We start from the raw sequence: 287,500 nt of genomic DNA, 5'->3' as shown, positions 1-287,500 counted from the left end.
GCCCATGGGGAGAGAGTGCAAGAAGGTTTCTTAAGGATCTTGGTTCCAAACTCATTGACACCACAAGAGACCCTAGAGCGGCAAGTTTTCTCTTTCAGCGCCTCAGTGTCGCGATCCAGAGGGGGAATGCTCGCTGCATTCTCAGTTCCTGCCCGGCGTCGGAGGAGTTCGAGGAAATCTACAGCCTCTAGGAAACAAACTTCCATTTATTTTCTCTTAATGTTCACTTTTTTTATAACCAATCAGATATGTAAATGTGTAAACTTGTATAGTAAAGTGTACAACATAAAAAAGGGGTGGTAGGAGAAGTGAACACTCATACGTATTCAGAGTTGAATAGCAAGTTTTTATCTGAATGCTCTGTATTCCCTTCTCCGAGGCTATGGGTCCCTTCAATTGCACCAGAGGTGGTACCCCTATAAATATAATGTTTGGATCACACTATAACCACGAGAGACATCTCCCGTCACGCAGGGTGCAGTTGCACCTCCACAGATCTCCAGTATCAGCTCTTGATACTCGTAATGGCTCAAAATGGCCACCACTTACGGGCTATTCATGCCCGTGCCACCTTTCGGGTGGCTTAATCTTCATCAATCATCAATCACACTATAATGGGAGTTACAGCACCGCTCCTGTGTCAGGTAAGTCCACTACGGGCTCACCATAGCCCGTGCAATTTGGAACTTTTTTCCCCGAGTAGCTGAATCTACAACAACAACAACACTCTATAAAAAATTACGGGCTAGTCATGCCCGTGCCACCTCTTGGGTGGCTTAATCTTCATCAATCAACCAATCACTATAAAATCATGAGAGCCCTAGACGTTACTACAGCTCGGCTCACCTCGCAGCGCGTGTCTCTGGGAGACTGAACCACCTTGGCCAGTGAAGAGATTGTCTAACGTAAATTGTTAGACAAACCTATATTCTCCAATATTTCACACATTGCTATATGTTATATACAGTCTTAGCGAGGTATTCCTGTATGTGACTAAGCCGTCAACTGGAGGGGGGTGTTGAGTGTGTGATTAAAATATTAGATCACGGTATAACTTAGTCAACATACGTGGAAAAAGCTCAGCTCAAAGATCACTGGTGTTATTTTCCAGAACCCAGCGAGTAAGTGTAAGCCCCCACCCACCACCACCACCCACACGGTGAGTGTGGGGGGGTCATCGTGAGGGGTAGGATGGGGGAGTGGCACTACTCTACCCTTCCTTTCCTGAAGTGAGAGAGAGGAGTGGCACTACTCTTACCTCCCCTGCCTGAAGTGAGAGAGAGGAGTGGCACTATTACCTCCCCTGCCTGAAGTGAGAGAGAGGAGTGGCACTATTACCTCCCCTGCCTGAAGTGAGAGAGAGGAGTGGCACTATTACCTCCCCTGCCTGAAGTGAGAGAGAGGAGTGGCACTATTACCTCCCCTGCCTGAAGTGAGAGAGAGGAGTGGCACTATTACCTCCCCTGCCTGAAGTGAGAGAGAGGAGTGGCACTATTACCTCCCCTGCCTGAAGTGAGAGAGAGGAGTGGCACTATTACCTCCCCTGCCTGAAGTGAGAGAGAGGAGTGGCACTATTACCTCCCCTGCCTGAAGTGAGAGAGAGGAGTGGCACTATTACCTCCCCTGCCTGAAGTGAGAGAGAGGAGTGGCACTATTACCTCCCCTGCCTGAAGTGAGAGAGAGGAGTGGCACTATTACCTCCCCTGCCTGAAGTGACATATGCGGCACATGTCTTATCTGCCAGATGTAAAATAACAACGTACTGTAGTGAACGAGATGGAAGAAAATGCAGAACAGAACCAGTGAAGAGCAGAGGTGCCATAGGCACAATCAGAGAACACTGTATGAACATCAGAGGTCCGCGGTTGTTCAACGTCCTCCCAGCGAGCATCAGAAATATTGGCGGAACAACCGTGGACATCTTCAAGAGAAAATTACATAGTTTTCTTCAAGAAGTGCCGGACCAACCGGGCTGTGGTGGATATGTGGGCCTGTGGGCCGCTCCAAGCAACAGCCTGGTGAACCAAACTCTCACATGACAAGCCTGGCCTCGGGCCGGGCTTGGGGAGTAGAACAACTCCCAGAACCCCATCAACCAGGTGTGAAGGTCAGCTGAGGCAGAGTTTTCTCCCTCACCGTCCCACCACCGTCATCCAACATTCCTTGGTCTTCCATCTACCATCCCTTCACTCCACAGCTCATATCCCTTACATATCACTTCGGAAATCTTGCCATTAGCAGGACCACTGTGATCTTATAATAACCCGGCCGGACCTCAACGACGACCTGAAGGAAACACAAGGTTGATGGTCTGTGTAAAGAAACAATTAAGTCATCCCTGTTACAGGAGGTGTTGTGTATTCTCACGGCGTGGTAGTCTGGGGGTGCCCTCCTACCATTGGGAGGTGCTCAAGATGTGTCCCCGGCCTCTGGGAGAGGGAGCTAGGGGGGCAGGATGTCCCCACCTCTGAGAGAGAGCTTTAGATGTGCCCTCAACTTTTGGAAGGGGCTCAGAATATTTCTCCATCCTCTGGGAGGAGCTCAATGTGTACTATTCTAGCAGGTGCTCAGGTTGTGTCCTCAAACTCTAAGAAAGTAGAAAGATACGTCCCCAACCTTTGACAGGGGCTCACGATGTATCCAGAGCCTCTGGGTGGTGGTCGGTATGTGTCCCAACCTGCGGTAGATGATCAAGATGTGTCCCCAACCTCTAGCAGATGCTCAGGGTTCCCCCTTAACCTCTGGAGGGGCAGGGTGTGCTCCGGATGCATCCTCGAATTCTGGGAGAGGATCGAGGTGCAACTCCATCTTCGAAGGGTTCAGGATGTCTCCTCAATGGACAACCAAAGTTTACAACAGGTTCAATAAGAAAAACCATAGATTTACAGGAGCGATGAGAAACGGAACACAAATAAGCTTGAGAGAGGACAAACATAACATAAGGAATGAGTCACTGTATAAAATAACAGGAAGCTGTGAAAGGTGGAGCTTAGGGTCTATAGTTCAACCGTGTAAACGTGTCTCCAGGTGAACAACTGAGTACACACATACTTATAAGAATGATAATTTAAGCCCTACGCAAGAATAATTTAAGCCCTACGCAAGAATGATAATTTAAGCCCTACGCAAGAATGATAATTTAAGCCCTACGCAAGAATGATAATTTAAGCCCTACGCAAGAACACATTCAGAACATTATAACTATATGTGGTCTGTGGTTCAAGAGACTCGGGAGAATAACTAGAAGACCCTAACTCCTAACTCAGGTTCTAAGAAACTAACACCGAAGATAGTTTAGTTTTGAAGATATATTTAGTGATCTCAATCAAATCACAGTAGAATAAGACACAGAGGGGACATGATCACAGCGTATAGGATACTGATAGGAATTGATCGATTGGATATATTATCTTTAGCAGATGAACTAAAAACGAAAGGACATGGGTGGAAATTGGTAGCCTAAATGTCAGAAAAACGTAAAGAAAGATTGATATTCAGTGGAGGTGGCAGACCATTAGTACATGTTAGGAGAAGAAGTACTGGAAGCCACCTCTATTCTTAATTTCAAGAGCAAGTACCACACAACGTTGGAGCCTTGAAGAGTGAAAAAGCACCAGGTACTAAGCTAAAAATCAGGGGCCAGACTCACGAAGCAGTGACGCAAGTACTTACGAATCTGTACATCTTTTCTCAATCTTTGGCGGCTTTGTTTACAATTATTAAACAGGTAATGGGCTCCGAAGCACCAGGAGGCTGTCAATAACAATAACAACAGTTGATTGGGAAGTTTTCATGTTTGTTGACTGTTTAATAAATGTAACCAAAGCCGTCAAAGATTGAGGAAAGATGTACACGTTCGTAAGTACTTGCGTAACTGCTTCGTGAATCTGGCCCCGGGGCTCTAGAGCATGATATCGGAAACACGTACGTACACACACACACACACACACACACACACACACACACACACACACACACACACACACACACACACACACACACACACACACACACACACACTCACACACAGTGGAAACAGGAGGCCAGGCACAGGATACAGAATAGGAGATGAAGTACTTAATGAAACGGGCAGAGAGAAAGATCTAGGAGTTGATATCACACCAAACCTGTCTCCTGAAGCCCACATAAAGAGAATAACGTCAGCGGCATATGCGAGGCTGGCTAACATCAGAACGGCGTTCAGGAACCTGTGTAAGGAATCATTCAGAATCTTGTACACCACATATGTAAGACCAATCCTGGAGTATGCGGCCCCAGCATGGAGCCCGTACCTTGTCAAGCATAAGACGAAGCTGGAAAAAGTCCAAAGGTATGCTACTAGACTAGTCCCAGAACTAAGAAGCATGAGTTATGAGGAAAGGCTGCGGGAAATGCACCTTACGACACTGGAAGACAGAAGAGTAAGGGGGGACATGATCACAACCTACAAAATCCTGTGATGTGATGGAGGCTGACTCCATACACAGTTTCAAATGTAGATATGACAGAACCCAGTAGGCTCAGGAATCTGTACATCAGTTGATTGACGGTTGAGAGGCGGGACCAAAGAGCCAGAGCTCAACCCCCGCAAACACAACTAGGTGAGTACACACACACACACACACACACAGGAGGGGGTGACAGGGAGACTTCTGACATGGATGAAAATCTTTCTAACAGACAGACAGATGCGGGCAGTAATCAGAGACAATGTATCTGACTGGAGGAGTGTTACTAGTGGAGTACCACAGGGCTCAGTTCTTGCACCAGTAATGTTCATCGTCTTCATAAACCATCTACCAGAAGGAATACAGAATTATATGAACATGTTTGCGGGTGATGCTAAGATACTGGGGAAGACAGGAGACGCAGACGATTGTAATGCTCTTCAAATTGACCTAGATAAAATAAGTGCTTGGAGCGTCAAGTGGCAAATGGAATTCAATGGGGGTAAATGTCGTGTTATGGAATGTGGATTCGGAGAAAATAGACCACACACAGCTTCCAAATTATGTGGAAATGAAATGCACAACTCTAATAAATAAGGAAACGTAGAGGTGGTCGAGGATAGTAAGCTGTCGCCAGAGGAACACATAAAGAACATTGTGAGAGGAGCGTATGCGTCGCATTCCAACTTCAGACTTGCAATTAATTACATGAATTGTGAAAATTACGAGTTAGGAGGAGAGACTACATGCGTTAAGCATGCCTAAACTAGAAGATACAAGGAAAGAGGTGATATGATCACTACATACAAAATTCTATTGTACGTGCCATGTATTGTACGTATTCTATTGTACGTGTTATAATTCCACCCGCAAGCAAGTGGAATTCCTCCTTGTCGACCAAATTGACAAGGAGGAATTCTGAAACCAGCAACATCACGAACAAGAGAACACGGTTTCAAGTTAAGAAAACAGAGGTGCCGAAAAAAACATTAGAAAGTTTTCTTTTGCAAACATTACCCAAGATGAAAGACTATCAGATATAGAGGTGACAGCAGAGGATGTAATGAAACAGTTGACAACACTGGATGCAAATAAAGCTGTTGGACCAGACAAAGTATCACTGTGGATACTTAAAGAGGCAGCGCAGGCTCTCAGCGTGCCTCTGGCAATGATCTTTAATGAGTCACTTATGTCGGGAGAATTGCTCAGTTGCTGGAAGGAGGCAAATGTCGTACCGATTTTCAAAAAAGGTGATAGGGAGGAGGCACTTAACTACAGACCCGTATCACTGACAAGCATCCCCTGCAAAATACTTGAAAGAATAATTAGGCTAAGACTTGTTGAGCACCTGGAGAGCATTGGGTTTGTAAACAAGCACCAACATGGGTTCTGGACAAGGAAATCATGCCTAACAAACCTTTTAGAATTCTATGATAAAGTAACAAGGATAAGGCAGGACAGAGAAGGCTGGGCAGACTGCATATTTCTTGACTGCCAAAAGGCCTTTGATACGGTACCGCACATGAGACTGCTATACAAACTTGAGAGGCAGGCAGGAGTAAGCGGAAAGGCCCTAGTATGGGTGAAGAACTACCTAACAGGAAGGAGCCAGAGGGTAATGGTAAGGGGCGAGAAGTCGGACTGGCGAATAGTAACAAGTGGAGTACCTCAAGGATCGGTGCTGGGACCAATCCTCTTTCTAATTTACGTAAATGATATGTTTACAGGAGTGGAATCATACATGTCAATGTTTGCGGATGACGCAAAATTAATGAGAAGAGTTGTGACAGACGAGGATCGGATTGTAGGATCCTCCAAGAGGACTTAAACAGGCTGCAGAGATGGTCAGGGAAATGGCTACTGGAGTTTAACACCAGTAAATGTAAAGTTATGGAAATGGGATCAGGTGACAGGAGACCAAAGGGACAGTACACAATGAAGGGGAACAGCCTACCTGTAACGATTCGAGAAAGAGACCTGGGAGTGGATGTGACACCTAATCTAACTCCTGAGGCACATATAAATAGGATAACGACAGCAGCGTACTCTACACTGGCGAAAATTAGAACTTCATTCAGAAACCTAAATGAGGAAGCTTTTAGGGCGCTTTACACTGCCTACGTGAGACCCGTCTTAGAGTATGCCGCGCCATCATGGAGCCCCCACCTGAAGAAACACATAAAGAAACTGGAGAAGGTTCAGAGGTATGCGACGAGGCTTGTCCCAGAGTTACGAGGGATGGGATATGAAGAACAAGTGGAGAAGGTGGAACAAGTGAGAAGGTGGTGGAGGCCAAAACCGTCAGTAGTTTCAAAGTGTTATACGACAAAGAGTACTGGGAAGACGGGACACCACGAGACGGGACACCACCACCACCACAGACACACAGTAGGGGGCCTGACATTTGAGTGAACAGCGCTTGGGATTCGAAGTCGTAGGGTCCGACATTCGATCCTCGGCGGAGTCGGAAACAAATGAACAGAATTTCTTTTACCCCTGATGCGCCTGTTCACCTAGCAGTAAATAGCTATCTGGGAGTTAAATAGCTGCTACGGCCTGCTTCATGTGTGTGTCTGGGGAAAAAAATATTAGTTGATTGATTGACAGTTGAGAGGTGGGCCCAAAGAGCCAGAGCTCAACCCCCACAAGCACAACTAGGTGAGTACACACACCACCTGTACTTGTACACCACTTCAGCACACAAGACAACCACGTACCTTGAACCACTGATAAACACCACAGTACTACCAAGCACATCTGTAGCCTCGCCATCTTGAGAAGCCTCGCGTTCTTAAATTTTCTAATAAGCCTTTATCTTCGTATCTTTGACTTCTGCTTGTCCTTCACACTGGTACGATAACCTGGAGCGTTGAGGAGAGCGTGCAGCCAGGAGCGTGGACACCGCACCACTGATAAGCCTTTCGCACTAGCCCGGATGGGGACGATAATCCTCGTTTCCTAACACTCCTAAATATGGGTAGTGGCTAGAGGTGGGGCTAGGCATCAAGGTCGGGGTGGGGTAGAGGCGGGATTGTGATAGAGGTTTGGGTTGGGATAGAGGGATAGGTGGATAGACTTCCCAAACACCTATAAGTGAATATTAAGTTAGAATATAAAGGACTAGCACAACCCTTTACCAAACCTGTACACCTTTCCTCAATCATGGCGGCTTTGTTTACGTTTATTAAACAGTTGATGAGCTTCTAAAGCGAGGTTATTATTGTTATAAACATGGGCGTAGTCCAGACCTCACTAACACGATCACTGAGAAAGATATAAAGGTTTCGTAAATGGTTCCCTAAAACACGTTTCTGGTAGGCACAGTCTGGCGCGTCGAGCGCTCTGTCAGGCGCCACAGCGCTCCGGTCTATGAGCATCTGTCTGATTATATAACATTATATAACATTGTTCATGTGTTATTGACCCTGGTGCTGGTGTCCTCTTGTGTTGACCCTGGTGCTAGTGACCTCTTGTGTTGACCTTGGTGCTAGTGACCTCTTGTGTTGACCTTGGTGCTAGTGTCCTCTTGTGTTGACCCTGGTGCTAGTGACCTCTTGAGTTGACCTTGGTGCTAGTGTCCTCTTGTGTTGACCTTGGTGCTAGTGTCCTCTTGTGTTGACCCTGGTGCTAGTGACCTCTTGAGTTGACCTTGGTGCTAGTGACCTCTTGTGTTGACCTTGGTGCTAGTGTCCTCTTGTGTTGACCCTGGTGCTAGTGTCCTCTTGTGTTGACCCTGGTGATAGTGTCCTCTTGTGTTGACCCTGGTGATAGTGTCCTCTTGTGTTGACCCTGGTGATAGTGTCCTCTTGTGTTGACCCCTGGTGCTGGTGACCTCTTGTGTTGACCCTGGTGATGGTGTCCTCTTGTGTTGACCCTGGTGCTAGTGTCCTCTTGTGTTGACCCTGGTGCTGGTGTCCTCTTGTGTTGACCCTGGTGCTGGTGACCTCTTGTGTTGACCCTGGTGCTAGTGTCCTCTTGTGTTGACCCTGGTGCTGGTGTCCTCTTGTGTTGACCCTGGTGCTTGTGTCCTCTTGTGTTGACCCCTGGTGATGGTGTCCTCTTGTGTTGACCCTGGTGCTAGTGTCCTCTTGTGTTGACCCTGGTGCTGGTGTCCTCTTGTGTTGACCCTGGTGCTTGTGTCCTCTTGTGTTGACCCCTGGTGCTGGTGTCCTCTTGTGTTGACCCCTGGTGCTGGTGACCTCTTGTGTTGACCCTGGTGCTAGTGTCCTCTTGTGTTGACCCTGGTGCTGGTGTCCTCTTGTGTTGACCCTGGTGCTTGTGTCCTCTTGTGTTGACCCCTGGTGCTGGTGACCTCTTGTGTTGACCCTGGTGATGGTGTCCTCTTGTGTTGACCCTGGTGCTAGTGTCCTCTTGTGTTGACCCTGGTGCTGGTGTCCTCTTGTGTTGACCCTGGTGCTGGTGACCTCTTGTGTTGACCCCTGGTGCTGGTGACTTCTTGTGTTGACCCTGGTGCTGGTGACCTCTTGTGTTGACCCTGGTGCTAGTGTCCTCTTGTGTTGACCCTGGTGCTAGTGACCTCTTGTGTTGACCCCTGGTGCTGGTGACCTCTTGTGTTGACCCTGGTGCTGGTGACCTCTTGTGTTGACCCTGGTGCTAGTGACCTCTTGTGTTGACCCCTGGTGCTAGTGACCTCTTGTGTTGACCCTGGTGCTAGTGACCTCTTGTGTTGACCCTGGTGCTAGTGACCTCTTGTGTTGACCCCTGGTGCTAGTGACCTCTTGTGTTGACCCTGGTGCTAGTGACCTCTTGTGTTGACCCTGGTGCTGGTGACCTCTCTTGTGTTGACCCTGGTGCTAGTGACCTCTGGTGTTGACCCTGGTGCTAGTGACCTCTGGTGTTGACCCTGGTGCTGGTGTCCTCTTGTGTTGACCCTGGTGCTAGTGAACTCTGGTGTTGACCCTGGTGCTAGTGACCTCTTGTGTTGACCCTGGTGCTAGTGACCTCTGGTGTTGACCCTGGTGCTAGTGACCTCTTGTGTTGACCCTGGTGCTGGTGACCTCTCTTGTGTTGACCCTGGTGCTAGTGACCTCTTGTGTTGACCCCTGGTAAAACCGACGGTTCCAGACCAAAAACTGGACTTCATTATTTACTACCAAACAAAAATTACTACAAATTTAACATTCAAAACAACCACAGTAAACAAGTAAACAACACAATCCTCTCCAAAACGCAAAGGTCGTGTATCACTGAACATGCCCCAAAGAACGATGCACCTTTGATCTACCTCTATTGGTATGCCCACTACAAAGCTTTCGACAAGACTGACTTGCTATCTACAAGCTGAATTCCCCAGCAACCATACCGCTCCAAGCAACAACAGCCTGGTGGACTAAACTCTCACAAGTCAAGCCTGGCCTCCGGCCGGGCTTGGGGAGTAGAAGAACTTTCAGATCCCCATTAAGAAGGTATCAACCAGGTAAAGTGAACTTATCACGACCGTCACTAGGAGAACGAAGGGGGAAAAACGGGGCATTCCACCTTCCCCCTTCCGCACCATACACCACCAGCCCCTTCCACACCACCTCCACCGTCCCACATCACACACCACCAGCCCTCCACACCACACACCACCAGCCCCCTCCACACCACACACCACCAGCCCCTTCCACACCACACACCACCAGCCCCTTCCACACCACACACCACCAGCCCCCTCCACACCACACACCACCAGCCCCCTCCACACCACACACCACCAGCCCCTTCCACACCACACACCACCAGCCCCTCCACACCACACACCACCAGCCCCTCCACACCACACACCACCAGCCCCCCCCACACCACACACCACCAGCCCCCTCCACACCACACACCACCAGCCCCCTCCACACCACACACCACCAGCCCCCTCCACACCACACACCACCAGCCCCTCCACACCACACACCACCAGCCCCTCCACACCACACACCACCAGCCCCTCCACACCATACACCACCAGCCCCCTCCACACCACACACCACCAGCCCCCTCCACACCACACACCACCAGCCCCCTCCACACCACACACCACCAGCCCCCTCCACACCACACACCACCAGCCCCCTCCACACCACACACCACCAGCCCCCCTCCACACCACACACCACCAGCCCCCTCCACACCACACACCACCAGCCCCCTCCACACCACACACCACCAGCCCCCTCCACACCACACACCACCAGCCCCCTCCACACCACACACCACCAGCCCCCTCCACACCACACACCACCAGCCCCCTCCACACCACACACCACCAGCCCCCTCCACACCACACACCACCAGCCCCCTCCACACCACACACCACCAGCCCCCTCCACACCACACACCACCAGCCCCCTCCACACCACACACCACCAGCCCCCTCCACACCACACACCACCAGCCCCCTCCACACCACACACCACCAGCCCCCTCCACACCATACACCACCAGCCCCCTCCACACCACACACCACCAGCCCCCTCCACACCACACACCACCAGCCCCCTCCACACCACACACCACCAGCCCCCTCCACACCACACACCACCAGCCCCCTCCACACCACACACCACCAGCCCTCCACACCACACACCACCAGCCCCCTCCACACCACACACCACCAGCCCCCTCCACACCACACACCACCAGCCCCCTCCACACCACACACCACCAGCCCCCTCCACACCACACACCACCAGCCCCCTCCACACCACACACCACCAGCCCCCTGCACACCACACACCACCAACCCCCTCCACACCACACACCACCAGCCCCCTCCACACCACACACCACCAGCCCCCTCCACACCACACACCACCAGCCCTCCACACCACACACCACCAGCCCCCTCCACACCACACACCACCAGCCCCCTGCACACCACACAACACCAGCCCCCTCCACACCACACACCACCAGCCCCTTCCACACCACTCACCACCAGCCCCTTCCACACCACACACCACCAGCCCCCTCCACACCACACACCACCAGCCCCGTCCACACCACACACCACCAGCCCCTCCACACCACACACCACCAGCCCTCCACACCACACACCACCAGTCCCTTCCACACCACACACCACCAGCCCCCTCCACACCACACACCACCAGCCCTCCACACCACACACCACCAGCCCTCCACACCACACACCACCAGCCCCCTCCACACCACACACCACCAGCCCCCTCCACACCACACACCACCAGCCCTCCACACCACACACCACCAGTCCCTTCCACACCACACACCACCAGCCCCCTCCACACCACACACCACCAGCCCTCCACACCACACACCACCAACCCTCCACACCACACACCACCAGCCCCCTCCACACCACACACCACCAGCCCCCTCCACACCACACACCACCAGCCCTCCACACCACACACCACCAGCCCCCTCCACACCACACACCACCAGCCCCCTCCACACCACCAGCCCCCTCCACACCACCAGCCCCCTCCACACCACACACCACCAGCCACCCCCCCCCCCTCCACACCACAACTACGACGCATCGCTTCCACCGCCACAAACACCCAAGTCTTGGCCAACACAAACAGGCTGAGACCGCTAGCCTGAAAACCCTGTGATTGTTGACTCCCCCTCCCTGAGCGGCCGTGTTTGTCGACTTGATAAGGCAGCAAAGTTGGTGTTTGCTGAGTAAATTCTAATCTTGTTGGACATATTGAGAGCAAGTCGGCGGTGATATTTGTCTTATGGATTGAAACTTATCCGATGGTAGAGGAATGAATGAGCTCTTTATCCATGATTATGACAAGGGCCCCCAGCTGGTGGATGTTGGCGGTGATGTTATGGGGGATCCTAGAGCCTGGCAAGAGGCTTGTTATAGGGGTCCTAGAGCCTGGCAAGAGGCTTGTTATAGGGGCCCTCTAGAGCCTAGTAAGAGGCTTGTTATAGGGACCCCTAGAGTCCGGAAAGAAATACATTATAGAAGATCCTAGAGTCCATGCAAGAAAGACGTTACCAGGGGTACTAGAACCTAGCAAGAGGCTCTAGATTACAATAGCCTCACTCGACGTTGAGTCTTTATTCACCAATGTCGCCGTAGACACTACAATCAGCCTAATTGTGGATAAAGTTTACCGTTACCACTCGACCCTAAAGTTGGACATCCCAGAGGCTGCCCTTAGAAGCCTTCTGGACCTTTGATTGATTGATAAAGATTAAGCCACCCAAAAGGTGGCACGGGCATGAATAGCCCGTAAGGGAGCCTTCAGGAGACGTGGGCAAAGATATACCCCTTTCACCACCCCTGGGGGAGACATGTACACACAAATCGCAACCCGTTCTCGCACTTGCTTCAGTCAATATTGGCTTATTTAATAAGTGCATATGTGACATACTAATTGATTGTGAATATTTTAGTTTACGTTGAAACGCTTCATAGAAAACACCGACCTCACCTAACCTTCTTAGTATGTTAAGATAAGCATCTTATTGCTTCTTAATTACAACTATTACTTAACCTATACCGTTGATAGGTTAAGTAATAATTGTAAATAAGAAGCACTAAGATGCTTATCTTAACATACTAAGAAGGTTAGGTGAGGTCGGTGTTTTCTATGAAGCTTTTCAACGTAAACTAAAATATTCACAATCAATTAGTATGTCACATATGCACTTATTAATAAGCCAATACTGACTGTAAGGAAGTGCGAGAACGGGTTGCAAATCGACAGAGTAGCTGTCTATTAGTAGTGGTTGTCTATTAGGCGTCCTGTTCGCTAATTTCCATATGGGCTACCTGGAAGAGAGGATCTTTAGGACAGAACAAACCCCAGATCTATTGCAGGGATGTTGATGACATTTTCATCTGTGCCAAGAATCTTCAAGAGCTTGAAAAGATTAAGGGATCGCTTACCGAGTCCTTCAGTACTCCAGTTCCCACCTGAACTTTGTATCGACGGGGCACTCCCAGTCTTCGACGGCTAGAGTCGCTTCCATTACCACTAAAGTCTACACGAAACCAACAAAGAAAGGTATATGTGTGTGGATGGCCTGAGTGCCGCTACCGATACAAAACACGTGTGATGAAAGACATACGTAGAACTCTCGCCCACTGAACAAACTGGGTCGCGATGCGCAAAGAGTTTGAGAGAGGTCTGCAAGTCCCAGTACACTATGGATACACTAACACAGATGTGAACACCTACATTAGGAAGTACCTTGATATAAGATACAACACTAACTCCTCCACACCAGCGGACGCCCACATCTATCTATTTTATATATCCATCATGAGCACCCAATACAATTTTTGTTTATCAGGAGAAAGCGTCAAGCCATTCCGACTTTATACCACTGGGAAGGGGTCAGGATAAGGATTTGGGATAGGACGGGGGGAAGGAATAGTGCCCAACCAATACCACACCACACACTAGAAAGTGAAGGGACAACGACGTTTCGGTCCGTCCTGGACCATTCTCTAGTCAATGAGAATGGTCGACGATTTACAGTAAAGATCTAATGTAAACATAGAAAACAACGGCTTGGCCTCACTACCAAGACTGAGGCCAAGACCCCCAGCCAATAGAATATGACGTCAAAGCGGAGGAAATCCCCGCCCATTCCCAGGCACTTGAGCGCCTCTACTAGACACATAGAGCCTCGGGTTGACTCATAGAGCCTCGGCTTGACTCATAGAGCCTCGACCTCACCCATACCAGAGTGTTATCTTTACCCTTCATGTTGAGCATCTTATCTCACCTGAAGTTGTTCCAGGAAGGAACGAAATGTTGCATCATATAATACTTCATGTAATCATTCTTGTGTTTTATTTTCCTGAACCCAGATTGACCATGAATTTCGCTAAGTTAATCACCCAACTGGAGGCTGATAGATATAGGATTGTCAGACACGTCTAGCCCGCTCACTTCGTACTCCCAAACTCCCGGATTGGGCTTCAGTTGTAAGCCTCAGAAACCCTAGAGGGTTCAGTAGAACCTCAGGTTGCATTGTTTTTTGCCATGTCAGGGTGTTGTGGTCTAGGGGGTTAGCTTGCGAGTACCAAGTGAGCGGGTTCGAATCCATCTCATGGCTCCTACTGATTTCCTCAATAACAGTAATAATAATTTTATTTTAAAATGATACAAATGAATATTATAGTGTTAATAATTTTTACAAAACATGTATCTGTTGAACTTGTCCTCTTAAAAAGAACGTCGCTTTCGGCCGTTTGCCCGTATGGCCGAATATGGACGTAATTTGAAAATTAAAAAAAAATTGAAAATAAATTTGGGATTGTTTTTTCAACAACAGTAAGTTAAGGGTCCTCTGGTAGGTTAGGTGGGCAGGAAATTCTCATAAAGTTTCAGAACGTTATGAAAAACGTTAATGGAAAGTTTCCTTTTCTAAGCTTGCCGAGTAAGCCGGACGACTCGATCAGAAAACGGAACAGTACGTCACTTTTGTGAGTCGATTTCATTTCAAATTACGTCCAAATTTGGCCATAGCGCGCATACGAGCGAAAAGTGACGTTATTTTTAAGAGGACGGGTTGCTGTAATAAGGTTAGCAGTAGGCAAAACGTTTCGGGCATAACTTACAAGAATTAAGTTAGGTTTTTTAAAGGTTTGACGAGGGAGACTCCTAATACTAAACAAGAAGTTAATATATACGTTGATCAACACATTTAGCCAATGATATACAGCTTTTAAGGAGAGCATAACGTAAAAAAAACAGGAAATGTTGTAACAGAAAAAAACGGGAAACCTCATGGAGGAAATGAGCATGTATTATTGGGTAATACTTAATATTAAATGAAGGGGCCGGAAATCAACTGGAACATTGAGGTGACTTGAACCAGCAAGTCGAACCCCAGCCGCGCCTCTTACACCCCCCCGTACCATGACGTGGTTATAGGTTATATAACTTGGGATGCCACTGAATCCACAGGACGTGTGGAGGCTCCTGAAGCTAGTCCATGTTGGAAATATTCTGATCCCTGGTTCGAGGCACCTCAGTGCTCCAATTTATCTTATCATTGACAGCTATCACGTTACGTGTGATTGATATATGTATTAAATAAGATATTGCAACATTTATGAATTTGTGGAAGATTATGTAAATGACATTTATCAACAGCCATTGTATTAACAACACATAGTAACTCATTTTATAACTGTGGGTGAGATTGAGTAAAAATATATATTTTTTATGAAATTTAGAAACAGCAGTATTTAGTAACAGTATATTATGGTAATTTATTATTTGAAGTTTACAGTAACAGCATGATACATGTTGACGTGAAAGATGAGAAGTGGTGAGGAAAATTGGTTACTTAGAGTTAATAACGTATTCTCGAGTTCATTGCCCTTGCCAGACGGAAGCGTTTGTGCCACCTTTCCTTTCACCTGATGACTCTCTTTATCTTGTAGTGGACAGGTACCAGGGAGTTAATTACACTTGTGTGGTTTAGTGGATCACCGCCCACTGCAGTATATTTATTTATTTATTTTTATTTATTTAGTGGATTTTATTTATTTTAGTGGAATTTATTTATTTATATGTAGTGGAACTGATCTCCATCCGTGACTATGTAGATCACTCGTCAAGATATTCATGCCTGTTAACCACATCCATCACCTGGTATATGCAGCCTAACACACCAGTAACAGACCATAGAGGGCTTGGGTCCCTGGGAGGTTCAGTCACTGGCTTATTGTACATAACAAGTAGTAGACATCCATCAGTCCTCAGGAGACTATGGAGTTGCGCTCTGGTTGTCAGGTCTGGAGTGGACTCATCCAGGGCGCAAAGCCAGGGTAGGTTGATACGGGGGTGAAGCTGTTACCCATGCAGCAGGTCCCCCCTCTCCATGGCAGCCGAAGGTCTCCAATGGCAAGGCAAAGAGTCAATACAATTGGTTCCAGCGCCGTCGCAGGAACTGTCAGACCAAGGTTGAAGGCAACATTGAACTGCCCTAAGGGCTCCAGCTCCGGAGTTAACCTCGAAGTTGGTAAAAGAAGGTACAGGGACTCCAAACCAACTTCTCCAGGGCCGGAGAAGAACCACCCCATCAAGGGCAAGAACGACCCCAGCTTCCTGAAGCAGAGCCTGGGGGCTGCACGAGCCCCAGGAGGTGGACTTCCGAGTCCTGTATCTACGGGTTCCAGACAGAGATCGTCACAGCCCAATTTCACCCGAGGCCGGCTTCTTTCAAGACCAAGCAGAAAAAAGAGTAGTAATTAGTTATATTATTATCGTGTTTATAGAGGACACAGGAAAATATGTATGTCCTGTTTAGCACTTCAAATGAATGACGGTGTCTATGGTAGATATTAAAAAAAAAAAAAAAATCTCCATGCTAGTTATATTGGGGTTAATGCGTTTTGCTGATAATTGTCTTACCTTGGCTTCAACTCGTCTACATTCCTACCTTCTTTGATCAACATATTCTAAGTGTCTTTGTGTACATAAGTTCCGCCTTTTTTATTCAATCTATTTTATGCTTGGGGCAGAGTAGTATTTCTCTATGTAACGTAGGCAAAAAATTTTATAATATATTAGTTATCCAAGAGTACATTTTCTATGTTACGTTTTTATAAGAAAATTCATATTTAAAGGGGTATCTACAATATTTATTACTCAGAGCATGTGCTCTGACAGTGAAAGTGACATAGTATCATAAGGACAGAAAACCGGCGACTTTTCAAAAGTAGCCTTGTTGTTTCAGAGGATTTTTTCTGATTGGATTTTAATCTGCAGTTTACGGCTTAGACAGGTAGACGATTCAATGGGTTTAAAACCCTATGGGTGAAAAAAACATTGAATTCCGTCTGCGCACGTGTTTAACAGTACCCATGGCAAGGGGGGTAGAAATAGCCTAAGCTATTATATCCCTTTGAGATGTATTTTTTGTTATCTCAATAAACATACTTGAACTTGAGTACCCATGGCTCAGTGGTAAGACACTCGCCCGGCGCTTCGCGAGCGCTTTGGCTTGGGTTCGTATCCTGGCTGGTAAAGATTGACCGGGCACCAATCCTTAACTGTAGCCTCTGTTCACCCAGCAATGAATGGATACCTGGTAAACTATTTGGCGAGTCGTTTTCCGGGATAAATTAGGATTAAGGACCTGCCTGAAACGCTATGTGTGCTAGTGGCTTTACAAGAATATAAGAACTCTTGTATATATAAATAAGTAAATAAATAAAAAATATATAAATAAAATAAAAAACCATCACCTGTTTTTTATCATACATTGTGATTTTTTTAAGCTTAAAGCTGTTGCCTCCTTGTATGTGTTCTATTTTATCTTATAAAGAAGTAGTCAGGATTAATATCCTCCAACTTGTTCAGTATTTTAAAAGTCGTAAAGAAGCCCACGTGTTGTTTGGTCTGGTTATGGCCCAGGGGATACGCGCCCCTACTGTAGCCACTACAAGTATAATATCCTATGGGTGAAATAAAAATGTATTATATACATATGTCCTTCATTGTGCATTGTTAAGCTTGTAGCTGTTGCCGGCCCCTTGTATGAGTTACATTGAACCTTTTTATGTTGTCATTGGTGTTACATTGGACCTTTTCAAATGTGGTTATTGGAGTTAAAATGAACCTTTTTAAATGTAAATATTGTCTTCTAATTTGTTCTGTTTGTGAAATCTCGATGAGATCTTCCTTGTCGTGGCTGGTATCATTGGGCCCGAGTCTATGCCTTATGAAAGATCATTTGCATATATTAGAAACAGTATAGGTCCGAGTATCGATCATGTGGGACTGTTGGTTGTATTTCGCAACACTGAGATCTCGCCCATCACAAGGGCACTGGTCTGCAGTTCAATATCTCCTGTTTATCCCCCAGCTGTCTTTCAACTTTATGGTAGTTCTCCAATTTCCAGTGGCGCCATAGAAAGTGGCAAGCATAGTGCTTCTGCTCCCTCTTTCAGTATCCATGGGACGATTCATATGGTCTGCCTGCCTTCACTGTGTCTAGTTCCAAAAGATGACTCATTACCTCATTTATGTAAGCTCAAATTCCTCCACCAGAGCTGCTTGGTTAACGCCTTCTTCTTCAATTCAGGTATTTCCCATTGCTCTCTTTGTGAAGATCTAGAGTCTCTTATTGAGTTCCTCACACACCTTGCCATTCTGTCTAATCTTAACCTAAGGACCCTGTCCTCCCTCCCCCTCTTATTCTTAATCATCTCCAGCGCTACTTTATATTTGCTCAACAACTCCTCACTCCTATCTCGGCATTTATTTCTCCATCTACTGAGAGGCTGACAATGAGCCTCTCAGTACTATTGTCAGACAATTGTCTGACAATACAGGCAAGTCTATCCACTGTCACCCTCCCTTGCACCCTGACAATTTTCTATAATACTATTTCTTAAACCACAGTAGCAGAAGGGCCCTAATCCATATAATTACTCCTGTGAATCAATTACAATGAAAAAATCTCCCACTATCTTTGCTGCGACATTCATCTTTACTATTTTCTGTCCCCCGGGCAAATTCACTAAATTTGTCTCTCTCATATTTACTTACGATTTCCTACTTGGAGATCGAATTATCACCTCCACGCTGCCTGCTTCCTTCAGGAGGCCTGGTCGACGACTAGGCCGCGGGGACGCTGAGCCCCGGAAGCACCTCAAGGTAACCACCTCAAGGTCCACTAAGCCTCTAACGCAGCATAGGAATTTCAAATCTCAATAAAAGGATTGACAAATTTCTTCACTGTAAACTTCAAGTTTTTATTTTTGACGATTTTCCACTCGCCGACGTCTTCCTGGGTCACGCTGATGTTGTCCACCTCTGGCGCCACACCTTGGATAAGGAAGCTAATTTCCATTCTTAAGAGTGCTCAAGAGAGAGCTTAAGAGAGCTTCCTTAAGCTCTGTGCTTGAACAACGGAACATCTCATCACCTCACAGGGCTTTATTTATTATTATTAATACATGAGGTACATCTGCATTAGTGCAGCTACTCTAGACTATATGAAGTGGAGTACAGTGTGTCAAAAAAGCTAACTAGGTGATGCTAACAAAAAATCCCATCACACAGGATCGCAAGGCACAACACTCCATTTATAGCACTAAGCAAATATCCTAAAAACAGAAGCTTCAGCAAGTATATCCGCGCTGGAAGGCTGCGTAAGTATCCACTTAGAGAAAAACTAAAATAATCCGAGCACTATGGTGTAGAAACACATTTTGATGGGTTACTCAGGTGAGGGCGCGAACCACTAACCACAGAGAGCTGCTCTAAGTTAAAACTAAGTTCGCGTCGACAGAAGGAATTCAGTTTACGCGAAGCCCTCTATCTTTACGCGATAGAGTTTGCCCTCTAATGTGTGTGTGAAAATCGTAAACACACCGTGCTTCGCCAAAATACATTTTTCTAGCAATGCAATTAAGATAAATACAGTTCATGTATAATTTTATCGCTCACGCAGAAGCCAAACGTTATCTCTTAACGACAGTAGCGACTCCTGCGCATTAACCATGCGCAGGAGTGGATATGCGAGTGGTGTGTTGATGACCATGTCAGTAGCGTCGTGGCTCTCACCAGGGTAACACCAGACTTCCTCTACTCTCATGACCCAAGTACATTATCGCTTGAGGTAGGCAATCATTACCTGTACGGAGCCTCGCGCCGGCCCGCGGGTAACAGCAAGGCGGCCGTTGGTACCATTACATTTTGCTACAGTAAAGATGGTGCAGGTGAGTGATGCATCGTCTGCCCATGTTTGCGTTTCAAACGAATTATTTTACAACTTTTCCAGCATCGTTGAACAAAAGCTTAGGAGAGATAAGCTGGTGTGTTGCAGGCATATTCTCGCCTCTCTCTACCTTTTTAACGTTAATTGTGTGTGTGACTTCTAGGTATAATAATAATATTATTTATGCGTGTCATTAATAATTTCAGTCTATAAAATCCTCGACTTTGTGTTAGGCTATAAATTTACTGAGGGAGTCGAAAGTTGTTTCGTGAATATTGACCACTCACATCACTGATTTATTATAGCGAAAGAAATTCTTGTATCGTATAAGTTAAGTCTTCTCACATCAAAGCCATGGGATCACCTATATCATGACACACGTATCATGGGCTCACATATATCATGGCACATGTGTCATGGGCTCACACACAATGGCAGATCATGGCATGGGATCATGACGCATGAATGTCAAGGGTTCACGTATATAATGACACGTGAATGTCAAGGGTTCACGTATATAATGACACGTGAATGTCAAGGGTTCACGTATATAATGACACGTGAATGTCAAGGGTTCACGTATATAATGACACGTGAATGTCAAGGGTTCACGTATATAATGACACGTGAATGTCAAGGGTTCACGTATATAATGACACGTGAATGTCAAGGGTTCACGTATATAATGACACGTGAATGTCAAGGGTTCACGTATATAATGACACGTGAATGTCAAGGGTTCACGTATATAATGACACGTGAATGTCAAGGGTTCACGTATATAATGACACGTGAATGTCAAGGGTTCACGTATATAATGACACGTGAATGTCAAGGGTTCACGTATATAATGACACGTGAATGTCAAGGGTTCACGTATATAATGACACGTGAATGTCACAAAGCTCTCAAAATATGCTCTCCAGAGAGGAGAAGAGAGAGGTATCACATAGTATACACATGGAAGATACTGGAAGGCCAGGCCCCAAATTTGCACAGTAAAATAACAAGATATTGGAGTGATCGATATGGTAGGAAGTGCAAGATAGAGCCATTGAGGCTTGAGGTGCCATAGGCACAGTCAGAGAGCACTGTATAAATATCAGAAGTTCACGGCTGTTCAATGCCCCTCCCAGCAAGCAAGCCCCCTGTCCCACCCCTTCCTACACGGACTCTACCTTATTACGACCCTGGGTCCAATAGTGCAGTGGCAGATGGATCTATGATCGTTGGCATTTGTTTACACATGAAATAGGGACCCTTCACCCATGTATGTATTTTAGTGATTGGCAACCTGAATGTGTTGAATTAGTCTTAATTAAATAAAGACCTTTTTAGATAGGTTTGGTTAAAGAAGTAGTGTTCTTGTCTGGTATAATTCACGCAGATGTTTGATGGGATTATTTCAACAGCAGCATCAAGGGAGGCTTTATGGTGGGTGTGGTGGTGGTGGTGGTGTTGACAGCCGTGGTTGACCCGTTCACCACCACCACCTTCACCCTGCTGGGGACTGACGTGCAGCTGCCCGCCGCCAACATCTCTGTCGTCCACTATGTCACCTCCGTCGTCCAGGTAATGACAGCTGCTCTCCTAATATTGTTCTGTTTTACTTTATTATTTCCTGTCTGTTTAAACTGTCTGCGTTCATATGGAAATGTTGTCTGCGGTAAGTTGTAATTTGTAGCTTTTGATATCTTACGTTTTTATTTTGTTTACAACAAATGTAATTCGAATTCAAATAAAGTATACCTAGTGCATGTGACAACCATTCGATGCTCATGGACGTAAATGGCTTTGTGAGACTGTATCATGGCCTCCAAAACTGCTATAAATATACCATTGTACTTTCTTATATTTAAATATATATAAATAATATTCGAGCAGAGGTATCAACGGATGCTCGATAAAAATTTGGAATACCGCCGTACAGTAACTTATGGGACGTCTGCCATTTTACAAGATTTCCAGGACTTCGGCGACATCCAGACTTCCTCAGGAGTCTTCATTTCAACAATTCTTCCAGGCCGGCTAAAGCGGCAAAGTCAGCACTCGGGACTCTGCTTTAACATGTTCCAGACGTCGAGCATCGCTCATAATTCCACTTGCATATGAGTATCCAAGGCTTCGAGGAGCGTTCTGTCCAAAAGTAGAGGCTTTACTTTAATATGAGCTAGTGTTCCAGGCCTCCAACAGCGGCAGTTCTATCCAGATAGTTCTTCCACACGAGTACTCGAGGTCTCCAGCAGCACCAAGACCATTGCTGGAGTGTCGACGTGAACATCAGGTCTCCAGCAGCACCAAGACCATTGCTGGAGTGTCGACGTGAACATCAGGTCTCCAGCAGCACCAAGACCATTGCTGGAGTGTCGACGTGAACATCAGGTCTCCAGCAGCACCAAGACCATCGCTGGAGTGTCGACGTGAACATCAGGTCTCCAGCAGCACCAAGACCATCGCTGGAGTGTCGACGTGAACATCAGGTCTCCAGCAGCACTAAGACCATCGCTGGAGTGTCGACGTGAACATCAGGTCTCCAGCAGCACTAAGACCATTGTTCCTGATTTTACTTTAGCATAAGTATTTCCAAGATCGACCAGACCAGACCTAAAGTCGACTTTAACATGTTTCAGACCTGTCGAGACATCCAGACCAATGTACTGGATAGTTCGTCGTCATCACCAGAACCTAACACACAAATGCCTCCTCAACTAAATAAACTTATCGCTGACCACTCCTACTTCCGGAATTATAAACTTATTTGTCACGAAATACAATTTAAGAATGACCAACATCACTAAAGCTATCATATATTTACGACAAACACTGACTAAATTGGGATAAATCTAATTTAAGAATGAGTGATATATATATAATGGTGTAGCGGGACTTGAGGATGATAATGTAGTGGATCTACACGATAGGATAACACCACAAGTCCGCAGATAAAGCAGATACACCACCACTTACCGACATGAGTCCAATGAAGTGGGATCTGATGTGTGAGCTGGTTGTTCATTGTCATAGGAGTCTGTGATAACCCCAAAATAACATTGTCACAGTCCCGCTCCTGTGCCAGGTAAGTCCACTACGGGCTCACCATAGCCCGTGCTACTTGGAACATTTTGTTCCCAATGGCCGAATCTAAAACAACAACCCAAAATCATTAACTCGTACTTTTGAATAAAATATTATCAGTATTTATTGCTTATTCCCTTTTACTAATTACTGTTAATTTAAATTTGCACATTTTCACGTTATTTTTGAGTTACTATTACAAACACTATGAACATATTTTGTCATTTTTTTAGTATAATTATTTTATATAAGTTGCTAGTGAAAAAGCAAATAATATTTTGCTTTATAATACATTCACACATGAAAATAAGGTTTCAATAAAAATAACAATTATTGTGATAATCTGCTAATTTAATGTGAGACTTTGGCTTGGTATTTTATCACAGCATTCGTGGTGGCATCTGTGACAGGCGCACATCAAGTTCTTCTTCCACAGATTTTAGATTTAGATTTAGAGAAGATGAGTTACAAACATAATGTTGGTTTGAAAGATAGAGCTAGTACATACAATACCTAAAGCCTAGCGATTCGGGCAACATCAACAACGTTTAATAGATGGCAATCTATTCCTATATTTGGAGTTTATATTCGTTAAACACGAAAGTGGTTGGACACACACAAGTATCACCTTGAGAATTGTGACAATATGTGCATAGCTTTCTGGCCGAGCAGTAAACGCTGTCATCATTGTAGCCTAAATAGAACTAATAGCAACTATCGAGCGAATATCTATCTACTCAGGCTTTCAATATGCGTCGTTATTATATTGAGAGATCACGTTAAACTTGAATCATTTAAAGAGTTTTAGTCAAGTACAGAAAAAGGTGACAACTTGTATTTTTTTATTTGTGCAAATCCTTGCAGGACATTCTGACACGGGGTCGTAGAAAACTAATGGTCCACGGAACCCTGAATGAGAACTATTGGTCTACCGTGTATACTGTGGTCTACGGAGTATACTGTGGTCTACGGAGTATACTGTGGTCTACGGTGTATACTGTGGTCTACGGAGTATACTGTGGTCTACGGTGTATACTGTGGTCTACGGTGTATACTGTGGTCTACGGTGTATACTAGAGTCTATGGTGTTTGCTCGGTGCTCACACGATATAAATATATTAAAATCAGATTTTCCATTTATTGGACGTAACTCGAGCTAATTTAGTTGCACACAATTGGTCCTGTCATTGCATACTTACTGTACCATAGTTTTGGACATAGTAGGTGACCATGAACTTGGGTTCCGGTTAAGCCATACTTAAGCTTTTCGTACATACAACTCGTTTTATAAATGTTTTAATTGTATTTATTGCTAGGCTAGGCCCAGTTGCGTGATTGGGTATGCGATGAGTTAGGTTAGGTTAAGTTGGGTTTTGTTATGCAATGTTAGATTATTTGGTTAGTTTCAGATGGGTTTGGCTGTGTTAAGTTGGGTTAGGTTAGTTATGGGTTGAGTTGGATCAAGTTAAGTTGTATTGGTTTCATTGTGTTAAGATATATGACTAGGTTAGGTTGGGTTAGATTGACTTAGGATCGATTGAGGTAGTTTTGATTTGGTTAGGTATGGGTTATCGGAAAACCAACACCTTTTACCAACTTTTAATACAATAGGCAGATAACATTGCTCCTAATTTACTACAAACAAATGAACTCATAGAAAATGTGGCGCCACTGGAATTTTCCTCTGAAGAAAACGGGGATATCATTGCCATATGTCACTTAAAACAATACAAATCTCGCTGGGGCAAATCTAGCTCCATTAATTTTCCTTGGACACAAGTGTCATGGGGTTCAAAGCTCCCATTATCAACATGATTTACGTCTACTATAGGGGAAGTGTTCTAGCCGAAACCCGTTATAAATCTTATGCATTCCTGGCCAGTAGTGTAAGTAGACCAGACCACACACTAGAAAGTGAAGGGACGACGACGTTTCGGTCCGTCCTGGACCATTCTCAAGTCGATTGTGGTCCAGGACGGACCGAAACGTCGTCGTCCCTTCACTTTCTAGTGTGTGGTTTGGTCAACATATTTCAGCCACGTTATTGTGACTCCTCGTATAGGGTGAGCAATATTCACATCTCTTTATTTAAATTGCCAATATTTCCCCCTGATATAGCTGTCATATTTAGGATTACTGCTATTATTGTGAGTGCCATTTGACAGGTGTAATTGAAGTGGAAGAAGAATTAACACTAGTTACCTAGTAACTAGTGCATGTGATTCTCACCCAAGAAGAGAATTGACTAGGCTTGTTTCAATGTGTTCATATCTGGTTGTCTAGGCATCGTTCATACAGATGAGTTGTATTTAATTTCAGTTACTAATATATGTAGTCTAATACTATACTAAATGTCTACTAATCAATAATTTATATTGATAACTATATATATATATATATATAAATCATAAACCTTCCAGAATGTGTAGGAAAGCGATTTGTGGGAAATTTTAAATCATACAGTCCACTTTAAACATCATACAGTGTGCAATCGAAAAATATAAATTAAAGTAAAACATAAATTACTATATATATTAATATAAACTAAATATAACACCCACGAGTCATTTTCCCCACATGGGTTGAGTAAGGTTAGTCTCGGCTAGGTTTGGTTACAGTATTTGGTTAGGTTAAGTATGAGTTGAATTAGGTTAGGTTTGAATGAGCTAAATTAGGTTAGGCTAGGCTGAATTTTGGTTGGGTGCGGTTAGGTTAGGGGTTAGAATATGTTAGTTGTTAGATTGGAAAGCTGTGTTGGGTTAAGTTGGGTTAGATTAAGTACGCAAGGCACGGTAATTATAAGGAATAAGCGCCATCCGTTATGGCTATATAGCATTTGACTATGTATCCTATATATCTATATAGGAAAAGGATTTGATTACGGGTTATTCATGCCCGTGCCACCTCTTGGGTGACGTAATCTTCATTAATCAAGGATTTGGAATAGATCGGAAGGAAGTAATAATGGTGCCCAATCTCTTGGACGGTCAGGGATCGAACGGCGCCCTGCAGTAGCGAGTCCGTCGCTCTACCGTCCAGCCCCGGCAATGTGATGTTATAGTGGCCAGAATACGCCTGGGATATAGACGTATCTGGCAGCTTTCTCAAAACCCAAATGTCGAGTACACAATGTGTCAACTTTGTGAAAGAGAAAACATGCACTCTCTTGAACATTATATTGTAGAATGTCCCATATTGACTGACTTTCGCCCTCCTGGGCTAAGGTATGCTGAACTGTGTAATTACTATATGAGTACTGGAACACTTTGGACTTGTACCCAAGATTGGACTTGTACCCAAGATTGACCATGTAATGTATCAATTATACAATGTATGTATGTGATGTAACTATATAACCTGAACTTGTAAAAGCACTTTAATCACCTTCAGTGATTAAGTGCTTAATTGCACACTAGTTTCTCTATAAACTATCTCACCCTGTCGGAGTAAAAGAGACAAATGTATGTGAATGCATGTGTGAGTATATATGTATGTATGTGTGTGTGTGTGTATGTATGTGCATAAAGTATATATGGAAGCTGATCAGAATTACACTTCACCTTTGTAAATACACAATGACACTATGTAAAAAACACATCGAACACTTTATGTAGGGCATACGTAAATTTATGTATCTATGTATTTACATATGTAAGTTAGCTTAGCATTTTAAAAGCACCGAATCACACCTTCTGTGGTTGATTGTTCAATAAATCCCTGAACTATATGTTTAACACATCTCTAACCCTGTCCATGGAGGACAGAAGAAAATGTATATATGTTGGTTAGCATTGTAAATGTGTGGCCACGTCTGTGGTAGAAAATAATAATAAAAAAAGACCCGTCTTATGAAGGAAGTGGCCAAGCATATCCAAGCATCAAGGAACCAAGAGAGGAACTGTGTGCTGACATTACAGCCCTGAGGCGTCCTCTGTGCAAGAAGCGACATACATATCTGTTTTATTGGGCTACAAGTAGATCAATCTGGCATTCCTGCCTCTGTGATTCCGTGGTCACGTCACACTCAAGCTGGGGCAGGTTATCCAGATGAGGTAGGGCTAAGGTTAAGCTTAGCACTGGGGGGTAGGGCTAAGCTTAGAGCTGGGGTAGGGCTAAACTTAGAGCTGGGGGTAGGGCTAAGCTTAGAGCTGGGGGTAGGGCTAAACTTAGAGCTGGGGGTAGGGCTAAGCTTAGAGCTGGGGTAGGGCTAAACTTAGAGCTGGGGGTAGGGCTAAGCTTAGAGCTGGGGGTAGGGCTAAACTTAGAGCTGGGGGTAGGGCTAAGCTTAGAGCTGGGGGTAGGGTTAAGCTTAACCTCAGCGGGGGAGAGGGGAGGGCAAAGAGCACGGGCACAACTCCCACCAAATTGATGCACCGAGCACTTCAAAGTTTTAATGTATCGTGAATATTGATGCGTGGTTAAGAATGATCATGGCTCAGGATACACCATTGTCGTGCCGTGGACTACTTGCGTCTCTCACTATTATCAAAAGCTTTTTAAATTTCCTCGCCCTGACTGAAGTATGATCCATTAAACTATTTTTCTAGCGAATTCTAAGACTTATTGAGATGGAAAGCCACATATTCTTCTCGACTAAGCCGCCTTTATCATGTGAAGCGTTGTTGAGTTATATCTTTATTCTAATGTATGAGCAAAATTCGGATTGAGGTTTTTAAATAATTTTATTATTGTTTTAACATTTCATGTTACATAACGTTGAAGCAAATAGTTGTCCAAATGATTGACATAAATAATTATTGAACTTCACATTACTGTGATAAGCAGTAGGAAATATAGTGAAACAAACGTTGAATAACTGGAGGAAAATGAGAACCAACTTCGTGAATGAATTTAGGCTTGAAGAATAAAATAGGAGTTGCCAATTAGTTGTCCAAAAGGAGACTCGGTGGAAAGTAAAGCAGAGGAGACTTACGAAAGGGCGCGGGCCCAGCTAAGGAAGTGTAGGTTTGAAGTAAGTGAAGACCAGGAGAGAGATAATAGTAAGGTGGGATACACGGTTCAGGCGGAGCCTCGGGGTTGGTGCATGGGCGTGTCACGAAGAAACATTGTGTAACCTGCGAATCCAAACCTGACAGTTTTTTTTATTCAGCTACTCGGAACAAAAAGTTCCAAGTAGCACGGGCTATGGTACGTGAACGCGTAAAACTTAGCAGACTGGACAAGAAGACTTAAGTTCAAGTTCAAGTAAGTTTATTGAGACAAGAAAAAAAATACATCTCAAAGGGATAGAGTAGCTTAGGCTATTTCTACCCCCCTTAGACTTAAGTACCCCACCCAGGCAGGTGAGGCAGAACCCCCTTCCCCCTCTTTTCTCTCAGATGAAGTAATGACCATAGCGCAGACCCTACATTTGGCTCTTCTCCGAAAAGCCCGCGTCTGCGACAGGCATTATATTCTGGCCACTGTCACCCGTGTGGGTGATGGGGAGACAGGAGAGTGGGAAGATACTCCCACTGATTGTCCACACCGGCCGTGTGCGTCCTTCACCATGCTTGTATACACACGCATACAACGCTAATGTAAACAGACGCATGAGACGATAGTTGCTTAATCGTGCATTATAACATTATGTGCAAAATCTCACCACTCTTGGAATTCCTCTGCTCTCTTGCCGGTTGTCTTGGACGAGCCAGTGCGCAGCGGTGGCCAACAGGGCCGGCGCAGTGACTTTCTGCACCAGCGGGAGTGCGCAGGTGGGGGTGAAGTGCTCGCTGGGGGCTCCTGGCGCCCCTCCCCCCGCCACACTCACCCCTACCGTCACCCCAGGTCTTCAGAACCTCGTGTGGGCCGTGAGTAATGCCATTGAGTACCAATGTTACTGAGCAACGCCAACCTGTGCTCGTCTCGCTCTTTAAACTCTCAACTTCTCTCTTAAAAGCTGTATTAAACACCTGCGTTTCCCAACATATATTCCAATCTCCCCCCAATCCCTCACTAATCCCTCCGCTTCACCTCCTTCCACCCTAATCCCTCCCACTCACCCCCTCCCCCTTAATCCCTCTCCTACCCACCATCCTCATATATCATCCTTGTAACTTCACTAAATATATCTGTAAGTAATGTTATTTACAGAGTTTAGAAACTGCAGTTTTTACACCGGAGTTATAAGTGACTTGAGTCGTAAAGCTTTGTCAAGCGGCGTAAACGGGGTTGTTGATTTATTTATTTATTTATTTATTTATTTATATACAAGAAGGTACATTGGGTTTGAGAGAATACATAGCATAGTATTTACAATCTTGTAAAGCCACTAGTACGCGCAGCGTTTCGGACAGGTCCTTAATCTAACAGATAATTTTAAGTAAGTAAATTCTAGCAGAATTAATAAAATGATAACAGATACATTACAAGAAAAAAATGAGATGAGAGAGATTAGTAAGTATATTATTGATCATATATTATTGATCATAATTATAGTAAGTATATTATTGATCATAAGGAATTAGATTCCCTGCTAATGGTTCTCTGCGCTCCACGTGCTGCTCATTACACTTAAATGCTCGTAATATTTACGAACATTTACGAGCATTTACGAGTATTTACGAGCATTTACGAGTATTTACGAGCATTTATAAAGCATTTTTCATATAATATTTCCTCTGGGATTTTGGAGATAATATTTGCGCAAAGTTCTTGATATATATCTTTCTTGTATTCTTGAAAATAAAACTGAATTCATATCAGTTGAGGAAACATATTTTTATATAAAATATTTGTGCTAGGCTCCACCTACGGCGGCCGCGGGCAGTAACAGCACCAGTAACAGCACCACAGGTGAGTCCCCAGGGATGGTGGTAGACCCCCCCAGGATGGTTGGCACCACAGGTGAGTCCCCAGCGATGGTGGTAGACTCTCCAGGATGATTGGCACCACAGGTGAGTCCCCAGCAATGGTGGTAGACTCTCCAGGATGGTTGGCACCACAGGTGAGTCCCCAGCGATGGTGGTAGACCCCCCCCAGGATGGTTGGCACCACAGGTGAGTCCCCAGCGATGGTGGTAGACTCTCCAGGATGATTGGCACCACAGGTGAGTCCCCAGCAATGGTGGTAGACTCTCCAGGATGGTTGGCACCACAGGTGAGTCCCCAGCGATGGTGGTAGACTCTCCAGGATGATTGGCACCACAGGTGAGTCCCCAGCAATGGTGGTAGACTCTCCAGGATGGTTGGCACCACAGGTGAGTCCCCAGCAATGGTGGTAGACTCTCCAGGATGGTTGGCACCACAGGTGAGTCCCCAGCAATGGTGGTAGACTTCTCCAGGATGGTTGGCACCACAGGTGAGTCCCCAGCAATGGTGGTAGACTTCTCCAGGATGGTTGGCACCACAGGTGAGTCCCCAGCAATGGTGGTAGACTCTCCAGGATGGTTGGCACCACAGGTGAGTCCCCAGCAATGGTGGTAGACTTCTCCAGGATGGTTGGCACCACAGGTGAGTCCCCAGCGATGGTGGTAGACCCACAAGATGGTTGGCACCACAGGTGAGTCCCCAGCGATGGTGGTAGACTCCCCAGGATGGCTGGCACCACAGGGGAGTCCCCAGGGATGGTGGTAGACTCTCCAGGATGGTTGGCACCACAGGTGAGTCTCCAGCGATGGTGGTAGACTCTCCAGGATGGTTGGCACCACAGGTGAGTCCCCAGCGATGGTGGTAGACTCCCCAGGATGGCTGGCACCACAGGGGAGTCCCCAGGGATGGTGGTAGACTCTCCAGGATGGTTGGCACCACAGGGGAGTCCCCAGGGATGGTGGTAGACTCTCCAGGATGGTTGGCACCACAGGTGAGTCTCCAGCGATGGTGGTAGACTCTCCAGGATGGTTGGCACCACAGGTGAGTCTCCAGCGATGGTGGTAGACTCTCCAGGATGGTTGGCACCACAGGTGAGTCCCCAGCGATGGTGGTAGACTCCCCAGGATGGTTGGCACCACAGGGGAGTCCCCAGGGAGGGTGGCAGAATAGGTAAAAAATTTAAGAAAAAAAATACATGTTTCGAAATCATAACCTTGCGTAATGCTTACTAATTAATGCCACGTATTTTACAAAATAAGTCATGCGCTCAGTGCCAGGCCGTGTCACAGTGATTACGAAGCGAGAAATACAGCTGAACACTTGACCTAACCACTCAAGTTTGTCTCTCTTGTCCACAAGCTTCTTCAAAGAACCTTAAGGGGGCACTATTGACGACCGTCAAATATCACTCAGTTTAGTTAACATGGATCTGTGAAAATGTTGTCAAACAAACCACCTCACTTTCCTTGAAACCGAAACCAGCTGCACAGGTAAAGAATCTCCCGTTGATGTGCTACACATTAGCTTCTTCAAGACCGTAGATAAAGACTGGGGGACGGAAATCCCAGTCTTTAGTTCAGCAGATCACTGAACTGCTAATAAAACTACATCCAATCTGATATATCATGTTGAACATGTACTAATATTTTCTTTCATTCGACATGTACGTAATGAAACGCTAATATCATTCTGTATTAACGTGGCCAGCCACCTGCTACACGCTGACCACAGCGCCGTGCGCGACCAGCGACAACGGAAAGATGTACCTCCACCCGACTAACTGTTCAAGGTAAGTCACCCACTACGTCATCTACCTCTGTTGTACATTGTCTACTTGCCATATTAAGCCCCATCTTGCTGATGTACATTGTCTACTTGCCATACTAAGCCCCATCTTGCTGATGTACATTGTCTACTTGCCATACTAAGCCCCATCTTGCTGATGTACATTGTCTACTTGCCATACTAAGCCCCATCTTGCTGATGTACATTGTCTACTTGCCATACTAAGCCCCATCTTGCTGATGTACATTGTCTACTTGTCATACTAAGCCCCATCTTGCTGATGTACATTGTCTACTTGCCATACTAAGCCCCATCTTGCGGTTGTACATTGTCTACTTGCCATACTAAGCCCCATCTAGCTGATGTATATTCTCATGGAATATAGAGAGAGATCAGAGGTGTATCAGATCAGATCAGTGCTTAACTATATATTGAGCCACGTATATTAGAGTACTGCTTGATCATACATGGAGGCATGTGTATTAAAGTACAGTTTAGCATACATGGAGGTAGTTCTATTAGAGTAGATCCTGATCATACTTAGAGGCTGGTATATTAGAGCACTGCTTGACCATACACGGATGTATAGCATATTAGAGTACAAGTTGACTACATTGAGCAAGTGTATTAGAGTACAGTTTAACATACACGGAGGTAGATCAATTAGACCACTATTTGACCATACACAGGTAGGTATATTAGAGTACTAATTAACATAAATGGAGGCATGTATAGATCTCACAATTCAAAGAACAAGACTCGTGGATGTCGTAAGTTTTTTTTCTGGAAAACAGTTTTATTCAACTTCTAAAAGGTTTTGTTACACCTTAAACCTCTTCAAGGTTTAATGATATAACCTGATGAGACAAAAAAAATCTTTCTATGACTTGTTTCCAGAACTCTGATGAAGAGTTCTCTCCCCTCTTCTCCCCATTCCCCCTCTCTCTGTTTCCTCTAGGACACGACGACCATTGGAACGAGGTTATTTACCAATGAAACCTTGATAACGAAGCAAAATATGAGAGGTTATCCTTCCTGGCAGGTTTCTCCAGTGTTCTGTTGGGACGGTGTACGACATGCCATGTGGGATAGGAACCAATTTCTTCCTGAGTCTACAAGGCTGTGGTTTCCCCGGGTCGCTCCCTGAACCTTGTAGCTGCTAGACGCCCGACGGTCCGCCCTCCAGCCCCCCCCCGTCACCACTACACCCGTCAGCCTGTCTCCGCCACTGCAGTCATCTTAGATCATGTTGTCTCAGCTACTTCTACCATCTTTAGATCCGGTATCCACTACTGATCTTAGAGCCAGTGTTCACTACTTCTAATCTTAGAACCAGTGTCCACTGTACTTCTAAGCGTAGAGCCTGACAGATTACTGTCACAACCTGTCAGGACGATGACAGCGTGACACGAATTTTGGCTGAACTGTTAGCTGTTCCCTTTATTTTTTAACCTTGTCAGAAAGGTATATACAATTTTATTTATTTATTTATTTATTTATTTATTTATATACAAGAAGGTACACTGGGTTTGTGAGGATACACAGCATGGTGTTTACATTTACAGTTGAGAAGCGGGATCAAAGAGCCAGAACTCAACTCCCGTAAGCACAATTAGGTGAGTACATTTTTGTAAAGCCACTAGGACGCTGTTGTTGTTGTTAAAGATTCGCTATCTGGAACAAAAAGTTCCAAGTAGCACGGGCTATGGTGAGCCCGTAGTAGTGTCTTTTTCACTAGTACGCGCAGCGTTTCTGGGAGGCACAACTTCACACATGTAGCTTGTCGCGTAAGGAACCAACTACAAAACGCCCATCTTGAGAATGGATGTTCATCTTAAACATTTATTCAAAATGGTGACAAAGTTGTTGATTTGTACCTGATTAATAATGTTTTCTCATATGTGAGAGCAGCTAATCTTCTTGTTCCACTCTATGGTAGTTACCGGCGTCTCAAAAGGAACCGTTTACCCAGAGTTTTACCTTAATACGTGGTAACTTGTAATCTCCGTGGTGTAGTGGTAAGACACTCGCCTGGCGTTCCCGCGAGCGTTTTGTCATGGGTTCGTATCCTGGCCGGGGAGGATTTACTGGACGTAAATCCTTAACTGTAGCCTCTGTTTAACTCAACAGTAAAATGTGTACTTGGTTGTAAAAACAATTCTTCGCGGCGGGGATCGTATTCCAAGGACCTGCCCGAAATGCTACGCGTACTTGTGGCTGTACAAGAATGTAACAACTCTTGTATATATCTAAAAAAAAAAATAAAAGCTTGTATTCTAACTCCTCAGCAATAATATACGTCCTACACGACACTGTGGCATCACTGAGAAGTTTCGTTTTTCAACTTCCTGCAAATCTATCATCATGATTGATACTGACTATGTTCAAAATCAATGTGTGAAGTTTTCCACTGCGTTGGATAGTTTTTTCGGTGTAATTTGCGATTAAATGTGATACTAGCTGTGCTTTAAGAGTTTGTAATTTAATACAAAAGTTGTGATTATAAATTTAATTCAAGGATCCTGCTTTGAAATTTATTAATAAACTGGTTAGTCAACGTGTTTGTGTTTTATTTGTATATGCCTTTTTGCTTTGAAGATTTTAGGCTTTTATTTACAAGAAATTTATTACAAATTAAGCACTTTTACTTTGTATATTTCTTTTTTTCACAATTGGTAAAGCCATACTTAAAAAAATTGTCCATGTGTCTTGTTCAAGACTTAATTTTCTATTTGGCAGAGTTCTTAAGCGGCTGGCATGGCTGCACCTCTCTCATAACAGACTTTCTGTGCAGGCTTGCCTGGTGGCTAATTGTTTTTTATATTATTCAAACACTTTCACCTCCCCTTAAAATAAGAATGTAACTTTTGTTATAAAAAAGCAAAGCAGATGCTTAGTCACATCTGAACCTGACAATAAAACACCACCCGGCAAGCCTACACTACCAGGCTTGCCTGGTGGTGTAGGCTTGCCTGGTGGTGTAGGCTTGCCTGGTGGTGTAGGCTTGCCGGGTGGTGTAGGCTTGCCGGGTGGTGTAGGCTTGCCTGGTGGTGTAGGCTTGCCTGGTGGTGTAGGCTTGCCGGGTGGTGTAGGCTTGCCGGGTGGTGTAGGCTTGCCTGGTGGTGTAGGCTTGCCGGGTGGTGTAGGCTTGCCGGGTGGTGTAGGCTTGCCTGGTGGTGTAGGCTTGCCGGGTGGTGTAGGCTTGCCGGGTGGTGTAGGCTTGCCTGGTGGTGTAGGCTTGCCGGGTGGTGTAGGCTTGCCGGGTGGTGTAGGCTTGCCTGGTGTAGGCTTGCCGGGTGGTGTAGGCTTGCCGGGTGGTGTAGGCTTGCCTGGTGGTGTAGGCTTGCCTGGTGGTGTAGGCTTGCCTGGTGGTGTAGGCTTGCCGGGTGGTGTAGGCTTGCCGGGTGGTGTAGGCTTGCCGGGTGGTGTAGGCTTGCCTGGTGGTGTAGGCTTGCCTGGTGGTGTAGGCTTGCCTGGTGGTGTAGGCTTGCCGGGTGGTGTAGGCTTGCCGGGTGGTGTAGGCTTGCCGGGTGGTGTAGGCTTGCCTGGTGGTGTAGGCTTGCCTGGTGGTGTAGGCTTGCCGGGTGGTGTAGGCTTGCCTGGTGGTGTAGGATTGCCTGGTGGTGTAGGCTTGCCTGGTGGTGTAGGCTTGCCTGGTGGTGTAGGCTTGCCGGGTGGTGTAGGCTTGCCGGGTGGTGTAGGCTTGCCGGGTGGTGTAGGCTTGCCGGGTGGTGTAGGCTTGCCTGGTGGTGTAGGCTTGCCTGGTGGTGTAGGCTTGCCGGGTGGTGTAGGCTTGCCGGGTGGTGTAGGCTTGCCTGGTGGTGTAGGCTTGCCTGGTGGTGTAGGCTTGCCGGGTGGTGTAGGCTTGCCGGGTGGTGTAGGCTTGCCTGGTGGTGTAGGCTTGCCTGGTGGTGTAGGCTTGCCGGGTGGTGTAGGCTTGCCGGGTGGTGTAGGCTTGCCGGGTGGTGTAGGCTTGCCGGGTGGTGTAGGCTTGCCTGGTGGTGTAGGCTTGCCTGGTGGTGTAGGCTTGTCGGGTGGTGTAGGCTTGCCGGGTGGTGTAGGCTTGCCTGGTGGTGTAGGCTTGCCGGGTGGTGTAGGCTTGCCGGGTGGTGTAGGCTTGCCGGGTGGTGTAGGCTTGCCTGGTGGTGTAGGCTTGCCGGGTGGTGTAGGCTTGCCTGGTGGTGTAGGCTTGCCTGGTGGTGTAGGCTTGCCGGGTGGTGTAGGCTTGCCGGGTGGTGTAGGCTTGCCTGGTGGTGTAGGCTTGCCGGGTGGTGTAGGCTTGCCTGGTGGTGTAGGCTTGCCTGGTGGTGTAGGCTTGCCGGGTGGTGTAGGCTTGCCGGGTGGTGTAGGCTTGCCGGGTGGTGTTTTATTGTCAGGTTCAGATGTGACTAAGCATCATCTTTGCTTTTTTATAACAAAAGTTACATTCTTATTTTGAGGGGAGGTGAAAATGTTTGAATAATATAAAAAACAATAGTGTCACGCGTACAACGAAAACATAATCGAGAGATTTTGTTTATAACAGATTTTCCGCTCTGTTATCTGTGTTTATTATTTGTGCTTGCAGAATCTAGCTATTTGCTCTTTACCTTTCTTACCAATCTATTTTTCCACTACATCTACTACATACATAGATATATCTACACACAGGCACGCACACATCCCCATGAAGTAACCCATAGCAGCAGTCTGTAGTGAGTAGATTATCCCAATAATATACTCGCTCCATGTCTAACTCCCATACACCTATTTACTTCTAGGTGAACAGGGGCATCAGGGTGAAAGGTGGTTTTTGATTTGAATACAGTATTATAATTGTAGATAATATCAATAAATTATACTTTAGGGGCCCTGACAGCTGAGTGGTCAGCGCTCGGGATTCGCATTAGTCCGAAGGTTCCGGGATCGATCCCCAGTGTAGGCGGAAACAAATGGGCAGAGTTTCTTTCACCCCCTGATGCGCCTGTTCACCTAGCAGTAAACAGGTACCTGGATGTTAGACAGCTGTTACGGGCTGCTTCCTGTGGGTATGTGCGTGTGAAAATTGGGTTTAAGGACCTGCCCGAAACGCTATGCGTGCTAGTGGCTGTACAAGAATGCAAGAATTCTTGTATATATAAATAAATAATGTGTTAACTTTCCTGATTTACATACATAAATAAATAAAATCAAAAGTAAAGCTCACTGCCATTGTTATATTATTAAGGTCCTTAGGAGCACAGGGACACCAATGCTGCATTAACTAGATAGCTCTTCTACAAAGCCTTAAAAAAACAGGAATTATGCAAACCAATCAAGGATGGATGGTCATCAACCCAGGAAAAGAATGAATGGTAAGGAGAATGTCAGGAATTTGAATGAGATATGTATAGTTAGGCTTAGGGGTGAGGGTTGAAGGTCAACCACACTCATCCGCACTCGACGACGGCGGGTGTATAGCCCAATACATCTAAGTGGAACTCATCCACTCGACACTGGGCCGCTGTGGTCATTGATCCCTGTTAGTGAAACTCGTGGTCCTGTGACTAGGGAGTAAAAACACCATATACGTTTTCCCAAAACATATAACCACGAATCAATACACTGGAATGAATAGGACTTTACTATGTAAAATGTGCAAGATACGATGGTTTAAAACTAGTAAGACGGGGTCCGAGAGCTAGAGTCTCTAATAAAAATTTTAGTTGACCCCCGCACGAACACTTCCAGTGACAAGAGATTTCTGACTGGAATATGCTACCGCGATTTCAGATTAAGGGTGCTAATTGATCTCGTTCATCCAACATTCATCCATCTTTGCCGATGGAAGGGGACGGTGCTAGTCACATTTTTCCCTACTACGCTTAACTGTAGTGTATTTCTGTGTATTAAAATATATACTTTGAAACCCGTATCAGTTGCTAAATAAAATATTGGACTACTTTAGCTACAAATTCTCAACGTTCAGACCTAAATCCTTTGCCCGAAACGCTATGCGTACTAGTGGCTTTAGGTATTGTATGTACTACCTCTACCTTTAAATCAAACAGAATGTTTGTACTGTAACTCTGCAACTATGTATGTACTTTTCCTGAATAAATTATTATTATTATTATTATTATTAATTCAGCTTGCTACTTGCATCAATCAATACCCTGCTGGTGGCTCAGTTGCCTCCAGCAACCGTGAGACATGATGGCGTGAGCACTTTTCAATTAAGATAGAAATTATTAAAAGAAGGAAATCCACAGGAACCGACAAGGCAAGAGGCCTGGTCATAAACCGGGCCGCGGGGCCCGGTCTATGATATTGATCCCCGGAAACTACACAAGGTAGGTAGGTAGGAGCCTTGATGACGCTTCGAACGTTAATGTGATTTCTCTTTGTATAGTAGTATTTAAATGTATAGTAGTTTAAATGTATTCCCAACATACACTTTTTCCGAAGTCGTCTCAAGATTTTTTAATAAGCAAAATTAGGTATACACAGCAATGTGCTGCTACCCTATTCAATGAGATATTACACAGTGTAGATCAAAAACTAGCTATAAGTTCATCCAATATTCCCATCTCACAGGATGGTTAGTCATACATGGAATCGGGGGAGAAAATACCAGCCTCAATACAAAAACAAATCAACTCTGACTAAAAATCAGGCGAGAATATAAAATGTGAGGCTGATCTAGTAGCCTCCCACTAGCAAAATCTGGGCACAGCACAAGAATATCTTCCAATATTCCTGAGTGTATGATGTAATTAAAGAGCTCAAAGTTTCTCATACCATTTGGTCTGAAGTCACTTATAACAGGGCAATCACAGATATAGTGTTGGAGAGTATGTCTCAGCTCTTGTTCACATAGTTTACAATTGGAATGTTCACCATTGGGGGGATTCATTACCTGCAGCCACCTGCAATAGATATCGATATCCCAGCTTAATTTTGGCAATTACAAAATCACACTGTCTAGTGGATGTTTTATGCTGCCCGTACATATAATTCTCGGTTCTAAACATGTCATAGCTCTTTATACTCGTGCTTACTGGCCTTTGTGTGTCAGTAACTGCTCTTCTGTTTTTCCCTAATTTCCTGAAATATTGCGGCTTTTACAGCAAAGAGTGGAATGCCATATCCAACTCAAATTCAGGCTTATCACATGCAGTTTTAGCAGCCTTGTCTGTGTCATCATGCTGGACAACACCTATGTGAGATGGTATCCCCATACAAATGAGACTCTGAAACTCTTGCTCTTTGCATTAACAATGTTGTTTGTAATGGATGTTACAACATTCCTAGTGTCTATTTTGCACGTTGGGTTTTTAAGGGCCTGAAGAGCTGACTTTGAATCACAGAAAATTACTCCTCCACTGTTCTTCAGTGCGCTAGTGACAAGTTGCAGTGCAGCTAATGCTGCATGTGTGGAGCTAAACCAGTTATCGAGTCTCACACCTGTGGTCTGTGTACATATGTTGTCTTTGTATATTCTACAGGCTGCTGCAGTGCGACCTGTTGACATTTGAACAGATCCATCATCGTAAGCATAGTCGTTAGTGGGCCAGCCAGAGGCTTAGGGCCCGCGCAAGAATATCCCTGAAACATAAAAGTAAACATAATTAAAAAGTAAACATTTCTGCCCGAAACGCTGCGTGTACTAGTAGCTATACAAGATTGTAAGTACCATGCTATGTGCAGGCGATGAGTCACAATAACGTGGCTGAAGTATGTTGACCAGACCACACACTAGAAATTGAAGGGACGACGACGTTTCGGTCCGTCCTGGACCATTCTCAAGTCGATTGTGCACATGCTATGTATTCTCACAAACCCAATGTACCTTCTTGTATATAAATAAATAAATAGTACTCGTGAGGCCGTGTTATTTATGCTGGAATCAGTTGTTTCAAGTGTTGTTGCTTTTAGGAGTGCTGGGTTTTCCTTGCTCTTTTTGCTGATGGGCGTGTAAGATACTTGTATTTCAGGGTACAGATATAATGGAATATCATTGGCTAGTACTTTGCATACAATAGGAATACTTAGTTTAATGAGATTGGCAACACTTATACTCAACCAGCTTGCATATAGGTTGCCCGCTGGTACGTTGGCAACACTCTCCCGCCTACAGACAGCACTAGTCAGTTTTTCTCTAAGTAGTAAGGGTGACGTTGGAGCTCTCTTAACCCTTACACAGAAGGTAGTATTGAGCTGCTCAATTCTTTCACATATGGTTGGGAGTTTCAGCTCCTCCCTCATGTTTTTGATTCTTGTGCACCTGAAGGCTCCAAGAATTATCCTCATGGCTTCATTTTGAAATTTGTTTTTGAGATATATACAAGAGTTGTTACATTCTTGTACAACCACTAGTACGCGTAGCGTTTCGGGCAGGTCCCTGGAATACGACCCGCACGAAGAATCGTAGCAGCCCGTAGCATTGAGACGAAGAAGCGTTTGGATTTTCTATAAAGCTTTCAGCCTACTGCTAGAGTGATTAATAAGGTGCAGGGCATGGTAGTCGACTAGTGACCTGATGAACATCAAGTAGAACATTCTGGCATATTTGACATTAATACCGATGTGCTTGTTGTTGTTGTTTTAGATTTACCTACTCAGAACGCAATGTCCATGTAGCACGGGCTCATTATGGTGAGCTCGTAATCCAATGTGCTTTTAAATAAATAAATAAATATAAATATGTTTATTCAGGTAAGGTACATACATACAAGTGATGTTACATTAATGGATTGATATAAAGATAGAGCTAGTACATACAATGCCTAAAGCCACTATTACGCAATGCGTTTCGGGCAAGAAAAACATTAATATCTAGAACTTAATACATTTTATTTACATAATAATACATAACATTTTATTTAAAATGCTTTCCAGCAAGCATTTTAAGAAGACTTAGCCTTTCTTTAAGCTTCAACTGTAGTTCATTTACAGTCACTTAATATTCACACCAAGGTATTAGTATTGCCTGCAGTTTTCAATGCGTCATATTATAGATATGATAGAGCCCAATAGGCTCAGGAATCTGTACACCAGTTTATTTATTTATTTAATTTATATACAAGAAGGTACATTGGGTTTGTGAGAATACATAGCATAGTACAGTAATTGCACTCTTGTAAAGCCACTAGTACGCGCAGCGTTTCGGGCAGTTGATTGGCAGTTGAGAGGCGGGACCAAAGAGCCGAAGCTCAACCCTCGCAATCACAACTAGGTGAGTACAACGAATTGAACCAATGGAACGGCCTACCCGCGGAACCTGTAAATACCAAAACACAGCTGAATATTAAAATCCAGCTTGACAAAATCATCAAGACAAATGGGGGATCTTTGACAAGCCGTCTGCTTCCTGTCCTCGTCGAGGCCACTTGAACAATAGTGCCCCTTTGGTAAATTCAGGTAAATTTAGAGAAATAGAGGCAGTCGGGTAAATTAAAGTACTGCCGAGTTATCCTAATATCACGTTTTTTTATTAAAAATAAAGTAATAATATTAATATAATCATTAATATCGTGTAATGTACATTGTATATTAAAATAAATTACTCTAAACAGCGTATCAATCGGTACAAAAATATTGGGCAACTTTTATCACAAAATCGGTACATTTAGTCCTTCAGGTGGGTGCCGTCAGCCGCTGAGAGCTGGCAACTGTGGCCGGCAGCGAGACCATGTAAACAAAGCCTTTGTGGCAGCAGCCACCACCTGGGGAGCACACCATAAAATCTTGCTCCGTTTCTATACAACCTACATTCGCAGCCAACTAGACTATTGTTGCCAGGCATATGCGTCGGCGGCGCCCACTAACCTACAGAGCCTCGAGGTCATACAAAATAATGCCATGCGACTTATATGTGGCGCAATGCGTTCAACTCCAATCCTCGGACTTTACGGGGAAACAGGCCTCACAAGCCTAACCACCAGACGAGACATTATGTGTGCCAACTATCTGTCACTCTGCACCACTGCTCACCAGACACACCCATACAGATCAAAAATTAACCCAACAGTTAACCCATATAACCCCCGCTCCCCAACCATTCACTCGCAACCTTTCCTCACACGGGCTACAAATAACCTCAATATAGACCTCTCCCTACTTCAAAACTGTGAAACCCAACCTCCTGTTCCCCCCATTCCACCTTGGCTTTATACAACTCCTAATACAGCAATACAACTCGAGGACAACATTCCAAAATCTGCACCAAACTCAGCCATAGCCTCAGTCTTTGTCTCAACAATGAAAAATTGCTACCCAAATACCACAGAGATTTACACAGATGGGTCTCGCATCTTCACGAACAACGTACCCTCGGTCACTTGCGCTGTATGGATACCGGAATACCATCTCAAGCAGGGATGGCGGTTACCAAACCAACTATCTATTTTCACAGCGGAATTATATGCCTTGTATCAAGCTCTCCAAATCATCACAACATTACCAGTTGGGATATATACAATCTGTAGTGACTCCAAGAGCGCGATTCAAGCAATTTCGTACTCTTCGAAAACATGCAAGGAGATTGTCTACCCATGCCTTCAACTTCTTCACAAACATCAATTGAACGGTTATGACACCTCTATCCAATGGGTCCCAGCACATTGTGGTATTCTCCATAATGAACTGGTAGACCAACTAGCCAAAGCAATGCACGACACGCCTCACCTCACCCGTCATCCAATTCCCCATGTTGCACGTAAAGGAGCCTTCAAAGATACCATCTCCCAGGATTTTGCAACAAACTGGAAAACGTTATGCTCACCTTTGCACTATGGGTCCATTAAAAAGAAATGGGAAACTTGGAAACATGTCCGATATAAAAGCAGAGAAATTGATGTAACGATGACCAGATTAAGGCTGGGACACACCAAACTAGCAGCACACAGCTCTAAGTACAGAACAGACATCAACGAACTCTGTACTAACTGTCAGGTGCCTGAAACAGTCGAACACTATCTCCTGCACTGCTTCCGACATTATAGTGCCAGAGTAAATTTCAAACAAGTCTTTATCGCACTTAAAATACCCTTTACCATCGAGCATATATTAGGAGGCGGTGACCACTCGTCACAAGAAAAATACCAAATAGTCAGAGCACTGGCTAAATATCTCCAATCGACCAACAAATTGGGTCACATCTGACCCGCGCCACATTTATACCTGGCGCCACCAACAGCTAAACACAGAAAACAACTACCTCGTCGCAACACCAAGGATCAGCTGACGCCATAAACACAACACACCGCCCTACGGTGCGGCAAGTCTCCCTCTAACACACACCTCTGTTTTAATCACCGTTCCTCTATCTACAGCACAAAGCAACAAGCACCTTGGTAGCTCCGATCGTCTTCAACATAAAAGCGTCCAACAACATCAGTACTGGTGCAGTCATCGGGAGGACAAACCCTTCATGCAAACTGCACCTACTATCAACAAGAAGAAGAAGTGGCAGCAGCAACCAGCTTAATCTTAATATTCCACACCTCAAGCTTCTTATCCTTCTTGATGGAGCACGTCTTGAAGACAGACGTTATGCCGTTCTACAATACACATTTAGCTTCGTAGCCTCTACACGTCTACATCGACGCAGATAAGCTGTGCCAAGGTCTGCTGCTGACTCACGTTACTGTACTAATTCGTATACCCTTATCTGCTGACTACAACGATGCTTGTGAGCTGTGACTTCCGCTGACTGCTATATTCCACCATCAAGGGAATATACTCGCACAGTCTTCTCCAAATTTGGACCGGCGCTGCCCTTCATCTCCACAATATACTGGATGTCTGCGTAACTCCATCTCTGGATCCGTCTGAGGATCATTATTTCCTCCGAGATGATCCGCCAAGCTCAAATAAGCCTCCAGAGCTTCTTGTTAGGCCTGGGCATCTTGAGTTACTTCATACTAGCGTGTGGGAGCAGGTGGCCAGGCGTGGGAGAGGTAGTGGAGTGGTTGTGGCAGCGGCCCTGGGCCTACTGTGGGGGGTTCTACCTCCTCGTTAATATCTTCATAGTCCTTATCTTCCGTGGAGCTGAATGGCAGGTGAGCATAAACTGCTTTCACACAAGTAGACTGGTATTACAATGCAGTTAAATTGTCAATTATTTGTTTTAGGTGGTTTAGTTCAGCTATTATGCACCCCACACCCATCCTGTGGGTGGTAGTGGAAAGGGTTACAGAGGCACATAGTAGGATCAAGAACTGACCACCTAACTTGATTTAGATAAGCAAGTTACAGTCTTGATGTCCTAGTTACAAAGTTTAATGTATATTGTTACATCAATAATGGATTCGAGACCGACCTCAAGTACAGTTTCTAAATTAAGCAACTGACATATGTGAAGAGCTAGAGTCACAATTGATATGTTTGTCCTGCACACCGCCATCACCCCCCATCCAGTGGGCAGCGGTGGATAGGTTACAGTCACTTAGTTACTACCTAGTTAACCAACTGGGGATATTTGGCTAAAATTTCGGGTAGCTCATTTTGAATGAAAAATTCAATTTCTTGAACATTTGTTAAAGAGTTGCCTCCAAATTCACACATCATTCAATCCATCACATAGTGATGGAGGGTACAGGTCTACATCAGGAGGTAATGACAATTCTTAGAGATACTTACAGCCAAGTCTAAGCCAAGCAGTAGTAACATCTAGAAGTCTGCTAATTTTATTGGATGATCCATAGATGCGTGGCTCTTCTTGCATGATAGTATGATGATAGATGGAATTACTGGTGTTGATTTCACTTTGCCTCAGATCTACTCAGATTTTTGTTTAAGTTCTCGGTGTACTATTGTTCTCAGATTGCATATTGACAATCCAAGGTTATTAGCAACTCCTTTCAAAGCAAATTCTTTGGCTAAATCATCAGCTCTTATCATACATTTGGAGGTCAACATGTGATGGAATCACATGAAATGGACTGTTACCATCATTAATAATTTTTTTGTATTTGTGTCTAGCTTCAGTCACGAGCATGTTGCAGTTATGTCTTAAAAAGTTGAGCACAGTTATGGATAATAATCACTTACAGTTAATGTGTCAAGTTTGGAGAATTGTACTCAGTTTAGTATAAGAAGTAAGGCAAATAGTTTGATCTGAAAGGTTGTTTATACAGACTCCCTACTCAACATATTAGCCATCACCCATTGTCAGGACAACTGCATTTCTAGGTGCACCTGTGGGACTGTGGAGGAAATCATCTGTGTAGTGTTTGATAATTTTTGAGTATCTGTGCATGGCCTAGATCTAAAATTTGCTAATCAAATCATACCCTTTCTTAATGTGCTCCTTGGATAGATGTCTGAGACTAGACATGTTTAGAGACTCATGGTATGACCTCTGGATATAATGGATGTCTGGCTGTTGTTCCACTGAGAGTCACCAGAAGATTTACCTAATTTACCTCAGGGCCACTATATCTTTAGTGGCCTCGAGAAGGTCAGGAAATAGGTGGCTTGTCAAAGATCCTCCCATTTATCCTGATGATTTTAACAAGCTGGATTTTGAAATTCGGCAGTGTTTTGCCATTTACTGCTTTGGTAGGCAGTTCCTGAGTTTATAACGTTACAGTTGAAAAAGCATCTCCTGTTTTCTGTTTTACATTGCGGCTTGTTGAGCTTAAAACCATTGCTCCTTGCTTGTATTACATCTATCCTTTTAAAAGAAGTGGACTGGATCAGCACCCTCCAAATTCTTTAGTATTTTAAGTTTTGATAGATCAGCACTGGCATACCTGGTTTACAGGGTTTACCTGAATTTTCCTGAGGGCCTCTATCTCACCAGTGGTTTTGACGAGGACAGGAAGCTGGCAGCTCGTCAAAGGTTCCCTTTTTGTCCTGATGATTTTATAGAGCTAGATTTTAGAATTCAGCAGTGTTTTGGCATTTATGGCTTCATCGGATAGGCAGTTCCATGGGTTTATAACCCTATGGGTAAAAAAGAATACTGTATATAAATAAATTATATTTGAACAGTAACATGCTATTTCTGAATAGCTGGTTACTGTTTCCAAAAATGTGAGCAGGTCTGGGATTCTTGGTCAGTGTCCCTTTTCATGCTTTATTCGGCCTTGCTCTACTTACAGCTCCATCTCTGTTTGGTGTTAAATTGGCCCAAGGTGACTCTAGGGTTGGTCGAATAGCTGTGCAGGAGCCTGAATTTTGCCTGCATAATGTTCTCTTTGGGTTGAGTTTGGCTTGGGGCTATATACTGGTTCCTTCAGTTCAGCCCATTTTGCTGCTGCTGCAACCGTCAGGTTTGGGCACTACCTGCTCTTCGCCAGCTTTTTCTTTGGGCTTTTAGGGGGTTCATTCCCATGGTGCCTTCCAACTCTGGCACTGTTTTTTCCAGACCCACTCTCTTGAGTAGTGCGAGATTATGAACATGTTTCAGGTGTTTTAAAGGGGCCTCTCTTTTGAGCCCCTAAATGCTTGCCTGTTTGCCCCAGCTCTTCCCTGGTATTTGGTCAATGTTCCCGGGGCCTCAGCGCCCGAGTAGCCCTGGGTCGGCTTTCTAGGTCGATAGTCTTGTCTTCACTATGATATCTGCAGTGCTCCCTTCTTCCTTGTAGGTGCTCTTTTCTTCCTTCTCCATGGGTAGTTTGCTTCAGGGAACTACAAGGGGCTCTCCCCAGAAAATAAGCATTGAATGCAATGAAACTCTAGGTGAGCTCATAAATTGGCCAATTTCTGAGTGAGCTCTGGTGAGCTCACCCAGAACACCCTCCCTACCCCAAGGAATTGGGTTCTTACATCATTCATCAACTGATGGAGTGGCTGTGAGCCATGGCTTGCCCCCTCCTCACCCCATACGAGAGGGTGAATGAACGGGCTGCTAGTTTTGTAACATTTCCAGTAGTTTGTTTACATAGTTTGGGGGAGTTCTGTGGCCATTTTCGAGCCAGCAGGTTTGGAAAGCAGCCAGCTGTGGTTTGTTTTCACTCGCTGACTTTCTGGGTGCCTTCCCCAGTGGTGGCATAAATGAATAATAACTTTGTATGTAAATGCCACAGCTCCCTTCACCTCTGTGAGGGGACCAGGTTCTGGCTCTAGATCCCCAGTAGGCCAGAGAACGCCACGACTGATAGCACCTAGCAGATGGCATCTACAGCAGAGATAGTGGCTACAGAAAACCACCAGAGCTCACCCACAAATTGGCATTTCATTACATTAGATGCTTGTTTTTTGTCTATATTTGATATATAGAATAGGGAAAAACAGTGGTGAATTGACTGTGCCCTGAGGTACAGAACTCTTCACACTGCTTGGACTCGATTTTGGAAATACAGTACTGTACCTGCATTATGTATATCCATGGGTATAGCTTTATGAAAGAAGTATAATTTTGGTCAGGTTCAAATACCATGATCCTAAATCTTTGTTGGATAGCTGATAAAATCAGGGTTAAAGAGTGAAATGTTATATTTATATATTTAAATTACAGTACTGGTGTTATTGTAAATCACTAATAGTCTAATCACATTTTTCAGGTGGCTGTGCGAGCCTGTTTCTTGGGATCTGTGTGTGGTATTGGCATTATTGTCACAGCTTTGTGTGAGGCATCATACCATGTATTTGGATGGTATATGGTAGTATTAACATTTTTCCACTACTCTGAGTACCTGACAACTGCTATTGGTAACCCCAGAACCCTCAGTCTAGACTCATACCTCTTGAACCACAGTTGGGCATATGGCATTGCCGCAGTTGCCAGTTGGGCAGAATTTTTTCTAGAGAGGTGGTTGCTCCCAGATATGAAGAAAGTTTGGTATGTTAGTGTTATTGGAATTATAATCTGTCTTTGGGGAGAGATTATAAGGAAATCAGCCATGCTCACGGCTAAAACCAATTTCAATCACATAGTTCAAACAAAGAGACAAGAAAATCATGAACTCGTCACATGGGGTGCCTACAGGTTCTTCAGGCATCCAAGCTATGTAGGATGGTTTTGGTGGAGTGTTGGCACTCAGTTTATTCTTGTTAACCCATTTTGTGCTGTGGCTTATACACTGGCTTCTTGGATCTTCTTCAATGATAGGATTCATTTTGAAGAAATGACACTTATAAATTTCTTTGGGGAAAAGTACCTTGATTATCAGAAGAAAGTAGGAACTGGCTTACCATTTATTAAGGGATTTATTTTGAAGAAATGACATTTATAAATTTCATTGGGGAAAAAAGTACCTTGATTATCAGAAGAAAGTAGGAACTGGCTTACCATTTATTAAGGGCTTCATTTTGAAGTGACATTTATAAATTTCTTTGGAGAAAAGTACCTTGATTATCAGAAGAAAATAGGAACTGGCTTACCATTTATTAAGGGCTATCAGTATATTCACAACACTTGATCAAGTTGACAATGGACAACTTTTACCAGTGTTTCTTGCACAACTTTTAGAACTGTACACATGGTAATAGTTTTAAATTTATAGATTTTGTTCTATTGTATATACTGTATTATATGTATTATATAATTTTGGATTACTGTGCATGCATTAGCACATGTGAAAAGTGCTTTTTAGCAAGTTTGATTTTTGAGGTGAGTTTCAGTGATTTAATGTATTGTATTCACAAATTTATTGATGCTGAGATTTGATTAATTGTAATGTACTGAACTGTGTTCTTAATTAATAATGTATTACTAATAGAAAATCACTGAATATATAACACCTTTTATTTTCAGTGTGCTGTATGGTATTATTGGAGTGTGTCGGCAGTAATGTGTATCCATGATATGTTAACAAATATGTAATGCATTGTATAATTAGCAAATTGTTAGGTTTTGTATATCTGCAAAAACACTTCTGAAGAAATATTTTCTTAATGATATTTCTTTTCGTTTTACCTACAGTATTAATGTGCAATCCATTCTGATTGAAGCCAAGCTTTAGATTTCACACCAGCCATCATATGCTGCGGCTTTCTGTTCTGTAGTCATTTTTTACTTTCCTCTCTTTCTCTGGTGTTACTCATATGTTTTACTTTATCTTTAATTTTTATAATATCTTTGCCTGTTTTAAAAAAGTGGAGCCAATTTCATTTTACAGTACGTACATCATCACAATTGGCAACAACAGTCAATTATCCTACCCCGTGATTTAGGTAGTGGTGTCAAGTTTTCAAGACTAGAATATGGGGCATTAACTGGAATGCTTAAATAAGTAAGATGCTTTAGTATGCATCGCTTTGCATGGGATGCTAGAAAAGAAACTTTATTCAATAAAACTTTAGAATGTAATTCCATTCATTGAAGAATTGTAAACATATTTAAAGGTTCTTTTCCCTAATTTCCCTAATCCCTCCCTTAAGTTTGGGTATACATGTGCCAGATTTAAATTAAAATGCATTACAGATAGAATAATTAGTTGTATAGATCAAATATTTGAAGGTAGTATACGTGATGAAAAAATTATCTCGTGGAAGGAGAAGTTGAGGATATAGTAACCCGGTCAATCCAAAAAGTCAAATTAGGACTCGTCTCTTGCCGTAAATACCATTTGAAAGTTCATGTCTTGTGCAGATTTATTTATTCCATATTGGAATTGTCAGTATTGTTAATTAACCCATCACTGTGTAACAGAGCATAGTAATGACTTGAGTAGATGCACTCAATTTGTATCTATAGGTTGTCTGAAGAAGTACATAAAGTCATTATCAAAAGAAGATACCAAGCCTGTTAGACTAATTTGTCTGAAAAATTGGAAGTAAAATTTTGATTAGTACAGGGGTACCTCGGTTTAAGAATTTAATCTGTTCCTGGAGACAGCTCGTAACTCGAAAATTCGTAAACTAAAGCTAATTTCCCCATAAGAAATAATGGGAAATGAATTAATCCATTTCTGACTACCCAAAAACTTCACTTCAAACTAAATTTTATACCTAATTCATCCAAATCTACACTACAAAAGTATGTTCAAGTTATTACTTACCCTTGCTGAGGACTCCTGTTGGCGTATGGAAGATGGTGAGGAGGGGGGAGGAGGAGAGGTGTTACTGTTTGGAAGGGGAGTCCCCTTTCCATTATAACAATCAGGCAGTAAAGATTTTTCTGGAGTGCACTCTCTGGCACGTTTTGCCTGCATACCACTAGGTCGGCCTGTACGCGTATCAACAAACTCATAACCCGATGTAATGCTCGTATCCCGATGCAAATTTTCTGAACAAATCGGACTCGTAACCCGAAAAATTTGTAAACCAGGGACATTTGTAACCCGAGGTTCCACTGTACAGTGGAACCTCGAGTGACGAGTGGCTCCAGTTATGAGCATTTCAAGTAACGAGCAAGCCACTCGCAGAAAATATGTCTCGACTGACTAGCTTTCTCTCAATTAACGAGCGTTCCCGCTGGTTTTCGGACACCTCCGACGACAGTTTTATTGTTGTTTCGCAAGACGAGTCTTCCACATGACGAGCTCGGTGCCGTAACGGATTAAACTCGTTAATCGAGGTACCACTGTACTAGTTAACAAATTTGTTATTTCTGTCCTTAATGTCTATAGTAATATTTTGTTGGTGCTATTAAATAGGAAGCTTCAGAATATTATCTGAAACCAAAGAAACAGATGTTGTTACTCCAGACTTCAGATACCCTGTAGAATCTTGATGTGACCTCTATTTCTTTTTGCTGCAAATTGCTCATCTGCAGTTTTTTCTTGCAATTATAAATTGGGACATTTTTATTTATCATCCATATCACCAAAAATCAAGTTTTATTTGTTGTAATCTACACTTTTGTGTTCCATCATCATAACAAATAGGTGAAATGTGCTTTTTCTGGGAGGGGTTTTCCTCGGAGGCTTCCCTAGCTATCCACCTGCAACCTTCCAAACTTTGGGTACCACATCAGGCTAACGAATCTTGAGTACCTACCAGATCACCACAGTACTGAGCGAATTACCACCTGAAATGGTGGTAATTCGCACACCGTAACAAGCAACTACAGTACTTGGACAATGTATGCAACCCTGATGGGAACTGTGCGCACACTCATTGTCTAATTCCAACTGCTAGTTAGCACCACTCCCTCACCACCAGATGACAGTCCCAAAAGCCTGAGGGGTCCCAGCCAGCCACCACCAGCCACGTGTTTGGTGTATTTCCATTTTGGTGCCTCGTTGTTCTGCAGGCATTGGTTCTTTGCCATAAACAGGGTTTGTAAAAGATGTAGAAAGGCCTTCAAAAGTCTCATACAGGGCATTACATGCTATGTACAGTATATGAAAATAGGTTTCAGTTTCTTGTATACAGCTTATGAGATTTTGTTCTCGTACTGATATCCTTAGTGATGTTTAGTGCCTTATGAACTTTATCTGTAACTTAAAACAGCTGATGTTCAGTGGGGAATAAATAAGCCTATATAATGGTGAATAAAATGGGAATATATAATGTATATTATAATATATATAGCTATATATGATATAGCTTATATAATGGGGAATAAATGGGAATAAAAGAAAATTTTGCCTTATAAATAAATAAATAAGTGAATATCCTGCACCTTTGATGATGCTACATAGTCTCCCTGGCTTGGCACATTCTTTTTATAATTACTTTTTTTTTTAATTTCCCAGCTGCTTATGTAGACTGCAAATAAATATTGGCACAGAAATAGAAGCTGTCACAAATGAGGGAATAGAAACAGATGTAGAAGCATAAGCGGTAATAAACAATACAGAAGTACGAGATCAGAAAAGCAGGAAAGGGGAGACTTTGAAACAACACAGCCAGACAGTATTAGTACAAAAGATCAAGATAATAGTAAAACAAAAAGGAATAGACAGATCAAACAGTATAGACAAAACAGAAAAGTGGCGGAGACCAATCAAACCGGCAAAAGTGTGTAAATACTATGCAAGGGGAATGTGCAAACAGATGTTCTGTAAGAGCTCATTTATTCCCCACTGAACATCAGCTGTTTTAAGTTAAAGACTCCTGGTCGAGGTGAAAGTTTTGTGGTTCTGGGGTCTAGGGCAGTAGGTATAGTCTTCAGGGTGTTACTTGTTGGGGTTCTTTGCATTGGCCTTTTCATGGCTGGCCTCATTGTCAGTGTGGTGGAGAATCACCTCTGCACCTTCTTTCTTTCTTTCTAAGTATAATATTACCTGAACATGAGGCCTTTTGTAAGGCTGGCTTCAGCCCCCCCTCTGCTGGCTGTGTGGAGATGGGCTCTTCTGTCTGATCCATTTCTTTGCAGGGTCTTTTTCAGTTTGTTGGATGCAGGGTGGATGCATTGATAGGCCCCCCATTCTGGTGGTGGTAGTCCTGATTGCTCCCAGACTGATGGAAGTCCTGGTTGGTTCTGTTGTGGGTTTGGGTATGATTGGGCCTATTCTGAGCCACTCAGATGGCATCTCTTCCTTACTACTGTTGGAGTTGTCTTCCCTGCCATCTCACTTCTGTTTGGTGATAAGAGTGTTTGCTTGTGTGGCAGTCTGCTGTTGCATGCATGTTATTTCCACTGGCTGTGTTTTGCTGCAGCAAAGTGAGCCTTCTGGTTGGTGGCTGTTCAGCCTAGGTTTCTGTGGGTTTTCAGCTTTGTGTCTGAACCTTTTCTGAGGCCATGTCTTTCAGGGGGAATAGCTTGAGTGATGTTGCTTATTGAGACTCTCCGCAAATATTTCTATGGCGAGTGTACTGCCATCTATCTGGTGAGTAGGTGGCAGGTTTTGGTGGTAGGTGGCTCCCTCTTATCCTCTGGCTATGCTGGGGCTTCTCGTTGTCTTTTGCCATCGATTTCTCGTCTTTTACACTTTGCACATTGTCTGAAGCTTTCTTAAACCTTTGGCTGGTTCATTCTCCTCCAGAGCCTTCTTATGTGGATAGCTCGTGGCCCAGTCGATAGAGTGCTTGTCTTTCACGCTGGAGATTGCATGTTCGAGGCTCCTATTACCCTGGTAAATGAAATGTTACTGTCCACGGTAATGTGGTTGACAATTTCATAATCTCTGGGTCAAATTCTTTTGTCATCTATTTTGTCTCCTCCTTTCCTCCATCAGTTCAGGATGTTGTTTTTATTGTAAGTTTGTCTTTTTTTTCATTTTATAGCCCTCTCTTCTGATTGTTGGGTTGGTAAGTTTCATGTTCTTTTCTGGAAGCTGAGATTTTGTTTTGTTTTTATTCTGGAGGACCCATATTCAGCCTTCGCCGTATCTAGTAAAGAAGGGAACTGTGGGTTTCTGGAAGATCCTTTTGTTGGAACGTGGTTGCTCTGGCAACCTGGTATTCTCTGTCTGGTAGCAGTGAGGCAGCACTACCTTACTGCTTTGTTGATCTTATGCCCCTGGTGTCTTGTTCCAAGGACTGGTTGTCTCAGGTGTTCAGAGTAGTTCAGTTTAGCCAGCCTGCTCTCTGTCCACAGGCTTATAAAGTCTGCAGGTTTGTGACGCTGTCTGCTGCCCTTTTTTTTCACTATGGTCTGACCAGATATTTGGGCTCATGGTTTTTTACTTTCTTTTTGTGTTTTGGCAATTCAGTACCTAGTCAGTATTTCTAGACATCGCTGGGCATGAGTGACATTGGGTCAGTTGACTTGGCACTGTTTTGCTCCATGGTTACTGGCATCTCTCTTTCTGCCTTCTATGATGAGCACTTCATATGTTCTTTATCTGGGAGTAAGTTCGGGATGCCACAGAGGTAAACCCTCCCAGAAATCTAGTATTAAATACGATGAAAGTGCTGGTTTTTTATGGTTCTCTTAGTACTCCCAGATCCTGCCCTGCTCTCCTTTCAATGGTATTCAGGGGTCTGCTTAACTGTAGTGACTGGCTGGGACCCATGGGTGGCAACAAAAGGGTGATAACTAGCATTGGACCGAGACAGAAAATGTGTGTTTGCATCAGGGTTGCAAATGTTGTTCAAGCAGTTTGCTTGTTTTGGTGCTCTCGACCTTTCTGGCAATCCTTATTTTGGTTCTGTGGAAATCTTGCATTTCCAGACTTTCCTCTGCCTGTATTAAAGGGATAGGGGCCAGAATCTGGTTCTGGTCTCTGGTAGGCACTCCTGATTTGTTAAGAATGTGGTGGGGGTACCCAAGGTTGGGAAGCTTGGGGAGTCAGTGAGGGACCTACCAAAAGAGGCATTTCATTATATTCAATGTTGGATTTTTTAAGTGTTGACCAGACCACACACTACAAGGTGAAGGTTTTTAAGTGTTGACCAGACCACACACTAGAAGGTGAAGGGACGACAACGTTTCGGTCCGTCCTGGACCATTCTCAAGTCATTCTCACAATCGACTTGAGAATGGTCCAGGACGGACCGAAACGTCGTCGTCCCTTCACCTTCTAGTGTGTGGTCTGGTCAACATACTTTAGCCATGTTATTGTGACTCATCACCTGCATTTTGGATTTTTTAAGATATATTATTATGTATTATGCTGGTAGAAATTTGACAAAAATAAAGGATTTCAGATTAACAGTTTGTTACAATACCCTCTGATTATAATATTTGTGCCACACTTGAGGACAGTAGTTAAGAGATTACCTGTGATGAAAGTATCTACCGAGAAACCTTCGTTGACCGGCATATTTAGTGAGGATTCAACATGTCGATCTGTCTTCAGAGTTCATAACATTTCAAGCTGTAAAGTAAATATGGAAGAAGGGTGTATGATAAGGGAAAATAGCAAGTACAAGAATTAGGAAAAGGTATGTATAAAAGGAAATTCAGTAATGGTATGTAGTAGAGAAGAAATTAGTATTAACAGATGTTTTCTGGGGGAGCTCCGGGGAGCCTCCGGGACTCACCCAGAAAATGGCGTTTCATTACATTCAACGCTGGTTTTTTAATTACCAGCTCTTCTCAAAAATATTAATACTTTTAAAACATAACAGAATATATAAAAATAACATCAAAAGAGCCTTTTATTGTAACGGCCGTGATGTTGACCTGGGTTTGAGTCTTTGGAAGGGATGCATGATAATCACTCATTTGTAACTGTTCCTTCATCAGAAATTGGGGACATCTTTGTAAACTGATTAGCAAATCATGTTCCAAGAGAATCTATTTGGGTAAGGCCTTGGTTGAGTTGTTGTTGTTGTTGAGTTGTCCACTACCAACATGTGGTAGTAGGACCCCATACCCATCCTCTGGCGGTAGTGGACCCCATGCCTACCCTGTGGGCAGTACTGGGCCCCATACCCATCTTACATGTGGTAGTGGACCCCATACACATCCTGTGACTAGTTGTGGACCATTTATCCATCCTGATGACTGTAGTGGACCACATTCCCATCCTATGGGCAGTTGTGGGACCCATACCCATCCTACAGGTGGTAGTGGACCACTTACCCACACTGTGCGCAGTAGTGGACCCAATATCCATCCTGTGGGTGGTAGTGGACCCGATACCCATCCTGTGAGTGGTAGTTGACCCTGTACCCATCCACCAGATGGTAGTGGACCCCATACCCATCCAACAGCATTGACCCCATACCTATCCTTTTGGATGGTAGTGGGCCATATGTGGATATGAACCATACCCACAGTATGGGTATGGTCCACTACTGCCCATCCTGTGACTTTTTGTGGACCCTATATACCTGGTTGATACCTGGTTGATGGGGTTCTGGGAGTTCTTCTACTCCCCAAGCCCGGCCCGAGGCCAGGCTCGATTTGTGAGAATTTGGTTCACCGGGCTGTTGCTTACAGCGGCCCGCAGGCCCACATACCCACAACAGCCCAGTTGGTCCGGTACTCCTTGCAGGAAACAATCTAGTTTTCTCTTGAAGATGTCCACGGTTGTTCCTGCAATATTTCTTATGCTCGCTGGGAGGGTGTTAAACAACCGCAGACCTCTGATGTTTATACAGTGTTCTCTGATTGTGCCTATGGCACCTCTGCTCTTCACTGGTTCTATTCTGCATTTTCTTCCAGTTCACTCCAGTACGTTATTATTTTACTGTGTAGATTTGGGACCTGGCCCTCCAGTATCTTCCACGTGTATATTATTTGGTATCTCTCTCGTCTCCTTTCTAGTGAGTACATTTGGAGGGCTTTTCATCCTGTTTGCAGTAGTGAACCCCCATACACATCCTACAGGTGATAGTGGACCCCATACCCATCCAACAGGTGGTAGTGGACCCCATACCCATCCAACAGGTGGTAGTGGACCCCATACCCATCCAACAGGTGGTAGTGGACCCCATACCGCATCTAACAGGTGGTAGTGGACCCCATACCCATCCAACAGGTGGTAGTGGACCCCATACCGCATCTAACAGGTGGTAGTGGACCCCATACCCATCCAACAGGTGGTAGTGGACCCCATACTGCATCTAACAGGTGGTAGTGGACCCCATACCCATCCAACAGGTGGTAGTGGACCCCATACCGCATCTAACAGGTGGTAGTGGACCCCATACCCATCCAACAGGTGGTAGTGGACCCCATACCCATCCAACAAGTTTTTTTTTAATTATTATTTTCTACCACAGACGTGGCCACACATTTACAATGCTAACCAGCATATATACATTTTCTTCTGTCCTCCATGGACAGGGTTAGAGATTTGTTAAACATATAGTTCAGGGATTTATTGAACAATTAACCACAGAAGGTGATTCGATGCTTTTAAAATGCTAGGGTAAGCTACATACGTAAATACATAGATACACAGATTTACGTATGCCCTACATAAAGTGTTCGATGTGTCTTACATAGTGTCATTAATGTGCATTTACAAAGGTGAAACGTAATTCTGATCAGCTTCCACATATACTTTATACACATAGATACACACACATATACATTTATTTATTTATATACAAGAAGGTACATTGGGTTTATGTATATACATATATACACACACATACATACACATACATTTGTCTCTTTTACTCTGACAGGGTGAGGTAGCTGATAAAGGAACTACTGTAGTGTGCAATTAAGAACTTAACCACTGAAGGTGATTAAGATGCGTTTACAAGCTCAGGTTATATAGTTACATCACATACATACATTGTATAATTGATACATTACATGGTCAATCTTGGGTACAAGTCCAATATATCACCAAGTGTTCCAGTACTCATATAGTAATTACACAGTTCAGCATACCTTAGCCCACGAGGGCGAAAGTCAGTCAGTATGGGACATTCTACAATATAATGTTCAAGAGAGTGCATGTTTTCTCTTTCACAAAGTTGACACATTGTGTACTCGACATTTGGGTTTTGAGAAAGCTGCCAGATACGTCTATATCCCAGGCGTATTCTGGCCACTATAACATCACATTGCCGGGTTCTTGTTCTATTAGTCCCATATGTGAATGTCTCCTCATGATATCTATCATAATATTTAATGCTACAACTTTCAGGTCTTTGTGAATGTGTTAGGTCGGTGAGATCTTCATTAGATATTTGTTTAAGTATTCTCTTTGTCACTGCTAATGAAACACCCATATCAATTTCTACCACTGGTTTTCTACAAGCTGACTTTGCAAGCATATCAACAGTGTCATGCCTTGAGATGCCAACATGTGATGGTATCCATAGGAATTTAATTTCAAATCTGTTTTCTTTAGCAGCTAAAACATTCATTTGAATATCACTGACTATTTTCTGGGTGTCACTACTATGTGCGTTCAATGCCAGGAGCGCACTCTGCGAGTCACAGTATATAAGTCCACTGCCTTTCTTTTAAAAATTCAGTGGCAAGGTATATGCCTGCAAGTTCGGTTTGAGTTGTATATGCCCAATCATTTGACGCGCTTCATTGGTGTATGTATGAGATGCGCATCCGGTACATCGTCCACCTCCTACAGAATCGTCGGTATAGCACTGATACACATCGTTACCCATACTCTGAGTACTCTCAGTGATGTTTTTCAGTGTTAACTGTTTTAATAATGTAGAGTGTACACTATCTTGACTTCTTGGGTGCATTTACAAAATCAACTGATAGATCCCAGTTATCCCATGGAGTAATTGGTTGATTAATCGTTAATTGAGTGGGGCACATATTTAATATTTTGATGGAATTGTCTACCTTGTAGAACCAAAATGCATAATCAAATTTCGCTCTTCTTCTATAGACCTCAGGCGAGTGTAGCATATTAGAAAGTTTAGCTTGAAACTTCATGTGTTGCCGAGATCTACTCAACGCCTTCACGCCGAAAACTGTGCTAATGGACAAAATTCTTTGACTCGTGGTAGGTAATTTTAACTCTGCTCTCATATTAACTATTCTCGTGGACTTTGGTGCCCCAGGGATGAAACGCATAGCTTCATTTTGCAAGGTTTCAAGAGATTTCAGCTTTGTATACAGTGTGAGATGTAGAGCATTGTAGTCAATCACAGAGCGTAAAATGATACATAAAACATTCTAGCAAGTCTCACGTTAATTCCATGATTGACACCAACAAGGACCCGCAAGGGCTTTAATCTCTCCCACAGTCTCCTCTTGAGAGAAGAAAGGTACTCAGGGTCGTTAATGGTGACACCAAGGTATCTGTAAGACTCGCAGTTCTCAAGTGCTCGCCCATCTATATGATAATTGGCTGGTGGAATACCACACGGAATGAGGGCACGAGTTTTCTGTACAGAGATAAGGAGGCCACATTCCTCAGCTCTAGTAGCAAAAGCGTCGAGCAGAACTTGCATTCTAGGCTCGGAGGCAGCCTGTAAACATATATCATCAGCATAACAAATGAGTGTCTTCATTATTAGTTGAAAAATCTTTAATAAGTTTATGCATCAGAACGTTGAACAACAAGGGGCTGAGGACCCCCTCCTTGTGGAGTTCCCAGTTCAAAGTGTTTGTTCTCTGTGCTTTTAACACCATTAAACAAAATATATGCTGTTCGATTAGACAAATAGCCCTTTATCCATTTCAGTAATTTTCCTTGTATTCCCAGCTTGGCAAGCTGTTCCAGTATGATTTCTCTGTTTGCTGTATCAAAAGCTGCTGCTAGGTCGATGAAGGCTGCTTGAGGGGGAAGCTTCAATATGAGCGAAGTACTCAGCAAAACAGCGTTGTGTACTGAGCCCAGGCATAAATCTAAACAGTTGGGGTGACAGGTGCCCCTGTACATGAGTCGGTTAAGAACAATGCGTTCAAGCACTTTACAAACACACGATGTTAGAGATATGGGTCTATAATTATCTGAGTGTGGTTTGGGGATAGGAACAATGGCACAATTTGTCCAAGCATCAGGTAATACTCCTTCAGTTAAACTCATTCTGTACAACACTAAAAGTGGATTACCTGGTACTTGTGAGACTAATCTCAGTAGACTGTAAGTAATACCGTCCTCTCCAGGAGCAGTTGATTTGCCCATCTTTAGTGCATGATTTAATTCCCATTCAGTTACATCATTAAGGTCTGACACGTCAATAGCTGTTCAGGCAAGATTGATGGTTCGTTGTCTGTTGGGGCGTGTGTCATTAAGTTTGTGCTGTATGTTAATTGGGAGTGAGCTGTAGTTTGATGTTAGTGCCCATTGATCAAGGAGAATGTTTGCTTGTTCTAGTGGGCTGTGGTGCAGCGGTTTGGTTGGGCTGCTTCTAAAGATTTTTCGTATCTTTTCCCAAACTTCAACAAGTGTTGTTTTCTCATTTATACTCTATAGGAACTCTAACCAATGTTTATTACGTATAACGTTGCTCATGTTTCTCACCTCACTATTTGCGACAAGAAATACATGAAAGTCACCTTATGCTTGAGTTCGTTTGACACCCCCCCCCCCCCTGCAGTGTTCAAAATATCGGAAATATCGTAAATCTGAATCATGAGCGTTATTTTCGAGCCAAATTCTGGCTCATTGTACATATTTGGAAATTGAAATTACGAAGTTTTATATCGAAAATATGGCAATTACTGAAAACAGCGATGGAGGTCACATTTTGCCCAAACCCTTCTACAGTTTTCAAAATATCAGAATAATCGGAAATTTGATTGATAAGCGTTAATTTCAAGCCGAATTCTGGCTTATTGCACATATTTCTAGTTTGAAATTACGACGTTTTAGACCGAAAATATGCAATTACTGAAAAAAGCGAATGGTCACATATATTGCCCAAACCCCCCTGCAGTTTTCAAAATCTCAGAAATATCGAAAAGCTGACTCATGAACGTTATATTCTGGCTCATTGTATATATTTGGAGATTGAAATTACGACGTTTTATACCGAAAATATGCCAATCACTGAAAACGGCGATTGGTCATATTTTGCCCAAACCCCCCCTGCAGTTTTCAAAATATATGAAATGTAGGAAATTTGACTCCTGAGCGTGATTTTTGAGTCGAATTCTGACTCTCTGCGCCTATTTTCAGTTTCAAATTACGACCTTTTATACCGAAAATATACTGAAAACGGCGATGGGTCATATTTTACCCAAACCCCTTTGCAGTTTTCAAAAATCTGAAATGTCGGAAATTTGACTCCTGAGAGTAAGTTTTGAGCCGAATTCTGACTCGCTGCACCTATTTTCATTTTCTTATTACGACTTTTTATACCGAAAATAGGTCAATTACTGAAAACATGGATGGTTCATATTTTGCCCAAACCCCCCTGCAGTTTTCAAAATATCTGAAATGTCTGAAATTTGACTCCTGATCTTGATTTTCGAGTCGAATTCTGACTCTCTGCATCTATTTTCATTTTCAAATTACAACTTTTTATACCTAAAATAGGCCAATTACTGAAAACGGCGATGGGTCATATTTTGCCCAAACCCCCTTGCCGTTTTCAAAATATCTAAAATGTCGGAAATTTGACTCCTGAGCTTGATTTTTGAGCCGAATTCTCACTCTCTGCACCTATTTTCATTTTCTTATTACGACTTTTTATACCGAAAATAGGCCAATTACCGAAAACAGCGATGGGTCATATTTTGCCCAAACCCCCCCTGCAGTTTTCAAAATATCTGAAATGTCGAAAATTTGACTCCTGAGCATGATTTTTGAGCCGAATTCTGACTCTGGACCTATTTTTATTTTCGAATTACGACGTTTTATACCGAAAATATGCCAATTACTGAAAACGGTGATGGGTCATATTTTGCCCAAACCCCCCTGCAGTTTTCAAAATATCTGAAATGTCGGAAATTTGACCCCTGAGCGTGATTTTTGAGGTAAATTCTGACTCTCTGCACCTATTTTCATTTTCAAATTACGACTTTTTATACCGAAAATAGGCCAATTACTGAAAACGGGGATTGGTCATATTTAGGCCAAACCCCACTGCGATTTTCAAAATATCTGAAATGTAGGAAATTTGACTCCTAAGCGTGATTTTTGAGTCGAATTCTGACTCTCTGCACCTATTTTCAGTTTCAATTTACGACCTTTTATACCGAAAATATACTGAGAACGGCGATGGGTCATATTTTACCCAAACCCCTTTGCAGTTTCCAAAATATCTGAAATGTCGGAAATTTGACTCGTGAGCGTGATTTTTGAGCCGAATTCTGACTCTCTGCATCTGTTTTCATTTTCTTATTACGACTTTTTATACCGAAAATAGGCCAATTACTGAAAACAGCGATGGGTCATATTTTGCCCAAACCCCCTTGCAGTTTTCAACGTACCTGAAATGTCGGAAATTTGACTCATGATTTTGATTTTCGAGCCGAATTAGGACTCTCTGCACCTATTTTTCATTTTCAAATTACGACTTTTTATACCTAAAATAGGTCAATTACTGAAAACAGCGATGAGTCATATTTTGCCCAATACCCCCTGCAGTTTTCAAAATATCTGAAATGTCGGAAATTTGACTCCTCAGCTTGATTTTTGAGCCGAATTCTCACTCTCTACACCTATTTTCATTTTCAAATTACGACTTTTTATACCGAAAAAAATGTCAATTACTGAAAACGGCGATGGGTCATATTTTGCCCAAACCCCCTTGCAGATTTCAAAATATACGAAATTTTGGAAATTTAACTCCTGAAAGTGATTTTTGAGCCGAATTCTGACTCTCTGCACCTATTTTCACTTTCTTATTACGACTTTTTATACCGAAAATAGGTCAATTAATGAAATTATTGATGGGTCATATTTTGCCCAAACCCCCTTGCAGATTTCAAAATATACGAAATTTTGATAATTTAACTCCTGAGCTTGATTTTTCAGCCGAATTCTCACTCTCTGCACCTATTTTCATTTTCTTTTTACGACTTTTTATACAGAAAATAGGCTAATTACTGAAAATAGCGATGAGTCATATTTTGCCAAAACCCCCCTGCAGTTTTCAAAATATCTGAAATGTCGGAAATTTGACTCCTGAGCGTGATCTTTCAGCCGAATTCTGACTTTCTGCGCCTATTTTAATTTTCTTATTACGACTTTTTACCGAAAATAGGCCAATTACTGAAAACAGCGATAGGTCATATTTTGCCCAAACCCACCTGCCGTTTTCAAAATATCTGAAATGTCGGAAATTTGACTCCTGAGCGTGATTTTTTAGCTGAATTCTGACTCTCTGCACCTATTTCCATTTTCAAATTACGACTATTTATTCTGAAAAAACGTCAATTAATGAAAACGGCGATGGGTCATATTTTGCCCTAACCCCCTTGCAGATTTCAAAATATACGAAATTTTGGAAAATTGACTCCTAAGAGTGATTTTTGAGCCGAATTCTGACTCTCTGCACCTATTTTCATTTTCTTATTACGACTTTTTATACCGAAAATAGGTCAATTAATGAAAACGGCGATGGGTCATATTTTGCACAAACCCCCCTGCAATTTTCAAAATATCTGAAATGTCAAAAAGTTGACTCCTGATCTTGATTTTCGAGCCGAATTAGGACTCTCTGCACCTATTTTCATTTTCAAATTACGACTTTTTATACCGAAAATAGGCCAATTACTGAAAACAGCGATGGGTCATATTTTGCCCAAACCCCCTTGCAGTTTTCAAAATATCTGAAATGTCGGAAATTTGACTCCTGAGCTTGATTTTTGAGTCGAATTCTCACTATCTGCCCCTTTTTTCATTTCCAAATTACGACTTTTTATACCGAAAAAATACCAATTACTGAAAACGGTGATGGGTCATATTTTGCACAAACCCCCTTGCAGATTTCGAAATGTAGGAAATTGTCGGAAATTTGACTCCTGTGCGTGATTTTTGAGCGAATTCTCACTCTCTGCACCTATTTTCATTTTCTTATTACGACTTTTTATACCGAAAATAGGCCAATTACTGAAAACCTCGATGGGTCATAATTTGCCCAAACCCCCCTGCAGTTTTCAAAATTTCTGAAATAATGGAAATTTGACTCCTAAGCGTGATTTTTTATTTGAATTCTGACTCTCTGCACCTATTTTCATTTTCAAATTACGACTTTTATACCGAAAATATGCCAATTACTGAAAACGGCGATGGGTCATATTTTGCCAAAACCCCCATGCAGTTTTAAACGTATCTGAAATGTCGGAAATTTGACTTCTGGGCGTGACTTTTGAACCAAATTCTGACTCTCTGCACCTATTTTCATTTTCATATTACGACTTTTTATACCTAATGTATGCCAATTACTGAAAACGGCGATGGGTCATATTTTGCCCAAACCCCCCTGCAGTTTTCAAAATATCTGAAATGTCGAAAATTTGCCTCCTGAGCTTGATTTTTGAGCCGAATTCGGACTCTTTGCACCTATTCTCATTTTCAAATTACGAATTTTTATACCGAAAATAGGACAATTACTGAAAACGGCAATGGGTCATATTTTGCCCAAACCCCCTTACAGTTTTCAAAATATCTGAAATATCGGAAATTTGACTCCTGAGCGTGACTTTTGAGCCGAATTCTGACTCTCTGCACCTATTTTCTGTTTCAAATTACGGTTTTTTATGCCAAAAATAAGCCAATTACTGAAAACAGAATGGGTCATATTTAGGCCAAACCCCCTGCGGTTTTCAAAATATCTGAAATGTCGGAAATTTGACTCGTAAGCGTGATTTTTGAGCCGAAACTTGACTCTCTGCACCTATTTTCATTTTCAAATTACGACTTTTTATACCGAAAATATGCCAATTACTGAAAACGGCGATGGGTCATATTTTGCAGAAACGCCCCCTGCAGTTTTCAATATATCTGAAATGTCGGAAGTTTTACTTCTGGGCGTGACTTTTGAACCAAATTCTGACTCTCTGCACCTATTTTCATTTTCATATTACGACTTTTTATACCTAAAGTAGGCCAATTACTGAAAACGGCGATGGGTCATATTTTGCAGAAACGCCCCCTGCAGTTTTCAATATATCTGAAATGTCGGAAATTTGACGCCTGAGCTTGATTTTTGAGTCGAATTTTCACTCTCTGCCCCTATTTTCATTTTCTTATTACGACTTTTTATACCGAAAATAGGCCAATTACTGAAATTGGCGATGGGTCATATTTTGCCCAAACCCCCCTGCAGTTTTCAAAATATCTGAAATGTCGGAAATTTGACTCCTGAGCGTGTTTTTTGAGCCGAATTCTGACTCTCTGCACCTTTTTTCATTTTCAAATTACGACTTTTTATACCGAAAATAGGCCAATTACTGAAAATAGCGATGGGTCATATTTTGCCCAAACCCCTCTGCAGTTTTCAAAATATCTGAAATGTCGGAAATTTCACTCCTGAGAGTGATTTTTTTGTTGAATTCTGACTCTCGACACCTATTTTTATTTTCAAATTACGACTTTTTATACCGAAAATAGGCCAATTACTGAAAACAGCGATGGGTCATATTTTGCCCCCCCCCCCCCAATGCAGTTTTCAAAAATCTGAAATGTCGGAAATTTGGCTCAGCGTGACTTTTGGGCCGAATTCTGACTCTCTGCACCTATTTTCATTATCAAATTACGACTTTTTATACTTAATATAGGCCAATTACTGGAAACGGCGTTGGGTCATATTTTGCCCAAACCCCATGCAATTTTCAAAATATCTGAAATGTCGGAAATTTGACACCTGAGCGTAATTTTCCAGCCGAATTCTAACTCTCTGCACCTATTTTCAGTTTCAAATTACGACTTTTTATACCGAAAATATGCTAATTTCTGAAAACGGCGATTTGTCATACTTTGCCCAAACCCCCTTGCAGTATTCAAAATATCTGAAATGTCGGAAATTTAACTCCTAAGCGTGATTTTTGAGCCGAATTCTGACTCTCTGCACCTATTTGCAGTTTCAAATTACTACTTTTATACCGAAAATATGACAATTACTGAAAAAAGCGATAGGTCATATTTTGCCCAAACCCCCTTCTAGTTTTTAAAATATTTGAAATGCCGGAAATTTGACCCCAGAGCGTGATTTTTGAGCCGAATTCTGACTCTCTGCACCTATTTTCAGTTTCAAATTACGACTTTTTATATCGAAAATATGCTAATTTCTGAAAACGGCAATGGGTCATATTTTGCCCAAACCCCCTTGCAGTTTTCAAAATATCTGAAATGTCGGAAATTTGACTCCTGAGCGTGATTTTTGAGCCGAAACCTGACTCTCTGCACCTATTTTCAGTTTTAAATTGCTACTTTTCATACTGAAAATATGCTAATTTCTGAAAACGTCGATGGGTCATCTTTTGCCCAAACCCCTATGCAGTTTTCAAAATATCTGAAATGTCGGAAATTTGACCCCAGAGCGTGATTTTTGAGCCGAATTCTGACTCTCTGCACCTATTTTCAGTTTCAAATTACGACTTTTTATACCGAAAATATGCCAATTACTGAAAACGACGATGGGTCAAATTTTGCCCAAACCCCCCTGCAGTTTTTAAAATATCTGAAATGTCGGAAATTTGTCTCCTGAGCGTGATTTTTCAGCCAAATTCTGACTCTCTGCACCTATTTTCAGTTTCAAATTACGATTTTTTATACCGAAAATATGCCAATTACTGAAAACGGCAATGGGTCAAATTTTGTCCAAACCCCACTGCAGTTTTCAAAATATCTGAAATGTCGGAAATTTGACAACTGAGCGTGATTTTTGAGCAGAATTCTGACTTTCTGCACCTTTTTTTCAGTTTCAATTTACGACTTTTATACCGAAAATATGCCAATTACTAAAAACGGCAATGGGTCAAATTTTGCCCAAACCCCCATGCAGTTTTCAAAATGTCTGAAATGTCGGAAATTTGACTCCTGAGCGTGATTTTTGAGCCAAATTCTGACTCTCTGCACCTATTTTCAGTTTCAAATTGCTACTCTTTGTACCGAAAATATATTAATTACTAAAATCGGCGATAGGTCATATTTTGCCCAAACCCCCTGCAGTTTTCAAAATATTTGAAATGTCGGAAATTTGACTCCTAGGGGTGATTTTTGATCCAGTGGGTGATAGTGATCTCCGTACCCATACTGTAGGCAGTAGTGAACCCCCATACCCATCCAACAGGTGGTAATGATCCCAATAACCATCCAGCAGGTGGTAGCTGTGGACCCTATATCTATTCTTTTGGTGGGGGGTTGTGGACCCCATAAACATCGTGTGACTTGTTGTAGACATACACTTTATCTATTCAGCTTTGCTGATCTTTGCTGATATCCAGAGAACTGCTGCTTTCCGCCATTCCTCCCCCCCCCCTGGTCTTTGTTTCCCTTTCTCTTTTTCAACTCAATTTATGTTCTGATCTCAATTAGTATTAAGTTTTAGTTTAAGTCAAAATTAAATCAATTCAAATGTTTATTCAGGTAAAAGTACATACATACATACAAGGTGAGTTACAAACATAATGTTGGATTTACAGATAGAGTTAGTGCATACAATACCTACCTTGAAGTGTTTCCAGGGCTTAGCGTCCCCGCGGCCCGGTTGTCGACCAGTCCTCCTCGTTGCTGGACTGGTCAACCAGGCCCTGGGCCAGATTCATGAAAGCAGTTACGCAAGCACTTACGAACGTTTACATCTTTCCTCAATCTTTGACGGCTTTGGTTACATTTATTAAACAGTTTACAAGCATGAAAACTTCCCATTCAACTGTTGTCATTGCTATAAACAGCCTCGTGGTGCTTCGGAGCTCATTAACTGTTTATAAATTGTAAACAAAGCCGCCAAAGATTGAGAAAAAATGTACAGGTTCGTAAGTACTTTCGTGAATCTGGCCCCTTTGACGCGGCTGCGAGTGCTCGCAGCCTGACGTATGAATTACAGCCTGGTTGATCAGGTATCCATCCTTAGGAGGTGCTTATGCCGTTCTCTCTTGAACACTGTACCTAAAGCCACTAATACGCATAGCGTTTTGGGCAAGGTGTGGGGGAAAAAACACTGACTAAAACGTAATACTAATTGAGATTAAAGTATAAATCGTGTTGAAAAAAAGGAAAAAATAATTGATAATAAATCAATATGTTTGTTGACCAAACATCAATAATAATGATGTTTGGTCAACTAACATTATTATTATATGTAATAATTTTATGAGTGCTTATTATAATTTACCGAGAAGCATCAAGATTTCTCCTAAGCGCTAACCTTTAACAGGACGCACTGTAGAATGGTTTAAATCATGGGTAGAAACATTAGTTAACACAGAACGGAGACATATTATAACTTTTTGTTAACTATTTTCAGTAAAGAGAACATTCATCTGTCAACAGCTATCATCTTCGCTGACGACTTCACTACAATCTTAATTATTAAGCCTTAAAATAATCAAAAATATTAAAATAAGGAACCATAGGTGGTAGCTATGTATACCATAGGTGAACTAAATCTTAATTAATAATTTTAATAATAATAATAATAATAATAATAATAATAATAATAATAATAATAATTATTATTATTATTATTCATTATTTAACTTTATCGTCAACTAGATTTTCTTTATTTTCTCGGATTTTTTTAACAGGCTTAGGTATACACAGCAATATGCTGCTACCGTATTCTATATGAAAGATTACACAGTGTAGATTAAAAACTAGCTATAAGGTATGTGGTGATACAAGGTACATATAATTAATTGTGTCGGGGGGACAGGAAGACAGAGTGTATTCAACCACGTTAGGCTTACATCGAAGTACTCCCCCCCCCCAGGGCTGGACGGTAGAGCGACGGTCTCGCTTCATGCAGGTCAGCGTTCAATCCCCGACCGCCCAAGTGGTTGGGCACCATTCCTTCCCTCCGTCCCATCCCAAATCCTTATCCTGAACTCCTTCCCAGGGCTATATAGTCGTAACGGCTTGGCACTTTCTCCTGATAATTCTCTCCCCCCCCCCCCCCCCAGCCGATTTACTGACCCTCCCCAGATTGCAACCCCCCAACAGGCAGACAAACTGCTGAGTATCTACTCACTGCTAGGTGAACAGGACATTAGGTGAAAAGAAATATGCCTAATTATTTCTGTCCCGCCCGGGATTCTTGACTGTGCATCGAGAACAAACCCGACTGTACTACCGGGATCCTAGCAGGGCACAAGGTGCACGTGGTGGCACAGTAAATGTGGAGGTAACTCGGCACGGTTACTTTACTCTAGTAATGAGTACATACAGGGTACATATGAAAGCACAGGGTGCACATGGTGGTACAGAGTAAATGTGCTGGGAGTATTGGACCCAATATCCATCTGTGGGTGTTATGGTTCCTATTCCCATCTCCTGGGAGGGTGGGAACCCAATACCCATCCTGTGAACGGTATTGGTCACCATACTCATCCAGTTGGCAGTAGTGTACCCTACCATGTACGTTTTCTATAATATATAATGTACCATTTTCTTTAATTTGTATAGAGCATATTCTCTTGTATATATTATAATTTGGCGCCATTTAAAATACTTACAGGTAATAATTCATAGAATGATTATTATAATTTACTGAGAACTACCAAGGTTTCTCAAAACTAAACTGAGCCTTCAATAGGATGTAGCTGATCCATGATATTGGAATAGGATGGAAAATATTACACAAATTTCTCCTTCAGAAACTTGTGTAAGGAATCATTCTGAACCTTATACACTTCTTATATCAGACCAATACTCGATTATGAGACTCCAGCCTGGAGTCCACATCTAGTCAAACACAAACTGAAGTCAGAAATGGTTGAGAGGCATGCCCCCCAGGCTAGTCCACAAGCTGAGCTACGAAGGTTTTCTGGAACTGAATCTCACGACACTGGACGACAGAGTTAGGGGGAAGACATGATCACTACCCATAAAATTCCCAGAGGAATTGACAGGGTAGATGACTGTTTAACACGGGTGGGACACAAACAAGGGGACACAAGTGGAAAGCTAGTACCCAAATGAGCCACAGGGATGTTAGAAAGAGCTTTTTTCAGTGTTAGTAGTTAACAGATAGAATGCATTAGGCAGTGATGTGGTGGAGGCTGACTCCATACACAGCTTAAAATGTAGATATGATAAGAGCCCAGTAGGCTCAAGAATTCATAAACCAGTTGATTGACAGTTGAGAATACGGTTTACAGTCAACATGGCGTAGTGGTAAGAAGCTCACCTGGAGTTTCGTGAACACTTTGGCCTGGGTTCATATCCTGGCCAGTGAAGATTTACTGGGTGCAAATCCTTAACTGAAGCCTCTGTTTACCCAACAATAAAATGGGTACCTGGTTGTTAAACGATTTGGTGGGATCATATGCTGGGGAATATTACGATTAAGGACTTGCCCCGAAACACTATGCATGCTGGTGGCTGAACAAGAACGTAAGAACTGTTGTATATATAAGTAAATATTAAACAAAATAAAGGAAGGTGGGACCAAAGAAACAAAGCTCAACCCCCATAAGCACAACTAGTACACCAAAAATGGGAGTGGAAAATTAAAATTATCGATCAAATTTCATCAGACTATTCTGCTGTCCACGGTGTTGGGATAAGTACTATGGGATGTACCGTGGTATGTGAGGATGGGTTGGTGCCTGGTGATACCTAATAATTGAAAATCTACCACAGGGAAACTGTGAACATTAGCAGCATAAGAACTATGAGCATTATGTTACATAAGTACTATGGTATCCCAAGGACAGGTTACATCATAAGTTTGTAGTGGTGGACATTTTCAATACAGCCATAACTATTAAAACTAACAAATTTGATGCCTCTGAATGTGGATTCAGATTTTCTACTGCACACCAACTGAAAGATAAATAGCTTTTAATGTCTGGGATGAAAGGACTATGAATAAAACCCAAAAGGTTACCACAAACTACAGCAAGTGTATGGAATTTATTTGTACCTTCTCATGGGTAACATGCAAACCGTTTCATTTTTTCCTTTATATATGCATATAAAACCTAAAAGATGGCTCACAAATGCTAAACAAATTTTTGTTTCCAAATAACATTCCGTAAAGGGTCATGCCCTTGGTGAAAACACTAATGCATAATTACTGATGCTAATTTTATCTCATTCTATAGCTCAAGCTTTGTACCCTTATACTGTATCTTTTACATTCAAATATAGCTGCCTTTGGTGTGAAGATGGGTTGGATTTCTATAGATGCCCGACTGAAGAGCTAAAGTGCTCATCTTGTGTCATCCAGCTAGATATTGTTCTGATACTTAGTCTCATACTTGGCTTACAGCTATAAAGTGAAGTGCCGTCTTCACACTTCTCTTCACGTATAACGTGAATACATTATCAATAAAATACTGTTTTCTCATTAACCCCCAGTCACTATGAGGGTTAATAGTGTTAATACTGTGACAAGCATAAAACAGTTTATACACTTTTACCAAAATTACATCTCTGTTAAACCTAAAAGTTTGTTAGAAAGGAATTTTTAGGCTGTATGAACTAATACAAATTTGTTTACAAATAAGTGTTAGAACATCAAGAAAAAGAATAACCAGCAAAGTTCTCCACTAATAGATACTCTCATCAAATGAAGGCAAACTTAGGTTACTGTCACATTTGCTTTGTAAATTTACAAATGCTAGTTATATTATGACTTAAATGGATGATTAAATTTGAAGTTCAAAACCAAGCACTGTAATTTACAACATTTACTGCCATGATATTGTATTTGATTTTGTTCTTTATTTACTGTACTGATATAAAAAAATCAGAATGATTAGTTAAATCTCATTTTTATATGTGCAATAACTCTAATCTGAATTAGAAAATCCACCGGTGCTGTAAGGAGATGCGAACCTGTGACTTGGCTTACACAGCATTGTCAGCCATATACACCAGACATTGTTGCACTCACGGAGACAAAACTTGAAGATGTAATTTTAAATGAGGTCATATTCCCGAGGGGCTACTCAATTTGGAGACGGGACAGAAAAATTAGGAAAGGCGGTGGCGTTGCTGTGCTGGTAAAAGAACACCTAAAGGTGAAGGAAATAATGACTGCCAATCCACAAGAAGTTGACATAATAGCACTAGAGATCTGCTATGAGGATGATAAACTAATGATGATAAATGCATATAGTCCACCACCAAGCAGCACATGGTCAAAGGAGGAGCTAGATAGTAAACGTGAAGGTCTTATAACAATAATGAGAGAGATTATAGCGAGAGCGGATAACGATAGATCACGACTGTTGATAGTTGGTGACTTCAACTTGAAATCCATAGACTGGGAAGCATATGAAGCTAAAACAGAAGATTTTTGGACCTGTAAATTTGTAGACCTCATCCTGGAAACATTCTTGTATCAACATGTTAAACAAGCTACGAGGATGAGGGAAGGGGACGTTCCCTCCATGCTAGATTTGATATTTACCAGGAAGGAGGAAGAGATATTTGACATTCAGTACCTTCCTCCCTTGGGTAAAAGTGACCATGTCTTTTTGGGAATAAAGTATGCAATGCGTTATAAGCTGGAAGAAAATAAGGAGGTTGAAGTAGTTGAAAAACCAGACTTCAGGAGAGGACATTATGGTGACCTTAGAAATTTTTTTAGTGAGTATAATTGGACAGACTTGATGCTAGGCAAGGAAGTGAATGAGATGTATGGCAAGTTTTGTGAAATATATGATAAAGGCACAAAAAAATTTATACCAAAACAGAGATGCAGAACTAGGAAACAGGATTGGTTCAATAGAAATTGCGAGAGGGCTAGAGACCGAAAGACACAAAAATGGAATCAATACAGGAAGAGGCCGAACCCCCAAACATACCAGCGATACAAAGATGCGAGAAACAACTACACGGCAGTGAGGAGAGAGGCAGAAAGAAATTTTGAAAAAGGGATTGCGGACAAATGTAAAACAGAACCAGGTCTATTCTATAAATTCATAAACAACAAATTGCAGGTAAAGGATAATATTCAGAGGTTGAAAATGGGAAATAGATTCACGGAAGATGAAAAGGAAATGTGTGAAACACTAAACGAAAAGTTCGAAAGTGTGTTTGTACAAAATGAAATCTTTAGGGAACCAGATACAATAAGAATTCCAGAGAACAACATAGAACACATAGAGGTGTCTAGAGACGAAGTGGAAAAAATGCTCAAGGAGCTCGGTAAGAACAAAGCAGCTGGCCCAGATGGCGTTTCACCATGGGTTCTGAGAGAATGTGCATCTGAGCTCAGCATTCCACTTCACCTGATCTTTCAGGCATCCCTGTGTACAGGAATCGTAGCAGACGGGTGGAAACAGGCTAACATAGTTCCAATCTACAAAAGTGGCAGCAGGGAAGACCCCCTCAATTATAGACCTGTATCATTGACAAGTGTAATAGTGAAAGTATTGGAAAAACTAATCAAAACTAAATGGGTAGAACACCTAGAGAGAAATGATATAATATCAGACAGACAGTATGGTTTTCGATCTGGAAGATCCTGTGTATCGAATTTACTCAGTTTCTATGATCGAGCCACAGAGATATTACAGGAAAGAGATGGTTGGGTTGACTGCATCTATCTGGACCTAAAAAAGGCTTTCGACAGAGTTCCACATAAGAGGTTGTTCTGGAAACTGGAAAATATTGGAGGGGTGACAGGTAAGCTTCTAACATGGATGATAAATTTTCTGACTGATAGAAAAATGAGGGCAGTAATCAGAGGCAATGTATCGGAATGGAGAAATGTCACAAGTGGAGTACCACAGGGTTCAGTTCTTGCACCAGTGATGTTTATTGTGTACATAAATGATCTACCAGTTGGTATACAGAATTATATGAACATGTTTGCTGATGATGCTAAGATAATAGGAAGGATAAGAAATTTAGATGACTGTCATGCCCTTCAAAAAGACCTGGACAAAATAAGTATATGGAGCACCACTTGGCAAATGGAATTTAATGTTAATAAATGTCATGTTATGGAATGTGGAATAGGAGAACATAGACCCCACACAACCTATATATTATGTGAGAAATCTTTAAAGAATTCTGATAAAGAAAGAGATCTAGGAGTGGTTCTAGATAGAAAACTATCACCTGAGGACCACATAAAGAATATTGTGCAAGGAGCCTATGCTATGCTTTCTAACTTCAGAATTGCATTTAAATACATGGATGGCGATATACTAAAGAAATTGTTCATGACTTTTGTTAGGCCAAAGCTAGAATATGCAGCTGTTGTGTGGTGCCCATATCTTAAGAAGCACATCAACAAACTGGAAAAGGTGCAAAGACATGCTACTAAGTGGCTCCCAGAACTGAAGGGCAAGAGCTACGAGGAGAGGTTAGAAGCATTAAATATGCCAAAACTAGAAGACAGAAGAAAAAGAGGTGATATGATCACTACATACAAAATAGTAACAGGAATTGATAAAATCGACAGGGAAGACTTCCTGAGACCTGGAATTTCAAGAACAAGAGGTCATAGATTTAAACTAGCTAAACACAGATGCCGAAGAAATATAAGAAAATTCACCTTCGCAAATAGAGTGGTAGACGGTTGGAACAAGTTAAGTGAGAAGGTGGTGGAGGCCAAGACCGTCAGTAGTTTCAAAGCGTTATATGACAAAGAGTGCTGGGAAGACGGGACACCACGAGCGTAGCTCTCATCCTGTAACTACACTTAGGTAATTACACTTAGGTAATTACACTATGGCATTGTCAGCCATATACACTATCACTGACTTGTCAGTGGTAGTGTATATCCACTACCAACCAAGTCAGTGGTGGTGGTAGTATGTCTGGCAATGCCTTGGTCGAGGGTTCGTGTCACCTTACAGCCCCGGTAGATTTTCTCACTGATGTATATCACATTACATGTAGTGTGATTTTTCTGTGTGTAAATAATCTGAATGATCATATAGTTGCATTGCTTTTCTGCATACGTATGTTGTATAAATTACTACCACCTCACTAAGCGCTTATCTGGCAAGTGTCTTATACGATACAATTGTTGTGGGCCTTGAACTAGAAAATTTTTCCCCATGCCTTTTTTTAGAACATACATATATGGTAAATATTGTACTCTTTTACTGATAGAAATAACTTTTCAGCATCAACAAAAAATGACTAAGGTAAAGGTGCACATTTGCCCTACAATAAGTACTGGGAATACCAATGGACAATCAATGCAGAAGTAACTTAATAATAATATAATGAAAACTGTTCATTTAACTCCAAAGCAAAAAATTCAAAACAAGAAACAAAATCTTTTACAAAAGAAGCATTATTGCCTAAACAGCGACACCTCCAAAATCGAAATCATATTACCTGTATACCAGATCCAAATTAGGAACATGAGAAATATGAATTTTTTGTGAATACAGATTGTTTCAAGAATGATATGAACCAAAATCGGGTTCATATTATATACACGTATGGCTTTGTTGCTGTTGATGCTTCCCTTTCACAGTACATACTTAAATGCTCTGACCTTCTTAACAAAAGTAATCCGACTAGGTTTTCTCCTGTTGCTTTTTCCTACCCTACTCTTTGGGAGCCGGTCGGCGAGCAGACAGCACACTGGACTTGTGATCCTGTGGTCCCAGGTTCGATCCCAGGCGCCGGCGAGAAAAAATGGGCAGAGTTTCTTTCACCCTATGCCCCTGTTACGAAGCAGTAAAATAGGTACCTGGGTGTTAGTCAGCTGTCACGGGCTGCTTCCTGGGGGTGGAGGCCTGGTCAAGGACCGGGCCGTGGAGACGCTAAAGCCCCGAAATCATCTCAAGATAGCCTCAAGATACCCCCTTTTCTTATTCTTACCTTCCTCTTTTTTCTTAAATTCACTCAATTCTTACTCTACTCTTACAGTCAATTTTTACCTTCATCCTATTCTTACCTTTCTCTTACCTACTCCTCACCTCACTCACATTATTTTTGCTTGTTCCTTCCTCTCTTCCATATACCATACGTGACACTTTGCATAACTCAAGCAAATAGTAAATGTCATAATCAGCTCTTGTACTAAAGGTCAACACTTACTTATGAATTGTAGCACCACTAAATTTCAGTCATATCACAGATATACTACTGAATAACATTCAGGAATCTCTCATTTAGACTAATCATTCTAATATATACCGTATATATAAATTGTAGCTTTAAACAAAATTCTGCCAATAATAGGGACCACTAACTGATTTTTGTTGACTATAACCAATCAAATATTGTATGGTTATTGTATATAAAACTAGAACCAGCCACCAGAAAAGATCATAGCTTGATAAAATGGGAGAATTCTCACTCTTATTATAAAATTATTACCTGGCGTTAAGCCACTGTCTTGACTATTTTTTGCAAAGAAATTGTTTACATACACATGGATACTCACACTGGGGTACAGTATATAAATTTTCCTTATTTCCTTAGAATAAACTGTAGAGGCAGTGGAATCTTAGGCCTCAGTAACATGCTCCAGTTTTGTTGTGGTGGACTGCTGTCTGTTGCTACCAAATGAAACTTGAGCAGCAATCGACACAAACCAATGTACAAATCCTGCTCTGCAAATCTGCGACCTGTAAGGCAATAAATGACACAAAGATAAGCCGTGAAAGTTGAATATATATATATTAATTTTCTATTCCAAACAGTGTAAGGAAACTTTAACCTAACATTTGTATAAGTTAACAAACAAGTACAAACCTGCACACATCCGAGTGCCAATACTGAATGGGTTAAGGATGTAGGGATCAACATTCAAACTTCCAGATGAATCTCGCAGCCAGCGCTCGGGACGCAGTATGTTTGGGTCTTTGAAGTAATCATTACATTGTAACCACACATAAGCATTCAAGTCAATGTAAGTCTGAAAAACAGTAGAGAGAAATAATTATAGGATTACTTTGTTAATAATAAAAAATATAAACTAAAAAAAAAAAGCACTGAATGTGATGAAACACCTGTTTCTGATAGAGCCCCAGTGACTCCCTGAAGCTATCTTGCCGAGATTTCTCCCCCACTACTCAATCACAGCAGTCGCAGGAGTCCTGCTCAGCCTACCAGGGCTAGAACCTGGATCCCTTAGAAGCACAGAAAGCAGGGGACTATTATTGTCACCCCTTACAGGGAAAGCATCCAGAAAACAGTAAAGCTTTACAAATAACTTCAAGGTTATTGTAGATCAAAGCACCGAGTAGATCTGATTGTCTTGTACCCTCTATTTTGCTTAATTTATTCATTTCTACCATGCCTAAGTAGTACCTGGAACTCATTACTGTTAAACCATGTTATTTTCAACTGCCCAATCAAAGACTATTAATATTGGCTTGTAGTTTTTAGTGTCTTTTATTGAAGTAATTTTCAGGCTGATCTGTAAAAGATGATATGAAGCTGTAACTTGTATTTTTGTCTATACAGTATCTAAAATAAGAAGAAAAAGCAGTGGTGCAAGGACTGCACCCTGGGGTACAAAGTTGAAAGGTTCTTAAATCAAATGGATACTGCACATCCTGCACATGAACCACGTGGAGAACCAAATCGTGAACGTTCAGGAGCAGAGCAACAGTCTCTAGCTCCAAAGGAAGGTAGGACTGAAGCAAATCCCACTCAAAATACATCAGAGTAACCTCTATTTGATACATCAAATATAAGTTATTTGTATTTGTTATTGATGTATTTTGATATAGCATGATAGCTTCATGGAGCCACTAAGGGGACTCCTCTTAAAAAATACAACCTTCCTAATGCAAAATATACTAACAAACGATATAATATAACTCAGGTACTGGGAGCTTCTTTGATAGTCCACTGCTGAGCTTTGTGCTCATTATATATCCATGAGGACATTTGTAATATTCAAGGTACAAAAAATGACCATGGTTATGAATTTTAAACTAGAAAATAAAGTAATGTTTGGCATATCAAATTCAAACTAAACAATCTTTAAATATAATACAATTCCGACTTACCCCAGCAGGCACATGATACCCACTTAAAACCATATCCTTCTGCGGAAGACGTTGAACAGATTCACCAATTGGATAAAATCTGAAAAGGTTGTTAAATCTGTCGGAGCAATGCAATATACAAAATGGTTGTAAAAATAAAACTTTTAGAAATAGCTTAGAAATAAATAATTTATTTAAAAATAAATTTAGAAATAGAAAATAGGTGAAGCTTTACACACAACTGGAGGGTTCAAAAACTGCCGAACAACTTTACAAACGATTCAAACACAACCATGATTTACTCAAACTAGCTTGAAACTCATTAGCCCCAATTGCCACCACAAGGCAGCCCAACCTCTGCCCGAACTTGGACTCCCTTGGTCAGTTCTGGAGCTGAAAAACAACTCGTTGACAGTCCTAGAAGGGAATTACGGAGCCACTGGGAATCTACCAAAAAGAGATGCATCATTACAGTCAATGCTGGAGTTTCTGAGGAGCTCCCTTGTGGCTTCCTGAAGCCAACCACAGAGAATGACAATAGAATTTACCAGGGAAGGTGAGGAGAGGCAGCAGGCTACAGGAAGAAGAGAAACTAGGCTGGGAGACACAGCCCAAACCAACACAAGACCAACTAGGATCAGAAGCATTAAATACCAGGGGCCAGATTCACGAAGCAGTTACGCAAGCACTTACAAACCTAGTCCATCTTTTCTCAATCTTTGGCAGCTTTGTTTACAATTATTAAACAGTTAATGAGCTCTGAAGCACCAGGAGGCTGTTTATAACAATAACAACAGTTGATTGGCAAGTTTTCAAGCTTGTAAACTGTTTAATAAATGTAACCAAAGCCGTCAAAGATTGAGGAATGATGTACACGTTCGTAAGTGCTTGCGTAACTGCTTCGTGAATCTGACCCCAGGCCTCCAAAACTCTTGTTAGAACACCAAAACCCTCAAGCCCAAATATCAACCCAGGATATGTTGGAGAAGACTGTAGTTAAAGCTGTGTAAAGTATTTGCAAACATCAATGAGCCTAAGCGTGGACTCCTGGCTGGCTAGACTTAATAACACTGAAGACAACCTGAGACATTCAAACCTTGGAACAGGGGACCAAGGAAAGAGGGCCAGCCGAATAAGTTATTTCTGGGAGGAAAATGTAATCTATCCTAATAGGCCAGATGAATCTCTAAAGTATCAGACAATGACATGAGGAACTAGAAATCAGTTATATTTACCAAAAAGTAAAAATGACCAAGCACCTACAATACATTGATCCAGACCAGGAGGCAAAGACAACAACTGGGAACCTAAACTAGCCAGTCATCAAGGGTGCCCAAGACACTGATCCCCATGAGCTAAAGCTACCAAAAAGCCACAGGCAAGTCCGGAAAAGATTTTGAAAGTCAAATTCAACTTCAAAAGGAATAGCATGAGAATGGTAGGAATTCTGTATAGTTTGTGATTGCCAGGAGCTGGAGCACAGACTGGGAGTCAGCAGCAGGAAAATTTAAATACTGTACAGTTATAAAAAATACCATTACAAAAATGTATCTCTGAATTTTGAATTTAAACAAGTGAGTGAAATATAAGGAAAATATTAAAATCTGTATTCTTTGTTTGCATGAAATACTTTAGTTTCGTGTGTGATCAAACTTTAGCCAACAAACATATACTCAGTATTTTTTATGATATTTTATATAATTTTACTTACATTTATTGTTTTATAGTTTTCCCTTCTTCAGAATTTTGTACAATACATTCTTAAAATAATTCATTGTTTACCACTTCAAAAAGTATCTGGCACTGTCCAAGATTTCTCCCACAATTGCAGGTACAACAAGGGTTATATAGTAGTAATACAATTACACACAAAATGCTGATTAAGTAAACTGAAGTATCTCAAACTTACCTGAATACCTCCTTAACAAATGCCCTCAGATAAGGTAGTTTGTTGACGATTTGTACCGTTATTGGAGCATTTGGGTCAACGTGTGTTCTAATTTCTTGATAGAGCCGATCTTGAATACTTGGATTTAATGCTAAACAGTGAAGATTGCCAAGTAACGTTGGAGCCGTCTGAAATAATCCTCATAAGTATTGTACTGTATATTATTGATGCACATTACTCAAATATTTCTCTTAACTCACTCTCATTGGAGCATAAGTTACTATCGTATCCACTTTTAATTCAAGAGATAGGCAGCCAGTGTACATTACTGTATATACATGTTAGGCTTATATAAAGATCTACCTCAGTGTCAAATTATTGACCCTCCCTAGGATGCAACCCCACAACAAGGTGACTAACTCTTGGGGACCCATTTACTGCTAGGTGAACAGGTGCAATAGTTGATAGGAAATGCACCCAACCATTTCTGTCACGCCCAGGATTCAAACCCAGAATTCCTGATTGAGAGTCGAGAATGAACCCAAATGTACTATCGGAACCCTCGTAGGAACTTTAAAGAAGAATACAGTACCAATATTGATTGCTCTTGGCTATTCTAATTTCTTTGCATCTGTAACACAGATGACCGTCAAAAACACCGAAATGAAAGCAAAAGACAAGAAATATTAAAGTACTTTAATATAATACTGTAATACAGTACAACAGTACTGTATAGTATTACAATATTTATTACAATTATTTCACTCATCTTTAAACCATCCTTATTATGCAAGGTTTAGAGAATTAGATATAGACAATGAGCTGTATTAGAAGTTGTAGAACTGAGAAATACAACTGTGTTATAGTGTATCACAATGATGATCAAATTCTGTGCAAAATGTGGGTCATTCTCAATGCTTAACCCTGTTTCAAATAAAGCTCATTAGACAGGTCAATATACCATCAAAGCCCCAACAAAAAGTCTAACAAAAGCTCTGTCAATGGTTTTTGGCCCAACTGGGTGCAGTGAATGGCACAACTAAAGTTAACCAAAATGTGGTATGCAACAATAATGCTCTAAATAATACACAATACATACATTAACCATATGTTCAAAAAGTTTACAGATGCAACCCAATTAGAACAATGGTGCAAAATGGAAGGTGGCTTGTGTACCGGTTTCTCACTGTTAAGAACAAATGTTTTGAACCAGTCCTCAGGGCAGATTTCACTACCCCATATGTAGTCATCAATACAGTATGCAATAAATACTTAAAGATGTACAAAGGGAAATAATGGCCGAGCCATCCTACACCAGGTGCCATGGAATTTTAGAGGGACAACGAGAATTGTAGTTCAGAAAGAGTGAAGAGATTATTGTAGGGGAGCTGAAGGCGAGTGCAACAATCCAAGGGGAGAGATTTAATATAGGACTTACGGGTAAGAAAGGCAGGAGGGAGAGGAGAACAAGAGCTTTGTTAAGAAGTGCAAACCTAGTTCATTTACGACTAACACTAGATCAGTAATAACAGGCTTCTGGTGGTGTTTCCTGGCTGTTCACTTACAGCAGCAACACAAGCACAGTCCAAACTCTAACAAGGAATACACACCTCCATGTGCCAGAGGCACAATATAGGAAAATATAGGGCAGGAGGAGGGTGAAAGACTGGAGGACATTCTGTGCATGGAATAGCTTCAAGGGGTGGCAAAAAGTCTATCCTATCAAATCACCACGGGAGAACAGAGGGATGGGAGAAGAGACGGGTAAAAGATGGAAAAATGGTTACCGTTATGGAGATTGTCAAAAACCAGTCAGGGCTATGTAATGTTGATGGTACTGCCTCCTCATATTATAATGAGCAAATTCCATGGTGGTGGCTTCAATTAAAATTGCCACTCTCCCTTACCCAAGACTATTTGAGAAGTTCCTTGCCATAGTGAGGGACAATGTCAACAGTGTGTGATGGGTGCACCGAGTCCTGGGTGGACTATATAAGTCCTGGTAGGGGTCTCCCCTACTAAAAGTGATCTTTTAATCCTCATTTTATCATCCTTTGTACAATACTCTTAAGTATTACAATGCTGATATTATGTATTACTTCAGGTACCCCTTCACCAGTGCTGATTCTTTTCTTTGGACACACACTGCAGTGTTTACTGGAGACCTGCTCCGATTTATCCACCTCCACCGTGTTCTCTTAATAATTAACATTTCATTATTTTGTATCTTCAGTTTACCCTTATTTTGTTTGTTTTTTCATTATTATTATTATTATTTTAACTTATACTTTTTCTTTTATAAGAACTTACTGTGGAGAGCCCATCGGAGAAAAGAGATAAAGTGATGGTGATGATATCCTTCTCGGACAGTTCCTTGCGGGACATGAGGTAGGTGAGGAAGTTGAATTGGCCATCCTTTAGTTTATTATCTTTCATAAGAGCCTTGATTTCATCCATGGCATCTCTGATGAACTTAATTGATACTCTACAATGTCAATATAAAACATTATTAGAAAGAAACATGAAAAATCTTCATAAATTTGTTAACTTATAACAAGCTAATTTCTGTATGAGAGAGACCTGCGCTTCCTACACGTAGATGTCGTGCCAGCCTCATTTTTTCAAGAGACAGCTGTTGTTTCAGACGTTCCCTGTTAGTACTCCTCAATACAACCTGTCATCCAAAAATAATAGTACCAACAGCTACTGTGGAATAGATAGTAGAACAAAACAGTGACTTTTGAACCCCCCTTCCCCCTCCCCTCCCAAAAGTCTATGTTTTGTACTACTATATTTAAGTTTATAGAAGACCCAAGCAAGAAGGCAACAACCAAATTTTTCCTAGGCCTAGTATAGAACTGTACATACATATGTATTAGGATTAAGACTGCATAAGTTAGGCCTAAGCATATTAGGTTTAAGGTTACTTTTTAGCTCTAACAATACAAAGCTATCATTTTTGGAGGTACAACAGTCAATAATTTTTTTTTACATTCCAACCACATATAAAATGCAGTCAAATCACAATATAGAAAGGAAAACCAATATAAAAGATTTGGGAATAATCATGTCAGAAGACCTTACTCTGCACATGGAAATAACTCCTCACGAGACCAGGAGGCATGGCAGGAAGATCAAAATTGCCTGGTTGAAAAGCAAAGGTGCAATAGGTATGCTAGGAGACAATTCTGCCAACATTAACCCTTAAATTGTTCTTGTAGCTCACAAGTAGGCACATTATAACAACCCTATCACACAAGTGATAAGGGGCAGGTGCGCTGATTGCTCGTGGGAGATTTAATGTGCCCTATAATATTCAAAGGTACTAAAGATTCTATATAGACATCCTTCAACACTAGAGATTTCTGGCAATCATCTGCCACAGTGGAAAAAATTCTGAAAGCCTTAGCTTCCTTTCTGGGAATTAGTAAAAAAATTGGCACCATGTCAGGTGCATCACGCTCCATTAACTGACACCCACGCTAGGAGCCACTGACACCATGCAAAATTTCAAGGACTTTTATGGACTTGCTAGTTATTAATGATGAGGATGATAATACTGTAGTTAACTAGAAAATTAACAAAATTTGATGCTTTCAAAATTTCTTTGCATCACTACGGCCAAACTAAAATTATAAGAATTTTTCCCCATCAGAAAAATAACTTGATAAACACCTCCAAAGGATAACTGATCACCTTGGCTGTGACTTGTACATCAGACTGTGAGCAGTAAAGTCTAACAGTCTGGTTAACCAAACTACCAACCAAGAAGCCTGATCAGAGACCAGGCCACAGGGACACTGAACCCTGGAACCAGTCCAAGGTACACATAAGGTAGGTAGTAGATATAGATTCTATTATTTTTGGAAGCTGGATTGCACTATTGTACTTAAGAACATATTATGAACATGGGTAGCATGCTTCAAAAGTCGAGTAATGTAAGGGTATTAAGTCTTTGCCTTTCAGGTTCATTCCTTTAAATGCTCGAGACACCAGAAATTCCCACACCCAACTGCCAAGACTAATATTAGCTGTTACATTAGCTCCATAGCACACTCTTCTTTGATCAAAATATTCTGGGTATATCCAAATTCCAGAATCTTATTCTATAAGCTTTTTTTTACAGATATTAAGATAGAATGCAACTTAAGAGCAGTATAAACAAGAAATTCTGTAATGAATATTTTCCAAGCACTTTACATGCTATATCAACTTCTCAACCTCCATTTTTTTAAGCTATACACTTGTGTTCCTAAGAAGGCTTCTATGCAAAACTAAATTGCATTTTATAAATTTTCCTTAATTTCATAAACCTCCAACTTTATACTGTATATAAATCATAAAACATGTATATAATTAAAGTATTATCATACATTACATTTAGATTAACCGATATGAAAAGGGATGTAATTAAAATAATATAACTTAGAATTCCTATCTTACCCATAGAAGAAATCTTCAAGGGCGTGAAGCCTTTTGTACTTTGGAGTTTTGAAGTAGCGATACAGTCGCAGTGAAAACTTAAGCTCCGCTGACAACTGAAACATACATTAAGTAGTTTATTAATAATCTAGCAATACAATAACTACTTAAGCTACAATATACTGCAATAAGTTATCAACACAACACACTGAAATTACCATTTATTTCAAAGAGGAAACATGACAAGCTGCTTTAAGAGCCATTTACAGCCATTTCTACCAACTAGTAATTAAAAAAAGTTTAATTTAGTAAAAACAGATGCTAGGAATATCTGGTTTAAGGCCAGGTTCTGGCTCCAGTCTCCAGTAGAAAATACAACCTCCAAACTTATGTTACTCATATGCGTGGAGCTATCTCAGTGCAGCTAGCTTCAGTGAGCCACCATTCTGTCCCTCCAAACAAAAAAATTATGAAAAAAGCACAAGAGAAAAGCATAAAAAAAGCCATACCTGAAATATTTTAATATTTGCCTCCACTAGTTTTTGTGCCAAGTCTTCTTTCTCACCACCATTGAAGCAACCAAGAGATTTTTCAAAACAGCACATTCCTGCAGCTGGTTTTAAAAGGAAATAATAAATCAAACCTTTAATGAGAGTAAACTAAAAAGCCTTAAAAAGTAAAATTATAAGTCAATATTTTTACCAGTGCAAAACATTCAGCAAAACCTTTGCAAACTGTTATTATAATGGCCTTCCAAGAAACAAATGGTCATTCTCTTGGACAAATCTATATTTAAAATTACTATTTCTGAAAATAGAAGCTATAATAGTGTTTACTGTAATGAAGTAATTTTTTTCTGAGTTAGCTCGAATTAGCTCAATTATCCTCAATTAGCTCTCCCATAGTTTATGTCAACAGCACAAAGACAAAATGAACAGACCAGACTTCTGATGACTACATCGACCAACTGAGAATAGGCATCTTTTTCAATTGTATCTCACCCCACCCCAATGGAGCAAGGACTACCATGTAGTCCTTGTACTACTATGAAAATATCGAGAGAGGAATCCAAAACACTTGTCCTCCCTTCAAGCAATGTTTGGCAATATTGAATAATCATAAACTATGAACTAGCCAAACAGCCACAAACTGACTACCCCAAGTTATGAGCAGGTGGCAGCCTGAACCTTTAACCGCTGAAAGGCAAATAGGACAACAAGGATGAAGCTAGAACAAAATGGCAATGCAAACCACAGAAACTATTCCAAACACCCAAGACAACAAATTAAACAGAACAGGTTGGTTCCTTTAGCCATCCTCCAGCAACAATTGAACAGAACAAGAGCAGCGCGTGCATGCGTGCGTGTGTGTGTGTGTGTGTGTGTGTGCGCGTGTGCGTGTGTGAACATAATAAAAACAATAGCCACCCAGAAGTACATGAAATATAGTGTATTAACTCAAATTACAGATGCATGCTAATGCTATGAAGCCCCCTCAGATTTCTAAGGGTTCTCTGTACAAACAGAGAAAGCCAAGAAAGTACAGATCCAGGTGAAGAAAGGCTGCATCAGGTGAATGATGTACCCATTCACCATGAATAATAAGAAAAGTGGAATGCACCATGAAATAAGGAACTAGAGAAATAACAATCATGCATTAAAAAACACATTCACCTGAAACCAGGTGGCTATGCCTGACAGTAGGAAGCATCATACACCACATCACATCTGCACTATATGCTAAACTGACCTGACAGACACCGAGGCCAGCAAAGTGTGATGAAACCACACTTCCTTGGCTCCATTGAGCTTACTGCACTTGCACTCCAAATTTGTAATCAATATGTTAGACTCCAGTAACTATCTCAACACTCCAGGTGCAAGGATCAATATCTTTCTGCCACTATTGAGATGAACCATCCTAAAAGTCAAAAGGAAGTCTCAAGACTACTTAACTCCACCAAGAAATGTTTGAATTACCAAACAAACCTCTGAAATGCAGAAAAACCTCGCCACCCAAGTCCCGCCATTGCTACCAGGTGATGGTCCGGTTCACATGTGGCTGGAGCAGGGAGCTACTGAGGTGCTGCGTATAATTTCTTTGTACTTGACACTGTATTTCTGGGTTAAACCTCCTCAGTAACTTCCATGTACTTATTCACTAATGCCTCAGAAAAGAAATTTCTGCAGGGATCCACCTCAACAAATAAGACACAAGACATGTGATATATGATCCCAAGAGGACCTTAAGTGAAATACTGTATTGCCAACAAAAAAAGGGGTGGGAGAAAGCTGCCAACACATAATTCAACTTCTAGAAACCCAAGGTCTTGATACTGAATTAAAAGTGAGTAAGAAAGACTTCAAGGCTGCACAAGAACGAGGTGACTGTACAAGACATTAGATGGCAATCTACCAACAGCCACAGAAAAAAACCACCATTGACCTAGGAGAGACTAAGCAGAATGAAGAGTTGACAGAAGCTCTTCATTCTCCAGCCCCCCCCCCCCACCACTACCTCCATGAAGCACAACACAAATAGGACTACATTCCAAGCAGAAGTGAACAGGTCCAGCTGCGGTGACTGAGCAGCTCGTATCCGAAGCTAGATCATTAACCATCCACTCTGTTGAAAACAGACAAAACACAGAAAGACCCTCTGAAAACATTCAACAAGCCCCAGATATTAACTAAATGGAGAACTAAACCATAAAAGCTCAGAAGCCAGGCTACTCACAGAGTTCAGAGCTACACGAGAAGAGACGAACTAGAAACAGACAGCAATGATAGATTGACATGCATCCACCATTTCCTAACATTATACAACAGCTCAGAGCAAATAAAGTAGCTTTCAAGGGCTAAAATATTGCACCCCCACAAAAATTTTACATTAAAAACTGGACCAATAACATGCTAGTCCAATGACTGCGAACAGCAGAAAGCGTGCCATATCCTAAAGATAAAAGTGGGTTGTCTGACAGCAAAATGGGTTGGAACCTTGAACCTTAGTGAAGACAAAGACATGGGTCCAAACTCATAAGAGGATAGATCCATCTTTGATGCACTGTCCCAATTCCAGAGCAAGAAGCCGATGATGCAGCCAGGGCAAAATGAGACAAAGGACATCTGCAAAGAACGGCACATCTGCCAGGCCTTTTGGTATGCAGAAACGCACCCATGGGAAGTAAGAGGAATCTAGCTCAAACAGGAATGGAAGGTACAAAAAATCTTTCAAGTGGAGCAATGACCCTCAGCACCAGGGACCAAGGACCAAGAAGCATTAAAGGGCACCCAAGAACCCACCTCCGGCATCCATCTGACCCCCCAAAGTCACATCAACTGAACCGAACATTCCAGCCTCCAGTTGACATCTCAGTGAGATACGTACTGAATTAGAAAAGGCATCATCCACAGAATGTGACCCTGTCCCCCCTCAGAAAAACAAGAAATTCAAGAGTCAAACAAACCAAAACAATGCTGTGTTACTGCGGATTACTACTTCATCAACTTGTAAGAGGAAATAAAGCCCAAGCTGATGGCATGGGTAATATATTGCTATTATCTTTTATTTATTTATTTATGCATATACAAGAATGTACATAAGGAATGTGAGGATACAATTATGGTAATTACAGTCTTGTAAAGCCACTAGCACGCGCAGCGTTTCGGGCAGGTCCTTAATCTAAGAAAATTTTAAGGAGGTAAATACTTGCAAAATTTATAGACAAAAAAATGATAACAGATTACATGGAATGAAAAAAAAAAAAAAGATGAGAGAAAATTATAGGTACAGTATATTAAAGCACATAGGTTGCTATGATTGATTGCAATGACAGCTTAAAATGGTAGTTGACAACAAATTGGTAGGCACAATACAGCAGAAACAATATAAGATTGATTGCAATGACAGCTTGAATGGTAGTTGACAAAAATTGGTAGTCACAATACAGCATATGGCTAGCACATAAAAGAAGACAGCAATGAACACAATGATAAGGTTGTTTGATATTACATAAAAATTAGGAGATTGGGTACCACTAGGTACAGAGCAAATTAAAGCTCAGTGTAGGAAACTAAATAGATGAAGTTAGGTACTTTTTGGTTTTGCTTTTAAATAAGGCAAAAGTTTTACAGTTTTTCAATTCACTAGGGAGTGAGTTCCATAGACTAGGTCCCTTAATTTGCATAGAGTGTTTACACAGATTAAGTTTGACCCTGGGGATATCAAAGAGATATTTATTTCTGGTGTGGTGATAATGGGTCCTATTACATCTGTCCAGGGAGAGTTTCAGAGCATGGTTTGCATTTAAGAACAGGGTTTTGTAAATGTAGTTGACACAAGAGAATGTGTGGAGGGAGTTAATATTTAGCAAGTTTAGAGATTTAAACAAGGGAGCTGAGTGTTGTCTGAAAGCAGAGTTAGTTATTATTCTGATAGCAGATTTTTGCTGTGTGATGATGGGCTTAAGGTGGTTTGCAGTGGTAGACCCCCATGCACAGATACCATAATTAAGATAGGGGTAGATTAGTGCATAATATAGTGAGAGGAGAGCAGAGTTAGGAACATAATATCTGATTTTGGAGAGTATACCAACTGTCTTAGAGACTTTCTTAGTTATGTGTTGAATGTGGGTGCTGAAGTTGAGTCTCTTGTCTAGGAATAGGCCAAGAAACTTGCCATCATTTTTATTACTGATGTTAATGTTGTCTATCTGTAGCTGAATTGCATTTGATGATTTGTTTCCAAATAAGATGTAGTAAGTCTTTTCGATGTTTATTGTTAGTTTGTTCGTTGACATCCATAAGTGGACTTTTTTTAATTCATTATTCACAACATTATTTAGTGTATGTGGGTTGAGGTTTGAGTAGATAAGGGTAGTATCGTCAGCAAACAATATAGGTTTGAGAATATTAGAGACATTAGGCAGATCGTTTATATATATAAGAAATAGAAGAGGTCCTAAGATGCTGCCCTGTGGCACTCCAACGGTAATTGGTAGAGTGGAAGAAGTTGTATCATTGATGGTTACATATTGGTGTCTGTCACTAAGATAGGATCGGATGTAGTCAAGGGCAAGGCCTCGGATTCCATAATGCTGGAATATCACTATAGAAAGATGAATAGTGACATGATGAATCGAATTATTCAACAAACTAACATGAAGATTAACATCAATTGCATACCTTCCAAAACTATTAAATTACTTACATTCAAGAATCCATTTAGCAACAAAGTAGTGCAATTTAGAACTAAAATTTGTATCATTTATCTCAAGTGCTAGTTTATCTACAGCACTTTTGGCCACATTATCCTGTAGAGGATAATAGTAGCTAACTTCTCGAGGACGCAGCATCATTTGCTGCACAGCATGCCGCAGTTTGTACCATTCCTCACCATTCCTGCAATATATACAATGACTGGCATTATAAATATCATAAAAGGTAATGAAGAGATAATTTGCCTTTCTTTGTAGTATGACTTTTATAACTGATCTGAAATATATTTACAACTTATTATTTATCTAAAAAAAAATTTGTTAGTCCTTTAAAAGCCAAATTTTTAATTTGCTGATTATTATATTTAAACACAAAACCTCAAACAATGGGTACTTTCCTGCATGACCCTTAAAAGTAAAATTTGAAAACCTGGCATTGAATATAATGAAATAATAATAATAATAATAATAATAATAATAATTTTTATTTAGGTAAGGTACATAAAGAGATTTTACAAAGTTTGTTGGCTTTATAGATAGAGCTAGTACATACAATGCCTAAATGACCCCTTTGTGGAGAAGCCTCAGTGGCTCCCTGAAGCTATCCTGCTCAGACTGCTCTATACTAAAAGGTCATATCAGTTATGGAAATTCTGTTTGGCTTACTGGGCATCAGAGCCAGAACCTGGGCCCGCCCCCCAGAGGCACAGGGAGTGAGTAACAATTTGCCACCAGAAAAATACTCAAAAAAAGTTTAACAGAGAACCGAGGTTCGCAGAAAATGAAGCCTCGAAAAGAATCAAACAACTCTGAAAGCTATTTACACAGAACAAGGTCACATCATTTGCATTCTTCTGTTTGGCCTACCAAGGACCAGACAGAGCCAGAACCTAGCCCCCCAATGAAGCATTACAAACAACTGCTGGGTTAAATAGCTCTGAAGCCTCAAAAACTGCCAAATGAACTACCTGAAGCAATGTAAACAAACAATAGAATCTCTTGAAACTAGCTCAAACTTGCAAGAACCAATCCACTACCACCAGGGAGCCCCAGAGCCTGAGCCCTCCCCGACCTCTCCCAGATCAGTCCTGTCACTGATGTGCTTGGCTCCACTCATCCACCGTAGTGCTGTTGTCAGCCATCCTTGGACCTTGTCCTGTGGTAGCCATTTGCTTATTTATTGTTCCAATTTTAATATTTGCTTCACAAGTGTGTTTTTACTCCCACCTTGTGTGGATTTGGCTCATTTTGCTCCTGGAGTTACATACATTTATGGTTACTTCCCTGGCATTGCCCTTGCACTGACAGATATTTCTCTAGTGCGTTCGAGAATTTGCATTTTCATGGTCAGGTCACCAGAGTGGAGCGCCTTACCTCAGGGGGTTAAAGGGTATTTTGTCCCATCTGTTTAGACTTCTGGTTGGGGGCAAAGATTTGGGTTGGTTTAGGTGCATTGGGGTACATGCACTTGTTTTATATAAGCATGCCACAGTCAACCATCACATCTGGCCAGGTATTTAGTCAATGTCCCTAGTCCTCTTCAATCTTGTGTTGCCCTGGGTCATGTTTCTCAACAGTTGGTCTCTTCTTCGAATAATTTAACCTGCATTAAACGTAATGAAATGCCTCTTTCTGGTAAAGCCCCAGTAGCTCCCTCTCTCCCTTCCATGTTCATCAGTTCACTGGAGTGTTTAATCTACTCAATAACCAAGATTCGAGCCAATGGAGAACCGAGCTCTGGGCTGCCTGGTGGTGGCATTCGGTACCAACAGGGAAGGAGATTTACTACATGAGCTTTAGAGGTGGGATACCCTAAGCACAAACAGCTTGAAGTAAACAGTTTCCAAAGTCCGCATGACAAATAGGCTCGTAAAGAACTGAATAGTATTGCATTGATAAGGGAGCTGGCAGCCTTTGAGTACTGCCACTTGGCGGTTGCCAGCTGTAACTAGGGGAGTTCAAACTGACTACTGTGTGGATCTTTTGTAGAGTAGTTTGCTCTTCTCTCTTTTTTTCTGTGAATATTCAGTTGCCTACTTGTTTCGCTTACTTTCTGAAGGTTTCCTTTGGAGGGTGATCACAAAGGATCACTGTGGTTGTGGCAATGCCTGGATCGCTGTCGCAAGGAATCACAGGAAGAGGCTCCCTGTGCCTCTATGAGTGGTCCAAATTCTGGCTGTGGTCTTCTGTAGGCTATTAAGGAATCCTGTAGCTGATGTGACTCATAAGTGTGAAGCTACCTCTGTGTTGTTTGCCTCAGTGCTAGAAATGTGTTATGGTTACTAAGTATATGGTAAGGCTGTATCTAAGCTTTGTGCTTGGGGGGATCACAAGGGAGTCCACCCATAATTATAACAAATAAGAATTTTAATTGGTAGGAACTTGACAAACAGAAATTGAGAAGCAAGTATACACTATACACCTGCATACACCCTATTTCTATCACTTGTCTGCCTGACTGTAGGTTGTGAGTCTTAGGACATGAAGGACATAGTTCAGAAAGGAGAAGTTTTCTGCTACCAAATACTTCAATTTTCCTATAACAATGGTTGTCAGGATCACACTTTGAACCTTTATTCATAAACTACACTGTAATCCACTTTTAAATATTTGTTTCCACTAGCTTATACGCCATAAGCCTAGTCTACAACTGCAATATGCAGCAATTAACAAAATAATGTTTGGATACTCTTTATACACTAAGTACAGTATCCCAAATAAAGTGAGATATGAATAATGAATCACCTAGACCAACAGACCTACAGCAACACAGATTATTAACAAGTTCTGTCTTTAATAGAATGCCATTCACCTTCAAATCATTTTTACTTACAAGTTCCCAAGGCCAAGAGACATCTTTTTCTGCTGGCGATAAAACTGTGTTGTTTCTTGTAATGGTGGAATAAATGGAGTTTTTCCATCATTCTCGTAAACAGCCCGAATATCAGCTGGATCAAATACATGAACCACGACCTGAGAGCCAAAAACTTCCCTCACTATTGGCCCATACTTATGATAAAGGTCACAGACATCTCGATGATAAGTTGGAAGCTTCTTGAGTCCTAGAAAATTAAAATGATTGGAGGTAAAAACTAATAAAACTGATTTTCCACAAACAACACAACTTTGTTTTGCTACTATAGCAGCTAGAACAGAGTACGATCCTCTGAAAGAAATGCTGTTCTAAACCCATTACAGTATCAAAACCCAGAGTACAAGTATTTAGCAGTAAATTATTAGGCAAGTTTCCCTTATAAGTGTGAGTACAGTTTGCAGGTTACAGTACCAGTCACCACGTCATTCCAAATATTAATACCATGCCTAGTCCATGCCTGACGATTACCTTGGAGGTAGGAGACTTATGGGATTGGATGTTGCTAAAGGTCAATTTGTGATCTAGGGGTACCTCAGTGTGCCTCACTAGCTACCCATCTTCGACAATGAGAAACCAGCCAGTTTCACAGTAAAACATTTAAGTAGACTGATGTTCACAACATTTTATAGTAATGTAACCCTTGTACAACCCAAAGGATTGCTGAATTTGTTCTAGTAATAGCCAATTAAATATTAAAACAAATAATAACACTAACCTAATTTGTATGGAAACAATGTGCCTAGGACTGGGAGACTGACAGGGCCAGGAATTGAAGAGAAAGGCTTTGCAGATTTCAAAGACCCTGCTGGTATGCTGGGACTTATATGGCTCATATATCTCACGTATTGGTGTGGCTGAAATAGATATACAGTACTAATATTAGGTAGCGTAGTTTACATTTGGGCAATAAATGTAATTTATTTTAATTCATCATAGCTCTAAATAAACAACGGTTTTCCTTGTCACTTGCAATGCTTATCACTTGATAAAAGTCAAAGACCTGTCTATTTATTTATTTATAATATATATATATATATATCTGTATATTATATATTATATATTTATAATATATATATATATATAATATATATATATATATATATATATATATCTGGTAAGCTTAGCTTTACCTGTTTTTGGTTAATTATATATATATATATATATATATATATATATATATATATATATATATATATATATATATATATATATATATATATATGTCGTACCTAGTAGCCAGAATGCACTTCTCAGCCTACTATGCAAGGCCCGATTTGCCTAATAAGCCAAGTTTTCATTAATTAATTTATTTTCTCTATTTTTTTTCTTATGAAATGATAAAGCTACCCATTTCATTATGTACGAGGTGAATTTTTTTTTATTGGAGTTAAAATTTATGTAGATATATGACAGAACCTAACCAACCCTACCTAACCTAACCTAACCTATCTTTATAGGTTAGGTTAGGTTAGGTTAGGTTAGGTTAGGTAGCCGAAAAAGTTAGGTTAGGTTAGGTAGGTTAGGTTGTCGAAAATAAATTAGTTCATGAAAACTTGGCTTATTAGGCAAATCGGGCCTTGCATAGTAGGCTGAGAAGTGCGTTCTGGCTACTAGGTACGACATTATATATATATATATATATATATATATATATATATATATATATATATATATATATATATATATGTCGTACCTAATAGCCAGAACGCACTTCTCAGCCTACTATTCAAGGCCCGATTTGCCTAATAAGCCAAGTTTTCATGAATTAATGTTTTTTCGTCTACCTAACCTACCTAACCTAACCTAACCTAGCTTTTTTTGGCTACCTAACCTAACCTTACCTATAAATATAGGATAGGTTAGGTTAGGTAGGGTTGGTTAGGTTCGGTCATATATCTACGTTAATTTTAACTCCAATAAAAAAAAATTGACCTCATACATAGAGAAAAGGGTTGCTTTATCATTTCATAAGAAAAAAATTATAGTAAATATATTAATTCAGGAAAACTTGGCTTATTAGGCAAATCGGGCCTTGAATAGTAGGCTGAGAAGTGAGTTCTGGCTACTAGGTACGACATATATATATATATATATATATATATATTATATATATATATATATATATATATATATATATATATATATATATTATATATATATATATATATATATATAACTGAAAACTCACACCCCAGAAGTGACTCAGTTTTTCTGAGTTTTCAGTTGCATATTGTCCTGGGGACCATTCAGGCTTGTTCATATATATATATATATATATATATATATATATATATATATATATATATATATATATATATATATATATATATATATATATATATATATATATATATATATATATATATATATATATATATATATATATATATATATATATATATATATATATATATATATATATATATATATATATATATATATATATATATATATATATATATATATATATATATATATATATATATATATATATATATATATATATATATATATATATATATATATATATATATATATATATATATATATATATATATATATATATATATATATATATATATATATATATATATATATATATATATATATATATATATATATATATATATATATATATATATATATATATATATATATATATATATATATATATATATATATATATATATATATATATATATATATATATATATATATATATATATATATATATATATATATATATATATATATATATATATATATATATATATATATATATATATATATATATATATATATATATATATATATATATATATATATATATATTTATTTATTTTACAGGATAATATACATACTAATCATTATATATTGCAACACTCCAGGTGGTCAAAATACAAGTACGGTACAGTGTAATGAAATATTTCTTTCTGACCAGCATCTTGGTTGCACCTTTTGCCTTGGCACTGATATCACAAAGACCAAAGACCCATGGAAGCAGATGTGAGCCCCGCATACCCACTGGAATTTTAAATTTTTCGCAAGACCTAAAGTTATCCCTAGTTGACATACACACCAATGAATGAAACAACCCTGGTTGATATGCACAATTGAAAGGTTACTAAAATTATAACATTTTTAGTAGCACAGACTTTTAAAAATTACATAAATACTGTACTAAAATGTATTTGAAGATTATGAAGACACTTACCTTCCATTTGTAAACAATATATTTATGAACATAGGAGGAACTCCAGGGTATTCTCCACCTCTGTATCCATGTATACTGTTTTATGTTCCTCATTTTTGGGAGAAGATCTTAATTCTGGAAGTTTAAATAGTCAATAAAAATATATAAGAAACATATGTTGTATATATACAATATTTATAAGCTTGACTAGCCTTCTTTTCTCTTGCTTGCTTATCTCATGACCACGCACCATGAAGTTAGATGCCATAATATACTTAGATAACTATCCTTGTAACTTTATCACAATTTTAAGTCAATAAAATCTGCAACTAGCACACCTCAAAAGTAAAATGCTGAGCCTATAGAACAATGATATTCAGTTCTTGAGCCCATAATGTGTCCCAAACTTTATTCCAATATGACACTCATAGTACTCACCTGTAGTACATACAGGTGTACAACGAACACCTGTATGACTTCACATACAAACTTCACAAGGCATCATTCTTGTGAACTGCGAATGAACGCAACTGTACTACAAGACATGATTATAAACTATCCACCACCACCCACTGGATGGGTGTGGGGTGCAAGAATAGCAAATATATAACAGGTTTACCACAGATGTAAAAAAAAAAAAGTAAATTCATTCATTCAGCACCGCTCCTGTGCCAGGTAAGTCCACTACAGGCTCACCATAGCCCATGCTACTTGCCCCGCTCCTGTGACAGGTAAGATACGGGCTCACTATAGCCCGTGCTACTTGGAACTTGTTCCGAGTAGCTGAATCTATAACAACAACAACAGATGTAAGTAAGTAAGTAATTATCAAAAGAAGGCACCAAACCGGGAAGGCTATGTAGCACCATCAAATACGCAAAATAATCAGAGGGCGCTAAATATCACCAAGGATGCCAATACGAGAACAAAAACGCATAAGGCGAACGATATCAAAAGTATCCGAGTCACCAAGAATTCTATCGAGGGACAGGTGACCGCGAGGGGCGGTCGGAAAGCAAGACACACGCTCGTCCTGGAAGTCAGGACATTCAAGAAGGACATGCACGACCGTAAGAGGGACAATGCAACTAGGACAATAAGGAGCAGGGCGGCGCTCCATCAAGTGACCATGGGTTAAGCGAGTATGGCCAATACGCAACCTCGCTAGAGCTGTTTCCCACCGCCGGTTACGGTGGAAGGAGGACGGCCACGAGGAAACACAACATTTAAGAGTACGTAGCTTGTTACCAGTAAGAGACAACCAAGAAGCCTGCCAACGGGTAAGGACTGAGGAATGGATAACCGGGTAAAAGTCGGAATACGGAATGCCTTTACGAGAGATGGGACAAGAGCGGACAGCTTCCTTAGCGGCAGCATCCGCACGCTCATTTAAAGACACGCCAATATGGCTGGGAACCCAACAAAACTCAACCGACTTAAATTTACTGTGAACGAGAAACAGCCAATGCTGGATCTCGACAACTACCGGATGAACTGGATTAAAGCACCCGAGAGCCATGAGGGCACTACGAGAGTCAACAACAACCACAAAGGAAGACTGACAACGAGAAAGCAGGAGACGAAGAGCATAGAGAATAGCATAAAGTTCCGCTGTAAAGATGCTAGTCTCCGGAGGCAAGCGACACATATAAGTGCGATCAGGAAAAACAACAGAGTAGCCAACACCGTCCGCTGACTTAGACCCATCGGTGAAGACAGAAACGGAGCGGGAGTGAGAAGAAAAGTGCTCGAGGAAAAGGCGTTTTAGAACTGTAGGAGGGGTAAAAGCTTTAGTGATACGAGTCAAGGATGTACAAAACCGCGGAAGAGGGACCCTCCACGGGGGCAAAGAAGGAACAACACGAGGAGAAACATCAGAAATACGAACGGAAAGAGAATCCTGCAGGCGAGATAACCGGAGAGAAAGAGGGAGGTGGTGAAGAGGAACAGGAACCGCAGGAGGGGTAAAAGTTAAAGCACGACAGAGACGAGAGGAAGGATGTTGCAAGGACCGCGCAAGATAGCGAAGACAGTAGCGATCACGGCGGTCCTGGAGAGACAGGAAGCCAGTGTCAACATACAAGCTAAGGACGGGAGTCGAACGAAAGGCACCAGAACTGAGGCGCAACCCAGTATGGTGCAAAGCATCAAGACGGCGAAGAGTAGAAGGAGAAGCAGACGAGTAAGCAGGGCAACCATAATCGAGCTTAGACAGGACGAGAGAGGAATGTAAAGCAAGGAGAGTGCGCCTATCTGCCCCCCAAGAAGTATGGGACAAGACCCGAAGGAGGGTAAGGGACTTAGAGCACTCAACACGGAGGTAAGAGATATGGGGAGACCAAGACAAACGAGTGTCAAGGAATAACCCCAAAAGCTTTGCGGAATCTTTGTATTCAAGGGGATGACCATAAAGTGACAAAGAGGGACGAAGAACAACCCGTTTCCGCGTAAAAGTCATGGCACAAGTCTTAGAAGTAGAGAACTTGAAGCCATGACCTGTGGCCCAAGACGACACGGCATCAATCGCAAGTTGAAGCCGGCGTTGAAGGAGAGGCGAATCATCACCCTGACAACAAAGGGTAAGATCATCGACATAGAGAGCGGAGAAGACACCAGAAGGAAGAGAGGAAAGAAGACCATTGAGGGCAACCAGAAAAAGAGTAGTGCTCAGAACACTACCCTGGGGCACACCTTCGTATTGCTGAAAAGGGGGAGAGAGAGCGGTACCAAGGCGCACCCGAAAGGAACGACGAGAGAGGAAGCTGCGGAGAAAGAGAGGGAGATGACCACGAAGGCCAAAAGAATGAAGTTGAGATAGGATATGATAACGCCAAGTGGTGTCGTAAGCCTTTTCTAGGTCAAAAAGGACGGCAACAACGGAGGTCTTCGCAGCAAAAGCAGTACGTATATAGACCTCCAAGTTCACCAGGACATCTGTCGTGCTGCGGCACTTGCGGAAACCAAATTGAGAAGGGGAGAGGAGGTGATGGTGTTCCAGGAACCACATCAGACGAACGTTAACCATACGTTCAAAGAGTTTGCAGACACAGCTTGTGAGAGCAATAGGGCGAAAGTCCTTAGGGGAAGTACCCAGAGACCCTGGTTTGCGAACAGGGAGGACAACGGCATCGAGCCAGTCCTCAGGGACTGACGACGACTCCCAGATCCGATTATACAGACTCAGTAAATACTGAGACGTGCTCGGAGGGAGATGGCGAAGCATCTCATAATGAATACCATCGGAGCCCGCCGCCGTAGAACCGCAGAGGGCCAGGGCAGAACGAAGTTCAGAGAGAGAGAAGGGATCATTATAGGGAAGCTGAAGATGAGTGCAGAAATCTAAAGGACGAGACTCAAGGACAGGTTTACGAAGAAGGAAAGATTGGGGAAGATGAAGACCAGAGCTAACAGAAGAAAAGTGGGAACCCAGTTCGGAAGCGACCTGCAACGGGTCCGCCACAAGAGTATCATGGAGGTGAAGGACCGGTGAAACATCGGGAACGAACTTACCCGCTATCTTGCGGATACGCTTCCAGATCTGGGCCAGAGGGGTTTCGGACGTAATTGTCGAGACATAAGATGCCCAACATTCACGTTTAGCCGTACGGATGGCCCTACGGGCCACCGCACTCGCTTTCCGAAAGAAAAGAAAAGAATCGGTCGTCTGCCTACGGCGGTGCTTCTTCCAGGCTGCACGCTTACAGCGGACAGCCCGAGCACAGTCCGCATTCCACCAGGGAACGCACTTCCGTGGACCCCGAGAGGAAGAGCGAGGAATAGAGCGGAGGGCAGCGTCGAAGACAGTGTCATGAAAAAGGAGGAGAGCGCGAGAGAGGGGCAGAAGGGAGAGGTCAGAGAGAGTAGCACTGAGGGAAAACAGGGTCCAGTCCGCCTTAGCAAACTGCCACCTAGGGAAAGAGAGGGAAGGGCGAAAAGAGAAAAAGGAAACAAGGATGGGGAAATGATCACTTCCATGGAGGTCATCAAGAACCTGCCATGTGAAATCTAAGTAAAGAGAAGAAGAGCAGAGAGAAAGATCAAGACAAGAAAGGGTGCGAGTGCGAGAGTCCAAATGAGTGGGCTCACCAGAATTCAGAAGAGACAGGGAAGAAGAGAGGAGAAACGGCTCAAGGAGGCGACCCCGGGTATTCGTCAGAACGTCACCCCAAAGAGAATGACGACAATTGAAGTCACCCAGCAGGAGCACAGGCTCCGGCAAGGAGTCGAGGAGGTGTTTCAAATCAGGAAGAGAGAGCGGGACACTCGGGGGGAGATAAATGGAACAAACTGTGTACCATTTCCCCACAAAGATACGAGCAGCAGAACAATGGAGAGGCGAAGGAAAAAGTAAAGGAACAAAGGGAACATCAGCCCGAATCAAGAGAGCAGAAGAATTAGAAGCCCCAGCAATGGCTGGGGGGGGGGAGAGAAAGGAATAGCCACGAAAACGACCAGGACGAGCACCAAGCATCGGCTCCTGGAGACAGACACAAAGGGGCGAAAACCGCGAAACCAGAAGTTGGAGTTCGAGGAAATTGGCGTAATAACCTCGAACGTTCCATTGAAGAATGGACAACGACGAGAAGAGAAAGGACAAAAACAGAGAACAAGGAAGAAACAAAGGCGAAAGACCAACAGAGCACGTTAAAGAATATCAGGGTCGGGATCAGGGTCAGCAAAGTCAGGGTTAGGGGGCATGGGTAAACTGAGCAAAGACGGAGGGAAGGAAACGGGAGAACAGATCAGAGGTGGGCGGGCAGGGTCCGGAGGAGGAGGAGGAGGAGGAGGAGGAGGAGGAGGAGGAGGAGGAGACAACGGAGAGGAGCAGTCAAGGACAGCAGCAGGAAGAGGGGGAGTAGAAAGAGAGGAGCGCACCCCAGCAAGAGCAGCAACCGAAAGGGAAGCAGGGGCCAAAGAAACCTCCATAGCAGGAACAGGGGGCGCAAGCACTGAAACGGGAGTGGAAGGAGCAACAGAGCCAGAAGGAGGAGCTGAGGAAGAAAGCGAAGCCTTCTTACCCGCCGGGGAAGAGGAAGGAGAGGAGCCAGGCTTACGCTTCTGACTTAAAGAGACCGGTGTCCCAGCAACTACGTACCGGGCAACGGATTCCAGTGTCTCAACAGGAGAAGCCGAACGAGAGCACACACGACGGCCGTTAGGAGAGCGATGGACATCCGCCCGCACCGACAGGCGGCGGGGAGAGCCGATAGATGGAGGAAGAGGATGGGAAGGAGGATCGGAGGGGGACGAGGAAGGAGACACAGAAGACACGACAGACCGGGTAGAAGGAAGGGGAACCCCAGACAGAGGACCAGGAGGAGGATCCTTCGGGAGAGAACCCAAAGGGACAGAGGAGGGGGCAGTGGGCGCATCAGGGTCCAAGGCCTGGAAACGGTTGTGAGTCTGAGGAAGGCGGGAAGGACGAGGAGAGGAAGAGCGCAACACGCGAGCATAAGAGATATTAGCATAAGGCGGGAGCCGGCGAACCTGGCGCCTCGCCTCAGGAAAAGATAAACGCTCCCGGTGCTTCAAGTTGAGGACGGCTGCCTCAAGCTTGTAATGGACACACGCACGGGAGAAGGTAGGATGGGCCTCACCGCAGTTGAGGCAACGAGCCTGGGGAGAAGCGCACTCCGACTTAGAGTGACCTTCGCCACCACACAAAGGACAGAGAGAGACAGTCCCGGAGCAGCGGAGGGCACCATGCCCAAACCTCCAGCACCTGTTGCAGAGCCGAGGAGAAGGAATGTACTCCTGGACAGAGCACCTGGCACCAGCAAGAATGACAGAGGGTGGAAGGGTCCTACCATCAAAGGTAATCTTCACAACCCGGAGGGGTTGACGGCGACTACCACGAGGGGGACGAGTAAACGTGTCCACCTGGAGAATAGAATGGCCCTGGGCAGCGAGGATATGTCGAATATCGTCGTGGCAGTCGCGTAGGTCCCGAACACCGGTCGCAACATGGGGCGGGAGCAAAATAGTGCCAACACTGGCATTCAACTGGACGTTCTTCGAGACCCGAACGGGGGTCTCGCCAAGGCAGGATAAGGCAGCCAAGCGGGAAGCAGCATCCTGAGAAGGAGCAGCAACGACACGCGTACCGAGACGAGTGGGGTTAAAAGTAATGGAGGCATCCACGGAATCAACGAGATGTCGATGAAGGGAGAAATCGTCAGGAGGCGCAGAATCAAGAGGGAGGAGATCAAAATATTTGGCCCACGAAGCGGGACCAAACAAGGCTTGATAGGTAGCAGAACTGGAAGGAATCGAGCGAGGGCGGCCGTGACGAGAACGGCGGTGAGAACCCCCAGAGAGAGAGGGGTTAAAAGGCGCAGTAGTAACAACTAGAGAAGGAGCCGCGCCAGGGGACGAGGTAGTCACCACTGGGGGCTTGGGGCTCGACCCAACCACAGAGGAGGGAGGGGAGCCAGGGGAAGGAGTCAGAGAGGCCAAAGGAGGAGCAAGGTCGGGGCCCAATGCAGCGGAGGCTACAGAGCCCGGTCTTCCAATACGGACCGACTCGGGGGCTTGGTCGCCCACCCCACGAGCCTGAAAAGGTAAGCCAGAAGCAGCCGAAACAGGGGTTATCATCTTGACGAAATTACGAATTCACTCACGAATGTGCCCCCACACCCACCATGGAGCCACAATTAGAGGCAGGACACCCAACAAGAAGCTATCGCCGATCTTGTCGGGGCCTCCTAGGGGTGCGTCGTGAGTATACGCCCCACAAACGCCACCTTAAGAAACCGACAGTCCGTCGAGATCGGGTTCAGTGACGAAGTGGGGATTGACAATAAAAGGTTCCCCTCGCTCTCGACGTCGGGTACTGCAGTTCTACGGGTGCAAGAGTATGCCACCTCAAGCACCCGGGCGTCAAAGTAGAAGAAGTCCAAGGGAAGAACCAGAACGAGCAAAAGGTCGGCAGGAAACGGCAAGCAGATAGGAGAAGAGGGGGGAGAAAAACGAAACAGAAGGAAAAGGAAAAGATGCCCAGCAGAATTGGAGAGGACGGCAGCAGGAGCACAAGGCTAGAAAAGGACAGAGGACTGTCCCAAGGAGCATCACACTCCGGCAGCCGCCCACTAAGCCCCCAGACGGCGACAACGAGCTGAGCGGGGAGGGGGAACAACAGATGTAAATTGCTCAGCTCAAGCGACCTATGGTTCAGTTGTTTAACTAACTGTACTGTAAAAAGACTATTAACAATAATATTATAATAATAACATACTGTAAATACATCAAACTGTGTAACTAGCTTATGAAGATTGCTACTTGCTTCGCTTAATGAATTTTTGGGTTCAGTTTGTGAACCCATTATGTGCCTGTGAAACCTCTCCCCATACTGTAACACAGGATGGATATTAGGTGCATGAATGATGAACAAAATCAAATCATCACTGTATTACACACTCGAGTAAATCATCATGAACATACAATCTTCACGCAAACATTACAGAAAACAAAATTATAAAATAATTACCTAATGTTCTCATATACAGCATATGTGGGTACCACCAGTGTTATTGATACTTCATACAAAATACAGAGATATGGCGTTTATGTATCATTTAAAATGATAAATGTTATTGCTGACTGAAGGAAGGTGATGACTGGGGGTATTGTTGTTGTTGGCGGGTTGGGGGCAGCTACAGCACTGGCCCGCCATACGACCAGCTCTACTCACACCTTATTTTTTTTTGTGAGCTCTACTCACACCCTATTTTTTGTGAGCTCTACTCACACCCTATTTTTTGTGAGCTCTACTCACACCCTATTTTTGTGAGCTCTACTCACACCCTATTTTTTGTGAGCTCTACTCACACCCTATTTCATACAAAATAGGGTAGCAGGACATTGCTGTGTATACCTAAGCTTGTTAATAAAAAACAAAATCACACGTACCATATATAAAATTGTGGTTACCACATCTCAACCACTCTAGGAGCACTCAGCCTGCTACAGGAAATGTATATGTTTATATGTTTATTTCTCAGAATGTTTGGTAATATGTTTATTGTTTGTGATGTGTGTCTATATATGTATTAACACGTTGTACTGAACGGGGTGAGAATAGCTTGAGCTACCTCATCCCTTTGTGTGTATTTTTCCTCAATAAACTTATTTCAATTTCAATTTCAATTTCAGCCTGCTACGAGATTCAATGTACTAAATTAGTAGTTATGGCAAGTGGCTATGACAATAGGGAGGCCTGTGAGAGAAAAGTTACTCTCCAGCAGCAGTAAAAAGAAAATTGAATGCGAGTTGTGCCCTGAAGACCTATCACAGCAATAGTCAAAATATCTCAGATTTATTGAACACAGCCCCGCTCCTGCGCCAGGTAAGTCCACTACGGGCTCACCATAGCCCGTGCTACTTGGAAACTTTTTGTTCAGAGTAGCTGAATCTTAAACATCATAGATCGAAGCGCACAGCAATGAGCAAAATGAAGTTTAATTTAGTTAAATTCATTTATTATGCACCCCATACCCATTCTCTGGGCGGTAGTAGGCAAACGCATTTTCCATTTAATAATTATAATAACAATTCATTGTGTCTGGAGACAGGCAGCCAGTGTATATATATATACATGTTTGGTATATATCATTGTTGTTGTTTTAGAACAACTACATGACTCTGATCATTAGCTCTGCTGATCTATCAGGACTACAAGGTGAGAACTGCTGTAATGTATGTAGCCCGAGACCTAATTAATTAAAAATCAACGTTGATATCAAATCAGTTGTCGGGATAGATAAAACGAGTCCCCGTAGCACCAGGTGCTCCCATTTTTGGAAATGGTGAGCAGGTATACAGACAAAGGATTTCCAGTAGATGTAGTCTAATATCATCTTGATTTCCTCCACGGTGTCATCATTTGTTTTACTCCTTTTTCACTATTTGTATTTCAAGGTCACGTGTTGCCTGATTTACTTCTCCCCAATCTCGTAAGCTCACCATGATTCTTTGTATCTTATTCCCTTTATTGGCTGATCATATTTTATCTGCCCGAAACGCTATGCGTATTAGTGGCTTTAGGTATTGTATGTACTAGCTCTATCTATAAATCCAACATTATGTTTGTAACTCATCATCTATGTGTGTACTTTTACCTGAATACAAATTTGAATTTGAATCTTTATTTTGATTTATCCTCCGTTTCTTACATCCTGGTCAATCTTAGAAAACTGCGCATCTTTAAGCTAACTTTGTGGTAGGAGAGTAAGAACTGCCTCCCGACCCTAAGTCACTCACTAGTAACTAGTGTTGCTCTTGTGTCCTCTGCTGTTATTTGTCCTTTAAGGGTATTGACTTTTCCATTGGATAGCAAAACTCATTTGTTTTCTTTACTGTTGGCCTCATTATTCCATTTTCATGTTCGATTTACAAATTACGATATATTATTTGTTTGCTCATGTGATTACTTTGCCTAGGCTCATTTTCCTTTATTCTTTTAATATACAGAATAGTACGGTACTTGTATATAGTAGATGCTTAATATTGAGATTTTTAACTTAAATATTTCCTCTACACTAAAACCTTGAATGGTATTGTGGGTAGACAACTGCAGCTATGACCTTGGTCCCCTCCAGTAGCAAGGGAAGCACACAGTATTGACACTCAGGAAGGGAGAGGAACTGGACGACAAACCGGTTACCCCAAGGCAATGCAGTAGATGCCACTGCCATGGTCGTAACAATGGTATGAAGATCAGAAGGGGGAGCTCTGGAAAGAGCAGGGCTCAAACTGTAGAGCCAACAATGGAGGGGCCCACTTGGGATAGGGGAAACCACTCTTCCAGGCCAGTTTGACACTTGGGGTCTGGTTGCAGTGAGAGGAAGTAAGGCTGTGTATAGCTGAATGAAGAAACTTTTATCAAATTAGGTAAACCACTTTCCCTCATCCCATACTACCTCAATGGTAACAAGGATATTATACACATGTAACCAGAGGAGGATCTGAATAGCAACCCAGGGACTGATACAGTGATTCTCGCTGAACCTCCTGTTTAACAAGTCTCTCCTCCAAAGAGTTCAGGAGCCACAGGTTCGATGTTATGTCCAGCAGGGAAATGGGGAATGAGGGGGGGTCTATACTTGGCCAACATAAGGGCAGCTAAGCCACAGGAAGTATTTCACTTGTGCACCATCACAGCAGGCAGGAGAGGGAAGCAGAAGCCACTTTCACCCATTCCTAGGATAACAAACGAGTTTCATATCAAGACAGTACCTATGAGGGGGGCCTACCCTTCCTAAATTTCAAACCATACCTAGATCATACCTGGAGTGGATTCTGAGAATTGTTCTATTTCCTAATCCCTTTTGTGATAACTAGGTCAAACAATTTTGCTTGAAGCCTGCCTGCTAATAATGCAAGCAAGAGTATTAACCATAACACTGTGGTGTGGTTAATACCTTATAATATAGGGTTAATACACACACACCATTTAAAACCATATGGTTATCTTTATTCCCATTTACCTAGAGTCTCTTACTCAAATTTACAACACTCCTAGCGTCAACTTTTTGTACCCCCTCCCCACATTTGTTTCCTTTATCACTTCTTAAAGTTTATTTACTCATTTTCTTTTACTTTTCTTATAGCATTTACTCAACTTTACTCATTATTTCCTCATTGCAGATAAGCCTAGTACAAGTACATCAAAATTTCCCATTTTAAAAACAATCAACTTAGATGCTGCTCATTTATTCCTTTAAATTTTCTTAACATTCTGTATAGTTAACCTTTTTTTTAATAAATTTAAAACACCAATGTAAATTAAGCTACTTCAAATGTACAACATTTTTTATTATTTTAATAAACCACACATTCAGTTAACAAAAACCCTTGAAAGCTCTGAACACAAGCCTGTTCAAAAAAAAAATCTTTTACAGAAGAGGAATGTGTTTTATAACATTTATAAAGACATGGACTATGCACTAATAATCTTTAATAACCTTACAGCACATTATTTTCACACAACCAACATCCTTACCTAACTAATTCAAATTATGAAATTGTTTAAGTGAAATTTGCAATGCATTATAACAAGAGTGTAATGACCCTTCAATTACATGTTGCCCAAGTTCTCGTTAGATAATGATATTAAGAAAAAAAAGATTCTAAATATTGAAATCTGCAAAGGCTACCAGCAACCAGACTGGAATGACTTGAGACATGGCAACACTTCTACCCAGAAAGCAGGAACTCAATTTATATGTTCCCTAAAATTGACTTAATTTTCTCCAAGGCCTCCTCTTTCTTCTTGTGCAAAGGTGTATCAGCATCCATGTACTGCTGTTTGCTCATCTTCCCAACAACCAACTTTTCTACATTGGTCAGCTGTTGCAGCACACTTTCTCGAAGAACCCTAAAAAAATAGATACAGATTTTAACAAACCAAAGCAATACAAATGCTCTTTACTACTATAATTTGGTACTTAGTCATTCACACTTTTTAAGCACAGAAGAAAATAAAGTAATGCCAATAACTTTCCACACTTCAACAAACACCCTCTCCCTCCCCCCACACACCTTTACTCCTCACCAACTCATCTACTCACCGATTAGGCGAGTACACCATCCATCCACTCCCCAAATGCCCACTACCATTCACACATGCCAATCCATTTCATAAATATCTAAAACTAATAGTACAGTAATCAAATTTAGTGATGTTGAGGACTTTACAACACAAATTTTAAAAGGTTTTAATGTCTAACAATGTTAGTGCACACACCAACACACCACATTAGTTGGCAGCTGGTGGGGTCCTTATGTTCTTTTCCTGCAAGGCTTGATTAGTTGTCAAAAGTACACCTCACTCCCTGACTGACAGACTCAGACAACAAGAGTGGAGACGAGGAGAAAAACCTAGGAGTCATGAGATGCCACAACAAATGACATCAGGAAAGTAACCGGCCAGCTGCTGGCATTTATGGCCTTGATGGATATTTGTAAATTTACTTTGCCTTGTTGGAACTATTGGGGTAAAAATGACTGATGCATATAACTGAATTCACAGTTTTTGATGTGATACGATGTGAGATTACAGTTTGCCTCAAGTGTAATATACAGTACTGTGTGCATAATAAAAGGTGGTACACACAAACTAAACAAAACAAAAGACTTGAGATGTATTTTTAACAAGCTTTACACAAATGATGATTTTTCCCTAGATCAGTAATTAAGCTAAAAAATTAAATAAACATTTATTCATACACATGGCAAAAGACACTTACTTATCCAGTTTCTGCAGCTCTGACACCTTCTCAGCATACTCTGCATTATCCACACGGATTTTTACACCAATTTCGGTGATTGCTTGAGTCTCGTCGCGAATGCTGGACTGAATTTTCTTTGTTGCAGCCTGCAATATGTGGTGATAATAGTATTAATTACATACTTCAGTTAAAGTGTGCAATATATATATATATCTATATCTCGGTCTATACCCTAAAAAAGGCCATCAAACATTCCGGTTCATTTAAAAGGGCAATACTGTATGAGCTCATTAACCTAGCCAAATAATTGTGTAATCCAGGCAAAACAAATTTGTTCTACCAAACTAAAACAGAAATCCAGGTTACTGAGAGTCTGGCCAGGTTTTCATATGCTTATTATCTTTGTCGTGGTGTGCTTATCAGAATCCACAAAAGCCATAACACCTTACAATCTCTTGCGTATTTTCACAAACTCATGAAGCAAATACGTGATTCATACAACCTTTCACTAGTTATTCCCTGTACTCTCGTTAGTATCCTGCAACTGTACAATAATAATTTTATTCATTATCTTCCCCTTTTTAAAAAATGGTAAAAGGATAGCCATTAGAACAAGTCTGATCGGAGGATCACAACCCCAGAAACCTCGCGTAGAGCAAAAGGGTATTTTTTGCTAGCAAAAAACAAGAAAAATATATAATTGCTACATTCAATGTAGCAATTAGATAAAAAAAAAAAAAAAAAAGTCGAGCTGTCTCAACTTTTACTCGTATTATCCAATGCAGGTTCAATATTTAAATATAATTACCTGTGACTGAGCTACATCTTTGGAGACCTTGAGTTTCTGCAATTCTTCCTCCAGCTTCTCATAGAGACGAGCTCGCTTGTCATGATGAGTGTGCACCTGTTCACAGTATGATGATACACGCATCTTGGCTTCCATTGCATCATCCTTACTAAGGGTCAAGTCAAGTCGAACATAGAAAATAACCTGAGAGAAAAATACAATTCCTTTACTGGGAATTTGACCTTTTCAGCTGCATAGAATAGTCAAGTTATGAAGTATTACCTATGAAGATGGCTCAAAAATGCTACTGAAAATAAAATCCCCTTCTTTAGTACAGAATAACAAACTACTGGATAACTAGTAAATATTAAAAGAAAAAATTAAACATGCTATGTAAAGTTATTTCATAAGTCTATTCATTTCAATTAAGAGTATTTGATTTACAATATCAATAATGGAAATAGTGGCCTCCAAGCACAACTTTAGTGTATGTGCCACTCACACCATGGCAAGGAGAGCTTTACATTCTTGTATAACTATCACTTCAAAAGAAAAACTTAATAGTTTCTATTTGTACACCTATAGTAGGTGATGCATTTTATTGAATTATTCAAACATGGAAAAAAGTTACCATAAAAGCACTAGAACAAGCTATAATTTTTCAATCGTTAAGATTAATGTGACTATCATAAATTTGAAACAATATGAAGAAGACATTACAAAATCTTACCGTTATAAATAAGATGAAGAATGCAATAACCACAAGAAGAGGTTCTTGCAACATAAGTATAGCAGGAAACTGGTAAGTGCAGTGTCAAGTCTTGTATATGACTCTCCACCAAGTTCCTCTTGGTCAAAGTCACCACTGGCCGGCCCACTGTGTCGAGGTAAGTAAAGTGCAGCGAGTCTGGCAACCGCTCCACTGGGTACGGTGTCCTGCAGGTGCGGCAATTGGGCGCGTTAACAAAATTATACAAATATGGTTTGCATTTTAACAAATATGTAATAAGCACAATTAGAATGATTTGTCTTCACAAAAACAAAAGTTGACTGATTTTTACGTGATAAATAACACAAACTTACTCGAGAACAATATTGCGTACACCCTCTGGTAAGATGACTTTTAGCACCAACTCATCTACAGTAAAATCATCAAACACATGGTCCAGGATACGCATTTTCAGTATGTACTGGTCCCCTAAAAATAAAAAGGTTTATATTTCATTAGGGGTATTGTAGAATATACACCACTATTTTACACACATTGCCCTATTTACTACATTCTTGAAGTGTGGAGGCATCAGAATACCATTCTGACCCATTGGCATATGCCAGACAATAATTAAGTAATACAATATTGCACTTTAAACATCCCTGGTAAAAACGTTCAAAATACGAAGAAAATATTATATATTTATTGTTCTAAGAATATAACAATCACTAATATGTGCACTATATTTTTGAGTACAGTATAGCGATGGTCCACACATTTTATACAAATTCATCACATCACACACTTGAATAATATTGCTGAAAAAAAGAAGGAATTCAGTAATATTTTGTAGCAACTCCCACCAAATGGCTTGGCTGGAGCAGACCGGCCAGGGTGAGTACAGTACTCTGTCAGTGCCTGTATCATGTCAGACTTCCTCGTCCCATCGTAAGTACATAGGTCACGATATTTTGAATTGTTTCCATAATCAGGAAACTCATTTGAACAATATTAGAAGGAAAAAATGTAAACAAAATTCCATACTGGGGGGGGGGGGGTGATTTCAGCTATTAACAGGTGCAGCCCATGGTTTAAAGGAACACAACACTAGGTTAATGAGTTGGAGCCTTGTGAAAGCCATTGAGCCAATTTAAAACAAAATCCTATAGTCAGTTTCCATTTTGAGTTGACACAGTTTTCATTAACTTAAGTATAGGTCCCTACTACATCTGATAAAGATGTCCGAGACTGGGGTATGGGAAAAAACTTGTATGTAGTGAATCTACAGAGTCTGGCAGTTGTCCATGTGAAACATTGACATGAAAATTGAAGTGAAATTGGCCCATAGAGCATGGGAAATATTTGATTATATATGGCAACTCCCCTAAAATGGCTCTTAATCACAATTTTAGCAATGTCTATAGATGAACAATTAATGAGATTAGTGGAAACTGGCATAGCAATGTATTTATTTTATGAAATAAATAAATGCATACAAATTCCTTCTGACGGCACCTCTGGTTACAAGGATTTGGGGTTGGTTCCCAGAGTACCTAATCAAGGGCTCACTGTATTAATTCCCTGAAACCAAGCACTGACAAATATTGTTGGCAACAGATCCTAGCAGACTATTAAACCATTAAACCCATGCAGGTAATTATTGGTGAATGTTACTACACTGGTAATGGTTGCTTTACCAAAAATAAGTAAATGTTTACATTATGTACAAGCATTGAACTGGGTGGAAACAACAATTATGAAAATAATGACATTCAACAATTTGGGGGAGAAAGACCAAAAGATTCACAAACAATTACACTTACCAGAGCTGTAGAGGTACTCGTATGAAGGAACATTGTAACCTATCTTGTAATGTGTCTTCCAGCCTCCAAATAATGGGAATCTTGGTCTCAAATCCAATTCAACTGCATCATCTTGTACACGCATGTGAGAAGTGGAGATATTTCCAATTTCATCACGATAGTACACATCCTTTGCTGAAGCCGGCATTATTGTCTTGAACGACCTGGTAATGGATGATGCATTACAGTATTCTATTACACCTTCAAAACTAAGAAAAAGCATGAAATAAAAAATAAGTTTTTTTTTATGAAAAATAAACTTGTTTACCCAATCAACAGGGCTGCACTGCTATTAGAATTCTAAAGTACAAAAATGAAAGACTAACCATAAACCTAACCTGTCCCCAGGTCTAATTAAACAATCCTTGGCCTAGAAAATATTATGTCTGGTTGTTGCCTTCTTTCTTGACCTTTCTACAAAATTAATACAAAACTGTGTTCACAGTTTTTATTCACAACAATAAAATATAGCAGCTAAAGTCTAGTCCATAGCAGCTAAAGGTATGATAAGTTTTGTAAAAAGATCACCTTATCCTTATCAATTATTTTGCGAGTTTTACTTCATATCTAAATTTAGCATCTTATTACTATTCCTCTCGTATTTCCACATTTTCTACTCCTATATTGCACTTCCACCATGTTCCTCTATATGCTTAACCTCTTCTATACTGTACTTGCTAAAAAGTACAGCAGTGTAAACTTTTTTTTAGTCTTCATACTGAAAGTGTGAAATTTCTGGGATCAACGTTGTCATCCTTTTCTGTACACATGCAAGTGGATTTGTCCATGCTACTGTACAGCATCCAAAACTGGATTGCATAACCTAAACGAGACCTAACAAGAACAAGATAAAGCCGAACAACGTTAGATATCTTGCTAATACTGTACTTTTAGGTCACAGGGTCAGAACTCTTAGGTTCTCCAAATCCATGTTACTACAGTATATACTTTCTCTGATTGTAACTTATTACAGTAGCATCTTTATTTCCATTGCTTATTTCTCTCAATGTTTATGATTTACTCCCACTCGTTGGAGCCAGAAGGAATATGCAGTACAAATGAAGTAATTTTCATATTTATAGTAATGTTTCTCTTTCAATCATTTCAAGAGATCCAATCACTTATTTCCATTATACCAAATGTATTTATCCCTTCAGTGTGCCAGGACAAATAAGTTCTACAACGGGCAATGAAAGGAAAATATCAAAATACTGAAGCCTTGCATATTATAAGAATACCACTTTTTGAAAATACCTGTAGTAGTAAGCAGCAAATGTTAATACACGTGTACTTTAAATTCTGTACCAATTCATTTTACTTAAAAAATTACTTATACTACATATAATACACAGTACTACAATAGGATGGGACATTTCAGATGTCCATAAACTTACTTAATGCTAGAGTAGCTATTATGCTCACGCTGGTAGTCATAACGTGAGAAAGGCCCCTTCAGCTTGGCACCAATGTGCAAGACATCAATCGTCTCCTCAACAGCAATGTTACCCCAGTGTGACAGTTCAATAACACGTTCAAGCCTTGTTACACACAAAAATGGTGCATTATTTTCAGTAATGAACATTCATAGGATCCTGAAAGTAGACAAGGAAAATCCTAGAACGTTTCTCTGGATACTCCCCATATAGTAGTTATAGACCTGATGCTACAGAATAAATGTAAAAAACATTAATAAGTATCCCTAGCTTCATGTTAGGTCCTATTGCATTCAGGCATTATACCTGGATAAAGTGAAAAATGGAGACTTTGGCAAATTTAATTTTAATAATAAACTGATTAATTGGAAACTAATAAAGCAAGACCTCACAGAAGTAAACTGGAAATAACAGCTCAATAACGTAAACATAAAACAGTGCTTTGATAAAATAGGAACAGTAACATTAGAACAAGGTTGAAATCGCATACTAAAAAAAACTGCAAATTACAACGAGAACAGCATTCCCTCTACAGATGATGAAAATAAGTGCAGAACTTAATGCCCCACCCTATCCCAAGGACAAATAAAGGCTGTATATAGAAATAATCAAGCTAAAGCTTCAAGATTTGTATAACATCCAGGACAGAGCAGAAGTCTATCAGTGTGACAGAAGCCAAAGTACTTTTTCTCCTATGCAAGATCTAGAACAAGAGTTATATCAAGTTATAAACAGCAGTGATTGCAACACGTTGCAAAGGCAGTAATAAAGCACATGCAAGCAACTATAGCGATAGCACTAACATTGCACTTCATAAAAGTCTTTGAAAAAAAAAAAAAAAAAAAAAAAATTGTGCCGAAGAAGCAAGATCATAAAATACATGGACTCATTCATAGCATTTACATAATCCTGGACAACAGGGTGCTCCTGCCTCTCAACTGCAAGATCACTATGATATGGTCTTCAATGCCACACAATGTGCACAAAAGGAATTCTTAGTAAAATAGGAAGACGGATCTTTCATTTCCTAACAAAACCCCGAGTGTAAGAGTCAACAAAGTAAAATCTGGATCATCCACCGTGAAAAGCTCAGTCTCCCAGAGCAGTGCGCTTGCTCCAGTACTTTTTCCCATCCTCATATTGGGCATAGACAAACTATAGCTATGTATAAACAAATCCACGAGGGCCGTGATGAGGGTTTGAACCTACATCCGTGACTACGAACCCACATCACGGACCTTGTGGATTTGTTCATTTGATGCCTCACGCTATTGTGATTTCTGTGTGTATAGTTTTGTATCATGCTTTGCAGATGACATTATGATTTTCATGAAAGTATACAATATAGAGGACACAGCAAACCTGCAAACTGATATAAATCAGTTCTTTCAATGGGCCACAGAAGAAATCTATGTTTAAGGAAGGTTATGTTCCAGCTCCTGCACTATAGTAAAAAAAATAAATAAAAAGGGAAACCACAAAACAGTCAAAGCACAGAACAAACACCAATATAAAAGATTTGTGATTAATCATGTTGGAAGATTTTACTTCTAAAGAACAATAAAGCAGCTGTCACAACAGCAAGAAAAATGACAGGCTGGATAATGATAACCTTTCAAACAAGATATGCCAGACTAATGATACACTGGTGCTCTCAAGTGGAATACTGTTGCACACCAAAAACTTCATTTAAAGTTGAACTTGCTGACCTGGAGAACGTGTTAAGGTTCTTTACGGCTCGAAACCCCTCAATAAAACATTAAATTATTGGGCCCACTTAAAATATTTAAAATTATTCTCTAGAGACCAAGAGACATGGCAAAAAGTGCATAATAGCCACGTTAAAGTGTGAAGGTGTAATAGGCACGCTAAGAGAATTCTATAAAAATCAGAGGGGCCTAAGATTGTTCAACACTCCCTCAAAACATAAGGGGCATTTGTGAACATTTTGACACCAAATTTATAGATAACTTGATTGTTATAAACCAACAAATACCTTGGAAAACAAAATGATTGCAAGCATTTATCACATTGTTCAGCAACCCATGTGCAGCCTGGAGAGCCTAGAATGTTTGTGATCAAGAGTGTGCAGCAAAGTCAGACTGCCAAAATTATAAACCAAACTCAAAGCAAAATCAGATAAAAAAAAATAATTAAATTATGAAAAATAACATTAAAGTACAATATAAGTGAGAAATTAGTAAATAAAGAAGTGGCACTGCAGTACCTAAATATAATAATCAACCTTGATAAAATAATTAATCATTATCTTATGAGACCCCATAGTATTTTCTAAAATTAAAAGATAGTGTACATACTTCAATAAATAAAGCACCATTACCTCAGAGAATCCAGTAACTCCATCATATGGGCCATATGTAATGGAGGTGTCAGTGTGGGTTGTGGGCTTCAGACGAGAGTACGATTCAATATTGGGAGAGGGAAGAGTAACGGTGGTGGTCTGGGTTGTGGTGGTGTAAGGAGTGAGCACATAGTGATTCCCAGCATAGCGAACTAACTGCTTCTCCCCTTGTTGAATGGTGGCTGGGTATGGTTCTAACATTTGGGTCAAGATGATCTCTACCTCAACCTGAAATAAAACCATTACATTATTTGCTGAATATTAACTGAATAGTCCCTCCATCACCTTTCTTTAAGTAACACTAACTTAAGATTTTAAACTCTAGTCTTTAATCTTTTTCACCTGATCCTATCTCAATGGTTTTCACCCATTCATCTCAAGCCGTTTCCACAACCAATTGTGAATTATTCACACATCTGTACCATATATACTTATTTCAACATTAAAGCTTTACAAGACATTACAGTGCTGTAAAAATTTTGGTTAAAAAATACAAAAATTATACTTACATTGACAGTTTTGCCTGGCTGGAGTGCATCCTTTAGCTCCACCTTATAAAAGGCAAAATCACGATGCTCTTGAACACTGGTCTCCGCAACCTTGAGGACTGTGCCACCAGACTAAAAAAAAATGAGCATGATCTTTATAATTTTTATAATACCATTGCAGTAAACTTATGTTTAATACTGTACACGCCTCTGAAACAAAGAGACCTATAGCCCATTTGAGCAACAAATGGTCAATTTGGATACTGAAGGACTTTTACTATATTTGGATGAAATACAAGCTTTGATACCACAGCAGTCTAATTGATTTGATCAATGGGAGGGAAGTGATTTCCCCAAACAAATAACTTGTCAAGCAGGCAGGTGTTAGGGGAAAAGTAATGGGAAAGACAGTCAAGAGTGCAGTGTGTTATTGCCAGGGAAAAAGAGTAAAGTATTAGGGATTCTTTCAGACAGATCAAGCAGGGACCTAGAAAGAGGATTGGACAACTGAATGGCAGGATAGGTTGTTTTGATAAGGGCTTTTTCACACATACTAAGTATTCCATAAATGTAACCCCTAAATCATTATAATTAACCTGTATTTTGATTTTTGGGGGTGGTTATTTTTTCTTGACATCATTTCAACACTGACCTCCAACTTTCACATATTCCAGTACAAATACCAAACTGTTTATTAAAACATACAAGTAAATTAATGAATTAGAACTACCTTATTCATTGTCAATAACTTCAAATTCAATTATCCTGTATCTCTAAAACTAGATTCTCGACTTTCAACAGAGTATAAAAATATCCAATTTCTGACCGATTCTCACCATTCTTACATATAATGTGCAGAGCTGTGTTCTTAGAATCCTATAGAATGGATGTTTCATAAACCCTAAACATATGGAAATAATTTTTTTTTCTAAATTTTGTGCATATTTCAAATGCCATAATGACAATTTTTTTTTACAGTAAACTGAAAACCTATATTCTCACCTTTGGAAAATGAAGATCATATATTATTCTGAGCGCATAACACCAAATAAACAATTGGCAATTTAATATTTTTGCAGCTCATTTTAAAATCAAATTTTTAATATTCAATTTTATAATTATTTTAATTTTCTTGTTTTTCAAGTTAAGATGGTAATCATAGACAAAGCTAGAGCATTTGCCGAGTAGATTATGCACAAAACTTTTGAAAGCATTTCAGCAAATTTTACAAACCGAGTAATATGCCTTGTCGTATATACATGCCTTGCGCAGTTTAAAGGTTAAAAACCTCCCAAACTAAAGCCAACCAACCAATATACATTTAATTAAAAATTAGCTGTGGACAGTACCTGTGTACCATTTGCCTGTACCCTTAGTAACAATTTGTTTAACACAGTTCAGTTGATCGACAGTAAAGAGGTGGGACCAAAGAGCCATAGCTCAACCCCCGCAAGCACAATTAGGCAAGTACAATATACAAAAGTTTCACAACCAAGAAACACTTAATTCCCAGCAGTCATGCAAAGCTTCCTAGAACCAAGTATAGTGTTCATCATGAAATATTATGGTGCAAATCTATTTACTTCTCAAATTTAGTCTCCACCTATAAAATTATTAATGATTAAACTGCAGAAGATATGTTGGTCCTTACAAGGCAACTACCCATTTATACCCAACCACACCCGTTCTCAGGCTTAATCCACACTTTAACCCTAAAGAGCAGTTATTTATAGTAAAACAAAGTTGATTCCCAGGGTAATGCAGATATCACATGATAATTTTAGACATTTTTATACACAATGTAAATATAGTTATAATACTGTACATTTACATGATGTAATGGAGTTCACCGAGACCCACTAAAAAAATGAATCGGTTCTTTGATTAAGGTTCATAACTCGGTAATTATATATACCGAACAGTAAGCTCATTTTACAATTTCCACACAGGACAACAGTCCATCCAAAAGCTTTTAAAGGATGTCTAGAGTCTCAATGTGCAGTGAATACCAAACATTGCAGCGTGTCATTACCAGTGACAAACTGCTGTCGCAGTGAACGAGTCAATTCGTCTCCAACAAACTTCTCTTAAACTTAAAAACCAATCCAACTTAACAAAGCCTACCTTAAAACATATGGCTTTGACAAACAAGAAACTGAGCTTTATTGAAATGCCAGTGTTCTATGTGTCTGCCTGAAACGGTATATGCGCTAGTGGCTATACATGAAAAATCATCAATACTATGTACTCTCATTGTACCTTCTTGTACATATAAAAATACATATGACCATACCCTAGTGAAACATGGTGGACCTGAACTTTTGCCACAGGTGCTCGAGGGGGCAGGACTGGGGTCCAGCACTCGGCTCTCATAACGTACCAGTTTGTCTGTCATATAATGCAAGCTAAACCATCTACCAAGACGTTGGTTAAGACACCTGATGAGAAGCAGTGAGCGTCATCTTGTAGACCGGCGACCATAGCCTACCACAGCCACACCTGCCACTGCCATACCTGCTACTGCCTCCTGCCACACCTGTCACTGCCTCCTGCCACACTAAACCTCTTACCTGAGCGTTAAAATACGACAAATTATCCCTTTCTGGTCCAGTGAAGGCGAAGAGGAACGATCTGACAGCTCCAGACCCGGTGTTTTCCAACGTTATTTTGTTGGTAATTTTGACCAGCTGGGAGGATATGTCCAGCTTCCTGTCCACCTTCTTGTTGACCAGCTCCCTGTTGATGGTGTCGTGAGAGGCGGCAGCTGAGACGAGCAGCAGCGCCAGCAGCAGCTGCACGAGGCCCGACATCTTGAGAGAGACGTGAGGGAGGCGGGAGACACAGCGCCACTGCCAGCAACGCTCAGCCAACCACAGACTGACAACACTGACGCCATCTTGACCAGACTCGCAGCGGCTTGCGTCCCGCCCGCCATATTTAATTCCACTATAGTCGTTTTCATATATCCATACATTAAAACATTGATTTTAACCATGATATATATGTGCTTCCGCCTACAGTTTAGACCTATTATCTTGTGTATGACCCTCTGTCCTGCGTGACAGTGAATACCAGCATTATCCTCACTTTAATAAAACTTAATCGAAATCCTCGGATTAGACAAAATTGTAATTGATTTTGTCAATATAGATGTTAATAATAATAATACTATAGTTAGTCAAAGAATCTGCCTTTAAAGGAGCCGTTGAGTGTAGCCTTGGATTGTCAATGAGCAATCTGAGAGTAATAGTACACCAAGAACTTCAACAAAATCTTGTAGATCTGAGGCAAAGTGAAATCGACACCAGTAATTCCATCTATCATCATATTATCATGCCGGAGGAGCCACACATTTCTCATCATACTATCATGCAAGAGGAGCCACACATTTCTCATCATACTATCATGCAAGAGGAGCCACACATCTATCATCATACTATCATGCAAGAGGAGCCACACATCTATCATTATACTATCATGCAAGAGGAGCCACACATCTATCATCATACTATCATGCAAGAGGAGCCACACATCTATCATTATACTATCACGCAAGAGGAGCCACACATCTATCATCATACTATCATGCAAGAGGAGCCACACATCTATCATCATAGCTATCACGCAAAAGGAGCCACACATCTATCATCATACTATCATGCAAGAGGAGCCACACATCTATCATCATACTATCACGCAAGAGGAGCCACACATCTATCATCATGCTATCACGCAAAAGGAGCCACACATCTATCATCATACTATCATGCAAGAGGAGCCACACATTTCTCATCATACTATCACGCAAGAGGAGCCACACATCTATCATCATGCTATCACGCAAAAGGAGCCACACATCTATCATCATACTATCATGCAAGAGGAGCCACACATCTATCATCATACTATCATGCAAGAGGAGCCACACATCTATCATCATACTATCATGCAAGAGGAGCCACACATCTATCATTATACTATCATGCAAGAGGAGCCACACATCTATCATAATAATTAGGTAATTACACTTACTAGGTAATTACACATCTATCATTATACTATCACGCAAGAGGAGCCACACTTACTTAGTACCCAGATGAGCCACAGAGACGTTAGAAAGAATTATTTCAGTGTCAGGGTAGTTAACAAATGGAATGCATTAAGTAGTGTTGTGGTGGAGGCTGACTCAGTTTCAAATGTAGATATGATAGAGCCCAATAGGCTCAGGAATCTGTACACCAGTTGATTGACAGTTGAGAGGCGGGGCCAAAGAGCCAGAGCTCAACCCCCGCAAACACAACTAGGTGAGTACACATCTATCATCATACTATCATGCAAGAGGAGCCACACATCTATCACTATACTATCACGCAAGAGGAGCCATACATCTATCATCAATCAAGAGGAGCCACACATCTATCATCATACTATCATGCAAGAGGAGCCACACATCTATCATCATATTGTCATGCAAGAGGAGCCACACATCTATCATCATACTATCACGCAAGAGGAGCCACACATCTATCATCATACTATCACGCAAGAGGAGCCACACATCTATCATCATACTGTCATGCAAGAGGAGCCACACATCTATCATCATACTGTCATGCAAGAGGAGCCACACATCTATCATCATACTGTCATGCAAGAGGAGCCACACATCTATCATCATACTATCATGCAAGAGGAGCCACACATCTATCATCATATTGTCATGCAAGAGGAGCCACACATCTATCATCATACTGTCATGCAAGAGAAGCCACACATCTATCATCATACTGTCATGCAAGAGGAGCCACACATCTATGGTTCATCCAATAAAATCAGCAGACTTCTAGATGTTACTACTGCTCGGCTTAGACTCGGTTACAAGTATCTCTGGGAATTCTCATTATCTGCTTTTTTTTTTTTTGCAGGGATATTCCTGCGCGGGCCCTAAGCCTCTGGCTGGCCCGCTACGTGTTGCTTATTTCTGTTTTACTTAGGCGGAGTATGAGTATTTATGACTCGTATGGTCGCTTCAGTTAGATTTTGCCATATGTTTTTAACAACTTCGTCTGCTCTAATGAATCTAAGTTGAAATCTTAATGGGTTTGTAACTGTGCACTGTGTTAGATAATGTTCCAGTGGTCTGTCATTATCTGCTGATGTAGACCTGACCAAATGTAAACTGTGTCAACAAAATTATTCGCACACCCTCCGTCACTATGTGATGGAGTGCGAAAGATACGTGAATTCAGAGACAATTCTATAACCAATGTTCCAAGGATGTGTAAATATTTCACTCAAAATGATCTGCTACCAGAAATTTTAGCCAAATATCCCCAGTTTGCTAATTGTAGGTAGTAACTGAGTGACTATAACCTATCCACCGCTGCCCACTGGATAGGGGGTGGTGTAGAGGTCAAAGTTATCAATTGTGACACTAGCTCTCCACATATGTCAGTTGCTTAATTTAGAAACTGTACTTGTGGTCGATCTCGAACCCATTGAAGATGTGACGACTTATACTGAATTTTGTAACTAGCTCATCAAGACTGTAACTTGCTTAGCTAAATGAATTGTGGGGTTCAGTCCCTGAGCCCATTATGTGCCTCTGTAACCCTTTCCACTACCGCCCACAAGATGGGTATGGAGTGCATAATAAATGAACTAAACTACATTATATGTATATATATATATATATATATATATATATATATATATATATATATATATATATATATATATATATATATATATATATATATATATATATATATATATATATATATATATAAGCCTATACTTGCATAAACCACAAGTGAAGATTAATAATCTTTGGACAACACCCACCAGTGGGACTCGAACCCAGAAAGCACAACTACCTTCCAGTAGCTGGCATAACTAGTATGCTTTAACCCACTACACCATCAGACCTTACGACCATCAGTAAGGTCTGATGGTGTAGTGGGTTAAAGCATACTAGTTATGCCAGCTACTGGAAGGTAGTTGTGCTTTCTGGGTTCGAGTCCCACTGGTGGGTGTTGTCCAAAGATTATATATATATATATATATATGTCGTACCTAGTAGCCAGAACGTCGTACTCGGCCTACTATGCAAGGCCCGATTTGCCTAATAAGCCAAGTTTTCCTGAATTTATGTATTTTCTCTAATTTTTTTCTTATGAAATGGTAAAGCTACCCATTTTATTATGTATGAGGTCAATTTTTTTTATTGGAGTCAAAATTAACGTAGATATATGACCGAACCTAACCAACCCTACCTAACCTAACCTATCTTTATAGGTTAGGTTAGGTTAGGTAGCCGAAAAAGTTAGGTTAGGTTAGGTTAGGTAGGTTAGGTAGTCGAAAAACAATTAATTCATGAAAACTTGGCTTAGTAGGCAAATCGGGCCTTGCATAGTAGGCTGAGAAGTGCGTTCTGGCTACTAGGTACGACATATATATATATATATATATATATATATATATATATATATATATATATATATATATATATATATATATATATATATATATATGCAAACAAGCCTGAATGGTCCCCAGGACTATATACAACTGAAAACTCACACCCCAGAAGTGACTCGAACCCATACTCCCACAACTGGTATGTACAGGGACGCCTTAATCCGCTTGACCATCACGACCGGACAAAAGGAAGTGATAGCCGAGGCTATATGAACCACTTCCCCGCCGGCACTCGGATGGTAATCTTGGGCATAGCATTTTATCAAATCACCTCATTCTTTGGGGCACACGTGAGGAACACAAATGCAAACAAGCCTGAATGGTCCCCAGGACTATATACAACTGAAAACTCACACCCCAGAAGTGACTCGAACCCATACTCCCACAACTGGTATGTACAGGGACGCCTTAATCCGCTTGACCATCACGACCGGACAAAAGGAAGTGATAGCCGAGGCTATATGAACCACTTCCCCGCCGGCACTCGGATGGTAATCTTGGGCATAGCATTTTATCAAATCACCTCATTCTTTGGGGCACACGTGAGGAACACAAATGCAAACAAGCCTGAATGGTCCCCAGGACTATATACAACTGAAAACTCACACCCCAGAAGTGACTCGAACCCATACTCCCACAACTGGTATGTACAGGGACGCCTTAATCCGCTTGACCATCACGACCGGACAAAAGGAAGTGATAGCCGAGGCTATATGAACCACTTCCCCGCCGGCACTCGGATGGTAATCTTGGGCATAGCATTTTATCAAATCACCTCATTCTTTGGGGCACACGTGAGGAACACAAATGCAAACAAGCCTGAATGGTCCCCAGGACTATATACAACTGAAAACTCACACCCCAGAAGTGACTCGAACCCATACTCCCACAACTGGTATGTACAGGGACGCCTTAATCCGCTTGACCATCACGACCGGACAAAAGGAAGTGATAGCCGAGGCTATATGAACCACTTCCCCGCCGGCACTCGGATGGTAATCTTGGGCATAGCATTTTATCAAATCACCTCATTCTTTGGGGCACACGTGAGGAACACAAATGCAAACAAGCCTGAATGGTCCCCAGGACTATATACAACTGAAAACTCACACCCCAGAAGTGACTCGAACCCATACTCCCACAACTGGTATGTACAGGGACGCCTTAATCCGCTTGACCATCACGACCGGACAAAAGGAAGTGATAGCCGAGGCTATATGAACCACTTCCCCGCCGGCACTCGGATGGTAATCTTGGGCATAGCATTTTATCAAATCACCTCATTCTTTGGGGCACACGTGAGGAACACAAATGCAAACAAGCCTGAATGGTCCCCAGGACTATATACAACTGAAAACTCACACCCCAGAAGTGACTTGGGTTCGAGTCACTTCTGGGGTGTGAGTTTTCAGTTGTATATAGTCCTGGGGACCATTCAGGCTTGTTTGCATTTGTGTTCCTCACGTGTGCCCCAAAGAATGAGGTGATTTGATAAAATGCTATGCCCAAGATTACCATCCGAGTGCCGGCGGGGAAGTGGTTCATATAGCCTCGGCTATCACTTCCTTTTGTCCGGTCGTGATGGTCAAGCGGATTAAGGCGTCCCTGTACATACCAGTTGTGGGAGTATGGGTTCGAGTCACTTCTGGGGTGTGAGTTTTCAGTTGTATATAGTCCTGGGGACCATTCAGGCTTGTTTGCATTTGTGTTCCTCACGTGTGCCCCAAAGAATGAGGTGATTTGATAAAATGCTATGCCCAAGATTACCATCCGAGTGCCGGCGGGGAAGTGGTTCATATAGCCTCGGCTATCACTTCCTTTTGTCCGGTCGTGATGGTCAAGCGGATTAAGGCGTCCCTGTACATACCAGTTGTGGGAGTATGGGTTCGAGTCACTTCTGGGGTGTGAGTTTTCAGTTGTATATAGTCCTGGGGACCATTCAGGCTTGTTTGCATTTGTGTTCCTCACGTGTGCCCCAAAGAATGAGGTGATTTGATAAAATGCTATGCCCAAGATTACCATCCGAGTGCCGGCGGGGAAGTGGTTCATATAGCCTCGGCTATCACTTCCTTTTGTCCGGTCGTGATGGTCAAGCGGATTAAGGCGTCCCTGTACATACCAGTTGTGGGAGTATGGGTTCGAGTCACTTCTGGGGTGTGAGTTTTCAGTTGTATATAGTCCTGGGGACCATTCAGGCTTGTTTGCATTTGTGTTCCTCACGTGTGCCCCAAAGAATGAGGTGATTTGATAAAATGCTATGCCCAAGATTACCATCCGAGTGCCGGCGGGGAAGTGGTTCATATAGCCTCGGCTATCACTTCCTTTTGTCCGGTCGTGATGGTCAAGCGGATTAAGGCGTCCCTGTACATACCAGTTGTGGGAGTATGGGTTCGAGTCACTTCTGGGGTGTGAGTTTTCAGTTGTATATAGTCCTGGAGACCATTCAGGCTTGTTTGCATTTGTGTTCCTCACGTGTGCCCCAAAGAATGAGGTGATTTGATAAAATGCTATGCCCAAGATTACCATCCGAGTGCCGGCGGGGAAGTGGTTCATATAGCCTCGGCTATCACTTCCTTTTGTCCGGTCGTGATGGTCAAGCGGATTAAGGCGTCCCTGTACATACCAGTTGTGGGAGTATGGGTTCGAGTCACTTCTGGGGTGTGAGTTTTCAGTTGTATATAGTCCTGGGGACCATTCAGGCTTGTTTGCATTTGTGTTCCTCACGTGTGCCCCAAAGAATGAGGTGATTTGATAAAATGCTATGCCCAAGATTACCATCCGAGTGCCGGCGGGGAAGTGGTTCATATAGCCTCGGCTATCACTTCCTTTTGTCCGGTCGTGATGGTCAAGCGGATTAAGGCGTCCCTGTACATACCAGTTGTGGGAGTATGGGTTCGAGTCACTTCTGGGGTGTGAGTTTTCAGTTGTATATAGTCCTGGGGACCATTCAGGCTTGTTTGCATTTGTGTTCCTCACGTGTGCCCCAAAGAATGAGGTGATTTGATAAAATGCTATGCCCAAGATTACCATCCGAGTGCCGGCGGGGAAGTGGTTCATATAGCCTCGGCTATCACTTCCTTTTGTCCGGTCGTGATGGTCAAGCGGATTAAGGCGTCCCTGTACATACCAGTTGTGGGAGTATGGGTTCGAGTCACTTCTGGGGTGTGAGTTTTCAGTTGTATATAGTCCTGGGGACCATTCAGGCTTGTTTGCATTTGTGTTCCTCACGTGTGCCCCAAAGAATGAGGTGATTTGATAAAATGCTATGCCCAAGATTACCATCCGAGTGCCGGCGGGGAAGTGGTTCATATAGCCTCGGCTATCACTTCCTTTTGTCCGGTCGTGATGGTCAAGCGGATTAAGGCGTCCCTGTACATACCAGTTGTGGGAGTATGGGTTCGAGTCACTTCTGGGGTGTGAGTTTTCAGTTATATATATATATATATATATACAGTATACATATATTATAATTCCTTATATACAGGGAGGTTCACTAGGTTGTGAGAGTACATAACATAGGGTTTGAGTATTACATTCTTGCAAAATGCCACTAATATTTCGGGCAACTTATCAAAGTATTAATAATATACATTATATCAGAATTTGTGTTGAACATAATAACTACAATATAAGTTGATAGCATTGATTATAGTGGTGAAGTTGCAAGTCTTGAGGACTATAATTGGGTGAGCAGGTAGCACAAGATGCAGTGTGAGTTAACAGTACAAGGTAAGAAATATGAGGATGAAATTAAGTACAGTACTTTTAAAGCATAGAGTGTGGGTTGGACAATTTGTTTGATTCATTAGGAATTTGGGAGTGAGTTCTATAGACTGGTTCTTTTTATTTGCATTGAGTGTTTGCGCAGATTTAGTCTGACTCTTGGGATATCAAAGAGATATTTATTTCTGGTGCTCATGGGTTCAATTACATCTATCAAAGAAGCGTTCCAAATCAGGATCAGCATTTATGAACAGCCTCATATATGTGAATACTTCCTATATACTTCCTCCAGTTCCTCCATCACCAGCCTCGTCAATTAATACAGTAACTCTCAGTTTCATGTTTTGGTTTAGTGTTGAGCTTAAGGCCGAGTTAAGTTCGCGAGGGTTATTAAGGCCTTAACACAGGCTTACTGACTAAGCAAGTATACTTTAATCTCTGAGGATTAAGGTAAATTCTCTGAATATACACCGAGAACTGGGGTACGCCTTTTGGTGTACCCGAATTCTGGGCGGTGAGGTGGTCCAGCAGAGCCGGTAGGAGGGCACTTAGTCGATTAAACAGGGGTCATCGGATAGGCCAAGCAGGCCGTGGTAGTGAACCAGAATGGAATGCAACAAGGTATGCCTAATAGGGTCGAGGAGCACATAGTAATGTTTTGTGATATTGTTCTCTGAAGGTATCTATTACTGGCAGGTGGCTGCAGGTAATGAATCCCCCAATGGTGAACATTCTAATTGTAAACTATGTGAACAAGAGCTGGGACATACTCTCCAACACTATATGTGATTGCCCTGTTATCAGTGACTTCAGACCAAATAGTATGAGATACTTTGAGCTCTGTAATTACTTCATACACTCAGGAATATTGGAAGATATTCTTGTGCCGTGCCCAGATAATGCTAGTGGGGGCTAATAGATCAGCCTCATATTTTACGCTCTCACCTGATTTTTAGTCACAGTTGATTTGTTTTTGTATTGAGGCTGGTATTTTCTCCCATGATTCCATTTATAACTAACCATCCTGTGAGATGGGAATATTGGATGAACTTATATCTAGTTTTTGATCTACACTGTGTAATTTTCCATATAGATTAGGGTAGCAGCACATTGCTGTGTATACCTTAGTTTGTTAATTAAAAATATATTAATGGCGTTATAGTTTGTAACTAGTGTCTTATTTTCATTTGTTGTGCATTATTCATTCGTTCAGTATTCTTAATATAATGTCGGTTGATATAACGTAACTTAAGATTATACACGAATAATAGATTCAAAGAGTCAAATGAATTCGAAGTCACTTGGAAAAGTTTTTTAATATTAGAGAAATACTTAACAGAATATTGTTTTGTTTAAGAATTTTAAGTTACTGGAGTATTCATTACTTACAGTTTCCTACTATAATTAGAGTTCATAAACCCTACTTTTCTAAAATAAAGGGATATGAGGCTCGCGGCACATGCAAGCTCTCAAGTATAAAAGTCTTCTGAAATGCACTTCCATTGGCAGACGTGAAAGTGCTTTTCAATGATATCATGCTTGTCATGACACTGACTTATAATACCTTACAATGCAATAATGTTATCATAATCTATATGGTATCAAAAGGGCCGGCCTTAATTAAGCCAATTTGACAAATTGCTCCCAATTACTGGGCCCAGTACTGTGGTAATCTATTCTGGTCTTATAAATTCAAACTACCTTCTAACACAACCAAAAGCAAGCAACAAGGATAACTTTTTATAACAAAAGCTAGTTTTGGGAAATCTGAAAAAAAGATATTTGCAATTATGCTCTTCATTCACATTTTGAATGTTTTTTTTTCTAAACAAAAAAAAATTGTATTGCCAATTGCAAAATTGTATTGTTAATATTTGTAATAAATCACTTTACTAAAACAGTCCTTAACTGAATTTGGAGAAACGTTAGAAACGTTCCCTACTGAGCACCTGCAGCTGCTAAGGCCGGCCCTGTGGTACTCACTATCTGTTAAATACTAATTTCCAGTTTTTTTTAAATTAATAATTAGGGAAAACCTTTGTCGAGTAAATTATATACCCGATATCTATTTACAGCTTGTTAATTCTGATATATTTCAAAAGGAGTCGAATAAAAAACTACACAATGACAATCTTTTATTAATAATTTGGTTATTACATTTAGGTCTTAATGCCTTAATCAGTCTTACACGGGTTAACCCGGCGTCATACAGTAGTTACATTGGTGTTACCGGAACACGGAAATTATGTCGAAATTATCTCTGCATGTTTTCAATGGCAAAGCACATTGGAAATATATCCTTTATTCATGATTATGGCAATATGTAGTCAAGTTCAAGTTCAAGTATGTTTATTGAGATAAGCAATAAATACATCTCAAAGGGATACAGTAGCTTAGGCTATTTCTACCCCACAATATGTAGTCTAGTAACACACATGCTTAGGTAACGTGTGTACACGTGTGTGTGTGTGTGTAGTAATATATATATGTTAGTAGAGCGAGCATTAGCTCTTGGACCCCGGCTTTCAGTAGCCGGTTACCAGTTGTCCTCTTTCAGGACAGTCCGTCCTCCTAAGATTTCTCAATGGCTCCAATGTCAGGGGTCCCGTGAAAACCCTGGGTCCACCAAGACACTGCTGGCCAGTGTTGCCTACTTGGTGACTTAGACTAGAGATATTAGATAATATTCTGCCTGTTCACTGAAGACCCAGACATCCTACATGTAAACAACAAGCATAGACAGTAATTATTCAGAATACAAACGCCGCATGATAAGGATTTGTGGCAGACAGGATACAACACATTGAAGTTGATGACGCCTAGCATTTAGAAGTGATGATACGATTTGATGATGATGATGATGATGATGATGATGATGATATAAAATGTTCGTTTTTTTGTGAGCAGCATATATTAAAAATATGTAAATATGTATGAAAGATAATATCAATGACAAATGTTTAAAAGAGAATTATGAAAATTTGTATATAATTAAAATATTTTTCGAATGGCTATATATAAATTTTGCTGTTCTTGGACAAAATAAATACTATCCACATAATCCCTAAATTTGGGTAAACTCTCCTTGTTTTGAACGTTCGTGTTGTTTACCTTTAACAACTGGTCTCACTGACCTCCCCCCCCCCCCCTCTCTCTCTCTCTCTCTCTCTCTCTCTCTCTCTCTCTCTCTCTCTCTCTCTCTCTCTCTCTCTCTCTCTCTCTCTCTCTCTCTCTTGGAAACTCCAGCAGCTGGTCTCTTGTTGACCTCTCTCTTTGGGATATACCAACAGCTGGTCTCTTGTTGACCTCTCTCTTTGGGATACACCAACAGCTGGTCTCTTGTTGACCAGCGCACAGCCTTCCATAAATTTATGTTGAATTTTTCAAGATAAATGTAGAATTTTTCTTAAAACAGTCCTTGCATTCTTTCATATATGCATCTTGAACTCCTCGTATGGTCCAAAAGGCCTTCTGCAGCTTCCATTATGTTCTCTAAAATCTGTCTCTGCGTCTCTTCATTTTTTGTTTAAATACAAACTATTTCTCTGGCTTTACGTAGATGCAAATTTTGTGTTCGATTTTGATTAGTTATTTTAAGCTCATAAAATCCCATGTAACTGTTGGGTAACTCGGAGCGATCTGTTGAACTGTTTAAACGTTACTCTCATTTTTACTTTGTAAGATCTGCGACTCACTTTGGTTACCGGACACTGATGAGTGCTTGCGGCTTCCATCCTGGCGTCGACTCGAGGACCATCGATATTTGTAGCCCCTGTCTGAAGACGTCCTTAGCGACGTGGACTTGGTGGTGAATGAGCTGCTGGTGCTGTCAGGCTGGAATTTTTTCATGCTAGCAATTTTCTGACGAATTTCATACCACACTTTTTGCTTACAGTCAAAAGCAATGAAAATGAAAGTTCCTTGAAGTCCATTAAATACAATGAAAAGATACTCAAAGACAATACTGAGGGTATGAAGTGAAAGGAAAGCAGACACCCAAGTTAAACCCATCATGAGGGCCAACTTGCAGTAAAGTACCAGTCGTATCCGTTGTTTTTTGTGGGCTACGATTCTCCTGTGAATTCTCTCTTTTATACGTTCAGCGCATCTCGGTGAACCGGACTCTTCATTACTCTTTACATTTAACATTCTTTCCCCAACTTCAACGTTAGAAGACTTCAGAAACTTTTCTTTTTTCTTCCCATTCCCCTGCTGGCTGCTGCTTTTATGTATTGTCGACGAGGCAAACTCTCCGGACTTCATTTGTTTGTATATACTGTAAACTGACATTGCATACAACATAACGTTGCTCAGTATCACTAGGCTAGACGGTAGGGTAAAGAATGCCACTAGTCCCCATTTGTTGTTGAACCAGCACACGTCCGTTCCAAACTGTGGCGTTAGAAGGAACTCAGGTGAGGACAACTGGTTTACGGAGACAGCTGTCAGAGATCCAACTAGCGGCACAGACCATGCGTATATTGAATACTGAAAGAAAACTGAACGAGACTTCATCTTGTATGTTCTTGAGAGAAAGGTTCTGCAGATATCAATGCTCATGACATTCATCCAGAGGAAAGAGGCACTCAGAAAGTAATAAATCATTACACTAATGATAACGCAAGAAGTGTAGTTTTGATTCATGTGAAAGAAATTTACAAATATGAATTCGGTGATAAATAGAGAAACAGTCATAGAAAAGAGATTCATACTGGGAATGTTGCGTCTTTTTGGGAGTGCCAGAAATATGATCATGTGCAAGAACATACATACCAGCGAGATGGAGATGAGAACTGCCGATATCTTGTTCATGACTGGAGTCCAGCGACCTTCCGGACGACACACTCTAATCCACGAGCTGTTAAACTCATATTCACCCAAGTCGTATGTTTTTTCTGTGTGGTTGAGGTAGATACTCTGGTTTGGAAACATGACACTGTAGTCACGGTTAAAATCTCTCGTATAGCAGGATATGTTGAGGTAAGGACGACCATCAACTGTCTTGTTGTTCCTCAAACATTTGCCGTCAACCAAGGTGAAGAGAAAGCCGCAGGAGACATCTTCACAGCGATGGTGCAGGATATCCCATACCTGATTGTCCTCACACTCACCGTCAATGATGAAAAGGTCAATCAGAGAAGGCGGTTGCGCAAATATTCGTAGGTCAAGGTCGTCAATGATTGGGTACTTGTAAAGACACTGAATGTCACCCTCTTCTTCCTCATTACAAATGGCGCAGTCCCAGTTTTTGTACACGATATCGTTCACCTCCACGTAATAATTGTACGACGAGCATCGCTGCCAATTTTCCTTATCGGGCCAATCCACCTTGCACGAGTTGACTGTCTCCTCACACCTACGACCCACAGTTTCGGGATAATTTACATCCAACAAACAAGACATAGATGGTTGAGAGTGCAACACAGGTATCCCACTCGGTACCTCTTCGCCCTCACTGTTTGCCAGGGTCCACCTCAGCTGCCCGGGATGGTAAGTCATGTTGGCCAGTTCAGCCGCAGACGTTATGTTCAGAGAACAAGTGATGCTCACATTCATTCTCTCTATACGGAAGTCGTGGTGACATTTCGAGCAATAGACATTGCTGTAAACGACCCCAGAAGCGTTGGAGAAGACGGGAATGTCCATGAGATAGGTAGCAGGAGCAGTCCGTGCGCACTTGGCCGCCAGCTGAGGCTCCGTCTCTGCGGGGCACCGCCCCACCATGTACACCATCTGTGGACAAGGAAATACGTTACTCACGTGAGGCTTTCCGCCAGTCGAGAGCTCACATGAGATACTACTCACAACAATACAGAGTACTGACACGGAGGAAGATAATATAGTGTGCAAATGCTATAGTAGATTATCTCAGGAAGCAAGCCTCAGTAATGATAAATATTTCAATAAATATTCATAATATTGAAATTCTGTTTATTATGCAATAATATATTTCATATGTCCTTGATTTCTCTTAATTTAAATGTGACACATATAAAAAACACAATCAGGCTTGTTTATATATAAGTACGGTGAGCAATATATTTATTATTAGAAAATGATTGTTAATAAATATATATAAAGCTTAAAAAGTCTTTAAGCTGTGCTGAGGTGATGTAATCTTTGTGCACACGTGTCATTTCACTTGTTGAAAATAGCAACTACATTATTCATTCTTGTAGCTGTTAACAAAATCTGAAACTTAATAAATGACATATCAAAATAGGATATCAATAACATATCTTACTTAACTCCCTTCCTAACTCCCTCCCAATTCCATCCCCAGTATATATGTATGTACAGTATATGTGTATATGTACGTATATATGTGTGTGTGTGTGTGTGTGTGTGTGTGTGTGTGTATGTATATGTATGTGTATAAAGTATATATGGAAGCTGATCAGAATTACATTTCACCTTTGTAAATGTACATTAATGACACTATGTAAAAGACACATCGAACACTTTATGTAGGGCATACGTAAATCTGTGTATCTATGTATTTACATATGTAGGTTAGCTTAGCATTTTAAAAGCACCGAATCACCTTCTGTGGTTGATTGTTCAATAAACCCTTGAACTATATGTTTATCACATCTCTAACCCTGTCCATGGAGGACAGAAGAAAATGTATATATGCTATATATATATATATATATATATATATATATATATATATATATATATATATATATATATATATATATATATATATATATGTATATATTTGGGTTTTGTCTGCGACCGCCCACTTCACGAGCCACTAGATATAGTGGCCCTCAGGTAAATTCAGTTATGTATATATATGTGAGCAGAGCACATGTGATTTTCATGTGAGCAGAGCTTGAATGGTGCCCCAAGCACAAATATCACTATAACTCCATAGCCCCTCAAAGGATTCGAATCCAGGCCTTCTGGGGTCTTTCCACCAACAGCACCAGTACCATGACCACTGCACATGATCGCTGGTGTAGTGGTCATGATGCTATTGCCAGGGGTCCTCGAATACCAAGTCAAAATAACTGCAGAAGTGTAGTTGCAAAACCAAGAGTTGAAGCAAATACTTGAACATCTATAAATTGAAGTAAACACACAGAAACAATCTCAGGAAGTCAGTAGTAAACAATAGGATGTGATTACAAGTACTGAAAACCAGCTAAACTCCATCCATGTTCTCCAAGTTAATCAGAAGATGAACTGGAGAAGAACAAACTACAAGTCTCAGTGGTGTTGTTTACGTCTGTATTTCCTGCAGGATCTGAAGGTGAAAGCTGTATAAACATTATGATAAGTAAGCTTCAAGGAAAAGCTGGGTGCCACCCTCTAACAAACTGATATTTTAACAGCTTATAGAATAGGTAAGAAAAATCGTGAGGTGCAAACAGGAGAATTTATATTGAATTAAATAGTTACTGGAAAAAGGAGTTTCTGAGATCTGCTGTCTTAGAGAGAATGTGTCGTTGTCATTGAATGTCTCACCAGAACAAGGCAGGATCTTTTCTATGAGCTGCAACAAGCTCATCTTAATAACAAAACTCATCAAGCAGTGTTTTGTCGGAGAAGACATAACAATAGATGAGGGATATGGGATGTGTGGGATGAGGTTAAGACAAGTGTTATCCAGTTGATGTTGGCTGGGGTAGTAGGTGAGGCGTGAGTTGGATATTCTGATAATAATAATAATAATAATTCTGCAGACTAGGAGTCACAATAACGTGGCTGAAATATGTTGACCAGACTACACGCTAGAAAGTGAAGCGACGACGACGTTTCGGTCCGTCCTGGACCATACACAATCGACTTGAGAATGGTCCAGGACGGACCGAAACGTCGTCGTCGCTTCACTTATCTAGTGTGTGGTTTGGTCAATAATAATTCTGTCGTGGTCTTGGGGATGCTACCATCCTTAAGACCAAAACAGAGTGTATGGGGTAATAACATTAGTCATAAAATCCAGGGACACTGCGTTTGTGCTCCCTCTTTATAAAAATAAAGAGCAGAAAAAACATTTCAAGTCTGGATTCGTTAGAATAGGGAAGTGGTTGCGTCTCCAGGGCCTGGTTACCCACCTTGGGAGTGGCCCACATGCGGTGAGCGGAGGGCGTGAGGCTGCTGCAGGTGAAGAAGGATGGGGAGAGGGTGGTGGGCGTGGTCTGGTGTAGGGGCGTCTGGACCCCCTGGCAGCAATCGCCATAGACGTGACAGTGGGCGTCGCAGCTGCACGGATACCTGGGTGACGAGGAAGCAGCTAACACGCTATTCTTCACTTTCAAAATTACAAGCTGCCCGGAAAGCAGAAATCCCAATACAGTATAGTAATAGCAAGCCCGAAAAGAAAATGTATAAATTAAAGTAGGATTGAACTCGAATCTATATAATTCGCATTAAATCCTACTTTACCAAACCGGATGGAACGCTCACAGCAACAAAGGACGCAGAGAGCATGTAATTGATGCTCGAATTGAGTTTTAAACCTGTTCCTGGAGCACCAGGATGGTGTCTGCTGGTACTCCACACCTCCATCCTCCTCTTCATATATGAGGATGATATATGAGGAGTCCGCAGTCCGCATTATTATAGATAATAACAAGACAAAAAGACGAAGTCGCGTGTACTGTCCCAAAGACTCGGGTATCCAGTCTGGGATGTGTCCACACACTTCATAAGGATCATGTCTGGACATGTTCACACATTCAGAAGTGTGCTTTGGAATGTGACCAGTCTGATATATAGGTCTGGTCCGAAGTGTGTGTGCATATGTGTCCAGTCTACAATGTATAAAAACTGGAATATACAGTCTGGGATCTGTCCAAATCTTCAAAAGTGTCAATGAATCTTCTATAGAATGAAACACATTTAGTATTATCTAACCTTTAGTGTAGCTTACCTTGCCCCGAGTGCCGGCTGTTGTCCGGAGCAAGAGGGCGCTGACGTGCAGTTTGCTGGCCGCATTTCTGCTGGTTGTGCTGCCGAGTCTTGTGGCTGCTGAGTCTTCTCTGCTCTCCTCACTACCCGTTGCTGCCTTTCTAATGAGGAATCCGTTTCGCGGCCTCGCGATCTTTGCTTATTGGTTCCCAGATAGTTTTGTTTACTTAGCATGTGGCTTCGTCTCCTTTGTGTATCATCCATATGGTTGCTTTGTCCGCCCTGTGTTTCCTTCGTGTGTTTGCTGTGTCCACCCTGTGTACCCTCCATACGACTATCGCGTGTGGTGTTATCACCCGGTGGTCGCAGGGGGTATCGTCCAGACACGTGGGGGAGGTCACCCGGTGGCTCGGAGACCTGAGAAACCTTACGGCGAGCTTGAATAGACCTTATAATACCTTCATAGTTGTGGTGTGGCGCCGCTTCGTTGGAGGCTCTCACCAAGAGGCTGTCATCACCGCCATGGTCACCAGGAGAGGCTATCTGGGTGCCTTGGTGGCCAGAAAGCAATAGAGGCTTACTCAAACCCAACGTCGTTCTTGGCCCTGGTGTTAAGTCGCTCTCATTTTCTTTTTCAGCAAATTCACTTTTTAATCCGAGGAGTTCTTCTGTTCCACCTACAACGCCAGATACGAGATCATGGCTAGAATTCTCACTGGCCTCACTATTAATATCATCTTTATTAAGGTCACCATTACCAGCTATACCCAAATCACCATTAAAACCATCATCGTCGTCTCGTGCACAGTTACCCTCACTACACAGTGCGGGCGGTACTGTTGGCTTCCCATGTCGACCAAGACCCAGCGCAGCATCACGAGAGTAACACAGCGTGCAGCCCTCACTGTTATCTGCGTTATCAGCGTGTTGGTTACTGTTGAGCTGCGTGAGGGGAGCGCTGGCCGGGGTGGGGACCACTACCAGCAATATTGCGTAGGGCAGCAACCCCAACACTCGCCTCCACCTGCCTCTCCTCTCACGTGATGCGCCACTCATCCTCTCCTGTAGAAGTTAACTTACTGTTAGTAGGTTTTTGGAGAGAGAGAGAGAGAGAGAGAGAGAGAGAGAGAGAGAGAGAGAGAGAGAGACACAGACAGGCAGACAGACAGACAGACAGACAGACAGACAGACAGACAGACAGACAGACAGACAGACAGACAGACAGACAGACAGACAGAGAGGAAGAAGGGAGGATAATTACAATTGAATTTGTTAGACACAGAGTATGGGTACACTATATGACCTTCATAGCTCTCGTAGCAACATTTATCAAAATAAAATATCCCTTCTATACGGTGTCTTTTTACATAAAAATTGTTTAATTATTTAGGTTATCAAAACTTTGGTAGTTTCATGATAATTTATCACTATATATATTTCATATATAGCTTATAACAATTGGTCTAATATACATGTGATATCCGCAATTGTAAATGATTCCTTTTTCAGACGTGAATATTGTTTCCTGGTGTTATCCGGTTGTGTAAGCCTCATGTATAATTGAAATTGAAATTGAAATAAGTTTATTGAGGTAAAATACACACAAAGGTATGAGGTAGCTGAAGCTATTCTCACCCCGTTCAGTACATCGTGTTAATATATACATAGAAACATATCACAAACAATAAACATATTACCGAACATTCTGAGAGATAAACATAAACATTTCCTATACCTTATGTATAAGGACTGGTGTTTTCGCCGGCCTCGGCCTGGAGCCTAGTACGGTACCTGCCACCTGGAATCGTGTGTCCGATTTCCTGCTCCTACTACGGTACTTTGTGTCCGACGTCCTGTCCCTACTACGGTACTTTGTGTCCGATTTCCTGCCCCTACTACGGTACTTTGTGTCCGATTTCCTGCCCCTACTACGGTACTTTGTGTCCGATTTCCTGCCCCTACTATGGTACTTTGTGTCCGATTTCCTGCCCCTACTACGGTACTTTGTGTCCGATTTCCTGCCCCTACTACGGTACTTTGTGTCCGATTTTCTGTCCCTACTACGGTACCTTGTGTCCGATTTCCTGTCCCTACTACGGTACCTTGTGTCCGATTTCCTGCCCCTACTACGGTACCTTGTGTCCGATTTCCTGCCCCTACTACGGTACCTTGTGTCCGATTTCCTGCCCCTACTACGGTACCTTGTGTCCGGTTTCATTCCTCAAGCACTTTAGTATTGTTGCTGCCAGAAGCGGCTAGTTCACACTGATTCTGTGAGCAGTAGCGCAAAAAAGGATCACAGGGCGCCAACGGGCATATTTACATTAACAATTACACCCAATATATGAACAATATAATTATAATGACAGCAAACGTTTTGAAAGGCAACGTTTACATTTACAGCCAAACATTGACCCTGAACATTTACTTATTATTATTATTTTAGATTATATTTTCAATTTCTTATATTATAATGTTTGTGTATTTTTACTACATTTATTTTGTCACTGCAGGTTCGATCTGTTAGCTCTTTCACGCTGTCTTTGTAACCGTTGGTTCTCTAATATACTGTACTCACCTATTTGTGCTTGCGGGGGTTGAGCTCTGGCTCTTTGGTCTCGCCTCTCAACTGTCAATCAACTGGTGTCCTGAGCCTACTGGGCTCTATCATATCTACACTTGAAACTGTGTATGGAGTCAGCCTTCACCACATCACTGCCTAATGCATTCCATTTGTCAACCACTCTGACACTAAAACAGTTCTTTCTAATATCTCTGTGGCTCATTTGGGCACTCAGTTTCCACCTGTGTCCCCTAGTGCGTGTGCCCCTTGTGTTAAATAGCATGTCATTATTACCCTATCAATTCCTTTGAGAATCTTGTATGCGGTGATCATATTCCCCTAACTCTTCTGTCTTCCAGCGACGTGAGGTTTAACTCACGTAGTCTCTCCTCGTAACTCATACCTCTCAGATCGGGTACTAGTCTGGTGGCAAACCTTTGAACCTTCTCCAGTTTAGTCTTATGCTTGATTAGATATGGACTTCATGCTAGAGCTGCATACTCCAAGATTGGTCTGACATATGTGGTATACAAAGTTCTGAATGATTCCTTACACAAGTTTATAAATGCCGTTCTTATGTTGGCCAACCTGGCGTATGCCACTGATGTATTCACCAAGTTGTATTCACCTAGTTGTGCTTGCGGGGGGTTGAGCTCTGCTCTTTCGGCCCGCCTCTCAACTGTCAATCAACTGTTACTACTAGTTTTTTTCCCACATCACACACACACACCCCAGGAAGCAGCCCGTTACAGCTGACTAACTCCCAGATACCTATTTACTGCTAGGTAACAGATGCATTAGGGTGAAAGAAACTCTGCCCATTGTTTCTCGCCGGCGCCCGGAATCGAACCCGGGGCCACAGGATCACGCGCCCAGCGTGCTGTCCGCTCATCCACCGGCCCCCTCGCTCAGCCACCGGTGTAGCTGTGTGTGTGGATGTGGATGTGTGTGTGTGTGTGTGTGTGTGTGTGTGTGTGTGTGTGTGTGTGTGTGTGTGTGTGTGTGTGTGTGTGTGTGTGTGTGTGTGTGTGTGTGTGCGTGCGCGCGCGGGCGTGTGTGTGTGGGCGAGGTCAACACAACAATGATCGGGTATATGGTGTGGGGCCGGAGTAGGGGCGCGCTAATGGCTCCACAATGGCTGTGTACAGGACAAACACACGGATATTGAGCTCTTTGCTTCCATATATTCCTGAAAATACCACTAGCTCATACTGTAAAAATTTTATTATGACAATAATTTACAATTATATTTTTTTATACCAAGTGAACATGATTAACTTCTCTTATTTCATCAAGAGATCATTTTTTCTCCACTTAATATGCCATTAAATAAAATTTTTAATCAAATGTTCATCAACTTTTAATTACATTTAAAATATTTTGTCGGCACTTTTATTTTTCAAAAAATAACCTTAGATCTTTTTAACAAGGATAAACTGTAGTTGCGAAATTGTATTTAATAAAATATTGACTATCATTCAGTTACCTAAAATGTACAATCATGCCAGGTTGTTCCTGAAATTGAAATTGAAATAAGTTTATTGAGGTAAAATACACACAAAGGGATGAGGTAGCTCAAGCTATTCTCACCCCTGTTCAGTACATCGTGTTAATACATACATAGACACACATCACAAGCAATAAACGTATTACCGAACATTCTGAGAGATAAACATATACATTTCCTCCTTTACACAAGTAGTATGGTATCAGACGTACACACAAATACTTCTGATACCATACTACTTGTTCCTGGCGGTCATCATGATCTACACTGTGTAATATCTCATACAGACTAGGGCAGGAGCACATTGCTGTGTATACCTGAAAAAAATGTCAGTTTTTTGTTTTGTTTTTGTTTTTCATGGATATTCCTGCGCGGGCTCTAAGCCTATGGCTGGCCACACTAAATGTGACTTGTTTCTGTTTTACTTGGGCGGAGTATGAGAATTTATGACACCTATGTTCGTTTCAGTAAGATTAGTCCCATGTGTTTAACAACTTCTTCTGCTCTGTTGAATCTAAGTTGAAATCTTAATGGGTTTGTAACTGTGCACTGTGTTAGATAATATTCCAATGGTCTGTTGTGGCTGTAACTGTGCACTGTGTTAGATAATATTCCAATGGTCTGTTGTGGCTGTAACTGTGCACTGTGTTAGATAATGTTCCAGTGGTCTTTCGGGCATTTCTCCACAGTTCTGATATTTCCTCTCTTCTTCTGGAACCTGCAAGCCTATTTCCCATGCTGTGAATGGAGATTCACACGGAGTTCGACATAAATGGAACTCCAATGTGAATGGCGCTCAACATCACTTTTTACCCCATTCCATTTCTTCATTCTCACAATTACAAAATTCTTTCTATCCGAGAACTTTGTTTTCACCTGGCTCTTCCTTGTCAGTAGTGTCGTGTCTCGTGTCAAGAGTAGACGTGCTGCTCCCTGCTAGTTGGCTTAGTTGAGCATTTGGTCGAAAATTAAACCTAGAGTGTGGAATGGCGTGGCGCCGCGAGATGTATAATGAATGCTCCGGAAGGAAAGAAGCAATAGAAGTTAAAGAAGAAACAGTAATACATATTTGACTGCCAAGAACCCTATAGTGACGACCTCACACTATTTTCTGGTGTTAGCGGATGAGTGAACAAAGGGATATAGCACATAACCGCAAACACAAATGCTTCTTTGAGAAACCCAGCAAGAACCAAGACGGTGTTAAGACAACCGCACTTGTTTGTGACTCTCAGGTTAGGTATATGGCCTGATCTCTCTGCTACAGAGATAGGAAACATAGTGTGTTGATGTGTCTAACCTATAGGATCAAGAACAGTCTTATAGGTAATGGGATCCCACCTTTTATCTGCCTCCACACACGGGGAAATGACACTGGAAAATAAAGTAATGAGAGAGCGCTTGATAATTATATAGTATTTGACAGCATTTGCTGGTGACGCTAAAATAGGGCGGAAATACATTCAGAAGTGTAAGAATCGCTATAGGTTGACTTGAGGGTTTAATGCCGTTTAACGATGATAAATATCTTGTTCTAATCCCTTGAAATAATAATGTTACCAAGTATCATATCAGCTGGAAAATTTTGACATTGCCAAATATGATCTAGGCCGCCTGACTGTCTCGTGTTACACTTTGACTGTTACACTTTGATTGTTATTTTGCTTGGCAAGCACTAAAGGTGTTGCCACATCAGAGAGAAGCACCCATTTTGACCAGATGTACTCACAGGCAGACGAGATACTCGAGTGTCTTTACTGAGTGCTGTGTGGCAGTGTGTGTTTATCTCTTAGTGTTTGTGAATGTCTGAACAAAAGGTTTGTGAATTTCATGGGACAGAAGGTTTGTGAATGTCTGGACAGAAGGTTTGTGAATGTCGGGACAGAAGGTTTGTGAATGTCGGGACAGAAGGTTTGTGAATGTCTGGACAGAAGGTTTGTGAATGTCGGGACAGAAGGTTTGTGAATGTCGGGACAGAAGGTTTGTGAATGTCGGGACAGAAGGTTTGTGAATGTCGGGACAGAAGGTTTGTGAATGTCGGGACAGAAGGTTTGTGAATGTCGGGACAGAAGGTTTGTGTATATATTTACTTCATTTCAAAATCCTGTTGGAAGAAAGCCACAGAAACAATTTCTGAGGATTTCTTTGAATTTCTGAGGCTTTTCCTTCGAAAAGCCACCGGTTTCCTGTCCCTGGTCCTGATTCTACATCAAGACTTTCACATTATCACTATTTCCAATCGTTGATATATTGGGTAAAATATATCATTACCGAGTATACTCCTCGTACATGAACACAAAATTAGGTCAAACAGAATCATAATGTATGAAACAAACATACCAAAGTTGAGATGGGGGGACCCAGGAGCTTAAATTCAACCTGTGCAAGCAGAGGTGGGTGGATACACACACACACACACACAGCACTAAATAAAGTCCAGGACGGTAGCACGTTCTTCACCATCTTTAAACATGAGATGTAAATGTTTACAATTTGTTATCAACTTCACATTTTTTATTGTTGCTGCCAGAGGCGGGTGTTGAGAGCCGCCATGTTTGAAGCTCTGTGGCAACCCGTCCTCTTAAAAATAACGTCACTTTTCGCTCGCATGCGCGCTATGGCCAAATTTGGACGTAATTTGAAATGAAATCGACTCACAAAAATGACGTACTGTTCCGTTTTCTGTTTGAGTCGTCCGGCTTACTCGGCAAGCTTAGAAGATGATTCTTTCCATTAACGTTTTTCATACCGTTTGGAAACTTTATAAGAATTTCCTGCCCACCTAACCTATAAGAGGACCCTTAACTTACTGTTGTTGAAAAAAAATCCCAAATTTATTTCTATTTTTTTTTCATTTTCAAATTACGTCCATATTCGGCCATACGGGCAAACGGCCGAAAGCGACGTTCTTTTTAAGAGGACAAGTTGGGGTGTTGACGGCCGCCATGACCGAAGCTCTCGCCTTAATGATTCTCCCAACACTTCGCCCCGAAACTAATGACCCAACTATGTTAGCCACACATCCAAAAACTGGCCCTTATTACGAGCGGCCTTAAATTACAGGATTGGTTTACCGTCGCTAACGTCTTTGTTTACCTGTCAGTTAAGTGTGGTAGACGGGATGGGAGGGGGGGGGGGGGAGGGTGTCTCGGGTTGTGGGCGAGTGGTTAAGGGTCACCGTTCACTGTCAGCTATGGTACTGTGTCACCCCTCACTGTCAGCTGTGGTACTGTGTCACCCCTCACTGTGGTACTGTGTCACCCCTCACTGTGGTACTGTGTCACCCCTCACTGTGGTACTGTGTCACCCCTCACTGTGGTACTGTGTCACCCCTCACTGTGGTACTGTGTCACCCCTCACTGTGGTACTGTGTCACCCCTCACTGCGGTACTGTGTCACCCCTCACTGTGGTACTGTGTCACCCCTCACTGTGGTACTGTGTCACCCCTCACTGTGGTACTGTGTCACCCCTCACTGCGGTACTGTCACCCCTCACTGTGGTACTGTGTTTAATAGTTTTATTTGGCTCGGCTGTTCATGTTCTCAGCTCCCATCATGCAGTTGTATGTCGTCCTGTTGTATAATGTATGACTATTAGTGTTGTTAGTATTGTAACTCTCACTGTAACTCATAGGGAGCCGGTCGGCCGAGCGGACAGCACACTGGGTTTGTGATCCTGTGGTCCTGGATTCGATCCCAGGCGCCGGCGAGAAACAATGGGCAGAGTTTCTTTCACCCCTATGCCCCTGTTACCTAACAGTAAAATAGGTACCTGGGTGTTGGTCAGCTGTCACGGGCTGCTTCCTGGGAGTGGAAGTCTGGTCGAGGACCGGGCCGCGGGGACACTAAAAGCCCCGAAATCATCTCAAGATAACCTCAAGATCGTCAAGGAAAACAATTATCGAGACGTGGGCTAGCGGTGAGCCGCTTCAATTCACAATCAAACGTCCCAGGTTTGAATCCCGGCCGGAGCGGAAACAAATTGGCAGCGTTTCCTTAACCTCATGCGTCTGTTCACCTAACAGTAATTGGCACCTGGGAGTTATAGACATTGATTGGGGGCGGCATAGTGGGATAGGCCAAATAATTGTCCTGTGTGTTTAATGCACACACACACACACACACACACACACACACACACACACACACACACACACACACACACACACCCTTTGACAAAAATCCGAGGAGGATTGACTGGGAACCAATCCACAACTGTTCACTCCTGCTCACCCAGCAGTAATTGGGGACTAGGGAGAATACTTGTAGAGTAAGGCTTACCATGAGCTGTGGGAAGGGAAAACCCTCAGCCTGGTAACAGGAGTCGAACGGTGTTTACACCTATACCCACCTGTTTACACCTATACCCACCTGTTTACCAAGCTTCACGGTGTATACATGCATTGAGAGTTAACTCGTGGGCTGTGTTGGGGGGACTAAGGTATTCTTCCTGGTTGGTCTGCTTGCTACTATCCTAAAGTAGCCTAGTGGGTCCATGCTTAAGTAACTTATATTGAGATCCACCCGCCCCGCCCCCAGACCCTGCCTTGCGGGAGGGGGTCCTCGATATAAGGCTAACGTGTATGAATACACTCTGGCTTCCTGTCCCCCCCGATACAATGAATAATTGTTGTTATTATTGCGGCACCGCGGGGCTGGCGGACAATGCCGACAAGCCTCGCCCGCACAGTTCCTGGAGTGAGAGATCCGTCAGTGTGTAGGGACACTTCCAGCTTACAGGTGTTGAAGGACTCTCAGTTGAGCAGCAGTATGAGGGTCGTGTGTGTGTGTGTGTGTGTGTGTGTGTGTGTGTGTGTGTGTGTGTGTGTGTGTGTGTGTGTGTGTGTGTGGTTCTTGGCGGGTTGTGTAGGCATCGCCATAACAGCAGCTGTTGCAGACGAGGAGTCACAATAACGTGACTGAAAAATGTTGACCAAACTACACACTAGAAATTGAAGCGACGACGACGTTTCGGTCCGGTCTGGACCACTATCAAGTCAATTGTGTCGATTTAGACCATTATCACAATCGACTTGATAAAGGTCCAGGACGGACCGAAACGTCGTCGTCTCTTCAATTTCTAGTGTTTGTTTTGGTCAACAGCTGTTGTCTGCGGTGGCAGGTGGAAGTGCTGGAATTGTTGTCAACATGCGCAATCTAAGCATTTTAATATGAGAAGCTGTTTTGGGAATACGGACAGAAATGGTGGGGCACGTTTTCTGTCACCTAATACCTCTGTTCACCTAGCAGTATATAGGTATCTAGGAGTTAGCTTGTTGTAGGGCTGCGGTTGCATCCTGGGAAGATACAGTAGTCCCCCCCCTTAGGTAGGGGGGGGGGGGCTCGATATAAGCCTAATATGTATGTACATTGGCTGCCTGTCTCCCGACTGTGTAAATTATATACACAGGCTACCTGTCCCCGTCAAAATTAATGATTATTATGATATTAATCTCCACATTTTTTTTAATTATACCTGAAACGCACTGCGTAATTGTGGCTTTATGTATTGTACTTATGTATCTTCTACTGTTCATGTACCATATGCACGTACACTCGTATATTATTATTATTATTATTATTATTATTATTATTATTATTATTATTATTATTATTATATGGCCAAAGCTGGTACATGCTAGTGAGAGATCTTATGAAAGCTAAATACATCATTTTAGCTACTGTAACATTTGCGCCATATTGAGGACTGCTCTACTGCATTTTAGATGTCTTATGTCTGCTTATATACTGTTGATGCAATTGTTTAATCATCGTGCGAATATTGTGTTACGGTAATCGCCTGCTTAAGCAGTAGAGCCCGCCTGTTCCCTCTACCGTCAATTCACCGACGTATCTGCATGCTTCAACAATAAGGTCAACAACAATACGTGCTCAAAACGTATTGGGTGTCTAGACACACGCCCTCCTCCCTCCACCTTATAGTACCCGATACACCTGTGGCCAGATTCACGAAGCAGTTACGCAAGTGCTCACGAACTTGTACATCTTTCTTCAATCTTTGAAGGCTTTGGTTACATTTATTAAACAGTTTACAAGCATGAAAACTTGCCAATCAACTGTTGTTATTATTATAAACAGCCTCCTGGTGCTTTGCAGCTCATTAACTGTTTATTAATTTTAAACAAAGCCGCCAAAGATTGAGCAAAGATGGACAGGTTCGTAAGTGCTTGCGTAACTGCTTCGTGAATCTGGCCCCTGGACACTGCTGTCTGGGTAGGGACCCAAACGCCACTCGCAGGTCGATCAGACGCTATCTACTTGTTTGTATAAAGTCATTGCACCCCTTTTTCATTAATGTAAAAACTCACCTCTATTTATATTTCTCTTCATAATTTTGTGTAAAGCCAAGGTTTAAGGGCTTTGTTTTTCATCAAGTATTACTTATCATTTTTTGTGTTATTAAAGTATTTTAAAGTAATTTTTGTTATATTAAATGTTTGAAGGTTTTTATTCTTTGTTTTTTTCCTCGCAGCTCTCACACCGTAAATGTATCAAGCAGTTTTGTTTTAATTTGTTTTCTCTTTTTTTTTGTATTAATGTGGGATTGGCACAACACGAGCCAGAATAGCCACGGCTCTATTACAGATTCTCGTCACACTTGCATGGTAACATCATAGTGAGACCTGTTATGAACTCGTTAACTTTGTGCAGCGTGTTTGGATGTAAAGTTTGCCTATTGATTTTTACCTACGATTTCCAAGCTTTGGTCGAGAGTGTGATGATGGAATCCATTAACAAAGTTTTACTAATAATATTTACCTTCAGTCACTCTCTCTTGTTGCAGCAAGCGAGGCTTGAGAATGTTTCAACATAGAGGTAGGTGTCCTATGTGTCTGAAGATATAACCTGGATATACTCTGAATATACTTCAGCACCATCGACATTCACCAGTATATATGGTGTAACACTCGATGAGTCTAGTTCCAACACAAGTCGCTATACTCTCGCTACAGAGCAGACAGTTTATTCTGGCCGGACGGAAGCTACCCGTTCTCACCCGGCATTCGAGCTTTCCCATCCCGTTTTCTTTCGAGCTCTACGCTCTCGTCCTCCTTCGAACTCTCTACCTCCGTTCTCGCACAAGCTCCCCGTCTACGCCTCCGGCCTACCTGACTGGCATCTCCGTCTCAACCCACCATGACGCGTCAAACCATTTCTAACATCCGTCTGCTATAACTAAGACTGTACTAAATAAACATCAACAACCACCATACTCTTTGAATGTGGACGCCCCAAAACCGCACACGTTACAAGAGCTTACCTAGTGAAGGAGTGTGCGCTGACCTGCAGGTGTAAGCTAGGAGGCTCCACGACCCGGCTAGCCAGCTCAACCACTCCTCACCCGTAGTTGTTGGACCTTGCCGTGGCTGGTGGGCCTTGCCTTGGCTGGTGGCCCTTGCCGTGGTTGGTGGACCTTGCCGTGGTTGGTGGACCTTGCCGTGGCTGGTGGCCCTTGCCGTGGTTGGTGGACCTTGCCGTGGTTGGTGGACCTTGCCGTGGTTGGTGGACCTTGCCGTGGCTGGTGGACCTTGCCGTGTCATCCCGTCAACACACCACCACCTCCTCAAGTGTTTCTGTAGTGGGTAAAGTGTGGCATCGCCTCCTTTCAGCTGTGGGTACAGTTACTTTACCTAAGAACGGCCCCGTTTGTTGTCATTGTTTCTTATTCTCTCTGATCCCTTTGAACTCTCGTGGGGGTTTTCCAAGGTCTTCATTTCTTAAACAACTTATATCCATTCTACGAACAGTGGTGGAATAGGTTTGAGAGGCGCACAATGAGCTCAGGAATCTGATCCCTCTCACTGAAAAGTCATCTCTTAAAATATTGCTCTTTAAGAAGTATTAACTCTTAATTTATAGTGTGTCACATTTGTGTTCTTGCGTATTATCCTCCACGCTATATAGAAGTTATGTGGTGAATGCGAAGAACTGCTTAAGAAGTATTCTTGTGATTATGAATGTGTAGATCAAGCAATGTTTCCAGCACACTGGACTCTGAGGCTGCCACCCGCGCGCCGCTGCTCCCTTGGCAGCTCTGAGGGCGGCGGCGTGTGGCGGCCAGTGGTGGTGCTGACGAGCACCTTGGTGCAGAGGGGCGGCGACAGCTGATGTTGGCGGATTTGGAATTTTTTGAGTGGCGGGTTCGGAATTTAAAGTCCTGCCCATACTTCCTGGAGAGCTATTAGACGCACGCTCCTTTATTTCCACGGCGTTCTCTTAGAGTGGATTATGGCTGTCTCACTTACTCGTCCGCCTCTCCTTCGACTCTCAGTCGCTGCACCTTACTGAGTTACGCCTCAGCTCCGGTACCTGTGGTCCGTGCCCTACCCTGAGCCTGTGTGGGGGAACCCCGCGTCCAGCTGTCTCTTCAACTCGGTTGTTACACGTCCATATTTTCCATGGCATGTCCCTGGATCCAGGTGTCAAAATTTGCATACAGGAATTTTTTTTTAGAAATTCTCCAAAAGTCTTCTAACACGAATTTTCTCAATCTTTCGTACATTTCTTTTCACTGCTGGTGGTAATTCAAAAAGGAATTTTGGAGAATTGATTTTTGAATTACCACCAGCAGTGAAAAGAAATGTACGAAAGATTGAGAAAATTCGTGTTAGAATTATTAATCTTACTTTTTCGGTCATATTTAATAATATATATATATATATATATATATATATATATATATATATATATATATATATATATATATATATATATATATATATATATATATATATATATATATATATATATATAAATGCAGAAAGTTATATACAATTTAATTAAATAATATGTTAACTAAATAATGGTATTTTAATTTGGTAGGGAATACGTTTTATAGGGAAATGAAGGCTTACCTTGCTTCTTACACGCCACTGCTCACATACACATAGTACTGTCTATCAGGCACTGCGAAGCTTAGACCTGTTGGCTTCAGTTGGGACATTATATCAGCGGGCTCTTAGCTGTCAAGCTGGGTGTGGACACCGTAATGGACCCGTCCTGTAGACACGGAAATGGACCCGTCCTGTCTATACCGAAGTTTACCCGTCCTGTGCACACCGTAATGGACCAGTCCTGTGTACACCGCGTAGTATATCAACCAGTCCTGTGTACACCGCGTAGTATATCAACCAGTCCTGTGTACACCGCGTAGTATATCAACCAGTCCTGTGTACACCGCGTAGTATATCAACCAGTCCTGTGTACACCGCGTAGTATATCAACCAGTCCTGTGTACACCGCGTAGTATATCAACCAGTCCTGTGTACACCGCGTAGTATATCAACCAGTCCTGTGTACACCGCGTAGTATATCAACCAGTCCTGTGTACACCGCGTAGTATATCAACCAGTCCTGTGTTTAAAATGATCGACCAGTCATGGGCGACACTTTACAATGGACTGAGACGCGTATGCCGTTGTCTGGTCTTATCTCTGGTATCTATCACAACGGGTGATTAATAGAGCCAAGATATATTGGCCTTTACAACACTTACCAGGAAATGACGACCACGCACACACACCCTCCGTGACTAACTGGATTTTTGACCGCCAAACAAGCAAGTTTTGCTCACGTGAAATCCCAATTTTCTAAGTAGGATTACATTACTATCAAATGAGCTTCCAAGTTAATTTTTAAATTAGTTTTTCAGATTGAGTTACACTTAGGTATTTGAATAACTTTATCAAAGTTAACGCATATTTTCAATACTAATATTTTTTCAGTGGGATTAAGTTTAGGGGAAACCTCGATATACGGTTATCATGTATTATATGTATAAACTGACTACCTGTCCTCCGTCACTGAATTATCAAAGGAAGGCGCTAAGCCGGTCGGTGGGACCAGAACGACGCGACATAAAAGGGTGGAACTAGGACGAGAAGATATACAAGGGGTGGGACTAGAACGACGCGACATAAAAGGGTGGAACTAGGACGAGAAGATATACAAGGGGTGGGACTAGAATGACGCGACATAGGACGAGAAGATATACAAGGGGTGGGACTAGAACGACGCGACATAAAAGGGTGGAACTAGGACGAGAAGATATACAAGGGGTGGGACTAGAATGAGGGGACACAGATAACTTACCTTGAGGTTACCTTGAGGTGCTTCCGGGGCTTAGCGTCCCCGCGGCCCGGTCGTCGACCAGGCCTCCTGGTTGCCGGACTGATCAACAGATGGAAGCCTAGCACTCACATTGTCCCCCATAAATACAATGGAAGGAGCTTCTCGAGTGCATGTAATGAACAGAGTGCATTGAGAATGAGACGTCGATTCAACGTCGAGTACAGCTGAAAAATCTAATGCTATTCACTCTATGGTCAGTCAAACCCACATTTCAGTCTTCATTAGCAATATGCCGCGTGACTCCTCACTGTTTAGTTTTCAAGCTTTGAGTGGTACCCTTTATGTCGAGGCTCTGCATGGGGATGTCTTCGTCTTTAGAATCAGGAGCGCCAATTAACACCATTAATGTACCATAACCTATTCGTTCTGACTCCCACACACAGCAGTAGGCCAAGCCTTGGGACCTTAACCCACACTAAGCAGGGGCCATATTCACGAACCAGCTACGCAAGCACTTACAAAGCCGTACATCTTTTCTCAATCTTTGGCAGCTTTGTTTACAATTATTAAACAGTTAATTAACTCCGAAGCACCAGGAGGCTGTTTAGAATAATAACAACAGTTGATTGACAAGTTTTCATGCTTGTAAACTGTTTAATAAATGTAATCAAAGCCGTCAAAGATTGAGGAAAGATGTACAGGTTCGTAAGTTCTTGCGTAACTGCTTCGTGAATCTAGCCCCAGGTCTCTTAAATCCACCTCCTCTCTCCCATGTGCCTATCCAATCTATTATTGAAACCTGTTAAGCTGTCTCAATTAATTTAATAATAATTCATTGTGTCGGGGGACAGGCAGCCAGTGTATATATACATGTCAGGCCTTTATCGAGGTCCCCCTAGGTCCAATTACTGACCCTCCCCAAGATGCAATCCCACAACAAGTTGACCAACTCCTGGGTACCTATTTACCGCTAGGTGAACAGTGGTATTAGGTGACAGGAAATTGCGCAACCTGTCCTCAAACCAAGTCCATTCCATGCAGTGGTTCGACCCCTAAAGACGCATTCACAGAGTAGACATAGAGTCTGTGTTCAAGAAACTGACGGAAACTTGAACTCCATGAACTGTTTCAACACGATGCATGACAACGAATTGGAAGAAAGGGTTCATTGTATCACACAGCCCACACACACACGCACACACACACACACACACACACACACACACACACACACACACACGCACACGCACACGCACACGCACACGCACACGCACACGCACGCGCACGCACACGCACACGCACACGCACACGCACACGCACACGCACACACACACTCACTACAATATCGCGGTCCTCGTTTAGAACGAATACATTAATAATGGCCACGATAAGATCGCCTCTAATGACGTATTGGGCTCTAAGGTTCATATCATCAACACAATTTACAGGTGAGGAAGTTGTATGAGAGGGGGGTGAGGGAGGGACCCACTGACACCCTGCTTCATGACACACACCCTGCTTCATGACACACACCCTGCTTCATGACACACACCCTGCTTCATGACACACACCCTGCTTCATGACACACACCCTTCTTCACGACACACACCCTGCTTCACGACACACACCCTGCTTCACGACACACACCCTGCTTCACGACACACACCCTGCTTCATGACACACACACCCTGTTTCATGACACACACCCTGCTTCATGACACACCCTTCTTCACGACACACACCCTGCTTCACGACACACACCCTGCTTCACGACACACACCCTGCTTCACGACACACACCCTGATTCATGACACACACCCTGCTTCACGACACACACCCTGCTTCATGACACACACCCTGCTTCACGACACACCCTACTTGATGACACATACCTTTCACATCACCCGCGTGTGCGCGTCGAAGTATTTTTGACCATATCCTATATAAATATTCACTGAGGACCCCCAAAGTTTATAGACGGTGTCAGAGTCGCTTCATCTCTGGACCATATTATAGAATATTGAGATTGTTTACTTATTCACATCTTTGCTTGCTTGTGACATAAATAAAAACATATTTCAAATACTTAAGTTTGTGGATATCCCCGTGAGATATGAAGTTTACTGTAATTATACACAAACTTTATACGGAGTCACAACTATATAAGAGAGACTGTGTGTGTGTTTATCCAAGGTTGGACTAGCCTCACCCAACTTTGCAGGGGGAATGGTCTAGGGTGCGGGGAAGACATAGGCTGATCGGAGTCAGCTCAAGTTAAATGCTTTAAGAAATATTTGTATTTAAAGACCCCAAAGGCGGTTTTCATGGAGTGGAGTGTGAAATATGTAATGTAATTCCCACAGGGGGTTTTATGATCAAAATAATACATTTTGTGAGAGAGCCATTGAGCTCAAAGTGGGAGGAAGTTGGTAAGTGGAGGGTGAAGGGGAAGGACGAGGGGAGGGACCAAGGGGAAGGGGAAATGGTGATACAAGGGGGGAAGAGGGAGAAAGGGTGGAGGAGAGGAGAAGGGAATGGGCGAGAAAGAGGGAGGGGCGGGAAAAGGGGAGGGAAAAAGGGAGAGAAGATTGGGGATGTGGGGAGAGAGGAAAGAAGGGGGGGGGGGGTGGAGGGAGAGACAGACTACCCCGGGCATCTCCGGGTAACCCTTCTACTACTGAAGGGTTACCCCTGAAGGTAACACAATGGTATGCATTACCATTGAAAAGCGTAACAGTAAACAGTTTGAACCCCGTAGCCTAGTCTGCTCTCATTAACTGTCTGGGGTCTCTCCTGCATGTCAGCCTCACTAGAGCTACGGAATAATTAATGTCAAATATTAATTTATCAGAGGATCGTCTTCTAATAGTTAATTTGCGATAATTAAGGAGTCATTGTTTGGTGCGTCATGTGACGTCAGACAAACAAGTGCCTGCCAGCTGGACGGTGTTATTGTTCCTTTACTCTAGTTCTCTTTACTCCTCTCTCTCTAACTCACTATTCGAGAATTGGTGATAGAAAGGCATAAACGTAAGAGAAAATAACAAAGTAAACCAGTTTTTGGGATTCTGCTTTTTTCTATGTATTATAACAGAGGCACATTCACATTGATACAGTAACCCTGAGATATACGAAAGGTTTGTGGCATGGGGCGGTAATTGCGATCCCTATGTCGCAGGGTGGTAGGTCAGTCAGGGGCAAGTACTCAAACACAACTAGCAAACAGTGGATGGACTGATTTCACAATGTCAGCGACAGGAGTAGCTAATGGCTACTCCAGGGGATATCTCTATGTCTCGCAGCTATCAGAACTATAACAAACTCTGTCTTCAGACAACACACAGCCCCTCTGTTAAGGTCCCTCAACATGCTAAGCATACTCACTCCACACATTCTCATGTGCTATTTACATGTACAAAACCTTGTTCCTAAATGCTAATCTTGATTTGAAACTTTTACTTGATAATTGTACTAGAACACATAACCACCACACCAGAAATAAATATATCTTTGATATCCCCAGAGTCAAAACTAAATCTGTGCAAACACTCCATGTAAATAAAAGGACCTAGTCTTTGGAACTCGCTCCCTGATGAATTAAAAAATTGTCCAACCTATGCCTTATTTAAAAGTAAAACTAAAATATACCTTAGGTGATATTGGTACGCCTGACAGCTGAGTGGATAGCGCTTCGGATTCGTAGTCCTAAGGTTCTGGGTTCGATCCCCGGTGGAGGTGGAAACAAATGGGCAAAATGTTTCTTTCGCCCTGATGGCCCTGTTACCTAGCAGTAAATAGGTACCTGGGAGACAGACAGCTGCTACGGGCTGCTTCCTGGGGATGTGTAACAAAAAGCAGGCCTGGTTGAGGACCGGGCCGCGGGGACGCTAAGCCCCGAAACCATCTCAAGATAACCTCAAGATAGATCCGTAATTTCAAACCTCATAGTTTCCTACCTTGTGCTTCAAGCTCACACTTGTGTGAGTTTTTTTTTTATAAAACCTTGTAATTTTTATATAAAACCTTGCTACAATGTACCTTTTCATCTTACCTGATATATTAGATTAAGGACCTGCCCGAAACGCTATGCGTGTCTTTGCAAGAATTTACAAATACCAAACTTATGTAATCTCACCAACCCATTGTACCTTCTTGTGAATAAATTATTATTATTATTATTATTATTAGCTATCAGGTGCACACTCATCTATACTAGAATTAGACATAAAATGAACTTGATTGCCGGCAAGCGAGTTTTGCCTGAGCGCCATCTATCCCCACCAAAAGTGACTCCATGGCGGGGTTCCAAAGTTACCAATTGTTACTTTCATAAACCAGAGTCCCCTCCCCGCCCTTTTATAATAGTTTCCGTTCTTATTGCTCACATTTGTGTTCCGTGGCCAAGCAACAGTAAGCCTCGCGACCCTCACAGTGGCACGGGGGTTCCTGGCGCTCTAAACACTGGAAGTTTACACACTCTGCAGCGGAAATTTGTGGTGTGCAACGTGTCACCTTCGGTGAGATACCACGGCGTACATCCTGACGATGACGTGGACATTAGCGATGTAAAGTGATGATCAAGTGTAGATCATCAGTTGACAACATTGCCACAACCTAGGTACTGTAATGATCGCTTTGAGAGCGTTGGATTACCAAGTGTCTTCCCAAGTCTCTTGTTCATAGCTTATATGCAGGCGAGGAGTTACAATAACGTGACTGAAGTCTGTTGACCAGACCACACACTAGAAGGTGAAGGGACGACGACGTTTCGGTCCGTCCTGGACCATTCTCAAGTCGATTGAGAATGGTCCAGGACGGACCGAAACGTCGTCGTCCCTTCACCTTCTAGTGTGTGATCTGGTCATCATAGCTTATGTTCGTTAGCTCATGTTTGTAAACTAAAGATGGTGACTTGTCTGCAGTTTTTTTTGAGACAGTGATAAACAAGCAGGCGGGGACACGAGTCGAAGAAATATAAGGAAATACCCGTCCTCGTACGGGTGGCCAGCAAATGGAATACACAGAGGACAGAGGTTGTGGAAGCCACCTGCAACATAACTTCAGGAACAGATTCAACAAATATCTTAAGCGTCAGAATAGCTAAACTGTAACGAAACATACAACAAAGTAAGCGGGACACGCAAAGCTAGACCTCGGTGTCTCGGAGTCACTGAAGGGTCGACAGAAAACTGTTAAGAAGGCAGTAGAGGTTGGGCCACTCGTCCCAGCTAGTCCAAAGGGCGTCCAAAGGTCCTCGTCGGGTGTTATCAGAGCGGTATTGATTTGTTTTGAATAAAAAAATATATAACACTTTGGACTAGGGGGGGTCACTTTGAACACAGGACTAGGGGTCTCATGCAGCCCGTCCTCATAAACAAAGGTCAAAGTCCATTCCATGCACCCACCAAACCCCAGCTGTTTATGAATGAAAAACGGTTTCCACACGACTCACAACTGATGACGTCCAAACACTTCCGGAACAAGTGCTTCACTGACGTTGTGGTTCGAACCAGAACGCTGTAAATGTTCGCCCACGTACTCCATTACAAATAATTGCCAACAACCTTAACATCTAACGTAACAAATGCCTAAATATGCACAGTAACCTAATACATAACAATATTTAATTTAAATTTGAGAATTCCAATTTTGAATTAACAGTATGTTAAAATTGATGAATGCCTCTTAGGGGTTGACCGCAATATGGAATGGTGTTGGTCTGAGGACAGTTGCTCATTGAACCCCGTTAAACTGCTTCATCCGAACCCCATGAGCGAGGCTGAACCCCCCCCCCTCCCTCCCTTGGGTATGAGTAGATTTGATTTGTATAGATTAGAGGGAGTAAAACTCCTCCGTTCCCATCTCCCACACTTTAGTTTGTCCGTCCTCACCTCTCTTCCCGCTCTCCTGTCCACCTTTCCTCCCCCCCCCCCTCCTCCTCTTGCACGTTCCACTCTCCTCTCGCTCAATCTCGCCACCTTTCTTCCCCCCCCCCCACTCTTACAATTCTACCTCCTCTCTCCCCTAAGATCCAATTTTCTTCTCCCCTCTTCAACCATCTCCTCACAATTGACATGTCTGAGTTTGAATCCCGGGCAGGTCAGAAATGGTTGGGCACGTTTCCCTTCATCAAATGTCTCTGTTCACCAGCAGTTTAAATACCTTCTGGGCGTTACACTATTGTGGGGCTGTGTCCTGGGTGGTCAGTAGTTCGACTGTTGGCGGACCTCGGTAATAGCCTAATTTGTATACATAGGCTGCCTGTCCCCAACAAAATAATTATTTTAAATTATTCCTCCTCTTCCCCCGGCTCTCCGATTTCTTTTATTAATGAGGTACATCTGCATTTGTGCAGCTATCCTAGACTATGTGAATGGGAGTACAGTGTGTCAAAAAGCTAATTACGTGATGCTAACAAATCCCCATCTCACAGGATGGTTAGTCATACAGAGGTATGTGATAAGTAGTCTGCATTGGCAGTCTCAAGAGTACATTATGAGGATATCGTGAACACAAAAGTGAATAAGGTAGCAGTGATACTAAGTCACCATCTCGCAGGATGTTAGTTAGTTTAGGTCATTAATTATGCACCCCATACTCATTTTGTGGGCGGTAGTGGAAAGGGTTACAGAGGCACATAATGGGCTCAGGGATTGAACCCCACAATTCATTTCGCAGGATGGTTAGTCATACAGGGCCATATGTTCAGTAGCCTGCACTAGCAAATTTTGAGGGCACTATGAGGATATCTTCAAGAACAAGAGAGTGAATAAAGTAATCTCAAAGCTCCAGGTCATGCCAACTGGTCTGAAAGGCCTAATAACTGGGCATTCGGTGATGTAGTGTGGGAGATCATGCCGCAGTTCCTGCTCACAGAGTTTGCACCTGGGGTGCTCAGGATTGGGAGATCCGTCACCTGTAGCCACAGGTAATGGTAACCCAACCTGATCCTGGCAACCACTGTGTCGCACAGTCTGGACAGTCTGGTGGACGTTTTGTGCTGCCCATAGATATAGGTTTCAGATCTGAACAAATCATAGCTTTTTATACTAAAGCTTTCAGGTCGTTGGAAGTCGGTAATTTCTTTCCTATCAGACCTGAGTATGTGGAAAAATAGTTTTGACAGCAGAGATGGAGATACCTAGATATAATTCAACTTCATCTTTGCAGCCAAATTAGCGTGTAACAATGTCTCTCATTATGATGGGTCGAAAAATATTATGAACTTGTAAATAAGTCTACGGACGATGCAGCCAGCATTTCAGATTATGAACCTAGCACCGAAAGATGGGGAAGGGGGATGGTTACATGCCGATATTAGTGTGACATGGAAGCTGATCCCGACAGTCCTATGACACTCCACATGATTCATGTGTGAAAGTTTAGTGAGGTTACCCCTAAGCGTCTGGCCTATTATTATTATTATTATTATTATTATTATTATTATTATTATTATTATTATTATTTATTATTATTATTGTAGCGAGTACAAACAATATACTCACTCCAACTTCTCATTAGCTTAATGGCTTAACTAATTGGCACTAATTGCAGAAGCTATTATCTCTTCCCTAATTACAGGTAACAGTTCTTCCATCCTCCTATCCTAGTGGAGGAAGCCGAGTATATTATATTCACCGAATATAAGCAAACATAAAGTGAATAGCCAACAGTACAATTTCCAGTCAAGAATGTAGCACTGGGCGTAGGCAGTTCTAAACGTCTCAAAGACGCTACAGCTTCGACACAGAACAGACAGCGGACCGCATCGAGCTACAACGCTCTCCCACATAGAGCTCCGCAACTCCGGCCACTCTCGGCTCTGCTCTGCTCTGCTCCAAGCAGTGTCGTAGACGTCTCAACGTCTACGACACTGCTGTATCAAAGACTACTAAATAAATATGAAAACCCACTAAACACCGTGTATCTAATCTACCCAATAACGTGACATAATCGTACGTTACATTATTATTATTATTATTATTATTATTATGGGTCATTATCAGTCTCCACCCGAGTCTCGTCACTTTCATAATCCTTCCCTTGCTCACATATAGTCCTTTCAGCCTTTCCTCTCCTCTCTTAAGTCTTGCTCCTATCAATTTCCAAGTTGACTGGGCATCTGATTTCCTTCTTCGTTTCCTAGACGTTAACACACCAAATTTACCCGAGCCCCTCCAAATCTAGTGGCCTTGGAGATAGGAAAAGGCAGTTTGGCAAAGGTCTCTTATACACTCATAATTTGGGTTCCCATTGTACTCCCCGAGCACACGCACTACCCACTGGTCCATGATGTGCTTAGTGTCACACACAGAAGTTATACTGATTTTTACTGAGTTTGAAAGGCGCGAGTCGCTGTTACCCACAATATGGCCTTATTTTGCCGTAGTCACGAAACGTTACTGTAATTTCATTGTGGAAATTGTAGATGCTAAAAAAATAATGGGGAGGAGGAAGATTATCAACTCGTTAGATAATTCAGACTACATAGGATCGGGGAGACACCTTAATTCACCCAACCCCTTCCCCACACGCCTAGCTATCCGCAACGGGACGGTCAGACTCTTCATGTTCTAATATTTTTTTCAGAGTGTAGGGATGGAGCGGATTGTGGCGTTGGTGGTGATGGCGGCGAACTGCTGGGCGCTAAGTCCTAGCAAAACTCGTCAGGTTACGTGAGTACACGTTGTCACAAGGTTCTTAACTAGTCTCACTTTCCCTATCTTAACTTGCGTCCAGTGGCCCTTCCTCTCCCGTTCCCACCCCCGGCCCTTCCTTCCCTCCCCAACTCGTCCATTCCCTGTCCCTTCCTTCCCTGGCGCCGGCCCTTCCTTCCCTGGCGCCGGCCCTTTCTTCGGGGAAAGTGGTGTTAAAATAGTTGTATTCCAGTACTTTCCATTTAGTGTTGACGTCAAGTTAGGTCGCAGCTAATTGTTAACATTTCTATACTTTTCAGAGCTATGGGATCGTATTACACGCACACATCCGGGAATGGTTCTGAGCCAGATGTGACACACGCTTCCTGGGATGATCTTGATCTAGGGACTTGTGGGTGCAGGCGTCCAGACGCCTGCGACCACCATGTCCATGTGACTCCCGCGGTTCTCCAGTCTGTAAGTGTCCTCGCTTGCTTTGCCATTACTAGATACCCAGGTAATGTTTATTTTTGTTTACTTGTAAATGTATTCTGCAACCACTTTGTTGGGAGGAAAAGTGAGTATTTGTCCACATCAGCCTTGTTTAAACAGTTGATGATTTTATAGCCTCTTGTATGAAGCGAAACCGTCGCTCTGCCGTCCAGTCAAAGTGGTAGGTCTTATTTGCATGGAGTGTTTGCACAAATTTAGTCTCATTCTAGGAATATTATATATATTTCTGGTGTAGTGCTCATGGGTTCCATTATATCAATGAAGAGTTTTGGATCAGGATGAGAAGACAACGCCCCTACACGCTGATGCTCCTTACGCGGCCAGCGCCCGCCCAATGGACGGGCCACGCAGCTGTCACTTGACGGGCATGAACAGGAAACAATTAAGGACGTCGGACGGTGGAGGAGTGACGTTTTTTATTTTTTTTCACTATTACGCCAGGCAAGAGGTCTTCATGCTTCCACATTGAAAACATTACGCGGCCAGCAGGCACTCGCCCCTTCGGGGGGGGGGGGGGGTCGGCAGCTGGCTCTGCGAAGTGGGGGTGCAGCGCCGGCCCCTAAGTATTACGCTGTCCGCAGCTACTTACTCTCACTTGTAAGAGTATTGTTAAATTTGTCCTATAGGTGTATTCTACAGCTACTAGTAATTTACCATTTCACATTATGTCTGGGATTGGCGCATTATTTCTGTCATGTGTTAGGCCACTATATGATACTCTATAAGCCCTGATTCTACTTGAAAATTATGTAAACGTTTGCCTTACTTGTACCAATAGTTAATAAGGATTCCGCGTTCTGCAGACCATGTTCTATTTAGTTACCGGATATAAGCATAGGTATTAATGTTAAGTCATTGTAGTCAAGTTATACATGTATTTATGCTGTTGAAAAATTATACAAGTTATCCTGTTCATTAACATGGTCTGAAAAAATTTATTTATTTGTTTCTACTAAAAAATAAATAAAATAGGTCCCAATGCTGTCGGTGTCTGATTCCTCCGTTATCAGAAAATAAAGCTTATAAAAGTGTACCAATTAAAATATCAATAAAGAACAAGTCTGTAATTGTTTTTGTAATGTATTAAATATTTCCACAGGCTGCAGACTGCCCCTCAGGAATGAGATATTGCTGCAGTGCCCAGGAAATAGATCGGACATTAACTGCGAATAAACCCAGGGAAGGGTTATAATGGAACTGAAAGAATGCTACTAGAGAGAGATGCACAGGAAAATAAGCTTGTGATAGATTCCAGGAACAAGGTAAATAATAAAACAAAATGGATGGAGGCAAACACTAAGTACAGAAATAGAGAAAAGGATTATGCAGGGGGAGGTAGTGTTCATGAGGGTCATGTGCAGCTTGTGACTCCCAAAGATCTTTCATCACCCAAGAGACAAAATCGAGAAACTCACGATACTGTACATGCAACCAGCGCTATGGAAAATGTTTACAAAGAAATGCCAAATGTTTCTCCGGATCTTGTTGGAAGTAATGACACTCACAAGAACTTAAAAGATGATAATTACACTTTGGTCACAAAGTATAAATTGGCAACAACTGAGAGCAGTGCACAGCCTTTCATAACTACAGATTCTGGAAGTTTAATCACTGCAACAGAAGGTTCAACAGCTGCTGTTAAACATACTAATGAAAGTGAAGAAGGCAGTATTAAGACTAAGGAAAAATCTCCAGCATCTTGGCCTCTTCCTGGGCCAAGTAAGTTATCAGATACGTATGGAAAGTCTTGCTTCAACATATTTGCAAATGCTACCTGTATTACTAATCATAATGTTGATATTATTGATAATGAAATTCCTGCAGGATACGATTATCAAACTGTTGAGTTGTTTCCAGAATTAAATAGGCCAAGGGGCAAATTCTTCGATTTTATGAATTTCTATAGCAAGGGATTTCCTTATTTTGCATTTTACTGGTCCTATATTTTTGCTTTTGTATATGCAGCATGGTATCCTCTTTCTTTCTTTATTTCAGAAAATGGTATTATAAGTATAATAATTAAAGTCTTACTTGTCCAGTTTGCCCCAGATATTGTGAGTCATCCAATATTTTCAGTAGGAGATTTATTTTTGTCTTGGGTGTTTAATAAAATAATTTAAAGGATTTTTTTAATTGTTAATCAAATTAACAATTAATCTATACTGCTAATTAGTTTCCCTCATGACAACCTTGAATCCTTCAATAACTTTCCCTAGCCAATTAAGTTATTTTATATTTTGTGAATTCTTTATTAACTTTTAATTACTATTAATATGAATAGTGCAATCACCTTTAGGTTTCTTATCTTTGTAATAATTACAACAATCTCTCTCAATTGTTTTCTGTAATTTCAGTATTTAATGCTACTTGCTCTTTGTAGGACCATGAATAAAATCTCTCAAAGATTGTTCCCAAAATTTGGTGTTTCAATGATGTGTGTTGACTACCTATAAGCAGGGTGTACTTTCTTAAAAATTATGCCATTCAGTGTCTGTGTTTCTTCTTGATGCGAGTGATATTGTTGGCCAGGTGGATATGAAATAAGTAATTGTCAAAAGCAAGCAGCACCAAGCCAGGAAGACTACAGTATTTAGTACCGTCTGTAGAGCAGAACGGTCAAAATGTTGTAGATATCATTCAAGATACACAAATAAATTAGTGTGATGTAAGAGAAAATCAATTGGAGCAATGAGGTGACTCAAACCAGCAATTGGTGTACTCCCAACTGCACACTTGGGCTGGATAATAGAGGGACAGTCTCACTTCACGTAGGTCAGCGTTCAATCCCAGACTGTCAAAGTGGTTAGACACCATTTGCCTTTTCCCCAAATCCTTATGCCGATCTTTTCCAAGTACTACTTATATATTTGTAATGGTTTGGCATTTTCTCCCGATAGTTCCTTTTCCTTCCCAGCTGCAGACCTTACCCCTGTACCACTACATGATAAAATACAACCTGGATTCCACAGAGTCCACAGGAAGTCTGGAGGCCTTTACTGTAGCCAGTCCAAGTTTTACGTATAACTCCATGCACTCTAGTATAAGTAGTTCATCAACAGCATGCTCCAGCTTCAGATACACACACATCATGAGTGATGTTAAAAGCATAAGATTCACCAAGGATTTTATCAAATCATTATAAAGTGACTTTATCATGTGCCAAAGAGACATTTGGGAAAGCAAGATTACTGATCATCCTATGACATGATCACAAGCACAATTAAGACAATAAGATGCAGGTCTGTTAGACTAAATGACCACAAGTTAAGCATGCCTAGCCCATATACAGACTAGCTAGAACCGTTTTCAACCCATTAGAAGGAACTCCAATGTGGTTGGGTTGCCATAAATACACTATTAAACAAAGTATTTATGTACTCATTACCTTACTGACTACCCAAACACCTCTAACTTTCAATTTGCATACAAAACTAGTTACGCAACGATGCTTTGTAGTTTCACAGTGGCAGAAACTATTCAGTACCATAACTCACAAGGTAGCTGTTCTCTCTGGATGCTTCCAAACCTTTAACAAAGTTGAACATGTCAAACGTTTCAGAAAATTACTTGGTAAAAAAGTACCAGTATATCCTATAATTGTTAGATATTTATACATTTTTTATCGGGTATGCAAATTAGCTGTGAAATAAAGTAACATACTCTGAAAATTTATCTTAAAAAAAATGGGATCAAACAACTTGGTCCAATTGTTTGCTATCTATCTTGATCCACTGTTAAGAGTATAGCCAGTAAACTTGGCTGTTGCTATAAAGCACCAGGCCAATGTTTTGTTGTGCTGCTGATCTAATTACATCTCTGCATCGAGCAAAGAGGCGCTGGAAAATTTGATAGGTTGTATTCAGCACTCTTTCACATTTCTAACGTTCAGTCCTGCAAAATGTGCTGTGGTTGCTTTTAACTCGCAGAACTCATTTTATCCAGTTCTCAATCTATAATTACTAGGCAGAGATATTCCAGTAAAGTATTCTGAAAAGCATCTGGGGCATATTAAATCCTCAAAGGGCCCACTTGTCAAATTTTGTGGTGTAACTGGAGACCAACTGTTGAAGAGGGTCAGAACAAGTGTCATTATTTGTGAATTTTATCACCTTGATACCTGGTTGACAGTAAAGTTATTTAACATTCATTGTCTAAGCTTATATGGATGTGAACTATGGGACCTGCAAAATGATGACTTTGGTAAGCTTAATTGTGAATAAAGGAAATGATCTGGATGTATCTTGGGTGTCCTTCATCACACTAATTGGAATTTCCTACCTTGCCTGATGTCCACACCTACACTTGAAATAATTCCTAAACAAATGATATTTTGTCCGAGTTTACTGGACGGTTGATTACTTTCAGTAAAATCGCTCCACTCTCTCTCACCATGCCTACTTTCCAGAAATATTAATTTAATTCACAGGAAATACAACTTAACGGAGATATATTTAATGGATTAACATGTCTACAAAACAGAACAGCACAACTCCTCAGCAAGTAGACTCCCTGCTGGATATTTGGAATGATTAAAATACTAATGTCACAGATGGATTGCTGGCAGGCATTTTGAGTAATTGATGTTATACAAGCTGTGTGCTTAGTGATTCTGAGCCCCAGAATCTGTTGACGTAAAATGCTTTGGGTTTACTAGTATATACATCATGGTATGATTAATTTATATTAGATCTACTGCTAATTGTCACATCATTCAAATTTTGTGATGAACTGTATATCATCTTTCTAATTCTTAAGGTAAATGTCATTTACTTCATACCTAAAGTGTAAGTAATTATCAAAACAAATGCCTAAAGTGTAATTTTTTACTTGGATTGTTATGCACCTGTTTAATCTAGCTAATGAAATGATTCATATAAATTATTACCAATTAAGTTTTTGATTCTGATAATGACAATGTCTACTTGCTATTCTGTTATTGTGACACTCTTATGTAATTAAAGTGCTCTACTTTTTATGGAAACTTTCCCAATTATAAATGTACTACCATTTCAGAATAAAGTTTGATTGTTTTCCCTGCATATTCTAGGTCCTGTGCCCATTATTAGGGGGAACACTTTATTCTTCTGGTCTAAGAATAAAATTAAATTTTTGGAAGTGAAACAAAAAAAATTTACAGCTAGGCCTCTGCCCATCTCCTGACACATGCAACTTCCTTGGGTCCCACTTTGCATTGTGTCCTTTAATCCAATTATCATCAACTTCCCCTGTAGTAGTCACTCAGATGGCCCTCCAGGTATGCTAGCCATACACCTTCCATCTCAGCCCCCCCTCCCAGCATCACCTCCAATCTAAAACTACTGTAAAGGTGACAGTCATTTATTACACAGACATTTTACATCCTATAAATCCTCTTTTTGGCCACAAGCTGAAGCTTTATTCAAATTCTCAAAGCTGAATTTCAGGATTTGAACAGAACCATGAGTGTGCAAAGTTCAAAATGTTACAATGCATTTAGATATATAGTTTAAAGCTTAAATTGAAAGACAAGATAATGACCTAAAGATTAATCCCTATAAGCACAATTAGACGAGTCAAGAAGAAGGGAGCAAGACCGGGGTTGATACAGGGGTGGCCTGGGTAAGAGGGGGTAGGATTGGTTGGGGCAGAAGAGTACTCACCTAATTGTGCTTACTGGGTGGGGGCGTTGAGCTTCGGCACTCTTGTCCCATCTCTCGGCCTTCAATCAAATAATGTATAGACTCGAAGTCTATTGATCTCTTGTCACATCTACATTTGAAGCAGTGATATGACATTAATCAACTTTCTTCCATGTTTTTCCTTATTTTCAATAAAAAAAACAATAGTTTATCACATGTTTTTATAAGAAAACATTATACTGTAACAAAATCAAAATAATAACAAAGTAGGCTGTATCTCATAGTAGTAAATGATTATTGTTAGATCTGTATAAATCAGTCCTATCTACAGGGGATTTTGATCTTTTTTTTTTTTTTAGTGTGTGCTCACTGCTAAGGATGTATAAAGGAGGCTTGTTAATTAATAACATATTACATATATCAAAATGAGCCATCTTTCAACTTGCCGTCATGCCAAAATTTATAGGGAACAGGTGTAATGATAACTAAGGAGCAGATGCCTGGTCCAGGGACACAGTTGGGTGAGAACACAGCTGAGTGAGGGCAGCTGTGTGGTGACTTTGAGGGTCAGTGCCACTAGTTGCTCACCACCAAGATGATAATCACTATACACACAATGTAGGGTCAGAAAAGTATTTTCTTTCTGATAAATTATTCAATACTCAACTTTAAGAGCAATATACAAAATTAGTGATGAATGTAATGAAATGTCTTTTTCTGGTGGCTCGCTCTATCTTCCCTAGCTACCCAATTGGCAAACTAAAACTCAAGATCCACACCAGACTCCAACAATACATGAATGTCTTACAGAGGAGACCAGAATGTTGGGGTCTGTGGGTATACTACCACAGACCCTACAAACAGTCCAAAAACATAGTTCGGCAAGACATCAAAATACAATCTGCTCTATCCCGAACCCTGTATAAGAGTCAAGTCCTATACACTACCCAAGAAGTAATACTATCTCGAGAGGAGGAGAGACTAGTGAAAAAAGGGGTTCCAAACCCCTTTCATCACATGCAGCTATAGCAAACTTCAAATTAGGGCACACACGAGGGCAGGCGCTACACACGTGAAGCAAGAGAAACACAAGCAAAAGGTTCCTATTCAGACAAAGTCCAAGGGTAGCCAACGCTTGTCTGTACAAATAGAAGCCGAGCTCAAGTAGTGCCACAGTGATTTACACATTCTCGCACCTGGTATGCTAGTGATGAATGGTGTCCCAACACAATTAATTGGTGACTCGTGCTGCCACCTAGTGAATACAAATGGCAGACCAGTGGTTTGACTCGGATAATGATTAATTACATAGTTTGGATCTGCATTGTCATGGTTACCATGCTGTTACCTATTTTTGTATGTTCGATCTATCTGATGATTTTCTCTTGGGTTAAATCTTAAATCCCCAGATTCCCTTGGCTTTATTAAAGCAGCCAGATTCTGGACCTGGTCTCGGTGGGTGCTCGTGAATCTCTGAAATCTGGCTCGCTTCTTAAGTATGTTAGCTAACCAGGTGTGTAGCTAGGGAAGATACCGAGGAAGCGCTCCCAGAAAAAATCCTTGGATAGAATCAGTCAAAATATTCACTACAAAAATGAGGTAGGGACATGGCTATCATCTTGTAAAGTCAAATGTTATGATGAAAACTAAACATATCAATTATTAAACTTGCATTTCTAACAATGATCATTTGCATCCTTCATCTGAAGATATACTAATATTTATAGTACAGTACTGCCTATATGGAACAATACTGGATCACACCCAGGCTAGATAAAAAATTATGTAGTTTCTTCACAACCTGTTGTTATACCACTAATGAGAAAAACAATTTAATCACCATATTCACTATAATTATTTATTCTTATACTGTACAATTATTCATGTGCAGCAGGAACTCCTTTATTCGGACTCCCTTTTGTCTCTCTTATATACTACAGAAGAGGCAAAGCTGCATAGTAATTTTTTAAAAAATTTATGAACACACAAAAGCTTGCATTAAGAGTAGCTCTGAATGTGAATATCCCTTTGATGTGGAATTTTAAAGTGACAGCTTAGCTTTAGGGTAAAGTCAAAACATAAGGTTCAAGCATTTTTTGCAAGAAATTGATTGAAAATTCACCCAATGGCTCATAATTTGGAGGTAGCTTATATGTGTTCTAATATGGTACTGGTAATGGTTTCCTATTGTCAAGGGCCAGGAAGCTTGTTAGGCTAATCAAGGTCCTGTTGGGCTAATGACTGACCTTCTCCAGGATGTAACTCACAAGAATTGCTTAACTCCCCGGTACATATTTTTAAATTAATTAATTTATTTATTTATGCATATACAAGAAGGTACATTGGGAATGTGAGGATACATAATATGGTAATTACAGTCTTGTAAAGCCACTAGTACGCGCAGCGTTTCGGGCAGGTCCTTAATCTAAGAAAATTTTAAGTAGGTAAATACTTGCAAAATTTATAGACAAAAAAATGATAACAGTTACATGGAATGAAAAAAAAGAAGATGAAAGAAAACTGTAGGTACAGTATATTAAAGCACATAGGTAGCTAAGATTGATTGCAATGACAGCTTGAATGGTAGTTGACAAAAATTGGTAGGCACAATACAGCAAAAACAATATAAGATTGATTGCAATGACAGCTTGAATGGTAGTTGACAAAAATTGGTAGTTACAACACAGCATATGGCTAGCACATAAAAGATGACAGCAATGAACACAATGATAAGGTTGTTTGATACTACATAAAAATTAGGAGATTGGGTAACACTAGGTACAGAGCAAATTTAAAGCTCAGTGTAGGAAACTAAGAAGATGAAATTAGGTACTTTTTGGTTTTGCTTTTAAATAAGGCAAAAGTTTACAGTTTTTCAATTCACTAGGGAGTGAGTTCCATAGACTAGGTCCCTTAATTTGCATAGAGTGTTTACACAGATTAAGTTTGACCCTGGGGATATCAAAGAGATATTTATTTCTGGTGTGGTGATAATGGGTCCTATTACATCTGTCCAGGGAGAGTTTCAGAGCATGGTTTGCTAAGTTATGCTAAGTGAACCGAGGCATCGGGTAAACAAAATAAAAAACATGCCCAAATGTCTGTCCTGCGTGTGAAATGAACTTGCATCCTTTCAGTTGTGAATCAGCTGTGCTGACCACTATACTACAGAAATGTAAAATACGTTGCTGAAAATTACATATTACAAAAGGTATAAAAAAACCAGCGTTGAATGTAATGAAACGCCATTTTCTGGGTGAGACCCGGAGGCTCCCCGGAGCTTTACCGGCTGATATGCTAATGTCAGACTTTGGCATCAGTCATGTGTATGGAGTTCTAGGGCCTACCGGGGACCACGAGCCAGAACCTGGCCCCCTCAGAGAGGCAAGGGGAGCAATGGCCTATAGAAACCCCCGTGTGGTTGGAAGCATTCTATGTCTGCCATCGACCGGGTCAAGCATCCAGAAAGGTAAGCATTCCAAAACAAACCCCTATTCTGGTGAAAATTGCTACCTAAGCCGAACTAGTGAATAGAACTCTTCAACAGAAAACACGGAAACTAGTATGACGTCATACGTCACCGCGCCGCTGTCTGCGCAGCTCCCCCCTCCCCGGGAGGGGGAAGGGGGAGCCCCAGACCTCCCACGCCGGCTATCCACCCATCAGTTCTGAGGCTGGATGTCAAAACACGCGAAAAACGCCGACCGGAGGGAGGGAGGGTTGCCGGGGAGCCTCCGGGTCTCACCCAGAAAATGGCGTTTCATTACATTCAACGCTGGTTTTCTGGGGGGAGCCCCGTCGGCTCCCCGGAGCTAACTACCCACAGAGGAAGGTCAAAGGGACAAAACCGGGAGGCGGACACCACGCACCCCCCAAGGAGGCGAGACAACCGGCAGCAAACGCCAACCCAAGGCGCCACAGCCCCGAAAATCCCGGGAACAACACGAGAACCACGAGCAGCAAGGCCCCTGCACGAACACCAAAAATCCATGCCCGAAAGACTGCAAGGCCACGTCGCCCAGACGGCAGCGAGAGCAGCGAAGCCACGAACGCCACAGGCATGAGGGAAGAACACAGGCAGCTTAGCCGCAAGAACACGGCTGACCACCCGGGACACCATCACCCGCGAACCGGGAAGAACAGAACCGGATCAACGCAAAACGCGCTCCGGACCCAAACGCCGTGGCACGCAAACAACAGCAGAGGGCCGCCACTGAACACAAAAACGACACACCCCCGGCCCGACCAACAAAGCACCAACAAACCCTGGACCCCTCCAGAATGCAGCAGCCCCACCCCGCGCCAGAAAAGATGGAGACTGCTGCCATCAAACAACCAAAACGCTAAAACCGAAGGAGCAAGAAAACACAGCGAACCGACCCCCAGAGGCAAAGGCCCAAAGGAAAGAGCCGACGAAAAAACACACCGGAACCGAAGGGGCACTACCAACCGAGGAGAAGACAGAGCACGCTGACCAGAGACCAGGATGGTGCAAGCGGCGCACGAACAGGCCGGAGGTGAAATGACGCACAAGACAGCTGACTAACGGTGCAGAAGCAACACCAAGACCGAAAGCAAGCTGAAGCGGCTCCGCCTGCGCCGCACGAAAAGAGGCGACAGTATGTGGCAAGACGACGGCCCCCAACCCCCACTAGAAAACCAAGCCGAGAGTAAACCAAGCCAACAAGAAGGACCCACCGAAGAAGGGACAGGAAAAGGAAGGACCGCCAAAATACCCCATACTGCCGCCAAGAAAGCACGCAGGTGGGACACCTACCACGAAGCCACCCGACCACCAACCGGAGGCGAGACCACGAGGCAGAACATAAGCAGCCCCGACAAGGCCCCCCCGAGCCCAGGAAAAAGGCAGAGCCGCGAGAAGATCTCGGGCGCGACCACCGAAACCCAGGCGGCACAAGGAGATGGAACGTCTGCCGAACAGAAAAACTCCGAAGCATGCAAGCCCGCCAGGAGTTCAGAAACGACGGGTCCGACGCGAGACATCGCAAGAACCCCCCCAAAAAAATTAAAACAACAACAACCGGCAGGGCAAGCTAGGAAAACCAAAGAAGGCGGAAGGGTCGCCGCCAGAACAGGACCCGAACCAAGGGGCACGAACAACTGCAACAGACCGAGACAAAGAAGCACATCACAGGACACAGGCTGACCAACGCCTAAGAACACATGCAGAACATTCCTGCTGCAGAAGAGGCAGGAAGAAAGAGCAGAAGCACAAAAAAAAAAAAAAAAAAACCAGGAGAACAACCAGGGGTGGACAATCAGGCAGGGACAAAAACCCCACGCAATCCCCAGGCACAAAACGGCAGCAAAGCGCCACTCCACAACCGGACACAGGAACAAGGACACGCCACCGTGAAACACGGTACCAATGCACACGTGCAGCAGCAGCAGCAACAGGCACCACTGCAACATGCAACATGTAAATAGCAACTCCCCTCTGCAAAGGCAGAGAACGGAGCAGGCAGACCCCAGACAGGGCCAACGGAGACACGACAAAACCCTGCAGGCCCAGAAACCTGCACCAGGCGACCGACGGCGGAGAAACCCCGCTCGATACCTGCTGGATGAGGTACTGGGAGCTCTTTTACACCTCAAGCCCGGCCCAAGGTCAGGCCAGACCGGCCAGAGGACGGCCCACCAGGCAGCTGCTAGGAGCAGTCCACCGGCCCACATACCCCCACAACCAGGACGGGCCGGAACTGCCATACGAAAACAGGCCAGTGCGCCCTGGAAGTCCACGGACGAACCAGCAAGAAGGCTTATGCTCGCAAGTAGGTCGTGTAACAAGCACAGACCACTGATGGTAATACAGTGTTCCCCAAAAGTGCCAATAGCACCACTGCACTCCACTGGTACTATCCCGCAAGTTCTACCAGATAGGCGGGACCCAAGAGCCAGAGCTCAAATCCTGCAAGCACAGCCAGGAGCCACACCAGGTGAGTACAGAACCAACCCTACAACCCCCACACCTCACAACATTAAAAAAGGAGGGTCCCCTGAACGACTCCAGCATGGGTTGGACATGCACATGAGGGGGACAGGAAGGGGTGATAAAGGGACAGTCACTGGTGTGCGAACGGTCTCAGTCGTACAAAATTATACCTAAATAAAGACAGGTATATGAACACCGCCGCATCCAGCGCCCGGCCAAAAGACGCCAGACCGCAGAAACTCACCTGGCGAATGGTGGCTCGAACTTGACACGACTCAACCGTGCCCAGAAGAACTTGGGAGCACCGCCAGGTGAAGACGCCAGAGCCGGACCCGCAGGAGAACAGGGAGAGGCGAAGGAGGCGGTCCACACCCATGACACAGAAAACCGCGGTGTCCTCCCCACAACTGGGAACCAGGACACCCCTGGCGCAAAGGGGCACATACCGCAGCCAGGGAGAAGAACGAGAGGCGAAGCACTGTAGCAAAAAAGGGCGCAAAACCCCAGCACTGAACCATCGCCCAGACCAAAACAAACTCCACGGCGCATGCGCATAACACGCTGGCCGAACCGCACACCCTCCCTGCGGGAAGGCGCCAGCCAGGACTATTGCACGAGAAAAAGAGCCAAAAGAGGAAGCAGGAACAATAAAACCGGCCAAAGAAGCAAAGAGCCCAAAAAAAGGGAACCCAAACGGGCGACAAGTAGCCCAAACGGGCGACAAGTAGCCCAAACGGCCGACAAGTAGCCCAACCGGGCGACAAGTAGCCCAACAGGGCGACAAGTAGCCCAACAGGGCGACAAGTACTAGGAGCCGACAGACGTTCCAATAATGCGGGAAGTAGCGAAAAACCTTCCCGTACCCTCGAGAACACAGAAGCCAACACTAGTCCCGAAGGCACACGAAGGCGCAGGCGCACCCGAGATCAAAAGTCACGCAGAACCCCATCGAACGGGGAAACATGACAAAAACACCGTCCCAAAAAGCGGGGGAGGAAACATCCACCCACAGGACGGAACCAACCGACTCAAAGGCCAAGGAACCGAGCCCGGGGAGGGGCCGACGTCCAACAGCACGTACGGCGAGTGGGGAGGAAAGACCCCACTCCGCGTAACCACAAGCCCCGCCTAGAGGGGGATAAAACCCCCCACGGGGTCTAACGGGGCCAAGGCCCCCCAAGTCAGCCCCTCCCCAGCCCCGGGAACCTACACGACAGGCCCCGGGGCCGAGCCGTTCCCCCAAAGCCCCGGCCGTACCAGAAAACCGGGGCAGCCGTGAAAACACTAAGGAAGGGAGCCCACTGGCAGACTCATACAACACGGCTGGAGGAACAGGCCCAAATGCCCCCGTCACTACCCCGGAAGGGGAATTCCCCGAGACTGCCCGAGTCTCAACACCACCAAACACCCCGCCCTGAACCTACAGACGGTAAGGAACCGGATGCAGGCAGGAAGGGTGAACCAGGGGAAAGACAAGGGGGCGTGGATGGAACCGAAGCAACCAACACCCCCAAGTCCCAAAACGAAATACAACGGGGCAGCCCCGGGGCTCCCGGGGAGGAAACCACGAGAACGTTGCCACCACCAAGGCTCAAGTGCAACGCCCCTGCTGCCCGCACCCGCTTGTTAGCACAACTGGGTAACCGAGCCACAACGAGCAACCAAACTCGCAGGACACCGGGTCGAAGGTGTCACCGACCCCACAGGCAGCAGACGGAGGCAAAACAGAGAGTCACCCAGAGACAAAAGGTGAGAGCAACCCTCAAACTCGCTGGAAGCGAGGGGGGGGCTCTGGGGTCACATCCATCGGACCCGCGCGCCCCCAGGGGTTTCCCAGGGTCCCGAGCGTTTACTTTAAGAGGACTCGCGCTCAGGTAATCCCAGGCAGGGTACTGCTAACCGGCACCCAAGCTACCAAACAACTTTCTAAGAGCTGAACCCCCGGGACGTGTACACTCACGGGGACCTAGCAGGGGGTACCACCAGAAATACTCAGAACACAAGGGACACAAGGGGCAAGAACGAAGGCAGACCCCCCCACCAGGTATATAAACAAAAGAAAAAGAAAACCCCGCAAGAGGACAGCGTACCCAAGCGGAACAGAGCCGGCCGCTATGATTGGTAAAGACAAGCTGCACAGTACCCCGCGCCCCACCAGTGCAAACACTGCCCCTTACTCTAAGGCGAACAAGGGAGACAGAACACCCGAGCACACAAAGAGCGGCCGAAAACCAAGCGGTAAACGGCCAAGCAGGGGCAGGACCCAAGGAACTTGTGGAAGGTGGCCCCAAGCCCCAAGGGCAGTACTTACAGGGCACCTAGGGAAGGGAACCCTAGGCGCATGCAGCCCGAGTACTGAAGAATCACACCCGGCTCACGCACCACCTAGAAAACAGACACCACACTCTAGGTACAGTGCTGAAACAACCACTGGAGCCGGAGCACATAACCATTGCCTATAGCATCAGCCGAAGAACTGATGGGTGGATAGCCGGCGTGGGAGGTCTGGGGCTCCCCCTTCCCCCTCCCGGGGAGGGGGGAGCTGCGCAGACAGCGGCGCGGTGACGTATGACGTCATACTAGTTTCCGTGTTTTCTGTTGAAGAGTTCTATTCACTAGTTCGGCTTAGGTAGCAATTTTCACCAGAATAGGGGTTTGTTTTGGAATGCTTACCTTTCTGGATGCTTGACCCGGTCGATGGCAGACATAGAATGCTTCCAACCACACGGGGGTTTCTATAGGCCATTGCTCCCCTTGCCTCTCTGAGGGGGCCAGGTTCTGGCTCGTGGTCCCCGGTAGGCCCTAGAACTCCATACACATGACTGATGCCAAAGTCTGACATTAGCATATCAGCCGGTAAAGCTCCGGGGAGCCGACGGGGCTCCCCCCAGAAAACATAATATCCTAATCTATGTATCTAGACACTTTTGTATATATAATACTCTGTGATTGGAGTTTTTTCTTTACCATGCATGCTATCAAAACAAATGTGGCAACAGTATAAATTACGATCACTGTTGCCTCTTGCGGCATGTGGCACTTGTAGATGGAGTAGTTGTTGGAACTCACAGTCAGCTGTTAAGAGAATTATTATAGTTATTATAGCTTACCAGCTGTTAAGAGACAATTATTATAGTTATTATAGTTTACCAGTCATATCCTTTACTGTATCCTCTGTCAAGCTAATGAAAATTCATGCTGAAACTCTGAAAACTGGAATTAAATGCTTTTTAACTATGTCAATGTGTAAAATATTATGAATACTGCGTTAATTCTCTCTGATTAATGATAGAAAACATATCCTGCTTACCATAGAAAACGTTGGATTATTTTTATTACGCCACGAGAATGAGGAAATAGTGTATTCATGTATTGTTGATCCTTTGTTAAAGTGCTTTATATGGCAGCCATGATGGGTATGACCACTGAAAACCAGCCGGGGTGATAACTCATCCAACAACTGAAAATGTAAAAGTATACCATAAATATGAAAAAGTTGTCATTTATTTGAATGAATATCCAGTACAGTATTTCAATATATTGGTACACCAGATCATGCTGAGCATAATTTATACTAAATGCTTTTATACCGCTAAAACAATGGCAATAGAAGACCTGCCAGAAAGTTGGAAGTCAGCAAATATAGTCCCAATATATAAATAAGGAAGACAGCCAGGAGGCATTGAGCTACAGCCAGTGTCCCTAATTTGCATACTATGTAAGGTGATGGAGATCATGAGATCTCTAGTAGTACTAGAGATCAGCTGGTAGTACATCTGGAGAGAAAGGGCTTTGTAATACAACCAGCATGAGTTAATTACTCGTTTTGTCAGACAGAGGCAGCCAGTGAATATTATATTTGGAGTTTTGAATTACGTAGTTTTATACTGAAAATATGCATATACTGTACAGTATGTGAAAACAGTGATTCGTGCTATTTTACTCAAATCCACCTGGACTTTTCAAAATATGATGAATATTGGAAATATGACTCTTAAGCCAATATTTTTTAGCATAATTCAGGGAGATTGCACACATTTTGAGTTTGAAATGACATTATATATTTTAAATTACAGTATATTAAATTTGAAGTTTCTTTTTATACCAAAAATATGCAAATAAGTGAAAATGGTTGAGTGTTTTCCACTTTTTCGTTGGGCATTTGCCACTTTTTTGTTGGGTGTTTGCCACTATTTTGTTTATGCAGTACTTTGGGCTTGTAGTGAGGTCTCCCCAAGGTTCAACTACTAGCCTTCCATTGGCAGCATTGCCACAATAGTTGCCCAACCTCTGGGTACCTATTTAATGCTAGGTGATCAGAGGCATCAGGTGAATAGAAACATGTTCAATGCTTTCTGAATTGCTCAGGATCCAAACCTGGGATACCTCATTATGAGTCGAGAATGAACCCAATTGTACTACCTCTCAAATTTAAGAAAATTACTGTACACGACCGAGTGACAGAAATCAGTCAAGACAGAAAAGGGCACGCAGACTGCATTCTTTTCTACTTACAGAAAGCCTTTGATACAGTATGTCATAAGAAACTTGTGCACAAGCTGGAGAAGCAGGCATGAGTGACAGAGGATAATGGAGCAACAGGATACAGTCAGTGAGGTGAGATCTCAGAGTTAAGAGATGTTCCCAGTGAAGTTTTGCAGGAGTCCGTACTACGATCTATCCTGTTTCTGATACTGTATATGTAAATAATGTTCCAAAGGTAATAGACTCATTCCTGTCAATACTTGCCAATGCAAAACTTATCATGAGGATAAGCAGGGAGCCGGTCGGCCGAGCGGACAGCACGCTGGACTTATGATCCTGTGGTCCTGGGTTCGATCCCGGGGGCCGGCGAGAAACAATGGGCAGAGTTTCTTTCACTCTATGCCCCTGTTACCTAGCAGTAAAATAGGTACCTGGGTGTTAGTCAGCTGTCACGGGCTGCTTCCTGGGGTTGGAGGCCTGGTCGAGGACCGGGCCGCGGGGACACTAAAAGTCCCGAAATCATCTCAAGATAGTTACTCAAGATAGGATTAAGACTTGGAAGACAGCAAGAAACTACAAGAATGCCAAATAATAAAACTAGGTGTAGGGAGAAAACTGTATATTGTGTATAACTGGCAAGTGTGTTCAAAAGACACACTTGCCTAGGTGTGTATACACTAGGTTATGTATAATTTTGGTTGACAATTTATTTCCTTGCCCCTTATGCATTTACCCAAATGATGTATTGTTCATAAGCCAAGTAGGACATTCAAAGCAGTTTTAAAATTAACTTTTTCGTAAACATACCAGTTCTGTTGAATCTTTTGAAATACATTCCCATCGTTCCCTGAAGTTAATATATTTCACATCTTCTGGTGCTTCATCTGACTCGTTACACACTGCATCAGAATCACGAAAAAGTGGATAGTGCTGAGGGAAGAAATTGTAACAAAAATGGTATTTGTAATATTGTATCTATTAAAAATTATTGCTATGAACCTTACATGAACATCAGTGGTAGTAAAATGTCAACAAAACATTTAATTTTACTAAAAAAATTCTCATTTCCAGGAGAGCCGGGACTAGGCGCCAAGGCCTAGTCGCGGCTCGTGACGTCACTTACTCATTCTTCTGACAATTAGGATACTCTTGATACTATAAACAGTAATACTATACAATTTGAATGAAGACTAATTTCTCTAAATTACTGAATACTGTAGAATAATTCATTATACGATACTATGAGACAAAAGCGCCAGTCATTTTGTATTTCAACCACCAATTCCCAGGGAATGCCCCCGTGCTCTCAGTCGGGTCCCTACACATGGTTCCAACTTCGCACACTCCCATGCGTAGAGAGAACATACTGGATCATTCCTACAACAACCTAGTTTGTTACAATGACACCAAAATTTTGGGGACAAGCAATATACAAAAAATAGCATTGAATGTAATGAATCTCCACTCCACAACCGGAAGCAAGGAAACCAAAAACAAAGATTTAAAAAAACGATTACGAGCAGCCAGAGGTGAAGCAAAATGCGAGACAACTTGCAAAATGGAGCCAAGGTCACACATCAAAGCCCAACACCATTAAATATTATGTTCATATCTTTTTTGCTACTCTACTGGTTGTAATGGAGAATACCAGGCAAACCAATCATCAATTGAAACATTATCATGTATTGTGTGATTTATCAAGTTATTCAACACACATACTCCTGCAAATAAAGAGAAATAAGTGAAAACAAGCGGTGAAACATTCAAAGATAACAGAGGAAGCATCAGCAAAATAGAGCACCGAGTGTTGACAGACACAAGACACAGCCATCACACAACCTTCCAGAGTACCTCTACCCAGTGAAACAATAAATATTCACTTATTTTCTTGTTTTTCTTACATTTTGCATACAAATTCATAATTCTATAATGAAAGATTTTTTTTTAAATTTTTGTATTTTTTTTGCTCATAGGCAGGTATGACTATTTTTCTATAGCCATTGTCCAAGGGTTGCTTCAAATGATGAAATTCTATGGACTTGGCTGCCCATTGTTCATGGGAGTTTCTATGGAAGCCAACCCCTTTTAAAGAGAGACAATGAAGTCTACCCTGACCCGCCTATGAATGTCCCCTTATCCCCTCACCCAGACACCACGTAAAATTTGGTGAGGCTTGTCCAAAGTATTTGGCCTCCAACCTTGGACAGATAAACATCCAATTATATATAGATAGAGTATAGATATGCAGGCGATGAGTCACAATAACGTGGCTGAAGTATGTTGACCAGACCACACACTAGAAGGTGAAGGGACGACGACATTTCGGTCCGTCCTGGACCATTCTCAAGTCGATCATTCCCATTCACAATCGACTTGAGAATGGTCCAGGACGGACCGAAACATCGTCGTCCCTTCAACTTCTAGTGTGTGGTCTGGTCAACGAGTATAGATACATTGAGATGCGAGTGGGGAGAGTAATTGATCTGAGGCACCTATTTTACAATTACATTTTTAATAAATATTTCTGGTCAAAGTAATATAACAACTGTGTTCTGTAATGTTTTTTCATAACTTGGGATTTAACAGTTTATCATTTCACATAATCTGCACAAGTTCATTTCATGCATAATTTTACTATGTTAATGAAGCCTTACCTGCAAGATGATTGGCTGACTGTACTGCTTAAGCTCAGGACTTTGCCAGTGTTCACAAGCATCGTTGTTGCCTGCAGCACAGCTTAATTGTTCTGTCATGGAATATAGTTCAATAACACAAGATTAGCAAGCACATCTTCAGTTCTGTCATCTGATTATATATGTATGCAAAGGTTAAATTATTCAAAGAAAATCCTACCAAGTAAAGATGACAATGCTTAATAGTCTGACCTGAAAATACATCCTTACCCCATTGTATGGTGTGGTGAGGTACTCACCATACAAGGCAGTAAATGTATTACCATATTGCAAAAAGTAGGTAAATGATATATCGAGTGAAATCTGACTTTTAATACTACCTCCGACACACAATGTCATTGCAGGCAAATGCTTCTGTTCATGAATCTGTGAAACTTGAAAAACAAAATTTAGACTTTTCAGGACATGCCATGCATCTCTGCCTGATACCTGCTTGATGGGGTTCTGGGAATTCTTCTACTCCCTAAACCTCTAAGGCAAATTTTTCTTTAATAAAGATAATCAAAGTTATAAGCAAACCAAGTTTACATAGACATGTAAATTAAATAACTAAGATAACATATTTAAATAAATTAATGATATTAGCTCACCATATATATAAGCTTGCTTAGCTTAAAGACTGTACTTGTGGTTGGTCTCGAACTCATTATGACATAACAAAAAATACATCAAATTTTGTAACTAGCTTATCATGACTATAATTTGTTTAGTCAAATGAGTTTTGGGGTTCAGTCTTTGAGCCCATTATGTGCCTCAGTAACCTTTTTCGATACTGCCCACAGTAATGGTATGGGATGCATAATAAATGAACTATACAATATCACTAAATTTGTTAAGCAATATCCATAGCTTTACTGTTAAACTTTTCATTCCCTTTTCCTTGCTAGCATGACAAGAAAAATGTTTAAATTCTCTTACTAAGAAATATTAAACTCAGTTGCTACTTTAAGCAATTTCCTCCAGAAAGAATCTATATTTTCAAATCTAATAATCAGCAATAAATATATCTAATAATAACGGCAAATAACTTACTAGATATGCTTTTGATCTTGCCGAGTGCTGGCTTACAGAGGAAACAGTCGTCTCCCTCCATAGCCATGCTGTTGATGATGACGAAGGTTACACCCTCAATCTGGAGCAGCTTCACCGCACCAACACCAAACGCCCATTGAAAGCGACTCACGAGGTACGGACTTATGCTGCAAACATTGTATTATGGCTAATAATGTTCAACCAAACTTAGATCACAATAAATTAAAGAGGTAAAATAAAAACAAACTATTCTGGTAATGAAAAGTCATGTTGTATTAACTTTCAAAATGACAAAACTAAGTGATGTAAGACATGTTTCTATAAAAAAAAATATTTTCAAGTGCTAATTATAAGACAAACATTCTCAAGTGTGTGTCCATGTACATATGTAACTGTTTGCATGTGTGCTTGCTTGCTTGTCTATTTGTTCATGTGTGCATGCAAGCACATCTGTATGGACATGTGTATACATGCATGCAGGCATATGCATAGGTATGTATGTATGTGTGTGTATATGTAATTACCTATTTGTAGTTTACATGAAATTAGCTGCATTCATGATGCTCCATCTTCTTTATTGTCGAATTTATTTGTAAAGTTTTCTGTGGTTTTGGCAGACATTACCTCCTCCTTCCATGTATTCCAAACATCCACATCTCTGTGAAGAAATATTTCTAAACATTTTCCTTATTTCTTTTTTTAATATTACCTTAAAACTGTACCCTTTCGTACAAGTCACTGGCTTGAATTTTTTTTAAATGTATTTCACAAACTGATTTGTAATATGTGACTTGTCATCTTGTCTCTCCACCATTTTCTTTCTTCAAGTGTGAATGGATCCAAAATTTCACTCGAGTTTTTCTGCATCTCTCAAATTCATGTGTAAAGCTGGTGCTCGGTAATTTGTGAAAATGCATTCATGGAGACCTAACTTAGAACCAAGCAGTGTAGTCTATAGCTGATAGTCTTATGGGAAAAATAATGTCTTGTGACCAAGAATGATCTTAAATCATATTAAAACACTGAATACTATAAAAGTTTTATATACACATTACCACACACAATAAACTATGCTTGTCTTATAGCAAATTTTTGCATCAACTGACTAAAATGTTAACCTATTTTCAAACTAAAAATGAAAAAGGCTATACATTTTTTTATAAGACAGAGCTAATGCCATTACCATATGCAAAAATACTGATCTATAAGAGAGAATGTCTGTCTGTCTGCTCGTTAGTCTGTTTGAGCTTGGAGACCAGCCACATGGGGCCATCCTCACCCAATTTTGGAAGATGAATGGTCAGGGGTATGGTTTGAACATAGGATGGCGGGGGTCTGTCCTACTGGTCCTATTAAGAGGGGGTCAGGCATAATAATGACCTTCATAATCAGTGAAAGATGACTGGCCAAATCCTTAGATTTCTTGGTAAATATAGTACAGTAAATAAATGTAAATGTATCAGTTTGAGGTTGAAGGTCAGTCAGGGAAAAAGAGGGAATGAGAAAGGGGTTAAACAAAGGGAGGAAGGGAGGAAGAGAAAGGGTACAAGCAATTCTCAAAAAGGTTGGCAGGCCCAGTACAGTAGCTAGGGGAGACAATGAGTGGCCCATTAGAAAAGAACATTTCATTACAGTCGGTGCTTGATATTTATAATTGATATCCAACCATATATTCTTAAATTATTTAATGTGGCTAAAAAAAATCTGTAGAGGATAAATATAGATAATTAGAAGGGTTACCTGGTGGTGCCTGGGATAATCTTTCTCTGTCCCCCTCTTCTCTCCCTTCTCCCCAAGGTCTTAGCTTTACTTGTGTTGTAATTTCCATACTGTCTCTCTCTGCTTCTCTCCTCACTCTGAGGTACTCATTCCTGGCCCTCTTGTATCTCCCTCTGCTCTCAGGTCTTCTATTTCTGTAATTTCTCCATGTTCTTGTACTTAATTTCTTTGCTACCTTACATGCCTGACTGAATCACGGACTCTTCTGTTGCTTTTAATTTTTCTCCTTTTGGGCTGGGATAAACCTGTCTACAACTTCCTGGCTCTTCTGAGTGACGTAGTCCATCATACCATCATATGCTATACAGTCTTTTCTCCAAGTTCTGTTTCCCATGGTATTCCCATTACAAAGTTCCTCATCACATCATATTCATTCATCTCAGGTATTCAAGACGAAGAGGAGACAACTGACCAGAAAAGGATGACCCAAGGCAACACAGTCATGACAAGGCCTGAGAACATTAACTTAATACTGGGCAACCATGGCCCTGTAAGACTACCAAAACCACTGTGCCTGAGTATCAGCCCCAGAAATTTTAGCAATGAAAGCTGCAAGAGCAGCATATTTATAAACATAATGTAGAGAGGCAAGGAGAGGTTTGAGAGAGGATAAGGATAGATGGGTGAGAGAGGAGGGAAAATTAGGTGAGAAGGAGGAGTGGGGAGGGAGGGGAAAGACCTAATACCGCTGGAAACTCCACCTAATTTTTAGTAATAATTAAAATGTTGTATGAAAGTATTTTATATGAATAATTAAAAAAGTGACATAATAATTTACTAATTATAATGCATGAAAACAAAACTTATCAAAAAACATACAGGAAATATATTACCTGTAATGAAACCCAATATCATGGTTGCCAACTGCTATGAGCACATGAGAGTCTTCTGGGACATAAAACAAATCATGAAATCTTGCCACATAGTCTTCAAATTCCCCAGGAGTGCACCACTTTCCTTCATCGAAGAGATCGCCTGTATAAAAAAGAAATACAGGTAAATACAAACATAACTCATCAACAATATACTTCAGTACTGTATAAATAAATGGATTTTTATAGAACAGATTGGCAGGCAAACATTAAATTCAAGCTGACAGTTGTTTTATGTTGTGGCAGTTGTCCTGCCTCATACAAACAGAAACCAACACTCAAATAATAAACTACATATTACCCAAACTATCTTACTTAAAAAGCTCAAAGGATTTACACTACACTCTACTGTAGGCTGACTACCTATTGAGGATTCTGGGGATCAATGTCCCCACAGCCCGGTCTCTGGCGCAGCCTCCTGGTTGCTGGTCTGATCAACCAGGCTGTTTGATGTGGCTGCTTGCAGCCTGATGTATGAGTCACAGCCTGGTTGATCAGGTATCCTTTGAAAGGGCTTGTCGAGTTCTCTTTTCAACACTGAGAGGTCAGATGGTTATGCCCTGTATATAGAGGGAAGAATGTTGAAAAGTTTTGGGCCTTTGATGTTGATCGAGTTCTCTCTCAGCATGCCTATTGCCCTTCTGCTCTTCAATGAGGCTATTTTGCACATCCTGCCATGCCTTCTGGTAACATGTTATCATATTTCTGTGTGCAGATTTGGAACAAGTCCTAATGTTTTCCAAGTGTAAATTATTGTGTAAATCTCTTGCCTGCACTCTAGGGAATACAGATTTAAAATTTTTAGGCAGCCCAATAATGTTTATTGAGTGGATTCTAGCAGTAAAAGATCTTTGCATGCTCTCCAAGTAAGCAATTTCTCCAGCTTTGAATGGGGCTGTTAGTGTGCAGCAATATTCCACTCTAGAGAGCACTAATGCAAGATCTTAAAAAAAAACATCATTGGTGTGTGGCATCTCTTGTTAGGAAGGTTCTTCTTATCCAACCTGTCATTTTTTTGGCAGTTGTGACAGCAATTTTGTTGTGTTCTTTAGAAGTAAGGTCTTCCGACATGATCATTCCTAAATCTTTTACATCACTTTTTTATCAATAGTGTGGTTTGACTGTTATAGACTACTGTATAAACAAACAAAAATACAATATTCTCCTTATTTCTTATCATATTCTAAGGCTATAACAGAATTTATTTTTCTTTTACTTTACCTAAAAATATGAACACCTTTGGTCTGTGAAGGGCAACAGTTGTCTGAAAGGCACGGTGCATCTGCCATTCTCTGCAATTATAAGAGAGATCTAAGAAACCTGTAAGGGTTCATATATGCTATCTCCAGATTAGAGTTACTGTACTGTACAAAAAACATAAGAATTTAGGAAACTACAGAAGTCCTATTGACTCGTATGTGGTAGTTCATATTTATATCCACCAAAACCCATTAATATGTATGTCTAACCTATGCTTGAAACAATCAAGTGATCCCACATTTATTATGTTGCCCGATAATCTGCTCTACAAATCAACAACCCTGTTTCAAAACAAGTGTTTACCCAGGTCTGCCCTAAATCTAAACTTACCCAATATATATATCCATTGTTTCATGTTTGATTTTGTATTGATATATTTAGTACCTTAAAAATTTGTTAATTTAATCAACCTGTTTCTTATCAATTACACTTTATTCCAATCTCTAAACATGTTCGTACCAGAAAACACAAAACTGTATTCACTATATTAACATTCTCCTTACCTGCGTAACTTATCAAACCAATGTCCGTTTATGCTACCCAGTAAGTGGGTGTCTGCAAGAATCATACCATGAAGCCGAGTTCCATGATCAGTTACATTGTGATTGGCAGTTTCTGGATTCAATGCAGGCCACTGACACTGCAAGACATATTTTATCAGTCAAGTCTGTACAAATTAAGTCATCAGAGATACATAATTAGAGAATACATTATAGGTACACATAAAATCAGAAATTTATCATAATATAGTATAATCAACTTTTTCAAAATCTAAATGCTTGGGATAAAAGAAATTTTGGGTTTTTGGCAATTGTAGTGTATGGAATAACTCATTTTCCCTTCCTCTCCCCTTCCCTGGCCATTGGGAATTATCAGCCCATGTATCCCATTACTGTATAATCAAAATACTGTACAACAATGGCCATTTCTTCAGCAAACATTAAAAAATGCACTTCTTTTTGGGTATCAAACTACAAAGTGGGGAAGAGGGGGAAAGGGTGGAAAGAGGGGAGGAAGAGACTCCTTCATTGCAGCTGGATGCCCCTTCTATATATATAGTGTATGAATATGGAAATGTCGGTTCGAAGTTGGTGGGGATGAGGGGAAAGAAGGGGTGAAAGTGGAAGAGATGAGAGGGAAGTGGGTGAAGATGAGGGAGGGGAAGGGGGGCCAGGAAGGGGAGAGCATGGGGAAAGTTGTAGAGAGGGGAATGAGGGTGTGAGAGGAAAAGAAGAGGGGTGGAATGTGCAAGTGGGGAAAGAGAGAGGCTATCCTGGGCACTGCCAGGTACCCCTCTTAATATTATTTCACCAAAATAGACCAGGGTCACAAACTGTTTGGATTTTGTAAAATTTCAGATTAGGCTACACAGTTTCTGATTTAAGACTCATTTGTATGCACAAGGTGTGTAAGTTTAATTATTACTGAACACTCAAATAACTTACTTGAGATATAACAATATAGTAGTGCAAGAATTCACAGTAAAAAATCACACTTGCAATAGCAATAACTATTTTTCCCAAAAATAACACATTAAGTTTACTTCTTGCCACCATCCTCCACCAGGGCAGTCAGGAAGTGCAAGCAATCATCTGATGATATAAGATGAATACAAATACAGTGATTAGTTTTGTCCACAATAAAATTTCGTACATGCAGGTTATTACTAAGACCACAGTATAAGAAATCTATAAAATAGTATATTGTTCTGTAGATATTGTTTTTTATAAAAGTATTTGATACATTCTTTATATTGCTGTTCTTTTCTTCTACATATTCAAATTTGTTGTTTTTGGTATTAAGCAGAGGCACCGACTACAAATGTCGGATGATGACATCCGAACGACAAATGTCGTGTGACAAATTATATTGTCACACCCTCAATCACATGGGTTCTTAACATGTTTCCACATGAACTCTACCTGCATGATCCTCTAGTGTAATGTGCTCTAACAATATCCATATAGTTAAGAAGCTCTTCCTTACATGTCTTTCAGACTTGGGCATTCAGTGTCCAATTATGCCATCTCATTCTGGATTCATACCTATCAAACATAAGTGGATATATTTAAATTTATTTATTTTTTCCCAAGATTGAGCTTAGGAGCAGATAACTTCTGATTCTTGTTAGCAGGCCGAGAGCTTGCCCCTTCCTTGGCTCATGGTAAGCTCTGCCCACTAGTTTCCCTTGGAATGCAACCCATCAATCAATTAAAAACCAGGTACTCAATTGCTACTAAGCAAACAGGGGTGAACAGCTAAGGATTGGCAATGCTCCCTCTCCATGGCTCAATCCCTGACCAAATTATTCACAAATAAAGCGAGAGTGTTACTACTTCACCATCAGCGTTGATTTGAACTAAGCTGTAATATCTATGTTTGCAAGAGCCAAGTTCCTGCCTCTGGGCCCAATTTTCTATCAATCATCTTGTCTTTGTCATATCTATATTGGAGTTCCCTTCCAGTATTGGTTTAAGCTTCCAGTACCTCCCTTTCCGATGTATTCCATTTGCTCACTACCACTTATGTCAATCTGGTATCTCTGAACTTCCAGTTTACTCTTTTGGCCCCTCATTTTGTTCCCTCACTTGACCTCACCACGTCTTCACTTCCTATTTTATTCCACTTCTATACTTCTTTGACCAAGAAAGAATGACTTCTAATATCTGACTCATACATGTACTTAGTCTTAATATAATTAACCTGTGGCTCCCTGTTCATGTTCCAACTTTGGCAAATTTACCTGAATTCACCTGAGGACCCCTATCTCCCTAGTGGCCTCAACAGGTACAGGAAGCTGGCAAGCTTGAGAAGCTAACCCAGCCTAACCTAAGCTAACCCAGCATAACCTAATCTAACCTAGCCTAAACTAAGCTAACCCAGCCTAAATTAAGTTAGCCTAGCCTAACCTAAGCTTACCCAGCCTAGCCTAATGATAAATACAATTTTAACAATTATAAAGTTAGCTTTGTTAAAACATCAATATATGACTTGACTGAATCTCCATCTCTGCATGACATTATTATTTAATTAAAATAATTAATAATACATGTAACAGAGGCTAATGCCACTGATACACACAGCATTTTGGGGATAATATAAGAACATTTAGAGAACAATATACACACTTAATGTGAATAATATTTAAAACTAAAATGATTCAAAAACACTTATGAATTAGCAAAGAGAATTAGAAAAATTACTGACAATTTTTATGTAATATTTTCCAACAGCAATTTCTGCAACAGAAAATTGCATTTTTTTTGTAAGACAATTAGTTGATTCCAAGTATTTTTAAATTGTAGAAGAGATTAAAAAGACGATTTACAATTTGTATTATATTGGGACATGGCATAGTTTAGTAACAGCAATTAATGAGTAAGGAGAAGTAATTACTTCTCATTAATGAGTAATTAATGAGTAATGAGTAATGAGAAGTAATTACTTCTCATTACACATTTCTTATCTTTAGTAATGAGAAGAGGCGAGTAAGACTGGTGAGTAGGACTGGCGAGTAAAACTGGCGAATAAGACTGGTGAGTAAGTAATTATCAAAGTCTTATTATCAAATTATCAATTATCAAAGTCAAATTATCAAAATTATTATCATGTTCATGTAATTGCTTATCTTATTGTATCGTGACATTCTTTTCTATATTGATATATATTATCTGTCTATTGTTACTTACAGTGTACCTGAGAGTACCTGTAAGCAATCTACCTCATTTTTTCATTTTTGCTCAATTTTTTTTGTATTGCTTAGTCTTGTTTATATTTTTGTTTTGTATATCTATATCTTGTGTTTTGTATAGTCCATGTTTATATGTTTTTTTCTTTAATCTCATTTATTACCTAGGTTTCCTAGCCTAGCCATACTCCCTTACTCCATTGTACCCCTGTAAGCCCCTTTTGTGTTTGTTTGGTATAGTATTGTGTACATTTTTTTCTTTTTTTTTTCTTGTTTTTCCTGCAATCAGCTTTTTTTATGCAGTCAAGTATAGACCCAGAACTTAACCTCTTATCCACTATCTATGACAATAATCACTTTAATGATCTAAATTGCAGATATTTTGCAGCACATGATGTAAACAATGTATTAACTCATAATCATAATATCTCTGTAATCAATTTGAACGTTAGATCCCTAGGTAAACACTTCGATGATGTTAGTGCCTTGATTGAAGCTATTGACAACAAATTCTCTTTTATTATACTTACTGAAACATGGTTGAAAGAGGATACTACTCAACTCTTTAACATGCCTAACTACTCAGCAATCCACAACTGTCGTCAACTTCAGAGAGGTGGTGGCACTGCTCTTTACTACCACCAAGAACTAACATGCTTAAAAGAAATTAGAACTAGAGACTGCTATGGGGAGTATATCTTCGCCAGCTTCAAAGTCAAGGGTGCCGAGTCTATCCTGTCTGTGGGTGCAGTTTATAGAATTCCTAACACTGATGTGTCCGAATTCAACTCAAACCTTAGAAATCTAATACTTGATAACAGACTGAACAAAAACCACCTAATTATCGCTGGGGACTTTAATATTGACCTCTGCGAGCCAGAACACCCTACTGCTGTTAGCTTCCTCAACTGTATGAATTCCTGCTTCCTCATACCCTTAATCACTAGACCTACTAGAATCACTGATAGCACTGCCACGACTCTAGATCACATCTGGACAAACATAACCTCTCCGCTTACTTCAGGTATAATCACCTATAGCACTACAGACCATTACCCCACATTTCTCTTACCTAACATTAGCAAACCACCTCTTGAGTCAAGAGAGATACGTTTTAGACTACACAATGAAACTGCTACAGACAATTTTATAACTGCTACTGATAATGTCAACTGGGAGTCCGAGTTAGGTAACATAGAGGACATCAACCTAGCAGTTCAATCTTTTCTTCAAAAAACTCTTAGCCTTTATAATACCCACTGTCCTATGCTTACAAAACAAGTCACAACCAAAAGGCTTAACAATCCCTGGCTTACAAAGGGAATACTTAAATCTATTAATAAAAAACATGACCTTGAGAAGAAGTATAGGTTAGGAATTGTCTCCAAAGAATTCTCAAAGAATTACTCATTATTGCTATCTAAGATAATTAGACGAGCCAAAACTAAATACTACGAAGATAAATTTACCCAAATAAAGAGCAACATTAAACAAACTTGGAGAACAATTTCACAAATATTGGGATCAAAGAAGTCTTTAAATAACAAACCGACTCTCCTGTCTAATAACGATGGTCAGCTTTCAGCCTCTGATTCTGCTATTGAGTTCAATAGGTTCTTCTCTTCCATTGGTTCATCCCTTGCTAATGATATTCCATCTTCCAGTACTGACATTAAGGACTATCTTGCAGGGAACTATCCCCAGTCTCTGTACCTAACGCCTATTAATTCCATTGACGTCAATGAGATAATCCTTTCCCTTAAAACCAAGTCTGGTGCCCTTGAGGAGATACCAACTTTAATCTACAAAAAAGCCTCCAGATCTTTAGCCCCTGCTATTGCTTTGCTCTTCAACAAGTCACTTGAACTCCAAAACTTTCCAGATATTCTAAAAAAAGCGAGAGTAACGCCTGTCCACAAATGTGGTGATCTCACAGATGTTAACAACTACAGACCTATATCAATCCTGCCAAACTTGTCAAAAAATTTTGAAAAACTAATCTATAAGCAGCTTTACTCATATCTAGCCAAACTCAATATACTTAGCCCTTGCCAATATGGCTTCAGGCCCAAAAAAAGCACTAACGATGCACTTATTAGTATGCTTAACTCGATTCATACAACTCTTGATAAAAATGAGTTCCCTGTTGGGTTATTTGTGGACCTGCGTAAAGCTTTCGATACTGTCAACCACCAAAACCTTCTTCTTAAATTACATCATTATGGTGTCAGAGGACACTCCCTACAATACCTCAAATCCTACCTTACTGACAGGCTCCAATGTGTTTCTGTGAATAATGCAATTTCTCCCACCCTACCCATCAACATTGGTGTTCCCCAGGGCAGCATACTTGGCCCTCTCCTCTTTCTCATCTACATTAATGACCTTCCAAATGCCTCCCAACACCTCAAACCAATTCTATTTGCTGACGACACAACCTTCATTTACTCCAGTCCTGATCCCCCTTGCTCTAAATGCCACAGTAAATATTGAGCTAAATAAAGTCCATCTGTGGCTAACTGCCAACAAACTCACCCTTAACATTGACAAAACTTTCTATATTCTGTTTGGCAATAAATCCTCTAATCAAATAAATCTCAAAATAAACAATACCCAAATTTGTAACAAATTAGATGGCAAATTCCTTGGCATTCTCATTGACCACAAGCTTAATTTCCAGGGACACATTCTAAACATATCAAAAAAAGTTTCAAAAACTGTGGGCATTCTTTCTAAGATCAGATATTATGTACCACGCCCTGCCCTGGTGACTCTCTATTACTCCCTTATCTATCCATATCTCAACTATGGTATTTGTGCTTGGGGCTCTACTACCCAAAATCACTTACGTCCTCTAATTACTCAACATCTACACCAGTCTCCGTGGTGTAGTGGTAAGACACTCGCCTGGCGTTCCGCGAGCGCTATGTCATGGGTTCGTATCCTGGCCGGGGAGGATTTACTGGGCGCAATTCCTTAACTGTAGCCTCTGTTTAACGCAACAGTAAAATGTGTACTTGGATGAAAAAACGATTCTTCGCGGCAGGGGATCGTATTCCAGGGACCTGCCCGAAACGCTACGCGTACTAGTGGCTGTACAAGAATGTAACAACTCTTGTATATATCTCAAAAAGAAAAAAAAAAAACACAAAGCTGCTATTAGGACAATATCCAATTCTGGCCCCAGACATCACTCGGTACCCCTACTCAAATCTCTGAATATGTTAGACATTAAGTCACTGCACATTCTCTCATGTGTATTATACATATATAAAACGCTAAACTATAATGCCAATCCTGATCTCAAAAGCTTCATAGAAGGTTGTAACAGAACCCATGAGCACCACACCAGAAATAAATACAGTTTTGATATTCCTAGAGTACGACTTAATCAAACCAGAAATGCTCTACAAATCAAGGGGCCCAGAATGTGGAATGACCTTCCCAACCATGTTAAAGACTGTACCTCTCTCAACCAGTTTAAGTTAAAAACGAAGCTATACCTAATAAATTCCCTGTAACCTACCTTACCCCTCTATTGTCAACCCATGTATGTTTTTTGTTTTTTTTTGTTTTTCAAATCAACGCTGTTTGAATGTAATTTTCTGTAATAATTTGTAATTGTATTTGTGCTGCTTTTTCAACAATGTTCCCCCCTCTTTTACCTCTATTTTTATTTGTACTCAACGCATTTTTTTCTTTTTACCCATTAGTTTTAAGCTTTAGTCATTAGTGTTTTTTCCTGCCCGAAACGCTTTGCGTAATAGTGGCTTTAAGCATTGTATGTACTAGCTCTATCTATAAAGCCAACAAACTTTGTAAAATCTCTTTATGTATGTACCTTTACCTAAATAAAAATTATTATTATTATTATTATTATTATTAAAGAAATGACTGGTGTGAAAGACTGTTAAGTAAGACAGCTGGGTGAGGTTGAATATATATATTCACTAAGTTACATTGCAACACCTACAACCGTTAATTACCTTACATATGTTCTACTGAATAGTTCTTGTTGTTATTGTTAATTATGTGTGTGTGTGTGTGGGGAAGTTCTATGTAAGTCAGCTACACATATATATAATCAAAACATGGATCAGATTGAACTACATATTACCTTTATGTATGGATCTTCCTCCTGTGAATACCTTAATCACCGTCACCCAATCTATCATTGTATGGGCAGATTTTCTAAGTAAATAAAGCTTAATATTACAGCTGTAAACAATCTCCAGCTGAGAGTCAGCTGATTGTGGAAGCGATTCCTTGTCTCAAGTTGGGCCGCTTGCGTATGCATAACAAAGCTTAGCCTAACTTGGAATAAATCGAGTTATTTGGTCAAATTTGTTTACTGTAGAGGATATGTGGAGTATAATGTTGGTTTACTGGTTATATGTGGGGTTTGGATGTTTCCCTTCCCTCAGTCAAGTGCTCCTCTGTCAGCCTAGTCCCCATCCTTCAGTCCCTTTCCATCGTCAGCTTGGTTCCTTCACTCTGTCTGCCTGGTAACTTCTCTAAGTCAGCCTGGACACTTTCCTCAGTCAGCTTGGTAATTTCCCTCAGTCAGCCTGGTCCTTTCCTCAGTCAGTCTGGTCCCTTCCCTCAGTCAAGTGCTCTTCTGTCAGCCTGGTCCCCTTCCTTCAGTCCCTTTCCATCGTCAGCTTGGTCCCTTCCCTTAGTCTGCCTGGTCTCTTCCCTCAGTCAGCCTGGTCCCTTCCCTCAGTCAGCCTGGTCCCTTCCCTCAGTCAGCCTGGTCCCTTCCCTCAGTCAATACAATACAATACAATACAATACAATTTTATTTAGGTAAGGTACATACATACAATAAATATTTACAAGGATTGTTTGACTTATAGGTAGAGCTAGTACATACAATGCCTAAAGCCACTATTACGCAAAGCGTTTCGGGCATGATAAACTTAAATGACAAGCTTAATACTAATTGAGCATAATGAGTATAATGAAAACAAGAAATGAAAACATAGATGAAAAAGCAGCACAAATACAATTATGTCGACAAACAGCGCTCTTTAAAGAAAAAAACAGACATTGGTTGACAATAGAAGGGTAAGGTAGGTTACAGGGAATTTATTAGGTATAGCTTCGCTTTTAACTTAAACTGGTTGAGAGAGGTACAGTCTTTAACATGGTTGGGAAGGTCATTCCACATTCTGGGCCCCTTGATTTGTAGAGCATTTCTAGTTTGATTAAGTCGTACTCTAGGAATATCAAAACTGTATTTATTTCTGGTGTGATGCTCATGGGTTCTGATACAACCTTCTATGAAGCTTTTGAGATCAGGATTGGCATTATAGTTTAGCGTTTTATATATGTATAATACACATGAGAGAATGTGCAGTGACTTAATGTCTAACATATTCAGAGATTTAAGTAGGGGTACCGAGTGATGTCTGGGGCCAGAATTGGATATTGTCCTAATAGCAGCTTTGTGTTGAGTAATTAGAGAACGTAAGTGATTTTGGGTAGTAGAGCCCCAAGCACAAATACCATAGTTGAGATATGGATAGATAAGGGAGTAATAGAGAGTCACCAGGGCAGGGCGTGGTACATAATATCTGATCTTAGAAAGAATGCCCACAGTTTTTGAAACTTTTTTTGATATGTTTAGAATGTGTCCCTGGAAATTAAGCTTGTGGTCAATGAGAATGCCAAGGAATTTGCCATCTAATTTGTTACAAATTTGGGTATTGTTTATTTTGAGATTTATTTGATTAGAGGATTTATTGCCAAACAGAATATAGAAGGTTTTGTCAATGTTAAGGGTGAGTTTGTTTACAGTTAGCCACAGATGGACTTTATTTAGCTCAGTATTTACTGTGGCATTTAGAGCAAGGGGATCAGGACTGGAGTAAATGAAGGTTGTGTCGTCAGCAAATAGAATTGGTTTGAGGTGTTGGGAGGCATTTGGAAGGTCATTAATGTAGATGAGAAAGAGGAGAGGGCCAAGTATGCTGCCCTGGGGAACACCAATGTTGATGGGTAGGGTGGGAGAAATTGTATTATTCACAGAAACATATTGGAGCCTGTCAGTAAGGTAGGATTTGAGGTATTGTAGGGAGTGTCCTCTGACTCCATAATGATGTAATTTAAGAAGAAGGTTTTGGTGGTTGACAGTGTCAAAAGCTTTACGAAGGTCCACAAACAACCCAACAGGGAACTCATTTTTATCAAGAGCTGTATGAATCGAGTTAAGCATACTAATAAGTGCATCGTTAGTGTTTTTTTTGGGTCTGAAGCCATATTGGCAAGGGCTAAGTATATTGAGTTTGGCTAGATATGAGTAAAGCTGCTTATAGATTAGTTTTTCAAAATTTTTTGACAAGTTTGGCAGGATAGATATAGGTCTGTAGTTGTTAACATCTGTGAGATCACCACATTTGTGGACAGGCGTTACTCTCGCTTTTTTTTAGAATATCTGGGAAGGTTTGGAGTTCAAGTGACTTGTTGAAGAGCAAAGCAATAGCAGGGGCTAAAGATCTGGAGGCTTTTTTGTAAATTAAAGTTGGTATCTCCTCAAGGGCACCAGACTTGGTTTTAAGGGAAAGGATTATCTCATTGACGTCAGTGGAATTAATAGGCTTTAGGTACAGAGACTGTGGATATAGTTACCTGAAAGATAGTCATTAATGTCTGTACTGGAAGATGGAATATCATTTGCAAGGGATGAACCAATGGAAGAGAAGAACCTATTGAACTCAATAGCAGAATCAGAGGCTGAAAGCTGACCATCGTTATTAGACAGGAGAGTCGGTTTGTTATTTAAAGACTTCTTTGATCCCAATATTTGAGAAATTGTTCTCGAAGTTTGTTTAATGTTGCTCTTTATTTGGGTAAATTTATCTTCGTAGTATTTAGTTTTGGCTCGTCTAATTATCTTAGACAGCAATAATGAGTAATTCTTTGAGAATTCTTTGGAGACAATTCCTAACCTATACTTCTTCTCAAGGTCATGTTTTTTATTAATAGATTTAAGTATTCCCTTTGTAAGCCAGGGATTGTTAAGCCTTTTGGTTGTGACTTGTTTTGTAAGCAAGTCAGCCTGGTCCCTTCCCTCAGTCAGCCTGGTCCCTTCCCTCAGTCAGCCTGGTCCCTTCCCTCAGTCAGCCTGGTCCCTTCCCTCAGTCAGACTGGTCCCTTTCCTCAGTCAGCCTGGTCCCTTCCCTCAGTCAACCTGGTCCCTTCCCTCAGTCAGCCTGGTCCCTTCCCTTAGTCAGCCTGGTCTCTTCCCTCAGTCAGCCTGGTCCCTTCCCTCAGTCAGTGGTCCCTTCCCTCAGTCAGCCTGGTCCCTTCCCTCAGTCAGCCTGGTCCCTTCCCTCAGTCAGCCTGGTCCCTTCCCTCAGTCAGCTTGGTCCCTTCCCTCAGTCAGCCTGGTCCCTTCCCTCAGTCAGCCTGGTCCCCCTTCCCTCAGTCAATCTGGTCCCTTCCCTCAGTCAGCCTGGTCTCCTCCCTCAGTCAGCCTTGCCCCTTCCCTCAGTCAGCTTGGTCCCTTCCCTCAGTCAGCCTGGTCCCTTCCCTCAGTCAGCCTGGTCCCTTCCCTCAGTCAGCCTGGTCCCTTCCCTCAGTCAGCCTGGTCCCTTCCCTCAGTCAGCCTGGTCCCTTCCCTCAGTCAGCCTGGTCCCTTCCCTCAGTCAGCCTGGTCCCCCTTCCCTCAGTCAATCTGGTCCCTTCCCTCAGTCAGCCTGGTCTCCTCCCTCAGTCAGCCTTGCCCCTTCCCTCAGTCAGCTTGGTCCCTTCCCTCAGTCAGTCTGGTCCCTTCCCTCAGTCAGCCTGGTCCCTTCCCTCAGTCAGCCTGGTCCCTTCCCTCAGTCAGCCTGGTCCCTTCCCTCAGTCAGCCTGGTCCCTTCCCTCAGTCAGCCTGGTCCCTTCCCTCAGTCAGCCTGGTCCCCTTCGCTCAAATCAAATCAAAAATCAAATCAAATGTTTATTTAGGTAAGGTACATACATAAAAGAGACTTTACAAAGAGTGATGGATTTATAGATAGGGCTAGTACATACAATGCCTAAAGCCACTATTACGCAAAGCGTTTCGGGCATGAAAAACTTAAATGACTAAAGCTTAATACTAATTGAGCATAAAGAATAAAATGAGTTGAGAACAAATAAAAAAAGATATAAAAAAGGGGGAACATGGCTGAAAAAGCAGCACAAATACAATTCTGTCGACAAACAGCGTCATTAAAAAAAAAAACAGACATTGGTTGACAATAGAGGGGTAAGGTAGGTTACAGGGAATTTATTAGGTATAGCTTCGTTTTTATCTTAAACTGGTTGAGAGAGGTACAGTCTTTAACATGGTTGGGAAGGTCATTCCACATTCTGGGCCCCTTGATTTGTAGAGCATTTCTGGTTTGATTAAGTCGTACTCTAGGAATATCAAAACTGTATTTATTTCTGGTGTGGTGCTCATGGGTTCTGTTACAACCTTCTATGAAGCTTTTGAGATCAGGATTGGCATTATAGTTTAGCGTTTTATATATGTATAATACACATGAGAGAATGTGCAGTGACTTAATGTCTAACATATTCAGAGATTTGAGTAGGGGTACCGAGTGATGTCTGGGGCCAGAATTGGATATTGTCCTAATAGCAGCTTTGTGTTGAGTAATTAGAGGACGTAAGTGATTTTGGGTAGTAGAGCCCCAAGCACAAATACCATAGTTGAGATATGGATAGATAAGGGAGTAATAGAGAGTCACCAGGGCAGGGCGTGGTACATAATATCTGATCTTAGAAAGAATGCCCACAGTTTTTGAAACTTTTTTTGATATGTTTAGAATGTGTCCCTGGAAATTCAGCTTGTGGTCAATGAGAATGCCAAGGAATTTGCCATCTAATTTGTTACAAATTTGGGTATTGTTTATTTTGAGATTTATTTGATTAGAGGATTTATTGCCAAACAGAATATAGAAAGTTTTGTCAATGTTAAGGGTGAGTTTGTTGGCAGTTAGCCATAGATGGACTTTATTTAGCTCAGTATTTACTGTGGCATTTAGAGCAAGGGGATCAGGACTGGAGTAAATGAAGGTTGTGTCGTCAGCAAATAGAATTGGTTTGAGGTGTTGGGAGGCATTTGGAAGGTCATTAATGTAGATGAGAAAGAGGAGAGGGCAAAGTATGCTGCCCTGGGGAACACCAATGTTGATGGGTAGGGTGGGAGAAATTGTATTATTCACAGAAACACATTGGAGCCTGTAAGTAAGGTAGGATTTGAGGTATTGTAGGGAGTGTCCTCTGACACCATAATGATGTAATTTAAGAAGGTTTTGGTGGTTGACAGTATCGAAAGCTTTACGCAGGTCCACAAATAACCCAACAGGGAACTCATTTTTATCAAGAGCTGTATGAATCGAGTTAAGCATACTAATAAGTGCATCGTTAGTGCTTTTTTTGGGCCTGAAGCCATATTGGCAAGGGCTAAGTATATTGAGTTTGGCTAGATATGAGTAAAGCTGCTTATAGATTAGTTTTTCAAACATTTTTGACAAGTTTGGCAGGATTGATATAGGTCTGTATTTGTTAACTTCTGTGAGATCACCACATTTGTGGACAGGCGTTACTCTCGCTTGTTTTAGAATATCTGGAAAGGTTTGGAGTTCAAGTGACTTGTTGAAGAGCAAAGCAATAGCAGGGGCTAAAGATCTGGAGGCTTTTTTGTAGATTAAAGTTGGTATCTCCTCAAGGGCACCAGACTTGGTTTTAAGGGAAAGGATTATCTCATTGACGTCAGTGGAATTAATAGGCTTTAGGTACAGAGACTAGGGATAGTTCCCTGTAAGATAGTCCTTAATGTCAGTACTGGAAGATGGAATATCATTAGCAAGGGATGAACCAATGGAAGAGAAGAACCTATTGAACTCAATAGCAGAATCAGAGGCTGAAAGCTGACCATCGTTATTAGACAGGAGAGTCGGTTTGTTATTTAAAGACTTCTTTGATCCCAATATTTGTAAAATTGTTCTCCAAGTTTGTTTAATGTTGCTCTTTATTTGGGTAAATTTATCTAAACATATCTTTATTTCCCGATATGTTCGAACGTCAGCAGTTGTGAGTCGTGTGTAAACCACTTTTCATTCATAAACAGGGGGTTTGGCAGGTGCATGGAATCACTTTTGGATCTTTATTTGGAGGACGGGCTGTTGTATTTGCAACCCGTCCTCGACTCAAGTCCATTACATTCAGCGGTCAACCCCATAGACGCATTCATAAATTTTAACATGCTGTTCATTCAAAACGAGAATTTTCTCAAGTATAAACTAATATTATAATACATTAGTATATTGTGCATATATAGGCATAGGTTAGGTTAGGTGTTTAGGTTCTGTTGGCGATTATTTGCATTTGTAGTACGTGGGTGAAGCATTTATAGCGATGTGGTTCGAACAAAATTCATCAGTGAAGCACTTGTTCCGGATATGATCGAACGTCAGCAGTTGTGAGTCGTGTGTAAAGCGCTTTTCATTCATAAACAGGGGGTTTGGCGGGTGCATAGAATCACTCTTGGATCTTTGTTTGGAGGACGGGCTGTGTATTTGTAGTACGTGGGTGAAGCATTTATAGCGTTGTGGTTCGACAGCCCGTCCTCGACTCAAGTCCATTACATCCAGCGGTCGACCCCACAGACGCATTCATAAATTTTAATATGCTGTTCATTCAAAACGGGAATTTTCTCAAGTATAAATTAATATTATAATATATTAGCATATTGTGCATATATAGGCATAGGTTAGGTTAGGTGTTTAGGTTCTGTTGGCGATTATTTGTATTTGTAGTACGTGGGTGAAGCATTTATAGCAACCCGTCCTCGACTCAAGTCCATTACATTCAGCGGTCGACCCCACAGACGCATTCATAAATTTTAACATGCTGTTCATTCAAAATGGGAATTTTCTTAAGTATAAATTAATATTATAATATATTGGCATATTGTGTATATATAGGCATAGGATAGGTTAGGTCAGGTGTATAGGTTCTGTTGACGATTTTTTGTATTTGTAGTACGTGGGTGAAGCATTTACAGCGTTGTGATTCGAACAAAATTCGTCAGTGAAGCACTTGTTCCGGATATGTTCGAACGTCAGCAGTTGTGAGTCGTGTGTAAACCGTTTTTAATTCATAAACAGGGGGTTTGGCGGGTGCATGGAATCACTTTTGGATCTTTGTTTGGAGGACGGGCTGATTTATAGCGTTGTGATTCGAACAAAATTCGTCAGTGAAACACTTGTTCCGGATATGTTCGAACGTCAGCAGTTGTGAGTCGTGTGTAAACTGCTTTTCATTCATAAACAGGGGGTTTGGCGAGTGCATGGAATCACTTTTGGATCTTTGTTTGGAGGATGGGCTGGGTTCGAACAAAATTTGTCAGTGAAGCACTTGTTCTGGAAGTGTTCAAACGAAATCAGTTGTGAGCAGCCCGTCCTCCAAACAAAGATCCAAAAGTGATTCCATGCACCCGCAAAACCCCCTGTTTATGAATGAAAAGCGGTTTACACACGACTCAACTGCTGACGTTCGAACATATCCGGAACAAGTGCTTCACTGACGAATTTTGTTCGAACCACAACGCTGTAAATGTTTCACCCACGTACTACAAATACAAATAATCGCCAACAGAACCTAAACACCCCATAACCTTACCTAACCTACGCCTATATATGCACAATATGCTAATATATTATAATATTAATTTATATTTAAGAAAATTCCCGTTTTGAATGAACAGCATGTTAAAATTTATGAATGCGTCGGTGGGGTCGACCGCTGGATGTAATGGACTTGAGGCGAGGACGGGTTGCGCAACTTACAAACACGGTGAGCAAGTTTAATAATTTGATTTACTTATCCTGCACACCGACCCCGCCCAGTTGTAACGGGGGGTGGGGGAAATAGCTCTATCTTGTCTCATTATCCCACCCCCCAGTTAACTAACGAGGCCGGGGGAAACAGCTCTCTCTAGTCCGTTATCCCGTCCCCAGTTAGTTAACTATTCTAGAGCACTCCCAGAGTTCCTAAGGCAACCTCTCTCGTTCAACACCTTGTAACCTAGGTATTTGACTACCTAGGTGCTAAGACTACAAGGCGCCGTAACTTGATCAGTTACCCGAAACCCTAGAGAGAACTCTAGAATACATATTCACTGCCACAAACGTATAAGAGAAAACGAAAGGAAAGAAATGAATAGTGAAGTAATTAGTGACGGTTTGGGGTGAGAGGTAGGGAGGTGGGAGGAGCGAGGAGGGTCCTTAGTTGAAAGTGAGAGTTTAGAGAGGGGTGGAGGGAGAGGTGTAGATAGGTAGAAGTAGAAGAGTAGATAGTAGAAGTAGAAGAGTAGATAGTAGAAGACGAAATGCTGCCACCATCCATTCTAGATCATCATATGCAAGACAAGGAATGGAACTTGTCTGTATCACAAAATTCTCAAAAGATGTTATCAAGAGGTCATTATTAATCTGTCCCATCTTTATCATGTATCAACTCCAAACATGTACTCATTAAATCATGAAACCAGTCATCACAGAGGCTTTCTCACCTCAACTCAAAACTCTAGGGGACACAAAGGCAATATAAATAATAAATTCAATTATATTTCACATACTAAGTATCATAATTTAAGCAATGTTCAAGATCTATATATGTAAAGTGAGTCATCCTCCAAGAATCTGAGAACACTACAACTGACTGCCCCTGATCATCACACAACATTTGTAAAACACGACCAAGTCACCTTACTGCTCAACTCACCAAGTGTCTCTGCCTATAGCTGGATAGAGGGGGGGGGGGTCTGTAGCTTGACAGAGACTGTCTCGCCCTGCCGGCCGACAGCCTCCCTGCTAGGGACGTCTTCTCTGCTCTGCTGACTGCCGTTCTGTCTGTTAATGCTCTCGAATCGATAGCTCTCCGAGTATATATTGGGGACCCTAGTAACTAACTCCGCCCACAAGTAGATAGCCTCCGGCACTCTACCAAGCCACTCCTTAAACGTCGGCATGTTTGAAGGCTACCAGGCTCCAATTATATGATTAGCAGAAGTAAGGTGAAATTCGCATGCTCTGACCTCAGGTCACTTGGGGTCATTAACTTTTAGAGGTGTGACTTTCCGGTGGACAAACTGGCGCCTTCTCTAATCCCTGTCTGTGACTCATGTACTCTATGTATGTATTAAACTAAACCAAACACTTTTACAGTGTTACACAGTGTGCAGCTGTGGAAAGGTTGCAATCATCCACATTTACTACCTATTGTTAGCAAATGGGGTATATTTCTTGTAGTACGCAATTTTTAATGAAATATTTACACATTTCTTGAACATTTGTTATAAAGTTATCTTTAAATTCTCGTATCTTTTCGCACTCCATCACATAGTGACGGAGGGTGAGCGAATAATTTTTATGACAGTTTACATTTGGTCAGGTCTACATCAGCAGGTGGAGTAAACTCCCAGGAATACTTATAGCAGAGTCTAAGCCCAGCAGCAGTAACATCCAGGAGTCAGCTGATTGTAATGGATACACAGATGAGTTGCTCTTCTTGCATGATAGAATGATGACAAGATTTTGTTGAAGTTGTTGATGTATTATTGTTCTCAGACGGTTTATAGGAAATCCAAGGTTATAGTCAGTTCCTTCTTTGAAGGCATATTCTTTGGCTAACTCATCAGCTCTGTTATGTATTCGGAGGCCAAGATGACAGTGCACTATACGGTTGATATATGCCCGGGTGACAGCGGGGGTGGTTAGGGGGGGGGACCAGTAGCTGGGTCCTCACCCAGACGTCGAGTGGAGCCACTGACCACTGGGCTATTGTGCTCCACAAAGGTTGAAGAGTACAGTGTGAGATTGGGTCCATGACTGTAAGATATGGAGCCTGGGATTTAGTCGACTGTCGTGGGTTGCATCCTTGAGAAAGGTGGAAAATATTAGAGGGGCTGGTCCCAAACCTGCACACAGAAATAACATCACATGAGACCATAAGACATGGCAGGATGTGCAGAATACCCCCGTTGAAAAACAGTATTCGTTCGCCTTGTTCGGGTAGAATGTAGACACAGTAGTCGCTTCTGTATATATTTATTGAGTGAGGCAAACAGGTGTATAACTGGCCAGCCGAGGTCCACCTACTCTGGGTCTGTGAGGATAACTGAGGCTGCTGGGAGCATGGCTTGATGCTCCTCTGTCTGGCATGACGTCAGAGGCCTACTTGCCTGTGATTGGTTACATTTCAACTGACAGAATTTGAGTATAACACCGCTCGGACACGCTACCAAGTCGACGTCCCTTGTCGACAAGCTCTGGCTAGCTATATAGTTACAATGATACTGAAAGGACCTCGGTGGCATACAATAATGGCTTACATGTGAAATTTGCATAATAAAACATTGAAAGAAGATCAGGTGTGCGTAATACAAACAACTCGGCATATATGCACCAAAAAAAAAAATTCATCATAATAGGTGAAAATCATGGTAACAATGCTTTGATTAAATCAGAGTATTAAGAACATGTGTATGTCTACTGATCAGATATGAACAATACAACCCAAGGTATTGCCTAAACAAAATTATTAACATGTGTCAATGGCATGTGCTTGAAAACCATACAAAATTAAACAATTATTACATTAATAGAACAAAGTTCTGACCTAACAACCACAATTGAATTTCAAGATAGATAATTTTTTTTTTTTTTTCTCTTTTTTTTTTTTTTTTTTCGAAATATACAATATATTTACAAGACCAATGTACAATATATATAATGTGCAATATATTTACAAGCATATACAAGACCTGGATCAAGAAGACTAACATCTGCGTGATAGCAGTCAGGATTCACTGGCCACAATGTGGTTGCTAGAACAATAATAACTCTTATGACAAGCACTGTAAAAATACAAATGGTAGTAGACTTGACAATGGCATCTAATTCATAACAAAATAAAGTTGAGAAAAACTATACATTATATATAATGGTAATAATAAGACACATGTGGTAGAAATACTGCAATTGAGTTTTTTTTTTTTTTTTTTTTTTCAAAACAAACAGAATAACTACAGAGTGCAATCAATTATAAATTCTGCGGATATCTACACCTAGCTCATCCAGAGCACTATACAACTCTGGCTCTGACTGAAGGTCCGGAACAGGTGAAACTTCATGCGACAAACTATCATCTTGAGAGATATCCTCGTTAACATCTAGCCAATGGACATGTGGTGAGTGCACGGTTGAAACGAGAGGTCTAGATCTAAGATTATAATTGCTAGTATGGGGTTGCTGAACATCCAGTGGTCTGTCAACCACAGGAGGTGGTGTCCGAGTAGGAGTATCTGTCTGGGTAAGTTCATTGTCATCTTCCTCATCAGTCTCGTCAACAGTCATTTTAGCTAACTTCATGTGGTCTAAATGTTCATTTATATACTCTCCTGTTAACAAGTTCTTAAGTCTGTATTTGTTACCTTTAATAAGCTCGATTACCTTATATGGACCCAAAAATTTCTTAGTTAACTTGTACATAGGACCAGACCTGTGTTGGTTAAGTATGCAACAGGTACTCTGAGAGAGAACTCTATCAACATCAGAGGTCCGAGACTGTTCAACAGCACACGCTTCCACTACACATAAGGGGCATAACTGGCCGACCCCTCACAGTGTTCAAGAGAGAACTGGATAAGCACCTCCAAAGGATACCTGATCAACCAGGCTGTGACTCGTACGTCAGGCTGCGAGCAGCCGCGTCCAACAGCCTGGTTGATCAGTCCGGCAACCAGGAGGCCTGGTCGACGACCGGGCCGCGGGGACGCTAAGCCCCGGAAGCACCTCAAGGTAACCTCAAGGTAAGGTAAGGTAACCTCGACCAGCCTTACTGCCTTCCTGTTCCCGACAATGGAAAATCAAACCTTTTGCTGTCTATTTCTGTCTCTGACCGTGAATGAATACCCCGTCATATAATTTATACATACAGCTGTGGTAAAATAGGAAAAGAGTAACACGAATTTAAAGAGAAAAACTTATTTATGTTCCCCCTGAAAACAGCTGAACGTAGGATGGAAGTGCGACCCGGCGCGCTGATGGCGGCCTCACTCACCTTGAACTTTACCCCTCTCCCTCCCTCCTCCCGGAGAGGCTCGCCCCGGGCCAGGTATTACACCCGCACTCTCCTCACATCCCCCTCCCTCCGGCGGACCCACAGCCTGGCCCAGCTGCGTAAGTTATTGTTAAAGAACACGACCGCTTCTGTGTAATATAGAGCAGTGTTAGCTGCGTGAGGTGATTGAGGCTATACCCGGGGTTATTAGGCTGGCGACGGACCAGGTCGGGAGGGACCTGAGTGCACCAGACAAATGAATATTTGTTTTGCTTATCATTGAGCGAACGTGAAGACCTGGAGATAAAAGCCGAATGAGTGAAGGGTGCATAAACCCCTGTGGAGGTATATGCACTTTGGTGGAGGCAGACTCCATACACAGTTGCAAATGTAGGTTTAATGGAGCCTAATAGGCTAAAAAATCTGTACATCAGTTTACTGACGGTTGAGAGGCGGGACCAAAGAGCCAAAGCTCAACCCCCGCAATCACATTAGGCGAGTACTTGCAGGACGGTACACGGTGCATAACAAATGAAGCAAAGCATAAAACGAAATTATATGAAGTAAAATGCCTCACAATCGACTTGAGAATGGTCCAGGACGGACCGAAACGTCGTCGTCCCTTCACTTTCTAGTGTGTGGTCTGGTCAACATGCTTCAGCTACGTTATTGTGACTCCTCGCCTGCTTAAAATGCCTCACATTCTCTACCACATGCTTCACTTTGATGTAGCTCGTAGCGACGAGAGAAAACGACTGACTGGCTCATTTATTATAATTTTTCTGATGCAGGCGATGAGTCACAATAACGTGGCTAAAGTAAGTTGACCAGACCACACAGTAGAAGGTGAAGGGACGACGACGTTTCGGTCCGTCTTGGACCATTCTCAAGTCGATTGTGTCAAGTCGATCAAGACAATCGACTTGAGAATGGTCCAGGACGGACCGAAACGTCGTCATCCCTTCACCTTCTAGTGTGTGGTCTGGTCAACTTTTCTGATGTCTTACCGAGGTCATGGACGGCGTATTAACACAAAGTTCACCAAACATTTGGGCTAGGCAAACTGGAGAGGACAGGACCCTGTGAGTGAAAACATCCTCAATAATGGATTCAATATGAATAACAACTCATCCTTGTATTAAGTACATAACAAATTTGTGATAATAAATTATTAATATTTTAAACAAAAACTAACCAGATTAAAAATGTATTAAGAAGAAAAATTAAGAAAACATGACAATTTGCTTATGTAAACTATTGGCACAATATCTTCACTAATGTCACGTCTGTAACTGTGTCCTCTAGGTCACTAAAAGTGGGGGCTTAAAATTAGTAATTAGCTTACCGGTCTAAAGTTTGTAGGACTTTCCAGTCACCAATGGTTAAAAATATAAGAGCTCCGAGGACAGTGGTGGCGAGGCTTCACGTCGACAACACTGACGAAAATAATGACCGCTCGCCGCGGCGTCCACCTTCTGTGGTTGATTGTTCAATAAATCCCTGAACTATATGTTTAACAGATCTCTCACCCTGTCCATGGAAGACAGAAAAAAATGTATATATGATGGTTAGCATTGTAAATGTGTGGACACGTCTGTGGTAGAAAATGGTGATGAATCCTGTCCCCTTACTCCTCTTGGTTCTCTAAAATAGTGCTTCAATAAATGTTATTTGCTGTGTGTTTTGTTTTCAAAGTCTCATTACCTCTTCGGAAGTTCTTATTTACTCAGTCTATTTGTTTATGATTGAAATCTGCATGTATTAGAATCTTAGCCCTCGCTTCTCTTATTTTTTCCATTATCTTTAGGCAAGTATTGCATTTATCATAATCTTCACTGGGCGTTCTATGGTCGGTGGTGGATTGTAAATCACCACCACCATCATGTCACCAACTATAACTATTCTTGGTATGTACTCCTGGTGATCGGTTTCCTCGGGTACTTTTACTTCCATTGCCGTTGATGTAGCAAGGCTTCCCACCACAACTACAGGCCATTCGTTCCTGTAACTCTACACCTTTTTTGTAATACTATCTGCATTCATGTACATAACTAATACTACTCATCTTTACTGAGCTGATTTAGTTTCCCTTAAGAAGAAGTGGTTCCTGTTGGTCTAAGACCAACTAGGGGAAGATGTGTTTGTTGTTCCAGTCACCTTTTCCTGCTCCTTTTGCTGGGTGCCTCGATATCCTGGCATGACACCCTACTTTGTTGTATTGAATTCTCTTGCGCCTGACCTTCCTGTACTTGTGCACTGCTAGTGTTGCTATCTGGTCTCCTTTAGTTATTTACTCACTTTATTTCTCTAATTTTCTTTACTTTCTATCTATCTTCCTTTGACATGTCCTGGCTAATGAATACTTCATGATAATGTTCGCTGTCCCTTAATTTGCACTTTTCAGATAGAATATATTTCGCTGGGGGGGGGGGGGGTTGTAATGTAATTGACCTTTAAGTAGATAATTATCAAAAGAAGGTACCAAGCCGGGAATGGTTAAAGCATGGTTAAATGTATATGTGTACGGGCATGAGTGAGAACGGGCAACGTCATTGACTGGTCCTGTTTGGGAGTACAGTTGCAGAGACAGAATTCGTTCGGTTTCCCCCATCGGTGGCATAATGTGTCCCAACAGTGCATTCCTGATGGCAAATCCCACACCATGTTCTCTGGTCTCATCTGGAGGTTTTCCTTGCCAGAAGAAAGAGAAGGTCCTCTCTCTCACAGATCCTAGCTGATCCTGGGAGCCTGGTCTCTTGGAGAGCAACAATATCCATCTGCAGCTTGCTCAGCTCCCTATCGATGATTGCTGTTTTTCGGGCGTCATTGATTTCTTGCAGGTCGTCAGAGAAACCTGGTGTCAGTGTCCTGACGTTCCATGTGCCCAGCTTTAGGGCAGTTGATATTTTCTTCTTTGGTTTGGTATTGCTTGGTGCAAAGTTGTCGGGCCGCTTGTCAGTTTTCACCCTAAACCCCACGCACCCAGTGAGGTTAACGGACCGTGGCGAGGCAACACGTTATTGGCTGGGGTTTGCCCAGCTTGAGGCGGGCGGTAGCTGCCCAGTGGGGCGCGATGACCTCTCCCACCGTCGGAAGTATCCCCTGGCGTCACACTCTTCGCCAATCGAGCAGAAGACTTAAAACCGACTTAAAATATATATATATATATATATATATATATATATATATATATATATATATATATATATATATATATATATATATATATATATATATATATATATATATATATATATATGTCGTACCTAATAGCCAGAACGCACTTCTGAGCCTACTATGCAAGGCCCGATTTGCCTAATAAGCCAAGTTTTCCTGAATTAATATTTTTTCTCTAATTTTTTTCTTATGAAATGATAAAGTTACCCATTTCGTTATGTATGAGGTAAATTTTTTTTATTAGAGTTAAAATTAACGTAGATATATGACCGAACCTAACCTGCCCTACCTAACCTAACCTAACCTATCTCTATAGGTTAGGTTAGGTTAGGTAACAGAAAAAGTTAGGTTAGGTTAGGTTAGGTAGGTTAGGTAGTCGAAAAACAATTAATTCATGAAAACTTGGCTTATTAGGCAAATCGGGCCTTGCATAGTAGGCTCAGAAGTGCGTTCTGGCTATTAGGTACGACATATATATATATATATATATATATATATATGTCGTACCTAGTAGCCAGAACTCACTTTTCAGCCTACAATGCAAGGCCCGATTTGCCTAATAAGCCAAGTTTTCATGAATTAATATATTTTCTCTAATTTTTTTCTTATGAAATGATAAAGCAACCCATTTCATTATGTAAGAGGTCAATTTTTTTTTATTGGAGTTAAAATTAACGTAGATATATGACTGAACCTAACCAACCCTACCTAACCTAACCTAACCTATCTCTATAGGTTAGGTTAGGTTAGGTAGCCGAAAAAGTTAGGTTAGGTTCGGGTAGGTAGGTTAGGTAGTCGAAAAGCAATTAATTCATGAAAACTTGGCTTATTAGGCAAATCGGGCCTTGCATAGTAGGCTCAGAAGTGAGTTCTGGCTACTAGGTACGACATATATATATATATATATATATATATATATATGTCGTACCTAGTAGCCAGAACGCACTTCTCTGCCTACTATGCAAGGCCAGATTTGCTTAATAAGCCAAGTTTTCCTGAATTATTATATTTTCTCTAATTTTTTTCTTATGAAATGATAAAGCTACCCATTTCATTATATATGAGGTCAATTTTTGTTATTGGAGTTAAAATTAACGTAGATATATGACCAAACCTAACCAACCCTACCTAACCTAACCTAACCTATCTTTATACGTTAGGTTCGGTTAGGTAGCCGAAAAAGTTAGGTTAGGTTAGGTTAGGTAGGTTAGGTAGTCGAAAAACAATTAATTCATGAAAACTTGGCTTATTAGGCAAATTTGGCCTTGCATAGTAGGCTGAGAAGTGCGTTCTGGCTACTAGGTACGACATATATATATATATATATATATATATATATATATATATATATATATATATATATATATATATATATGTCGTACCTAGTAGCCAGAATGCAGTTCTCAGCCTACTATGCAAGGCCCGATTTGCCTAATAAGCCAAGTTTTTCTGAATTAATATATTTTCTCTAATTTTTTCCTTATGAAATGATAAAGCTACCCATTTCATTACGTATGAGGTCAATTTTTTTTATTGGAGTTAAGATTAACGTAGATATATGACCGAACCTAACCAACCCTACCTAACCTAACCTAACCTATCTCTATAGGTTAGGTTAGGTTAGGTAGCCGAAAAAGTTAGGTTAGGTTAGGTTAGGTAGGTTAGGTAGTCAAAAAACAATTAATTCATGAAAACTTGGCTTATTAGGCAAATCAGGCCTTGCATTGTAGGCAGAGAAGTGCGTTCTGGCTATTAGGTACGACATATATATATATATATATATATATATATATATGTCGTACCTAATAGCCAGAACGCACTTCTCAGCCTACTATTCAAGGCCCGATTTGCCTAATAAGCCAAGTTTTCATGAATTAATGTTTTTTCGTCTACCTAACCTACCTAACCTAACCTAACCTAGCTTTTTTTGGCTACCTAACCTAACCTTACCTATAAATATAGGTTAGGTTAGGTTAGGTAGGGTGGGTTAGGTTCGGTCATATATCTAAGTTAATTTTAACTCCAATAAAAAAAATTGACCTCATACATAGAGAAAAGGGTTGCTTTATCATTTCATAAGAAAAAAATTATAGTAAATATATTAATTCAGGAAAACTTGGCTTATTAGGCAAATCGGGCCTTGAATAGTAGGCTGAGAAGTGAGTTCTGGCTACTAGGTACGACATATATATATATATATATATATATATATATGTCGTACCTAATAGCCAGAACGCACTTCTCAGCCTACTATTCAAGGCCCGATTTGCCTAATAAGCCAAGTTTTCATGAATTAATGTTTTTTCGTCTACCTAACCTACCTAACCTAACCTAACCTAGCTTTTTTGGGTTACCTAACCTAACCTTACCTATAAATATAGGTTAGGTTAGGTTAGGTAGGGTTGGTTAGGTTCGGTCATATATCTACGTTAATTTTAACTCCAATAAAAAAAAATTGACCTTATACATAGAGAAAAGGGTTGCTTTATCATTTCATAAGAAAAAAATTATAGTAAATATATTAATTCAGAAAAACTTGGCTTATTAGGCAAATCGGGCCTTGAATAGTAGGCTGAGAAGTGAGTTCTGGCTACTAGGTACGACATATATATATATATATATATATATATATGTCGTACCTAATAGCCAGAACGCACTTCTCAGCCTACTATGCATGACCCGATTTGCCTAATAAGCCAAGTTTTCCTGAAATAATATATTTTCTCTATTTTTTTTCTTGTGAAATGATAAAGCTACCCATTTCATTATGTATGAGGTCAATTTTTTTATTGGAGTTATAATTAACGTAGATATATGACCGAAACTTACCAACCCTACCTAACCTAACCTAACCTATCTTTATAGGTTAGGTTAGGTTAGGTAGCAGAAAAAGTTAGGTTAGGTTAGGTTAGGTAGGTTAGGTAGTCGAAAAAACATTAGTTCATGAAAACTTGGCTTATTAGGCAAATCGGGCGTTGCATAGTAGGCTGAGAAGTGCATTCTGGCTACTAGGTACGACATATATATATATATATATATATATATATATATATATATATATATATATATATATATATATATATATATATATATATATGTATATGTCGTACCTAATAGCCAGAACGCACTTCTCAGCCTACTATTCAAGGCCCGATTTGCCTAATAAGCCAAGTTTTCATGAATAAATTGTTTTTCGACTACCTAACCTACCTAACCTAACCTAATCTAACTTTTTCGGCTACCTAACATAACCTGAACTATAAAGATAGGTTAGGTTAGGTTAGGTAGGGTTGGTTAGGTTCGGTCATATATCTACGTTAATTTTAACTCCAATAAAAAAAAATTGACCTCATACATAATGAAATGGGTAGCTTTATCATTTCATCAGAAAAATATTAGAGAAAATATATTAATTCACGAAAACTTGGCTTATTAGGCAAATCAAGCCTTGCATAGTAGGCTGAGAAGTGCGTTCTGGCTACTAGGTACGACATATATATATATATATATATATATATATATATATATATATATATATATATGTCGTACCTAGTAGCCAGAACTCACTTCTCAGCCTACTATGCAAGGCCCGATTTGCCTAATAAGCCAAGTTTTCATGAATTAATTGTTTTTCGACAACCTAACCTACCTAACCTAACCTAACCTAAATTTTTCGGTTACCTAACCTAACCTAACCTAACCTATAAAGATAGGTTAGGTTAGGTTAGGTAGGGTTGGTTAGGTTCGGTCATATATCTACGTTAATTTTAACTCAAATAAAAAAAAATTGACCTCATACATAATGAAATGGGTAGCTTTATCATTTCATAAGAAAAAAAATAGAGAAAATATATTGATTCAGGAAAACTTGGCTTATTAGGCAAATCGGGCCTTGCATAGTAGGCTGAGAAGTGAGTTCTGGCTACTAGGTACGACATATATATATATATATATATATGTCGTACCTAGTAGCCAGAACGCACTTCTCAGCCTACTATGCAAGGCTTGATTTGCCTAATAAGCCAAGTTTTCGTGAATTAATATATTTTCTCTAATATTTTTCTGATGAAATGATAAAGCTACCCATTTCATTATGTATGAGGTCAATTTTTTTTTTATTGGAGTTAAAATTAACGTAGATATATGACCGAACCTAACCAACCCTACCTAACCTAACCTAACCTATCTTTATAGTTCAGGTTATGTTAGGTAGCCGAAAAAGTTAGATTAGGTTAGGTTAGGTAGGTTAGGTAGTCGAAAAACAATTTATTCATGAAAACTTGGCTTATTAGGCAAATCGGGCCTTGCATAGTAGGCTGAGAAGTGCATTCTGGCTACTAGGTACGACATATATATATATATATATATATATATATATATATATATATATATATATATATATATATATATATATATATATATATATATATGTATATGTCGTACCTAATAGCCAGAACGCACTTCTCAGCCTACTATTCAAGGCCCGATTTGCCTAATAAGCCAAGTTTTCATGAATTAATGTTTTTTCGTCTACCTAACCTACCTAACCTAACCTAACCTAGCTTTTTTTGGCTACCTAACCTAACCTTACCTATAAATATAGGTTAGGTTAGGTTAGGTAGGGTTGGTTAGGTTCGGTCATATATCTACGTTAATTTTAACTCCAATAAAAAGAAATTGACCTCATACATAGAGAAAAGGGTTGCTTTATCATTTCATAAGAAAAAAATTATAGTAAATATATTAATTCAGGAAAACTTGGCTTATTAGGCAAATCGGGCCTTGAATAGTAGGCTGAGAAGTGAGTTCTGGCTACTAGGTACGACATATATATATATATATATATATATATATATATATATATATATATATATATATATATATATATATATATATATATATATATATATATATATATATATATATATATATATATATATATATATATATGTCGTACCTAGTAGCCAGAATGCACTTCTCAGCCTACTATGCAAGGCCCGATTTGCCTAATAAGCTAAGTTTTCAGGAATTAATATATTTTTTCAAATTTTTTTCTTATGAAATGATAAAGCAACCCATTTCATTATGTATGAGGTCAATTTTTTTTATTAGAGTTAAAATTAACGTAGATAAATGGCCGAACCTAACCAACCCTACCTAACCTAACCTATCTTTATAGGTTAGGTTAGGTTAGGTAGCCAAAAAAGTTAGGTTAGGTTAGGTTAGGTAGGTTAGGTAGTCGAAAAACAATTAATTCATGACATCATCAAGAGGAGCCTCACCACAGCTGGATGCCCAGCTGAAAGAGAGCCCCGTTACCTAACGCCCCGTAACTCTGATGCTCTTATTGGTCGCCCGGATGGTATCACAGTGAACCCCTGGAAGAATGGCAAGCAGTTGGTATGGGACTACACGTGCGTATCAACCCTGGCTAACACCTACATTAACCTCAGTGTTGCACAACCAGGTGGCGCTGCCACCCACAGGGAAGCAGCCAAATCCCGTAAGTATAGAGAACTGGATCACCACTACAATTTTGTCCCCATTGCTTCTGAGACGCTCGGCGCCTGGGGTAAAAGTGCTACCAGTTTTTTGAAGGAACTGGGTTCTAGGCTCATTGAAACAACAAGGGACCCGAGAGCTGCAAGCTTTCTTTTCCAGCGCCTCAGTGTGGCGATACAGAGGGGAAATGCGCACTGCATCCAGGGTTCCTGCCCGCCATCTGAGGAGCTGGAGGAACTTGACAACCTATGACAACCATCTTTGTAACCCATATGTAACTCCTCTTTTGTAACAAAGTTCAAATAAAATAAAATAAAGTAAATATATATGTGTACATACAAAAGAATGGGGGTGGTAGGAGAAGATAATATTGGTGTTCAGTGAGAAACCACAAGGTCTCCTCTGAATACTTTTTATTTTCTTCTCCGAGGCTATGGGTCCCCACATTGGCACCAGAGGTGGTACCCTCACAAACTTTTTATATGTATATGTATATATATATATATATATATATATATATATATATATATATATATATATATATATATATATATGTGTATATCACGAAAATAAACACGTGATTAAGAATGTGACAATGTCAGACCACGGAGGAAAAATGAAACAGGAAATTTCCTTAAGTACTTTCGTATATTAAATACATCTTCAGAAGGTGACCTTCTGAAGATGTATTTAATATACGAAAGTACTTAAGGAAATTTCCTGTTTCATTTTTCCTCCGTGGTCTGACATTGTCATATATATATATATATATACATGAGACAAGCCCATGACATTACTCTAACAAGAGAAATGTTGAACAAGAATACTTGCATAATAGACAAAACCCAAGATTCAAGAAGATTACAAATTCTTGAGGCAATTCACATAAGAATAGAGCGACCTACCATGAACACCCAAATCACGGAACTATTTACTCTACCCACCATGAGAGTAAGGACAAGACAAGAACATATCGATGCCAACACAGAAGACAATGTCCAACATAACAGGCCAATTACACTGGATTAATCTTTGTGTTTAGATAGGAGATGCCTCGTATGGGCCAATAAGCCTTCTGCAGCCCCTATGTTTATCCCTTATGTATCCCCCCATGTTTTCACCTTCATTGTATTATCACCTGACCTAATGCGGGTATAAAATCAACTAGTATTGTAAGATCTGTTCACTTGAGAATGAACCATGGAGGTTCGAAACGTCGTGCAAATTATACAAATAAGTGTAATACACTCTATAGTAAATCACTTCTTTTCTTCACCTTAAAAGTACGAAAATGAGTTTTGGAGAACTCCTATTTCAATTAAGCCCTGATGCTAAGAAAATAGTTAGAGGGATAGAAGCCCTAAACCAGAAAATAATAAATACAGAATATGCGGTCATATTCAATGAAACATGTTTGAAAGAAAACCTGCTGCCAGTATACACCAATATATATATATATATATATATATATATATATATATATATATATATATATATATATATATATATATATATATATATATATATATATATATATATATATATATATGTGTGTATAAAGAGAAAAAAAAAAAATATATATATATATATATATATATATATATATATATATATATATATATATATATATATATATATATATATGTCGTACCTAGTAGCCAGAATGCACTTCTCGGCCGTACTATGCAAGGCCCGATTTGCCTAATAAGCCAAGTTTTCCTGAATTAATTAATTTTCTCTTATGAAATGATAAAGCTACCCATTTCATTATGTATGACGTCAATTTTTTTTATTGGAGTTCAAATTAACGTAGATATATGACCGAACCTAACCAACCCTACCTAACCTAACCTAACCTACCTTTATAGGTTAGGTTAGGTAGCCAAAAAAGTTAGGTTAGGTTAGGTAGGTTAGGTAGTCGAAAAACAATTAATTCATGAAACTTGGCTTATTAGGCAAATTGGGCCTTGCATAGTAGGCTGAGAAGTGCGTTCTGGCTACTAGGTACGACATATATATATATATTTATATATATATATATATATATATATATATATATATATATATATATATATATATATATATATGTATATATATATATATGTATATATATATATATATATATATATATATATATATATATATATATATATATATATATATATATATATATATACACACATATAGGTGCCAATGTGGGGACCCATAGCCTCGGAGAAGAAAATAAAAAGTATTCAGAGGAGACCTTGTGGTTTCTCACTGAACACTAATATTATCCTCTCCTACCACCCCCATTCTTTTGTATGTACACATATATATTTACTTTATTTGAACTTTGTTACAAAAAAGGAGTTACATATGGGTTACAAAGATGGTTATCATAGGTTGTCGAGTTCCTCCAGCTCCTCAGATGGCGGGCAGGAACCCTGGATGCAGTGCGCATTTCCCCTCTGTATCGCCACACTGAGGCGCTGGAAAAGAAAGCTTGCAGCTCTTGGGTCCCTTGTTGTTTCAATGAGCCTAGAACCCAGTTCCTTCAAAAAACTGGTAGCACTTTTACCACAGGCGCCGAGTGTCTCAGAAGCAATGGGGACAAAATTGTAGTGGTGATCCAGTTCTCTATACTTACGGGATTTGGCTGCTTCCCTGTGGGTGGCAGCGCCACCTGGTTGTGCAACATTGAGGTTAATGTAGGTGTTAGCCAGGGTTGATACGCACGTGTAGTCCCATACCAACTGCTTGCCATTCTTCCAGGGGTTCACTGTGATACCATCCATATATATATATATATATATATATATATGTCGTACCTAGTAGCCAGAACTCACTTCTCAGCCTACTATGCATGGCCCGATTTGCCTAATAAGCCTAGTTTTCATGAATTAATGTTTTTTCGACAACCTAACCTACCTAACCTAACCTAACCTAACGTTTTCGGCTACCTAACCTAACCTAACCTATAAAGATAGGTTAGGTTAGGTTAGGTAGGGTTGGTTAGGTTCGGTCATATATCTACGTTAATTTTAACTCCAATAAAAAAAAATTGACCTCATACATAATGAAATGGGTAGCTTTATCATTTCATAAGAAAAAAATTAGAGAAAATATATTAATTCAGTAAAACTTGGCTTATTAGGCAAATCGGGCCTCGCATAGTAGGCTGAGAAGTGAGTTCTGGCTACTAGGTACGACATATATATATATATATATATATATATGGAATCATCGCTTCCCTGGACGTTGAATCCCTTTTTACCAACGTCCCAGTCGACACAACCATAGGAATGATACTGGACAGAGTATACAGAGACGAGAGCACCCCCAAATTAGACATACCTGAGCCACACTTGAAAAGTCTTCTCGAAGCATGTACAAAGGAAGCCCCTTTCATCAGTCCACAAGGAGACATGTATTTACAGATAGACGGAGTAGCAATGGGCTCCCCCTTAGGAGTTTTATTTGCTAATTTTTATATGGGAACCATCGAAGATAGGGTCTTCAGTAGCAGACAAAAACCAACTGTATACTGCCGTTATGTAGATGACATATTCGTAATAGTAAAAGACTCAGATGAACTAATTGACCTAAAAAGACACCTAGAGAGAGAGTCAGTACTCCGATTTACACATGAAAATAGTGAAAATAACAGTCTGCCATTCTTGGATGTACTAATAACAAAAACAGGAACCTCTTTAAGCACCAACGTATATACCAAGCCCACCAACATAGGATTATGCCTGAACGGTAGAAGTGAGTGCCCCCAAAGATACAAAGCCAGTGTTCTCAATGCTTATATTCGTCGAGCGCTTACCCACTGCTCTGAATGGAGCAACTTGAGTAGAGAGTTTGAAAGAGTAACTCAGGTATTGGTGAACAACGGATATAGCAACGCGGAAATAAACGCTGCTATAAGAAGACACTTGGACCGTTGGTATAATTCAGAACCTAGAACATAAACCACAACACCCCCAATAAAATTATATTACAAATCAACCATGCACAGTGAACATATAAAAGAGGAAAGAATAATGAAAGAAATAATCCGTAAAGGAGTAAAAAGCACTACTAACCAAAACATAAACCTGAAAGAGTAACTCAGGTATTGGTGAACAACGGATATAGCAACGCGGAAATAAACGCTGCTATAAGAAGACACTTGGACCGTTGGTATAATTCAGAACCTAGAACATAAACCACAACACCCCCAATAAAATTATATTACAAATCAACCATGCACAGTGAACATATAAAAGAGGAAAGAATAATGAAAGAAATAATCCGTAAAGGAGTAAAAAGCACTACTAACCAAAACATAAACCTGATAATATTCTACAAAACCAAGAAGACTTCCGAACTCCTTATCAAAAACAGCCCGAAGCCGACGGAGAACCCTCTACAGCAGTCAAGCGTTGTATACATGTACACTTGCCCCCACGAAGGATGTAACCTTCAATGTAAGTACATAGGTATGACGTCGACCAAGCTGACGAGGCGTTTGACATGCCATCTTCAATCTGGTGCCCCTAGGAATCACATGAGACAAGCCCATGACATTACTCTAACAAGAGAAATGTTGAACAAGAATACTTGCATAATAGACAAAACCCAAGATTCAAGAAGATTACAAATTCTTGAGGCAATTCACATAAGAATAGAGCGACCTACCATGAACACCCAAATCACGGAACTATTTACTCTACCCACCATGAGAGTAAGGACAAGACAAGAACATATCGATGCCAACACAGAAGACAATGTCCAACATAACAGGCCAATTACACTGGATTAATCTTTGTGTTTAGATAGATGCCTCGTATGGGCCAATAAGCCTTCTGCAGCCCCTATGTTTATCCCTTATGTATCCCCCCATGTTTTTCACCTTCATTATATATATATATATATATATATATATATATATATATATATATATATATATATATATATATATATATATATATATATATATATATATATATATATATATATATATATATATATATATATATATATATATATATATATATATAGGTGAAAGAAAACGTACTCAATTGCGAATGAAGCCAACTGCAATGCGACATACTAAAGCAAGTACGTCAGTATTTAACCGTGTGAAGGAGGGGACGTTCATGTCGTTAGTACTGGTAATGGATGGTCTCAACTCTTGGCTGTAGGCCAACCTTCGGAACCTACATAGATTATTAAGTGCAGTTTGTGGGTATTATTGTAACCTTCAGAAACCTTCAAAATCATATGATATTTCTTTACATGTCGCCAATAGTTTTTTCTTCTCAAATTACAAGTCAAATTGTGAAGATGAGTGTGGCTTCAGTAAGACATCCACCATTCACAGGGCTCAGAGCAGCGTTAACATCCCAGCTCCACCGTCCAGGGAAATCCAGGATAGATGGGGTGGAGCCCCGGGGTCCAGGCGTGGGGGCGCCGGGGTGCTGGGCTAGGCTCCTCCTCCATGTAACACAAGCTATAAGAAGCCCTGTTTCACGTCAGTCTTGCAGTTCTCCTCAAAGCAGCGCGTCTTAAAGGTGGGCTTTTAAACATTATATTTTTTGTGTGTGTATAAATAATATTGAATATATTGTTAACTGTCAGTGTTTCGCCTAAATCTGTTACCATCAAGCATCAGATGCGTATTTGTGAACGAGACGCATTTATGTTACCATAGAACATGAGATGCAGCATTTAGCATATAAAAGTGAAATGTTCATGTGAAACTGGGCTGAGGTGGTGTACACGTTGGGAATTTTGTACTGTAAAAAGGCGAGGTTTTATTCACTAACGTGCATACAGTATTAAAATAAGTATAATGTTGATACAAACTTGATGCTATTTAAATTAGTTTATCTATTTTCTCATCATGATATGTGGTGTGGTAGAAACCTTATAGAGGCACATAAGTAGCCTCCGGAACAAAACCCCACATTATGCATTTTGCAAAGATTACAGAATTGATGAAAGGTTTACAGCGTTTATTAACATTCATCAACAGTCTCCTGACAGTTTTACATAGTTTAGCACCACAGTCATCGGCCGGAGACCAGACACAAGGGTCAGAGTCAAGAACTGAATTCCATATTAATTTAAAGCTCAGGAATTTGCATTTTGTTTACATTAAGAGTTTATGTGTGAATCATACACCCTGCACCCACCTGTGGGCGGCGAGGGAAGATACACCCACATAATGGGTGGCGGGGGAAGGTACACCAGCCCCCATTGTGGGTGGCAGTGGAAGGTTCACCCACCTAGTGGGCGGAAGAGGAAGATTCAGCTACTCAGTGGGCGGCGTTGGAAAGCACACCTACCCAGTGAACAGCAGTGGAAGGGCCTCCCACCCAGTGGGCGGCGGTGGAAGGAGCGCCGATTCAGTGGAAGACACAGGTGGGTGGCGGTGGAAGGTGTGCTCATTCAGTGAATGGCGGTGGAATGTGAGCTCATTCAGTGGGCAAGTCCGTGCTCCTAAGGTTTGCCAACGTCAAGAAAACGGTCAATTTGAAGTGGTCTCTCCTAACCTACCAGAGGACAAAACAGAAAACGGAATCAGTACGTCACTTTCGCGAGCCGCTTCCATTTTCAAGTACGACAATTTTTGGCCTTATGTAACGCATATGATAGAAATGCGACGTTCTTTGTAAGAGGACAGGTTGTACTGGGATTAGGGGGGAGCGGCGGTGCACCAACCCAGTGGGCGGCTGTGGAAGGCGCACCTATCCAGTGCGCGGCGGTGGAAGGCGCACCCAACCAGTGGGCGGCGGTGGAAGGCGCACCCATCCAGTGGGCGGCGGTAGACGGACTACCTCACACAATGAAAACATTCACTAAAACCTGTGTTTGACTGTTTAAGTGTGGTGAGAGTACAAATACTGGACAGAAGCCTTCTGTCCAGGAATATCACAGTTCAGTAAGATGTCCTTGAATTGCTTTCTGATTGTCAGGGACTGGAACCTGTTAGCCTTATCGAGGCCCCAGTCCTATATAGGGTTGAATTCATTGATATCTTTCAGCACTCCGTCCCACATGATAACAGTTAAACCTGCTACTTAACCTTACCTACTTAAACCTACACCTACTTAAAACTATCTAACTGGCTGCCCAGTTAGTCACTGTAACTCACTGTAACTCACGCTAACTCACTGCACATTCTCTCATGTGTATTATACATATATAAAACGCTAAACTGTAATGCCAATCCTGATCTCAAAAGCTTCATAGAAGGTTGTAACAGAACCCATGAGCACCACACCAGAAATAAATACAGTTTTGATATTCCTAGAGTACGACTTAATCAAACCAGAAATGCTCTACAAATCAAGGGGCCCAGAATGTGGAATGACCTTCCCAACCATGTTAAAGACAGTACCTCTCTCAACCAGTTTAAGTTAAAAACGAAGCTATACCTAATAAATTCCCTGTAACCTACCTTACCCCTCTATTGTCAACCCATGTATGTTTTTTTTTTTTTTTTTTTTTTTCAAATCAACGCTGTTTTAATGTAATTTTCTGTAATAATTTGTAATTGTATTTGTGCTGTTTTTTCAACAATGTTCCCCCCTATTTTTATTTGTACTCAACGCATTTTTTTCTTTTTACCCATTAGTTTTAAGCTTTAGTCAGTAGTGTTTTTTCCTGCCCGAAACGCTTTGCGTAATAGTGGCTTTAGGCATTGTATGTACTAGCTCTATCTATAAAGCCAACAAACTTTATAAAATCTCTTTATGTATGTACCTTTGCCTAAATAAAAATTATTCTTATTCTTATTATCTGTTAGAGTAAGGACCTGCCCGAAACGCTGCGCGTACTAGTGGCTTTGCAAGAGTGCAATTACTGTACTATGCTATGTATTCTCACAAACCCAATGTACCTTCTTGTATATAAATAAATAAATAAATAAATAAAGTTAACTGTATAATCGAGATTTAAAATTTTGTCAACAGATGAGGAGTGGCGTACTGGTGTCCATACTGCTGGTGGTGACGATTGGGGCTGTCAGAGCCTGGCCCCAGTACCCCGGGGTGAGCAGTGGTGCAGCAGCCGCTGACGAGCAGCAGCAGGCGGCGCAGGAAGGAATAGCTGACCAGCAGCAGCAGGTGGGACAGGGCAGTTTCTGGTGGCAAGATGAAGGAGTCTTTGATAAAGTAAGAATGATTATTATCTTTTTTCTCGTAAAATTTGCACGATGTATCTTGGTGTTTTGGTGCAGGGTATCATTTGCAAAAATCGATTATTTTTAGTCATTTAGATGACTTGACAGTTGAAGCGAAATTGGTAACTACCGTATTTTACAGGGCGCTGAGGGAGTGACACTGACAGAAGACTTCACGTTCCAGCAGGTTGCGGACTGTAGCAAGGTCAGTGTCCACACTGTACATCATGTATAACTTTACGGTGATCAAAAGCAGCAACAGGAGTTAGTTTAGTTCATTGATTATAATCCCCCATAGCCACCGTGTGAGTGGTAGTGCACCTCCATATTCATCATGTGAGTGGTAGTGGAAAAGCTCAGAGGCATATAATGGGCACCAATATTCGTTACTTAAAAAAGTTACGGCACTGATGAGCATGTTACAAAGGTTAACATATACGTCAGCAGTCTACTCTCTACTCGCAGTTTTGGTTAGGTTTAGCTTCACTACTATGAATATTAAAGTGTCGCATGATAAGTCCAAGAACTGAACCCGGTGTTCTATAGGCGAAGACATTTAAATTTGTAGTGTGCTAGTAACGAGTTTTATTTCTTAAAATTTTCGAAGTTTGAAGGATAGTGATCTAATTTATTACTGCATCAACGTCATGAGAAAAGCAAGTAAGGGGCAGTGGAAACCTACAGTTTGTTCATTACCTATCTCAGGGAAGCCTCATACGCGCCAAGAATTTTGGATAATATGTTATTCCGAATAAAATGCATGAGCATATCTTGAACATTAATGATGGAGTTACTATTGAATTCTTGTTTTTTTACATTAAATTACATAATGACGTAAGGTATATAATAGTTTTGCTAACAAGGAAACGTTTGGTCAGACCTCCAGCATGGGGTGTAAATTACCAGAAGTACTTGTTGGCGAGCCTAAGCCTAGAAATCTAAACTATCTTGGATGACCCATAGCTATATGGCTCTTCCTACATTCTTGCTGGAGTTCTTAGGATATTTCTGTCCTCGAAATGGGCTTGACATATACACCCATTTTCTGGACTTCTAAAATCAACCGTTGGTGGTATGCTTTAAATAATTTGTTTATACTTGTGTTACAGAACTATGGGTGCGTGCCATGGCAGTTATGTGTAGATGGTGAGATAAACACAAGTGGGATAGGCCTGCTGAACCTGCGCACGCCTGAACCGGTGCCACAGCAGGTATGTACACGCTAGTCTTCTTTGCTATATATTTTTCTTCCGTATAAAATTTATTCATTTCAGAACATGCTACGTATATTACCCCTCAAGATCTGACTTTTTCTTCATCTTGGCAGAACACTGGAACTCTGTGCGGTGGCATCGGCAAGATCTGCTGCCTTCTTCCTGGACATACCACCGTCGCGGAGGGAGGCGGATCGTCTGACAGCTTCGGCGGCACTGGCTCCATCGTGGAGGTGGGAGCAGGTGGCCTAGCAGGGGGTGGTTCTGCTGCTGTCGTGGAGGGAGCAGGTGGTAGTGGTGGCTACCAAGGAGGTGGTTCCGCTACTGTCGTAGAGGGAGCAGGTGGAGCACCTCACAGCAGCGGCGGCACTGGTACTATCGTAGATGTGGGAGCAGGTGGTGGTGGCCACCAAGCAGGGGGTGGGTCTGCTGATGTAGGTGGAGCAGCTCACGGCAGTGGCGGCACTGGTACTATCGTAGATGTGGGAGCAGGTGGTGGCTCTGCTACTGCAGGTGGAGGAGCTCACGGGAGTGGCGGTACTGGTACTATCGTAGATGTGGGAGCAGGTGGTGGTGGTCACCTATCAGGAGATGGCTCTGCTACTGCAGGTGGAGGAGCTCACGGCAGTGGCGGCACTGGTACTATCGTAGATGTGGGAGCAGGTGGTGGCTCTGCTACTGCAGGTGGAGCAGCTCACGGCATTGGCGGTACTGGTACTATCGTAGATGTGGGAGCAGGTGGTGGTGGCCACCAAGCAGGGGGTGGGTCTGCAGATGTAGATGGAGGAGCTCACGGCAGTGGCGGCACTGGTACTATCGTAGATGTAGGAGCAGGTGGTGGTGGCCACCTAGCAGGGGGCGGCTCTGCTACTGCAGGTGGAGCATCACACAGCAGCGGCGGCACTGGTACTATCGTAGATGTTCAGCAGCAACAAGGTGGGGGGCAAACTGTGGTAACAGGGCAGTTCGAAGAGTCGAAGGCATGTGTCGCAACTTATCTCTGTAATAACGGTAAAATCAACATATCCGGAGATGAACTCCTCGACCTTCGATTGTTTGCTCGACGTCGCCTCCTCGAAGGCTTCGGTAATAAGGTGAGTGTTTGAGAACCATGACTGCGTTTTCTTTCTGTTTTATATATACAAATATTATTATCTATACTTATTAACCTTTGATTTAATGGACACTAGTCTCATATCATCTGCCATATATGTCAACAGTGCATTAACCCCAACTACCCGACGGTGGAGGCTGTGTGTTGTGCAAACCCATCCAGCAAGACGCCGCCGGCGCCCAAGCCAATCCAGACGTGCCCGAGTCCTAAGACGTGCATCACCCAGGCCCAGTGCACCGCCCGCAGCACCCTCACTACAGACGGCGTTGGCAACATTGGCATCAGAGTCCATTACGTAAGACTTGTTATTTTTTTCTACTACAGACGTGACCATTCATTTGCACATTGCTTACCACCATAAACAGGCGATGAGTCACAATAACGTGGCTAAAGTATGTTGACCAGACCAGACGACGACGTTTCGGTCCATCCTGGACCATTGTCAAGTCGACAATCGACTTGAGAATGGTCCAGGACGGACCGAAACGTCGTCGTCCCTTCACCTTCTAGTATGTGGTCTGGTCACCATAAGCATATTTGTTCTGTCCTCCATGGACAAGGCTACATATCTCTTAAACATATAATTTAATCATTCGTTTTGTCGAATTGTTAAAAGTTGACGTATTGTGATTCGACACACGAGTTGTGATAAAGCTACCAGCTAGCTTTATCATATTGGCATACCAGGCATAACCTCGCTTGCTCTAATAGTTCCATATATAAATGTCTCATCACGGTATTCATCATAAAGTTTAATGCCACCATTTTCAGGTGTTTGTGAATTTGTTAGTTCAGTAAGATTTTAATCAGGTATTCATCCCAGTATTCTCTTTATCATTGTTCTTTGCTCAAACGCCCAAATAAATTTCTACTGCTGGTCTACTGCAGATTTTTTTTTGCAAGCATTTCAATAGTATCATGCTTTGAGATGCCAATAAGTGATTGTATATCGAAAGGAATTATATATCTGAAATCTATTTTTACTAGATGCTAAAACATTCCTTTGAATATCACTGATTATTTTCTGTGTGTTACTACTCTGTTCGTTCAGTGTCATGAGCGCACTCTGTGAATCACAGTATTCCACTGCTTTTGTATTTTAAGTATTCAGTGGCCAGTACGGTTTGAGCGACAAAAGATCGCTAAAATATATTAGATGAGCATCCGGTACACCTTCCACCTATTTCTACAGAGCCGTCAGGTGTAACACTAATACACATCGTTACCCATAAACTAAGATCTTTCAGTCATGCTTTTCAATGTTTACTTAATAACATAGGTGTGCGCCTGACCGCTAGGTGGACAGCGCTTCGGATTCGTAGTCCTGAGGCTCCGGGTTCGATCCCTGGTGGAGACGGAGAAAAATAGGCAAAATGTTTCTTTCACCCTGATGCCCCTGTTACCTAGCAGTAAATTGGTACCTGGGAGTTAGACAGCTGCTACGGGCTGCTTCCTGGGGGTGTGTAACAAAAAGGAGGTCCGGTCGAGGACCGGGCCGCGGGGACGCTAAGCCCCAAAATCATCTCTAGATAACCTCAAGATAACACTATCTTTCTTAGGTGTATTTACTAAATCTACTGCTAGATCTCAGTTATTCCATGGAAAGTAAAAAGGCATTAACAGATTGTAAAGTTTTTAATCAGTCGGTTAGAGGAAGGAATAATCATGATAATGTGAAAATAATTTTTTTATAAGATAGTGCAGGTTTAGCAGAATATGGTTAGTAATAAATTTTCCACTGTCCATTCCAATAGCCTTGTTTCGTGAGCAAGGGAACTGTGGTAGGTGTGTGCTGCGACCCTCTCCCACCGCTGGAGAAATGCTCGCTAGACGGAACACAAAAGTGTGTGGCGACGGGCTCCTGCGGCGGAAAAGTTACCGTCGACCCCCTTGGTGAATACCAGGTAATTACTCTACTGTACCTTGTTACCGCGTCTGGACTGCTTATACGTATTGAGAAGTTTACGCGTGTGAGCACCTAGATCTAATGAAAGTATTCCGTGTAACAGACGTGTTATGTGTCTGGCGGTGCCGGGGAGGTAGGCCAGTGCTGCACGCCTCCAGCACCCCTCAAGACGTGCCCGGGAGGAGAGACCTGCCTCGTGTCTGACCTCTGCTACTCTGATGGCGCTAAATCTCCTCCTTCCAACTCGGTGAGTGCTCACTGCCCAGCCAAGCTTGGGGCGCCAGCCACGCTCTCCCATTGTTATTTGAGCTCTTCACTTTCTCGCTGTGTATTTTGCCAATATCCAACACCTCTTATCAATGTCCAACCCCCTGTTATTAATATCCAACACCTCTTATCAATGTCCAACCCATGTTGCCAATATCCAACACCTCTTATCAATGTCCAACCCCTGTTGCCAATATCCAACACCTCTTATCAATGTCCAACCCCTGTTGCCAATATCCAACACCTCTTATCAATGTCCAACCCCTGTTGCCAATATCCAACACCTCTTATCAATGTCCAACCCCTGTTGCCAATATCCAACACCTCTTATCAATGTCCAACCCCTGTTGCCAATATCCAACACCTCTTATCAATGTCCAACCCCTGTTGCCAATATCCAACACCTCTTATCAATGTCCAACCCCTGTTGCCAATATCCAACACCTCTTGTCAATGCCCAACCCCTGTTGCCAATATCCAACACCTCTTATCAATGTCCAACCCCTGTTGCCAATATCCAACACCTCTTATCAATGTCCAACCCCTGTTGCCAATATCCAACACCTCTTATCAATGTCCAACCCCTGTTGCCAATATCCAACACCTCTTATCAATGTCCAACCCCTGTTGCCAATATCCAACACCTCTTATCAATGTCCAACCCCTGTTGCCAATATCCAACACCTCTTATCAATGTCCAACCCCTGTTGCCAATATCCAACACCTCTTGTCAATGCCCAACCCCTGTTGCCAATATCCAACACCTCTTGTCAATGTCCAACCCCTGTTGCCAATATCCTACACCTCTTGCCCTACCCCCGCTGGCAATGTCAAGACTATAATGTCAAGACTGTCAAGACTATAATTCATTAATACCCAACTTCCGTTGAATATTACTGGATTATAGTCTTCATTAAATTATTAAGCAATACACTTGTATCCTTGCAATAAGTCATGCACATAAAAGGCCCAATTATTTATTTTCAAGAATTTTGTTAATCTATGAAAACATGCAAATAGTAAATATAAAAGTATATTCCCAAAAATTTGCAATATAAAATTGGATTGCGTTTTTTATACAAGACGTTTAATTCGAGATCTTAAACTCTTAATGTTAGCATGTATGAAAACAAGTATTAGATGAATAAATATGTGTTGCATCACCAGGCATGTTACGTCAACCCCAACATAGTGGGCGCGTGCTGCTACCCTCCCCCGAAGCCAAGTGAGCCCATCCTCGACAGCTGTCCCGAGAACTCTGTATGTCTGCCGGAGATCCTCTGCCAAGGAGAGCTTCTCGATAACACTGGTGCCTTCCTCCCCTACTCTAGCAGCGGCAAATGGGCACAGTGTCGCTTAAGCGGTACTGGTCTTGTATCTCCCGGAAGCTGTTGCCAGAACCCAAAACTACCACCGGTTGATGAAACCTACGTGGCTGCAGGAAAGTGTGGTGTCCGCAATGAGCTTCTTGATACTCGCATAAAAAATGTTGACCTCCTTTACTATCAGACCCACTTCGGCGAGTTCCCTTGGCAGGGAATTGTCTTTTTCACTAACTACACCTTCAAGTGCGGTGCTTCCCTAATCGGTGACCGCTGGCTGCTGACCGCAGCTCATTGTGTTAAAGGATTCACTCCACAAGACCTCCGTGTACGGCTCGGTGAGTGGCAGGTCGACGACTATAAAGAACCTCTGCAGTACTACGACGCAAATGTGGCATCTATTACAATACACCCACTATTTAATCCCAAAAACGTCCACAATGACATCGCTGTGATAGAGTTAAATGAGCCCATAGTATTCAAGTATCATATCAACACAATTTGTCTTCCAAATCATGGACAAATAATTCCTAAGGGAACTCGATGCTTTGCTACGGGTTGGGGTAAGGATGCTTTCGATGGCGGTCAATATCAAGTGATCTTGAAGAAGGTCGAAGTACCAGTAGTGGACCGTAACGATTGTCAGAATCTACTACGAAAAACTCGTCTGGGCAAGTTCTTCATCCTGGACAAATCGTTCATGTGTGCTGGAGGTGAAGAGAACAAGGACACGTGCGAAGGTGATGGTGGCGGACCTCTGGCCTGCCAGGATCCCACCACAGGCGATTATGTCCTCACTGGCATCACCGCCTGGGGCATTGGCTGTGGTCAGAAAGACGTGCCTGGCGTGTATGTTGATGTCCAACACTTCCGTGAGTGGGTGAATGGCATCATTAACAAGGAACATCAACAGGAGCAGCAGCAGAGCGCAGGAGGATACAGTGGAAAGTGAGCAAGTTATAAGCATAACCACTGTAATAAATATGCCTGCTCATACAGTACTTCATGCTTATTTATAAAATTGGCAAACAATACAGCAGTGTAATACTCACAAAATATAGTCTGTGATATTTCTTTTCTATAATAAATGGATTATTTGACAAATGGTTGAATTAAAACCCTAATGTTAAAAATCAATCATTCATAAGATCACTGAATAACTGAAGGTCATTCCTTTTGCCCCCCATCATTCACTTTGGTGGCTGCGGGGTTATTCCACTCTATGGCCTGTGTTATTTGCTGGCACTGGCCGTGGCCTAACAGCTGCCTTTGGCGGCGACCTCGCAATCTTTCCCAGCAATTGCAGTTTATGTCTTTGAGTGTTGGTGCTGCTACCATTTCTTCGGTGTTCTGTCAATATGGAATAACATATCTAACATTGAATTCATGTACAGTACATATTTACCAAAGGTGGGGTGCAACAAACTTCAAACTTCTGCCATGGCCATTAGATAGACAGCTTCTTGGCTATCACCCTTGGTTTTTGGTAGCCACGACCGCTTTCTGGTCTGGTGTTGCTGGTGGAGACTTTATGGCAGCTTCCCTACGGGATTTTAATGGTGGTTGCAGAGCCTACTTTCTCTTCGAATACCCTTGGAATATGCCTACTGTGTTGCTACGTCCATGACTTCCTGCGGTTAATATTGTCTTCTTCATATCCCAATGTATGTTGTTTAGCATTAGGCTTTCTAAGGTTTCGGGGTTTCCCGTGAGATCACGCGCTTCCTTTTATCTGGTTCAATGGTTTTAGAGCGACTGATGGCTCCATTTCTAGTCCTGCGTCTGTGAGAGAAGTTCTTCTGAGAGGGTAACCAGAGAGGGGAAACCTTGATTGTTTTTCCACTCTTGGAGGTTTGGTTTGTCTCACATGTAGATATTTGTAGAGTTTTTTGGCCTTACCATCTACACATTCTTTCCACATACTTGGTCATTTCCGTAGATTGTTAGTTGTAGGTTGTTCCCAAGTGGCCGACCCTAGGGAGCCGGTCGGCCGAGCGGACAGCACACTGGACTTGTGATCCTGTGGTCCTGGGTTCGATCCCAGGCGCCGGCGAGAAACAATGGGCAGAGTTTCTTTCACCCTATGCCCCTGTTACCTAGCAGTAAAATAGGTACCTGGGTGTTAGTCAGCTGTCACGGGCTGCTTCCTGGGGGTGGAGGCCTGGTCGAGGACCGGGCCGCGGGGACACTAAAGCCCCGAAATCATCTCAAGATAACCTCAAGATGACCTTCGAGGGTCATTCGTTTGCATTCTGTGCTTAGCAAAAGATCTATGAAAATTGCTGGCAAATACTTCCCGAACATGACCTCAACCTTTCATTGTTGTGGATTCTTGACTGATTACCCTATATCTGTCACGAATACTCATGATGCATGTTTCCGCTCTATAAGCTATGGTGCCCATATAACACATACCTTTTCACTCTAAAGTATGCTTATGAACTGCAATCTTTGTCTTTAGATTTTATTCCTATTACCATTCTTCACATAACTACTTACTCTAGCCGGCCCAAAATCTACCTTATTGTTGTGTAAATCTGTCTGTGAGACTAGAAGAGATATTATGAAATGTTGTACCACCTCCCAATTTCTATTCTCTTATATCTGATGTCTATTAAAAATTGCGTGAAGGTGGATAAATAAATAAATAAATAAATATGTTTATTCAGGTAAGGTACATACATACATACAAGTGATGTTACATTAATGGATTGATATATAGATAGAGCTAGTACATACAATGCCTAAAGCCACTATTACGCAATGCGTTTCGGGCAGGAAAAACATTAATATCTAGAACTTAATACTAATTGAGCATAAAGAATAAAAAGTGTTGAGAACAAATACAAATAAAGATAAGAAAAAAAAGGGGGGGGGGGAACATGACTGAAAAAGCAGCACAAATACAATAGGTTGACAAACAGTGTTGATTAAAAAGAAATAACAGACATGGGTTGACAATAGAGGAGTGAGGTAAGTTACAGGGAATTTATTAGGTAGTGTTTAGTTTTTATCTTAAACTGGTTGAGAGAGGTACAGTCTTTAACATGGTTGGGAAGGTCATTCCACATTCTGGGTCCCTTGATTTGTAGAGCATTTCTAGTTTGATTAAGTCGTACTCTAGGACTATCAAAGCTGTATTTATTTCTGGTGTGGTGCTCATGGGTTCTGTTACAACCTTCAATGAAGCTTTTGAGGTCAGGATTGGCATTACAGTTCAGCGTTTTATATATGTATAATACACAAGAGAGAATGTGCAGTGACTTAATATCTAACATATTCAGAGATTTGAGTAAGGGTACCGAGTGATGTCTGGGGCCAGAGTTGGATATTGTCCTAATAGCAGCTTTTTGTTGGGTAATTAGAGGACGTAAATGATTTTGGGTAGTAGAACCCCAAGCACAAATACCATAGTTGAGGTATGGATAGATGAGGGAGTAATAGAGAGTAACCAGGGCAGGGCGGGGTACATAATATCTGATCTTAGAAAGAATGCCAACAGTTTTTGAAACTTTTTTTGATATATTTAGAATGTGTCCCTGGAAATTCAGCTTGTGGTCGATGAGAACGCCAAGGAATTTGCCGTCTAATTTGTTACAAATTTGGGTATTGTTTATTTTGAGATTTATCTGATTAGAGGATTTATTGCCAAACAGAATATTAAACGTTTTGTCAATGTTAAGGGTGAGTTTGTTGGCAGTTAGCCAAAGATGGACTTTCTCTAGCTCAGTATTTACTGTGGCATTTAGAGCAAGGGGGTCAGGACTGGAGTAAATGAAGGTTGTGTCGTCAGCAAATAGAATTGGTTTGAGGTGTTGGGAGGCATTTGGAAGGTCATTAATGTAGATGAGAAAGAGGAGAGGGCCAAGTATGCTGCCCTGAGGAACACCAATGTTGATGGGTAGGGTGGGAGAAATTGTATTATTCACAGAAACATACTGGAGCCTGTCAGTAAGATAAGATTTGAGGTATTGCAGGGAGTGTCCTCTGACTCCATAATGATGTAATTTAAGAAGAAGGTTTTGATGGTTGACAGTGTCAAAAGCCTTACGCAGGTCCACAAATAACCCAACAGGAAACTCCTTTTTATCAAGAGCTGCGTGAATTAAGTTAATCATACTAATAAGTGCATCGTTAGTGCTTTTTTTGGGTCTGAAGCCATATTGACAAGAGCTAAGTATTGTGTTTGGCTAGAAAAGAGTAAAGCTGCTTGTAGATTAGCTTTTCGAATATTTTTGACAAGTTAGGCAGGATTGATATAGGTCTGTAGTTGTTAACATCTGTGAGATCACCACATTTGTGGACAGGGGTTACTCTTGCTTTTTTTAGAATGTCAGGAAAGGTTTGGAGTTCAAGTGACTTGTTGAAGAGCAATGCAATAGCAGGGGCTAGAGATCTAGAGGCTTTTTTGTAAATTAAAGTTGGTATCTCCTCGAGGGCACTAGACTTGGTTTTAAGGGAAATGATTATTTCATTGACATCAGTGGAACTAGTGGGCTTTAGGTACAGAGACTGTGGATAGTTACCTGTAAGATAGTCCTTAACATCAGTACAGGAAGATGGAATATCATTTGCAAGGGATGACCCAATGGAAGAGAAGAACCTATTGAACTCAATAGCAGAATCAGAGGCTGAAAGCTGACCAACGTTATTGGAAAGGAGTGTTGGTTTGTTATTTAAAATCTTCTTTGATCCCAATATTTGTGAAATTGTGCTCCAAGTTTTTTTAATGTTGCTCTTTATTTGGGTAAATTTATCTTCATAGTATTTAGTTTTGGCTCGTCTAATTATTGTAGATAGCAATAACGAGTAATTCTTTGAGAATTCTTTGGAGACTGTTCCTAGCCTATACTTCTTCTCAAGGTCGTGTTTTTTGTTAATGGATTTAAGTATTCCCTTTGTAAGCCAAGGATTGTTAAGCCTTTTGCTTGTGACTTGTTTTGTAAGCATAGGACAGTGGGACATATACTCCCCACAGCAGTCTCTAGTTCTAATTATTTTTAAGCATGTTAGTTCTTGGTGGTAGTAAAGAGCAGTACCACCACCTCTCTGCATTTGACGACAGTTGTGAATTGCCGAGTAGTTAGGCATGTTAAAGAGTTGAGTATTATCCTCTTTCAACCACGTTTCAGTAAGTATAATAAAAGAGAATTTGTTGTCAATAGTTTCAATCAAGGCACTAACATCATCGAAGTGTTTACCTAGGGATCTAACGTTCAAGTTGATTACAGAGATATTGTGATTATCTGTTAATACATTGTTTACATCATGTGCTGTAAAATATCTGCAATTTTGATCATTGAAGTAATGATTGTCATAGATAGTGGATAAGAGGTTTAGTTCTGGGTCTATACTTGTCTGCATAAAAAGGCTGTTTGCAGGAAAACAAGGCAAGAATGGCAAATTACAAAATAGAAAACAAAGAAAAAAGTAGATTAAAAATTCTAAAGTAAAATAAACTTAATGGTAATTTTAAGTAAAAAGAAAAAAAAAAAAAAAACTTAATGGGAACTAGGAATGTAAAAAATTAACTAGAATAAGTAATAACAATAGATGACCAAAAAAGTAAAAAAAACAATTATGAAATCTATAAGATGAAAAGCTTACTAACTATACTATTATAAGTACACTATAGTTGAATACTAAAGTTACACTAAAACAAACTGAGGTAGTTTAAATAGAGATAAACTCAGGAACACTGGATGATGAAGTTAATACTAGAGGACACAGGCAAAGCCAGTGTACTATGGAACATGGAAGTAAAAAGAAAAAAAGACAATAATAAAGATGACAATATTATACTTTTTTTTTAAATAAAGTTAAAACCTTTGGAAGGGAAAGGCAGAGCTAGAGTACACAAAGGTAGTTAAATGAGATTATAATTTGAATTCAGGCTATACAGCAGATATCCCACAGTCATTGAGGAAAGAAGTAAGGTGAGCTTCTGTGGTTATTGAATAGGTTTTTCCAGTGTCAGTCCTCCTAGCTATAATTTTACCATCTCGCACAAAACAGTGTTTAATTGTAGGGGAATTTTTGCATAAGCCACGCACTTTAAAAAAGAGATTTTGCCTGCACCTGGTCAGACATTCATTCACATAAACAGTGGATTTACTAGCAACTGCAGATGAGATAAGATCAGTCTTGCGGGAGCAGCTATCTAATTTTAAACGAATTCGCCTGTTATTAGTACCAGATGATTTGGTACCCACTCTATAAGCTGCTTTGATGTAATTTTTTTGGATCGAATAACTTAACTTATCCTGCAATACTTTGATCACGATGGCAGCACAGTCTTCACCATCAGTTTCTTGGGGAAAATCACGTGAAGAGATAATTACAGACTCAAGGAGTTTATGTTGGTCTGTCTCGTCTTGGGTAACAGTGTGTTGCAGTTGTAGGTTGTTCAGATGGTTCTCAAACTGTTGCAATATTTCTTCCTGTTTTTTAGTGGTTGCATCTGGATTAAAGTTAGTAACTGTGTTCTTGAGAAGGCTTAATTCTTGTTCGAGGTTGACGACTTTGGTAGATAGATCTTGATTGTTCTTGTGTAAGTCTACAACTTCATTCTGCAATGATAATGCATTTTCTTAGATTAAGGACCTGCCCGAAACGCTGCGCGTGCTAGTGGCTTTACAAGACTGTAATTACCATATTTGTATCCTCACATTCCTTATGTACATTCTTGTATATGCATAAATAAATAAATAAATAAATAAATAAATAAATAAATAAATAATAATGAGCCTTGCAGGTTCATTATTAAGGCCGACTGCTCTTTGATTACTGTCATTTGATCTTCATGTATTTGAGTTAATAACTTGAGCCAAGGGTTATCAACAAAGCGCTTGAAGTCAGAACAAGGGGCAGCAGCTCGTTTAAGTTGGTCCATATGGCTACCTAATAGTTGCATGGCCCGTGTCAGAGACGGCGCTGCGCCCAGCTGAGATTGTTTGTTATTGTTGACGGGGGGGAGAGTCGGTACCCCCCACGGCGGCCACCGAGGGGGAGATAGCTGAACTAATACAATACAACAACACAATACAATTTTATTTAGGTAAGGTACATACATAGAATAAATATTTACAAGGATTGTTTGACTTATAGGTAGAGCTAGTACATACAATGCCTAAAGCCACTATTACGCAAAGCGTTTCGGGCATGATAAACTTAAATGACAAGCTTAATACTAATTGAGCATAATGAGAAGAATGAAAACAAGAAATGAAAACATAGATGAAAAAGCAGCACAAATACAATTATGTCGACAAACAGCGCTCTTTAAAGAAAAAGACAGACATTGGTTGACAATAGAAGGGTAAGGTAGGTTACAGGGAATTTATTAGGTATAGCTTCCTCACTCCCTAGTGAATTGAAAAACTGTAAAACTTTTGCCTTATTTAAAAGCAAAACCAAAAAGTACCTAACTTCATCTATTTAGTTTCCTACACTGAGCTTTAAATTTGCTCTGTACCTAGTGGTACTCAATCTCCTAATTTTTATGTAATATCAAACAACCTTATCATTGTGTTCATTGCTGTCTTCTTTTATGTGCTAGCCATATGCTGTATTGTGACTACCAATTTTTGTCAACTACCATTCAAGCTGTCATTGCAATCAATCTTATATTGTTTCTGCTGTATTGTGCCTACCAATTTGTTGTCAACTACCATTTTAAGCTGTCATTGCAATCAATCATAGCTACCTATGTGCTTTAATATACTGTACCTATAATTTTCTCTCATCTTTTTTTTTTTTCATTCCATGTAATCTGTTATCATTTTTTTGTCTATAAATTTAGCAAGTATTTACCTCCTTAAAATTTTCTTAGATTAAGGACCTGCCCGAAACGCTGCGTTTTAACTTAAACTGGTTGAGAGAGGTACAGTCTTTAACATGGTTGGGAAGGTCATTCCACATTCTGGGCCCCTTGATGATATAATCATGTTGTTAGCCTGGCTAGTAGGGTTATTCTTGTTAGGTGTGCTATCTTTCTTAAGGGTCTTACTGGTCTTACTTTGCATGATAGCAGGATAAATGTAGGCAGGAACAAATAGGGAAGCCTCGTTGATAGGCAGCTGTGAACGGATGGGTATATTCCCAGTGAGTGGAAGCAAGCATTCGTTTCTCCTTGCAAAACTCGAGAGAAACCTGGTTCTTCACCTAAAGATTATTTAACCCGTCCTCTCAACTAATGAGTCTCATTTTGTACGTTACAGTTCCAAACGTACAGAGCTCTATGAAAAGTAACAACTCACAAATATCCACGTTTCCTATTCATCGGTAGGTTAGGCTAGATAGATGGCAAGGGTTCGCACTGTGCATTGTGTATGTTATGTAAATTAAGAGAATGGGCTGGATTATTAGCTCATTGCCCTTATAAGTTGTCTCCAAATTACTCAAAATCATGATTATGTAGAACTTATGTAGAACATTTCTGGAATATCAGTGCTGTTTGCCCTCACAATTTGGTTTCAATAATGCCATTACACTACAGATATTTTAGTAGAATAAGATGTACAGTACATATTCAGAATGCCTTTCTTTCCTGAAAATGCATACAACAAAACACATATTTGCAATTTTTTGTCTGATAATTTGCCTTTACTGTATTTATTAACAATTCCCTCTTCTCTCGACACTTTAAGTAAGAGATTTGGTCCCGTTTCTCCTCTGCCTATCAGCAACATGAGGGAGGTAGCAAATAAGGAATATTAAATCACACATTAACAATAGCAGGTAAACAGTACTGTGAAATAAGATACAAGCTAAGAGTAGGCACCAGAGTCAACACGTGTGGCCATCAACAGGGACGTTGGGAACTTATGTAGTCAGTGATGATCAGGGTGGAGGGTGTTCTATATATTTTATTTAAGTGATTCTGGTATCTCCCGTATCCAAGCTTTCTCTCCATGTTGTTGTTGTTTTAGATTCAGCTACTCGGAACAAAAAGTTCTAAGTAGCACGGGCTATGTTGAACCCGTAGAGAACTTACCTAGCACAGGAGCAGGGCTGTAACTGCTTTTTCTCCACACTACACTGTGACAGTAAGTAATTATCAAAAGAAGGCACCAAGCCGGGAAGGCTATATGTAGCACCATCAAATATGTGGGATATCCGAAAGGCGCTAAATATCACTAAGGATGCCAATACGAGAACGAAAGTGCATAAGGCGAACGATATCAAAGGTATCTGATTCACCAAAGATTCCATAGAGGGACAATTAAGTGACCGTGAGGGACGGTCGAGAAGCAAGACACGCACCTCCTGGAAGTCAGGACATTCAACGAAGATATGCACGACCGTAAGAGGGGCAATGCAGTTTGAACAATAAGGAGCAGGGCGGCGCCCCTGAGCTAAATGTGTATGGCCAATGCGTAACCTTGCTAGAGCCGTTTCCCACTGCTGGTTACGGTGGTAGGAGGAAGGCCATGGGGGACACGCTACCCTTAAAAGCACGCAGTTTGTTGTTAGTAACAGAAGACCAACGACCCTGCGAACGGGTAAGGATGGCGGAATGAATAACTGGGTAGAAGTCGGAATACGGAACAAAGAATTACCAAACAACAGCCTATTCGGCCAAAGATTTAACATTATCTCATTCATCTGGACTGTTTTATTTGCCATTATCCTTCTCACAGCTTACATTAACACAATAAAACTGCTAAATTTTCCACTAATCTTACCTTACTTGGGCCGGTTGTCAGCTGCACCTGTTCACCTGACTGGTGACCGGACTGAAGTGACCCACTTGCACTTTGTTGTTGTTATAGATTCAGCTACTCGGAACAAGTTCCAAGTAGCACGGGCTATGGTGAGCCCGTAGTGGACTTTCTTTCTTATTTTCTTATTTTTCGCATTTCTTATATACAGCTACAGGTGGAGCCACTCATTTGTTCCGGAACTTTCCGCCACAATTAACACTCATTATCTTAATTTTAACGCCATAATGAATGTTAGTTTTCACCTCTTGCCGCTTGACAAACTCTTGCTTGGCTATAGCAGTACAGGAGCAACATGTCTGGAGGTTTATTTTCGTTAATAGCCTACAGTATTTAAATTTTCCGCAAATATTATTATACTGCATTGACGTGCCTGCTCAGTTCATTCTTCCCGCCACATTGTATAATTACAAGTTCCGCCACACTTTACAATTGCCACCAACCCTTTAGTATGGTTCTCTCCTTCCTTTTACAATTCCAGCCTATTCTTCATAATACTAATTCATCACGCCTTACAATTCCCATCACACCTCATGTTTCCCATGGACCGTGAAAGGTTCCAGTTACATCTTTTAAGGTGACAGCTACATACCAAAGCCACTCGCCAAACACCATGGTTCCCTCCATACGCCAATTTACCACCACGCGCCTCAAGATCCCCACTACACCCCCTTAAGGTCCCCACCACACACAGAGTCCTAGCTAGAAGCACCCCTTAAGGGTCTCCGCCACACACCAAGGCCCTAATAGTACACTTTAAGGTCCCCCACCACACACTATAGTCCTAGCAGCACCCCTTTATAATTTCACCTAGTTGTGCTTGCAGGAGTTGAGCTCTGGCTCTTTGGTCCCGCCTCTCAACTGTCAATCAACTGGTGTACAGATTCCTGAGCCTACTGGGTTCTATCAAATCTACATTTGAAACTGTTTATGGAGTCCGCCTCCACCACAAAACTGCCTAATACATTCCATCTGTTAACTACTCTGACACTGAAAAAGTTCTTTCTAACGTCCCTGTGTGGTATCACTGCTACCAGTACTCCTGACTCGTGAGGGGCTTACCTTGAGGGGGTCCGTCTAATTACCAAAAACTACCACATACTACGCACGCTTCAGAAAACTTCCTGGCAATACGTTAGTAATGAATAAATATGATATATTAAGTTAGGCTGACCTAACCTAACCTAACTTAACCTATCCTAACCTATCCTAACCTAACCTAACCTAACCTAACCTAACCTAACTTAACCAAACCTAACCTAACCTAACCGAAGCTTGGATCGTCGACTTGATTTGGCGTCACCAGCTTTTTATTTTCGTCTAATTTCTTTATAAAAAGATACTTTTTCGGATTAAAATTATGTTTTTTCATGTTGTATGTTCAGCACCAACATTGTAATGAGTAAATATATCATATTTATTCATTACTAACGTATTGCCAGGAAGTTTTCTGAAGCGTGTGTAGTATGTGGTAGTTTTTGGTAATTAGACGGACCGCCTTGAGGTGCTTCCGGGGCTTAGCGTCCCCGCGGCCCGGTCGTCGACCAGGCCTCCTGGTTGCTGAACTGATCAACCAGGCTTTTGGACGCGGCTGCTCGCAGTCTGACGTATGAGTCACAGCCTGGTTGATCAGGTATCCAGTATTCCTGACTAGTGTGGTATTACTGCTACCTGCATTCCTAACTAGTGTAGAGTTACTGCTACCAGTGTTCCTGACTAGTGTAGTGCTACTGCTACTAGTACTCCTGACAAGTGTGGTATTTCTGCTACCAATATTCCTAACTAGTGAGGTATTACTGCTACCAGTATTCCTGACTTGAGTGGTATTACTGCTACCAGTATTCCTGACTTGTGAGGTGCCACTTCTATCAGTATTCCTGACTAGTCTTGTATATTACTGCTACCAGTATTCCCTACTAGTAAGGTGCTGCTGCTACTAGTATTCATGACTAGCGTGGTCCCTGTGGCTCATTTGGGTACTAAGTTTCCACCTGCGTCCCCTTGTTTGTGTTCCACCCATGGCAATTAGTTTGTCTTTGTCCACCTTATCAGTTTCCCTAAACATTTTGTAGGTGGTAATCATGTCTCCCCGTACTCTTCTGTCCTCCAGGGACGTAAGGTTTACCTCCCGTAGCCTTTCCTGGTAGCTCATACCTCTCAGTTCTTGGACTAGTCTGGTCCCAGAAAACCCAGTCATATAAATATTTACCTGAATGCCCAGAGTTTTGGCATTTACGGCTTCGGCGGGTAAGCGGTTCTACGGGTTTACAACCCTATAGGTGAAAAAGCATCTCCTGTTTTCTGTCCTACACTGTGGCTTGTTGAATTTGATCCCGTTGCTTCTCGTTCGAAATTGAGAAGCAAATATATATATGATTAACCATCCTGTGAGATGGGGATATTAGATGAACTTACAGCTAGTTTTTTTTTATCTACACCCTGTTAGCTTTCATATAGAATAAGGTAGCAGCACATTGTGTATACCTATGCTTGTTAAAAAAAAAAAGAAGCAAATATTGGAAAGTTATCATATTATCGTATTTTTTTATTAAATACGTGCAGTGATAATATTAATAAAACCAACAAAATATTGTAGTGTACTCTATGCATTCAAATATATTACGATGAAAACCGAATCAGTCGGCAAACAAAATATTGGGCTCCTTTTATTACAAGTTATTTATTATTTATTATTATTATAGTATTATAATATTATTACATTGTCAACCCATGTCTGTTTTTTTAAACAACGCTGTTTGTCGACCTAATTGTATTTGTGCTGCTTTTTCAGCCATGTTTCCCCCTTTCTTATTTTTATTTTTATTTGTTCTCAACGCATTTTATACTTTAAACTCAGTTAGTATTTAGTTTTAGTCTTTAATGTTTTTCCTGCCCGAAACGCTTTGCGTAATAGTGGCTTTAGGCATTGTATGTACTAGCTCTATCTATAAATCCATCAACTTTGTATCTTACCTTGTATGTATTTACCTTACCTGAATAAAAATTTATTTATTTATTTATTTATTTATTATCTATTAGATTAACGTGCTCCCTGGAGTAAACTGTGTACTTTCTGTTGTGCACCGTTCATTTCGGGCGACCGCGCGGCGACGCTAAAATGTTTATAATTTTTTCGGTCTGCTCACCTTAATATTCCATGTATGTATTTAAATTTGGTATTAATTTGTTCGCAAAAGAATGCTCTAGAGGAATATATATGTAAAATTTCACCAAACCCGACATGTGACCCGCACCAAATAAAAAACTATGGCGATCGTTAGCAGGGAGTGCCAAACCGCGCTGAAATGTTTATGATCTTTTCATGTTTATCAACCCCAGAATTGTTCTACGTCGTTAATTTTGGTACCACTGTCACCGCAATAAAATTTCCTACACGGAAATATGAATATAAATGTAGAATCATGATCGCGGCCCACACTCAAGAGTGTGGGAAGTGGATGAAGTGTTACCTCTTACCGCACTCCCGACGGCAGATTGGCGAAACACCTATTGAAAAGTGTATATTCTTTTCACTGTTCTGACCTTAATTTTCGATGTACGTACCTAATTTTTATACCAATGTGTTCACAAATGAATGTTCTAGAAGGACATATGTATAAAATGTCACACAAGGATGCGTTAGACCGGCACCAAATCAAAAACTACATTGATTACACGCGTCGTGTCAACAATACAATGGTATTACCACGATGATGCCGTTCTCCCAAATAGGCTATGTGGCTATTAGAGAAAACAAACATTTAATGGCAAACATGTTTATACTATCCCAAGTCGATCGGATAAGAATTGGATTTTATAAAAATATTTTTTTTCAAATGCCGCTTGAGGTGCATTCAAGAGAAAAAAAATATGTCGTGCTCAAGCAACATATGGGTGCGAAAGTGCTAAATTGTGCGCAATCTAAAGGCGCTCATTTTGAAACTACTACTTGCTTAGCTAAATGAATTGTGGGGTTCAGTCCCTGAGCCCATTATGTGCCTCTGTAACCCTTTCCACTACCGCCCACAAGATGAGTATGGGGTGCATAATAAATGAACTAAACTAGAAACTACCAGATTGATCGGATAAAATTTCATTTTTTAACAAAAATTTTTAATGAACGACTCAGGACGTTTTCAGATTCAGATTCAGATTCAGATGTTTATTCAGGTAAGGTATATACATACAAGTGATGTTACATTAATGGATTGATATATAGATAGAGCTAGTACATACAATGCCTAAAGCCACTATTACGCAATGCGTTTCGGGCAAGAAAAACATTAATATCTAGAACTTAATACTAATTGAGCATAAAGAATAAAAGGTGTTGAGAACAAATACAAATAAAGATAAAAAAAAAGGGGGAACATGACTGAAAAAGCAGCACAAATACAATAGGTTGACAAACAGTGTTGATTAAAAAAAAAAAAAAAAAAAATAACAGACATGGGTTGACAATAGAGGAGTGAGGTAGATTACAGGGAATTTATTAGGTAGTGTTTAGTTTTTATCTTAAACTGGTTGAGAGAGGTACAGTCTTTAACATGGTTGGGAAGGTCATTCCACATTCTGGGCCCCTTGATTTGCAGAGCATTTCTAGTTTGATTAAGACGTACTCTAGGAATATCAAAACTGTATTTATTTCTGGTGTGGTGCTCATGGGTTCTGTTACAACCTTCTATGAAGCTTTTAAGATCAGGATTGGCATTATAGTTTAGCGTTTTATATATGTATAATACACATGAGAGAATGTGCAGTGACTTAATATCTAACATATTAAGAGATTTGAGTAGGGGTACCGAGTGATGTCTGGGGCCAGAGTTGGATATTGTTCTAATAGCGGCTTTGTGTTGGGTAATTAGAGGACGTAAGTGATTTTGGGTAGTAGAACCCCAAGCACAAATACCATAGTTGAGATAAGGATAGATAAGGGAGTAATAGAGAGTCACCAGGGCAGGGCGTGGTACATAATATCTGATCTTAGAAAGAATGCCCACAGTTTTTGAAACTTTTTTTGATATATTTAGAATGTGTCCCTGGAAATTCAGCTTGTGGTCAATGAGAATGCCAAGGAATTTGCCATCTAATTTGTTACAAATTTGGGTATTGTTTATTTTGAGATTTATAAGACTAGAGGATTTATTGCCAAACAGAATATAGAAGGTTTTGTCAATGTTAAGGGTGAGTTTGTTGGCAGTTAGCCAAAGATGGACTTTATTTAGCTCAGTATTTACTGTGGCATTTAGAGCAAGAGGGTCAGGACTGGAGTAAATGAAGGTTGTGTCGTCAGCAAATAGAATTGGTTTGAGGTGTTGGGAGGCATTTGGAAGGTCATTAATGTAGATGAGAAAGAGGAGAGGGCCAAGTATGCTGCCCTGAGGAACACCAATGTTGATGGGTAGGGTGGGAGAAATTGTATTATTCACAGAAACATATTGGAGCCTGTCAGTAAGGTAGGACTCGAGGTATTGTAGGGAGTGTCCTCTGACTCCATAATGATGTAATTTAAGAAGAAGGTTATGGTGGTTGACAGTATCAAAAGCTTTACGCAGGTCCACAAATAACCCAACAGGGAACTCCTTTTTATCAAGAGCTGTATGAATCGATTTAAGCATACTAATAAGTGCATCGTTAGTGCTTTTTTTGGGTCTGAAGCCATATTGGCAAGGGCTAAGTATATTGAGTTTGGCTAGATATGAGTAAAGCTGCTTGTAGATTAGTTTTTCAAAAATTTTTGACAAGTTTGGCAGGATTGATATAGGTCTGTAGTTGTTAACATCTGTGGGGTCACCACATTTGTGGACAGGCGTTACTCTCGCTTTTTTTTAGAATATCTGGAAAGGTTTGGAGTTCAAGTGACTTGTTGAAGAGCAAAGCAATAGCAGGGGCTAAAGATCTGGAGGCTTTTTTGTAAATTAAAGTTGGTATCTCCTCAAGGGCACCAGACTTGGTTTTAAGGGAAAGGATTATCTCATTGACGTCAGTGGAGTTAATAGGCTTTAGGTACAGAGACTGTGGATAGTTACCTGTAAGATAGTCCTTAATGTCAGTACTGGAAGATGGAATATCATTTGCAAGGGATGAACCAATGGAAGAGAAGAACCTATTGAACTCAATAGCAGAATCAGAGGCTGAAAGCTGACCATCGTTATTAGACAGTGGTCGCTAGAGTAGAATCAAGAGAAAAATGAATGACGACGTACGTTGTCGCTAGAGCGCGAAAGTAATTAATTAAAATTAAGGATCTGCCCGAAACGCTATATACGTGCTAGTGGCTTTACAAGAATGTAGTAACATCAAATGCTATATACCCTCATAAACCTAATGTACCTTATTGTATATAAATATGTCAATAAATCAATAAATACATTATTATTAGTAGTAGTATTACAACTAGGGTAGGTTGAGCCAGTGAGCCCCGGCACCCCCGGCCAGTGGCTTGCGTGGCGGCGCACTGTTGACATCAGCAACTATGGCCTCCAACGTAAGCACTTCTATACACAATATTGTACTCTTTTTAGTTACACTCTGGTTTACAGATTAGAATAAATTACCTATTTGAGAATTAGCATATATATTAAGTCAGTTTAGTTTGTGTTTGGATTTAATACTATCTTTAGTCCTGGGTGTTTCCTTAAAATATGACAGGTGTCAACTGTAAACAATAACATTTACAAAATCCAGGAAAAGGCTTCGAATTTTTCGATTCTTTATTTTATTATTCGAATATGAGGAAATTGTATTATGCAGCTGTATAAATTGTGTTATTGTCTGCATAGCTTTTTTAGACAAATTGTAAACATTCATTTTTTAAAATTTGATTAGGAATCTTGCTAAACCAGTGATATAAAATTGGGTGTTGCTATTTGACTATGTAATGTTAGCAAATATCCATAGTATGCTAACTTAGAGCATGCACATGAGTGTAAATTTTCCACCTCTGCCCATTGGATGGGTGTGGGGTGCATGAGTAAAGACTCACTACAGATGTAAATTGCTCATTTTTATTTTTTATTTATTTATTTATTTATATATACAAGAGTTTACATTCTTGTACAGCCACTAGCACACACAGCATTTCGTGCAAGTCCTTAATCTTACGTGTCCAACCACTTGGGCTGGACAGTAGAGCGACGGTCTCGCTTCATGCAGGTCAGCGTTCAATCCCCGACCATCCAAGTGGTTGGACACCATTCCTTACCATTGTCCCATCCCAAATCCTTATCCTGACCCCTTCCAAGTGCTATAAAGTCGTAATGGCTTGGTGCTTTTTCCCTGATAATTTAAAAAATTAATCCTATGTTCCCCGGAATACGACCCCACCAAATCGTTTAATAACCAGGTACCTATTTTATTGTTGGGTAAACAGAGGCTACAGTTAAGGATTGACGCCCAGTAAATCCTCCCTGGCCAGGATACGAACCCAGGACAGTTTAGAGTGTTGTGGTCTAGTTCTAGAACCATTTTGGCTAGGAAAAAGACTGGAGTATGGGGGAGTTACTTTAAAAAAGCAGAGCATGCCTATTGCACATCTGCTTTTCAGTGGGACTATTTTTAACATCCTATCATGCCTTCTGGCCTCATGTGGTGTTATTTCTGTGTGCAGATTTGGAATCAATCATTGTAATACAGTACAGTATTTTCCAAGTGTAAATTATACACACAAAAAATGTTTATTCAAAAGAATTATGTAATTATTATTACAAAATATTATGTATCTCTCCCACCAGAACTCTAGGGAATAGATTTACAATTTTTAGCGGTCCCAGTAATTTGTATGTTTTGTTGAGTGGATGCTAGCAGTAAATTGACATTGACAAAACTTTCTATATTCTGTTTGGCAATAAATCCTCTAATCAAATAAATCTCAAAATAAACAATACCCAAATTTGTAACAAATTAGATGGCAAATTCCTTGGCGTTTTCATTGACCACAAGCTGAATTTCCAGGGACACATTCTAAACATATCAAAAAAAGTTTCAAAAACTGTGGGCATTCTTTCTAAGATCAGATATTATGTACCACGCCCTGCCCTGGTGACTCTCTATTACTCCCTTATCTATCCATATCTCAACTATGGTATTTGTGCTTGGGGCTCTACTACCCAAAATCACTTACGTCCTCTAATTACTCAACACAAAGCTGCTATTAGGACAATATCCAATTCTGGCCCCAGACATCACTCGGTACCCCTACTCAAATCTCTGAATATGTTAGACATTAAGTCACTGCACATTCTCTCATGTGTATTATACATATATAAAACGCTAAACTATAATGTCAATCCTGATCTCAAAAGCTTCATAGAAGGTTGTAACAGAACCCATGAGCACCACACCAGAAATAAATACAGTTTTGATATTCCTAGAGGACGACTTAATCAAACCACAAATGCTCTACAAATCAAGGGGCCCAGAATGTGGAATGACCTTCCCAACCATGTTAAAGACTGTACCTCTCTCAACCAGTTTAAGTTAAAAACGAAGCTATACCTAATAAATTCCCTGTAACCTACCTTACCCCTCTGTTGTCAACCCATGTATGTTTTTTTTTCTTTTTTTCAAATCAACGCTGTTTGAATGTAATTTTCTGTAATAATTTGTAATTGTATTTGTGCTGCTTTTTCAACAATGTTTCCCCCTCTTTTACCCCTATTTTTATTTGTTCTCAACACATTTTATTCTTTTTACCCATTAGTTTTAAGCTTTAGTCATTAATGTTTTTCCTGCCCGAAACGCTTTGCGTAATAGTGGCTTTAGGCATTGTATGTACTAGCTCTATCTATAAAGCCAACAAACTTTGTAAAATCTCTTTATGTATGTACCTTACCTAAATAAAAATTATTATTATTATATTATTAAAAATTATTATTATTATTATTATAAAGAAAAGACTGGCGTGAAAGACTGTTAAGTAAGACAGCCGGGTGAGGTTGAATATATATATTCACTAAGTTACACTGCAACACCTACAACCGTTAATTACCTTATATATGTTCTACTGAATAGTTCTTGTTGTTATTGTTAATTATGTGTGTGTGTGTGTGTGGGGAAGTTCTATGTAAGTCAGCTACACATATATATAATCAAAACATGGATCAGATTGAACTACATATTACCTTTATGTATGGATCTTCCTCCTGTGAATACCTTAATCACCGTCACCCAATCTATCATTGTATGGGCAGATTTTCTAAGTAAATAAAGCTTAATATTACAGCTGTAAACAATATCCAGCTGAGAGAGTCAGCTGACTGCGGCAGCGATTCCTTGTCTCAAGTTGGGCCGCTTGCGTATGCATAACAAAGCTTAGCCTAACTTGGAATAAATCGAGTTATTTGGTCAAATTTGTTTACTGTAGAGGATATGTGGAGTATAATGTTGGTTTACTGGTTATATGTGGGGTTTGGATGTTTCCCTTCCCTCAGTCAAGTGCTCCTCTGTCAGCCTAGTCCCCATCCTTCAGTCCCTTTCCATCGTCAGCTTGGTTCCTTCACTCTGTCTGCCTGGTAACTTCTCTAAGTCTGCCTGGTAACTTCTCTAAGGCAGCCTGATCACTTTCCTCAGTCAGCCTGGTCCTTTCCTTCAGTCAACCTGGTCCCTTCCCTCAGTCAGCCTGGTCCCTTCCCTCAGTCAGTGGTCCCTTCCCTCAGTCAGCCTGGGCCCTTCCCTTAGTCAGCCTGGTCTCCTCCCTCAGTCAACCTGGTCCCTTCCCTCAGTCAACCTGGTCCCTTCCCTCAGTCAGCCTGGTCCCTTCCCTCAGTCACCCTGGTCCCTTCCCTCAGTCAGCCTGGTCCCTTCCCTCAGTCAGCCTGGTCCCTTCCCTCAGTCAGCCTGGTCCCTTCCCACAGTCAGCCTGGTCCCTTCCCTCAGTCAGCCTGGTCCCTTCCCTCAGTCAACCTGGTCCCTTCCATCAGTCAGCCTGGTCCCTTCCCTCAGTCAACCTGGTCCCTTCCATCAGTCAGCCTGATCCCTTCCCTCAGTCATAAAAATGATTACAATTTTACTCTTAACAGTTGTGGAATCATCTGCGATGGAGATTTTTGCGATCATTTGCGATTTGTGGAATCTTGCGATGTGTTTTTATACTTTCTTTCAATGTATTTTTGTACTTACAATGTACCTGTAAACATTTTTTTAATTTTGCTAGAAATCACCTTCTTAAGATTATATGTTAGCTGCTAATGGCTTTACAAGAATGTAAAACTTCAAGTCTCTGTACTCTCATGAACCCAATGTACCCTCTTGTATATATATATATATATATATATATATATATATATATATATATATATATATATATATATATATATATATATATATATATATATATATATATATATATCCACTATTCATTATCGATATTTTCTGTATTTATCCATTCCTACATTGATAAAATATATATATATATAATATACAGTAAATCTATCTATATCCATCCATCTATCCTTCCATTTATATATCCATCTCTATCCATCCATCTATCTGTGTATCTATTCATATATCTATCCATCTATGTATCCCCCTTCCTCCCCTCTTTCCCTCCTCTCAGAAAATATATTACAGTATTAAGAACTACGGAATTAACAATGTGGAAGAAATTATATAATAATGAAAAAATCCACATTAATAAATTACACACAATATATAAAATTTGAATCCATGAAAAGACTCCACGAAAATGGTCTAGGGTGTTTCTAATTGTTAATATTTCTTAAAGCATTTAACTGAGGCCAACCTCCCTAACAGCCTATGTCCGTCCTGTACTCGAGACCATTACCCCTGCAAATTTGGGTGAGACTAGCCCCAAGCGTCTGGCCTCCAACTGTGGACAAACTGAGACATTTTATCTTATTGGAATAGATATTCATATCTATAAATAGAAATGTCTGGCAAAGAAAAACAGAAATGATCTGTCAACCCACAGATAAGATCGTCAAGACCAATGTGTTTATAGCTGAGTATTATAGCCGAGTATTATATTGAGTATTATAGACCAAGTATTATAGGTGATGCATTATAGGGACTGAACAGTTGCAAGCCGCCCATCACGATGAACATTTCTCACCAAACCTGGTCATGGGTGTCGAGGTATTGTTATCTTCTTCACGAACTCTCAATTTTCAATATGATGACATTTAAGCTGAATTTATGAAATGGTCAAACTGGTTGAGCGAAGGCTGCTGGCCTTGTAGTCCAGCGGTTGCCACACACTCGTCCTGTCTGTCCGTGGAGGACACAAGAAAATGTATATATGCTGGTTAGCATTGTAAATGTGTGGCCACGTCTGTGGTAGAAAATAATAAAAAAAAATAACAGGTCCTGAAACCCCCCCCCCCCCTACCCAAGATACAATCTGAACACCCCCTGAAACACACGTTGGAGGGGGTGTAGGGATCTCCTTGACGGCTGAGTGGACAGTGCTAGGGATTCGTAGTCCAAGGGTCCGGGGATCGCTCTCCGTCTGAGGCGGAGACAAATGGGCTGAGTTTCTTTCACCGTGATGGCTCTGTTCACCCAGCAGTAAATAGGTACCTGGGAGTAAGATAGCTACTACGGTCTGCTTTTTGAGGGTGTGTATGTGTGGAGGATAAAAAATCAGTTGATTGACAGTTGAGAGGCCGGCCCAAAGAGCTAGAGCTCAACAACCGCAAGCACAATTAGGTGACTACAACTAGATGAGTACATGTCCTAAATATCTCCCCCCCCCCCATCCTTCTTGAGGTTATCTTGAGATGATTTCGGGGCTTAGTGTCCCCGCGGCCCGGTCCTCGACCAGGCCTCCACCCCCAGGAAGCAGCCCGTGACAGCTGACTAACTCCCAGGTACCTATTTACTGCTAGGCAACAGGGGCATCAGGGTGAAAGAAACTCTGCCCATTGTTTCTCGCCGACGCCCGGGATCAAACCCGGGACCACAGGATCACGCGCCCAGTGTTCTGCCCGCTCAGCCACCGGCTCCCTACACACACTAGCAGCATATAGGTACTCCAGAGTACCTATTGTGCTTTAAGGTAAGTGGGACACCTGTTAGCTCAGCACCGCTCCTGTGCCGGGTAAGTCCACTACGGGCTCACCATAGCCCGTGCTACTTGCACCGCTCCTGTGCCAGGTAAGTTACGGGCTCACCATAGCCCGTGCTACTTGCCCCGCTCCTGTGCCAGGTAAGTTACGGGCTCACCATAGCCCGTGCTACTTGGAACTTGTTCCGAGTAGCTGAATCTATAACAACAACAACAACAACCTGTTAGCTAAGAGTCGTTGGAATGACATAGTCCCCGTGGCGTAGTGGTAAGACACTCGTCCGGCACTTCGCGAGCTCTTTGGCCTGGGTTCGTATCCTGGCCGGGGAGGATTGACCGGGCACCAATCCTTAACTGTAGCCTCTGTTCACCCAGCAGTAAATGGATACCTGGTTGTTTAAACGATTTGGCGGGTCGTATTCCGGGGAAAAATTTGTATTAAGGACCTGCCCGAAAGGTGCCAATGGCACACAGTAATAATTTCTGGAAGTGTATAGCACATACAAGTCCCACAGACAATAATGATCATTGAGATTGTACGTTACAAATACATAATAACAATGATTAATTATCACTCTTGGTTACTGTTCGTCGTATGCAGAATTTACAAAAGAAACGCGGAGCTGCAGGTATATATATACCATTATATACTGTATAGCAGTATATCTAACAGGAAACAACAACGTCCATCACCATCCACAGATCCACAGTATCATCTACTGGTACTGGTAATAGCTGCAAAGAGCCTCCACTTACGGATTATTCATGCCCATGCCACCTTTTGGGTGGATTAATCTTTATCAGTCATCAATCGTTCATCACGACGTCTGCACTTTTGGGTGGGAAGAACACCTCTCATGAAATGGGTATGATTGTCGCAGTGAATTTGAAGATCATCATCATGCTTCTACTCGTCGGCGTAATGATGGTGACAGTGACGTTCAGAAGTTCGTTGTCACGAATAGTGACGTTGTTCGTTGTCGTTAATGGTGACGTTCGTTGTCATTGACAGTTGACATTATAGGAATATAGAAACGTGCCAAGTATGCATTCCGTTATTGTTGGTCATGATATCTGCAAGTTTATCCTGTTTCTGCATGCTTTTACGAGCTGTGATGGATCATTCTGAATGTTTTTCGATTTGGAAGACCGCAGCTTCCGACACACAGATGTGAAGGTGGCTGAGCTCCGTTAAGCTGCAAATACATCCTTTTCTGATTGTTGCCAACACTCGAATGTTGAAGCCACTAGAAGGCAATGCTTCTGTTGTATCGCTGCAAGACAGAGGGATTCACTAACGCAGTATATCGTCGAATGTTAGTTAAAAAGGCAACTGCAGCTAAACAATTGCTCGAACATAGCGCTTGCCACCTACCGATTCTGTTGTTGTTGTTTTAGATTCAGCTACTCGGAACAAAAGTTCCAAGTACCATGAGCTATGGTGACCCCGTAGTGGACTTACCTGGCATAGGAGCGGGGCTGTATCTGTACCGATTCTTCCACAAAGTACCGCAGTTTTCGCACATATTTTCAAGTAAGAATATGGAAATCTACAGAAGATAGGATCAATGCAGAAGAGTGGGGTTGGTATGTAAAGAATAATCCCTACTGCCCTACAGTCTGCAACATGCCACCATCTCCAGATTATCTACTCCACATGCTAAGCAGTTCACGCATGACGAACTGCGCCACTTCGCGATGTGGGTACAAGCGCAATGGATTGCCCTATTCAACCGCTTGTGGCAAGTGCCAAATCAGTAGTTGCTACAACAACTCAAATACCAGTAATGAATGTGATGAAAGTGACTAATAGAATTAATTTCCTTCTGTCTATGACCAGGTATTACTTCTGTAATGAACAGAACTTGAAGCAGGTACTGAAATAATTGTTGTTTCCTTGGTTTTAAAATTCTGTAAACGGTTATGAGATCAAAATTACGTGCACAAATAAATCACATTCACGTGATAAATCAATGAGGAAATCAGCATTTTCGAACCAATGCTCTGAGTACTCCCAAGCAAACGCCTTGGACATCCAGTGCAAGCCAGAGTGCATGGGGGGGGGGCCCATTGTCTGAAACCCTGATTTCCGGCTTTAGTGGAAACCTCAGAAACTCGAGACGATTCAGTTGAATCTCAGGTTGCAATGCTATTGACCATGTCGTGGTGTAGTGGTCTAAGTTGTGTAAAGCTTAAATGGTCCGTAAGACACATTTGTGCAACAGTACAGTCGTCTAGGACTCCAGCCTCGAACCTCTCGGGTCAGTTCTAGCAAACAAAGAACACGATAAGAACAAGTTAACAGTTAACGTCTAACAAAGAACACAATATAAGAACAAGTTAACAGTTAACGTCTAACAAAGAACACAATAAGAACAAGGGATCCCTGGTGACTGTGATCCAGTCAGGTGCGGCTCCATCATTACCTCATGTTAAGGGCTGACCTTGAAGAGTGTTCTTGGACGGTGGACGGTATAGGGACGGGGAAGGTGGACGGTATAGGGGCGGGGAAGGTGAACGGTGGACGGTGGACGGACGGGGAAGGTGGAACAGAGAGAGAGAGAGAGAGAGAGAGAGAGAGAGAGAGAGAGAGAGAGAGAGAGAGAGAGAGAGAGAGAGAGAGAGAGAGAGAGAGAGAGAGAGAGGGAGACGGGGTGGAATAGAGGAGAAGGGGAGATGGAATAGAGGGGAAGGGGAGGTGGAATAGAGGGGTAGATGGGGTGCAATAGAGAGGAAGGATAGGTGGAACAGAGAGGAAGAGGAGGCGTAACAGATAGGAAGAGCAGGAGGAATATAGAGGAAGGGAGATGGAAGAAAGTAAAGAGGAGAATTGGAAGACAGGGGGAGGGAAGGTGTAGCAGAATGGGAATGGGAGATGTTATAGGAAGAGTAGGTGGAGCAAATAGGGAAAGGTAGGTGGGAGAGAGAGAGAGAGAGAGAGAGAGAGAGAGAGAGAGAGAGAGAGAGAGAGAGAGAGAGAGAGAGAGAGAGAGAGAGAGAGAGAGAGTGAGAGAGAGAGAGAGAGAGAGAAAGAGAGAGAGAGAGAGTGAGAAAGAGAGAGAGAGAGAGTGAGAGAGAGAGAGAGAGAGAGTGAGAGAGAGAGAGAGAGAGAGAAAGAGAGAGAGAGAGAGTGAGAGAGAGAGAGAGAGAGAGAGAGAGAGTGAGAGAGAGAGAGAGAGTGAGAGAGAGAGAGAGAGAGAGAGAGAGAGAGAGAGAGAGAGAGAGAGAGAGAGAGAGAGAGAGAGAGAGAGAGAGAGAGAGAGAGAGAGAGTGAGAGAGAGAGAGAGAGAGAGAGAGAGAGAGAGAGAGAGAGAGAGAGAGAGAGAGAGAGAGAGAGAGAGAGAGAGAGAGAGAGAGAGAGAGAGAGAGAGAGAGAGAGAGAGAGAGAGAGAGAGAGAGAGAGAGAGAGAGAGAGAGAGAGAGAGAGAGAGAGAGAGAGAGAGAGAGAGAGAGAGAGAGAGAGAAGAGAGAGAGAGGAGAGAGAGAGAGAGAGAGAGAGAGAGAGAGAGAGAGAGAGAGAGAGAGAGAGAGAGAGAGAGAGAGAGAGAGAGAGAGAGAGAGAGAGAGAGAGAGAGAGAGAGATATGGGAAGGGTTGTGTGTTATTAATGCCAAATAGTGCTCGTTACTGACAGGTAAAAACATGCCTGATCTGAACAGAACAACTAACTACTATCTACTAAAATTAACTGACAATTAAATTACATAAAATTAGCAGGTTTGCATTCTTCCGAAGCCACTAACACGCATAGCGTTTCGGACAGGTGCTCGTAACATCATAAACAAATAAGTATTACATTATTATAATCACCTCTTGGTTAGAATTTAGCCTCTTCCCTATTATCTTATTTTTTTATGTAAATGTTCCCGTTTGGTCGCTTTAGAGGTGAAATGGCGGCCAGTGTTCAGTATTTTTTTTTCTTGCAATAGGCTTTTAGCATGTAAAAGCGCGGGAATACTTTCGATTTTAAGACTTGATCGATTTTTCACTTTTACGCTAAGTGGAAAAAATCTTGTCTCAGCTGTAGGGGCAGTGACGGGAGGGTTCACTGCGGGGCAGTGACGGGAGGGTTCACTGTGGGGCTGTGACGTGAGGGTTCACTATGAGACAGTGACGGGAGGGTTCACTGTGGGACAGTGACGGGAGGGTTCACTATGAGACAGTGACGGGAGGGTTCACTATGTGGCAGTGACAGCAGGTTTCACTATGAGACAGTGACATGAGGTACACTATGGTTCACTATTTGGTTCAACCAAAACATTGTTCAATCTTTTTTGAATCAGTAACTGCGGCCACTGACTCACTTCTCTAACGCAATACAGTAATTGTTGACAAACACACCCAGCACTCAACACAAAACTGTTCTTGTACCACATCAAGTTTTGTCATGTGGAACGCGTTCACTGTCAAGTGTGAACTTACCACAATACGAAACATTGAGAGTTCTTGAGTTAAAAAGAGCAGTCAAGTTGGGCGGGCCAGATTCACGAAAGCACTTACGCAAACACTTACGAACCTGTACATCTTTTCTCAATCTTTGGCGGCTGTGTATACAAATATTAAACAGTTAATAAACTCCGAAGCCCCAGGAGGCTGTTTATAACACTAACAACAGTTGATTGGCAAGTTTTCATGCTTGTAAACTGTTTAATAAATGTAACCAAAGCCGTCAAAGATTGAGGAAAGATGTACAGGGTCGTAAGTTCTTGCGTAAATGCTTTCGTGAATCTGGCCCAAGTATCCAAGAACATCGACGTATTCAAACACTCGGTTAACTTTGTCTTTAAATTAATAATATAATTATTGTTTCAAAGCACGGATTTTTTGTTGATGGAATATTTCAAGAGAATAAACTCGCAAAAGCTAATTTAGTAACCCTAAAAAACTAGCTTCAGCCAGCCGTAAAACCGGTTTCATGGAAGGCCACAAAAATGTTCCAGGAACCATTAGAAGATGAGAATGATCCAGAGGGTATTGCTGGCAGCTCCTCGCTGCGGTTAGCAACTGCCTGCCGGCTCTCTCTGCGCATTCCTAAATTCATATATTATTTGTTGCGTGGGCTTGTTGTAGTGGAATGATTAATATGCGATTAGAAATGGATCATGTGAGTAGAAATATGACGTGATCCTTGGAACGCTCTCTCTCTTACATGGAAGGAGACGCCCTTCACAATGTTGTTATGGATATAACACGGTGGAGAGAACACAAGTTGATTTGCAGTTGAGAGGCGGGACCAAAGAGCCAAAGCTCATCCCCGCAAGCACAACTAGGTGGGCACAAGGGGCGCCCACAACAATTGCCTAACTCCCATGTACTTATTTTAAACAGGTGAATAGAGGTATCGCCTGAAAGGGAACGTGCCCAACCGTTTCTGTCCTGCCCGGGGACTAAACCCAAGTAACTCATTTGTGAGCCGAGAATGTAAACCAGCGTGCTACCGGACCGAGATACACATGACCTTTGACCTTGGGTAATACTTCCTGGAACCGCTCCAGTATATTTCTGGTGAAGGTGGGACGCATGGCGCCTGTCTTCTCCCTGATCGTTGTGTCTGGGCTCTCTACCTGCTGGATAGTTACTACTCTATGCCCACTTAAGTGTTCTCTACCTGGGTAGTTATTATCCTATACAGGAGGGGCGGAGTGCAGGTACTGGAGTGGGAACGCGTGGAGTCATACATCATAGAGCAGCCTGAACTGCCTGATCAGTGTCTGAGTGTGCCACTATCCTCACCCTCAACCACCGGCAGGGAACAAGTCACGCTGCCGGTGAGAAGGTCGCTAAGGTCTTAATTCAGTCTTTAATTAACGACCTTGTTTGAGTGGCCGCCACACTCAAGCCTGTTCTCGAAACCTGTGAAGAAACCTCAGCAGCGATTGGAGTTGTCAAAGAAAACTCTCGCAAATCTAAAGAACAGGTTTTGGATGTGTGTTGCAACTGTACAATATTTATGTATTTTTGTGGTGGCGTCCTGGCTGAGTCATCAGGATAAGGAGAAATATTACCCAGTATTCCTCCTGATGCGTGTCGCTGTCGGTCTTGTCCTACGTCTCTCAAGCATTCACTAAGGTTTCCCCTGCTGTTGTTCTTCTGGTAGTCAACACAACTGCTTTCTTCCCTGTTGTCAAGTTGTGTCCTGAGCCAGCACGTCGCCGCGGCTGCTGCTCCTGCTTCTCCTCCCCCTCCTGCTGCTGCTCCTACTCCTGCGTGTGTTGTTGTCCATGTGAGGTCCTTCTCTGGCAGGTGCTGCCCTCTCGTGTCGCCCCTTGCTGCCTCACACTGCTTCCTGCTAACTTCAACCCCCCCCCCCTCACTATTGTCGTCTCCCTCCGCTTCCTGCTGCCTTCACTCTCCCTTCTCTCCCTTCCTTATCATAAATATTCACTACTCATTCCTACTCATTTGTATTCTTTACCCATTCCCAATTATCTGTGTCCCCTTTCAATTAATTTTCATCAGTGTTGTCTACCCAAGTCTCTTCCCTTAGATATATAACACTCATATAACGTTACTGGCTACACTAAGCTGTTAAATATCATTGTTCACGAACCTCAGTGAGGAGGCATTCGCAGCATTGCATACCACCTATGTGAGACCAGTCTCAGAGTATGCAGCAGCATGCAACAAGGATCGTTAAAGAATTACAGCGACGGCGTACGAAGAAAGGTTTGAAAGAGTTAAACTTACTGGTGCTGGAGAAAATAGAGGAGGCATGATAGGCATAAAACAATTAGAGACATTGACTTGGTACAAAACAAGGACATATTCACAGTGATCAAGTTATCAATTGGACAAGTTATAAAGGGTATTTGAGTTTAGATCATTTATTATGCACCCCATACCCATCCTGTGGGCGGTAGTGCATCTCATACCTGTCCTGTGAGCGGTATTGAAACCCATATAAATCCTGTTGGCGGTAGTGAACCCCATACCCATCCTGTTTGCGGAAGTGGATTCTATATACATCTTGTGGGCGGTAGTGGACCCCATACCCATCCTGTGAGTGGTACTGGAAAGGGTTACAGAGGCCAACCCGTCCTCAGACAACCCGTCTTCAGACCAAGTCCATTCCATCCATCGGTTGATCCCAAAGACAGTCATCAATTTTTACATGCTGTTCATTCTAAACAGAACTTTTCTCAAATATAAATTAGTATTATAATATATTAGCATATTGTGCATATATAGGCATAGGTTAGGTTAGGTTAGGTGTTTAGGTTATGTTGGCGATTATTGTATTTGTAGTACGTGGGTGAAGCATTTATAGCGTTGTGTTCGAACAAAATTTGTCAGTGAAGCACTTGTTCCGGAAGTATTCGAACGAAATCAGTTGGGAGTTGTGTGTAAACCGTTTTTCATTGAAAAACTGGGGGTTTGGCTGGTGCATGGAATCACTTTTGGATCTTTGTTTGGAGGATGGGCTGCCTCAGACCAAGTCCATTCAATCCAGCGGTCGATCCCAAAGACGCATTTGTCAATTTTACAGCCCGTCCTCCAAACAAAGATCCAAAAGTGATTCCATGCACCCGCCAAACCCCCTGTTTATGAATGAAAAGCGGTTTACACACGACTCACAACTGCTGACGTTCGAACATATCCGGGACAAGTGTTTCACTGACGAATTTTGTTCGAATCACAACGCTATAAATGCTTCACCCACGTACTACAAATACAAATAATCGCCAACAGAACCTAAACACCTAACCTAACCTAACCTATGCCTATATATGCACAATATGCTAATATATTATAATATTAATTTATACTTGAGAAAATTCCCGTTTTGAATGAACAGCATATTAAAATTTATGAATGCGTCTGTGGGGTTGACCGCTGAATGTAATGGACTTGAGTCGAGGATGGGTTGCAATTTTAACATGCTGTTCAATCAAAATATATGTTTTCAAATATAAATTAATATTGTTATACATATTAGCAAACTAAAAACTTCCCACCCCAGAAGGATTCGAACCCAGACAGCCAGGAGCAATGTACACCTTGCCGTACCTGTTTCCTTAACCGCTTGACCACACTGACTGTACACAAATGTTGTTTGATTGAGGAAGATTATGTTACCCAAGAGGTGGCACGGGCATGAATAGCCCGTAAAAAAAATATTGGAAGTCGTGAGACTTATGTACCCAACATCCGACAGTGCTCGGTGGTTAACTTGGGCATAGATATTTCAACGAATCACCTCACTTGGTGGGGCCACGTGAGCAACACAAATGCGATTCTGGGCTGTGGAGTTTTCAGTTGCATATTGGCTTGGGGACCATTCAAGCTTGTTCGCATAATAGCATACTGGGCATACTTAGGCATTGGTTAGATTAGGTGTTTAGGTTCTGTTGGCGATTATTTGTGTCTGTAGTACGTAGGCGAAGCATTTACAGCGTTGTGGTTTGAACAAAAGTCTTCAGCGAAGCACTTGTTTCGAAAGTGTTCGAACGTCATCAGTTGTGAGTCGTGTGTAAACCGCTTTTCATTCATAATGGGGGCGGGTTTTACATTCATTTGGCGAGTGCATGGAATGTATTTTGAGCCTTTGTTTGGAGGACGGGCTGAACTTTGGCCTTTGTTTATGAAGACAGGCTACAGAGCCACATAACGGGTTCAGAGACAGAACCCCAAAATTCATTTAGGTAAGTAAGTTACATCCTTGAGAAGCTAATTACACAATTTCATATAAATATTATTATATGATTAATGGGTTCGAGAATGACAATACGTACCTTCTCTAAGTTACGCATCTCAGCCCGTCCTCCAAACAAAAACCCAAAAGTGATTCCTTGTACCCGCCAAACCCCAGCTGTTTGGACGGGTGCTACAAGCAGGATAGATGTATCCTCGAAGGAAGGAAAGATTGTGCAGCAGGAACATGGAGGAAACAGCTGGAAGCCAATGACAGCGCCTATGAACAATGTGTGGGAGAAAGGAACGGAAACAATTAAGGCGAGCCTAGGGAAAGTAGGAAATGCAGCTGAAAAAATTAAACCTTGTGGAAACAAGGTTCAGGTCAATATAGTGAACTCTGAGGTTGGTACTCAAATATTGGAATATCTAAAAAAACTAGAAAAGAGGATTGAGGCATTAGAAAAATTAGCTATGGGGGGTAGACGGGGCGAAGATGGTGGTGAAACAGGACGTGAAGTGGAAAGTGAAACAGGACGTGAAATGGAAAGTGAAACAGGACGTGAAATGGAAAATGAAACAGGACGTGAAATGGAAAGTGAAACAGGACGTGAAATGGAAAGTGAAACAGGACGTGAAATGGAAAGTCAAACAGGACGTGAAGTGGAAAGTGAAACAGGACGTGAAATGTGCGTTGAAGAAAGTAAGGAAGAACATGACGTATTGATGATAGAGGATAGTCAGGAAAATGAACTTTCTAGTAGTGTTAGCGTTCAACCTTCTGTAGTGACAAATGTTGAAACAAAGGTTAAAGTAAAACGGTATAGAGAAATAAGAAAGAAATTAGATATGAATAAGATCACCTTTGATGTTAGTAGCTGTTGTGCAAATGAGGAGAAAGCAAAAATGTTACAGTGTTGGGAGAGTCTGTCTGAGAAAATCTCGTATCTCATGGAATGTGACAGACAGGGCAAAGGTAGTTTTATTAAATCATGGATGAAAGTAGAGTGAGAATATTATCTTGGAGCGTTAATGGGTTAAAATCTAGTGCGGTGGATGTACACTATTATACTCTTAGATAGTACTATATTAACCTGATATGTTACATGGGATTCTTGTATTTGTACTCACTGAATTTGTGCGCCCCTTGAGGGACTTGCAGTATGGGAAGGGGTAGAAATAGCCTAAGCTAATCTTTGAGTTTTTTTTTTTTTTTTTTTTTTTTAACTTGTCTCAATAAACCTACTTGAACTTGGAAGACCATTATGTATTAAAGTGTCAACTTATGGATAACCATAGAAATAAGGAAATAAGTAGTGTACCACTTCAAATTGTTTGGATGTGTGATAATGATATGATAGACAGAATACTTAGGAACTACAAGAATTTTGCCCCAATGATTGTAACACTTACTATATTAATATGCAATGTTAAATGTTGTATTGTGATTTGTGTATCTGTACTCACTGAATTTGTGCGCCCCTTGAGGGACTTGAAGTAGAGGGGGGTAGAAATAGCCTAAGCTACTCTATCCCTTTGCGATGTATTTTTTCTTGTCTCAATAAACATACTTGAACTTGAACTTGAACCCAGCTGTTTATCAATGAAAAACGGTTTACACACGACTCAACTGCTGACGCTCGAACATATCCAGAACAAGTGCTTCACTGACGAATTTTGTTCGAACCACAACGCTGTAAATGTTTCACCCACGTACTACAAATACAAATAATCGCCAACAGAACCTAAACACCTAACCTAACCTACGCCTATATATGCACAATATGCTAATATATTATAATATTAATTTATATTTGAGAAAACTCCCGTTTTGAATGAACAGCATGTTAAAATTTATGAATGCGTCGGTGGGGTCGACCGCTGGATGTAATGGACTTGAGTCGAGGACGGGTTGCGCAACTTACAAACACGGTGAGCAAGTTTAATAATTTGACTTACTTATCCTGCACACCGACCCCGCCCAGTGTGCAGCTGTGGAAAGGTTGCAATCATCCACATTTACTACCTGTTGTTAGCAAATGGGGTATATTTCTTGTAGTACGCAATTTTTAATGAAATATTTACACATTTCTTGAACATTTGTTATAAAGTTATCTTTAAATTCTCGTATCTTTTCGCACTCCATCACATAGTGACGGAGGGTGAGCGAATAATTTTGTTGACAGTTTACATTTGGTCAGGTCTACATCAGCAGGTGGAGTAAACTCCCAGGAATACTTATAGCAGAGTCTAAGCCCAGCAGTAGTAACATCCAGGAGTCAGCTGATTGTAATGGATACACAGATGTGTTGCTCTTCTTGCATGATAGAATGATGACAAGATTTTGTTGAAGTTGTTGATGTATTATTGTTCTCAGACGGTTTATAGGAAATCCAAGGTTATAGTCAGTTCCTTCTTTGAAGGCATATTCTTTGGCTAACTCATCAGCTCTGTTATGTATTCGGAGGCCAAGATGACAGTGCACTATACGGTTGATATATGCCCGGGTGACAGCGGGGGTGGTTAGGGGGGGGGACCAGTAGCTGGATCCTCACCCAGACGTCGAGTGGAGCCACTGACCACTAGGCTATTGTGCTCCACAAAGGTTGAAGAGTACAGTGTGAGATTGAGTCCATGACTGTCAGATATGGAGCCTGGGATTTAGTCGACTGTTGTGGGTTGCATCCTTGAGAAGTAACCTCGACCAGCCTTCCTGTTCCCGACAATGGAAAATCAAACCTTTTGCTGTCTATTTCTGTCTCTGACCGTGAATGAATACCCCGTCATATAATTTATACATACAGCTGTGGTAAAGTAGGAAAAGAGTAACACGAATTTAAAGAGAAAAACTTATTTATGTTCCCCCTGGAAACAGCTGAACGTAGGATGGAAGTGCGAACCGGCGCGCTGATGGTGGCCTCACTCACCTTGAACTTTACCCCTCTCCCTCCCTCCTCCCGGAGAGGCTCGCCCCGGGCCAGGTATTACACCCGCACTCTCCTCACATCCCCCTCCCTCCGGCGGACCCACAGCCTGGTCCAGCTGCGTAAGTTATTGTTATAGAACACGACCGCTTCTGTGCAGTGATAGAGCAGTGTTAGCTGCGTGAGGTGATTGAGGCTATAACCGGGGTTATTAGGCTGGCGACGGACCAGGTCGGGAGGGACCTGAGTGCCCCAGACAAATGAATATTTGTTTTGCTTATCATTGAGCGAACGTGAAGACCTGGAGATGAAAGCCGAATGAGTGAAGGGTGCATAAACCCCTGTGGAGGTATAAGCACTTTGGTGGAGGCAGACTCCATACACAGTTGCAAATGTAGGTTTAATGGAGCCTAATAGGCTAAAAAATCTGTACATCAGTTTACTGACGGTTGAGAGGCGGGACCAAAGAGCCAAAGCTCAACCCCCGCAATCACATTAGGCGAGTACTTGCAGAACGGTACACGGTGCATAACAAATGAAGCAAAGCATAAAACGAAATTATACGAAGTAAAATGCCTCACAATCGACTTGAGAATGGTCCAGGACGGACCGAAACGTCGTCGTCCCATCACTTTCTAGTGTGTGGTCTGGTCAACATGCTTCAGCTACGTTATTGTGACTCCTCGCCTGCTTAAAATGCCTCACATTCTCTACCACATGCTTCACTTTGATATAGCTCGTAGCGACGAGAGAAAACGACTGATTGGCTCATTTATTATAACTTTTCTGATGCAGGCGATGAGTCACAATAACGTGGCTAAAGTAAGTTGACCAGACCACACAGTAGAAGGTGAAGGGACGACGACGTTTCGGTCCGTCTTGGACCATCCTCAAGTCGATTGTGTCAAGTCGATCAAGACAATCGACTTTCGGTCCAGGACGGACCGAAACGTCGTCATCCCTTCACCTTCTAGTGTGTGGTCTGGTCAACTTTTCTGATGTCTTACCGAGGTCATCGACGGCGTATTAACACAAAGTTCACCAAACATTTGGGCTAGGCAAACTGGAGAGGACAGGACCCTGTGAGTGAAAACATCCTCAATAATGGATTCAATATGAATAACAACTCATCCTTGTATTAAGTACATAACAAATTTGTGATAATAAATTATTAATATTTTAAACAAAAACTAACCAGATTAAAAATGTATTAAGAAGAAAAATTAAGAAAACATGACAATTTGCTTATGTAAACTATTGGCACAATATCTTCACTAATGTCACGTCTGTAACTGTGTCCTCCAGGTCACTAAAAGTGGGGGCTTAAAATTAGTAATTAACTTACCGGTCTAAAGTTTGTAGGACTTTCCAGTCACCAATGGTTAAAAATATGAGAGCTCCGAGGACAGTGGTGGCGAGGCTTCACGTCGACAACACTGACGAAAATAATGACCGCTCGCCGCGGCGTCCACCTTCTGAGGTTGATTGTTCAATAAATCCCTGAACTATATATTTAACAGATCTCTCACCCTGTCCATGGAGGACAGAAAAAAATGTATATATGATGGTTAGCATTGTAAATGTGTGGCCACGTCTGTGGTAGAAAACAATAATAATAATAAAAACCTCACAACACAACCCTACTCAAGCATAATAATGCAGTCATACTAGCTCTTAAGGGCATTTCATACTCTCTTCTTGATATCTGCCTCATTTTGGGTAAAGGCAAGATCTAGTGTTGGTGATGAATCCTGTCCCCTTACTCCTCTTGGTTCTCTAATATAGTGCTTCAGTAAATGTTGTTTGCTGTGTGTTTTGTTTTCAAAGTCTCATTACCTCTTCGGAAGTTCTTATTTACTCAGTCTATTTGTTTATGATTGAAATCTGCATGTATTAGAATCTTAGCCCTCGCTTCTCTTATTTTTTCCATTATCTATCGTATTGCATTTATCATAATCTTCACTGGGCGTTCTATGGTCGGTGGTGGATTGTAAATCACCACCATCATCATGTCACCAACTATAACTATTCTTGGTATGTACTCCTGGTGATCGGTTTCCTCGGGTACTTTTACTTCCATTGCCGTTGATGTAGCAAGGCTTCCCACCACAACTACAGGCCATTCGTTCCTGTAACTCTACACCTTTTTTGTAATACTATCTGCATTCATGTACATAACTAATGCTACTCATCTTTACTGAGCTCATTTAGTTTCCCTTAAGAAGAAGTGGTTCCTGTTGGTCTAAGACCAACTAGGGGAAGATGTGTTTGTTGTTCCAGTCACCTTTTCCTGCTCCTTTTGCTGGGTGGCTCGATATCCTGGCATGACACCCTACTTTGTTGTATTGAATTCTCTTGCGCCTGACCTTCCTGTACTTGTGCACTGCTAGTGTTGCTATCTGGTCTCCTTTAGTTATTTACTCACTTTATTTCTCTAATTTTCTTTACTTTCTATCTATCTTCCTTTGACATGTCCTGGCTAATGAATACTTCATGATAATGTTCGCTGTCCCTTAATTTGCACTTTTCAGATAGAATATATTTCGCTGGAGTAATATTTTGAAAGATCACTTTTATCAGACGATTATATGCAGTTTGGAACTTACCTAACCTATAGTAATGTCAAATTTCCATTGGCCTGAATTTTGGTGAGCATTTCTGTAATCTATTTCTGGTCTGCCTGTCTTTTCCTTTGCCATGTGTATTCCTCTGGCTCTGGTAGAGTGGGCTATGGTGAGGTGAGGTGTAGGAGAATAAGGATTTGACTTTAAGACAGGAAAAGGTAGTGGCCGTGAGGCGTAGAGGCAGGATGCACCTTCTGATAGTGGTGAAGGAGTCTATAGCGTTGTGAAGACGACATATTGATGGTTGTGAGTTAAACAAATAAAAATTGTTTCATTTGTCCTCTTAGATTAATTAGATTTTCATCTGAAAATATGTCACGGTTATGGTATATTTCTTGCAGGACTTGTGACAAAGGTGTTTATCACTGGGACTAACCCGTGAATGCTGCTCCTCACTGATAAACACGGTATTGGTGATTTTTGTAAACTCTGCTGGAGTCTAGACAACAGTTCAATCTATTCTTCTTTTTGACGACACAACTCACTATATTAAATACAAAAAACTGCATTGCGCTCACTAACACGTTAAATGCAGAAATGTGCGAATTTTATCAATGGTTTTAACACATAAACTTTCATTTTATATTGACAAAACATACAGCATAATACCACCAAAATGAGGGAACAATTTCCCAGTAAGTATTCTCACACATGAAAATTAAGGCCTCGTACTCTTTCTTGTTATAGTATTGACGGGAAACTGAGCTGGAAGCCACACTTTGGAGGCCAAAAAATTCAAACTGTGGACAATCTACAGAATTAGAGAAACTCTCTCACATCCTTTTCTAAAGTCAAAATAATTTAGTTTCATTTATCCTCGTTTTTAATATTGCAATTTCCTGCGGTGATATGCATTCACATATCAAACTTGAAACAGATTTAGATATCGTTTAAGATAATTACAATATGTTTTAAAAACGGGGAGGACCACACTGAGCCACTCTTTGCTCGGTGGTTGCACCTCTTCAGTTAGTACCATTTTAAGTGTTGAAGTGATACGGGTGCCAGGGAGGACACGGCTCCAGGAAAGTCGTAGTGCCAGGGAGGACTAGGTTCCAGGAAAGTCGTGGTGCCAGGGAGGACTAGGTTCCAGGAAAGTCGTGGTGCCAGGGAGGACACAGTTCCAGAAAAGTCGTGGTGCCAAGGAGGATAAGGTTCCAGGAAAGTCGTGGTGCCAGGGAGGACAAGATTCCAGGAAAATCGTGGTGCTAGGGAGGACACGGTTCCAGGAAAGTCGTGGTGCCAGGGAGGACAAGGTTCCAGGAAAGTCGTGGTGCCAGGGAGGACAAGGTTCCAGGAAAGTCAGGGTGCCAGGGAGAAGGTTCCAGGAAGAACATGGAGACAAATGCTATGTGAACTGAAAAAAGACACATACCGGTGTACTGAAGGAGTAATAATACACACAGTTTATATAAGATTACAGAGCTGTGAGTATTATGAAGCAAGGCTTGGAAGATAAGATAGGCTACACAAGATTCTTCAGAAGCATTACAATAAGGTAACAAGGTGTTACCTGATTATAAGTATTACTCTTGAACTCAATTGTTATTATTCACAGCAAGTGGCATAATATTAATTTATCTGTCAAACTATTTTAAAAATCTAAACTGAGTTTACATTATAAAAAGATCTTAAATCTCATGATAGGCTTTAATTACTTAACACAAGTCAGGTGCCCGGCTATTTATACCCACACATACTGTGTTTAAAATGAATGTTACATCGAAAATAGAAGATAAATCTTGGTAAGCCCCCGACTGAGAGATATAGAGTGAGTTACCACACGGAGCTCCGACGCAGGTGGCACCTGAACTCTGGGAAATACCTGTGGCGGTGTGCGCCAGTGGTCCTCCTGCATGATGTCATCAGGGGACCCGCCGCCCGCCTCAGCTACTGGCCGGATGGGAACGATAATATAGTGGGGGTGGGGAGGGGAAGGAAGGCTCAAGGCTAGCCCAGGAGGGCGGATGTGAAGGATCTGGCGGTAAAGAGCTAAGTATGAAGAAAAACATCGCTTCGTAGAGTCCGAATATTTCGTGGGATGTTGCGGGCTAGTCAGGTGTGTGCTTGCTAAGGAGGGGCAGTGAGTGCCTGCCAGGAAGGGGCAGTGAGTGCCTGCCAGGGAGAAGCAGTGAGTGCCTGCCAGTACGTTCTTAAATGATTGGGGAATAACGAGGGCGTTGGTGAATGATAGGGATGATGTCAATATGAGCGATGTGCATAAGAGTCATGTTACGTTACAAGTGAATCACCTAGGTGAGGGAGTCACATCCATTATTCAGGTACTGCTTCCCGCCGTTACAGTGCTTCACAACAGGAACGTCCCCCGTTGTGTGAGGTATACATGGTTGTAGCAATGTTCTCCGGTCTTATCACTGTGCTGAGTTCCTCCCGTGGGTACAGCGTTCAACTTGTTACTGGTAGGCAGGCAGGCATGTCTCACGGCACGACAGCAGGCTTTATGGCAGGCAGGCATATCGATAGGTAAGCAGGCAGCCTGCAATACTGTAGGAAAGTTTAGCAGAGTGCACCCAGGCATGCAGGCCGGCCGGCAAGCAGAACATTGGTGGGCGTGGGTTGTAACAATTTCTGGTTAAATAATAGGAAGAGCGTGATAGCCGAAGGCCCGCCACGCCTCCACCAGCGTCAACATTGCATTACTCCAATACTCTAGCTGCAACACATCTGAGGAAACACACGGCTTCTTTGTCTTAAAGCTACGACCGGTCTCTGTTTGTTGTTTTCGTACGATGACCCGTGTGCACGGCTCACTCGGAAATGATGACGTTAACTACGGAATGGTAAGTGGTGAATTGTAATGGGGGCCTGTGTAGGCGGAGGGAGGGTGGGAGGGAAGCCCAGGAGGGCTTCCCTCCCTCCTACAGCATAGTAAGCGGTATTATGTAATGAGCTTATCGACACTCACATATACCAATGAGGTCAGACGTAGGGAGCTGAATGTTTCATTTCTTCAACGAGTGCCGGAGCTGACACAATCCAGACATAAAAGATACCTGAGCTACTACTGTATATCTAAAAAGCTGACAAAGAATTTTTTTTTAGGTTCAGCAGCATATAAGAACGAGTGGATATATATATTATGTAAGGTGGACACGCAGCTGAGCAACAGAGACGCCAGGAAACACCTCTGGAAGGAGACAGTAAAGGCTAGCTCCAACCAGTTTTAAAGCAGATGTAACAACAAATGGATCAGGAGTCATATTAAACGATCTATAGCTAAAACAGCAGGGGTTCAGAAGCTAAAGCTCCTCCACACAAATTGTTTTCTGTATGTACTGAGTGGTAAGTTCACACATATCCATAAACCATCCGGTCATCAAAACTGAGAGTGCCTATAGAGACTTCGGATGAAATGTCTAAGCTGTGTGAGGCTAACCGCAACCATCAACCTCAGACAAATATTTTCTTTAATACAGATTATAAATATAGATGAGTTTGGGTGGTTATAAACTGGAGCTGACTCTTATGGGCCAATATACCTCCTGCTGCTTCTTTTATTCATATATTTTATGAGTTAGAGACAAGTACATAGATACGTCATTCTAAAATATGAATGAAGCCTAAGACCTGACCCTTGGCTGTGAGAGAAGACAGTGACAGCAACACTAGACAGGTGACGGTGGACAGTGACAACAACACTAGACAGGTGACGGTGGACAGTGACTATATAACACTAGACAGGTGACGGTGGACAGTGACAACAACACTAGACAGGTGACGGTGAAGTGACAACAACACTAGACAGGTGACGGTGGACAGCGACAACAACAGTGACCAGGTGGGCGTAATCAATAACTCGAGGCAGGTAAACTAAGGGTTTTCCATCTGCAGCATTATCTGAATTTACCTCGTCCGTCCAGAGCTCATGTAAACAACATTGTTACTGATAGGTGGCCGATGTGTGTATATATATATATATATATATATATATATATATATATATATATATATATATATATATATATATATATATATATATATATATATATATGTCGTACCTAATAGCCAGAACGCACTTGTCAGCCTACTATGCAAGGCCCGATTTGCCTAATAAGCCAAGTTTTCCTGAATTAATTTAATTTCTCTATTTTTTTTCTTATGAAGTGATAAATCTACCCATTTCATTATGTATGAGGTCAATTTTTTTTATTGGAGTTTAAATTAACGTAGATATATGACCAAACCTAACCAACCCTACCTAACCTAACCTAACCTATCTTTATAGGTTAGGTTAGGTTAGGTAGCCGAAAAAGTTAGGTTAGGTTAGGTTAGGTAGGTTAGGTAGTCGAAAAACAATTAATTCATGAAAACTTGGCTTATTAGTCAAATTGGGCCTTGCATAGTAGGCTGATAAGTGAGTTCTGGCTACTAGGTACGACATATATATATATATATATATATATATATATATATATATATATATATATATATATATATATATATATATATAGGTGAATAGAGGCATTAGGTGAAAGAAAACGTACTCAATTGCGAATGAAGCCAACTGCAATGCGACATACTAAAGCAAGTACGTCAGTATTTAACCTTGTGAAGGAGGGGACGTTCATGTCGTTAGTACTGGTAATGGATGGTCTCAACTCTTGGCTGTAGGCCAACCTTCGGAACCTACATAGATTATTAAGTGCAGTTTGTGGGTATTATTGTAACCTTCAGAAACCTTCAAAATCATATGATATTTCTTTACATGTCGCCAATAGTTTTTTCTTCTCAAATTACAAGTCAAATTGTGAAGATGAGTGTGGCTTCGGTAAGACATTCACCATTCACAGGGCTCAGAGCAGCGTTAACATCCCAGCTCCACCGTCCAGGGAAATCCAGGATAGATGGGGTGGAGCCCCGGGGTCCAGGCGTGGGGGCGCCGGGGTGCTGGGCTAGGCTCCTCCCTCGCTCCTCCTCCATGTAACACAAGCTATAAGAAGCCCTGTTTCACGTCAGTCTTGCAGTTCTCCTCAAAGCAGCGCGTCTTAAAGGTGGGCTTTTAAACATTATATTTTTTTGTGTGTAAATACTATTGAATATATTGTTAACTGTCAGTGTTTCGCCTAAATCTGTTACCATCAAGCATCAGATGCGTATTTGTGAACGAGACGCATTTATGTTACCATAGAACATGAGATGCAGCATTTAGCATATAAAAGTGAAATGCTCATGTGAAACTGGGCTGAGGTGGTGTACACGTTGGGAATTTTGTACTGTAAAAAAGCGAGGTTTTATTCACTAACGTGCATACAGTATTAAAATAAGTATAATGTTGATACAAACTTGATGTTATTTAAATTAGTTTATATATTTTCTCATCATGATATGTGGTGTGGTAGAAACCTTATAGAGGCACATAATAGCCTCAGAAACAAAACCCCACATTATACATTTTGCAAAGATTACAGAATTGATGAAAGGTTTACAGCGTTTATTAATATTCATCAACAGTCTCTTGACAGTTTTACATAGTTTAGTGCCACAGTCATTGGCCGGAGACCAGACACAAGGGCCAGAGTCAAGAACTGAATTCCATATTAGTTTAAAGCTCAGGAATTTGCATTTAGTTTACATTAAGAGTTTATGTGTGAATCATACACCCTGCACCCACCTAGTGGGCGGCGAGGGAAGATACACCCACGTAATGGGTGGCGGAGGAAGGTACACCAGCCCCCATTGTGAGTGGCGGTGGAAGGTTCACCCACCTAGTGGGCGGAAGAGGAAGATTCACCTACTCAGTGGGCGGCTTTGAAAAGCACACCTACCCAGTGAACAGCAGTGGAAGGGCCTCCCACCCAGTGGGCGGCGGTGGAAGGAGCGCCGATTCAGTGGAAGACACAGGTGGGTGGCGGTGGAAGGTGTGCTCATTCAGTGAATGGCGGTGGAACGTGAGCTCATTCAGTGGGCAGCCCGTGCTCCTAAGGTTTGCCAACGTCAAGAAAACGGTCAATTTGAAGTGGTCTCTCCTAACCTACCAGAGGACAAAACAGAAAACGGAACAGTACGTCACTTTCGCGAGCCGCTTCCATTTTCAAGTACGACAATTTTTGGCCTTATGTAACGCATATGATAGAAATGCGACGTTCTTTGTAAGAGGACAGGTTGTACTGGGATTAGGGGGGGGGGGTCGGTGCACCAATCCAGTGGGCGGCTGTGGAAGGCGCACCTATCCAGTGCGCGGCGGTGGAAGGCGCACCCAACCAGTGGGCGGCGGTGGAAGGCGCACCCAACCAGTGGGCGGCGGTGGAAGGCGCACCTATCCAGTGGGCGGCGGTGGAAGGCGCACCCAACCAGTGGGCGGCGGTGGAAGGCGCACCCAACCAGTGGGCGGCGGTGGAAGGCGCACCCATCCAGAGGGCGGCGGTAGACGGACTACCTCACACAATGAAAACATTCACTAAAACCTGTGTTTGACTGTTTAAGTGTGGTGAGAGTACAAATACTGGACAGAAGCCTTCTGTCCAGGAATATCACAGTTCAGTAAGATGGCCTTGAATTGCTTTCTGATTGTCAGGGACTGGAACCTGTTAGCCTTATCGAGGCCCCAGTCCTATATAGGGTTGAATTCATTGATATCTTTCAGCACTCCGTCCCACATGATAACAGTTAAACCTACTACTTAACCTTACCTACTTAAACCTACACCTACTTAAAACTATCTGTTAGATTAAGGGCCTGCCCGAAACGCTGCGCGTACTAGTGGCTTACAAGAGTGCAATTACTGTACTATGCTATGTATTCTCACAAACCCAATGTACCTTCTTGTATATAAATAAATAAATAAATAAATAAATAAATAAATAAAGTTAACTGTATAATCGAGATTTAAACTTTTGTCAACAGATGAGGAGTGGCGTACTGGTGTCCATACTGCTGGTGGTGACGATTGGGGCTGTCAGAGCCTGGCCCCAGTACCCCGGGGTGAGCAGTGGTGCAGCAGCCGCTGACGAGAAGCAGCAGGCGGCGCAGGAAGGAATAGCTGACCAGCAGCAGCAGGTGGGACAGGGCAGTTTCTGGTGGCAAGATGAAGGAGTCTTTGATAAAGTAAGAATGATTATTATCTTTTTTCTCGTAAAATTTGCACGATGTATCTTGGTGTTTTGGTGCAGGGTATCATTTGCAAAAATCGATTATTTTTAGTCATTTAGATGACTTGACAGTTGAAGCAAAATTGGTAACTACCGTATTTTACAGGGCGCTGAGGGAGTGACACTGACAGAAGACTTCACGTTCCAGCAGGCTGCGGACTGTAGCAAGGTCAGTGTCCACACTGTACATCATGTATAACTTTACGGTGATCAAAAGCAGCAACAGCAGTTAGTTTAGTTCATTGATTATAATCCCCCATAGCCACCGTGTGAGTGGTAGTGCACCTCCATATTCATCATGTGAGTGGTAGTGGAAAAGCTCAGAGGCATATAATGGGCACCAATATTCGTTACTTAAAAAGTTACGGCACTGATGAGCATGTTACAAAGGTTAACATATACGTCAGCAATCTACTCTCTACTCGCAGTTTTGGTTAGGTTTAGCTTCACTACTATGAATATTAAAGTGTCGCATGATAAGTCCAAGAACTGAACCCGGTGTTCTATAGGCGAAGACATTTAAATTTGTAGTGTGCTAGTAACGAGTTTTATTTCTTAAAATTTTCGAAGTTTGAAGGATAGTGATCTAATTTATTACTGCATCAACGTCATGAGAAAAGCAAGTAAGGGACAGTGGAAACCTACAGTTTGTTCATTACCTATCTCAGGCAAGCCTCATACGCGCCAAGAATTTTGGATAATATGTTATTCCGAATAAAATGCATGAGCATATCTTGAACATTAATGATGGAGTTACTATTAAATTCTTGTTTTTTTACATTAAATTACATAATGACGTAAGGTATATAATAGTTTTGCTAACAAGGAAACGTTTGGTCAGACCTCCAGCATGGGGTGTAAATTACCAGAAGTACTTGTTGGCGAGCCTAAGCCTAGAAATCTAAACTATCTTGGATGACCCATAGCTATATGGCTCTTCCTACATTCTTGCTGGAGTTCTTAGGATATTTCTGTCCTCGAAATGGGCTTGACATATACACCCATTTTCTGGACTTCTAAAATCAACCGTTGGTGGTATGCTTTAAATAATTTGTTTATACTTGTGTTACAGAACTATGGGTGCGTGCCGTGGCAGTTATGTGTAGATGGTGAGATAAACACAAGTGGGATAGGCCTGCTGAACCTGCGCACGCCTGAACCAGTGCCACAGCAGGTATGTACACGCTAGTCTTCTTTGCTATATATTTTTCTTCCGTATAAAATTTATTCATTTCAGAACATGCTACGTATATTACCCCTCAAGATCTGACTTTTTCTTCATCTTGGCAGAACACTGGAACTCTGTGCGGTGGCATCGGCAAGATCTGCTGCCTTCTTCCTGGACATACCACCGTCGCGGAGGGAGGCGGATCGTCTGACAGCTTCGGCGGCACTGGCTCCATCGTGGAGGTGGGAGCAGGTGGCCTAGCAGGGGGTGGTTCTGCTGCTGTCGTGGAGGGAGCAGGTGGTAGTGGTGGCTACCAAGGAGGTGGTTCCGCTACTGTCGTAGAGGGAGCAGGTGGAGCACCTCACAGCAGCGGCGGCACTGGTACTACCGTAGATGTGGGAGCAGGTGGTGGCTCTGCTACTGCAGGTGGAGGAGCTCACGGGAGTGGCGGTACTGGTACTACCGTAGATGTGGGAGCAGGTGGTGGTGGCCACCTAGCAGGGGGTGGCTCTGCTACTGCAGGTGGAGCAGCTCACGGCAGTGGCGGCACTGGTACTACCGTAGATGTGGGAGCAGGTGGTGGCTCTGCTACTGCAGGTGGAGGAGCTCACGGGAGTGGCGGTACTGGTACTATCGTAGATGTGGGATCAGGTGGTGGTGGTCACCTATCAGGAGATGGCTCTGCTACTGCAGGTGGAGCAGCTCACGGCAGTGGCGGCACTGGTACTATCGTAGATGTGGGAGCAGATGGTGGCTCTGCTACTGCAGGTGGAGCAGCTCACGGCAGTGGCGGTACTGGTACTATCGTAGATGTGGGAGCAGGTGGTGGTGGCCACCAAGCAGGGGGTGGGTCTGCTGATGTAGGTGGAGGAGCTCACGGCAGTGGTGGCACTGGTACTATCGTAGATGTGGGAGCAGGTGGTGGTGGCCACCTAGCAGGGGGCGGCTCTGCTGATGTAGGTGGGGGAGCTCACGGCAGTGGCGGCACTGGTACTATCGTAGATGTTCAGCAACAACAAGGTGGGGGGCAAACTGTGGTAACAGGGAAGTGCGAAGAGACGAAGGAATGTGTCCCAGCTTATCTCTGCCATGACGGTAAAATCAACACCTCCGGAGAAGGCCTCCTCGACCTCCGCTTCGGTAATAAGGTGAGTGTTTGAGAACCATGACTGCGTTTTCTTTCTGTTTTATATATACAAATATTATTATCTATACTTATTAACCTTTGATTTAATGGACACTAGTCTCATATCATCTGCCATATATGTCAACAGTGCGTTAACCCCAACTACCCGACGGTGGAGGCTGTGTGCTGTGCGTACCCATCCTGCAAGGCCGGCAACTTGTGCGTAGCTCAAGGCGCCTGCGACGGCACCATTGTCAAAGACGCCGCTGGCAAATATAAGGTTAGGGCGGCCACGTCGCATCATTATACATATAGTCACTTAATATTTTCTGTGATTTTTGTCATAACACGCATATAATATATGTAGCATAATTGCTACATATATTACGAAACTTATGAACTATGCGTTAATATGTTCATGATGTGTTCAGGATTGTTTTGTGGGCCCCAACTTGGAGGCGGGAATCTGTTGCACGCCGCCGGCGCCTAAGCCAATCCAGACGTGCCCGAGTCCCAAGACGTGCATCACCCAGGCCCAGTGCACCGCCCGCACCACCCTCACCACAGACGGCGTTGGCAACATCGACATCAGAGTCCATTCCGTAAGATTTGTTATTTTTTCTGCTACAGACGTGACCATTCATTTGCGCATTGCTTACCACCATAAGCAGGCGATGAGTCACAATAACGTGGCTAAAGTATGTTGACCAGACCAGACGACGACGTTTCGGTCCATCCTGGACCATTGTAAAGTCGACAATCGACTTGAGAATAATGGTCCAGGACGGACCGAAACGTCGTCGTCCCTTCACCTTCTAGTGTGTGGTCTGGTCACCATAAGCATATTTGTTCTGCCCTCCATGGACAAGGCTACATATCTCTTAAACATATAATTTAATAATTCGTTTTGTCGAATTGTTAAAAGTTGATGTATTGTGATTCGACACACGAATTATGATAAAGCTACCAGCTAGCTTTATCATATTGGCATACCAGGCATAACCTCGCTTGCTCTAATAGTTCCATATATAAATGTCTCCTCACGGTATTCATCATAAAGTTTATTGCCACCATTTTCAGGTGTTTGTGAATTTGTTAGTTCAGTAAGATTTTAATCAAGTATTCATCCCAGTATTCTCTTTGTTACTGCTCTTTGCCCAAACGCCCATATAAATTTCTACTGCTGGTCTACTACAGTTTTTTTTGCAAGCATTTTAATAGTATCATGCTTTGAGATGCCAACAAGTGATTGTATATCGAAAGGAATTATATATATCTGAAATCTATTTTCACTTGATGCTAAAACATTCCTTTGAATATCACTGATTATTTTCTGTGTGTTACTACTCTGTTCATTCAGTGTCATGAGCGCACTCTGTGAATCACAGTATTCCACTGCTTTTGTATTTTAAGTATTCAGTGGCCAGTACGGTTTGAGCGACAAAAGATCGCTAAAATATATTAGATGAGCATCCGGTACACCTTCCACCTATTTCTATAGAGCCGTCAGGTGTAACACTAATACACATCGTTACCCATAAGCTAAGATCTTTCAGTCATGCTTTTCAATGTTTACTTAATAACATTGATGTGCGCCTGGCCGCTGGGTGGACAGCGCTTCGGATTCATAGTCCTGAGGCTCCGGGTTCGATCCCCGGTGGAGACGGAGACAAATAGACAAAATGTTTTTTTCACCCTGATGCCCCTGTTACCTAGCAGTAAATTGGTACCTGGGAGTTAGACAGCTGCTACGGGTTGCTTTCTGGGGGTGTGTAACAAAAAGGAGGTCCGGTCGAGGACCGGGCCGCGGGGACGCTAAGTCCCGAAATCATCTCAAGATAAACTCAAGATAACACTATCTTTCTTAGGTGTATTTACTAAATCTACTGCTAGATCTCAGTTATTCCATGGAAAGTAAAAAGGCATTTACAGATTGTTAAGTTTTTAATCAGTCGGTTAGAGAGGAAGGAATAATCATTAAAATGTGAAAATAATTTTTTGTATAAGATCGTGCAGGGTTAGCAAAATATGGTTAGTAATTAATTTTCCACTTTCCATTCCAATAGCCTTGTTTCGTGAGCAAGGGAACTGTGGTAGGTGTGTGCTGCGACCCTCTCCCACCGCTGGAGAAATGCTCGCTAGACGGAACACAAAAGTGTGTGGCGACGGGCTCCTGCGGCGGAAAAATTACCGTCGACCCCCTTGGTGAATACCAGGTAATTACTCTACTGTACCTTGTTACCGCGTCTGGACTGCTTACGTATTGAGAAGTTTACGCGTGTGAGCACCTAGATCTAATGAAAGTATTCCGTGTAACAGACGTGCTATGTGTCTGGCGGTGCCGGGGAGGTAGGCCAGTGTTGCACGCCTCCAGCACCCCTCAAGACGTGCCCGGGAGGAGAGACCTGCCTCGTGTCTGACCTCTGCTACTCTGATGGCACTAAATCTCCTCCTTCCAACTCGGTGAGTGCTCACTGCCCAGCCAAGCTTGGGGCGCCAGCCACGCTCTCCCATTGTTATTTGCGCTCTTCACTTTCTCGCTGTGCTTTTTGCCAATATCCAACACCTCTTGTCAATGTCCAACCCCTGTTGTCAATATCCAACGCCTCTTGTCAATGTCCAACCCCTGTTGTCAATATCCTACACCTCTTATCAATGTCCAACCCCTGTTGTCAATATCCTACACCTCTTATCAATGTCCAACCCCTGTTGCCAATATCCAACGCCTCTTGTCAATGTCCAACCCCTGTTGCCAATATCCTACACCTCTTATCAATGTCCAACCCCTGTTGTCAATATCCTACACCTCTTATCAATGTCCAACCCCTGTTGCCAATATCCTACACCTCTTATCAATGTCCAACCCCTGTTGCCAATATCCTACACCTCTTATCAATGTCCAACCCCTGTTGTCAATATCCTACACCTCTTATCAATGTCCAACCCCTCTTGCCAATATCCTACACCTCTTATCAATGTCCAACCCCTGTTGCCAATATCCTACACCTCTTATCAATGTCCAACCCCTGTTGTCAATATCCAACACCTCTTATCAATGTCCAACCCCTGTTGCCAATATCCTACACCTCTTGTCCTACCCCCCACTGACAATGTCAAGACTATAATGTCAAGACTGTCAAGACTATAATTCATTAATACCCAACTTCCGTTGAATATTAATGGATTATAGTCTTCATTAAATTATTAAGCAATACACTTGTATCCTTACAATAAGTCATGCACATAAATGGCCCAATTATTTATTTTCAAGAATTTTGTTAATCTATGAAAACATGCACAAAGTAAATATAAAAGTAAATTCCCCAAAAATTTGCAATATAAAATTGGATTGCGTTTTTTATACAAGACGTTTAATTCGAGATCTTAAACTCTTAATGTTAGCATGTATGAAAACAAGTATTAGATGAATAAATATGTGTTACATCACCAGGCATGTTACGTCAACCCCAACATAGTGGGCGCGTGCTGCTACCCTCCCCCGAAGCCAAGTGAGCCCATCCTCGACAGCTGTCCCGAGAACTCTGTATGTCTGCCGGAGATCCTCTGCCAAGGAGAGCTTCTCGATAACACTGGTGCCTTCCTCCCCTACTCTAGCAGCGGCAAATGGGCACAGTGTCGCTTAAGCGGTACTGGTCTTGTATCTCCCGGAAGCTGTTGCCAGAACCCAAAACTACCACCGGTTGATGAAACCTACGTGGCTGCAGGAAAGTGTGGTGTCCGCAATGAGCTTCTTGATACTCGCATAAAAAATGTTGACCTCCTTTACTATCAGACCCACTTCGGCGAGTTCCCTTGGCAGGGAATTGTCTTTTTCACTAACTACACCTTCAAGTGCGGTGCTTCCCTAATCGGTGACCGCTGGCTGCTGACCGCAGCTCATTGTGTTAAAGGATTCACTCCACAAGACCTCCGTGTACGGCTCGGTGAGTGGCAGGTCGACGACTATAAAGAACCTCTGCAGTACTACGACGCAAATGTGGCATCTATTACAATACACCCACTATTTAATCCCAAAAACGTCCACAATGACATCGCTGTGATAGAGTTAAGTGAGCCCATAGTATTCAAGTATCATATCAACACAATTTGTCTTCCAAATCATGGACAAATAATTCCTAAGGGAACTCGATGCTTTGCTACGGGTTGGGGTAAGGATGCTTTCGATGGCGGTCAATATCAAGTGATCTTGAAGAAGGTCGAAGTACCAGTAGTGGACCGTAACGATTGTCAGAATCTACTACGAAAAACTCGTCTGGGCAAGTTCTTCATCCTGGACAAATCGTTCATGTGTGCTGGAGGTGAAGAGAACAAGGACGCGTGCGAAGGTGATGGTGGCGGACCTCTGGCCTGCCAGGATCCCACCACAGGCGATTATGTCCTCACTGGCATCACCGCCTGGGGCATTGGCTGTGGTCAGAAAGACGTGCCTGGCGTGTATGTTGATGTCCAACACTTCCGTGAGTGGGTGAATGGCATCATTAACAAGGAACATCAACAGGAGCAGCAGCAGAGCGCAGGAGGATACAGTGGAAAGTGAGCAAGTTATAAGCATAACCACTGTAATAAATATGCCTGCTCATACAGTACTTCATGCTTATTTATAAAATTGGCAAACAATACAGCAGTGTAATACTCACAAAATATAGTCTGTGATATTTCTTTTCTATAATAAATGGATTATTTGACAAATGGTTGAATTAAAACCCTAATGTTAAAAATCAATCATTCATAAGGTCACTGAATAACTGAAGGTCATTCCTTTTGCCCCCCATCATTCACTTTGGTAGCTGCGGGGTTATTCCACTCTATGGCCTGTGTTATTTGCTGGCACTGGCCGTGGCCTAACAGGTGCCTCTGGCGGCGACCTCGCAATCTTTCCCAGCAATTGCAGTTTATGTCTTTGAGTGTTGGTGCTGCTACCATTTCTTCGGTGTTCTGTCAATATGGAATAACATATCTAACATTGAATTCATGTACAGTACATATTTACCAAAGGTGGGGTGCAACAAACTTCAAACTTCTGCCATGGCCATTAGATAGACAGCTTCTTGGCTATCACCCTTGGTTTTTGGTAGCCACGACCGCTTTCTGGTCTGCTGTTGCTGGTGGAGACTTTATGGCAGCTTCCCTACGGGATTTTAATGGTGGTTGCAGAGCCTACTTTCTCTTCGAATACCCTTGGAATATGCCTACTGTGTTGCTACGTCCATGACTTCCTGCGGTTAATATTGTCTTCTTCATATCCCAATGTATGTTGTTTAGCATTAGGCTTTCTAAGGTTTCGGGGTTTCCCGTGAGCTCACGCGCTTCCTTTTATCTGGTTCAATGGTTTTAGAGCGACTGATGGCTCCATTTCTAGTCCTGCGTCTGTGAGAGAAGTTCTTCTGAGAGGGTAACCAGAGAGGGGAAACCTTGATTGTTTTTCCACTCTTGGAGGTTTGGTTTGTCTCACATGTAGATATTTGTAGAGTTTTTTGGCCTTACCATCTACACATTCTTTCCACATACTTGGTCATTTCCGTAGATTGTTAGTTGTAGGTTGTTCCCAAGTGGCCTTTTGACTTTCGAGGGATTTTTATTGCCATTCGTTTGCATTCTGTGCTTAGCAAAAGATCTATGAAAATTGCTGGCAAATACTTCCCGAACATGACCTCTACCTTTCATTGTTTTGGATTCTTGACTGATTACCCTATATCTGTCACGAATACTCATGATGCATGTTTCCGCTCTATAAGCTATGGTGCCCATATAACACATACCTTTTCACTCTAAAGTATGCTTATGAACTGCAATCTTTGTCTTTAGATTTTATTCCAATTACCATTCTTCACATAACTACTTACACTAGCCGACCCAAAATCTACCTTATTGTTCTGTAAATCTGTCTGTGAGACTAGAAGAGATATTATGAAATGTTGTACCACCTCCCAATTTCTATTCTCTTATATCTGATGTCTATTAAAAATTGCGTGAAGGTGGATGGGGTATATTCCCAGTGATTGGAAGCAAGCATTCGTTTCTCCTTGCAAAACTCGAGAGAAATCTGGTTCTTCACCTAAAGATTATTTAACCCGTCCTCTCAACTAATGAGTCTCATTTTGTACGCTACAGTTCCAAACGTACAGAGTTCTATGAAAAGTAACAACTCACAAATATCCACGTTTCCTATTCATCGGTAGGTTAGGCTAGATAGATGGCAAGGGTTCGCATTGTGTATGTTATGTAAATCAAGAGAATGGGCTGGATTATTAGCTCATTGCCCTTATAAGTTGTCTCCAAATTACTCAAAATCATGATTAATGAACTTATGTAGAACTTTTCTGGAATATCAGTGCTGTTTGCCCTCACAATTTGGTTTCAATAATGCCATTACATTACAGATGTTTTAGTAGAATAAGATGTACAGTACATATTCAGATTGCCTTTCTTCCTTGAAAATGCATACAACAAAACGCATATTTGCAATTTTTTGTCTGATAATTTGCCTTTACTGTATTTATTAACAATTCCCTCTTCTCTCGACACTTTAAGTAAGAGATTTGGTCCCGTTTCTCCTCTGCTATCAGCAATATGAGGGAGGTAGCAAATAAGGAATATTAAATCACACATTGACAATAGCAGGTAAACAGTACTGTGGAATAAGATACAAGCTAAGAGTAGGCACCAGAGTCAACACGTGTGGCCATCAACAGGGACGTTGTGAACTGATGTAGTCAGTGATGATCAGGGTGGAGGGTGTTCCATATATTTTATTTAAGTGATTCTGGTATCTCCCGTATCCAAGCTTTCTCTCCATGTTGTTGTTGTTTTAGATTTAGCTACTCGGAACAAAAAGCTCTAAGTAGCACGGGCTATGGTGAACCCGTAGAGGACTTACCTGGCACAGGAGCAGGGCTGTAACTGCTTTTTCTCTACACTACACTGTGACAGTAAGTAATTATCAAATAAAAGACACCAAGCCGGAAAGGCTATATGTAGCACCATCAAATATGTGGGTTATCCGAAAGGCGCTAAATATCACTAGGGATGCCAATACGAGAACAGAAAATGCAAAAGGCGAACGATATCAAAGGTATCTGATTCACCAAAGATTCTATAGAGAGACAAGTGACCGTGAGGGACGGTTGGGAAGCAAGACACGCACCTGGAAGTCAGGACATTCAACAAAGATATGCACGACCATAAGAGGGGCAATGCAGTTTGAACAATAAGGAGCAGGGCGGCGCCCCTGAGCTAAACGTGTATGACGAATGCGTAACCTTGCTAGAGCCGTTTCCCACTGCTGGTTACGGTGGTAGTAGGAAGGCCATGGGGGACACGCTACCCTTAAAAGCACGCAGTTTGTTGCTAGTAACAGAAGACCAACGACCCTGCGAACGGGTAAGGATCGAGAAATGAATAACTGGGTAGAAGTTTGAATAAGGAACAATGAATTACCAGACAACAGCCTATTCGGCCAAAGATTTAACATTAACTCATTCATCTGGACTGTTTTATTTGCCATTCCTTCTCACAGCTTACATTAACACAATAAAACTGCTAAATTTTCCACTACTCTTACCTTACTTGGGCCGGTTGTCAGCTGCACCTGTTCACCTGACTGGAGACCGGACTGAAGTGACCCACTTGCACTTGTTGTTATAGATTCAGCTACTCGGAACAAGTTCCAAGTAGCACGGGCTATGGTGAGCTCGTAGTGGACTTACCTGGCACAGGAGCGCATGTGCTGTTGACACACACTTGGCGCGCATTTCTTATATACAGCTACAGATGGCGCCACTCATTTGTTTTGGAACTTCCCGCCACAATTAACACTCATTATCTTAATTTTAACGCCATAATGAATGTTAGTTTTGACATCTTGGCGCTTAACAAACTCTTGCTTGGCTATAGCAGTACAGGAGCAACATGTCTGGAGGTTTATTTTCGTTAATAGCCTACAGTATTTAAATTTTCCGCAAATACTAATATACTGAAGTGACGTGCCAGCTCAGTTCAATCTTCCCGCCACCTTATATAATTAAAATTTCCGCTACACTTTACAATTGCCACCAACCCTTTACGATTCCCTCCTTCCTTTTACAATTCCAGCCTATTCTTCATAATACTAATTCATCACGCCTTACAATTCCCATCACACCTCATGTTTCCTATGGACCGTGAAAAGTTCTAGTCGCATCTTTTAAGGTGACAGCTACATGCCAAAGCCTCTCGCCATACACCATGGTTCCCGCCATACGCCATTTTACCACCACGCGCCTCAAGATCCCCACTACACCCCCTTAAGGTCTCTACCACACACCAAGATCCTGGCAGCACCCCTTAAGGTCCCCACCACACACCAAAGTCCTAGCTAGTAGCACCCCTTAAGGGTCCCCGCCACACACAGGGCCCTAACAGTACACTTTAAGGTCCCCCACCACACACTATAGTCCTATAGCAGCACCCCTTTATAATTTCACCTAGTTGTGCTTGCGGGGGTTGAGCTCTGGCTCTTTGGTCCCGCCTCTCAACTATCAATCAACTGGTGTACAGATTCCTGAGCCTACTGGGCTCTATCAAATCTACATTTGAAACTGTGTATGGAGTCAGCCTCCACCACATCACTGCCTAATACATTCCATCTGTTAACTACTCTGACACTGAAAAAGTTCTTTCAAACGTCCCCTGTGTGGTATCACTGCTACCAGTACTCCTGACTCGTGAGGGGCTTACCTTGAGGTGCTTCCGGGGCTTAGCGTCCCCGCGGCCCGGTCGTCGACCAGACCTCCTGGTTGCTGAACTGATCAACCAGGCTGTTGGACGCGGCTGCTCGCAGCCTGACGTATGAGTCACAGCCTGGTTGATCAGGTATCCAGTATTCCTGACTAGTGTGGTATTACTGCTACCTGCATTCCTAACTAGTGTAGAGTTACTGCTACCAGTGTTCCTGACTAGTGTAGTGCTACTGCTACTAGTACTCCTGACAAGTGTGGTATTTCTGCTACCAGTATTCCTAACTAGTGAGGTATTACTGCTACCAGTATTCCTAACTAGTGAGGTATTACTGCTACCAGTATTCCTGACTTGAGTGGTATTACTGCTACCAGTATTCCTGACTCGTGAGGTGCCACTTCTATCAGTATTCCTGACTAGTGTTGTATATTACTGCTACCAGTATTCCCTACTAGTAAGGTGCTGCTGCTACCAGTATTCCCTACTAGTAAGGTGCTGCTGCTACCAGTATTCCCTACTAGTAAGGTGCTGCTGCTACCAGTATTCATGACTAGTGAGTTATTACTGCTACCAGTATTCATGACTAGTGTGGTCCCTGTGACTCATTTGGGTACTAAGTTTCCACCTGCGTCCCCTTGTTCGTGTTCCACCCATGGCAATTAGTTTGTCTTTGTCCACCTTATCAGTTTCCCTAAAAATTTTGTAGGTGGTAATCATGTCTCCCCGTACTCTTCTGTCCTCCAGGGACGTAAGGTTTAGCTCCCGTAGCCTTTCCTGGTAGCTCATACCTCTCAGTTCTTGAACTAGTCTGGTCCCAGAAAACCCAGTCATATAAATATTTACTTGAATGCCCAGAGTTTTGGCGTTTACGGCTTCGGCGGGTAGGCGGTTCTACGGGTTTACAACCCTATAGGTGAAAAAGCATCTCCTGTTTTCTGTCCTACACTGTGGCTTGTTGAATTTGATCCCGTTGCTTCTCGTTCGAAATTGAGGAGCAAATATATATATGATTAACCATCCTGTGAGATGGGGATATTAGATGAACTTACAGCTAGTTTTTTTTTATCTACACCCTGTTAGCTTTCATATAGAATAAGGTAGCAGCACATTGTGTATACCTATGCTTGTTAAAAAAAAGAAGCAAATATTGGAAAGTTATCATATTATCGTATTTTTTTATTAAATACGTGCAGTGATAATATTAATAAAACCAACAAAATATTGTAGTGTACTCTATGCATTCAAATATATTACGATGAAAACCGTATCAGTCGGCAAACAAAATATTGGGCTCCTTTTATTACAAGTTATTTACTATTTATTATTATTATAGTATTATAATATTATTACATTGTCAACCCATGTCTGTTTTTTTAAACAACGCTGTTTGTCGACCTAATTGTATTTGTGCTGCTTTTTCAGCCATGTTTCCCCCTTTCTTATTTTTATTTTTATTTGTTCTCAACGCATTTTATACTTTAAACTCAGTTAGTATTAAGTTTTAGTCTTTAATGTTTTTCCTGCCCGAAACGCTTTGCGTAATAGTGGCTTTAGGCATTGTATGTACTAGCTCTATCTATAAATCCATCAACTTTGTATCTTACCTTGTATGTATGTACCTTACCTGAATAAAAATTTATTTATTTATTTATTTATTTATTATCTATTAGAATAACGCGCTCCCTGGAGTAAACTGTGTACTTTCTGTTGTGCGCCGTTCGTTTCGGGCGACCGCGCGGCGACGCTAAAATGTTTATAATTTTTTCGGTCTGCTCACCTTAATATTCCATGTATGTATTTAAATTTGGTATCAATTTGTTCGCAAAAGAATGCTCTAGAGGAATATATATGTAAAATTTCACCAAACCCGACATGAGACCCGCACCAAATAAAAAACTATGGCGATCGTTAGCAGGGAGCGCCATACCGCGCTGAAATGTTTATGATCTCTTCATGTTTATCAACCCCAGAATTGTTCTACGTCGTTAATTTTAGTATCACTGTCACCGCAATAAAATTTCCTACACGGAAATATGCATATAAATGTAGAATCATGATCGCGGCCCACCCTCAAGAGTGTGGGAAGTGGATGAAGTGTTACCTCTTACCTCACTCCCGACGGCAGATCGGCGAAACACCTATTGAAAAGTGTATATTCTTTTCACTGTTCTGACCTTAATTTTCGATGTACGTACCTAATTTTTGTACCAATGTGTTCACAAATGAATGTTCTAGAAGGACATATTTATAAAATGTCACACAAGAATGCGTTAGACCGGCACCAAATTAAAAACTACATTGATTACACGCGTCGTGTCAACAATACAATGGCCTTACCACGATGATGCCGTTCTCCCAAATAGGCTATGTGGCTATTAGAGAAAGCAAACATTTAATGGCAAACATGTTTATACTATCCCCAAGTCGATCGGATAAGAATTGGATTTTATAAAAATATATTTTTCAAATGCCGCTTGAAGTGCATTCAAGAGAAAAAAATATGTCGTGCTCAAGCAACATATGGGTGCGAAAGTGCTAAATTGTGCGCAATCTAAAGGCGCTCATTTTGAAACTACTACTTGCTTAGCTAAATGAATTGTGGGGTTCAGTCCCTGAGCCCATTATGTGCCTCTGTAACCCTTTCCACTACCGCCCACAAGATGGGTATGGGGTGCATAATAAATGAACTAAACTAGAAACTACCAGATTGATCGGATAAAATTTCATTTTTTAACAAAAATTTTTAATGAACGACTCAGGACGTGGTCGCTAGAGTAGAATCAAGAGAAAAATGAACGACGACGTACGTTGTCGCTAGAGCGCGAAAGTAATTAATTAAAATTAAGGATCTGCCCGAAACGCTATATACGTGCTAGTGGCTTTACAAGAATGTAGTAACATCAAATGCTATATACCCTCATAAATCCAATGTACCTTATTGTATATAAATATGTCAATAAATAAATAAATACTTTATTATTAGTAGTAGTATTACAACTAGGGGAGGTTGAGCCAGTGAGCCCCGGCACCCCCGGCCAGTGGCTTGCGTGGCGTCGCACTGTTGACATCAGCAACTATGGCCTCCAACGTAAGCACTTCTATACACAATATTGTACTCTTTTTAGTTACACTCTGGTTTACAGATTAGAATAAATTACCTATTTGAGAATTAGCATATATATTAAGTCAGTTTAGTTTGTGTTTGGATTTAATACTATCTTTATTGCTGGGTGTTTCCTTAAAATATGACAGGTGTCAACTGTAAACAATAACATTTACAAAATCTAGGAAAAGGCTTCGAATTTTTCAATTCTTTATTTTATTATTCGAATATGAGGAAATTGTATTATGCAGCTGTATAAATTGTGTTATTGTCTGCATAGCTTTTTTAGACAAATTGTAAACATTCATTTTTTTAAAATTTGATTAGGAATCTTGCTAAACCAGTGATATAAAATTGAGTGTTGCTATTTGACTATGTAATGTTAGCAAATATCCATAGTTTGCTAACTTAGAGCATGCACATGAGTGTAAATTTTCCACCTCTGCCCATTGGATGGGTGTGGGGTGCATGAGTAAAGACTCACTACAGATGTAAATTGCTCATTTTTATTTTTTATTTATTTATTTATTTATATATACAAGAGTTTACATTCTTGTACAGCCACTTGCACACATAGCATTTCGTGCAAGTCCTTAATCTTACGTGTCCAACCACTTGGGCTGGAGAGTAGAGCAACGGTCTCGCTTCATGCAGGTCAGCGTTCAATCCCCGACCATCCAAGTGGTTGGACACTATTCCTTACCATTGTCCCATCCCAAATCGTTATCCTGACCCCTTCCAAGTGCTATAAAGTCGTAATGGCTTGGTGCTTTTTCCCTGATAATTTAAAAAATTAATCCTATGTTCCCCGGAATACGACCCCACCAAATCGTTTAATAACCAGGTACCTATTTTATTGTTGGGTAAACAGAGGCTACAGTTAAGGATTGACGCCCAGTAAATCCTCCCTGGCCAGGATACGAACCCAGAACAGTTTAGAGTGTTGTGGTCTAGTTCTAGAACCATTTTGGCTAGGAAAAAGACTGGAGTATGGGGGAGTTACTTTAAAAAAAGCAGAGCATGCCTATTGCACATCTGCTTTTCAGTGGGACTATTTTTAACATCCTATCATGCCTACTGGCCTCATATGGTGTTATTTCTGTGTGCAGATTTGGAATCAATCATTGTAATACAGTACAGTATTTTCCAAGTGTAAATTATACACACAAAAAATGTTTATTCAAAAGAATTATGTAATTATTATTACAAAATATTATGAATCTCTCCCACCAGAACTCTAGGGAATAGATTTACAATTTATAGCGGTCCCAGTAATTTGTATGTTTTGTTGAGTGGATGCTAGCGGTAAATTGACATTGACAAAACTTTCTATATTCTGTTTGGCAATAAATCCTCTAATCAAATAAATCTCAAAATAAACAATACCCAAATTTGTAACAAATTAGATGGCAAATTCCTTGGCATTCTCATTGATCACAAGCTGAATTTCCAGGGACACATTCTAAACATATCAAAAAAAGTTTCAAAAACTGTGGGCATTCTTTCTAAGATCAGATATTATGTACCACGCCCTGCCCTGGTGACTCTCTATTACTCCCTTATCTATCCATATCTCAACTATGGTATTTGTGCTTGGGGCTCTACTACCCAAAATCACTTACGTCCTCTAATTACTCAACACAAAGCTGCTATTAGGACAATATCCAATTCTGGCCCCAGACATCACTCGGTACCCCTACTCAAATCTCTGAATATGTTAGACATTAAGTCACTGCACATTCTCTCATGTGTATTATACATATATAAAACGCTAAACTATAATGTCAATCCTGATCTCAAAAGCTTCATAGAAGGTTGTAACAGAACCCATGAGCACCACACCAGAAATAAATACAGTTTTGATATTCCTAGAGTACGACTTAATCAAACCAGAAATGCTCTACAAATCAAGGGGCCCAGAATGTAGAATGACCTTCCCAACCATGTTAAAGACTGTACCTCTCTCAACCAGTTTAAGTTAAAAACGAAGCTATACCTAATAAATTCCCTGTAACCTACCTTACCCCTCTGTTGTCAACCTATGTATGTTTTTTTTTGTTTTTTTTCAAATCAACGCTGTTTGAATGTAATTTTCTGTAATAATTTGTAATTGTATTTGTGCTGCTTTTTCAACAATGTTGCCCCCTCTTTTACCCCTATTTTTATTTGTTCTCAACACATTTTATTCTTTTTACCCATTAGTTTTAAGCTTTAGTCATTAATGTTTTTCCTGCCCGAAACGCTTTGCGTAATAGTGGCTTTAGGCATTGTATGTACTAGCTCTATCTATAAAGCCAACAAACTTTGTAAAATCTCTTTATGTATGTACCTTACCTAAATAAAAATTATTATTATTATATTATTAAAAATTATTATTATTATTATTATAAAGAAAAGACTGGTGTGAAAGACTGTTAAGTAAGACAGCCGGGTGAGGTTGAATATATATTCACTAAGTTACATTGCAACACCTACAACCGTTAATTATCTTATATATGTTCTACTGAATAGTTCTTGTTGTTATTGTTAATTATGTGTGTGTATGTGGGGAAGTTCTATGTAAGTCAGCTACACATATATATAATCAAAACATGGATCAGATTGAACTACATATTACCTTTATGTATGGATCTTCCTCCTGTGAATACCTTAATCACCGTCACCCAATCTATCATTGTATGGGCAGATTTTCTAAGTAAATAAAGCTTAATATTACAGCTGTAAACAATATCCAGCTGAGAGTCAGCTGACTGTGGCAGCGATTCCTTGTCTCAAGTTGGGCCGCTTGCGTATGCATAACAAAGCTTAGCCTAACTTGGAATAAATCGAGTTATTTGGTCAAATTTGTTTACTGTAGAGGATATGTGGAGTATAATGTTGGTTTACTGGTTATATGTGGGGTTTGGATGTTTCCCTTCCCTCAGTCAAGTGCTCCTCTGTCAGCCTAGTCCCCATCCTTCAGTCCCTTTCCATCGTCAGCTTGGTTCCTTCACTCTGTCTGCCTGGTAACTTCTCTAAGTCAGCCTGATCACTTTCCTCAGTCAGCCTGGTCCTTTCCTTCAGTCAACCTGGTCCCTTCCCTCAGTCAGCCTGGTCCCTTCCCTCAGTCAGTGGTCCCTTCCCTCAGTCAGCCTGGGCCCTTCCCTTAGTCAGCCTGGTCTCCTCCCTCAGTCAACCTGGTCCCTTCCCTCAGTCAACCTGGTCCCTTCCCTCAGTCAACCTGGTCCCTTCCCTCAGTCAGCCTGGTCCCTTCCCTCAGTCAGCCTGGTCCCTTCCCTCAGTCAGCCTGGTCCCTTCCCTCAGTCAGCCTGGTCCCTTCCCTCAGTCAACCTGGTCCCTTCCCTCAGTCAGCCTGGTCCCTTCCCTCAGTCAGCCTGGTCCCTTCCCTCAGTCAACCTGGTCCCTTCCATCAGTCAGCCTGGTCCCTTCCCTCAGTCAACCTGGTCCCTTCCATCAGTCAGCCTGATCCCTTCCCTCAGTCAACCTGGTCAGTTCCATCAGTCAGCCTGATCCCTTCCCTCAGTCATAAAAATGATTACAATTTTACTCTTAACAGTTGTGGAATCATCTGCGATGGAGATTTTTGCGATCATTTGCGATTTGTGGAATCTTGCGATGTGTTTTTATACTTTCTTTCAATGTATTTTTGTACTTACAATGTACCTGTAAACATTTTTTTAATTTTGCTAGAAATCACCTTCTTAAGATTATATGTTAGCTGCTAATGGCTTTACAAGAATGTAAAACTTCAAGTCTCTGTACTCTCATGAACCCAATGTACCCTCTTGTATATATATATATATATATATATATATATATATATATATATATATATATATATATATATATATATATATATATATATATATATATATATATATATCCACTATTCATTATCGATATTTTCTGTATTTATCCATTCCTACATTGATAAAATATATATATATAATATACAGTAAATCTATCTATATCCATCCATCTATCCTTCCATTTATGTATCCATATCTATCCATCCATCTATCTGTGTATCTATTCATATATCTATCCATCTATGTATCCCCCTTCCTCCCCTCTTTCCCTCCTCTCAGAAAATATATTACAGTATTAAGAACTACGGAATTAACAATGTGGAAGAAATTATATAATAATGAAAAAATCCACATTAATAAATTACACACAATATATAAAATTTGAATCCATGAAAAGACTCCACGAAAATGGTCTAGGGTGTTTCTAATTGTTAATATTTCTTAATGCATTTAACTGAGGCCAACCTTCCTAACAGCCTATGTCCGTCCTGTACTCCAGACCATTACCCCTGCAAATTTGGGTGAGACTAGCCCCAAGCGTCTGGCCTCCAACTGTGGACAAACTGAGACATTTTATCTTATTGGAATAGATATTCATATCTATAAATAGAAATGTCTGGCAAAGAAAAACAGAAATGATCTATCAACCCACAGATAAGATCGTCAAGACCAATGTGTTTATAGCTGAGTATTATAGCCGAGTATTATATTGAGTATTATAGACCAAGTATTATAGGTGATGCATTATAGGGACTGAACAGTTGCAAGCCGCCCATCACGATGAACATTTCTCACCAAACCTGGTCATGGGTGTCGAGGTATTGTTATCTTCTTCACGAACTCTCAATTTTCAATATGATGACATTTAAGCTGAATTTATGAAATGGTCAAACTGGTTGAGCGAAGGCTGCTGGCCTTGTAGTCCAGAGGTTGCCACACACTCGTCCTGTCTGTCCGTGGAGGACACAAGAAAATGTATATATGCTGGTTAGCATTGTAAATGTGTGGCCACGTCTGTGGTAGAAAATAATAACAAAAAAATAACAGGTCCTGAAACCCCCCCCCCCTACCCAAGATACAATCTGAACACCCCCTGAAACACACGTTGGAGGGGGGTGTAGGGATCTCCTTGACGGCTGAGTGGACAGTGCTAGGGATTCGTAGTCCAAGGGTCCGGGGATCGCTCTCCGTCTGAGGCGGAGACAAATGGGCTGAGTTTCTTTCACCGTGATGGCTCTGTTCACCCAGCAGTAAATAGGTACCTTGGAGTAAGATAGCTACTACGGTCTGCTTTTTGAGGGCTCCTGTGTGTATGTGTGGAGGATAAAAAATCAGTTGATTGACAGTTGAGAGGCCGGCCCAAAGAGCTAGAGCTCAACAACCGCAAGCACAATTAGGTGACTACAACTAGATGAGTACATGTCCTAAATATCTCCCCCCCCCCCCATCCTTCTTGAGGTTATCTTGAGATGATTTCGGGGCTTAGTGTCCCCGCGGTCCGGTCCTCGACCAAGCCTCCACCCCCAGGAAGCCGCCCGTGACAGCTGACTAACTCCCAGGTACCTATTTACTGCTAGGCAACAGGGGCATCAGGGTGAAAGAAACTCTGCCCATTGTTTCTCGCCGACGCCCGGGATCAAACCCGGGACCACAGGATCACGCGCCCAGTGTTCTGCCCGCTCAGCCACCGGCTCCCTACACACACTAGCAGCATATAGGTACTCCAGAGTACCTATTGTGCTTTAAGGTAAGTGGGACACCTGTTAGCTCAGCACCGCTCCCGTGCCAGGTAAGTCCACTACGGGCTCACCATAGCCCGTGCTACTTGGAACTTGTTCCTAGTAGCTGAATCTATAACAACAACAACAACAACCTGTTAACTAAGAGTCGTTGGAATGACATAGTCCCCGTGGCGTAGTGGTAAGACACACAGTGGTAAGACGGCACTTCGCGAGCTCTTTGGCCTGGGTTCGTATCCTGGCCGGGGAGGATTGACCGGGCACCAATCCTTAACTGTAGCCTCTGTTCACCCAGCAGTAAATGGATACCTGGTTGTTTAAACGATTTGGCGGGTCGTATTCCGGGGAAAAATTTGTATTAAGGACCTGCCCGAAACGTGCCAATGGCACACAGTAATAATTTCTGGAAGTGTATAGCACATACAAGTCCCACAGACAATAATGATCATTAAGATTGCACGACACGAACACATAATAACAATGATTAATTATCACTCTTGGTTACTGTTCGTCGTATGCAGAATTTACAAAAGAAACGCGGAGCTGCAGGTATATATATACCAGTATATACTGTATAGCAGTATATCTAACAGGAAACAACAACGTCCATCACCATCCACAGATCCACAGTATCATCTACTGGTACTGGTAATAGCTGCAAAGAGCCTCCACTTACGGGTTATTCATGCCCATGCCACCTTTTGGGTGGCTTAATCTTTATCAGTCATCAATCGTTCATCACGACGTCTGCACTTTTAGAGGGGAAGAACACCTCTCATGGAATGGGTATGATTGTCACAGTGAATTTGAAGATCATCATCATGCTTCTACTCGTCGGCGTATTGATGGTGACAGTGACGTTCAGAAGTTCGTTGTCACGAATAGTGACGTTGTTCGTTGTCGTTGATGGTGACGTAGTTCGTTGTCGTTGATGGTGACGTAGTTCGTTGTCGTTGATGATGACGTTCATTGTCATTGACAGTTGACATTATAGGAATACAGAAACGTGCCAAGTATGCATTCCGTTATTGTTGGTCATGATATCTGCAAGTTTATCCTGTTTCTGAATGCTTTCACAGGCTATGATGGATCATTCTGAATGTTTTTCGATTTGCAAGACCGCAGCTTCCGACACCAACCCCACTCTGAAGGTGGTTGAGCTCCGTTAAGCTGCAAATACATCCTTTTCTGATTGTTGCCAACACTCGAATATTGAAGCCACTAGAAGGCAATGCTTCTGTTGTATCGCTGCAAGACAGAGGGATCCACTAACGCAGTATGTCGTCGAATGTTAGTTGAAAAGGCAACTGCAGCTAAACAATTGCTCCACCAGAGCGCTTGCCACCTACCGATTCTGTTGTTGTTGTTTTAGATTCAGCTACTCGGAACAAAAGTTCCAAGTAGCTCGGGCTATGGTGACCCCGTAGTGGACTTACCTGGCATAGGAGCGGGGCTGTATCTGTACCGATTCTTCCACAAAGTACCGCAGTTTTCGCACGTATTTTCAAGTAAGAATATGGAAATCTACAGAAGATAGGATCAATGCAGAAGAGTGGGGGTTGGTATGTAAAGAATAATCCCTACTGCCCTACAGTCTGCAACATGCCACCATCTCCAGATTATCTACTCCACATGCTAAGCAGTTCACGCATGACGAACTGCGCCACTTCGCGATGTGGGTACAAGCGCAATGGATTGCCCTATTCAACCGCTTGTGGCAAGTGCCAAATCAGTAGTTGCTACAACAACTCAAATACCAGTAATGAATGTGATGAAAGTGACTAATAGAATTAATTTCCTTCTGTCTATGACCAGGTATTACTTCTGTAATGAACAGAACTTGAAGCAGGTACTGAAATAATTGTTGTTTCCTTGGTTTTAAAATTCT

General features: G+C 41.5%; 11 protein-coding genes across 18 annotated transcripts in view; 6 read left to right on the top strand and 5 right to left on the bottom strand.

The window, feature by feature from the left end:
* Window positions 1–7,371, bottom strand: part of LOC123759704 (balbiani ring protein 3) — a 16,809-nt gene extending 9,438 nt beyond the window's left edge. For all 3 annotated transcript variants that reach the window (XM_045744940.2, XM_045744941.2, XM_045744942.2), the window contains exon 1: window positions 7,166–7,371. In XM_045744940.2, the coding sequence (XP_045600896.2) occupies window positions 7,166–7,220 (55 nt within the window). In that variant the 5' untranslated portion in view covers window positions 7,221–7,371. The remainder of the gene's footprint in view (window positions 1–7,165) is intronic.
* Window positions 7,372–16,223: 8,852 nt separating this feature from the next.
* On the top strand, window positions 16,224–34,350 carry LOC123759703 (uncharacterized). 2 transcript variants are annotated; one of them, XM_045744938.2, is made up of 6 exons: window positions 16,224–20,139; window positions 21,551–21,710; window positions 28,868–29,023; window positions 29,957–30,008; window positions 31,730–31,811; window positions 32,850–34,350. In XM_045744938.2, exons 2-6 carry the CDS (start codon window positions 21,570–21,572, stop codon window positions 32,968–32,970), a joined length of 552 nt encoding a protein of 183 aa, XP_045600894.2. In that variant the 5' UTR covers window positions 16,224–20,139; window positions 21,551–21,569; the 3' UTR covers window positions 32,971–34,350. The 2 variants fall into 2 exon arrangements, with proteins under 2 accessions (XP_045600894.2, XP_045600895.2); XM_045744939.2 differs by lacking the exon at window positions 28,868–29,023.
* Window positions 34,351–43,474: 9,124 nt separating this feature from the next.
* Icmt (isoprenylcysteine carboxylmethyltransferase ste14) lies at window positions 43,475–48,163 on the top strand. Its single transcript, XM_045744937.2, has 2 exons — window positions 43,475–43,830; window positions 47,281–48,163. Exons 1-2 carry the CDS (start codon window positions 43,624–43,626, stop codon window positions 47,941–47,943), a joined length of 870 nt encoding a protein of 289 aa, XP_045600893.1. The 5' UTR covers window positions 43,475–43,623; the 3' UTR covers window positions 47,944–48,163.
* A 21,718-nt stretch (window positions 48,164–69,881) lies between these two features.
* LOC123759701 (probable cytochrome P450 CYP44) lies at window positions 69,882–102,177 on the bottom strand. The gene is made up of 12 exons (XM_045744935.2): window positions 102,002–102,177; window positions 94,537–94,650; window positions 92,038–92,176; window positions 91,281–91,509; window positions 88,441–88,631; window positions 83,742–83,845; window positions 83,254–83,348; window positions 81,121–81,295; window positions 78,832–78,998; window positions 76,944–77,022; window positions 75,679–75,841; window positions 69,882–75,551 (listed from the first exon to the last, which is right to left on the bottom strand). The coding sequence occupies exons 2-12, from the start codon at window positions 94,627–94,629 to the stop codon at window positions 75,394–75,396; spliced, it is 1,593 nt and encodes a 530-aa protein (XP_045600891.1). The 5' UTR covers window positions 94,630–94,650; window positions 102,002–102,177; the 3' UTR covers window positions 69,882–75,393.
* A 3,133-nt stretch (window positions 102,178–105,310) lies between these two features.
* LOC123759700 (dolichyl-diphosphooligosaccharide--protein glycosyltransferase subunit 1) lies at window positions 105,311–117,264 on the bottom strand. The gene is given in 12 exon segments (XM_045744934.2): window positions 105,311–105,889; window positions 106,761–106,888; window positions 107,551–107,733; window positions 108,260–108,337; window positions 108,339–108,465; window positions 108,613–108,727; window positions 110,065–110,267; window positions 111,498–111,673; window positions 111,675–111,695; window positions 113,878–114,126; window positions 114,408–114,518; window positions 116,957–117,264. Coding segments are annotated over 12 exon segments (1,788 nt in total). The 5' UTR covers window positions 117,197–117,264; the 3' UTR covers window positions 105,311–105,732.
* A 9,447-nt stretch (window positions 117,265–126,711) lies between these two features.
* LOC123759699 (uncharacterized) lies at window positions 126,712–146,954 on the bottom strand. Of its 2 annotated transcripts, XM_045744933.2 has the most exons (5): window positions 146,398–146,954; window positions 144,804–145,952; window positions 133,474–134,513; window positions 132,656–132,815; window positions 126,712–130,322 (listed from the first exon to the last, which is right to left on the bottom strand). In XM_045744933.2, the coding sequence occupies exons 3-5, from the start codon at window positions 134,505–134,507 to the stop codon at window positions 128,241–128,243; spliced, it is 3,276 nt and encodes a 1,091-aa protein (XP_045600889.2). In that variant the 5' UTR covers window positions 134,508–134,513; window positions 144,804–145,952; window positions 146,398–146,954; the 3' UTR covers window positions 126,712–128,240. The 2 variants fall into 2 exon arrangements, with proteins under 2 accessions (XP_045600889.2, XP_045600888.2); XM_045744932.2 differs by lacking the exon at window positions 144,804–145,952 and having other exon boundaries at window positions 146,398–146,953.
* Window positions 146,955–151,951: 4,997 nt separating this feature from the next.
* LOC123759833 (uncharacterized) lies at window positions 151,952–159,179 on the top strand. The gene is made up of 4 exons (XM_069318446.1): window positions 151,952–152,130; window positions 156,203–156,288; window positions 156,570–156,726; window positions 157,862–159,179. Exons 2-4 carry the CDS (start codon window positions 156,212–156,214, stop codon window positions 157,952–157,954), a joined length of 327 nt encoding a protein of 108 aa, XP_069174547.1. The 5' UTR covers window positions 151,952–152,130; window positions 156,203–156,211; the 3' UTR covers window positions 157,955–159,179.
* A 5,045-nt stretch (window positions 159,180–164,224) lies between these two features.
* On the bottom strand, window positions 164,225–188,737 carry PGAP5 (Per1-like protein PGAP5). Of its 2 annotated transcripts, XM_045744930.2 has the most exons (11): window positions 188,260–188,486; window positions 181,900–182,046; window positions 180,958–181,094; window positions 180,416–180,486; window positions 179,156–179,297; window positions 176,544–176,710; window positions 175,473–175,564; window positions 173,626–173,748; window positions 171,644–171,793; window positions 171,230–171,408; window positions 164,225–165,603 (listed from the first exon to the last, which is right to left on the bottom strand). In XM_045744930.2, exons 2-10 carry the CDS (start codon window positions 182,008–182,010, stop codon window positions 171,238–171,240), a joined length of 1,164 nt encoding a protein of 387 aa, XP_045600886.2. In that variant the 5' UTR covers window positions 182,011–182,046; window positions 188,260–188,486; the 3' UTR covers window positions 164,225–165,603; window positions 171,230–171,237. The 2 variants fall into 2 exon arrangements, with proteins under 2 accessions (XP_045600886.2, XP_045600887.2); XM_045744931.2 differs by lacking the exon at window positions 181,900–182,046 and having other exon boundaries at window positions 188,260–188,737.
* A 25,645-nt stretch (window positions 188,738–214,382) lies between these two features.
* On the top strand, window positions 214,383–224,001 carry LOC138359283 (uncharacterized). 2 transcript variants are annotated; one of them, XM_069318423.1, is made up of 9 exons: window positions 214,383–214,459; window positions 216,866–217,018; window positions 217,217–217,279; window positions 218,184–218,285; window positions 218,402–219,382; window positions 219,509–219,697; window positions 221,157–221,306; window positions 221,412–221,555; window positions 222,743–224,001. In XM_069318423.1, the coding sequence occupies exons 2-9, from the start codon at window positions 216,866–216,868 to the stop codon at window positions 223,847–223,849; spliced, it is 2,889 nt and encodes a 962-aa protein (XP_069174524.1). In that variant the 5' UTR covers window positions 214,383–214,459; the 3' UTR covers window positions 223,850–224,001. The 2 variants fall into 2 exon arrangements, with proteins under 2 accessions (XP_069174524.1, XP_069174517.1); XM_069318416.1 differs by having other exon boundaries at window positions 216,866–217,066.
* A 39,637-nt stretch (window positions 224,002–263,638) lies between these two features.
* Window positions 263,639–272,935, top strand: LOC123759697 (uncharacterized). 2 transcript variants are annotated; one of them, XM_045744927.2, is made up of 10 exons: window positions 263,639–263,834; window positions 265,687–265,839; window positions 266,038–266,100; window positions 267,004–267,105; window positions 267,222–268,247; window positions 268,374–268,505; window positions 268,657–268,827; window positions 270,292–270,441; window positions 270,545–270,688; window positions 271,677–272,935. In XM_045744927.2, the coding sequence occupies exons 1-10, from the start codon at window positions 263,688–263,690 to the stop codon at window positions 272,781–272,783; spliced, it is 3,195 nt and encodes a 1,064-aa protein (XP_045600883.2). In that variant the 5' UTR covers window positions 263,639–263,687; the 3' UTR covers window positions 272,784–272,935. The 2 variants fall into 2 exon arrangements, with proteins under 2 accessions (XP_045600883.2, XP_045600882.2); XM_045744926.2 differs by having other exon boundaries at window positions 263,673–263,834; window positions 265,687–265,887.
* A 7,068-nt stretch (window positions 272,936–280,003) lies between these two features.
* Window positions 280,004–287,500, top strand: part of LOC138359272 (uncharacterized) — a 34,247-nt gene continuing 26,750 nt past the window's right edge. Inside the window, exon 1 of the mRNA XM_069318396.1 lies at window positions 280,004–280,049. The gene's annotated coding sequence lies outside the window, so the exon portion shown is untranslated. The remainder of the gene's footprint in view (window positions 280,050–287,500) is intronic.

Source organism: Procambarus clarkii, chromosome 8 (genome assembly GCF_040958095.1).
Source record: "Procambarus clarkii isolate CNS0578487 chromosome 8, FALCON_Pclarkii_2.0, whole genome shotgun sequence".
Lineage (NCBI taxonomy): Eukaryota > Metazoa > Arthropoda > Malacostraca > Decapoda > Cambaridae > Procambarus > Procambarus clarkii.
The sequence above is the reverse complement of the archived record's forward strand: the minus strand, read 5'-3'. Positions and strand labels throughout refer to the sequence as shown.

Coding starts and splice junctions, on each gene's coding strand:
- LOC123759703 (XM_045744938.2), top strand. CDS start 21,570: ATGGTGGGTGTGGTGGTGGTGGTGGTGTTGACAGCCGTGGTTGACCCG. Junction 21,711..28,867: donor ATGTCACCTCCGTCGTCCAG/GTAATGACAGCT, acceptor TGGACGAGCCAG/TGCGCAGCGGTGGCCAACAG. Junction 31,812..32,849: donor CACCCGACTAACTGTTCAAG/GTAAGTCACCCA, acceptor CCTTCCTGGCAG/GTTTCTCCAGTGTTCTGTTG.
- Icmt (XM_045744937.2), top strand. CDS start 43,624: ATGATCCGCCAAGCTCAAATAAGCCTCCAGAGCTTCTTGTTAGGCCTG. Junction 43,831..47,280: donor TCCGTGGAGCTGAATGGCAG/GTGAGCATAAAC, acceptor CACATTTTTCAG/GTGGCTGTGCGAGCCTGTTT.
- LOC123759697 (XM_045744926.2), top strand. CDS start 263,688: ATGGGGTGGAGCCCCGGGGTCCAGGCGTGGGGGCGCCGGGGTGCTGGG. Junction 270,442..270,544: donor ACCCCCTTGGTGAATACCAG/GTAATTACTCTA, acceptor TCCGTGTAACAG/ACGTGCTATGTGTCTGGCGG. Junction 270,689..271,676: donor AATCTCCTCCTTCCAACTCG/GTGAGTGCTCAC, acceptor TTACATCACCAG/GCATGTTACGTCAACCCCAA.
- LOC138359283 (XM_069318416.1), top strand. CDS start 216,866: ATGAGGAGTGGCGTACTGGTGTCCATACTGCTGGTGGTGACGATTGGG. Junction 218,286..218,401: donor CTGAACCGGTGCCACAGCAG/GTATGTACACGC, acceptor TCATCTTGGCAG/AACACTGGAACTCTGTGCGG. Junction 219,383..219,508: donor TCGAAGGCTTCGGTAATAAG/GTGAGTGTTTGA, acceptor ATATGTCAACAG/TGCATTAACCCCAACTACCC.
- LOC123759833 (XM_069318446.1), top strand. CDS start 156,212: ATGGAGCGGATTGTGGCGTTGGTGGTGATGGCGGCGAACTGCTGGGCG. Junction 156,289..156,569: donor AGCAAAACTCGTCAGGTTAC/GTGAGTACACGT, acceptor TATACTTTTCAG/AGCTATGGGATCGTATTACA. Junction 156,727..157,861: donor CTCCCGCGGTTCTCCAGTCT/GTAAGTGTCCTC, acceptor ATATTTCCACAG/GCTGCAGACTGCCCCTCAGG.
- PGAP5 (XM_045744930.2), bottom strand. CDS start 182,010: ATGGTGGCAAGAAGTAAACTTAATGTGTTATTTTTGGGAAAAATAGTT. Junction 180,487..180,957: donor TGGTTTGATAAGTTACGCAG/GTAAGGAGAATG, acceptor TTATAATTGCAG/AGAATGGCAGATGCACCGTG. Junction 173,749..175,472: donor GTCAGCCAATCATCTTGCAG/GTAAGGCTTCAT, acceptor TTCTTCCCTCAG/CACTATCCACTTTTTCGTGA.
- LOC123759699 (XM_045744933.2), bottom strand. CDS start 134,507: ATGAGTGGCGCATCACGTGAGAGGAGAGGCAGGTGGAGGCGAGTGTTG. Junction 132,816..133,473: donor CAGCCGGCACTCGGGGCAAG/GTAAGCTACACT, acceptor CTCGTCACCCAG/GTATCCGTGCAGCTGCGACG. Junction 130,323..132,655: donor GCATGTGGGCCACTCCCAAG/GTGGGTAACCAG, acceptor CCTTGTCCACAG/ATGGTGTACATGGTGGGGCG.
- LOC123759701 (XM_045744935.2), bottom strand. CDS start 94,629: ATGAGGAACATAAAACAGTATACATGGATACAGAGGTGGAGAATACCC. Junction 77,023..78,831: donor TTTGTTAAGGAGGTATTCAG/GTAAGTTTGAGA, acceptor CAACCTTTTCAG/ATTTTATCCAATTGGTGAAT. Junction 75,552..75,678: donor TGGCACTCGGATGTGTGCAG/GTTTGTACTTGT, acceptor ATTGCCTTACAG/GTCGCAGATTTGCAGAGCAG.